We start from the raw sequence: 258,721 nt of genomic DNA on the forward strand, positions 1-258,721 counted from the left end.
GACTTCCAGCCTTGCTTCCCATGGGCTCACCAATCACAAGCCCACAGAGAAGGGGAACAGGGCAGATTCTCACCGTCCAGCCCCTGCACCTGTCTCTCAGAGCCACCCCTCAGGAAACCTCCTTGGAGCTTCGGCTCACCCTGCCTGGAAAAGGGAGGCAGGGGGCTACTTCCTGAGGACCCTTCCTTCCTTTCTCTCTATGCATATTTAGACATAGGACAACACACGTAAGACACAAGGTAGCTGGAAGAGTACATCCTGACAATACTGAAATAGACTTGGGCTAATTCACACAGTTTGCCTTAGACTAGGTGACTGCCGGTAAGAAAGTCCAGTTGCTTTTCTCCACTCCTGGGGTTTACCCCAGTGTCACTGTCAGACACAGAGGGACATGGGGCAGGGACAGATGTAGAAGGGAAAAGGTGTTTAGTGGGTCAGAACTGCAAAAAGGCATTGAGAATCTGCCCACAGTCGCCCTCCCAGCCAGAAGAGGGTGTCCTTCAACATGGGCATCTTTGAGCTGCCAGGCTGTTTTAACCACCTGGGGCTGTGGACATTCTCTCACATGTCTTGACCCCTCATCCCCACCCTTCCCAGCCCTGGGCCCTGTGCTCCCCCCTGCTCTCCATCCAGGGTCAAATTCCAAGGCCAGAGCCACGGTGGCCTTTCTGGGGACCAGCAGGAAAAGAGGGAGAATGAAGAGGTGACTGCAATGAGGGGGTTATGGTGGTGCATCTGGCCCTGCTGGCATGGGGGTGTGGGGCCCATCCTGAGGCCAGAGGTTCACCACCACAACCTGGAAGACCACTGGGCCCCCTGGTAGAAACTGGAAGAACAAAGGGGAGGGGCACCAGAACAGGAAGAAGACAAATGAGCAGCCTAGTGCAGGAGAGTGGACCTGGAGCTGCCTGGGGGGGGGGGGGGGGGGCAGCCCCAGTCTATCTGTCGTTGAGCCGTGGAGAGCCAGTACCATCCTCCTCCTCCTCCTTGTCGTCCTTCATGCCTTTCAGTCTCTGACGGGCAAAGTCCTCAAACACAATGTCGTCATCGCTGGTGGGAAAGACAAGGAAAACGAGGGGTATTTGCAGGGCAGGGCGAGTAGGCTTATTCAGAGGGGTCAGAGGGGTCAGGGGGCTTGCCTGCCAATGGGACTCAGATACTGGCCTCCAGGGCTGACCTTGGGCAGAAAGGCCTGCCAGGCTGGCACATCTGGATACCCACCAGGGGCAGTAGGACTGGTCACATGTGGCCTCCAGCCAGTTGTGGAAGCACCAGAGGAAGGCATAGACCTTCCTTTCATGCCTAAGGGCTGAAAAGTGACCCTGTTCTTGAGGTGTTTGGGGGTGCGGTAAGGGGGGTTGAAGCTGGGCTGGGGCCAGAGAAGGAACTCATTCCTACTGTGAGAGGCCAGGCTACCAGCAGTTTCATAGCATATTCTGAATCTCCCAAGAACAGGCCCAAGAAACCCCACCCCCACCCCCCAAAGAACTACCCTCAGGAAGCACTTCAGCTTCTGCACAGGAAGGCGTGGGCTTGGCTTATTGGAAGAGAAAACCATGGAGGTCCTTTCTCCAGGAAAGTATCAGCCCACATTCTACCCTGAGGGATCTTGCAGAGGAAGAGGTTGGTGGCAATTCTAAATAGGGGGGCAGAGGTAGGGTAGGGTGGGGGGAGGGAGTGCCTAAGTGGGGTTTCAAGACTAAGGACTACTTCCAAGAACAATGAGTTCCCTTCTACCATGAAACATGTCCACTTAGGCCCACTTGAATCCCCTGTCTTCCAGAATTCAGCCAGCTGCGTGGGGTGTCCCCATGGGGTGACTTGAGACCCCAGATCCCAAACATCTCCTGGGAGAGTAGGGAAGAGTGGATTTGGAGCTGGAGCAAGAAAGCTGGTTTGCCCTGGAGGTGGTTCATGCCGGCGGCCCAGGTCCTCCCCCTCTGGCCACTGTCCGGTGAGCGATGGCCTTTGGCCGCAGGGAGATCCGCATGAGTCCTCAGGAGTCAGCAGCAACAGATCCCCAGAGCCTTCCCCACCCCACAGCTTGATTCCACTGGTTGGGCGCAGGCGGGGCTGGAGAGCCCCAGCCCAGGGCCACGAACCAGCCCTGTGTGTGCCGAGCAGGCGCTGTGGACGGACTGACGGACGTGCAAGGATGAGGGAGGAAGACAGACCCCACCAAGGCAGGAGGAAGAGGAACAGGCACAGGCACGGAGGGTCCTTCAAGTCACATGCAGGCAAGCGGGTTGCTGAAGAGGTGAGCAGAGGTGGCTCTCAGCAGGCGGGGTTAGCCCAGCTGCTCCTCAGGGATTAATAAGCATATATGCAAATGACCCTGTTGCCCCACCCACCTCCCAAGACCCGCCCCCCAGGCATCTGCAGGCAGGGTTTGACTTACTTTGTGTCAAGTTCTATGAGATTGGTATCTACTGGTGCCTCGTTCTCTGGAACTGAACACAGGGTGGGCAGGCACCCATGGGTTAGTGGTGTGTGGGTATGGGGTCAGTGGGTCCCCGCCCCAGAACAACCAAGCTAAGATGAGGAGGGCAAAGAAAGAAGGGAGTAGGGAAGGAAGGCTGGTTCCTGGTCTCAGAAATACCCCAAATCATCCTAAAGGCAGGTTGGAGGGCTCAGGAAGGGTCCCAGAGGCCCACCATAGCCCCAGGCAAATAGAAAAGCCTCTGGATCCTGCTCTTTTTGGCATATTTCCAACATGACTTAGATTCATTTCCTGCGTGCATGACTTTTACTAACCCTAAAACAACCATTTTTCCCATTTTCACATCTCTGAATTTTGGGTATTTCTACAATCAATGGAATTGTGGGAACATTTTTCTTTCTTTGTGGTACAAACTATAATGTCTCTTTGGACTGCAATAGTCTTAGAGTTAATGAAGTATGAGCAATCTGATGTCACTTGGAAAAATTACGGGGATGGTGTGTCCAGGGGCCATCTGATCCATGTAGTCCTTTCCCCTCCAACCAGATGCAAGACAAGGGCTCCAAGCATGGCCAGGGGGCGCCCCTCCACCCCCAGCCTCCTCCCATCCCCACAGAGAACAGAGCCCAGACCTCTCTGTCTCCCCAGGAGTTGCAGGTAAATAGGAGTGTGGGCCTCATAGAAAATCCTGGGGAGCTGGGAAGAAGAGTGACCCTGGGCTGAAGGCTGACCCAGAGGGTCACAGCAGCTGGGGGAGAAGGGGGGTGGCTATCTAGAAGACCCCACCCTAGTGACCCACAGATCCTACTCACCTTCCCGATGTGGGGGGTCCTCTTTGGGCTTGGGGTGCATTAGGGTGAAGGGCAGTTCCACGGCCACATCACTGAAACAGAGACCCAGACCCAGTGAGCCTTGAGCCCAGTCTCTGGCTGTGAGACATAATCCCCTGTCCGTCTGAGGACTGGGGGGGGTGGGATCGGGGGGCCGAAGAGGCGGCTCCGGGCTGAGAGGTAGGAACTCTGGCCCCAGGCGCTGGTTCTGCCATCCTCTGAGCCTCAGTCTTCCCTGGAGTTGAACTAGGAGAACTCTCATCCTGGCTCCAAAAACAATGGGAACCCCCTGTTCCCTGAGAAGGATCCCTGGATTCCCATGAACTGAGAGGAGGCATAGGGGTGGGAAAAGGATAGCCCAGGACAGTGTGTGCATCATGGTCACTGGTAGTTTCAGATGTGCCAAGGGACCCTGCCAGCCTCAGATCGCCACAGCCAGCCCAGCCTGCCGTGACGCTGCCCTCCCCAACTTCCTGGTTGGAACTGCCCCTGCCCTCACTGCGCCCCATCTCCCCACATCGCCAGGAGGCTCCTGTAAAAGTGCTCAGGTGGCCCTAGCCTCCTGCCAACTCGATGACGCACTGCTGAGGTCCATTTAATCAAACTGAGGTTGGATGGGACCCAGGCCCTGGGGCTGTCTCCAATGCACACAGAGGCTGAAAGCCGAGTGGGGACAGAGGGTGGGACAGTGGGGAGGGACAGTGGAGGTGCTGCCACCAACCAGTGCTTCTGACAGATAATAACAAGACCAGATACTTACATGGCACTGACTCTGTGCCAAGAGCTATGCTAGAGTCACTCTCATCTTCGCAAACTGTTATTACACCCAATGTACAGACTGGGAAATTGAGGCCCAAGGACAAAAAGTATCTTCCCCAAGGGCACACAGCTGTTGATGGGAAGTGACGGACAGGATTCTACTCCCTTAACCACTGAGTGGTAGCAGCTCATGATGGAGGTGATTCCCACCCACCATCTGCTCTCCACCCTTACAAAGCAGCCCTGCTTGAGGGGGCGTCACCCCAGGAGGCCCTGCTAATTGTGAGTGCTGCCAGCCAGGCACAGCCCCATCTTCCTGGCCCTGCTACCCAGGGGCCTGCTGGGAGAAAGGAAGGGGCAGGGGAACAGAGGGGACAGACAACCAGGAAGGTCTGTTCCACCAGCCCCACCATTCATGGGGGGCACTTTACATCCTGGAGTCTTACTGAGCACATCTTGAGAGTGGGGGTAACAACCTCTACATTCTAGAAGTACTTGAGCTTCCAGGAGATGCTGTAGGTAACAGGCTTCATTCAGCTGGGTAGCTGTGCTTGCCAGATCATGACTTCCCCGCAGTAAGAACATGCAGGTTTCATAAGACTGTTGAAAATTTTGGTTCTTTTTTTCCCCTCTTTTTGCTTCTAAAGAGGTTTGCTTGTCCAGGTCCGCTTGGAAGAGTGAGCTCTCAAAAGAGAAGCTGGTGGAAGATTGAGTTTGCCAGCCTTCACTAAAGCCATACAGGATACAGATAGAAGAATCTGGACCTTAAGCTTCCACCAGGCCCTGAGCGATCACGGACAGGGGTTGTGTCTGATCCCTCTCTGGAACCTCAGCACCCAGCACAAGACTAGGTTCAGGAAATCTTTACTGAAACACATTGGATTGAACTGAATGGAATTGCACCTCTCCAGACTGAATTCTTGGAATGAGTAATACTGCCACCTTGTGACAGAAGGAGAAAAAAACCACTGTGTCGGGGGCAGAAGCATTTTTGCTGTGTGTGAACCCAGCCCGCAACAAGGGAATCTTGTGGACAAAAGCAGGTGTCCACAGGACCTCTCCTTAGCAACACTCGGCCAGCAGTCAATTCTCATTCATGTAGTTTGAAAGTCACGAAGCTGACATTTCTCCAACACATTCTATAATTCAGACCAACTGGGGGCTACTCCCTAGATTATTAGTAGAGCCAGCTTTGCTATCTGCAAAGGTCCTTATCACTTGGGTGTAATGCTAGAGCAGGGTGAGGTTTTTAAAGGAAAAACTGCATCCCCCTGGTCACTCAGGCGAGGGTTCTACTCCCAGCACAGGTCTGAGCCTGGCAATCCAAAGTGACCCACAGGATGCCTTCCAACCCAGTGCCCTGCGGTTCTAGGAAGTGGGGCGATCAGGTCAAAGGGAGGGACTTTACCTGCACGCAAGGTCTCCCAACAGTCTGGGTGGGTCAGAGGAGGCGGGAGAAGTGGTCAGGAGGGAGTTCAAGAGGAAGAAAAGAGAAAGCATGTTCATTCACCACCTGTGCTGCCCGGAAGCAGAGAAGACCCTGGGACACTCCCACCCACGCCTGCATGGCCATAGCTGCTCATTCAGGGACACTCAGGCATGGCATTAGCCTCTCCCGGGAGCACTGAGACTGGGTCTGGCTCAGCCAAACTCTCTATGAGGCCTCATTGAGCCCCAGCACCCACATCTGCACAGGAAACATAAAAACTAACTCCTGTGCTGCCTCGCCTGGGAAGCCTGTCTAATGAAGGAAGCAATTTGGGATCAACCAAAGATTTCTCCAGGAAGCAGCTTGAGGCACACTGGGTCCTACAAGAGCCATAGGACGTGGGAACTGGGTTTTGCAATTCTGACATGTCCTATAATATGTGGTCACTGTTACATGCTGCCAGGCTGCATGAGGCATGATTTTCATAATAAAGGGGACTGAACATCTAATGCTTTTAGCTTTCCAATCCTTTTGTAGAAATGTATTAATTAGAAAAAAATCCCCGTGACAAACCAGAAATCCTAATTCTTAGGTTTATAACAATATGGGGGAAAGTAGTTCTGCCTGAGTCTCCTTCCCCCAGACTGTGCTCCAGGGCAGGGACTGTGTCTGGTCCACCGCTGTGACTCTAGCTCCCAGCCCATGACCTGAGAGGGCAGAGACTGCAGGAAATGTTTGGGGAACTGTTTGGGCCTCTATTTCTCTATCGTAAAATGGGAGAGTCAGAACATCCCCAATCTGGCTGTGGGATTGTCAGCCCCTCTTGCCATTTCCCCAGCAGATCAGCATGGGCATGAGTGGGGGTGGGTGCTGTGCCCCGGGGGATGATGAGGACACAGGACCCCCTGGACACCCCACAGCACAGACTCTGGGATGCCTCCCCCACCCATGTGCCCAGAGAGGGGACACGGAAGAGGAGGGGAAGAGGAAGGAGGGAAATATGGGAGGGGCAAGTTGGGGCTAAAGGCCTCTGAAGCAAAAGAGAGTAGGGGGATAGAGGAGGAGGAAGAGAAGCGGGAAAGAAGAAGGGAGGGAAAAGGAAGTCCTTGAGCTTGGTTCGCCCTCAAGGTGGATGCAGCTAAAAAGTCCATTGAACAGGCAGGATGGGCAGCTGGCTGTGGGTGGTTGGGAGCACCCCCACAGACTTGGGGATCCTGGGCTGGACGAGCACACTCACCCGCCCCGAGACACCACCAGCTTCACTTTCACTTTGTAGGAAACAATGATGCCCAGGATCTCTCTGTTGGCTCCTTCCCTCAACCTGCAAGGCGACAAAGGGAAGCCGGTTCACGGGAGCTCCCAGGGTGGGCAAGACAGCAGCGGAGGGGTGCGGTGGGGGGCAGAGGCCACCTGTCCCTCTCCTGAGCCACTCAGCTGCCGTGAGCAAGGAGAGAGTGTGTGTGAGAAAGGGAAGCTCTGCCCTGAGGAGGAGGGAACTTGGAAAGGAATGACCAGATGGCCTTGGAATCCCCACCTTTGAGGGGCACCCCCGCATCTGACCTCATCTCTCCAGCCTCCCCAATGCCCTTATGATTCATCCTCTCTCACTAAGAGCATGCAAGAAGCCCCTCCTCCCTTCCAGCCTCACTATATTTCAGAGACAAACCCCAAATGACTGAAGACACTAGACTAGGATTTGCTGCCTCTTGCAGGAAGCCTCTCCAGGTTGCTCTCCCTCAAGCAAGCCATTGGAGCCCAGCATTGACTAAGGGACATGGGTCTAGGGATCCATTGTGTTCTCTGGGTCATTCCTGTATAGTGGTGGGAATAAAGGGACAGCTTCCCTTAGGATGGACCCTGGACAATGCTCGGGAAGAGGGGAACCCATGCCTTGTGCTGACACTGGTGGGACCAAGGCAGATGTGGATCCACTGGGGGCAGGGTGAACATTCCAGAGCCTGGGATGCGGGAGGGCGGGTCCTCACAGGGTGCTGGAGGCCAGGTTTGTGTCTTCATGCTTGAGCTTCCCATCCAGCGCGAGGCCCCGCTTCTCCCGATTGTTGGCCAGGAAGGGGGTCAGTGTGTAGACCTTGCAGAATGTTGAGCTGGGAGCCACTGTGTCACTGGGAAGAAGGGAGGCAGGTGTAGAAATGCCACCCCCCACCCCCACCCCCGAGAGAGCCAACCCCAGCCTAGCCAGGACATCTCAAAGAGCACATATGTTTTTTGTTGTTGCAAAAATACTGATTGCCATTACATGTAAATAAACACACATCTACAGGAAAAATGAAATGAAGTATAACAGCTCAAAAAATTATATGCAGGGCCAGGAGGAAAAGGAAAAAACAAGTGTGTCTTCTAATAGGAGCATCTACTTCCTTTCAGTGAGAAAAAATGTTTCACTTGAGAGCTCTCATTTCCTTAGCTGCTAACAAGCTTGGAACAGAGTTCCATGCTCAGTCATAGTAGCTCTCCTCAAACCTAGATTTTAAAAAAGAAAATTATTCTCTACCCTCCCACACAACCCCTTTTATCCAATGAACTGGATTATTCTTTTATCAGACAAGAAAAGCTGTGTACCTAGTGGCTTAACCTCTTCGCCTTGGCTGCCAGGAAGCTCAGAGCAAAGTAACTCCCCTTCAATACAGTTTCTGATATAGTATAATTATGACCCAGGCCCTTTAGATTCATTAGCTCTTATTTTTTCATTCTGGTTTTAGTGGGTCTTTTCCTTGACTGTAGCATGCATTTTCTTGTAGCTAAATCAAGTGAATGTTTTCTAAAAGGTTGTTCAACATCATCTACTGTGAGTGGCAAGGAAGTCTGAGGCCTAGCCCTCTGCCAGGTGGAGAAGAGGCTTCTGGGCCTCTAAGCGGGGCCAGGGTTTCTCCTTTGCCCGCCCAATCCCACGCGTCCAAGGCTGGGCTTATGCTCACTTACTCGGCCTCTTCCATGGCCACAGGGCACTTGTACTGGGCCGTGTTGAAAAGGCAGATGTCTGCATACTGGCGCACTGGGGAGGAGGAGGGAAACGAGGTGGCGTGAGTCACGGATGAGGCTTTGGGGCATCACAGGCTCCCCTGAGTTGGGGATGCTTATCCCCAGCAATGGCCAGAGTCCACTTGGGAACTTCCACAGGAGACAGTCCCCACCCTTCACCCAGTGGGCAGCCCAAACACACCCACTCCCTTACATAGCCAAAAAGTCTTCCCCTCAAGGACAGCTTTGCCCTGAACCCAGGGAACCCAAGAGGAGGCAGCTTAAACAGTAAACTCGTGACCTGGCCAATAAGCAGCCTCAAAAGCCTTACCCTTTGGCTTACAGCAGGCCCTGGGCTTCCCTGAGGGCCAGCAGTCATTTACAAGGCTGTTAACAAGGGGAGAGCCTTCAGCTAGCCCCTCCCCTTGGGAGGATTCCCTCCCACCAGCCCCCTGGGCTGGCCCTCTGCCTTGTGTACCCGAGATCTTGATCTTCTTCACTGTCTTGTTGGTGTTGTTGGTGACGTGGACATTGACGCTGATGGGTTCTCCATGGTAATAGATCTGGGAGGTGTAAGAAGGGAGAAGGGCTGGATGGGAGGACCCCAAGGCACTAGAGAGGGGGATGCAGAAGAGGCCTCACACACATCACCTGGGGTTCCCCAGACCTTGGCCACTCTGACATTGGCCCCTGGTTCATCAGCCACTTCCCACTGAGGCTAAGCTACCAGGCACGTTAGACTTCAGTTCTTTTGTGGGACCTTGAAAGATCATTGAATCAGAAGGTGATGATATTCCTGCGCTCCAGTCCTGGCTTAGTCACCAGAAATAACGATAACAATGATAACAATGAGAAGGAGAGTGGTATGACCTTGGACAGGCTACCTAAAGCCTCAGTTTTCCCCTCTGTATAATAGGGGAGCTGGACTAGGTGATGACGTATCAAGTCCCTGCCAGCTCTAGCCACCTGGAATTTTAGACACAGGAGGATCTAGAAGAAGCAGGAGAAAGGTGGGGAAGAACTGGCCCACTCACTGAGGGAACCAGCTCTGAATGCTCACTGAAGGACCTCAACTTGAATCTTGCTCCAAGTACTTGCTTCCAGCTATCCCCAGAGAGGGATGAGGGATCCTCACAGCTCAAGGGCGGAGGGGGGGTGTGGGGAGGTCGCCAGGACGCAGGACCCTTCAGGAGGTACACTGATTTCTGAAGTCGGTTGCATCCTTCAGGATCATGCCTCCTTCTGACACCACGTTAAGTCCCAAGAAGCTTCCCCAAATCCCCTGAGGGAAATCTCAGGTTCCCTGAGCCCAGTGCTCCTTGAGCTGGGGGCAGAAGCCCCTACCTGAGGAGTCCTGAGGCCATGAAAGAGCTGGGATCTGAGCAGTCCGGCGCGCGCGCGCACACACACACACACACACACACACACACACACACACACACACACACACCACTGCCAAGTCTGAGCCTCATACCTCCTTATCCAGGGAGGCCTCGAGATGCAAGGGCTTGTCTGACATCAGGAACTGCCTGGTGGTCTCTGCTGTGGGCTGGGGACCAGGCCTCTCGGGGGCATACTGAACCTTCCTGATGACCAGGCGCACCGAGTTCCTAACAGAGAAGGGCAGAGCAAACGATGACCGGTCACCTGGCTCCATCCCCTTTCCTTGCAATCCCCCATCCCTCTCCTGCTCAAGAGACTGCCATCGCCCCCCATGGCCTTGGACTCTAGTCTGAACTGCAGAGATTGGTATAGGAGCCTAGTCACCATCTGGCCCTACTCCATCCTCCCCCATTCTGTCCCAGCCACCCCCACCTCCATACTGTCATCCTGGATGGCCTATCTAGTCCTTCCTTGAAAGTTTCATTTGCACTGGGTTCCTGCCTATAATACCCTCTTCCCACTGCTTCTGCCCTCCTTTGCTTCCTTCTTCAAGGCCCAGCTAAATGTCTCTTCTTCCAGGAAACCCTCCTGGATCTGCCCACTTGGATCTTCTCCTGGTCTGAGCTCCTACAACATCAGAGCCGGACCACCCCACGGCAGCACTTCCTGCGGGTCTGGGTCTTGGTGGCCAGCAGGATGGTGAGAAAGAGATTATGTCTTCACTTCCTGCCCCCTTCTGTCATCTGATAGTGTCAGTTCCCTAAAGACAGAAAGTTTTGTCTCCATTGTTCACTGCTGTATTCTCAGCATGTGTGACAGTGTCTGCCACCTAACAAATGCCTGCTAAAATTCTATTAAACAAAAATAAGCAGAGGGGACATGGACCCCATGAAGAAAGGATGCCTTGGAGAGGTGATAGGTTTGGTGAGGGGTTCAGTGATGGTGCATGGATTCAGGCTGGGGGTGCAGGCCAGGGAAGGGGATAAATAGTCAGAGGGTGGAGGCCCAGAGACAGGGCAGGGTTCTGGGGAGGTGAGGGGGCTCAGGGAGGGAATGGAACTTGGTGAGGCAGTCTCCATGGCACGCTGGGTATGCTGGATTCCCTATTTGTCAGACAAGCTGCCTCCATTCACTGGAACCAGACAGCCAGGGAATGGTACCTGGCCTCCCTGTACTTACGGCCTTGAGTAAATTAACCTGGGTCTCAGTTCCCCATCTGTAAAACAGTACAGTAGCAGGACCCATTTCTTAGGATAGCTATGAGGATTAAATTAGTTCATCCATGCACATCACTTTGAATACTGTCCAGCACTCAATAAATCTTTGATAAGTGATAAGTTGCTATATCATTATTAGTAGTAACTGATAAGGACTTAAAATGTCCCATTGGTGGTGGAGTGAGGGTGGGGGCTCTCAATGTTGTTCCTCTTCCTTGCTCTGATCAGGCTCCACTCCAAAATCCCACAATCCCCTTCCTTTTCTTTGGCCTCATACCTTAAGAAGAAATGAGTGACAGAGAAGCCAGGGCGAAGGGTCCCATTTCCTGCCTCCTGCAACGTACATACACACTCCTGCCTCCCGCAACATACATACACACAAGCTGCCCAGGCTGGAGATGGAGATGCCTGCAATACATCTTGGAGCCACCCGGTGGCACACTCAGCTCACTCCCTATGAGATTGTAGAACCACCACCACCACCACCCCGCTGCCCCCCCAGCAAACCTCCTGCCAGAACTGTCCGAGGCAGGGTGTATCTGAGTTGGGGGCTGAGGCAGTCCAACCCAGAAGTCAAGGCCAGCTGTTTCAAGCTGCCAGCCTGGGCTGTCTGTCCAGGACTGTGCCTCTCCAAGAGGAGACCTCTCCTCTTTGAGACATGAGTTGAGCCCCGGCTGGTGTGGCTCAGTGAATTGAGTGCTGGCCTGCCAACCAAATGGTCACTGGTTTGATTCCCAGTCAGGACACGTTCCTGGGTTGCGGGCCAGGCCCCCAGTTGGAAGTGTGCGAGAGGCAGCTACACAGTGATGTTTCTCTCCTTCTCTTTCTCCCTCCCTTCCCCTCTCTCTAAAAATAAAATAAATAAAAAATATATTTTTTAAAAGATATGAGCCGAGCTCCCCCTTTTTCTCCCCTGGGGTGGGGGTGGGGGGATGGTTTACTTCTCCACTTCCCTTCCTTGCGTAAAAGCCTCCATTGACACCCTCTACCACCACTACCTGCTGCTGATAGCCTCCCAGGAAGAGAACTGGGAAATGGGGTCTAGGATGGCCTGGACAACTAGCTCACTGTTTAAAACAATATGAATTTCAGGGGGGTTTACAAAACAAAGTAAAAAGACATGTAGTCTGGAAGAGATGATATTAGAGGCAGGGAGATGGAGGAAGCAGGTACAATGGTGTAAAGGAAAAAATGCTGAGGCCTCGGCTGGGGCAATTAAGCCACCTCCCCCAGGAAGCCCTCCATGACCTGCCAGTCTTCCAGAGTGCCCTTCTCAGACATCCCAAGGCTAGAATGTGTGGCTCCTCCTTAAGCATTTCCAGGTATTGTTATTTATCTCTTCTTTGGACTCTGCCTGGCCTGTCTCCCTCTCTCTGCCAGCAGGCAGCCCACACCTGAGCCGGGAGCTGCGCCTTTCTCACCGCTTGTGGATCTTCTCCTCCAGGTTCTCTGCACAGAAGGCTTTGACTTCATAGTCCACACCACAGGCCTGTGGGGAAGGGGTCACTGACCACAGGGCCTTGGCATGAGCAGAGTCCCAAGGATACCACAAGCCACCCTCCCATTTTATAAACAAGGAAGCTGGAATGGAGCCCCAAGCTCCCACACTCTGACAGGCCCCTGAGCTGACTCAGGAGCCCTGTGCTCAGCCCCAGGGCTGTGCTGCCTCCCTCTGTGGCTGCCTCCCTCATCTGACCTGCCCACAGAGCTGCTCCCAGCTCCCCCAACACAGGGCATCCAAACCACCCTAACTGGGCTTTATTCTATGGACTCTTGCCTCACCTGGTGGTCATCCTCACCAAGGCAGCCGCCCAGCATACCAACAGGAGCCTCAGCGGCTGTTTGAGAGCATCTCCTGTGTGCAGAGTGGGCCCCAGAGGCATTGCTTCAGCGTCTCACCCCAGCCTCACCACATAAGGAGGCACATCCTATGTTCTCCATTTCACAGGTCAGGACACCGGCTCAGAGATTGGGGGCCTCTGACTCTAGTGGTGCCACGTCTCTCTGAGCCCCAGTTTCCCCACCTGTGAAATGAATGCACCTCCCTACAAGGTGTGAGGCCCAGTGGTCATCCAGAGGACATTCTGGTCCTGTTGCGGCTGACACCATGGTCAGTGAGAGTGAGTCAGGAGAGTCTCTGGACACCTGACTGAATGTGGGGTAAGGACAGTACCATATCTGCTGCCCTCTCTGTGAACAGATTAGATTAGCTTCAACATAAGGAGGCTTCTTCAGGGAGGGTTCTAGCATCTCCTGGAGAGAAAGCCAGGGACCGGGGACAGACGTGTCTTGTACTCAGAGAGACGTTCCCTTTGCGGTGACCCACCTTCCCTGTGTCTTCAGGCCCTGGCTGCAATGTCACCGAGCATGGGAGGTTCGGAGGGATCTGTTGAGAGGACAGGCAGAATGAGCCCCCCACCACTTACCTCCCCATGCCACCACCCACCCCCACACCCACCCACTCATAAGACCAGAGTATTCGAAGGACAGGCAGGTCTCTTCCATCAGATTAGGGGCTCCAAAGGGCAGACCATGTCTCCCCCATCAGGCCTTGCCAAGCCATGCCCCACGTGGGGAGGCAAAGGCACCTCCAGTAAAGCCAACGACTTCAATGCTTTTCTTCATTTAAAGGGTTTAGCTTACGCCAGTGCTCACAGGACAACAATTGAAAAACATCCTTCCATGATGTCCACTGTAGTGGGCAGAATAATGGCCCCAAAGATGTGGACATCCTAATCCCCAAAACCTATGACCATGTTGCCTTCTATGGCAAAGGGACTTTACGGGTGTGATGAAGGACTCTGGGAGGAAGAGGTTATCCTGGATGATCCAGGGGGGCCCGATATAATCACGAGGGTCCGTAACAGTGAAAGCAGGAAGCAGAAGAGTCAGCTTCAGAGATGGGATATGAAAAGGCTCACGGCGGTAGGGGGACAGGCTACGAGCCAAAACATGAGCAGTCTTGAGAAGCTGGAAAAGGCAAGCAAACAGATTCTCCCCCAGAGCCTCCAGAAAGAGCAGGACCCCAATGACACCCTGGTGGTAGCCTAGTGAGGCCCGTTTTTTACTTCTGACCTCCAGAACTTGAACGTAATAAATCTGTATTTTAATTGGCAGGTTCAACTGCCATGTTTGTGGTGGGTTGTTACCACAGCCACAAAAATCCACTACATTCATGAAGGAGAGGATAAACCATACCGTCTCCCTTTCTCTAACCCTCCAAGAGAGCAAGGAGAGTGTACTTCATCACAGAATCAGAGTCTGAGAAACAGGACATTCCAAAACCCAGCATGTTGGAGTCTTAGAGCAGACAGTTGGCAGAGCAGGGAAATGCACTACTTGCCACCCTTCATCTGTGGGCTGGGCTGAAGCTGGGCAAGTGAGCAGCCAGTCTGAGGGAGGAGACAGCCCTGTAGGGACCCAGGAACAAGAAAGGGCTCCTTTCTCTGTAGTCCCCTATACCCTCTTTTTCCCACCAGGGACCTGGACTCAGGAGGGTCTGAGGAGTGGCTCCGAGGTAAGGGTGACTCCCCTGGCATAGGCCAGAGAAGAGGCACTTACCAGGCAGTGTGACCATGCCCCAGCTCTCCACATACACTGGGAAACTAGTGTATGTGGAGCTGCTGCCCCAGCTGCTCCCCTGGCCTTCCCAGAGGGCTTCCTGTAGGTGGTGTTTTGGAAATGGGGCCCACGGGGCCAGCAGTCACTGACCTCAAAGGTGAACGGGTAGGCATGCTCGCCCAGCTTCTTGATGAGGCGCTCCTGCAGCCGTGTGAGGGGCTTCTTGTCCTCGGGGGCTGGTGGGAAGGACTGCACGTTGGCCACAAACAAGTCCTTGCGGAAGGTCAGGCCCAGGACATCCAGGTCCTCACGGCCATAGCGGAAGGCGCAGGTCAGTGTCACATAGACTGTGGGAGCAGGGGGCACTGAGGAGGGGCTTTGGATGGCACCAAACAAGCCTCCCACAACCACAGCCATAGCCCTGAGACTGACCCAGCTGGAGGCCACAGGTCTGCCCTAAAGTTCCCGTGGAGAGGGCTGCACGGCCCTTGGGACAGGGGCTTTGGGCACCCAGAAGAGCCACCCAGGCCTGGCACCTGCAGGGAGTAGGGGCTGACTGCTGGGTCGGATCTGCGCCTCTCCACCCCCACCACACTTGAGCCAGGGCTTGTGTGAAGCAGCACCGCTGAGTGGTATGCACAGGGCCTGAGGTCATACCCAATCTAACCCCTGCCTCCTCTCTTCCCACTGACCTTGGACAACCCCTTCACCTCCCCAGCAATCAACTGTTTCTTCTGTAAAATGAGAATCTAACTTCTGTCTTGTTTGCAACCCCACCTTGGGATTGTCATTATATATCAATGTGAAAATGCTCAGGGCATTAGAATGGTTCTTCCAAGTGGCATGGAGCAGGGCTGCCCCAGGCTGGAGGAGGCCAGGGTACCTGCCCTGATGTGCGTTGGGGTTGCGGAGAGAAGAGCTGGTGGGGATGGGCGGGGAGAGGCAATATGATTGGCAGCTGTCCTGCCTGGGAGTCAGGGGGGCCCTAGGCTGGATGTCAGAGCAGGTGGAGGAGGCCCCTGGACAGGCTGGGGGCGGGGCCTCACCTCTCCTTTCCTTGAGATACTCGGGATCCACCAGGACCACACCATCTGGAGGAAGGACAGAGAGTTGAGTAAACCCTTCCAACTTGACCTCTCAAACTCCAAAGCCCCGAACACCACGCAAAACCCAAACCCAAACCCTATCCCAACCATCTGTCCGCCCAAAAGCACCATGAGAGAAGTGGGGAGGCCAGCTCTGAGGAGCAGCACCACTGTGCTCCCCTGCCCCCTACCCCAGGCTGGCCTTACAGACCCAGCTGGTGACTTTTGGCAGATTACTTCTGTTTCTTTATCTGGCATAATAATATATGGGTCCAAACCCCCAATTATTGGGTATAATATGGAGTTTAGACGTTCTGAATGGTAGGAAGGCCATCTGGCCCATCTTCCATGTAATCTAACACACTCTGCAGGATTGGGCAGCACCCCATGATCAAACCCATTGCTACCTCTACTAGGAAATGTGAATACTCTCAGTGAGAGGCCAAACAAGGCATAAACAGCCTTCTAATCCTGCACCAAACTTATGAGCAATTTCAGACTTTCCGAGCTCTTGGGCCTGGGATTTGCAGACCCGGGTTTGTGATCCTGTTGTGCCGACCTCATCAGGCTCCTGTGAGGACTGAGTGAGTTAATATATTAAAGCATGAGATGGTGCTTGGCATGGGGACACCATAGAGAATGTCCCAAGGTCTGGCTTTGGGAGGGTAGAGTTCAGCCAGATACAGAGGACATCTTCTCTGCCCAGAACCCTGGGAGGCCAGAAACTCTGATTCACGGATACCCCCTGCCTGACACCCCCAGTCATCTCTGGCCAAACCTGACCCAGTTATGTGCACGGAACAAGCAAAGTTCTCTCTCAGCCCACACCCTAACCCTCCCACCCCAGCCTACGCTGCCACCCACAGCTGACCTCTCAGGGAATCTCAGGTCCTAGGTCCTACCTCAACGCTGGGCAGGTCCCAGGGACAGGCAGTTGGGAAAGTGTCACCCACTCTCAGAGCTTCTGTGCACCTCCCCTCCTTTTACAGAGGTTGTTCCTTCTGTGCCTGGCACCAGGGGCTCAGTGAAAAATCAGTGAGGAGACACCCCAGTGAGGACACTCTTTTCAGCCAGGGGCATCAGTGAAGGCTCCCTGGAGGAGGGAAGCTATAACCAGGTCTTAACGGGCAAGAAAGGATCAGCAAGAGATGATCAAGGCACTACTCTGGGGCCCCCAGAGCCCAGCACAGGGCCTGCCATGAAGTAAGTGCTCTGTAAACACTTACTGAACAGCTCTCTGGGTGCCCTGTGTGCTGGGGGGGGTGGGGGGAGGCTGCTGCCCCTCTCCCAGCCTCAGTGCCACCTCTACTGTGGTTCTTAATAGGCCAGTGGATTGGAAACTACACCGTGAAGGCAGCCACAGGCAAACACTGGGGTGCTGGCCCACAGCCTCCAAGAGGTCAGTTCAGGGAGGAGATGCAAATGGCAGAGGGGACACTGAGCTTCAGAGGACAACAAATGGTGTCCCCAGACACGGCTGGGGAGGAGTAGTGGGGTCATCCTGCTCTGGGCAGGAAAGATGGGATTGGATGGGAGCTGGCCTCTCTGCAGCCTCGGGACTCTGCTCACCTCCGCCCAACCCAGGGACTCCCCAGGTTTCCTATCCTGTCGTCACAAAGGTCTTCCTCTCCGAGAGCTGAAACTGGCTCTGGCCTCTGCTCCCCCTCGGCTCTGTCACCACACACTCAGCCCACTCCTGCCCCACTGGCCCCAGGAAAGCCCCCCGTGGTTTCATGACAGAGGCCACAGTCTCTGTGATTTTTTCCCCAACTACATCCCAGTTTCTTCACCTGGTCTTGGTCTCATGCAGTTTTCAGTGCCTATCTCCCAACCTGTCACCCCTACTGGTCTCGCTTTGGCTTGTTCATGTCTCTCTTTCAAAAAATCACTTAACCTCTCTGGGCCTCATTGTCCCTATATGTGCAACAGGGGTGATTTGGGACCCCCCCTCCCTCCCACAGCTGCGGGAGGAGGCAATGAGAGCAAGCTTTTCAAACGAGAGCTATAGGTCATAGAATCCTAACCAGGGGTGAATGTGCCTCCCAAGGGGACCTTCAGGAATACCTAAAAACATTTTTTGTCATACTGGGATGGCATCTAATGGGTAGAGGCCAGGGACACTGCCATATGCCTACAATGCACAAGAGAGACCCCAGAACAAAGTATTATCCAATCTTACATGCCAGGAGTGCTGAGGTTGAAAAACCCTGAGCTAGAATAAGGCCTTGGACAGGTGCTTCAGCCTCCAGGAGGACCCACATGTCAGCGAGAACAGCCTCCACTTCACAAGCCCCAAGGTTTTCCTTCCATCTCCAGCCCTTGCCATCAGAGGCAGCAGAGCAAAGGTTCTGTAGAGCCAGGCTGCCCGGGTTTGAATCCAGCCTCCTTGACCTACTAGCTCTGTGACCTGGAGCAAGTCACTTAACCTCTCCAGGCCTCATCACCTCATCTGTAACTCAGGGATAATAATAGTAGCTACCCCCAGTGTCTGCTGTCAGCCTTGGGGGGTAGATGCTATCATCGTCCTCATCCTCCTTATTATCAGCAGGATTCCTTCCCTGATTCTCACCTCAATCCTTCTCGCTTAACCCTCAACTAAGGAGAAAGGAGCTGCTCAGCAAATGTTGGCTGATTGAAGTAGGAAGCCTTTCATGCCTCATTCTTGGCTATTCCCAAGCTGCTTCAACACACCCTTCTCTGGAAGGAGCCTGGCCAGCCCCACCTCCCCCATTGTCTTCCTCCCTGGCCTCCGGGACTCACCCACGGGGTCGACGAGGTCGATGTGGTCCACAAAGTCCCGCTTTCCCAGATAGACGGTGAGCTGGGGAGGAGAGGCACAGGGTTACATTAGCAGCTATGGGTCCGGAGAACACACTCCTGAAAAGCCATTGGCCCTTGTCCTGGAGAAAACCTAGGGAGCTGCCCCTGAAACTCCAGACCCATCCCTAACCCTCACTGAAATCCTCACTGGCCTGGGACCTGGGCCCCAGCCTCGATACTGAGAATAACAAACCCTTGTACAATTTTGAAAGCACCTGTTCATTCTAACCTCCTATGGAGAAGTTGCAATCGTTCCCATCTTACAGATGAGGACATGGCCCTGGAAAAATCTCACCGAGCATCTCTGAGGGTGGTGTAGCCACAGCAGCAAAGAGGTCTGCTGAGCAGGAGTTCCAGGCACATTTCTGAGGCCAGAGAAACCGAGAGCAGGGGCACCCATGTAAAGCTCTAAACACCAAGTTCCTCACAGTCCAGCAGAAACCCACTCCTTTGAGGGCAGGTGTTCCCAGCAGAGAGGAACCCACAGCTGGAGCCCCACTAGGTAGCCAGCCTTTAAAGAAGACCCTGAGCTAGAACCCAGAGGGTCATCCTAGACAACTGCCCCTCCACAATCCCTAAATCCTGATGAGTCCCTCCATCATAGCCCTCAGTCCACGCCTTCCTTAGTCAGACTGGCCCTCCTAAAATGCTAATCTAACGATGCTATTCCCATCTGAAAACACTTTAATGGTTCCTCAGTGCTCAGAGGTAAAATGACAAATGGGTTTCATTCCAAATGCCAACTCTGATCGATTGGTAGGAGCTGAGAAGGAACCTAGGATGGAATCCTGGCTCAGCAGGAAAGGTGGCTGGTGATGTTTGCTGTGGAAGCACATGAGGTGCCATGTGCCAGCCCAGGCCAGGCGTCCAAGCCCCTGTGCCTGCCACCAGACCCCCCAGGATCCAACCCTGCAGCCTCCCCGACCTCAGCTCCTCTCCCTCAGCCTCCCTCTGGGCACTCAGATGCAACTACTGTGACCCACCTGCCCCCACACCCTGTGATTTATGTGCAAGCCCAGAATGCCCTTTTCACCCTGCCTTGCTGGGAAACACGCACCAGGCTGGGTCCTGCAGCCCCTGGGTAGCCTTTCATCTCACACCTGCCACTTAAATGGAAATGATCACTCTCTGTGTCTGCCTACCCCGTCTGGCTGTGAGAGTGGCATGGGTTTTGCCTTATTTATCTCAGTATAGCTTACCCCAACCTCCATCTGCCTGCTGGGACTTGGCATGAATGATGTCAGTAATATCTATGTGCTGAACTGGGAGGAAAGCAGGATGGAGCCTGGGGCCTAGAGAAAGCAAGCAAGCGGGACTGGCACTAGGAGTTGCCCCGACCACTTGATGACACCCCGGTTTGGTAGAAGCTCCAGGGGCTTCTCTCACCAGGGGATGCAATGCCCCTGAGGTCCTTGGCACCTACTCTAATGCCTGTACTCACGCTGAAGTCTCTCTGCGATAGGCCATGTACCCACATACCAGAGCAGGGGCTCCCTAAAGTCCAGGAGAGTTGTATTATCCAACCACAAGAACGAATTTCCTGAAGGCTGAGGACTCCTGACAGCCTCGAATGGGGGTGTGCGGGGTCCTGCGTGGTCAGCAGACATGCCCAAGATAGGATATGAGTTTGGAGTCAGGCAGGAGCTGGGGTGCAGCTGGTGTAGACTCACCTTTCCATTTGGGCTTGCCTTCTTGAAAACCCTGTGGCAGGAAAGAGAGGGAAGGCCAGGGTTAGCATTGGCACCCAGGGCAAGTCTCCTGCAGGCCGTCCCTCAGCAGAGCTGAGGACAAGGGGCCTGGAGTGATTCCACAGGCATCTTAAGCCTTCAGAGCTGGGACAGTGCCCAGCATAATCAGATCTCACCATTTCCACCCCCACCCATATCACTCTCATTGCCATTATCACCCTCCTGGGCTCTGGCCGTGGCCCCCTCACTCTATTCTTCAACCAGCAGGTGGAGGGAGTCTCAAGATGTAAATCAGACCGAGCTGCTCATTTGCTCAAACTCCGCCGGGTTCAAACAGAGGACAGGCCTTGGACTGTGTGTCTGCTCTGCCTCCTTTACCTCCCAGCACCACCTCCCCCTTTCCTCCCTCACTCCTGGAGCAGAGCCACAGGGCTTCCCTGTGGCTCCTGCAACACACCAGGGTGTCTCCTGCCTGAGGGCCTTTGCTCTAGTCCTCCCCTCCCCTGGGACGCTCCCAATAGATGGGCTTGCCCAGCTTTACATGATGAGTCTTTGCCCTGGGTCCCGCCCCACACACTGGCTCCTCCTCCAACTCTCCTTTTCCTTTTCCCGCTGCCCTCACCACCTTCTAACCGGCTGCATGATCGCCCAGGACAGTTATGCCTGCCTACTCTGCTAACATGTCAGCTCCACAAGAACTGGCATCTTTGTCTCTCTTCTCCACTGATGGGTCCCAAGTGCCTAGAAGTGTGCACCCAGTAAATGTTCAATAAATGTGTTAATAAATGGCAAGTAGCAAGGACTCAGTAAATGCTAGTTGAGTGGGTGAATGAATGAACCAGGGAAGGAATCAGCGGCTGAGGAACTGAGTCCCAGGGAAAGGAGGGGACATGCCTGTGGCCACACAGCAGGTCGCTGGGTGGAGAGTCAGGCAGAGGCCTGCGGGCCAACTCCCACCAGGGGCTCCCTCTGCCTTCCGGAGCACACTGCAGGACACTGCAGGTCCCTGCCCTCTCTCCCAAGCTGGGTCTGAGTGCCTGAGACCCCCCTCACCGATCCCCCATGGTCAAGACCCAGAAATGCTCAGTAACGTTGGGAGGGAGAGAAGAAAAGTGAAAGAGAGAGAGACCCAGGGGATAAGAAAAGGTGCTGGGTGAGGGAGAGGACAGGAGAGGGACACAGCCCGGCAGCTGTGAAAATAAAAGATGGACTTGGAGGTGAAGAAAGAAACAAATAAAAAAACAAAAAGAGGGACAGAGAAACAGTCACAAGCAGAGACATGGAACAGAGAGGGTGCCAGCAGGCCCACACGCAGCCGAGAGGGATCTCACAGCCCAAATCCTTCCCCAGAAGCCAGAGGACCAGCAGGCAGTCGGGCACAGCAGGGTGAGGCCAACAGTGTCACAGCGACAGTCCTTCCCCAGGAAGAGGAGCGGGAGATGGCTCTGTGTTACCTCCACAGCCCCCCACACACCTACCCCTTGTTCTGGCCAGAGAGACCATGGATGTGCCTGAGCTTGGCTTGCAAAGCAGGGCCTAGCATGTTCCTCCCCCACATCCCCTGGGGTTCTGAGCTTTTCTCCTCATAAATATTTATCAGTGTTTGGAGTGTGAAGATGCCACCGTCAGCTGGAGTGTAATAATTGCTCAAGTGAGAAAAAAATATAGATCACATGGTTTGAACCAGCAGCTACCAAGTTGGGTTGGACCTGCAGAGGAGACCAGAGATCCCCAAAAGGGACAAGTGGCATCCTGGCCACAGGACAGGGCCGGGGACCAGGCTGAAAGAGTGATGATCTAAAAGGGGGAAAGGGAGGGAGGAAGAAAGATAGAAAGGAACCAGCATTTGTTAAGTGCCTAGTTCATTATTTCTCCTATCAGCACTGTAAAATGGGCCCTATATCCCCTTTTTCATAGATAATGAACTAGGGGCTCAGAGAGATGTAGTAACTTGCCCAGGAACACACAGCAAGCAAGAGACAATGTCAAGACTCAGACCCAGTTCTGCCTGTCTGCCACCAGAGCTGGGTACTTTTTATCCAACCTGGCTGCTTTCCTAAAGCAGGTGTTTTCATCGACATCAAGAACAGAAATGAGGGCAAGAGAGGGGAGGGGAGGGGAGGGGAAGAAATGAAGGCGCCGGTAAAGGGGGGAGAAGGCGAATGAAGGTGACCAGGGGCAGGAAGCGTGGCCCCAGCGGGGAATGTTCTGATACTAACTCAATCAGCCCCGAGGGCCACCTCCTCAGGAAGCTGGGACGCTGATGGCTTCCTCAGACAACAACAGCAGCTGCCCATGAGCTGAGAGCATGTTATGCCCTCGTCATGTCTCCACGTATTGTTCCCAAAACACTGCTGACCCTTCAACAATTCCATTTCAGAGATGAGGAAACCGAGGGTCAGACAGGCGAACTGTCGCTACCCTTCCACTCTGTCACACAGCCCAGCCCTCCCTGAAGCAACTCCACCAGCTTCCTGACCCCAAGGGTGTCAGCAAAAAGGCCCCTGTGGGGGTGCTTCCAGGTCACCGGGACCCACCCCACCCCACCCCCACCTGTGTAGCACCACACAGACAGCTTCTGCCCGTCCACTTTGAAGAGCAAGCACAAACACACAAGACCGTGGCCAAAGCCAAACTTTCAGACTGTGGGGTGGTGGCTGGGCCCGGTTTCCTCCCAAGTCCCATCAATGCCCCACCAGCCTGGTTCTCAGAGTCAAAGCCAGGTCCCGCACAGGAAGCACCGGCAGTGTTCAAGCTGACGAAGGCTCACTGGGGACAAGGAACAGAAACCCACCGAGGGTAGCGCCAGAAAAGGAGGAGGGGGTATGAGAAGGCAACAAAAATCTCACGGGAACAATGCGCAGGCAGGATGCACGGGGGATGCAGGCAGGAACAGGGAAGCCATCAGCCTCTCAGACGGTTGCTGTCTCTCTCCACCTCTCCCTCTGGGGCTGCATGTTCTGCCGGCTGCACTGCTCTCTGTGCGGCGGCTCCATTGTCTTTGTGGACCAACTCTCTCTGCTTACTCAGGGCTTTTCTGTTTCTCCATCGTTCTGGCTCGCATCTGGCTCCCACTCTGACCCTCTTTCTACTCTGCCTCTCCCTCAGCTTCCTACGGATAATTGCTAAATGGCCCAATTCCAAAGTCCCAGGAGAGGAATTTCATTGGTCAGTTTTGGTCGGGTGTCCCACACCTGGGCCAATCAGCTCTGCTTAAGAGTGTGTCATGCAGTCCATGACACAGGGGCAAAAAAGAGTCTATAGAGCAATGTTTTTCAAAGCAGGGGCCACAACTTAAAGAACTGCCTCCAGCACTTTGTTGTTGCTGTTTTCATGGAATGGGAGGTAGAAGCATGAGGTGCAGAGAGCAAGAGTATAGTAGATATTTCTATATTTACCGATACTCCATTCCCCGCTAAGCCTGGGCAAATTTCTCCTGCCCTCTGGAGTCAGGCATGCCCACATGGCTTGCTCCAGCCAATGAAATATGAGTAGAAGTGCCACAAGTCATTTCTAGGCAGAGCACTTAAGGGCTGGTACATGATGCCTATACCTGTTGTATTAGTTTTCCTTGGAGCCTTTAACAAATGACCACAAACTTAATGGCTAAAAACAACATAAACTTATCTTACAGTTCTGTAGTTCAGAAGTTTGAAATGTTCTTCACTGGGTCAAAATCAAGACATTGGCAGGGCTATGTTCCTCTCCAGAGGCTCTAGGGGCAAATTCATTTCCTTGCTCTTTCCAGCTTCTAGGGCACCCACATTCCTTGTTGCCAAGCCTTTTCCTCCATCTTCAAAGCCAGCAACAGCAGGATGAGTTCTTATCACACTGAATCAGTCTGACCTCTTCTGCCTCCCTCTTCTACTTTTAAAGAGCCTTATGAATACATTTAGTGCCCTATTTTAAGGTCGACTCATTAGCAACCTTAGCTCCCTCTGCAACTGTAATTCCCCTTGGCCATGTAATATAATACATTCAAAGGTTCCAAGGATTAGGATGTAGACATCTTTTGAGGGGGCCATTCTTCACCCTACCACACCCTCTTTCCTCTGCCACAGAATGCAGCAATGATCTAGATGGGGAAGCCTCCAGCAACCTACAGTCCAGGGCACTCATGCTACATGATAGACTTGTAGCATGAGAGAAAAAGGAAGTTCTAGCACCACTAAGATTTGAGGGTTGTTTGTTATTGCAGCAGATCAGCTTCTCTTGGCTGATACAAAAAGTAAGTATGACTTAATGAAACTTTCACTTTAGGTGAATTGAGTTACAACATTCAATGAACTTCATGCTGCAAATTGTTAAATGTTTAAACACATGCCTAAAACAAATGTGTTCTATCAGTGTCTGCAAACCTACTGGGTCCTGTTTCCTGATTCCATTCCAACAGGGTGGTGCTGCCAGGCAGGCCGGCAGGTCAGCGCTCCATTAACCAGCATGTTGGCTTCTCCGGGGAGCCCCAGTCCCCACCTGCAGCATGGGTACCTGTTGATCAACTTTACACTAATATTCTGCTGCTGCTCTGTGAGCCACCAGTCCTCCCAGTATCCGTTTGTGCCTGTAGGAAGAGACCTGCATCACAAGGGACCCAGAACAAGGTACTTCCATGACAGATTATCCAACAACTAAGAATTTATAACCCTGTGGTACCGCCAAACAATGGAATATTACATAGCAGTGAAATTATACTTCTATCTTTCTTAACATAGGGAAATGCCTATGAATGAATATTAAACAGAATAAATCAGGATTCAAAATAACATATTTGACATGAGCTCAATCTGTACTCAATAAACACTGGAAGAAAAAATGATACAATGGCAATAGTCCTCAAATTGATCTACAGAGTCAATGCAATCCCTATCAGAATTCCCATTGGCTTTTCTTCAGAAATTGGCAAGCTGATCCTAAAATTCAGAGGGAAATACAAAGACCCAGAATAGCCAAAACAACCTTGAAAAAAAAATAGAATGAAGTTAGAGGACTGATACTCCTGAATTCATAACTTACCACAGGCTATAGTAATCAAGACTATATAATACTGGCATGAGGATAGACATATAGATCAATGGAAAAGCATTGAGAATCCAGAAATAAACCCACATATTTATGGTCAATTGACTTTTGACATGGGAACCAAAACAAGTCAATGGGGGAAAAAACAGACTTTCAACAAATGATGCTGGGACAACTGGCTACCCACAGGCTAAAGAATGAAGTTAGATTCCCTACCTCACATTGTGTACTGTACAAAAATTAACTCAAAACTCTTAGAAGAAAACGTGACCTTGAATTGGGCAATGGTTTCTTAAATATGACACCAAAAGCACAGGCAACTAAAGAAAAATATAGATAAAATTGACTTCATCAAAATTAAAAGCGTTTGAGCTGCAAACGTCACTGTCAAGAAAGTAAAAAGACAACCCACAGCCCCAACCGGTGTGGCTCAGTTGGTTGGAGCACAGTCCCATAACCAAAAAGCTGTGGGTTCATTCCCCAGTCTGGGTGCATATGATCCCTGGGTATAGGAGGAAACCAACTGATGTTTCTCTCTCTCTCTCCCTTCCTCTCCCTCTAAAAGCAATGAAAAAATGCCCTCAGCTGAGAATTAAAATATATATATATATATATATATATATATATATATATATATATATATATATACAACCATAGAATGGAGAAAATGTTTTAAAATCATGTAGCTGATAAGAGTCTAGTTCCAGGATACATAAAGACCTTATTTTTATCCAATAATAAATAGGCAAATTACCCCATTAGAAAAAGATAATGGATTTGAATAGACATTTCTCCAAAGAAGATATACAATTGGCCAATAAGCACATGAAATGATGTTCAACATCATTAGTCACTGAGGAAATACAAATCAAAGCCACAGTGAGATACTTCATATCCACTAGAATAGCTATAATTTAAAAAGGATAATAACAAGTGTAGTTAAGGATGTAGGGAAAGTGGACCCTCATATATTGCTGTTGGTAATGTAATGTGGTGGAGTCATTTTGGAAACAGTTTGGCAGTTCATCTAAAAGTTAAACAGAGTTAACATATGACCCAGCAATTCCATTCCTAGGTATATATCCAAGAGAACTGAAAACAGATGTTCATACAAAAATGTGTACATAAATATCCATAGCAGCATTATCCATAATAACCATAAAATATTATAAAGCAAATATCAATCAATTGATGAATGTATTTTTAAATGTGATATATATACACACACATACAATGGAATATTAGTCAGCCACAAAAAGAGATGAAGTACTGATCCATGCTACAACATGGATAAACCTTGAAAATATCAGGTTAAGTGAAAGAAGTCAGTCACAAAAGACCATACATTGTTTGATTCGATTTATATGAAAAGTCCAGAATAGGAAAGTACCTAGAGACAAAAAGTAGATTAGCAGTTGCCAGGGGCTGGTGGGAGAGGGAATGAGAAGTGATTGCTAATGGACAGGAGCTTCTGTCTGGGGTGATGAAAATGTTCTGGACTTAGATAGTGGTGATGGTTATGCAACATTGTGAACAAACTCAAACTGTGACTACTGTGGTCTTTTGCACTAAAATTGTGACTATTATGGCAGCTGAATTATATCTCAAGTTTTAAAAATAAAACTAAAGACAAACTCCCAAAAATGAATGAAAGGAGAGGACATGTGCCTGAATACTAATGGGTTGAAGAAGACTCCCTCCCTCACCCCACCCAACCACCCACTTCTTTATATACTTCTTATTCCATTTTGTACAATAAGTATAAATTGTATTATAAAACTGCCAGAGCTTCCCTAGCAAGACATGTCTCAGGTCTTGGAGAAAGGAGAGTCTGGAAAAAATATTGAAAGTAAAGTAGAGAAATATGGATCCTATAACTCTGAATCCTTTGAAGTTAGAATCTCTGTTTCTGCAATGTTACAATCCAGAGCCCGCATCTCTGCGATTCCCTGGACCCCTCCCCAGGCCTGCAGTGTCAGCTATTAGAACTCTTTGTGTCCTCTGCTCAGACCTCTCCTTTTCCAGGCAGCCTTTCCTTATTTCCCCAAGACTTGAGTTAGGTGCCTCCCAACTACCTCACCCGGTATGTCCCCAGTCACAGCATTTCCCACACTTTGTAATGGTCTGTTTACTCACCCTCTGCTTCACTTATATCACTTCAATGAGAATAGAGCTTTTATCTGTGTTATTGCATGATGCCATACTTACTCAGTAAATAAATATAGGTTGAATGTTGTTGAATAAATGTTCAAAGAGAGAATTAGTCAAAAATGAGTATGGATTAAGTTTAAATAGATGGTAATTGGTAATGATCCTTTTCTCTAGGTAAGCAAATTCTAGGGATCTCTCCTTCTGCCTAGAGTTCTCTTTGGCTATCAGGATCAATGGGCCTTGGGCCTAGGAAATGCTCCACATGGGCACGGCCCCAGCCACCATCAGGCTGAGTCAGAAATATAACCGATATACCCAGAACAGGCATCTGCTCAGCTTTGGCCAACGGCTCTCCCACTTACTTTTCACTTACCCACATTCACGCAGCCCCTACCACTGCCAGGCTCTGGGGGCAGTAAGATAAACAATACATGGTCCCTGCTGACAAAAAACCATGGTATAGGCCGTTAGAGACACCCGCCAAGCACGATGTCCTCCGTGAGCGAGGTGCTGTGCCACGCACTTCACACATGGGATGATATTATATTATTTTCCTGAACATTCCCATTTTTTCAGAGTAGAAACTTGAGACTCGGCGGTCCTAAATAACTTATCCAAGGTCATAAAGCCAGTATTAGGAGAGCAACCCCATGAACGGGCCCCCTATGGGAAATTATTTAGACAAAACACATCTTAACATCAGAAAACTCATCCTGGGGAGACTCTGTGAATGGTGACCCACTACCAGTGACTTGAGAAATCACTGGAAACAGTTCATTCCTCTGGGAACACTGGAAAATCCATGTTGGAGAAAAATGTTGTATTTTTCAACAGTGAATGTGGGAAGACCTTCAAATACTACTGAGTCTTCAGTCAACATCAGAAAACTTATCCAGGAGAGAAACCAGGTACCAGTTCCTGCTCTAAGTGTATCATAAATATTAACTCATTTGTTCCTCCAACAACCTTATAAGGAGGTATCCCCATTTCACAGATGAGGAACCTGAGGCAAAGAGAGTCTAACTAATTTATCTAAGATCTCTCAGGGATAGAACTAGACGTCAGAGCCCAGGTGATCTGCCTCCTGAGATCATACCATTAACCACTCACAATATTCCCTTTTGGGTGGGATTTTGTGGTTCTGTCTGGGAAGTCAAGAAAGACTTCAAGAGAGGATGCAGCAAAGAGGGAGATCCTAAAGAACAGTCATGGTAAAGTGACAGCATTGCAGGAGGAGGCCCAAAGGGAGCAACTGAGTCCCCTGGGAGCCTGGGCAACAGTGGGCAGACTGATGTGGCTAAAGCGTGTCCTGAGCACCAGAGAGGAGCAGAGGGAGGAGGATGGGCCAGAGAATGGTCCCCTGACTGCCAGATAGTCCTGGAGCACCTCCATGCGCTGGGACCTGGGCTAGGTGTGAAGGGTCTTGAATGCCAAGCTAAGGAACTTGGACCATATAGAAGGCAATGGGGAGTCGTGGGCCTTTGGAGGCAGGAAGACTGATTGGCCAGAACTGTATTTTGGAGACAGAGATGCTCCAGATCCCATAACTTTCCCCTACCACTGCCTCTGATGGTGATCGTGGCTTAGCTGGGCAGCATGGGGAGCATGCAAGGGGGCATTAACGCTCAGGTACAGCCGCCCTACATTCTGACCCACTTCCCTGGGTGTGAGAACAGCCATCAGGGAGCAGGAAGGCGTGAGAAGCAGGTGGCCCTGGTGGCAGAGAGGTTTCTAGGGCCCTTATCACATTCTCCCTGGCAGCAGAGTTATTTGTGTACAGGCTTGTCAGCACAGACAGAATTGAACAGTCCTCCCCATGTCAGAACATTGCCTGCCTGTTTACCCACCATTGATGCACCTGCTTCCCAGGACTGCCCAGGAGGAGAAAGGAAGCAGGAAGGCAGGAAATGTCACCCCCATTTCACAGATCTGTGGAGCCCAAGGGAACACAGGGCACGCTGCTTCATTCCCCAAGGGAGGGAAGAGTCTTGTGCTGGGGCCAGGAAACTTGGGCTCAGGCTCAGGCTGGTGTGCTGAGAGCCACAAAGAGGAGAGCCCCAGGCTCCGGGTGCTCCTGTCACATCGTGCGTGGCTCCCTTGGGCCTCTGCAGGCTAGCAGGGCACATGGTGGTGTCTGGCAGGTCTGAGGGGCAAGGCGGTGGATGGCAGGTGGGGGTCTGGCCAAGTCAAGCTCCTGGCCGCTGGCTTCTAGGCAGACAGCATTTCCTCCAGCTTCCTGCTACATTCATGGGTTCACTTTTCTGGCCATGACACATAGTAGTGAAGTTCAGGGAGTGCGGAATGAGGAAGGCTGGGAACCACCGGGTGGCCATGACAAAAGGGAGAGTTTCTTAAAGGAGCATAACCCATTTTCTGGTAACCCAAGAAACTGGAGACTGAAAGTCAGAAGCTAGTGAAAAGTTCACCAAGTGGGCTGGCAGCTGGATACCAAAGAGCCCACAGATGGCCCCTGAACACTCTGCAGCCTTATCTAGGGTGGAAGACAGAAAGTGAAGGCTGCTGGCAGAGGAAAGAGCGTGGACGCTGAAGCAGGCAGACCCTGTTCGAGTCCAGTGTGACCTCGGGTGAGTTTAGCACCCTCTCTGAGGCATCGTTTTCCTGGTCTGGAAAATCGGGGTGATCTCTACCTCATAGGTTGAAGGTATATATGAAGACTTAGTACAAAAAAAAAAAAAAAAAGACTTGGTACCTAGCAGAGAATTGATAAAGGGAAGCTGACATCAGTGGTAGCATAGATCCCCTGTGCCAGCTCTCTGTGCACCCCCCGCTCCAGTGCCCAGGGGAGAGTTCTTGCCAAATGTCCCTCAGGTGAGAGGCCTTGGGGTTGTCAGAGGGGGTGATGTCACCCCTGGGAGAGACAAGGACGCTTTTTTTAGTTGTCTGTCTTCCTCCCAATCTCCAATGAAAAACAACAGTTTTGGGCTAAACTAAACTCCAGATTAGTCCCTCACATTCCAGAAATCTCCAGGGGTAAGCCCCGCTATTCTCTCTTTCTGTACTAGCCTTTCCATCGGTTCTCCCAAATGCAATCCTGTCCATCCTTCCTTCCCAAGGTCACCTCATCCAGGAAGCCTTCCCTACCTGCTACAGCATGCAGCGCCCTGCCCTGACTCCTCTCACTGGAGTCGGGTAGGTTTTGCTTGCTCCTCCCCGCTACCTCCTTCCCTTCTTTCCTCTTTCCATCCATCTTTCCTACTTCCCTCCTTTCTGTACTTCCTTTTACTTTTCCTGTCTCTGGCCTGGTCCTGCTCTTACCTGCAGGAGATGCAGCCCCTCTGCCCTGTTGCCACAGCACCTCCACTCTGAAGCAGGGAGACAGACTCCCCACAAATAAACAAACCGTCCCTCCAAAGCAGGGTGGGGGCGCAGAATGAGGTGATGTGTAACGTGCCCAGCTCAGCGCCAGGAACACCGGAGGCACAGACACACCTGCTCAGCTCCCTCCCTCCCTCCGTCCTGCCTGCAGCCCCTCAGCACCCACAGGGGCCAGCACATGCACTCCTCAAACTGAAACCTTGACAAACTCCAGAGAGCAGGAACCCTCTTCCTTCAGTCGTTCATTTCCCTTGGACAAAATCAGTGCTTAATAAATACTTTGAATGAATGAATAAGCAGGAGCCCAACTCTGAGCTCAAAACTTGGAAAAATAGGACCCAGGCCAAGTGGCAAACGAGGTGGGAAGCCTGGCCACGAGGACGAGTCAGGGCGGCTGGGCAGACATGTCAGTCCTCAGCAGGAGCCCATTAGAGCGGGGCCCAGACACACACAGTCCATGATTCCCCCAGTGGGAAGATTTCATCCAAAGTTTTACTCATTTTGTTTGCCAATTTGAAAATACAAACTTTTAGGAATATAGAATTATATACTTTATCAAGATAGGATACTAATTCAGAAGCATTATATTTTCCCCATTTTCACATTTTCTAAAACATCAGAACAGATCAGTACAGTGGTGCATTTCCAACTCCAGCTCATCAGCCACTGGGGGCTCTACCAGGGGCTGAGAACCCTCTGTGCTCAGGGCCTCTGTAACGACTGACAGCTATGGCCTGAGGTGGCAGCTCCTTCCTAAGAAAACATTCTGGAGGGGAAATCAATGCCTTACATTTAGCCAGATAAGGTGCCCTCAATGTTCTGGAGCTAGCTCATAAGAGCCAACTGTCACATTGTTAGGAACTTTGCAAGCTAGTTGTTAAATGCCATCCTTGCCAGTGGCTCTATACCGGGGGCAAATTTGCCCCCCAGGGGACATTTGGCAATACCTGGAGACTTGGGGGAGGGGTGAGAAGGGGCTACTGGCATCTAGTACAAAGAGACCAGGATCACTGGCTGCACAATACATGAGTTAGCCCCCTCCCAGGCCCCCACAAAGAATCCCCTAATAGTGAGAAATCCTAATCTAAATGTGTAATTGAATTATATTAAAAACAAAGGGAATACATATTCAAAACTTATCACTTACTAATTATTTTACTCAATTTTACTATGTTGATCTTGCTCTGATACGATAATTTAAGTCTATTCATGTATATGGTGGGAGTGCTATATGACGGTGTCTTACTGGCACCTCTTCCCGGCTCCATGTTCAATGATATCACATCAGTCTGTGCAATCCATGGTGGGAGAATTTACACCACAGAAATTGGCAAATGCCACAACCTCCAGCCCCCTTTTCTTCGGGAAGGCCAACTGTTACCACACACCATTGGGTGTAACCCTAAGGAGAAAAGAGAAATTCACAAGGCTGGAGGATGCTGCTATGGTCCAGCCCAGGCAGAGAGCTCAGCACCAGCCTGCTGCTGTACGCCACATGTGGAACAAGGGTCTGAACACAGCCACACACATGAACTCTGGGCATCTCATCCACACACACACACACCACACACACCATACCCACCCCACACCTGTACCTGCAGACACATACCTACAGACACCACACCTACTGCACATATACACACACCACATATCACACACATGACACCACAACCGTATATATACCACACACATACCATGTACACTTCGTACCTCACACTACAAGTACACCATACACACACTTACACATACCACACACAACCACATACATACACAAACACCACACACAAACACTAAGTACATACATACCTGTATAACACAGTCCACACACCTCTCACATACAACCCCACATACCTACGTTACATAAATATACACATGCACTCCCCAGTAGCCCTCTAGCCAGCAGAGGACAAACTCAAACAATGAGAAAATAAAAGAATGCCAGTCTGGCTGACCGCATTCTTGGATGTCTGGGCAACTTCACCTTTACTACCTCTTCACCTGAGGCCCACTCTTCCCCAAACCCCCCCCCCCATACCCAACCTGCTGAGCCGAAGGCCTCACATCCCTCTGGGAGCACCATCCAGTGACTCCGTCCCAGTGCCAGTCCTCTGAGACCCTGCAGCCCTAGCTGAGGGGTCCCCCATCCAGCTCTCCACAGGTTCCGGATCTGAGCCCGACTGGCTGTGGCCTCCACTCCTTCCCAGAGCCCATGACAAGCAGTTCCCTGGGTGACTCCACCCACCCGGCCACTTTAGCTGCCACCAGATGCTGATAGGTCCACACCTCCATCTCTAGCCAGACCCTCTCTGACTCCACACCCACTAGGCTGGGGACATCTCTATGCGGATGTCCCCTGACTCTTCAGACAAGTCCAAACAGACTTCCTGTCTGCCCACACCTATTCCTACCCTATCCTGCCCACCCCAGATGTCAGCACACAGAAAGTGCTCAGTACACATCTCAGTTATGTCAATCCTATACAGAGAGGAGAAAAACAAACTTTCGGATGAGGCCCAGAGGAAGCCTTACCCCATTTTCTGTATGACAGCCCTGTGTCTTGGTGAAGTTACAGGACCAGCCCAGGAGCAGCAGCCGAGATGGGGGGTGGGGGGGACTGGGTGGGTTGGAGGAGGCCCTGGAAGAGCCGGAGCCGAGGGCTGGAGGCAGAAGCAGCCAGACCTGGGCAGGGCCTGCAGGATGGCTCTCCCCAGCCCTGAGTGAGGGGGTCAGTTACAAACAAAAGGAAAAGGCGTTCCTGACACGCGTCCTGTTTCCTCTCCTCCTGTGGGCTTCTCAGGCCTTGGAGGGCGGATGTCTCTGGGCTGGCAGCCCTTGGCCAGAGCGTGGACCAGCCGAGGGCAAGGGTCTCTGGGGCCCTTTCCTCCCCAATAGTCTGGCTTGTGTGGAGATGGGGGCTCCCTGGAGGGAGTGCTCACACCTCCCTTCCCAGCCTGGGAGAGCCTCCCTCCTTTACCCCCAACGGATACTCAGCACAGCTAGGCAACTCCTGTCCCACAAAGACACCTGCACTGGGAATTTTCCATGTCACTCTTACTTGCTATGGGGGCTCCTCTAGAGTCCCCCTTCCTCCCTGACCCACAGCAGCCAAGCACATGACTCTGCCCAGCTTTCTGTGGCTACTACCTATAGACCTGGGCTCCCTAAGAATCAGGTGGGGGAGGGAAGGAGGCAGGGAGGAGGGAGGCAAAGACAAAAGCCATCAAATGGGGTTTCAGTAAGAGCTAACAAGATGAGCCTTCCCCATCAGAGGGGGCCTTCTTGAGGAAAGAGGTCAGATTTCCTCGATAGATAAGGATTTCCCTGAGGGAGGTGGCCACGACCCCTTCATCAGCTAGGAGGCTTCTGCAGGACAAAGGTCATGCCTCCTTCTTCAGACAAGGAGCTGCCAGAGGACAAGAGGGTCATGTCCCCTCCCTCAGGGAATCCCAGAGAACAGGGGCCTATTCCCCCTCATCATACAGGAGTCTCTCTCTTAGACAACAAGGCCATGCCTCCTCTATCAGACTAGGAACTCCCAGAGGACAATCCCCATCTGTTACTCCCACAACAATTCCCAGAACAGACTTCTAAGTCTAACACACAGAGAAGGACTTCCCTTTGGGGCAGAATGCAGGGGAAGAATGCCCACATCATCCCTTGCAGAGGGTCCCACACCAACTTCCCATTCATGCCCTCAACTAAATTGAAGCTTCTTTGCCATCCTTAAGATAACCATGTGTCTGAGCAGAGGCCAGCAGCTGTCTGTCCTGGCCAGGACTATCAACTTCTTGAGAGATAGTGAAGTGAGCAACTGGGAGACCCTGACTTAGTTGTGTACTTAGTTCTAGTCTGGATGTGTCCAGATATGTGGTCTGAATGGGTCTCTGCTCCTGGCTCTGCTGCTAATTGGGCAACACTCCAAAACCCCCACCCCTCAATCTTCCAACTCTGTCAATACCCACTCCTGGCTGAAACAGCAGGAGACATCAGGGAGGAGGAAAAGCAAGGCCCTTTCCAGGTCCTGCCTTGAGGACACCCCTGGCCTTCCCCAGGGGGCCCGTCCCTGAGCCTGGTCTGAGCTGCCTCCACAGTCATCTTTCTAAAGGCATGCCAACTCCAGGGAGCTGCTATTAGTTAGCATCGATCCACAAAGTGCTTTGCCTACACATTTTATGAGCTGGGAGCTGGGAGCCGGGAGCTGGGAGCCGGGAGCTGGAAGCTGGGAGCTGGAAGCTGGGAGCTGGGAGCGAGAGGTGGAAATGAGTGAACCCAGGCCACTGGGCAGAGCAAGGGAGCAGCTGGACCCCGAGACCAAGGCCCAGGCAAGCCCAGGGCCAGCAGTCAGTGGATGTTAGCTGAATATGTATTTGCTGAAAAGCAATCTGACCAGATGTGGTAACTTAATCTGGGCATATTTTCTGATTAAGAAATTATTATTATTTTTATAACTGATGTTTATGAAATATTTACTATAAGCAGGACACGACTGTAAACATATTAACTCATTTAATCCTCACAAGAACCGTATAAGACAGATACTCTTATTATTCCTACTTTTTATATGAGAAAACAGACACAGAGACATTAAGTAACTTGCCCACAGTCACAGAGCAAAAAATAAGAAATGTACCATCTGCTTCACTAATTAAAATAATTAGATAACTTTTGAAAGATACAATTTCTCCTAAGTGTGTTCCAAACTAAATACAGTCACTATTGGACATGCTGTGGTACAGCTCAGGACGTAAGAAGTTCCCTGAAAGTGCAGCATCACAAGGCGAAACACGTGCTCATCAGTCATCTCAGAGCCACTGTTACCCTTCTCTTGAAACTTTAAACTGAGTACTTTTATTAAAATTTAGAAAACAAAAACAATTATTTTAAGATTAGTCATTTATTTGTCATGGGCTAGGTAATTTATATCATGTTTAAAATGGGAGGACAAGCCCTGACCAGTGTGGTTCAGTGGGTTGGCCATCATCCCACAAAGTGAAAGATCACTGGTTGGATTCCCAGTCAGAGCACATGCCCAGGTTGCGGGTTCAGTCCCAGGTCATGGTGTGAGCAAGAGGCAACTGATCCATGTTTCCCTCTCACATCAACGTTCCTCTCTCTCTCTTTCTCTCTCTCCCTTCTCCTCTCTCTAAAAATAAAATAAAATAAAATCTTTAAAATTAAAATGGGAGGATAACACAAGGGGGAAAGAGGCATTATTCCCTTTATTGTGCCTCTAGGCTGGTTTGGCTCAGTGGATTGAGCGTCGGCCTGCGAGCTAAGTGTCGCTGGTTCGATCTTCCAGTCAGGGCACATCAGAGAAGGAAAACTCTGACTCCAAAAAACCTCCGCTGCCTTGCCGCATACCTCTTCAGGGGAAAGGCTAAGGGAGTAAACCCCGACAGAAAATCCGGAGCCGGAGTCCCTAAGGCGGTTTGACGTTGTAGTCAACACCGGCAACTCCTGCGGCGCACCTGAAGCCAAGCTGTATTGACTCCGTCTTTCCCTTGGACCCTTCAGCTGCGAAGAGAGGGGGGGTCTGCTGCATGGGCAACAGCAGACCCTCCATATCACCCTGCCCAGGCTCTGTAGCTTCGGCTTCACTGGAGAGGACACTCCAGCGTCATCGCAAGATGTCGATTCAACACGGGAGGAGACAGATACCGTGTCACTCCCGAGTCGGACTGCACAGCCATTCTCGGCGGTGCAGATAGACTCTTAAGAAGCTACACCATCGTCTCTCGAGACGGACGGCTGCCGAAAGGTGGAGGGTGCCTATCTCATATACCTCCTTGATGTTTGCACCCTGAGGATGGGAGGCTCTGGGGCTGGGACTGTGTGTAGCACAGAGAAGGTCCATCATAAAGGAGTTCAGGGCTCGGAGTCAGGCAGGCCTGTCCCTTCATCGGCCTGCATCTCAGCTGTCTAGAATGTTAAATAAGGCTCTGTAAGTGGTGAAAATACTAACCATCACCACAGTAAATACATTGGCTGCGTGGCCTTGGGCAGGTCCCTGTGCATCTTGGCCTTGGCTAGTCACCGGCTCTCAGCAGGGGTCATGCTACCTCACAGGGGCCTGGGCAGCTAAGAGGACATCACGAGTATGAGGAGTTCCTGGGAGGCCAGAGTGCTGGACAGAGACAAAGGCCTGTTGTTAGGACAAGACTGAGTTATTGAGCATTTTTAGGAAATGCTTTTCCATTACTTCTAAGAACACACACGCCTGCAGATGAGGTGGTCACAGTGAAGTCAGCCAAGAGTGGCTGTCCGTGAAGCAGTGAGCAGGGAGGAGCATTCTGGGGCACCTCCAAACCTCTCCCAAACCACGCCTGGGACTTGGTAATAAACACCCCCATACTCACCCCAAACCATCCACCTGCCCCTCAGGCTGGTTCCCTTTCTTTTTCCTGGGAGCTTGTGGAAACCCTGCCAGGAGGAATAGTGCTAACCTCTTCCTTATCCACCAACCTGCCTGTAGTGATGGTGTTAGAACCAGCTCCACCCGCCCCAACCCAGATGCTTATTTTCCCCTGAGCCCCCAGGAGGCTGCACAAATGCTGACAGATACGAGGAAGAGCAACTAGAACAGGGTCTGGATCTCTGTCCTGGCACTTAATGGTTCCTCACCTCCCCTAACCTCATCTGGCTAATGGGATAACACAACCTACCTCCAGGGTGTTGAGGGGAATGAACAAGCTGATGTCTGCCTATGCCTGGAATACAGTCCAAGGTCGATCTATGGTAGGGTTAGTGCACTGAGAGGTATCAGAATTGCCAGGGTGAACGAGGCTATCCAAGGCTCCACCTCTATGTGAGTTAAGCCTATTAGGGGGAAAGACTTAAGTACTCTCTTGCAAGAACAGATAGCCAGGGGTGGAGAAGCCTTTGACCCCCATGCCACATCTTCTGACATTTATTTGGTACTCTGTGAATTTAGCAGGCCATGGGCTCTGGGACATGAGCCTCCTGGGGGTGCTTTTAGTGTGATGGATGAGATTACAAAAGATGCTCCTTAAGGCCTGGACAGCCCCTCCCTCAACACCTTCCCTGTCTCTTGGCTCAGGTTATACCCTCACCAGGAAACCTCATGACCAGCAGGCCCCCCTGATATCTGGATTATCAGCAGGAGGTCTCAGGCACAATCACAAGTATTCACATCACAGAGAGAGAAGGGCCCTAGTACCTGGATGACCTGGCCACAGCTCTGAGCTCAGTGTCTGTGAGTTTGACTGAGTCAGTCACGGTGGCTGCTCAATTCTAAGGGCTAAAGTGCCACGTGGGGGGGACCTCGCCCCGGTCAGACCCTGGAGGCCAGCTCCCCTAGTGCCTTTGCCATTCTGTCTCCGTCCTACCAAAACTACAGTGACCTTGAGATGCAGAGGGGACTATGTTGAAGGCACTGCCCACATATGATGGGTGTGACAGAGGCACACACCAACAGCTATCCTGCAAAAGGCACCCCAAGGCAGGTTATAAAGAAGGTAGCAGTAACTCCAGGAGGGAGAGGCTCAGTTCTTCCCAGATGGACCAGGGATAGCTGAGGAGAAAGTTACAGAGAGCAGGGGACAGCTGAGCTGGGACTTGAAGAATGGTTAAGAGTTGACCACGTTGTCAAGGTGTGGAAGAGAGAACATTACAGTGACATGCATATGCATGGAATTACACATTCTTACACAGCAGAGTATGTTCAAAATCACTGCCTCATTTGATTCTCTCAAATCTCACAATGGTGCTAGGTATTACCTGCCTCTGCCCCCAACACACATACATGCAAATAAGAAAAGTGAGACAGAGCCCTGGCTGGTGTGACTCAGTGGACTGAGCGCTGGCCTGCAAACCAGGTGATCGATGGTTCAATTCCCAGTCAGGGCACATGCCTGGGTGGTGGGCCAGGTCCCCATTTGGGGGCATGAGAGAAGCAACCACACATTGATATTTCTCTCCTTCTCTTTCTCCCTCCCTTACCCTCACTCTAAAATTACAGTAGTCCCTCTCTATATCTCAGTTCACTTATCGCAGCCTCACTGTATAGTGGGATTTTTAAAAATATTATATTTAATTATTTATCACGGATTTTTTGCTATATTGCAGGATTTTGCAGTACTGTATACATATATGTTGTTAAAGCTACATAGGTGTAAGACTGTAGAATATGTTTAAGAACATAAGTAGTGTTTATAAAAGTGTGGGAAAGGTTAATAAGGGAGTGGGAAAGGTTAATAAGGGACTGGGAACGGTTTATAAGTGTGTGGGAAGGGTTTATAAAGCCTTAAAATATATATAAATACTAAAATAAATGTAAGCTTCCTACTTCGTGGATTTTCACCTATCACGGGGGTCTAGAACATAATACCCGCAATAAGTGAGGGAATATTGTAAATAAGCAAAATCTTTTTTTTTTTTTTTTTTTTTTTTTAATGATGAAGGGAATAAAAAAGTGAGGCAGAAAACAAGTCCCAGGGAAAATGGAGACTGACTTCTGAGCAGCAGGAAAGTGTGGGGACAGACGCTGGCTTCTCACCAAGGGCGGTGGGTATTTCTGCCAGGCAGCAATCTCTGACTTCCAGCCCTGCTGGTCTGCAACATCCTCCTCCTGATCGCAACATACATACATACTCTTCAGGGTCCCGAGCCTCTCAGGAGGGATGGCTGGCAGAGGGACAGAACAGTGTGGCCAGAGCCAGACCAGAAGGTAGAGAGAGACCTGACCATTCTTTAAGGCCCAGCTTGGAGGCCCTGCCCCACCCTCTCCCACTCATCCTGAGCACTGATAACCTCGACCTCTCTCCCTGTAAATCTCTTCTCCTGGCCTCTCCTCTTCCCTTTTCTCACAGAGGCTGCTGCCAGCCTCTCTCCCTCCTCCCTCCACCCCTTGACCCTCCCCAGGGATCCTGAGCTCAGCCTTTCCCATCAGCCATCCCTGGGAATGATGGGAAATGCTCAGCAGGCCAGGAACTGAGAGGAGGCCTGCCCCAGAGAGAGAGGAGGAGAGGGGGGCTTTTCGAGCACTGCTGGGGGTGTCACAGGGCTCAATTCTGCTGCTTCCTACGAAGCCCAGGCTGGGCCAAGGGCACAGTTGGCCTGTCCATACTACACACTTTAAATGAGCTGAGATCCCACTGCTGAAGCAGGACAGACTGCATTTTATGGACAGGGAGACAGGCCCAGAGAGAGGAGGAAAAGAAAGTGTACTGAAGGATGGAGTGCCATGTCCCAGGCACTGTCTGAGCCTTTTGCATGTCTTGTCTCAGTTAATCCTCACAACTACCGGGCAAGACTGAATAATGGACCCCAAGATGACTGCGTCCTAATCACCAAAATTGTGAATGTTACCTTACATGGTAAAAAAGGACTTTGAGGATGTGATTTAGTTGAGGATCTGAAAATGGGGAGATTACCCTGCATTATCTGGGTGGGCCCAGTGTGATCACAAGGGTCCTTATAAGAGGGAGGTAGGAGGGGCAGAGAGAGAGAAGCCAATGTGATGATGACTGAAGCATTGAGAGAGAGACTAGAAGATGCTGCACTGCTGCTTTATGATGGAGGATGGAGCCAGGAGCCAAGGACTGAAGGCAACTTCTAGAAGCTACAAAAGGGAAAGCCTCTTGAAGGAACACAGCCCTGCTGGCCCACTTTAGGACTTCTGATCTCTGGAACTGTAAAATAATAAATGTGTGTGTTGTCTTAGGCCACTAAATGTGTGGTAATTTGTTATAGGACTGTAGGAGACTAATCTGGTAGGTAGTCCCAATCTCATTTTAGAGATGAGGAAACTGAGGCCCAGGAAGGCACGTGAGTTCCTCAGGTGCTGAACACTCTACTCCACGCCACACTGGCTTACTGGGAATCTCCAGGGGCTCTTAAGGCCAGAGGCCCTCAGCCAGGGCTTCAGGGCTGAGGAGAGTCTGAGGAGGAGGCAGTGGCTGGCCAGGGCAGGGCTGAGGTTGAGGACAGCAAGGGATCTGGGGAAAGTAAAGCTGTGCCTGCAGGGAGTTACATTTGGCTGGGCCCTCCTGGAACCAGTGATTGAGTCCTGACCTGCCCCAAACAGTGAAGCTGGGAGGCAGACTGGAAGGGCCCTGGCTACACAGCTGGGCTGGGTGAGTCAGTGTTTGCAGGATTAACCAGGATTAGATGAAATCCCCTCAGGATCTCTCTTTGATCCTGATACAATCCCTGGAAAGAAGCTCCTTAACCTTCTTCTTGCATTACTACTGGTGAGGAAAATGAGGTTTCAGGGTTAGTGACTGGCCCGAGGTCTCACAGCTAGAAAGAAGGGGAATCTGGGTATTCATAATGGCTGACTGAACAAAAAGCATCTCACCCATGACTAACGTCTAAATGCTGCGTGCCTGACACTGTGTTAACCCATGCTGGCACTTTCAGTCATTTTAGAGGCAAACCTGGTCAAGTCCCTCCTCTGCCTGAAATTTCTTAACTGCTCCCTGAAAACCCTTTGCAATCTAGCCACTCCTCTCCCATGGTCCCCTGCCCCTCCCCACACACCCTCCAGCCACACTGACCTTGGTCAGTTCCCCAGAGCCACCAAACTCTTTCTAACTTTGGCATCTCCCATAGGCTCCAGCCCCCACCAATACTGGGCCACATGCACTTGTGGTGGAGAAACCACAGGTTCTGGCCACGCCTGCTCCTCCTTGTGGGTAAGGGAGAAGGAGCAGGGCCCGGGCTCAGCCCCAGATGGCAGCAGGCCTGGGAGGCTGGAGCCAAAAGGGCCCAAGGAAGATGATCTACGCTGTAAAGGCAAGAGCAACCTGGATGTAGGACAGGGTGTATGTTGTCACAACCCAGGTGACAGGCCCTCCCAGAAATGTAGACCCCAGGACACTGGAGCTCTGGGGGGCCTCAGAGAACATCAGGCCCCACCCCACAGGGCACACAGGGCAACTCTGAGGCCCAGAGAATTGCAGGACTTACCCCCACCCCACAGTGTGTCCTTATGGGAGTCAGTTTGGGGTAGTGGTTAAGACTTGGGGGTCTGCCACTCACTAGTTGGATGACCTTGGGCAAAGAGCAAATCACTGATTCACCTCTAAAATGAGAGTAATAAGAGCGCCCGTCTTGATGAGTGCATGGGAAGCACCTGGTGCAACGAAGTCTATGATAAATTCCAGCTGCTGTCGCCACTGAGAAAGCTGGGCCTGGGCTGAGCGCTAACTCCTCTCTGTTCTGTAGCTGGTGGGTTTAATTTAACCCCCAGGCTGGACCCCCAAGGGACAGCACTTGGCTATCTCTAAAGCCACTGCTTCTGGGCCCTTGAGGCTGGTTAGCCCTTAATCTCACTTGGTCATCTCTAGGAAAGGGATTATCAGCCTGATTTTCCTTACAGTTTAAAGAAAGGACCCCCTACCCAACCCTCCACCACCACCAAGGAAGCAAGCCTGGGCTAGAGGGGCTCCTGATCCAAACCTGGGCTCCCCACTTCCACATAAATGGAGGAGGGTAAAAGGAATCAGCTGTGCAGGGGCTTCCATGCAATCGCCTCCTTTCAACCTCGCCACAGCCCACCCAGAGGGGGTTACGAGGTTCATTTTGCTACAGAGGAAGCTGAGGTTTCCGGAGGATTAATAAATTGCGTGCCTGCGGCACCAGCTGGCAAAGCCACAACTTACCCTGCTCCAGGAGGCCATTGGGCAAGGGCCCATTCCTAGGCTTAAGCCCCATGGCCTAGGGCCCTTCTGAAGGGAAAGCACCCAGACCAAGCCCCGAGGGTCGGAGGCTGCCACCTGACCTGCCTTCGGTCCCTGTGGACCATTTCCGGCCCATCGGACTTCTCATCTCACTTTAGCCTGCCAGGAAGATCTGTTCTTAATAACTAGGAAGATAACACATCGTAATGCTGTTGTCTCCATCTGGACCATGCTGCCCTCCCTGACACTGAGTTCACATCCACTCTGTCTCACTTCAGCTCAGATTTTTACTCATTAGGCACTTTTCCCAGAAAGCCTACAGTGACCCCCAGCTGGGTCAGATCCCCCCATTAGGCACTCAGAGTACTTCTCCCAGCGTGCATCCTAGCCGGCTGTCTCCTTACTTCAGGCCATAAGCCCCATTAAACCACGGAGTCCCCGGAGGTGAGCCCAGGGCTGGCACACAACCTCGGGAAGCCAGTCTCCCCTTGCCTGCACCAGGTGCCATGCCGGCTGCTAAACACAGGTATCACATTCAATACTCACGATTACTCTAGAACATGGGGGCTGTCACCCCCTGTACAGAGACAGGCGGTGATACTCAGAGAGGGAAAGTGACTTCCCGGAAGATGCCCAGCTGACCTGCACCCAGGACCGGTCCTATAATGTGTGGGCCCAGTGCAAAATGAAAATGGGCCCCTTGTTCAGATTTCAAGATGGAGACAGAAGAGCATGAAACCAACCGTGAGGCCCTTCTGAGCTCAGGGCTGTGTGTGACTGCACAGGTCACAGGCCCATGAAGCCGGCCCCGTGGGCATCCATGTCTTCTGACTCCAGGCCCAAAGCCAGGCTCCTCCCACGGAGATGCCCTTGGGCACCTGCCCCTGCAGTGGTTCTCACACCTGAGCCTGGGTCAGAATCACCTGGGAGGTGTGTTAAAGCCCAGTCTTCTGGGGCCCACCCCCAGGGTTCCCATTCAGCAGGTATGAGGTGGGCCTGAAATTTGCATTTCTAACTGTTGCATTTCTAAAAGTGATGCTAATACTAGGACTCTGGGACACTGAGACCCACTGCCCTAGTAAACCATATTGAACAGGGACATTCCCAATCCAGGGCCTTGTGGGAAGGGAGATTTAGCAGTAACCTATTAGGGCTGCAGATGCCCAGAGTCCTTAAATTATACTCAGGCCAGCCCTGCTAAGGAAAGGAGTGTGAGGAGGGAAGAGGCAAAAGAGGGAAGGAAAAAAGGATAACTTTACACAAGTTACCTTGTTTAATTTCTGTAACAATCTTGAGAGCTACCTTCTATTATCTTTATTGTAGAGAAAACCATAGAATAAAGAAGTCAATAACTTGCCCAGGATCATGGCCAGGAAATTATGGAGACCACAGTTGAACCTGGTTCTTTTTTACATGTTATCATAACGCCTACTTTAACCAGCTGGTCTGACAGGTTCTAATCCCACGACCTGCTCTGTGCAGGGGAGCAGACCCAGTTACCTTGGGATGAATTCACACAGTTCCAAGCCCTGACAAGCCCCAGGGCCCACCCCTCTACTGCCTGTCTATCCTCCAAGCCCAGACCTGCAGCACACAGACCTGAGATCCAGTGGAGGGGTCTAATTGCTGGCATCATTCCAGCAAGCTAGGGTGCCCTTCCTCTCCCCCATCAGAGGTTCCTTCCATATCCAGGCCTTCTCTCCAGCCTCCTCTCTAGCTACTTCCCCAACACACCCTAAGCCCCAGATCACATGCCTCTGTTTCAGAGTTTGTACCAGCTGTTCCTTCTGCATGAAATACCCCTCCCACCCTGCCTATCTGTCCAACTCTTACCCACGTTTCAAAACCCCAGGTCAGCTCTACCTCTTTTGGGAAGTGCTCCCCCAATACCTTATCTGTCCTCACTGCTCATTTATGCCACTCTCTGCCTCCCAGGCTGCTCCTCCAACCCTGCTCCCGGCACAGTGCATGGTGCTGAGGATACAAGGCCCAGACTGAGCTCTGTCAGGCCAGGACATGGGTTTGCTTCACCCTGTGAACCTCTGCCAGAAAGGGCAGAGAGAGAGGGGGTCATGAGGGTCCCCAGTGGGTGATGGGACCTCAGCTGGAGATATGAAAAAGTGGGGACAGGGGATCAGGAGGAAAGTAATGCAAATTCTTCATTCCAAGTCACTGCCAAGTTGTGGGGAGCAGCTCCCAAATCCCCATGCCAGAAGTAAAGATCCTTAGCAGAGCAGTACAAAACTACCACCAAGTGAACACAGGCATGCTATGTGCCTCTGTGCCAAGGGGCTGCATTGGCTGTTGGCTCCCCCAGGAAACTGAGGCCCAGAGGGGGGATAGAATGAGTCCAAGGTCCCATGCAGAGCAGGAGACAGCCATTGAGTGGGCCTGTAGCCTCCTCTCCCAGGAGATGTGGGTTTTCAACAATGGAGGAAGAAGGAGGCAATATGCCCCCACCCTGAGGGACATGCCCTGCAGACCCCTCCTCTGGGGCAGAAGGCACTAATGGACGCACTCTGGAAAACCACAGCCCAGAGAAGCCCCACGTGAAAAAGGATGGCTGCTGCCTGCCCGAGGAGGGGAGAGGCTGGAGCAGAGCCAGGCTGACAGAGGAAACATCCTGAGAAGCAGGCGGGAGGAAGGGAGGAGGAATGAGAACGGAGGAAAGAGCCAGACACGCAAACACCTCCGCCTCTTCTTTCCAACCAAAACAGAATCCCCAGCAGACTGAACCTGTGAGAAGGAGACAGGGATAGAAGCTGAGGCCCCAGAGGGGCAGGTGGCTGGGAAGGCACTGGGGACTGGAGCCTCTGAAGCTTTAGGGGCTGGGGAGCCCTGAGGGGGGCGGGGCGAGCATGTGGCGGTGGTAGGGCGGCCCCGTCGGTCACCAGGGCCTGTCCAGCTCTGTACCCACAGAGGCAAAGGCTCTGGAGGAAGGGGCTATGCACTCCACTTGGTCACTCCTGCTGCTCCTTCAAGACCCATTGAGGTACTACCTCTTCCCTGAGCCCCCAGACCCGACCTCTGGGCTGGGCTGGACCTCACACAGGAATTAGCACAAACTCAGAAAATATTGTGGAGCAAATCTGATCTGATGGGGGAGTCCAGGCCTAGCCCTTAGAAAGCTTACAGTCCAGTGGGAATCCCAAGAAATTCAAAGGAGGTTGTGTGGGCACTGAAGCTGCTCTGGACTCTCAGACAACCAGGAACAGTCACTTCAGGCCAGTCCATGAGGCCTTAACAGAGGCCTGTTCTCTGGTAGAACACACTGCTAGGGCAAGGAATCAGGGGGAGCTGTGGAACCGAGGAAGAGGAAGGCATCATCTTTGTCCCCCACCCCCACTAAACACACAACACACACACACACACACACACACACACACACACACACACACACACTTTCTATCTCTCTTTCTCTCTCTCTCAGCACTAGGAGCTGTGGGGGCTTCCAGGGACCTGGGTCCTTGTCCTGGCTCTGGGACTTGAACACATCCCTTAACTCTCTGGCTGGTACCCTCTTTCCTCAGCCTCCATATGCACAGCCAGCCTGCGAGAGAGGCTGCAGTCAGGAGAGTAGGCAGCCAGGTCTGGCCCGCAGGGTGAGAGGGGCCCCAAAGCAAGTCCACTTCCTGCCCAGGGGCCTTTTCTCTCCTTCCTGTCTCCCTCCCCACACATGTGTCCTTACCACCACTTGAGAGGCTTCATCGCAATGACATGTGTCCGGGCTTTCCCTCACAACCCTCAACTGACTGGCTCTAAGCTGCTAGAATTTAGGGGTCCTACTTTCATTCTTATCCTAGTGAGCCAGTCTGCCTCGGCTGAGACCTTCACTCGCTGGAGGGCAGCGGCCAAGGGATTCCCCTCCCTCAGCCTGTTTCTGCGTCTGTGAAGAACGCTTGTTCTGAGGATTCAATGAGCATAGTGCCTGGAACCTGGTGATACACATTAGCTCTATCATTATTAATAATATTCAACAAATATTTACTTAGCACCTATTGTGTGTCAGACACTAAGGCCACCAGAAGTTTCCCTTCACGCCAGGAAGACAGTAGGGTCCTGCACACCTCCAGGGAGTGCTGTGGATCACAATGCCCACAGTGTATCCTGCACGCGGGCAGTCCAAGAGCCCTGCAAGACGGGCATTAAATAAGCAGATGGCATGCGGTGATTTGATTAGTGCCGTCAAGTGCAGTCAAGAGGCCAGGATGGGTGAGCTGACCAGCCTGAAAAGTCGAGAAGGCTTCCCGAAGAAGTGACAACTGAACCAGGAGCTAGGGAAGAAGTAGTAAGGACTCGGAAGGGGGAAAAAGGTAAGGATGGTGCATTGCGGCAAATGGAACAAAACCTGCAGTGGGAAGGCTCTGGGAGATGGAGCAAGACTTACTGAAGGCACTGGGGCAGGTGGGCATGCAAAGCCAGCAGGGGCAGGGCAACGGGGCCTGGTCACCAGGCAGCCTCGGTCAGGACTCGGGGTTTTACTGTCATTGTGTCAGATGTTGATGGGGTCTCAGCGGGGAAGAGACATGATGTAGTCACACTTGCACATGCTCGCTTTGGCTGCTAGGTGGAAAATGGAAGGGCCAAGAGGCTGGAGAGGGCAGAGGGAGATCAGTTAAAGAGCAGGATCACTAACAAGACTGCTCTGGGTTCAAATTCCCATCCTGCCATTTATTAGCTGGAATAGAGATCATAACAGCACCCGCCTCCTTGTGAGGACTAAATGAGCAACTTTATGTATGTAAAGAACTTGGAAGATACCTGGCTCACAGAGAGTGCTGAGGGTTTAGCTGATATTATTCACCCAGGTGAGAAATGAAGGCGGCCCAGAGTAGTGAGGGAGCAAGGAGAAAGAGGAAGAGAGAGCCAGATGTGGCCAGATTCCAGGGATAGTATCACTGGGCCCTGTTGTGAGCACCCAGCTGCTCCGGCCCCTGAGCCAGCTGCAACCTCGAGAGACCCTGAGCCGGAACTGCCCATCTGAGTTCTTACCACTTTCCTGACCCACGGAAACCAGGAGATAAGAAGATGAATGGTGTTGTTTTGAGCTACTAAGCTATTGGGTGATTGATTATGTAGCAGAAGATAAATGAAACAACTCATATATCGAGTGACCTAGAGGGAACCTCCTCTTTCCCACAAGCAAGAAGCTCACCTGAGAAGCAAGAAAGACATGCAGGGGTAAAGGAGTAGGGCAGCAGCCAAGCCTGGGATCTCTGCAACTTTCAGGATTCTGCCTTCAGGAATTGATCGGATAGCTTCAAAGCTAATCATTTCAGCATTATTTACGAGAGCAATACACTGGAAGTAATGTAAATGTCCAATAAGGGGACGGTTCAATAAACTGTGGAGCATTCACATGAGGAACTGTTGCATGTCATTAACAAATACAGAAATTAGGATGAGTTAATGGCATGGGAAATGCTGAATGAAAAGAAGCCACAATCAAATGTCACACATGGATTAAGCACCACTGCGTATGAAAACACCAGTTGGGGCGAGCTACCCCCAAAGGGAGGCAGAAGCCCAGTCTCTGAAGGCTGAAGCTCAAGCAGGATGCCCCAATTCCCATCTTAACCCCTACCCTGGCTGGCCAGCCCAAAAAGATTGTCCTTTTTTTATAAATTATATCTCAGCAGACATGACACCTCAGGCCCACCCCAAACATGGGCTAGTGAACTTTGTGGCTCAGAGGTCTGGGAGTCAGTCGGAAAACGCTGAGAAGAACTCCTGAACTTAGCCAGCCTGACCTCTCTGGTGACACACAGGGGAACTAAGGCCCAGGGACTTGCTAAGGTCCTCACATGCCCAAGGCATCAGCCTCCCAGCCCAGGGCATTTTCAAATGCTGTGAAGGAGGGCTGCCTGGCCCTGGGGGAGACGGAGTCTGTTCAGCAGCTCTGGAGAAGCAGGAGGTGATGAACAATCTTCATTAAGAGCTGAAGCTGCAGGAGCAGCAAGAGGAGGAGGTGCTGCGGGTGTGACTCCTGCACCGGGAGGTGAGGGAGCCCTGAGTCATGCTCCCAGCTGTGTCCCCAGCACACAGCCCAGGGCCCGCCTCAGCAGGGGTGCTCAGTAAATGAACAAATAAATAAACATGCGAATGAGTGTTAATAACGGTAGCTAACACTTACGCAGTACTTACTTTGTGCCAAGCACTATTCCAAGCACTTTGCAGATATTAACTCATTTAATCTTCAGAAAAACATTCAGGTTTCCATAATACAAGATAAAGATTCCCATAATAAACGCTTTATTATTCCCATTGTATAGATGGGGAAAGTGAAACAAAGATGAGTTAAATAGCCTCTTCAAGGCCACGCAGCTTTGAACCCTGGCAGTGTTGTTCCCAAACCCTTGGTGCTAACCAGTCTGACAAACTGCCGCCCACTCGACACCTTTATGCTGTCACAGCTGCTCACTCCCACGCCATCCTTTCCCCAGTAGCCTCATCCAACACCCAGGTCTCATCTCCAATAGCATTTTCTAACAGATGTTGCCTTTTTTTTATTAGCAATTTAAAGTAATTTATTGGGGTGAAACCCATATGACATAAAATTTACCATTTTAAAATGAAAATTAGTGGTATTTAGTATATTCATAGTAGCATGCAAAACCACCACCTCTGTCTAGTTCTAAAACATTTCTATCATCCACAGCAAAACCCCTCACCCATGAGTAGCTTCTCCCCATCCTCCCCTTCCCCCAGACGCTGGCAATCACCAATGTTGGCTGTCAATGGACAGAGCTATCCTGGACATTTCCTATAAATGGAATCATACACTGTGGGGCCCTTGTGACTGGCTTCTTTCACCCAGCACACTGTTTTCAAGGTGCACTCAGGTTGTAGCATGGGTCAGCATTTCATTCATTTTCATAACTGAATACTATTTCGTGGTATGGATACACCACAACTTGTTTATCCAGTCAACCACTGATGGCCATCTGTTTCCACTTTTTGGCCATTGTGAATAGTCAATGCTGCCTTTCGATCTGCACCATGACCCTGTGAGTGAGGACTGTTGTTCTATCTTGTTTCCCAGAAGGCAACACAGAGGTTCATCTGTGGCAAAGATGGTGACATAGACTTTTTCTTTTCACCAAGTTATGCTTCTGGCGGCGGGCGATCGGACCCCTCATTACTGAACAGCTCATGGGGTTCTGTAACAATTTGGCCCACTGCCTCCTGGACCAGCGAGTCCTTCCCTATGTCCTCGTCTCCCACCAGCCAGTCAGTCATCCCCCGAGTCACACTTTTCCTGGGCATCAGTAACTATTACATGCCAGGCTCTGGGGTGACGCTGAGTGAGTGGCTCAGGCTGAGCACAATCTCCACCACAGCCTCAAGCCACAGGGATGGGCCCCTGCTCAACTAAGGGCTCCAGGATCCAGGCACACTGTGTCCAAAACAAGTACAGAAGCAGGGGTGCCTGCTCCTCTTCCTCTCTGGGTCTCAGCTGTTCTCCCTGCAAAGAGGGAAGATGGCCCCCAGCAGAAGGCTCCAGAGATCTGCACAACAAGACTATCCAGTGAAGCAGGAATTGCTAGACTGGAAGGGCCTTCAGGAAACACAGAATTCACAACCATGGAGTGGGGAGGGCCCGTGGGATCAGGACAGCTGGTGAGGGCTTCCCCTGCCAATCAGTTGTTTCACCTCTCAGACACAAATGCACTAGAAAAAGCCCTTTGCCAGGAGTCTCCACTATGCCTTCCTGTGGTGTAACCTGGAGCCAAACAGTCTCTGAGCCTTCTCTGCCCAAAGTCAGGGGCTTAAGGACTGAGTTCCAGATTCTAGGTTGGGAGGCGTGGGTTGACCTTAAGAGGGCCCTTCCCATTAAAGACTACTCCCCATGCCATCTCTTTGTGTAAGATGATGTAGCTATGACTACTAGTGACCCACGGAGGCCACCCCCTTCCCAGACCTGCCACACATTAGCCTGTTAATGGGAACATCCTGAGGAAGTGTCTGCAAACAGTCTGAGCCCAGTCACTAACGGTCACCGCTGCCCCCTCAGACCCCCTTCACACATGACAGGGGTCCAACAAATATGTGATCAATAAATAAACACATGACATGAACAAACGAATGGGTGAACAATCCCTCAGTGATTTTCCAATTTCTAGCTCTCTCCTTTCTTTTTTAATTTTTATTTACTGAATTTTAGAGAGAGAGAGAGAGAAAGAAACATCGATTTGCTGCTCCATTTATTTATGCATTCATCAGCTGATTCTTGTATGTGCCCTCACCAAGGATTGAATCCACAACTTTGGTGTAGCCGGGTGCTGCTCTAACCAACTGAGCTACACTAGGGCTCCAACTCTCTTCTTAGCCTAGTCTCTACACAGCTGCAGTGTGAACCTTCAGATCCTGCCTCCCCTGCAAGCTGTGTGGCCTTGAGTAAATTGCTTCATTTAGCTGATCCTTGATTTCCTCATCTGCAGACAGGGACCCTACTTGTGGGTCAATTAGGAAGATTAAAGAGAAAGCATATACCAGCACTTCAAGGGCAAAGGAGGAGTCCAGGAAAAGCTGTTGAAGGAAAAGTGCTTCTCTTTGGCTCCCCAGCCCGTCCAACCCCTCCTAGCCCTAATCCTTGAATCTCTCTCCGTTCCAAAGGCAGAAGGGAAGAGCCTCGCCCCTGGGCTGGCCCCTGGCTGGACATAACTGTTTATGCCAAGTCCAGCCTCTCAGGGACAAGTTATTTGCTCTGCTTGTAATTAATTGCAGAAGGCCCGGCTGGGTAATAAACTCTGCCGGGGAAACATAAACTGTTTGCACAGAGCTCCGAATCCATTGTGAAGCCAGTAGAGAGGGTCTGAGGAAAAGAATGTTCTCCCCAGTCTCCTCCTAGCCAGAGGCGGTGAGGTCACTGAAGGTCAGAACTAGAACAACACCTCAGAGAGCATTTGAAAAACAGCAGCTGATGTGACTGGGAGCTTACCTTGTTCCAGGCACAGCTGAGCACTTGATTATCTGGGACCATTATTTTCCTCATTTTAAAGAAGAAGAAACTGAAGCTGAAAGGGTGACTTGCCTCAACGAGAAAGTGGCTGGGCTGAAAGGGACACCAGGTCTGACTTCAGAGAAGGGAAAGAAAAGGACACAGCCATTCATTCAACAAAAATGTGTATATATCCCCTGTGCCAGGCACTGGGATGTGGAGACACAGCTCTGGTGGCCCTTGCATTCCATTTGGGGACAGGCAGATCTCAAATGCTAACCAAATAATGATTCAATTACAGAGGTGCTAGAAAGAAAACACAAAGTCCCTTGTGCAGCAGGATACAATTGGCCATTCAAGCTCTGCAAGGCAGACCACATAGTAGGCCTCAGCAGAAACACATAGTAGGTGCACAGTGAGTTTCTGTCTTTTCTTTGGGCCCGTACAGCTTCTGACCAACCAATGCAAAGTGTTTCAAAGGTACTGTGCCAGAGCTGGAGGCATAATGCTGGAAGAACAAGACAGAACCCCTGCCCCCAGGCAGCCCACAGTCCAACTTGGGGTAAAGGGGTGAAGTGCAAGGCAGGTTGATGAGGGTCATGGGACAGAAAAGAGGGACAGCCAACATTTATTGAGCATCTCTTTGTGCCAGGCACTGTGCTAAGCCCTACATTATCTCATTTAAGCCTATCACAACCTTGGGGTGGGGGTGGGGAGAATGCTATCACCCCCATTCTAAAGATGAGAAAACTGAGGCTCAGAAAGATTACACAACTGTTTCAAGGTCACAGACATAACAAGTATAGGAGTGGGATCTGAAACCTGGCCTGACACCAAAGCCTGACACCATAGCTCCCACTCCAGCCTCCTCCCTCCCCACCCTGAAGGGGACACTCAGGGCAACCACCACTCAGCACCCCCACAACACTGCAGGGGAAGCAGCGCACCCTGCTGGCCTGGCTCCCTTTCTGAGCAGGAAAGGTCAGCTCAGCCTGCCCAGGAACTCGACTCAGGCACAAAACAGGTCAGGCTCCTCACTCACCCCTGCCCGCCCGTCCCCTACCCAGGAGCAGGGAAGGTCAGTCCAGACTTCCGCCCTGCCCCCCTCCCACCAAAGGGCCAGTTTACATCAGCCCTTCCCAGGGAGCTGCATTTCACAGCTTATAAACACTTCTACCATCTTAGCTCATCTTACCACCCCCACCACCCCCATCCCAGCAGCTGTATCCCCTAGTGGACAGCGTCAGGCACAGCACAGGTGGCCGCCACAGCAGATCTGGCTCCTTCCCAGTGGAAGGGGTGGGCTCCCCTGAGCCATCTCCATCCAGCTTCCACCAGTATTTACTGAGCTCCCACGTCAACCCTGGGGCTGTACCAGGCAGTTTTATCTCTGGTACATTATCTAAACTTTCCCACAGCCCTTTTGGGTAGGTATTATGTCCACTTTGCAGATGGGTAAGATTGAAGGCAGAGAGGCCTTTTCCAGTCTCTTATTTACACAGCAAGCAGGAGCTGTGAGCTGCGCCTGGCCCAGAGCTGGCTCTGTGAGACGCCTTTCAGGTCCACCGTAGCAGGGAGGGCTCTAACTGATGACCAGGTCCACAGGGTGGGATGAGACCTCTTTGAGGACATGCAGCAACGTGGCACCAATGTCCTGGCACAAAGCACCACCAAGCCAGAGCAGGGACAATTCCAGGCTTGAATGAACCTAAATGATGTTCATAGAGTTTGGAAGCCCTCTTTAAAAAAAAAAGAAAGAAAAGAAAGCACAAGAAATCTTCCTTTTGCACATTTCACAAAACTCCTGGGCACGTAGATGCATTGCTAGGCCTTGGAAAAGGTCCTGGAGTTTGAAGGACCTGAAGCTGCAGCTGCACCAGCCTCACGGTGAACCCGCCTCTGGGCTGGAGGAAGGGCCCAGAGGCGATTTGAGCACAACTCGCCTTCACAAAGGCCCTGCCTCCAGCCCAACAGACAGATGAGGCTCCTGAGGGCATTCCTTCTTCTTTCTCTCTCTTGCCCAGGTTTCAGGAGGAGCAGAGCCCATCTGAGCGCAGGGGGTGTGTGCAGACGCGGACAGCACCACTGGATTTCTGTGATCCTGGGGCACAACCCAGGGAAAACCCTCTTACGTCTGGGTGGGCGGGCTCAGCCGCCACCTGGGCTGGAAGCCTGGACCAGCAGGAGCAGCTCTATGAGAACTGCCCCCCTCCCCAAATATTTGAAGGGCATGACGCAGTTTACCAATGTTCCCATGTCCCACATCCCATTTGGCCCACACAATGGCCCTGGGAGTCATACAGAGCAAGTTTACAGAAGAGGACAGCAGAGGACACTCGGCATGCCTACTATGTGCCAGGCATGCCAAGGCACCTTCCACAAGCAACACCTCACAACACCTCACAGACACCCTGACAGGAAGGGCTGTCTCCCCTTGGAACGTGTGGGGACACTGAGGCCTTGCTCATTCTCCAGGCCTGGGCCCTGCTCTCCCACCTCACAGCCCTGGCTCCAAAGGCAATGGGCAGACAAGCAGTAACACAGTGGGCTGGGGAGGAAGAGGCCTCCAGCTTCCGAGACAGGGGAGCAGCTGGGGGCTCACTATAGCCTTCCCAGAAAAAGCGGAACTCAACAACTGACACTGGATGTATCAGAGGAAGAGTGCACGGGCCTCAGAAGCCTGGAACCTGCTTGACAGCAACAGCCTTATAGACTCACGGCCCTGTGTCTTCCCACACCCTGCCAAGCAGTAGAGGGTCCCACACCCACTCCCCCTCACCTTCCACCTGCTGGGCCTTCTAGACCCTTCACAAGACCACACCTCTCACCCCACAAACCAGCCACCCAGTGCTTGCTCCTGCTCATCCAAGTCCTACCTCTGTCCCTCCCTCATGATTCATTCAGTCATATGTCCATTTTACAAACCCTTTTGGAGAATGTAGCATCGGGTAACAAATTGTCCCCATTTGCCCAGAACTGCAGGGTTTCCCAAGATGCAGAACCCAGAGTCCCAGGAGACCTAGGATGATTGATCACCCTTGTGTACTGTGTCTGGCCTTCTGCTGAGCACTGAGGACACCCTGCCCATGGCCACTGCCCTGGAGACACTTCCAGTCTGAGAACAGCCCTCACTCAGCGAGGAACCACTCCCAATGGCACCTGCTCAGCACCTCACACACGTTATCACCTGCAACCGTGGGAGGAGGATATCATCACTTCTGTGGCCTCCAGAAGGAAACTAAGACTCGGAAAGTGAGACGACCTGTGCAGAGTCACGGAGCTGTAAGTGACTTGCCAACACTTGAACTCAGCTCCAATGACACAGATAAAGGAAAAGGTAGGTTCCAGCATGAACATTAAGAAGACAGAAAAATATAAAGACATGTTTTATTTAATCAGTTTTGTAGCCTCAGTGTCTGGTATGTTCTAGAAGTTCAGAAAATGTGTGTGGAAGGAAGAAAAGGAGGAAGAGAGAGTGAGAGAGAGGGATGGGGGGAGGGGGAAATGAAGGGAGGGAGGAGATACATGCCTTTTTAAATCATCTCCAAGCTAGGAAATCCCAGCCCCTAATTCAAAATATATACATTTCCTTTTCACAGTTTCAGCTGTTTTCTTTCAGCATCAAGGCCAAGAAGGAAGTGAGAGAGGGAAAGAGTGCTTCTCCTTTGGGTCAGCAGCTCAGGGCTCACTTCCTCCAGTGAATCTTCCCTGACTCACTCACTCCCCCACCCAATTCTGGACCCAGTTATTTGAGGCCCCTACCAGGTGCTGGGGTCCAGGAGGTACCCAACACATATCTGCCCTTTAGCACATGAAACGGACATGTTAACAACCAACTACAATGCAATGTGCCATCAGGAAACCTGCAAGGCGCTAAGGGAGTGTGGAGGGGGTCGAGGGACGGCATCGTGCCCAAGCACCCGGCAGGTGGCCAGTGCCACATGTTCAACTGAACCACATTGACGTAAAATACAAGGGAGATTTCATCAGTCAGAGGAGGAAGGGATTCCAGACAGATTGGCTTCAACAAAAGCACAGAAGTGTGGAAAGTACAAAAACAGTGGAGGAGCACCCAAAAAGTCAGTGAGGCCAGAGCACTGGCTGGGCAGGTGGAAGAGTGGGAAAGGAGCATGAGAAGAAGTTTGGCACAGACCATGAAGGTGGACTGTCCTACAGGAAATGGGGAGCAACGAATTGGTTTTTAAACTGGGGAAGAACAGGGTCAGATATGAATTTCAGAACCAGAGGAGGGCTTGGGGGGTTTAGACTGAACGGAGGGTCAGCATCCAAAATACTTCTGCAATAGTCCAGGCCAGAAGTAGGGCTTGGACTGAGCTGGTAGCAGGGCAGTGAGGAGAAGAAAAACACTTTGGTGATGGGGACATGTATCCATCACGTCGGATTGGGTACCCCAAGGGTTAGGATTAGGATTTCCCTTCTCCACAGAGTTCCCTGCATGTACATGCCCTCCTCCAGCTCTTCACTCCAAAGGAAGCTGAGGCTGGAGGGAGCCTGGTCAGTCTGTGGCCTGGGTCAGGGGCTCAGTCTGGGACTGGGGTCATGGTTCTGTGTTTGAAAGTTCTTCCTATATAAACTTTTCCTTTTCTTCTTTTCTTCTGCAAAGTTGACTGCACAATGGTGACCATCAGAGGTGGCTGGATCATTGTGTGTGTGCGTACTGAGTCACTGCTGCTGCAGTCAGCAGTCTCAATAATATGGGAAAGAAACGTGTGTATATTAACCCCTCCATTATGCCGTGTGATCATCTTTGTCATTTTTAGGATATTTAAAAACAATCTATTGCAAAAAAAAAAAAAAAGAAAAAAGAAGAAAGAAAAGAAAAAGAAGTTCTTCTAACTGAGTTTAAAAATGCTTCCAGATTTCTTCCACTGCTCTGGGGCTGTAAAGACCCATAATAAAATCAGCCTACTAATGTGCTGGGCACTTTCATTAGCACAGATAGAACACAGAAAGCATGGAAACTATGCCCAGACGCTGAAAAACTCACCACAGACACAAAGCTACTAATAGCGGGGAGGGGAGAATGCCAGCCCTCTGCCTCTCTCTGCTATGCCCCACGGCCCTCTGGGGTGCAGAGGCTGCACACACGTCCCAATCCCACCACCACCCATGGCCCCAGAGCCTAGAACTGTTTCTCACAAGACATGGTTTCCCAACCATTTCATGCCCATTGCTCATCAGAATCAGTCATCAGACCTCTGCAGGGTCCCTTTGGACAAAGAGAAGCCTTTGCTCCCCCTGCCCTCCACCAGAGGAGCTCTGGGCAGACTCTGATTTCCAGTGGTGAGTTTGCTGAGCCCAGTGCCTCCTCGTATACCTGCCCCAGTTCCTCTGTCCGGGTCCAAACAGTCGTTGGACACCATTCGGCAGAATGTTCACTTTCACCCAGAACTTGCATCCTCAGGGAGTGCGCAGTCCCAGGACATCCCTTACAACAGCAGATGAAGTGAGTGTCTGACACTGTGCCTGACACTGTGCCAGGCCCATAGTGGGTTCTCATATATCTGATGAAGCAAAGTCCGTCCTGGCTGGAAACGTCTGTCACAAATACCACCAAGAGAAGTATCCCCTCTGGCTTCCCTTGAACTCAGCTCCAAAGCTGGTTCCAGTGTTTCCCCTTCTGAGGAGCTGCTCTGGCCTTTACCTTCTGGGCTTGCTCTGCCTGAGACCAAACTGATCCCCATTACCCCCCTTCTTAGAGCACGTTGTGATGATCCAGTTACTCTCCCCCAAAAGATACAGGCAGCCCAAGGGTGAAGACTTGTCTGTTTCCCCTTCATACCTCAGGTGCCCAACCCAAGGCCTGCAATGTGGCAGATACTCACTGAAGTGTGTGTTCACGGGAACCTCCCTGGGAGGGCAGGGGTGGCTGAATAGAAAGGGCATAAGCTAACCCTGAAACCCCTAGCCTGGAGCGGGGGATGGGGGTGCTCCTTGTCATGATGCTCCCTGCCACCCCAGAACCCAGGAGGGCCAAGCCCCACCCTACAAGAAAGGGCGTAGTCCTAGGTGGGAGCCAGGAGCAGAGCTGCTCCTTAATCAGCTCCCCACTAAAAGAGACCTGTCGCTGGGGTGGCCAGGCGGCTGCAGGGACAGGCCTTGAGTGGAGGTCTGGATCTGGCACCCAGCAAACATTGTTTGTGAAATTGAGTGGAACAAACTGGAAAATGCTGGCTGTTTGTTCCTCTGGTTTCAGAGAAGCTCCCCCTCTAGGGGCACTTTGCAGGCAAATTATCTCAGGACGCAGCCTGTTTCCTCTAATGAGGCTTCTCCCTTTTGCAGCTCCGCTCCCATGCGTGTGGGAAGGCAGGCAGTGTGCAGAGGCCAGCCCAGTGGCCAGCACCAAGGTAGCACACACAGCTTTCCTCCTAAAATGGTATGGGCAGCACCCACCACCCCCCAAGCAGGGGGATGTTCACAGGGACCTCTCAGGCCCAAGAATTCCGAGCAGAGCTGCACCTCCTCTATGCGGCCCCTCTGGGGACGCATGAAAGAAGGAAGCAGGGAGTCGTGCTGGTTATATAACCAGCTTTCTCGGAGTCAGAGGCCCTGGCTGTCACAGCCCAGAGCTTTGGGGAGAGGTTGGGGGAGGGGAAGGCGGCTTTCTTCCCTGCGTTTGCTGCCTCTCCTCCAGACTTCGGCAGACCTCCGCAGGCGCAAGAGCCCCAGATCCAAGGAGGCACCTCCGCTAGGGGTTGGGAGCCAAGAAGGGCTGTTGCCTGCGTGTATGAAACAGGGGTCTGCTGGCTTCCCTGACAGAAAGCCAGGCTCTGGGCTCCTCACTGGCACCTGGGGGCAGGCGCTAAAAGAGAGGCCTCAGGCCCTCCACAATGTCCACCCATGCCCCACTTCCTCCTAGAGTAGCAGCCATGGGTGAGGAGCCAAAAAGGAGGGGACCCAGGCTGCCCAAGCACCACTCTGCTCCACCCCTCCCCCACCCTGGGCAATCTCACTTCCCTTTCCTGCCATCATATGAGCTTCTCCTCTGGCTCCAAGCAGCCCCCACCCCCACATACCCAGCTGTGCGCACAGTCGAGGACAGGCCTGGGAAAGGGGCCCAGAGACAGAAAAGCTGAGAGCCACTCTAGGTCTTGAATAATAACAGTGACTTTTGATCAAAAGTCACTATCCTCTCTGCCCCAGCATGCAATGGTGTTATTATTACACCAATTTTACAAATATGAAACCTTTGCCCGAGATTGTGAGGGTATTGCCGGACAGCAAAGTCGAGTCTGTCTGACTCAGAGCCACACTCCAAACCTCGTGGCTCTGCCTTTGGGGAGCCGCATTCCCACACGCCTGGGGGTGCTACTTGGGAAATCACTAGACTGATGGAAAAGACACTGTGCAGCCTTAAATGGTCCCTCACTGGGAGCACTAATCTGCTAGGACAGTCATGATGAGGACAAGGCAGAGATAAGGACGTGACAGAGGCTGGCCCGAGGGCTTACCTGTGGCCACCACAGTCTTGCCTTCTGATGAATCTACAGCAACTCAGCCTGCTGTTGATGCCTCTCCCCTTCTAGTGCTAGAATCAAAAAGGAAAGGCCCTAGAGGCCTTCTGGACCAATGTTTCCCCTACTTTCTGCTTGACACAAAAAGGAAAGCAGCTCTTCCATGGTATCACAGGGACAGGGAAGAAGTGGGGTCAGAATCCCTACTCCTAAGTCATGTCACTAGGGTGCTGTCCCCATATAGCACCTTCTCTCATTTGTCATCAACTTCTCTCCCTGTTCTCCAACCCACTTCCTGCTTCCCTTTTCCAGCTGTGCTCAGCAGGTCCAGTGTCTGAACCCCCTCTTGCACAGCACTTCCCCCTCATTCTCACATTTCCTCTGAGCCTCACCACCCCCATCCCTACCTACCTACCCCTCCTCCCCTCCTCTGGGCCAAGGAGCAATTCTGGGGTGGTTTAATGAGCTGATTATGACCTCAGCCTGCTGGATTCAGTGCCCAGAACTCTGTTCCCAGTAATTAGGTTCTGAGTACTTGCCCAGTGGAAGCCGATGAGGAGCTCTGTGCTCTCCAGCTACATAAAGAGCTCCTTGATCACCAGTGGGTCATCGGAAGCCATGGTCCCCTCCTCATGCCAGGTCAAACCACATTGGACATACTGTAGCCAGATCCAGATGTCCATCCTGAAGAGGAACTACCCGTGGTCCCGTACCTTTTCTGCCCGGACCCAGAAAAGACTCAGGGATGTCTGAGGGTGGGGAATTCAGCCCACCCTCTGGGGGCCAGGAAAGGATGGCTCCATGGCAGGGGCAATTATTTGGGAAGTAGGGTTTGGACAAGCAGAGAGAAGTGAGGAAGGCACTCTAGATGGGGGAGAGCCACAGAAGCAAAGGCACGGAGGCTAGAATGAGCCACCAATCCCCTGGCCAGGTAGCTCTGGCTGTCAGAAAACACATTCTCCTAGCAAGGTAAAGCTGAGGTCTATTGAACTCCGCCTTTTGGGTCACAAAGAATAACCCCATGCCTGTGACTCTGGTCCACATTTAGACATTTCAAAGTCATCAATGATGTTCCATTGTCTTCATCAACCCCACTGCCCACCCCCCAAGTACATATTTTCCCAATGAAATACCTACATTCAGCCTCCTTCGCTAAACAAATATTTATGAGTTCAGTGCCATGACAGGTCTGCACAGGTGCTAGGGACAACACACCCAGGCTAGGTGCCCTTGGCCTCGAAGAGAGGACATCACCATTGTGCAAATAACCAACACCCAAAGAGAGAGTGAGAAATTGAAAAACCAAAATTAAAAAAAAGAGAGTGAGAGAGAGAATGGCACAAAAGGTCATAAGACACTTGGAGATCAGTGAGAGCTTCCCAGAGGAGGAGGAGGCCACATATGATCCAGCCCTTAAAGGACAAGGAGGACACTCAGCATTGTGTGGGGTCAGGTCATCACCACTGTACTGCAATGATAAAATAGGCTTGTGCTGAGACCTTTGGGGCCTCAAAAGTGAATCAAGCCCTGGATAGTGTGGCTCAGTGGTTTGAGTGCCAGCCTGCGAACTGAAATGTCGCCGGTTCAATTCCCAGTCAGGGCTCATGCCTGGGTTGTGGGCCAGCTCCCCAGCTGGAGGTGCGCAAAAGGCAACTCGCACATCGAAGTTTCTTTCCCTCTCTTTCTCTCTCCCTTCCCTTCTATATAAGAATAAATAAAATCTTTTTTTTTTAAGTGAATGAAACAGGGTCCCTCACTGCGAGAGCTCACAGCCTCATAAGGGAGACAGACTGCCCTTGTGCCAGAGACTCTCTCCAAGCTTTACTTATTTTAACTCATTTAATCCTTCTAACAACCTACTGTGCAGGCACTATTACTACCCCATTTTACAGATGAGGGAGCTGCAGCAGAGAAAGAGTTAAATCATTGGACCAGGTCACCCAGTCGGTAAGTGGCAGAGCTGGCATTTGAAACCAGGAAATCTGGTTCTTGCTAGAGCCTACCCAGTATTCTAATCAGCCTCTAATCTATGCTAATCAGATCACAGAGGAGTCTGTGGACACCCAGAGGAGGGTGTCTATGAGGAGGAAACAGCCTGGGCAGAGAGAATGAAACATTCCAGGACCTGCGGGTTACTGCAGTGCTTTGAGAAGTGGCAGGCTGCTGAGGTGAGGGCCTGTGGGAGAAAGCACGACCCACATCACCCAGGCCCAGCTCCCTGGCAGTCCCAGTGCCTTGGTCTGTGGCAGAGGCGTGAGCTGCCCAATCCCCCACTTCTGGTCCTCCAGAAGAAAGGTCACCCCAAACAGGCTAACAGAACACAAGAAAGGGGTGACTCAGCCACACATGGTGGCTGATTTGATTTCCATAGGGACACCAAGACCCAGAGAGGGTAAATGTCATGCCCAAGGTCACAGAGCAGTGAGTAAGCATTAGAGCATACTTCTGGGACCCCCCTGAGGTGGTGCATCCCAGCTGTCCACTCCCTACCCTCTCCCTGGTCCTTTGCCAAGACACACCCATCCATGCCCATTGGTTGCACAGGCTAGGAGAAGGGGGCAAAGCTGCAAAAGGAAGCAGCATGCAGCTTCTCTCTCTGAGCGAACCTAGAGGCTCAGGGCCAGGATGGGAGGGACCTTCCACCTCATCCAGGACCATACCTTTTCAGTTTCTGCACCTCTGGGTGCACCCAGAGAGAGAAGCTACACCCTGCATGGCCACTGAACAGCTCAGACCTGAGTGCAGAGTCCAGCCTCCTGCTGGCCTGACATCAGCCATAGCAGCCCACACTCTCAGACCAACAGACGGATCCCTCCCCGGGTACAGCGGGCCCCACTGGACTGGCTGTCATCTCCACCAGGCCCAGCCCAGACTTAGGTAGCAGGGAAGCTGCTCAGTCGCTGTGATGACTTCAGGGATAAAGTACTCCAGGGACCTGTTTGGTCCAGTCCCCAGGCCTTAGCCTCCTGGGGGCCTAGTCTGGCACCAGGTCTCTTGGGAAGGAACAAGCAGTTCCTTTAAAGTGGGACTAAAGATGGGCCAGTCCCAGGAAGGAGGAGGCCTGTCTCCAGAGAGATGACCCTGCCAGGGCCCCTTGCGGGATGGAGAGGGGACTTGGGACAACAGAGTCCTTTGTTCCCTTTTCAAAAGCAGCCATCCTATCCTGTCCCACCCTCTCTGTTCTACACCCTCAACTAGGACACAAGCCACCTTTGGGCAGGGCCTGTCCTGCACAAGGGAGGGAGGGTACCTGGGAGCCATCAGGGATGATACCTGTTCTAGCCACAGGGATCCTGCTGGAGACATGCCTCACCCTCAGGAACCCCCTGTCTGATGGAGGAGACCAGGCTCCCACCTGCACAAGTCGGTCCCATGGGGCAGAAGCTGGCTGCACTTGCAAGAGCCCCATTCTTCAAGGGGTGGTACATCCCCTCCCTCAGGGCTTCCCAGTCTGATGGAGGAGACCTCCAGCACCCAATCTCCTGTGGGAAGCACAGCTTCCATCCTTAGAATTCCCCAATGCGGAAGACCTAATGTCAGCACTTAGGGGGCCCCCAGGCTGAGAGGAGAGGCAAGAAGAGAGGACGGAATTAGTCCAGTTAATAAATCCCTGCCAGACATCTCCTATGGACCAGACCCCGGGGCAAATAATGGACCAGCAAGCAGGAAACAGAAATAATCCAACCACAGGAGCTCACCCACTGGGGAACAAAGATACCTGGGGTACAAACAAATGAGTGAAAAAGTACCTTAAAACACCCCCCTCCCAGCACCCAAGGCCCACTCATCAGGGCTACCATCTCCATCAACAGCCTCACCCCTCACACTTGCACACCCACATCCACTATCTGCACCCTGGAATAGGCTCTTTCTGTCTTGAACACCTAAGCCTTCCTCATGTTTTAGGACCCAGCTCAGGGGGCACTTCCTCCAGGAAGCCTTCCCCAAGACCCCTAAATGCCCTTCTTTCAGGAGTCAGCACAGACATGCCTCCCCTGTGACCCACTCATACTCCTGAAATGTCCCTTCCAGCCCTCAGCTGAGACTCACACGCCAGGCCACCGCATTCAGAGCCCTACCTCCCAGGGCCTCACACCCTTCCTCCAGGAGGCTCACCCCAGGTCCAGGCACGAAGAACAATAGAGTCCTCCCCCATCTCCTCGCACCTGGACCTGGCTTTGCCCTCACCACTCCACCCAAACCCCCTCACCAAGTCAACAGCAAGTGCCTTCTTGCTAAACCCCAGGGGTCTTAACCCAGCTTGTCCTCTGTTGGCCCTCCCCTGCTTCTTTGGCTCCCAGGACACAGCCTCCCTGTGTCCTCCCTCCTCTCTCCACCTTCAGCCACGCCATTGGCCTTCTGTACTCTCCAAGGCCCCAGTGGTCCCTAACTATCCTCTCATCACAGGCCACACCTTTTCCCTGTGCCCTGTTACCCACCCTCCCTAAGTCAACTACCATCTCTAAAACCAAGACTTTCAAAGCCCTGCCTCCCACCTCCATCCCTCCACTCCCCCAACCCCCAGGTCCTGACCCATCTGTGCAGAAGTGTCCCTACACCTTCCTCAACTTCCAGGCTGGCTCCTCAGATGGTCAGTATGGTCACACTGGCAGCAGTTCCCCCAGTCTGATGTTCTTCCATAACCACAGCCTTGAAATGTTGCCAGCCCACAACTCAGAACCCCTGAACCCATGCTTCAGTCCCCCGCAAGGAGGCCCAAACTTGGAAGGAAGAGAGCCATGAAGAAGTCTGAAGCCAAGGCTGGCCTAGAATCAGGGATCACAGACAGTGGGTCAGGCTCAACACTTCTGTTCCCAGCAGCCTCACAAGTGACCTGGCCAAAGCCACAGGAGTTCCCCATGTTCTAGCCAATATGGGACACACAGAGCTTAACTGCCAAGAGAGACAACAGCCCAGGCTCACAGACAGCTAGCTGGTGATTACACGTCCCCATCATACCCACCTTCCTCTTCCACCAAAAAAGAAGAGTTCGTAAACATCTGTATAAAAGCAAAATCCATTCCATCCCACTGCTTCTCAGAAAGTCCCTCCTGTTTTCTAACTCTGATCCTTCATGTTGCCAATTGAGTTAGTAGGAACAGCAAGAACCGGAAGGGAGGCACAACCTGAGGATGGGGTCAGTGTAAACCAGACAAGTCCCTCCCTTTGAGTGAAAGCATAGAGCAGCAGATGGACTTTGTGGGCAGGCAGGCCTGGGTGCAGAAGCTTGTTGGCTAACTGGCAGCAGACAAATTACTTATCTTTCCTAGTGTGTTGTCTCATCTGTGAAATGGGAACAGCAGTCCCTACATTAATAGGATCACTGGGAGAACCAAATGAGATCATGCATGTCAGACACCCAACCAGTCAGGCTAAATGGCTCCCCCTCCCTATTCAGGTTTCTCTGTTCCATTCTCTCCAGAGCCTTCTTCAGAGCTCTGGGTCTCTCAGGCTCCTCCTCAGCCTCTTCAAGGCTCTCCTTGCTTCCAGGCCCACTCTTCCCATCCACCTTCCTTGCCACTACCAAAGGTCCCCTCTGAAATGAAAATCTGCTTCATTACCCACCCCACCCCCTCACACACACACTCCTCTCCTAATCACCTTTCACTCAAGGAGAAAAGCCCCTCTCCTTAGCTTGACACTCCAGGCTGTTGATGGCTGGCCTGTGTTTATCTCTTAAGGCTCACCCAGCATCCCCAGCCCAACCAACAGGCTGCATGTGTTGCTTCCTGCTTCCAAGCCGTTGCACATTCTGCATCCTCAGCCAGAAATGACATCCCCAATTCCACCCTCTTGACCTTCTCATCCTTCCAGGTGAAACTCAGTAGCACCAATGCCACCTCCTTCCCAGGAAAGCTTTCCTCCCCATGTTGCCTGCTGGGACGGGTTGGGGACCCCTCCTTAGCCTCTCACAGCACATGTCACCTTGCATCATAATCACCCAGTCTGTTCTACATCCTTTGGGGACAGGCAGGAGTCATTCATCATGAACCCCCAGCCCTGACATTCAATCAATATTTGCTGGACAGATGTATGGTTGCTCCCAGAGCACCCTGTGAGAACAGCAGCAAACTACCTGCCCACAGTGAGTCCTATCCAGGCATCTGTCTTCCCCCTTGACCCCAAAGTTCCTAGAGGGCACTGACAGTTTCTGATGAATTTCCATGGTCACTTTCATAAAGGGGATGTAAATCCAGGCTCAGGGATGGATGTGTGACTCCTAATCCTTACAGTAGTGGGCATGTGCCACTTCCTTGTCAAAGTCCAAGATAAAGCTGTCCCACCGCTTATGGAACAGAGCCCATGATTGACTTTGCCCTTCTCTTCCAGATTAATCAGGAAACCTGCCTGGAAAGGAGAGGGAGGCCAACTGGAGCTACAGGAAAACTGAGATGGGAGCAGGGCTATGGTTGGGTGAAGTATAGCCAGGCCTGGGCTCCAGGCTTCAGGCAGCACCTCCCACCCTGCCCAGTGAACTCAGTAAACATAAAGAGAGCCCTGAAATTTTTAAGAATGAATAGCTTCAATGTACAGATGGGAAAACTAAGGTCCAGAAAGGTGGAGACAATTGCCCAAGGTGTCTCCAGGGTCCCTTAGTAAGTTAGACGCAGAGCAGGGAGTCACAGCAAATGTCCTGCTTCCAAGCACAGCATCTCCAGTAGGTGCCTGGCTGCTCATGGAGTCCTCATCCTGCTGACAACCCATGGCAGCAGGGGACCAGTGATACTCCTCCCCAAGTCACAGAGAGGCAAGCCAAGGCCCAAGAGGGGCTGAGTCACTCTGATGGCAAGAAAGCAGAGGAAGAATGAAGGAGAACAAGGGCTCCTGATTTCCTGCAGAGAGAAAAGTCTGACCTCAATAGTCAGGAGGATCTTGGCTTTGGGGGACATGGATATGGAAAAGAGAGTCACACATCCTCCAGCTGAGGACAGAGTCCTGGGTCACAGTGCTGGCCAGCCGGTTACAATGGGGACTAGCTATCAAGGTTCAGGCAGACACCTCACAATTGTCTGAAACCTCACCCACCAGCCTGAGCCTCCACGTACAGAGCAGGGTACCCACCCTGACCTCAAACCCAGGGCTCTCCAGGGGTGGGGCTGTGCCAAGCAAGTCAGAGAAGTAGAACCATGTGGGCTCCAGTCTAGGCCCTGCCTCTGACCCCTCCTGACCTTAAGCAAGTCAGATAACCTCTCTGAGCTCTGGTTCCTCTTCTAAAAAATGGGAAGAGGAAAATTAACCTTTTTGAAGAACTGTCAGGATGGCTAGGAAGCATTTTCTAAATCTTACAAGCACCAGTTACCTCTGAGCCTCAATGTCTTCTTCTGGAAAATGGAAATAACCTCTGGAAGACCTCTCCCATGCTGTTGGGAGACTGTGTCAGATGGCAGTGGGTGTGAAATTGCTTTGTCAAAACATGACAACCACTGCGGTCATTTCTCCCTAGTCTACCAGCTCCTCCAGCACTCATCTTTGATCCCCACACTATGCCTAGTACACAGCAGGTGCTCAATAATTATTGGAAGCAAGAAGAGAGGGTGGGAAGAGAAAGGGAAGAGAGGAGGAAGGAATGAGGCACACAGATAGGAGAGAGGATAGAAAGAAAAAAATGCAAGAGGGGGTTGCAGGGGTAAGAGGAGGACATAAGGGAGAAGCTATCAGAACTTAAGGAAGTGGGCAGACCGAAGGGGCAGAACTAGAGTGACAAAGCTGAGCACCTGACCTGGGCTGTCCCCAGGGGCCACCCTGCCCCAGCTCCAGCCCACTCCCATTTTTGGTCCCAATTTTCTATTTCAGTGGCATATCCTCTCCCTTTCTGAGTTGGGGCAGGATCCTTAGAGATAGGAGCCCCTTACCCACTCCCAGCTCAAAACAGATTCTTGTCACCCACGCCAGGCCTCAGGGCAGTCAGAGGGAAAGGAAAGAGAGTGGATAGGATGCGGTTTCCTCCCCCCGCCCCTCCGCCCCCGTGATACGTGGGGACTAGAGTGAGTGTGTCAGCAGCCCAGGGTCTGTTAGCCTGTGACCATGGGGTGCTAATTTGTGTGGGCATTAGTCTGGTTTGTGTCTGTGGGGGTCAGTGTTGGTGAGGTCTTCTGAACACCATGTTAGTGAGGTATGTGCCAGCACAAGTGGTCATATCAGTAAGGGTGACAACATGTGTATGCCAGTAAGAGTGTCTGTTACAGTGAGCAACAGTGACAGTGTATGTGTGTAGGCCAGCATGCGTGTGCCAGCATAAAGGTGTGTTAGAGTTTGTGTGTTGGAGTGTGACCTAGGTATAACAAGAACGTGTGGACAAGTGTATACCACTGAGTGTGTGACAGTGTCACTATGTGATCAGTGTGTGGCAGTGAATGTCAATGTGTGTGCCAGCATGAGTGTGTCCATGGATGAGTGTGCCTGCGTGTCCACATGAGCGTGTGTGCCATTGTGTGTCAACCTACCCCGGACAGGCGGGTCTCTGCATGTGCTGGCCAGTGCCGACTGTCAGCGAGTGAGTGTGTATGAGTGTGTCTTGGCGCCGAGGAGCCATGAGCCCTGAGCCATATGGGGCAGCCTGGTCCTCGCCTCTCCGTACCCCCGCCCATGGCCCTGCCAGTGACTACCCGGTGAAACCTCCGGGACTCAGGAGAACTGAGTGCCGCTGAGCCAGGCGTTGGCGGTCCGGAGGTGACCGCGAACGCAGAGCCAGGACTCAAACTGGAACCCCTGCCCTTGCCTTCTTCCAGATCGGCCCCATGAGCACTGGACCGGCCGCCTATGGCACTCACCGTGTCCCTTTGTCGCCCATGGTCCGCTGCGGCCGCAGGGAGGTCCGCGGCGAAGGCGCCCAGGCTGGAAAATCCCCGGCCGGCAGGAGGAGCGCGGGCCAGCAGGCTCCCGGTTCCCTGCTCCGCCTCCTCCGCTCTCCAGCCTCCGCCGCCGCAGCTGCCGCAGCCGCCGCCCCCGCCCCCGCCCCCGCCCGGGTCACCGCCCGCCGAACCGCCCGCTCGGCTGCACAGCACCCAGGCCGCGGACAGGGGCGTGGAGCAGTGAGGAGAGTGTGCGTGTGTGTGTGTGTGTGTGTGCGCGCGTGTGTCTGGGTGTGCGCGCGCCGCCCAGCCAGCTGCCAGGGCAGGGCGGCTGGAGGCGTCAGGGCCTGCAGGGCATTTGGGGGTCTACACAGGTGCGTATCCAGATGCGTCTGTGTGTGCGCGCGTGTGCGTGTGTGTGGTGTATGTGGTATGTACGTGAGGGCGCACGCTGGGGAGGATATACGTGCGCGTGTGGGCAGGCGAGAGTGTGCTGGGGCGGGTACGTGTGCACGCCGTGTGCGCGGGCGGGTTAGAGTGTATTTGTATGGATGGATCGGTGTGCAAGTCTTGGTGCAGCCGTGCCTGCGTGCAGGCGCGCTCCCCCGGGCACACAGGGGACAGACAGCCTTTGTGTGTTCGGGAAGGTGAAAGCCCAAGGCTGAGTTCCTGGAGGCGCCCCTGGCAGGGTAGGGATGGGGGTTCGTGGAGGACTCCCCGTGTCTAGCAAGGCCGTCGCCCTCTGCTCCACCCTTCCCCCCAACCCTCACTCCCCACCCTTCTGGAGAGATAACACCCAACAACCCAACAGAGAGACAGGAAGCAGGGGTGGAGGAAGCAGGAGAAGACAGCGTCAACGCTGGGGAACTGCTGACGGTGGGGGCGGGGGGAACGGGAGTGAGCAGGGGCAGCGGTAGTGGCTGCCCTACAAAAGGAAGCAGTGAGAAGAGGAGATAAGAAAGGGGGCATAAGAGCTGGCCTGTTGAGCCTGGGAGTCTGACCTGGTGAGCTAGTATGATGGAAAGCACCCTGGCCCAGCTCCACAGGCTGCTGTGGGTGGCGTGGGACACCAGCCCTCCCAGAACCAGCCTCCAAACATGTAAAGTAGGAGAGGAATACCAACTTGCAGAATTGGTCATCGCTGTTTGCTGGTCCCTTCTGAGTGCCTGACACACTGTAGGGGCCTAGTAGATGTTAACTCATCCTTCTGTAGGCCTCTTGGTGTCCTTCAAAATCCTGGCCGGGGGACCCTGCTTTGTCTGAGGTTACTCTTGCTTTGCAGGTAGAGGAAGAGTTTGAGGTCCTTCACTCTGTGATTTGACTCATTGGCCCTGATAGGTCCCTAATATTGGCATATTAATGGGAGGAGAGGAAGCTATCATTTAGTCTGATGTGATTGTGTGTCTGTAAAAGCTCCTGTAATTATGCTCAGAAACAGATACCTACACTAGTTATATAGCCGGGTAAGGATATCCGAATAGAATTACTATAATTATGTCCAGATGGCAGGGGTTTGGGGGCTTGAGGGACTGATAGGCAGTCAGGGTGGTCCAGGGTCTGGACAATGTTAGGAGCTAGGAGATTGTGGATTAAGGCTTAGAACTCTCCTCCAGGCCTTGGCCTCTGGGCTTCACCCTCACCCCCATAGGGAAAGGAGAGGAAGCCACCTGCTGTTTCTGCTAAAGTTGGGGATCTTAAGAGGAATACACTAGAGTTCTCCATGATGAGAGGAGGGGTCACTGTGTGAGCCAAAGAAGACCCTTACCAGGAATGGAGAGGCCAGGTCCTGCCGCTCTCTGCACCAGTTTCCCCACCTAGAAAACAGGAGTTCTACCAAACCACATGATCTCCAGTGGCTCTCCCCATAGTGATGCCCAAAACATTATTTGACTCAATAGAAAATGTAACATTGAAATTATTTCCAAGTAAAACAAACACTGCGGGAAGATGCATCAGATGGTTTCAGGTAACCTCTGCCAGCACACAGCTCTTCCCAGCCCAGTTTGGGAAGTGTGACTCTAACATTCTTTCTTAGGACACTGAACAGATTGTAGCCTGTGGAGTCAATATGCAGGACTTCAAGTACATCCCTCCTAGCCTATAAACTTCATGAGGGAGTGTACAGTGTGCCTGGCACTAGCTGATGCTCACAATTCTATGAGATAGATGCTCCCCACACACACTTTTTTTTAATAAATGAGCAAACTGACACTCAGAGAAGCTAAGTAGTTTGCCCAAAGTCATAGCTTCCTCTGGACCTTGGCCTCACACCTCCCCACCAAGGCCCTCCCCAAAGGGAAGCTAATACATAGTAGAACCAGAACTTGGCCCTTGATTTACTTTTCATTCAATAACTGTTTGTTGAATGTTCCATACATGGTTCTACAAACTCACAAACAGTGATCAATAGGACAAACGAAGCTGTCATTCTAGTGAGGGATCTAGAATGGCAGAAGAGGAGCGAAGGGAGTATTTTTGCTTTATCTGTCAGGAATACAGCATTGCTATGTATTCCTAGTATAATTAAAATTAATAAAAATGTAAAAGTAGTAATCTTGAGGAGACCTCTATGAACATAAGCATCTAATTTCAGGCAGTAATAACTGTTATGAAATAAAACAATGATGAAACAAAGCACAATGGGGCAAGTGTACTTAGAAAAAGCTCTTCAAGGCATTGAGCTGTGGCCTGAGACCCGCAGGTAAGGAGCCAGCACTGTGCAGTGTGTGGGGAGAGCCAAGGGAAGCGCTACCCAGACAGAGGGAGTAGCAGATTCAGGAGGTGGGCCTTTCAGAAGCCCAGGAACAGGGTGAATGGGGAAGGAGTGGTAAAGATCATGCAGGGTTTGTGGTTGGGGCTAAGGAGTTTTGGGAGCCAGTGGAGGACTTAGGAGGTGAATAACAGTGACTGCATTACATTTTAAAAGGTCACTGTGGCTGTTGGAAGGAGATGTCTTGGAACAAGACAAGAGCAGAAGCAGGGCATCCCACTATTGCAGTAGGCAAGAGAGAACGGATAATAGTTTGGACAAGGGTGGGGGCAGTAGAAATAAGAAGAAATAAAAGGGTTCATATATACATGGAGGTAGAACCAACAGCACCTGCTGAGGCACCGACAGTGGACAGTGGAGAATCCGAGATTACTCTGAGGCGTGGGGAAGGTCTGTTTGTTCTACCCTCCATGCAGGCCGCCTCCGCATGCATTTCCCCAAGGGCACTGATGGTTGAGGGGCCCAGAGGCTCCTCCTTCCTGTCTCAACCCATTTTTAATACATCTTCCACCTGAAAACCAGAGTAATTTTTCTAAAAGGCAAATAGATTCTACTATTGAGGCTCATAGGAGATGGTCATTTCCAATGAGGTCCCAACTTGGGACAGTCACATGCTTGAATATTTACCACTCACAATAATTCCTTATTAAAAGATAAGAGAAAAGAAGTGTTAACCCTGCTTTATAGGTGAGAAAAGAAAGGCTCTAAGAGGGAAAGTGTCTAAGCCAAGGACATAGCAAATAAAAGATCTGCAGCTCAAACCTGAAGCCTCTGCTTAGCTGGTCAGGTAGTTGAATGTCAGACTGAAGTGTGAGTGGCTGCGTGGGTGGGTGGATGAGTTTTCAGCTCCCTGTTTAACAAAGGATCTGAGGCTGACCGGTGCATGCCTTGGAGACGTTAAAGGGTAATAAACTAAGGAGCTTCCCTACCTCTACCAAAACCAGAAACCTGGATGGAATCCTTGATTCCTCCTTTGATCTCCTCAATCTTTATCAAGCCAATCCTGGACGTCTATCTCATAAGTATCTCTCTACCTGGGGGATCATGTTAAGGAATTTGGTCTTTATCCAAAAATCAGTAAATAAGCTTTAAAAGATTTTAAGCAGAGCGGTGACATGCTCAGACATGCGTTTTGAAAAGATGGCTCTGGCTGTTGCGTGAAGAATGAATTGGACATGGGCCAGAGGGGATGCAGAAAGGGAGACCAATTAGGAGGCAGTGTGGGCAGTTTAGGGGAGGAATGGTAACTGCATTCCAGGGAGAGGACATTCAACAGCTGCAAAGCCAGGGAGAAAGGAGAGGGCATGACATTTTGGAGGAATTCAGATGGATCTCAGGCCAGAACACAGAGAGGCGTGTGGAAGGGCTGAAAAGGAGGAGGGGCCATCATGAGGAAGCAGGCTCACAGATGGGGCAGCTCCCAATATGTTTTACATTTGCCTAACAAGATTTCTTCATGATGGGATTACCGGTATTTAACTATCACTAAGTGGACAATTCAAGTTTCTCACTTGTAAACAACAAAATCAATTCTGGCTGACTTACACATACAAAGAACATATTGGCAGGCTAGTCAGGAAGTTGCAACTGATGGAAAAAGAACGCCGCAACTCGTACCCCCACTATTGCCAGCACTAAGCCTCGCCCCGGAAACTAGGTATGACCACTGCCACCTCTCACCAGAAAGGATTATTAGGTGGGCCTACATCTTTGAGTCCAAGTCCCCTGTGCATTTGATTGGCTGCCCTAGTCATGTGCCCTTGCCCTTTGCAGGACCCAGAAATTGTGTTGTTGGCTTTTGTGATTTCCTTACTGGGAGGCAGGCTTTAACTTTAGTCCAAGAATCATTGGGTGAAGGATTCCCCAAACATAAGAAGGGAGTTTAGAGGCTGAGTAGCCAAAAAATACAAACATCCACTTTACTGTGAAACTCGGCCAAGTAAGCTGCAGGAAGAACTCAGAGGCAGGAGATGACAGGAAGGGATAAGTATCCTTGTTAACAGAAAGGCTTTTGCCAGGTCGTCTCAGTATTGTTAGCTTTCTAAAATAAAGAGAGCGAGAAACAATGGTTCTGATTCTAGTAACAGTAAAGTATCTTTTATTTAGTTAGTTTTTTATCCTCACCCAAAGACATTTTTCATTGCTTTTAGAAAGGAGGAAGGGAGAGAGAGAGGCTCTCTGACTGGGGATCAAACCTGCAACCTAGACATGTGCCCTGAGACCAGGAATTGAACCCCGCAGCCTTTTGGTGCATGGAACAATGCTCCAACCAACTCAGTCACAGCAGCCAGGACATGGTAACGTCTCTTGTATCAGAATAACCCTCTTGCAGATAGCAATACAAAATTTAGACAAAATATGCCATGGATTTGAAGGCACCGAAGAGCAAGCAAAAACAGTCAAAACTGGAGAGAGTTTCATTCTTGAAAGATGGGAATCACTCTGGTGAAATATAATTTTGTATGTATTTCCCCTGAGGGATCTCCCCATTCTGGGCAATGCAGGGAAGCTAGAACTCAGGCAGAAACCTTGAGGGGCAGAAGGCTGGTTGAGATATTAGAGGAAAGAATTTGAGGTTGCTACGATGGCTAGAAATTGAAGGGGGGAATCTTGGGAAGGGGAGCAACAGTGAGACGAAGACTCCAAATCTGCCTAGAGACTGATCTCAAGTCCTTGCTTGACCCCCTAACTGTATGTACACAGGGATGACTCTCAGTGGGGAGTGGTAGCTAGAAAGCTGAAAGAACTGAGCAGAGATTTTAGATGTTTCACACCACGGGGAAGGTAAGTTTCAGTCTCCTCAAGTGATTGCAATTTAGTAAACACCTTGGGTTTTCCACGGAAACCTCAGAAGTGCTACACCTTAATAATAAAGACAGTGTTTCAAAACTAAGGATTTGAAGCAAAGTAAAGTAGACCCAATGGACCACCATTGGAAACAATCTAAATTGGAAACATGGATAGACAAAATAGGTAGATCAAATGCATTATATCCATACAAAGGAATACTGTTCAGCAATTCAAAGAAGTAAAATACAGCCCTAGCCAGGTAGCTCACTGGTTAGAGCATCATTCCGATACACCAAGGTTGTTGGTTCAATCCCTTGCCAGGGCACATACGAGAATCAACCAGTGGGTGCACCAATAAGTGGAACAACAAAATCCATGTTTCTCTCCCTTTCTCCCTCATTTCCTCTCTCTCTAAAATCAATAAAAATTAAATAAAATGTGAAAAAGGAAATAAAATACAAATACATCCTGTAACATGAATAATCTTCAGAAACATTATCCTTTGTGAAAAAAGCTACACACAAAAGATTGTACATTATATGATTTCATTTATAAGAAATGCCCGGAAAAGGCAAATATATACAGGTAGAGAGTAGATTAATACCTGCCTGGGGCAATGGTGAGAAGGAGGGTAATGAGGATTAACAGTAAATGGCATGAGGGATCTTATTGGGGTGAAGGAAATGTTATAAAACTTAAAAAGGATAATTGAATTGTACGCTTGAAGCTATTATTAATTGTATGTATGCCTATATGTAAAAGATGCGTCAATAAGGTTATATTTTTTAAAACTAAGTGATAAAAATCAACAGGAACTATTTAAAAATTAAGCAATGAACTGTAACAATTTTTTTCTCAGATCATCCCCAAAAGGGCAGTTAATTAAGAGGAAGAAATAAATTCCAAATAGAGGTGATGAATGTCCTCTTAGATTGCTCAACAATTGATTAATGAGTAGGAGTTATTCCTAGTAAATACAAGGGATTCAATTAATGAATAGTTTTAATAATCAAACACACTGAAAAAATTTTTAATGTTTCCCAGATTTGACACAAAATATGGACATTGAAAAAAATAACATAAAACTAATGACAGGGAAGTCCTCAATGACAAACTAGTTAAAGACTAAAAGCATATTTAAAATTAGTTATCATATACAAAAAAAATTAATAGAAAGGCCTTAAAGCTCATACATAAAAATCAAAGTTTAGCACCAAATTTGACAACAACCTTAAATTTTTATGTGACATTACCAGTAACAGTTAAGCTAAAAGAAACTTTTCTACACCATGAATTATTTTAAAAATAATAAATGAAATGGATCTGCCTTAACAAAGCATACAATTGAGCTTTCACAGTTCAGGACTGCCTGCTAGAACAAAAGTCAACTCTCTCAATAGGAAGATGACAAAATTCAGAGTCTCTACAGCATATTATCTAAAATGTCCAGTATAAAAATAAAAATGATTGGACAGGTGAAAAACAAACAAACAAAAAACAGGAAAATGTAACCCACAGTCAAACAAAAAGCAGTCAGTAGAAACAGACTCCAAATTACCCAGATGTTGGAATGATCAGACAAGAATTTTAAGTCAGCTATTATAAATATGTTCCAGAATTTAAAGGAAAATAGGTGTACAATGAGTAAACAGATGTAGGTTAGCGTCAGCACAGAAATAGAAAAATTTTTAAAAGGACCAAATGGAGCCCTGACTAGCATGGCTTGGTTGGTTGGAACATCATCCCATAACCAAAGGAGGTGGCTGATCGATGTTTTTCTTTCTCTTTCCCTTCCTCTCTCTCTCTCTCTCTCAAATGAGAATAAAATAAACTTTTTAAAAAATAACCAAATGTTAATTTTAGAGCTCAAAATGCAGTATTTGAAATGAAACATTTACTGGTTGGGCTTACTATCAATTGGTGGCAGCAGAAGTAAAAATGAGTGACCTTGAGAATTGGTCTAAATTATCTAATTCGAAGAATAAAAAGAAAAAAGATTGCTTCACTGACCTGTGGGCAGAATCATGTAATTTCAGTCCCAGAAAAAGAAGTGACCCTCCCCCACATCAAAGAAGATATACAGGTGGAAAATAAGCTTATGAAGATGCTCCATATCATATGTCATCAGGGAAGTGTAAATTAAAACAGCAATGAGAAAGCACCACACACCTATTAGAATGCATAAAATCAAAAAAACGCTGACTACAGAAAACATTGGCATGGATTTGGAGAAAAAGGAGCTCTTATTCAAGGCTGGTAGGAATACAAAATGGTACAACCATTTTGGAAGACAGTTTATGTTTTTTTAACTAAACTGGAGATATTTTTATCACATAATCTAGCAATCATGCTTCTTGGTATTTACCTTGATAAATTGAAAACTTATGTCCACACAAGAATTGACATACAGATGTTTATAGTAGCTTTGTTCATAATTGCCAAAACTTGGAAGCAACCAAGATGACTTTCAGTAGGTGAATGAATAAATTAACTGGAATGCATCCAAACAATGGAATATTATTCAGTGCTAAAAACACATGAGCTATCAAGAAGTGAAAAAATGTGGAGAAAACTTAAATGCATTTTACTGTGTGAAGGAAGCTGATCTGAAATGCTATATATGGTAATTCCAAATATATGACATTCAGAGAAGGCAAAACTATGGAGACAGTAAAAAGATCAGTGGTTGCCAGGCACTGAAGAAGAGGAGAGGGATGAATAGGTCATCAAAGATGATTTTTAAGACAGTGAAAATACTCTGTGTGATACTAAAATGGTGGATACATATTATAAATTTTGTTCCAACCCATAGAATATACAACATCCAGAGTGAGCCCTAATGTAAACTATGGTCTTTGGGTGATTATATTGTATCATTGTATTTTCATCAGTTATAACAAATGAATTGCTCTGGCAGGGAAGGCTTTACATGTGTGGAGGTAGGAGTACATGGGAGATCTCTATATCTTTATGAATGCTTTCCCTTTAAGATAAAGAGTAAAACAAGGACTCAGTTCTCATTACATCTATTTATCTTGATACCTTACATTTTAGCCATTGTAATAAAGAATAAAAAGAAATAAAAGACACAAAATTGGGAAGAAAGTAGAGCTATCTATTTGCAGATGATATGCTTGTTAACATGGAAAATACTAAGGAATGTACAAAGAGCTACCCCAATTAATAAATGAAGTCAATATATAAAAATTAATTGTGTTTCTATAAACCAGCAGGAAGATATTGAAAACAAAGTTTAAAACTCCGTTTACAAGAGCATTGAAAACATAAATACTTAGTACTAAATTTAACAAAAGACGTGCAAGATCTTTACCCTCACCCTGAATATTATAACATTGTTGAGAGAAATCAAAGAAGATCTAAATAAGTAAAGAAGTATATCAAGTCCATGGCTTGGAAGACAATAACAGGCTGTTATTTTTCCAAACTCAATCTATTAATTCAATAAAATCCTAATCAAATTCTAATAAGCTTTTTTTGTAGACATTCATATGGAACTAGTTAAATCAATCTTGGGGGGGGGGACAGGGGACAAAGTGGGAGCACCCATACTACAGGACTTTAAAACTTAATATCAAGCTACAATCATGAAGACAGAATGGTGTGGTGTAAGGAGAGACAAATAAATTTAAAAAACGGATAGACCCACAGGTCAGTTGTCGACATCCCCTCCTGGTCTGTAAACTCTTGTCTGTATCTGAATCTGTTTGGTTCCTTGCAACAGCACCCAAGTCCAAAACAGGGCTCAATTAATAAATGATTGTACTTAGTAGGAAAGGGGTGGGTATAACAATCTGGTCGGCTCCCAAGGTCAAATGATATGCCCTAGATATGCAGTTTGGGAGGCAAAGAAACCACCCTTTCTTAAGTTACCTCTCCCCATCTCTCCTACTTCCTTTAGTTGTCCTCTCTTCCCTTCACCTTAGCCATCCAGAAATCAGCATCGTCAGCGTCCTGATCTGCTACCCACCTACCCTATGACTGCAGATTCCCACCAACCCCAGATTCAGAAAGTAGACCATGCTGTCAGCTCCAGAGTTGGTATAAGCCATGGATTCCTTGGTCTCCTCCAGCAGAACAAAGACCAAGGAGAAGTGAGAGGTAGGGCTAGCACTGCCCCCTGAGAAAGGGTGACCCAATGCCCAGGTTTACCCATGACAGAGGGTTTCCTGAGATGAAGGACTTCCAGTTTTAAACCGGGAACAGTGGTAGGCAAACTGGAATCCTGTCCCAACCTCCTTCATTCTGAAAGGCAAGTGCACATGGACTAGATACCCTTCCCGTAGTGGAGAGCTAGCTCTATTGTGAGCAGTCTTTTGTAACAATTGGTTTCAATGTCAAGAGCAAAGAAAGTTCCATAGTCTCTGCCCCAAAACAGGGTCTGAAACTCAGCCAGTACTAGGTAAACTGCTGGATGAATAAACATGCTGAAGGAGCAGAGGAAAAGGGCCCTGCCTCTGCGAAACCCCCTACCCAGGGTGGACTGTTTTCTGCAGCCACAACCCTGTACACACAGCATCTCATCCGGCCCCGTCACTTCCCTTCCCAGCCTGCACATTCTATCAAGCACCAGCATGCACTGCATCCAACAGTTACAAACATGGAAATTATTTTTATCAAATATTATTTTTATCGTATTTGTTTTTTTAAACACTTCAATACAGAATATTATGAAGGAAAAACTCAGTCTTGCCCCATCCTATAGTACCTTGCTCTAGGTTGCCTCTTTAAAAGAAACCCATAATCTTTTCTGCTTTGAGATGTGGTGGCTGTCACCACAAATCTGCATTAATATGCATATACCTCCCTTTCTTGATTAACTGAATAATATTTATTATTATTATATTCATTCATGAAAAAATAAAGAAATATGCTCACTTATACTACTACTCATCTTCCAATTCCTTCCACGTTGTGTTAGTTATAATGTTAGTTTATTTTTCTAGTGCCTATCTCTTCAAGCTCAATAATGATTTAAAATCTTTATTTCCAGTTCCATCTGCTTGAGCTGTATCCCGTGATTTCTATGTAAAATGAAATCAGTCCCTGTCCTGTTTCACCTGTTTTCCACGCCAACCTCCTGACCTGACAATTACACTATTACTTTTACATTGCCAAGAGCTATTCTATTTACATATATTTTAGCTATAATTAAGTCTTTCATGCTTTGTCTAGAGAGTAGTGCTGATCTTTTAAATCCAATAAACAGCACTTACAACATTATGATCAGAAGTAAATTCCACTTTGGAAATACATTGGGTCCATAAAACAAGAAAGGACTGCTAATAAAAAAGGATCAATTAGAAAACAGAAAAATTTTTTAGGAAATTAAAAAATATGTAGTTGCTTCCCCTGGCTGGTGTGGCTCAGTGGATTGAGTGCCGGTCTGTGAACCCAAAGGTTGCTGGTTGGATTCCTAAGGCACATGCCTGGGTCTGGGTTGCGGGCCAGGTCCCCAGTTGGGGGTATGCGAGAGGCAACCGATGGATGTTTCTCTCCCTCTTTCTCCCTCCCTTCCCCTTTCTCTATAAATAAATAAATAAATAAATAAAATCTAAAAAATATATAATTGCCAAAATAAAAAGTATATAATTAGACAGTCTAGAAGCCGGTGCCAGAAAATAAGGAAGTGCTTAAATAAATCAGGATGGGGTGTGTCAAAGAGACACAGAAACCAACTTGAAAGCACTCTCAGTAGCCAAAGCTGCGACAATTTAAGCAACAAAATAAATAGTGTAGTATTGGGGTATAACTCAAAGTCTAAAATAAATATACATGAGTCTATGCCGATCTAAATAAATGATTGAATAAATAAACACATAGGAAAAAGGATGACTCTTCCTTACAGCAGAATTCTGAGTAACATATGTAACTACTCTCCTCTCCAGATGGAGCTTAATTGGTTCTCCTGCCATGAATGTGCACTAGATTAAGTGACTCACTTCCAAAGAACAGAGTATGGAAAGGAAAAAAAATAGTATTGTCATAGTGGATAAATCTGATAAATTGCTTTAATCAAATAATCAAGGTTATGGTCACTAGCTGATGTCATGTGATGAGAGGGGCCACTCACCTTTTTGGTATTCTTCCCCCAAAACACCTCACTCTAGTCTAATCAGGAGAAAAAAATCCAGATGGAAGGATGTTCTACCAAATAGCTGAATAGTGCTCTTCAGAACTGTTGAAGTGACTTAAAAAAAAAAAAGACACAAAACAAGGAAAGACTGAGAAACTATCACATTGTAGACTCAGAAGACATGATGACTATACCGGCTCTTGGAACAGAAAGAGGATGTTAATGGGAAAACTGTTAAAATTCTAATAAAATATGGAGTTTTGGCCATAGCAATGTATAAATGTTTATTTCTTACTTTTTTTTCCATCGTTTTTTTAAAATTGTTTTTCTATTACAGTTGTCCCACTTATTCCCCCATTGCTCCCCCCACCCCACCCACAGCTTTTCCCACAGTCAGTCCCCACCCCGTTGTCCGTGTCCATGGGTCATTTATACTAGTTCCTTGATATTTCTTATGTTTGATGTATGCATTATGGTTAAGTAAGATGCTAAGAGAGGAAACTGGGTGAAGGGTTTATGGGAATTCTGTTTATTATCTCTGCAAAAAAAAGAAGTATTAAAAGCATCTAGAAGCAAGTCATGGAATTGTCCAAGAACATAGGGACAAAAAAAGAATCTTTTTTTATTAATGGGGAAAAATGGGCTCATAAAGGATCAATTCAAAAGCCTGATATCTGTGTAATGAGAATTCCAGATAGAATGGAAAAGAGGCAGGAAAATAATCGGAGAAATAATAGAAGAAAATTTCCCCAGAGCAATGGAAAAAACAAAAACAAAACTTCAGATTATAAGTGCTCATTGAATGCTGATCAGGATCAAAGAAAAATCATGCAACCTGATGTCTCATGAGGTTTCAGAAAGCCTAACAACTCTGGAAGTTGAAAGCAAAGGAACAAGTTATCTATAAGGTAATAATGATCAAATTAGCTTTGGGCTTCTCTGAAGCTAGGAGCTTATAAACAGTGATCTGCAAAGCTCTGAGGAGAAATGTTTTTGAACCCGCCAAACTAAACAAACAAACAAACGAACAAAAACCACTAGTATAGGCAAAATAAGCTTGTGAGAACCAATAAAGTTTATCTTCCATGCGCTCTTGCTGAAAAAATTACTTGAGCTCGTAGTCTAGGAAAACAGACAAGGGAAATACAAGGTAGGGCTTTAATTTTCAAAGTATAGTTCCAGGAGCTGAATCTGGCAATGTGTCAGAAATGCAAATTATCAGGCCCTACTCCTGATCTACGAAATCAGAAACTCTGGGGGTGGAGCCCAGCCACCTGCTTGAACCAGTCTGAGAACCACTGGCATTGCGGATGGTACCCTCAAATCCCCTTCACCAGTCTGGTGCACCCCTTGCCCAGCTGCTGGGAGTTGTTGCACGAAATGCCCCCCAGTTTCAAGGGGGTAAACTGCAGAATCCCTATGGGATCAAGCTCAACCTAGCCTCCTGCTGAGAATACTTCCTCGCTTAGCTTTCTTCCTCTGCTCTATCCTGGTGACAGCAATTGGCTGAGAGTGGTCTCACTTTCACCAGAATCCTTGTCTCAGGCTCTGCTCCTGAGGAGCCTGACCTATCTCATGGAATATCTGAGAAACAATAGTATGCACCCAGGCCCACATGAAACAGAACTTCCAGGGTGGTAATTGTTTTCCTGGAAGTATCTGAATTAAAATAAAACAGGAAAGCAGAAGGCTCGGATTAACAGTGTCTTAAAAATGTCTTCAGGAATAACTTCCAGTCAATAGATAGTACAATTAAGAAGCTAGAAGCTCTTAGTCATATGGTAAAAAAAAAAAACAAAAAAGGCACATGTTTCTCCTCTCAAAAACTAATGGGAAAGGGGCCAGGAAACTCCAGGAAAAACACAAAACTGTACCAGAAGATGGTGATTCAAATATGAAATAAACAGAAATGTGGTGTGATGTTAAGCAATGGATGCTATATAAGGAAAGAGAATTGTTTGATCTTAACATTTGAAATATTCCATTTTTGACCTTATTTCATTTTACTTTTATTACGGAAAAACCCAAACATATGCAGAGGTAAAAAAAACAAAACAAAACAAAACAAAAAACAGCAAAATGAATCCCATGTACACATCACTCAGCTTTGACATTTAGCAAGATCTCAATCTCAAATATCTAGTCAGTTTTCAAATTTCCCTAAATATCTCTCCTTTTTTATTTTCCTTTTTTACAATTGGTATGTTTGAGCCAGAATCTAAACAAGGTCTGTAGAATGCATATAGCTCCTCTGTCTCCTAAATCTCTCCCAGGCTGCGGTGGAACATTCCACTTTTAGGCAGCACCAGCTCAAGGACCCAGTGACCCAGTCACCATCTCAAATCTGCAGGGATAGTTTTGTTTCTGTTTTAAAGCCAAACCTTTGTCTTAATCACTGTCATCTCCTGAAATAACCGCTGGGTATTCTTTAAGTTCAGGCTGCTTCAGGCTCTCTCAAATCTTTAATTTCTTTAGAATCAAAAGAATCTCCAGTTTCTTTTGGTCTTGGAGGACTCTTTCTTCCTTCCTTCCTTCCTTCCTTCCTTCCTTCCTTCCTTCCTTCCTTCCTTCCTTTCTTCCTTCCTTCCTTCCTTCCTTCCTTTCCTCCTTCCTTCCTTCCTTCCTTTCTTCCTTCCTTCTTTTACATTTATTTAGAGAGAGAAAGGAAAGAGAATAGAGAGAAAGAGGCAGTGACACACAGAGAGAGAGACATTGGTTTGTTGTTCCACTTACTTATGCACTCTTTGGTTGATTCCTGTATGTGCCCTGACCAGGGATCAAATCTTCAATCTTGATGTATCTAGACAATGCTCTAACGAACTGAACTACCTGGCCAGGACAAAGAACCTTTTCTTGATGATCCAGTCCATATAAAAATTTGGGGTCCCCCATTCCAGCATAAACACTGAGGCAGGTGTCCAATGTCTAGGAATTTTCTATTGAGTTAAGTTTAATAAGAGTGCTCCTGGCAACACAGGCTATGGATATCTGAGTGTCAGATGCAATTAAAGAGATGAAAACAATGCTCTAATTTATATCTGGACTTCTCAGAAAACCTAAAAATTTTAGGTTAGGAGCCAAAACATGTTTGGAGCTGCAGCTGCAAAAGACCCTCCAGGAGGATCTGCAGCCATGGGTCCAGGTTTTGTTACAAAGGGCCCACTTCATTGGGAAGATGAAGGAGGTGGCCTGGCCTGAGGCACACAGATTGCCATCATGGAATCTTCTTCCCAACCCTGAGTCATAGGTTCTGGACTTTATGCCTTCAGTACTCTTTATCGTGGTGGCTGGTTATAGGAGGGGCAGCAAGGACAGGCAGTGCTGGAACACAGGATGAAGGGAGCTTTGACCTTAGTTGCTCAAGACCTCACAGTTGCTAAGTTGTCAAGCAAGGATTTGAACCCAGGTCAGCTTGGCTTCGAATTTTCACCCCTCTCCTTCCTCCCCACTCTGGTGAAACCTGGGAGGCAATGGGAGAAGTCCTAATTCAACCTGGTGCTCCCTGCAGGGCCCAAAGGGGAACAGCTGGAATCAAAATGACCAAGTTTCCTACAGTTAAACAGTTGACTCAGACAGATATCAACAGACACTCCCAGAAACATGAAACCAAAAGTCAAGCAACCAACCTACACACACAAACACACACACACACACACACACACACACACACACACACAGGTCCCTTAGATAGGTGAGAGAAAATCAGAGAATTATTCAAGTCAACCTCTTCACTGTTGTCCTAGAGGCCTGGAGGACTCAAACATCAACCGGCTCTTTTTTGTGGGGGAAGGGGGGTGAAGTGGATACTGAGTCCTTGCCCTCCAGGAAACCTCCTGGGTGCTCTGTCGCCCATGACGCAGGGATCATTTCCATCATATTCTCATCATCTGTTCTCATTGCCAGCATGGGGCCAGACACAAAATAAACCCTCACTCCATGAATGACTTTCTTCTTTGAAAATTAGCCCAGTCTCTCTGCCACCTGATCATTCTTCAAGAATTTAGTGATTTTGGCCCTGGCTGGTGTGGCTCAGTGGATTGAGTGCCAGTCTGTGAACCAAAGAGTTGCCGGTTCAATGCCCAGTCAGGGCACATGCCTGGGTTGTGGGCCGGGTCCCTAGTTGGGGGTGTGTGAGAGGCAACCACACATTGATGATCCCCTCCCTCTCTTTCTCCCTCCCTTCCCCTCTCTCTAAAAATAAATAAATAAAATCTTTTAAAAAAGAATTTAGTGATTTTATACATTTTTTTTAAAAAGAGGAAACTGTAGTCAGGGAAGGGAATTGAGAGGTGAAATGAGGCATGCTGCCTAGTAGACATATTTCATAAATGCTTTCCTGGGCAAAGTAAGGGAAGCAGAGAGAGAGAGAACAGTCTGTATCTACTTTGGAAAAAGGCTTTCGATTTCTGAAGTGGGTGTGGGACCAGCAGGGACCGTGTGCTATGTTCAGGAGCTTCTCAGCACCCATAGCCCTGCGGCTGGAAAGGAGGCAGACTAGAATGGCCCTCAGGAGCATATCTTGAGGCTTCCAGGGATGAGTTCATCCATCCATTCATTCAACATGTAATTTATTGAGCACCTACTATGTGCTAAGCTATGTTGAAAGCAATAGGGATACATCAATGAATAAAATGTTAAAAAATTTCTGCCCTCTCCTGGAGCTTACATTCTAGTCAGAAGAGCAGGAAAAAGCTAATAAGTAAGATAAAATTATAAATGCATTTACCCTTGACCCAGCAACACCACTTCTGGGACTTGAGGCAAGAGCTTCATCGGCACAATAAAAGAATGTAGGCACCACGTTATTGATTGCAGTACTATTTGTAATAGCAGAAGACTGAGCACAGCTTTGAATCCTGAACTATGTGGACATATCCATTCAAATCAAAACAAAAAATATTTAATATAGGTTTTATTAGATGATGTTAAATGTATTTTGGAGAAAAACAAAGTAGGGAAGGGAACACGGTAATGTTGGGCAGGAGTGTTGCTATTTTAAACTGATTGACAGGGATGGCCTAATGGAGAAGATAACAGCTGAGTAAAAACTTTAAGGAAATGAGGATGTATTGGGGAAGTGTTCCAGGCAGTAACAGCAAGTGCAAAGGCCCTGAGGTAGGAGCCCATGTGACCTGTCCAAGGACCAGTTGGCTTGGAGCAGAGTGAGCCAGGGCACTCTGAGTCTATAGGGCTGCAGCTATGGTTGCTCTTGGCCCTGCCATGGGAGGCTTCCTTCTTTCTCATGCTTGTCTCCCCAGTCCATTCAAACATTTCCCCCAATGACACCTGCCCTCCCCTAAATCTCCTCCACCTGTGAACGTTCATCCTGAAGTGCGATGCCCAGAACTGGGCTGGCAAATGTCCTTGTATTCTCCATCGCCATCCCCAGCTGGTCTGCCTCTCAGCAGTGCTGGTTGCTGTTGACTGCTCCCTCCTGGGATCTCTTCACTGACCTCCTGACATCAATCTGTCCGACCACTTCTCGAAGTGTCCCTCACTGCCCCTGAACACTGAGGCTCCCAGGCTCTGTCCTCACCCTCTTGTCTCTTTCTTACCACCTCCATGCTCATCCTCCCCCAAGGCTTCTGCCCATAGTTCTCTCCCTAGCCCAGTCCCAAAGTTCTAACCACCTGGACATCTGCCCCAGGTGTCTCAGGCACCTTGGCCTCCACATATGTCCAGGGCTAGACTCATCACATGTTGATCGCCCCTCTGCCCTGCAGACCGGACCCACTGGTCTTCTGGATGTCCTCTCCTGATGGCGCTGCTGCTCCCTGCCTACACCTCCATACCTGCCTCCTTGAGTGAGGACCAGCTCTGCCCAACCACAGATGCCTCCTCAGCACCTAGCACAGGGCCGGCACACAGTGAACACACAGTAAACTATCAAATGGCTGGGTTGTCTCATCCACTGCCTCCAGCTTCTGAATCTGACCCCCTTTCCCAGCGTCCAGCCCTAAAGCTCCTGCCTCTCAAACCCTGAGTGGAGGAGTCCCCAGGAGCCTGCCTTCCGAAGCTCTCCCACACTCTGAGGTGTGCTTCTTGGGGAGACTGGCTACCAGCCCACTGGAGGGAGGCTCAGTATAGTCGTTTGGGCTTCAGTGACTTCTGCCTGTGAGGGACAGAATGTGAATAGGTCATGGAAACCCTTGGGGAGAGTAATTTGAGTAGGAGGAGGGGGCAGAAGCAGAAACAGGAGCTGAAAGGCCCAGCAAGCCAGACACCTGAAGGATCCTAGTGGTGCAGCTCAACACAGCACCCTGCTGTGCTCGTTCCCCATGGCCGGACTGTGAGCCCAGACTGCAAGCCTCATGGAGCCAGGATCCCTTATGTCTTCTCCTGTACAGCTGACACCCTACAGCAGGGGCTGTCAACAGAGGCTGACCCCTCCTCCCCATCCCTAGGTTGCTAGGAAAAATACAGGCTGCCCAGTTAGGTTTGAGTTTCAGATAACCAAGTAAATCTTCAGCATAAGTATCTCCCCAAGACAGTATCTTCTAAAATTATCTGTTCTTTATCTGAAATCCAAATTTAAATTTAACTGGGCATCCTCTATTTTATTTATTTATTTATTTTAGCTAAACTGGCAACCCTGCCTCCAGGTGACTTTTAGCAATGTCTGGAGACATTTTTGGTTGTCACAATGTTGGGAGGGGGTTGCTACAGCATTTAGAGGGTAAAGGCTATGGATGCTGCTAAACATTCTATATTGCATGAGACAGTTCCCATAACCAAGAGTTATCCAGACCAAAATTGCAAGGTGTCAAGGTTGAGGAACTCCTCCTGTGGGTACCCAGAGCACACAGAACCCCCACCCAACCTCCAGCACTTAACCCACTGCCCACCTGCCTTCCTTCTGTGGGGCCATTGAGAGATACAGGAGGGAGACTCATGGACCTGTCACAGATGTTAACCAATGCTGTGATGAAGCTAACAGGGAAAGTAGAACACAAAATTGTGTACTTTCTCAACACCACACTGGGGTAAACAATGCATGAAAAAATCCAATGGAGGAAAACTGACTAAAATGCCAAGGTAATAGAAGCAGTTTTCCTCTCTCATTTTTTCCTTTTCCCACACATTTCCTGAGAACCATGTTTATAAAATATTTCTGAATTTTTAAACTTTTAATTATGTAAGTAATGAATGAGTACATTCTTCTTATATTAAAAAAGAAATGATAGCCCTTGCCAGGTAGCTCAGGTGGTTAGAGCATTGTCACAATGCACCAAGGTTGTGTGTTCGATCCTAGGTCAAGGCACATACAAGAAACAACCAATGCCCCTGGCCGGTGTGTCTCAGTGGAGTGCTGGCCTGCAAACCAAAAGGTCACCAGTTCAATTCTTAGTCAGGGTACATGCCTGGGTTGCAGGACAGGTCCCCATGTTGGGGGCATGCAAGAGGCAACTTATCAATGTATTTCTTACACACTGATGTTTCTCTCCCTTCTTTCTCTCTCTCTTCCTGTCTTTCTAAAAGTAAATAAATAAAATCTTTTTAAAAAATACAAGAAACCAACAAATACACAAATAAGTGGAACAACAAATCAATGTCTCTCTCTCTCTCAAATCAATCAATAAAAATTAAATAAAATAAATAAGTACATAAATAAATAAATAAATAAATGGAAACAGTACACCCAGGCCAGTCTCCTTGGGACTCCTTTGACCAGTACCTCCCATCTGACCCCAGCACCCCACAGAGAAGCCTGCTGCTGTGGGGCTGATGTTGGGCCATGGCAGGGACTTAGCTCTTGCTCTGGCTTTGAATTGACATTGGAAAATGGAATCACACTGTCCTAGGCAAGCATATTTGACTAGATTTGGCCAAATTGTTTGAAAGTTAACTGTACCATTTTACTCTGTTACCAATGAGGTATCACAGGCCAAGTGTGAGCCAACACTTGCCACCAGACTTGAAAATGCTGGCCAATCTGATGGGTGAAAAGTATAATCTCATTTTAATTTGCATTTACTTTATCATAATGAAATTTTTTTTCTAGCTTAGAGATTTAACTGAAATACGAAATTGTGTAAACTTACAGTATTCAGCATGATAATTTGGTATATGTATATATTGCAAGATGACGACCGCAATAAGATTAACACATAGTTACCTTTTTTGTGTGTATGTGGTGAGAACTTCTAAGATTTACTGTCTTAGCAACTTGCAAGTATACAAAACAATATTGTTTAACTATAGTCACCATGCCAGACCTTTTCTCCCCAGAACTGGAACTCTGCAACCTTTGAGCACCTGCATCCATTTCCCCAACCTCTCAGCCTTGGGAAACTACTAATCTCTCTGTTTCTAAGAGGTCAGGTTTTTTCTCCCATGTTAAGATTACATAGTATTGATCTTTCTCTGTCTGACTTATTTCACTTCACATTCATGTTGTGGCAAACAGCAGAATTTCCTTCTTCTTTATGGCTGAATAATATTAATATATATATATGTAATACCACATTTTCTTATTCATTTACCCATCAATAAACACTTAGGTTGCTTCCACATCTTGGCTATTCCAAATAATGCTGCCATGAACATTATTAATTTCCTTTGGATATATACCCAGAAGTGGAATCACTGGATCATATGAATGGTTCTAGTTTTAATTTGCTGTGGAGCCTCCATACTGTTTTCCATGGGTTCTGCACCAATTTGCGTTTCCACCAACTGTGCAAAAGGCTTCCCTTTTGTCCACATCCTGGCCAACACTTACCTCTTGTGTTTTGGATGATAGCCATTCTAACAGGTGTGAGATGCTATCTCGTGGTTTTGATTTGCTTTTCCCTGATGATTAGGGATGCTGCACATCTTGTCTTATACCTGTTAGGCATTTGTACACCATCTTTGGAAAAATGTTATGACTGAGATTGAATATCTTCAGATGTTCCTTTAAATTTTTATATTAATTAAAAATGTGATTGATATAAATGCGCATCATACGACATTCAAAAAGAGTAGTCAGTGAAAAGTCAGTCATCTTCCCCTGTCTGAAGTCCAGCTCAGCAGCCCCGACCCAGAGACCATCTCTGAAAGCAGTTTCTGGCGTTTCTTTTCAGATACTCAGTATACGTATAAGTACTTACATATATAGCCTTTCTCTTTAGTTTTTTCACAAATTGTAACATTTTCCACACTGTTCTGCACTTTGTTCTTTTTTTTTTTTTAATCTGTAAAGTGGTTCATCCCACTGTACATAGAGCCATATTCTTGTTCATGATTTCATGGTGGGTACATTACAATTTATTTAAATAGTTCATGGTGTTGACATGTTGGTGGTTCCCAATCTTTTGCTGTAATGAATACTGTATGCATATGTACTTTCTCACATAGGGGGTTATATTTGTAGGTAATTCCCTACAAATGGAATTGCTGAGTCAAAGGGCAAGTGTATTTAAGGAGTTTTAGATTGTAACCAAATTACCTTCCATATCAATTTATTGATTATGTCATTTCATGATTATAAAGAAACTATCTTATTTTTAATTCAGAGAAACCATGACTTACAAAGCATCTACTCTGTTTCAGAAGGTTTACACATACTACCAGAAACACTGGTGACACTTTGAGCCTTCTATTTAAGGCATCCACAAAGCAGGTTGGCAGAGTTAGAAATCAAACCTTGGCTGGCCAGGCTCCCACCCCTGGGCCTGGGCCTGGGCTTTGTCACAGTCATGAGGCTGACACCCTGGTATGAGAACTAGATTCCAGCATAACTTGGGGCAATGTCACGTGACAGGTGACAGGAGGCCTGGAAACACATGATGGGCAGGGTGAGGCTGGGTGGACAAAAGGGCTTTACAGAGGTGAGAGCTTTTAAGGTGAGGCCTGGGAGTTGAAGGACTAGGTTTTGCTAGTGAAAAATAGAAGTGGGTGGCCCACGCTCAGACTCAGGAGCCAGACTGTCTGGATTTGAATCTTATGTCTGCCACTTCCTAGCTGTGTGACCTGTCTCATCTATAAAACATAGACTCTAACTCATAAAGTTGTAGAATTTAAATGCATTGAAGCATATTTTAAAAAGAAAGAAAAGGCACCTAACACTTTGCAAGCATTCAATAAGCCTTAGCCATTTATTAGAGAATAATGAAATTGTTTTCAAGGGCACTTTAATTGATAATCTTTTCCTTATGCCATTTAAAATTCTTAATACCTGGCAGACTGTAATAATGGGAGTAATTATTTGGCTGAAGGTGACAGGAGGTGATATTATAACAGACCAATCCAGGTACCACAAAGGTTTGATCAGAGCAACTCTAGACCCAGCACAATAAATGGTAGTTCTCAGTAGTTTGCATATTTTACCAAATTATTATTCTTTAAAAGTGCTGAAATGCAGTTATGCAAATGTAGATTTTAAGTTGATGTTTGTTTAGCTCTTACTATGTGCCAAGCACAACTTTATGTATCTCATTTAATCCTCACAACAAGCCTATTAGATAACTGCTATTATTACCCACATTTTACAGGTGAGGACACTGAGGCATGGAGAACTTTAAGCATTTGCCCAGGGCCACCCCAGCGGGGATCCACTCCAGGTTCCATGAGACCAGAGCCTGCTCTCACCTCTCGGAGAACCTGCCTCTCTCGTGGGGAACTAGATCTAGAATCAGTCTGTTGTCATCCTTCCAATCACTGTGCTCTTTTGAAGTGAAGCGAGCTAAAGTCTGGACCTTCCTCAAGCCTGAACAGCTCTGGTCTCAGACCAGAGAGGAGCAGAGGGAATGGGAGGCAGCATGAAAGTTTCCTAATCTGGGAATTTTAGAAAGCAGCTCTGGTGCAGCAAAGAGGGGGTTGAGAGGGGAGGAGAGAGATAGCAGCATCCCGATGGAAGGGTGCTATAGGTCAAGGCTTGTAGGTAGGGCCAGGAGAGGTCCTGGGCCAGATCATCTTTCTCCCTGGGATGACAGTGGAATTCTCCTAAGGTCCTTGTCTTGCAGGAGCTCCTAACCTGCTGGAAATTAACTGTCTGTAGTCAGTAGTAGCTATTGAAATGTGGCTAATCCAAATTGAGGCGTGCAGTAAATAGAAAATACATATTGGATTTCAAAGACTTAATATTGTACTAAAAAAGTGAGATATCTCAATTTTTATATTAATTACATGCTATAATGATACTTCGGATCTATGGGGTAAATAAAAAATATTAAAATTAACGCTTCCTGTTTCTTTTTCCTTTTTCTTTTTTTCATAAGTGGCTACTAGAAAACTTGAAATTAATGTATGTGGCTCACATTTTGTATTGCTATTGGACAGTGCTGGTCCATAACCTTCCTCCGGGCACCTGCCTCCCGGCCCCATCGTGAGAAGCTGTAGCCGGCGGTGAAGGCTGGTTAGTTAAGATGTGCTCTCTGCCCGGGTTTTTCATTTAGGGTTCACTCGACAGGGGGACGTGGCTGGCTTTCCCATGACCCGTCCGGGTCCGCCGTGCTCTGCCGCCCTCTAGCGGCTCCGCTTCCAAGCTGTCCAGCTTTTGAGCGACATCCCATCTTCCTCGTGGGACTGGACTGGACTTGGTATCCTGAAACACTATGTGGTTCCCAAACATTTATCCCACTCATTAGCCTGTTTTTATTTTAGCTAATTCAAAGTCTCTTTACAGAAAGAATTTAAGAGATATCCTGGTCCCTAGTTACTATCTTCTCACCAGGTGTCAATACAATTAAGATGGAGGCATTTTAAGTTTTCTTAACTTCTCCAGCTGTTGCTTCTTGTTAATAGAAGATTATCAATAACGCCCTGGGTGGTATGGTTCAAAGGACTGAGCACCTGCCTGCGAACTGAAGGGTCGCCAGTTCGATTCCCGATCAGGACGCATGCCTTGGGTTGTGGGCGAGGTCCCCAGTTGGGGGCATGTTAAAGGCAACAGATTGATGTAGCTCTCATACATTGATGTTTCTCTCCCTTCTTTCTCCCTCCCTTCCCCTCTCTCTCTAAAAAAAAAAAAAAAAAAAAAAAGTAAATAAAATCTTTTTTTTTAAAAGATTATCAATAACATCTGGAAAATGACAATGCCTAACTCTTTAAATTCCTGGATGTTAATAAGTAATTTTACTTAGGGGGCTAGATTTTTGGTCTTAGAAAACAATTTCCTTTTGTTGGTAAAAATGAGTTAATAGTATGGTAAATAAATTCAATGGTATTGTGTGATTCAGACCCTTCCTGATGAGTAAACAAGGGGTAATGGAAAGAAATTAAATCTCAATGGGTCACTGACCTGACAAAAACACCCAGCTGGTTCAGGATCTTCCTGGAAAATCACCCAGCTAAACCAAAGCTGAGTTAACTCAGCCAATTAGGGCAAGAAGAAAGGACAGGGGTCATGGATCCACTCCACAGGGTACTCTGGATTTTCCAGGGTGCATGGAGACATTCCCAGGCTTGTGCGGAATGGAAATATAAGCTCAAGGAGAAAATGCAACAATATAAAATGTGCAACTGTTCAAGAAAAACTTGTTTTTGTATTTTTTTAAGTGGATAAGTGTGGGTATCAAATCACTGTGGCATTTATAGTCTTATGGAGACATTTATAAGAGTGACTAACTGCTTTATTTTATAGTGTTGACATTGTGATAATGCTGGAAATTATAGTCTTTGCAAGTTTATTTAAACATAGTGAAAAGGGCCTACCTCTGTTAAAATTCTACATAACTTAGAAGGTACAAAGGAAAACCACACCCTTCAAATTCTTGTAAGGGAGAATGTGAGCACGAAATTCTGAAGCCAGTTCCTAGGCCGTATAGCCAGGAGTGGAATTGCTGGGTTTGGTGGGTGCACAATCAACATTCCTCAAGGATAACAAACTTTCCAAAGCCACTAAGATAATTTACATTCCCCCCAGCAGTGGAGTCCAGTTCTCTTGCTCTGAATCCTCTCCAAGGTTCAGTGCCTGTGCGGAGATCTGCACCATTCAAAAGGCAGACATGCCAATTGTCGCTCTGCAGAAGCACAAGGCTAAGCAGAGGTTAATTGGAGCCAGAACCACAGGCCTGACAAGCTTCTAATGCCCTCTCTCTACAAAAGCCCAAAGCACTACCTCTAAGTAAGAGCCCTCCTTGTTCAGTACCCCAGGCCTAGCTCCTGCCTCTGGGCAGTATTGGCTGCATGCCAGCCCTTGGCTTTTACCCTTTTCTTTTGTCTCCAAGCTAACCAACCACCTGTTCACACGGTCTTGCTCTGGGCAGGAAGCTGGGAAGTTGGTAGCACTGGCTTGTTACCATCTTATTCCTGTCTTCTGGTCACCTCAGTAGTATCACAGTAAATTCAGTACATTATATGTGGGTTTCACTAGTCAAATCCTGGGAAGCCAGCATCTTGGCCTCTTATTTCTGTGGAGCATACCCACCTTCCCAGCTAGGTCTGTCCCACATTCTCAGCCTCTTGAATGGAGTCACCAAAGATGCTTACTTGGCTAGCTGACCAAATTGAAGGCGAAAAGAGTGCCGGCTCAGAGCAGCAGCTCCGCCCCTTTCTGGGAAAGCAGAAAACCAAGGTGCTGTAGTTTTGGGTCGTCGCTGCCAGAGGGCGAAGCATGCTGCACTCTGGGAGAACCAGTTTAGGAAAGGTGGAATTTCCGTGTTCTAAAAGGGAACTGGACAGGCCCTGGCGGGATAGCTCAGTTGGGTAGAGCATCCTCCCACTATGCTAAAGTCAGGGCACATACAAGAATCAACCAATGAATACTTAAATAAGTGGAACAATAAATCGATGTTTTAAAACAAATTAAACTGGACAAACTGGGTACCGCACTGTGTACCCCCCACTCCAGCTGGACTCAGTGACACCCCCAAGAAGGGTGTTTCTTACTTGCACCCCCTCCACTCTGCTCTCCCCCACCCAGCCCTCCCTGGCCCTGGGCAGGACGTTGTTACAACTGTTCTTGGGTGCCACCTCTCCAGATCAGACCCTGATTCCACAATCCACAAGGAAGCCTGATGGTGTGGGACTTCCCCGGCCTTTTTCTCTGCCTCAGTTACATCTTTCTGCTTCAGCAGCTTTATCTCTGGCCCAATTATTCCAATATCTTTCCTTTAAGGAACTTTTCTCTGCCCTATACATTATAGTAGTATGGTCTTTTTGCTTGTAGTCAAATTGTGCCTGGTGTGTGTGAGCAAAGAGCAGAGGTAAGAGCCCACGTGTTGGTGTTGGGTAGTACTTGGTGAGGTGACTCACCCTAACCAAAGACACTAAAGATTAATGTAAACCTAAATGCCTAGTGTTCATAGTATGAACACTCTCCATGTGCTGAGTGCTATGCTGAGTGCGTTAAAGACACCAATTAATTCAATCATAGAAATCCTATGAGGTTGTCAATGTACAAAATGTCCAAACTTGTGAAGGACTTTTTAAGAGTTTATTTGAGCCAGAAGTGACTATTGTCAGGAAGGAAGATCTAAAGTGCTCTGGACAATAACAGTCGGAAGTTTCTTTTAGGCATTTGGAATTAAGGAGGGAATTTAATGAAGATTACATGAAGATGGGGAAATTGGTGGAACAGGATTACAGGCCAGTTAAGAAGTTTATGTGCTTTCTTGAAGGTGGTGCCTTCAAGGGGTATTACACTGGCATTTCAAAAGTGTGTTAACCTAGATTCACAAGAACAATGGACAAGGCTGGCTTAAAAGCATTCACTAAAGCCCTGGCTGGTGTGGCTCAGTGGATTGAGTGACGGCCTAAAGGTCACTGGTTTGATTCCCCATCAGAGCACATCTTGGTTTGTGGGCCAGGTCTCCAGCTGGTGTCCTGAGAAAGACAACTGATTGATGTATCTCTTGCACATCAATGTTTTTCTCCCTCTCTTTCTTCCTCCCTTCCCCCCTCTCTAAAAATAAATAAATAAAATCTTTATTAAAAAAAACTTTCACTAAAGAAGTTATAAGACTACCCACCATGACCTGCCCAGTTAGGAATTTATGATTTATTATAGCACCTCCTTTTCATTAATATTTTCTCTATTTTCCAGATGTGGAACTGAGGCTTAGGAGGTGAAGGGACTTGCCTGAGATCACAAAGCCTATCAGGGGCACACTGGGATATGACTGATAGAGCTGGCTCCATGTTCCCCCACTGCCCCACCTCTGACCAAGGTGTCCACTCCCTCGGCACCCTCCTTGTGTGGCACCAGCGTCCGTCATGGCTCCCATGCATTGTGGTGATCTCATCTGTGTGACACTGCAGGTGCATGCACATCTGTTCATTACAGGGTATATCACTGGCTCAGGAGAGATTTGGAAACATGTCTTCCCAAATATTTTCATGGCTTACCCAGAACAGTGTGGTTCTTGCTTGCTTCTTCATCCTTCTCAATGCTTTTATTAATGCATTTTACTTTTTGAATCATTTGAATGTATTTTATATTTTGAATTTTTTTATTTCATTTTATTTTATTCCTAGGTTGTGGAAAGGGGGTTCTTCTTAAGCTCCTAAGGGTTCAGTCCCTTCATTCTGCCTGATGTGTTGGCTAGTCTGGCAAACACGTGAGTGTCTTGGAGCCTCAGCTCAACGATTGGAGCTCTGTGACACCTTTTCCAATACCCTGTCCTTCTCAGTGCTCTCTCCTCCCTATCATAACACAATACTTATCACACTTATTTATCTATATCCCCTCCTGGAGAACCAGAGCTGATCAGATTTATCAGTGTCCCCAGGACCTGGCATAGGCAGTGGATCTAAGCAATAAAACAAATGTTAATTGAGCACTGTGTTGCAGACGCTTTACTGCGTGCTAAGCACGCTGCCCGTATTAATTCATTTAATCTCAGAGTCCTCCCATGAGGTAGGTTAATTAATATTTTCATCTGTTTTACAGATGAGGACATTTATACAGAGATAACTCCACCAAGGTCACATAGCTAGTATACAACCAGACCAGAAATGTGAACCCAGTCTAAATGGCTCAAGTCTGTGACCTTAAACACTATGCCACACTGAACAGTTGCTTGAGAAAATTTTGCTAAATGAAAAAAACCTAGAGTTTCTCCAAAGCATCATTCAATCTGAAAAACATTTTGTCTGGCCCCAAAGGCAGGGAGTTAAATCTGTACCACACTACACTGTGGGGATCCAGGGGCCACACAGGCTGAGTTTACCTCTCCCTGTCCACTGGACCACTTTACCCTCAGTTTCCAGAGGAGGAAGGGCGTGTATGTGGACAAGGAAGCTGTGATGATCTCACTTTCCTGGCTCCAGGGCTCTAGAAACATGATAGGCCTCCTTCACCCATGGGCCAGGGTGGGGTCCCAGGAACTCCACCGAGCGTGAAACTTAGCTCTGAGTTTCCCAGGGTCCCAGGCAAACAGGGAACAGAATCATCACACGCCTGGTAAACATTTTTTGTTGTTGTTCAATAAGCCTTTAAACAGTAACTAAGTGCCCTCTCTCTGCCAATCACTGTGCCAAATCTCATGGAAACAAAGAGAAGTAAAGCACCATTGACTTCTGTGATTGAAAGACCACAGCGATGCCCTGACTGGTGCAGGTCAGCGGATTGGCTGTCATCCCACAGATCTAAAGGTCACAGTTTCGATTTCCAATCAGGGCTCATGCCTGGGTTGCATGCTGGTCCCTGGTTGGGGGTTGCCAATGTTTCTATCCCTCTCCTCTCTCCCTTCCCCTGTCTCAAAAAATAAATAAATAAAATCTTATTAAAAAAAAAAAAAAGATCCCTGGCTGGTGTGGCTCAGTGGATTGAGTGCCAGCCTGTGAACCAAAGGGTCGCCAGTTTGATTCCCAGTCAGGGCACAAGCCTGGGGTGTGGGCCAGGTCCCCAGATGGAGGCATGTGAGAGGCAACCAATCAATGTATCTCTCACTCATTGATCTGTCTCTCCCTCTCCCTTTCCCTCTAAAAATAAACAGAAGAATAAAATTAAATTAAAAAAGGAAAGATTACAGCAGCACTGCCTGACAGAAATACAGGCCACATATGAAATTCTAAATTTTCTGTTAGCCACATGAAAAAAAGAAATAGAAACAGGTGAACATAATAGCATATTTTATTTAACTCAATATATCTAAAATGTTATTTCTTTAACATGTAATCGATATAAAAATTATTGAGATATCCTTTTTTTATATTTTGAAATCTGATTAGTATTTTACACATAGAGCAATTTTCCACATAGACCAGCTACCTTTCAGGTACTCAATAGCCCTGTGAGGTCAGTGGTTACCTTATCAAACAGGAATTTATGGTCTGATTAAGAGAATAAATGTTTCTTTACCCTGAGCTTTCAGAAGATAGGATTATGGGATTTGTTGTTAGAAGCTGGGCCATTCACATTGTTTCACAAGTGACCACATGATCAGAAATGAAGTCCTTGTACCCCTCCAGTACCCAGCTTGGGTGATGGGGGAGGCTATGCCACTGGCCCCTACAGGACACCTACTACTTAGGACGCACTACCAAGACACAGTCAAAGCAGCTCTACTTAATACATGGAAACAAACACAGGGAGGCTGCCAAAATGAGGAAACAAAGAAACAGGGTTCAAATGAAACAACAGATCAAAACTCTAGAAGAAAGAGCTAAACGAAATGGAGATAAGCAACATATCAGATACAGAGTTCAAAACACTGGTTATAAGGATGCTCAAGGAATTTAGTGAGGACCTCAACAGCATAAAAAAGATCCAGTCCAAAACAAAGGATACACTAACTGAAACAAAGAACAACTTACAGGGAAACAATAGTACCATGGATGAAACTGAGAATCAAATCAAGGGTTTGGAACATAAGGAAGCAAGAAACAACCAATCAGGACAACAAGAAGAAAAAAGAATCCAAAAAAAGGATAAGCAGCCTCTGAGACAACTTCAAGAGGTCCAACATTTGCACCATAGGGGTGGCAAAAGGAGAAGAGAAAGAGCAAGAAATTGGAAATCTACTTGAAAAAATAATAAAGAAAAAAAAACTTCCTTAATTTTATGAAGGAAATAGACATGCAAGTCCAGAGAGCACAAAGAGTCCCAAACAAGATGGATGCAAAGAGGCCCACTCCAAAGCACATCATAATTAAAATGCTAAAAGTTAAAGATAAAGACAGAATCTTAAAAGCAGCAGGAGAAAAGAAGTTAGTTACCTATAGGGGAGTTCCCATAAGACTGTCAGTTGATTTCTCAAAAGAAGCTTTGCAGGCAAGAAGGGATTGACAGAAATATTCAAAGTCATGAAAAGCGGGAAACTATAGCCAAGATTGCTTTACCAGCAAAGCTATCATTTAGTATTGAAGGGCAGATAAAGACCTTCCCAGACAAGAAAAAACTAAAGGAATTTATCATCACCATACCATTATTATATGAAATGTTAAAGGAACTTATTTAAGAAAAAGGAAATCAAAACTATGAACAATAAAATGGCAAAACATACAAATCTATCAACAATTGAATCTAAAAAACAAACTAAGCAAATAAGAAGAACAAAGACAGGCCATGGTTGATGTGGCTCAGTGGACTGTCGGCCTGTGAACCAGAGGATAGCCAGTTCGATTCTTCGTGAGGGCACATGCCTGGAGTGCAGGCAAGGTCCCCAGTTGGGGGCATGTGAGAAGCAATGACACATTGATGTTTCTTTCCCTCTCTTTCTCCTTCCCTCCCCCCCTCTCTAAAAATAAATAAATAAACAAATAAATAAATACGTGAACACAGACAGAATCGTGGATATAGAGAGGGATTTGATGGTTGCCAGATGTGAGGGCGCTGTGGGGGAATGAGTGAAGAGGTGAGGGGATTAAGAATTACAAATAGGTAGTGACAGAATAGCCATGGGGATGTAAAGTACAGCATAGGAAATGGAGTGGCCAAAGAACTTACACACATGACCCATGGACATGAACAATGGTGTGGGATTGCCTGAGGGAGTAGCAGTGCTGGGTGGAAGGGGTGCAAGGGGGGAAAATCAGGAAAACTGTAATAGCATAATCAATAAAATAAAATTTAAAAAAAGAAATGAGGCCCTTGCACTTTTTCTTTTTATTCAATTTCACAACTAATGTATGAGTATATTTTTATTATTTAAAAAAGTTGAGCAATAAAGTAGATTGCCCCTTAACATCCCCCAATACTGCTCCATCCCAGAAGTAAGTTAATTATCTATCAGTTGGGTATTTATACTTCTATGCATTTACATGCATATATATTTTTTATTTTATTGTACATCAATATTATATAGTCCACATTGCTCTGAGACTAGGTTTTGTCATGTAGCGATATTTCTTGGTGCTCTTTGCCTGTGTGGTCATTCAGCCACATCATTCTTTTTAATCACTACATAATATTCCATAACCACTTTTTTACTGAGGGGCTTTGGGTCTGTTCTTTATTTTTTTCACTATTCCTAATAGTGTTATAACGAGCATTCTTGTATCTACCACCATGTATATTTGTGTAGGTAAAAAGAAATGTATTTGCTGGGCCAAAGGGAATCTGTACCTTAAATTGCAGTGGTTACCATCAAGCTGCCTTCCGAAAAGAAGCCCAGTTCACACCCCACCTACAGTGTGAGAATGCTCCTTTCTCGCACCCTTCCATACTCTGGATGTTATTTTTATTGTAAGTAGGGGTATGAGTCCTATAGCAATGATACAAAAGCAGTAAAAAAAATTTTTTTTCTTTTAGAATTTATTCTATAACGGAGCAACTAAGAGAGTCACAGCTCTGGAGGAAGTGACATATTTAACATGAGAGATAGGGAGGAAAAGAGCCAATAACAGAGAATATCACCGGAAAGGGAGGGCATGATTCCTAGAGCCAGTTCTCAAAGGAACAGAACTAAACTTGAACTAAAATACACAGAAACACTGACCTGGGCAAGAAGAGGGTCTCTCTCCTGAGCAGGGAGGGGAAAAGAGAAGGATGGGCAAGGAAACCTACAGTTACAGTATAGGTCAGAGGCAGTTCTCATCTGTACAATCTATTGGGGCAGGGGCAATAAGATAGGCCAGGCTGAGCATGAGGGGGAGGTTCTGATTTGACAAAGATTAGAATGGGCACTGTGGGAGAATCAGGGTGCTCTCCCACAGTACCCACATGCCAAGTGGGGGTATAGCAAAGTTGGGTAGACAGATTCACCAGGATCGAGGTTTTAGCAGCCTGGCACCAAGGAATTAACAGGTCTTGGAACTCAAGGAAGAGGGGAGTGAGAGCAGAGGAAGATAACACGTGAGGAAAAAAAACTCTACTTGGATTCCTCGTGTCAGTGGGGGTTGTCACAAAGTGTCATTCTCAATTCCCTGCTAAGCTCAATCCATCGAGTTATATCAGATCCACAGTCTATCTGCCTCTTTGATTCACCCACTTGTTTGCATCTTCCTTGGTCCCTCTGCTCAGTTCCCCACATTACTCAGTTAATTCATGATTATAGGACAGATCTTTGCATCAGAATTATTAATTTAGTCCTGGGGAAAAGCACACATGTCTTGTAGGACCGGACAAGAAATTAGTGAAGGTGCCAGGGACTGTGGCACATGGGAAGTCCTTTGCCATCGATCGAGGAAGGAGTGCAGTCATGGGGAAATGTGAGCCTGGTATTTTGCTAGATCTTTCTATATTTTTCTCTTTTATTTATTTATTTTTGAGATCTTTGTATATTTTTAAAGAATAACCTAAAATAGTTTTACAGGGATGTCTCCTGATTTTATTTTATTTTCTAGCAAAATATATATTAAAATTTTTATTTATTTATTTATTTATTTATTGTTTTCTGATTTTAAATGCATGCAAATTATCCAAATTTAACATGAAACTGTTTAAGTGTTTATGAGTGTAGTATACTGGTGTCTGCAACTTATTTTGAAATGTACCAAAAGAGGGATGGGTACGTGACAAAGCAAATATAGTACAAATGTTCATTGCAGCACCTAGGTGATGCATATATGGGTGTGCACTGCACAATTCTTTCAACTTTTCTGTAAGCTTGAAAATTTTTATAGTAAAATGTTGGGGGGTGTGGTGGGGGGAGATGTTAATTGAAAAAGAATCATGAGCCCGTGAGCCAGTACTTTATTTCTTGTTACAAGTTGTAACAGACTTTATGAAAGCGAGGTAGTGGTGAATTAGTTTATAATATAAAGGACATGGAAAAGTGCCTAGAATGCTTAACAAATGTAGATATTACTTGGAACGCAGGAAATGAAAACAAAGAGATGGGCGCCTAAATGGATTTCACTGAGGACTTTAAGTCAGTTTTCATTACAGTGTAGAGTGTAGGGACTTGGGTTTCGTGCTGGTTAAACTATGTTGCTCTGTGAGTTTATACTTGTAATTTTCATCTCGCCTCACGTTGTTCATTTTTAAACTCGTCGGCAGCCGTCCGTCTCGAGAGACGATGGTGTAGCTTCTTAAGAGTCTATCTGCACCGCCGAGAATGGCTGTGCAGTCCAACTCAGGAGTGACACAGTATCTGTCTCCTCCTGTGTTGAATCGACATCTTGCGATGACGCTGGAGTGTCCTCTCCAGTGAAGCTGAAGCTACAGAGCCTGGGCAGGGTGATATGGAGGGTCTGCTGTTGCCCATGCAGCAGACCCCCCCTCTCTTCGCAGCTGAAGGGTCCAAGGGAAAGACGGAGTCAATACAGCTTGGCTTCAGGTGCGCCGCAGGAGTTGCCGGTGTTGACTACAACGTCAAACCGCCTTAGGGACTCCGGCTCCGGATTTTCTGTCGGGGTTTACTCCTTAGCCTTTCCCCTGAAGAGGTATGCTGCAAGGCAGTGGAGGTTTTTTGGAATCAGAGTTTTCCTTCTCTGATGTGCCCTGACTGGAAGATCGAACCAGCGACACTTAGCTCGCAGGCCGACGCTCAATCCACTGAGCCAAACCAGCCCGGGAAGTTCATTTTTAAACTACAGTTCTGAGAAGTGGACTCTAAGCTCCCCTGCAATTCCGAACTTCTGGTTGATCTGTACCCTTTCTTGTTTCCTCCTGTAGGTGTCTCCATTATGCCTCTCCTTCCCGGAACGCCTTTCTCACCATAAAAACTACATTTCCCATGAGTCCCTACAGTCGTGGACGTCGCGCAGTTGTTTGTAGTCGCTCCGCGCCCCCTTATACCAACTTCCGCCCGCGAACCACTTCCTTTCCTTTTGGCGGCGCAGGGCGTGAAGATGGCTGTGCAAATTTCCAAGAAGAGGAAGGTGAGGTGTTGGGGTTCGGGTCCAGGGGACTGCAGCGTCGTGCGGGTCTCGCGCATCTCGAGGTGCCGTTGTGGGACCCGCAGCTCTGTGCCCTGTCCCTGGAGGTTGCATGCCCGCGGGCCGCGGATGGCGGTGGATTGAGTATTGGGCCTGACCCCGGCGAGCGCAGTGTGGCGGGGACAGGGAGAAAATTTCTGCCGGTTCCGGACGGAGCGCAGAGATGAGCACCGGGCTCCTCTCCTGCCCTGGAGAAGGCGCATGTGAGCATTTCTTGGCCAACAAATGAAATTAGTAAACGTGTGGTATTTTGAGAGTGTGAGCCGAGCCGTTCACTTCAAATCTTAACACTGTGGCTTTGGGAAGGGGTGGTAGCCGCGCATTCTTGCCTTCTTGCTAGTCGTGTCCGGGTGCAGCCTTCCGGTCCTCCAAACCTGAACTGGACAGGCTGCTGGCAATTGATGACTTCATCGAGGGCCCAAGGAGCAGCCGTGGGCTAACGGAGGGAGAGAACCTGGGCAGAAACGCTTCCTCGAGTTTAATGTTTCACCTTTCCAGGGGAAAGAACTGTCAAGTCCATTTGGTTTAGGAATAGGCTGTTGTTCATTTTTGTATGCATATATCCACGTTAAAATAAAATTCGCACGCTTTTGTGAGTTTTTGCCAGCTCTGTAAGACAGGTACGTCAAGTAAGGCGAGATACCGTGGCTGGGATACTTACCACCGTCCGAGCTGTCCCCACGGCGAGGCTCCTTAAATCAGGCCCTTGCGTGGTGTGTCGTTCAGAGTGAACGAGTTGTTAGCACAGTTTTTGTTTAGCATGTGTTTGTAGAAATGAGTTTAAAAACCCTTCGATGAAGAGAAGATGACGAGTCTGACTGGAGGTGTGATTGCCCAGGTGGCCCCGACTCGGTGCTACGTTCTGTGGCCCCATTGTAAGGGCCCTGGGTCAAAACACCCACCAAAAGATGACCTAGAGGCATTTGTCTGAGAAGGGTTTGCTACGCTGCTGCTGGAACAAGGACAACAGGATTGATGATGGGTCATGTGTTGGAGGTGTTGAGTTTTGATGAGGGATGCGGTGGCTGAAGACGAGGCAGGGGAAAACACCTGCACCCCTGTCCTCATTTTGAATTTTATTTTTTGGTTAGTTTGTTGCTGATGGCATCTTCAAAGCTGAGCTGAACGAGTTTCTCACGCGAGAACTGGCTGAAGATGGCTACTCGGGAGTTGAGGTCCGAGTTACCCCCACCAGGACAGAAATTATTATTTTGGCCACCAGGTAAAAACTCATGTCCTTTGCCATCACTTGTAACTTAAATATATGAGGATGGTTTTGTTGTAAGCTTAAGGGGGGGGGGGGCGAGTACCATGAATTTGGCCTTGGGGAATGCAATTGGTTTTTTAACTGCATTTTTTAATCTAACTAGTTCACATTGTATGTGCAAGATTTGAAGTTATAGCTGGAATTCTGTGAGAGCTATGAATCGTCCCTTTTTACTTTCCCCAGGACGCAGAATGTTCTTGGTGAGAAGGGCCGCCGGATCCGGGAACTGACTGCTGTGGTTCAGAAGAGGTTTGGCTTCCCTGAGGGCAGTGTAGAGGTGAGTGATCCTGGCACCCGGAGATGCACCTGGGAGGTGGCTCTTTAGGGTGGTACTTCTAAAAACGCTGATCACACTGAAGAGTGTATACTCATGGTCAGTGACTTACGACAAATGGATTGGTATTTTGTTGAAGTTCTTGCAGTAAGTGGTAGGCGTGACTTTTAATCTCTGCTCAATTCTGGTCATTAAGGGATTTTACATTCACCTCGGGTGTAGTAATGCTACGTACGATGGATTGGCCGCCCTGCCAGTCTCCTTGGTGTGGCTGTAGGAAGAGCAAGGGATGGGAGGGCAATGAGGAATGGTTCGGCCCATGGTGCAGAGTATGTGGGGGTGTGAGGAGTGGAAGCGCTTTAGTGCTTAAGGGATGCTGCAGTGATATATACGGCGGTGTTTGCTTATATGATGAATGTGATGGTTTTTAATTGAAAACAGTGGTGGAGGTGACAAGTTTAAGGATGTACCTTGTTTCTTTCTTAAAGCTTTATGCTGAAAAGGTGGCCACAAGAGGTCTGTGCGCCATTGCCCAGGCAGAGTCTCTGCGTTACAAACTCCTTGGAGGCCTTGCAGTGCGGAGGTGAGTGTTTCGTTTGTGTGGATCAGTATGTGGTGTGTCTGTCATTTTGTTTCAACACATGAGCTCTCTGCCTGGCAGGCTCTGCTGGTCTCTGAGGGTTTTAACAGAAAGATACTTTGAATCCATGTCCTTGTTGAATGGGCAGTCTAGCAGGAAAGTCTAGTAAAGATTCAAGTTTTTAAATAACTGGCCAGTGTTACAGTGGACAGCTGTTCTGAGTGCCTTGGGAGTGTAACAAAAAACTCAGGGAAGGGACGTTAGGATTCCTGTTGAAGTAATTCATCTCCATCATGTGTTAACTCTTCCAGGGACTGTAAGGAGATAAGACAGTGCAGATGGAAGGGAGCTAAAATGTAGTCATTTGTCTTTGTGAGCTGTGTATAGATAGCAGTGTGAGGAGTGATGGACTGTAAGGGCACAGGTGGTTGGGCTGGCCGTGCAGCAGAGAAAGGGCTGTTCTTGGGCAGGGTGACTTTGGAGTGGGTAGGAAAGGACATGTAGAAGACTGTCCCCTGGTTTTAATGCTGGCTCTACCACTTACATAAAGCGATTCTTGAAAGTTTGGTCCCTGGGCCAGCATTGCTGCCGTCATCTTAGGACTTGTTAGAAGAACTTCTCCGTCTCCACCCTAGACCCCTGACTTAAAGAGCGGAAGTGTAGCCCAGCTAGTCTGTCTCAAAGAGCCCTCTGGGTGATTTTTGCACACACTGAAGTTTGACTTGGAAATTCTGAGACCTGAGCAACTTATTATACTTCTCAGACCGTTGGGTGTCCTGTCTCTAAATGGCAGTCATTATACCACTCCCTTTATGTGAGGATTAAATGGGATCATGTGAAAGGGTCTGTGGCATGGTGGTAGGTCTTTACTTTCCTGTTGAAAGTAGCAGCTAGCCCCAATTAGTATCTCCCAGATGTAAACTAATGAATGAGTTGGGGCGTGATACTTTAAGGCTTACTGTCAGTTTTATAGAACTATAAATGTTTTCTCCAGCCTTCTAATAGTCAAGGCAGCTAGAAGCCTAAATTAGTAGCTAGGGTACCTAATGAACACAATTTCTGGAGCTTGAGGAATGTTTGAGTAAAGGGGTCACTCAGTGACTGGGATACTTCTGTGTCCTTACTGATGGCTGCCTGATTCAGAATCCTGAGTTGTCAGAGATGGACTGGACTGGAAGGGCTGGCTCCAGGATGATGGGCAGCCAACTTGATAATCAGTTTGAGGGTGGGTCTCAACTTTGATTTGATTGCACATTAGAGTCACCTGGGGAGTGTTTTTTGGTCTTTGTTTTGTTTTTTAGAAAATACTTGTTCCTGAGTTTCATCACGCCCAGCTCCCAGATTGCCAATTTAATTGGCTCAGTGTAGGGCATAGGCTTGGGGCCGGAATAGCAGTGGGGAGGTGGTGTTCATCATTTAAAGGGATATGAAAACAGTGCAGACTAAAGAGAGGGAGAGAAATATCGACTGGTTGCCTTTCATATGCGCCCCAACTGAGGACTGAGTCCACAACCCAGGCTTGTGCCCTGACTGGGAATCAAACGAGCAACCTTTCAGCTTGTGGGAAGTTGCCCAACCAACTGAGCTATATTGGCAGGGGCTATGTTATTTCTTTTAAGATGGGATGGGGTTGAGTAATCCTGTGTTTGGTGATAACACAAATGAACATCTGCCTCTTGTTCTCCCAAAGGGCCTGCTATGGCGTGCTGCGGTTCATCATGGAGAGTGGGGCCAAAGGCTGTGAGGTCGTGGTGTCTGGGAAACTCCGAGGACAGAGAGCCAAATCCATGAAGTTTGTTGATGGTCTGATGATCCACAGTGGGGACCCTGTTAACTACTATGTTGACACCGCTGTGCGCCATGTGCTGCTCAGGCAGGGTGAGCAGCTGGGAGCTCTTAGGGCAAAGGGCCTTGGTGGATAGATATGGTTTTCCACGCATACCTCAGTGTTCAGAGAGTTTATCATGGGTGTAGCAGAGCTCCTTGGCTTTATTGATTAGCTACACTGAACTGTAAGAAGTGAATTGTTGGTAACAGTCACATCTGAGAGTTGGTTTGTCCTTGTCTCAGCCACCTGTGTACCCTTCAGTGATGACACGATGACGAGTCAGAAAGGTCACATCCTGCTCTTGGTCCTTGTCAGTGCCATGTTCTGTGGCAGTGCACAGGTGCCTTTTGCAAACGTGTCCTGTTCATTGATTGATTAGAGGCATTTGTCTGAGAAGGGACCAGATTTAGGGGTACATGAGTAACTTACTGTTCTCTGCCCTGTCCTGTTGTGTGGTGGGGGCCAGTGAAATTACACATAGGTCCTAACCTTGCTTCTACCTGTCCTGTAGGTGTGCTGGGCATCAAAGTGAAGATCATGCTTCCTTGGGATCCAAGTGGCAAGATAGGCCCCAAGAAGCCCCTGCCGGACCATGTGAGCATTGTGGAACCCAAAGATGAGATATTGCCCACCACCCCCATCTCGGAACAGAAGGGTGGGAAGCCAGAGCCGCCCGCCATGCCCCAGCCAGTACCCACAGCGTAGCAGGTATGTCTAGTAGCTCTTGGGTAGAATAGTACCCTGTTTCTTTGTCTCCCTATTATTGTATTGCACACTGGTAAGCATTTGGCAGATAATAATTGAATTATACTTAATTTACATGGTAAAATGCAAGGTGGAACCAGAGGCCTTTTAACTCAAGATTCTGTTGGGAGTGCGGTTTAGCCTTGGTCTCTTAAATTCCTGTGTTCACTACAGTGTTTGAAATAGAAGTTTTTCTTTATTGTCTTTATTTACTCAAATGTCAAGGCACTCTTGCTAGTGATTAGGTATCATCCTTCAGCAACCCCCTCAAAACAACGCTTGTGTTTTTTTTCTATTTCTAAATGTTCTTTGTGTTTATTAATCTTCATGCAAATCCTAAGTAGGGTTGTATACCCAATTGGTAAATGATAGGACCCGATATTCGGATGAATTTGTGTTCTTACTGCTGTACTTTATTTTGTTTTAGGGTCTCGTTGGCAGCTGGATCTGGAGTCTGGATGCTGCTCTACAAAGACCTTTAATAAAAGCTTTTTAAAAGATGCATGGAGTGACTGTGACTAGACTGTACATCCAGTATTTAGAATGAGGGTCATGTCACCCCATCAGAGCATTACTTGGTTAATTTTTAGGGCTGCCTAGCTCACGATGTTTCTGTGCTTTCCCTGAAATCCTCTTGGTTTCAACTGTACTTCTGAGACAAGGGCCAGAACAGGAGGATCCAAGCAGAGCTAACTAGAGAGATACCCTCTTTTGGGATAAGTGGTGACAGTGAGGTCTGACAGCACCTTGATTAACTTACCTATCATTCAGTGTTAAAGGTTTAGAAGAGGAATATATTTAAGGTGATTTTCTTTTCCTGGTGCATAAGGAAATCTACATTGCACATAGAAAGTAAATCCACTGGCCATTGTATTGGGTGAGCCAAAAAGGGTTATGTTTTTTCCATAAAATAAAAGACACATATTTAATTTTGACCAATAACTTCATTGATCTGAATATTTTGACGGCTCTCTCCTGCTATTGGTTTCTAGTGGGTAGAGGCTGGGGATGCTGCTAAACATCTTCCACTGCATAAGGCAGGCCCACAGCAAAGAATTACTTGGTCAAATGTCAAGAAACTTCACAAACCACTTTTGACATGTTTGATCAGTCACAGCACCTTCTCCGTACACTGCACAAATCTTTTTGGTTTCAGTTGCATTTTTACCTTTTTTGAATAATAAAGCCTAACATGCTGAAGGTGTTGCATATCTTCCATTTCAACTGTAAAATGGCTGCACAAAAATGTACCAATTTTGATTTTTTTTTTCAATGCACGCTATGATCTTAAATTTGTTTTGAATACACCATACAATTTAACAAAATTGTTTTGAAGTTAACAAAGTGCTACTAGAGCCATCTTAGGGAAAAAACCCGTTTTGGCCAACCCAACTTTTTAAGTTGTACATGATCTGGATGTTGTGCTTCACGTACTTTTTTAATCCTCAGCAACTATAAAGTGTGAAGGGAACTTGTCAGTGATAAAGAGCCTGAAGCACAGAAGTAAAGAACTTTTTAAAATTGTCTACTGTTTGTTATATTTTGAAGTGTTTTCTGTTGGTGTCTGTTTACAACCAATTGAGTGCTTTTGGTATACTCAGGTGAAACTAATGAGGGACAGACTGGCATGATAATTCTACACGACTAATGATAACCAGGTCGATTGGTCATAGAGAGGGGACTCTCATTCCTGGTGACAGTTGTCTCAGGCCTGGAAGTCCAAGTCAGGTTAGCCACACCATCCTGGTGATGAAGCCTGGCTATGAAATAATCCGGCTGCACAGACCACCTGGTAGGTACTCTTGATTATTTGATTGTCTTCGACTAGTGTGTAAGCTGCACAAGGACAGGTGCTACACGTTGTGTTTATACTGCTTGGCACATGTAAGGGCCTAATATTTGAATTATGTTGGGAGTGCGCCGACAAATTTATCTCTGGGTCCCTCCCCCCACTTTAAAAAAAAGAACCTTTGACGTTCATATTGACTTTGTCTAGACTAACTTACTGATTTTGTCTGTATTGATGGAATTGAGACCACATCTTAGAGATAATCCCCTTTATAAGATGTTATCCCTTGTGGCTAAAGCTGTTGGCATTTTGCAGTTTTACTGGAAATGAACTGAGCTAAACTGCTTTATTCCTGTATTTCTGGATTTGTGTAGTTTGGTTGTGATGGGTCATTTGTACAGAAATTAGTTCAACTAATTTGAGCCTCCAAAGGTCGGTGCTGGCAATAGGTTATGGCAATCCTGATCATCTAGGACCTTAGCATCTAGTACTGAAACAGCCAGTCACAAGTCTTTGTGTCTTAGATTAAGTGATCTTTAAAATTTTTTATTTCCCTGATGAGTTTTCTGCAAACCTCAGTCCGCTAAAATTGGAAGTTAAGTCCGTGGGGTTCAGTAGTGCTGTTAACTTCCCACCAGGTGGTGCTATAACAAGTGCAGGGGAGTAGCAGCTTGGGAAGGGAAAAACCACTGAAGTACAGGTGATCCTTGACTTGTGATGGAGTTACATCTGGATAACCCCGTAAGTAGAAAATACCAGGAGTCAAAAATGTCGTCAATGTACCTAACCTAAAGAGAGCCTAGCTTATCTTAAATGTGCTCAGAATGCTTATATTTTACAGTTGGGCAGTTATCCTGAGTTTTCAGCTCAAAAGTAACTGCCTTTGTTGAGCAGAAGGGGGAGGCGCAGGTGGCATTTTGCAGATATGATTGGATGCAAAATCAAAACTATCCCAAAAATGCTGGCAATACAGTCCACTAGAGTAAAGGATCAGTTGTTTACCCTCATAATTGTGGGACTGACTGGGAGCTGTGGCTCACTGCTATTGCCTAGCATCAGGGTATCGTACTGCACATTGCTAGCCTTGGAAAAGTTGAAATTCAAAGTCATTTCTACTGAGTAGGTGTTGCCTCTGCACCATCATAGTCAAAAAGTCACAAGTTGAACATTGTCAGTTGAGGTCTCTTAATGCTGACATGCAGAAAAATATGCAAATTATTAGTATTTAAACGTACAGCTTGAATTGGCAACTTGAATACCCCAGTATAGCCATTACTTGAGTTCAAGAAAGGGAAGGAACCCTGGCTGGTGTGGCTTAGTGGATTGAGCACTGGCCTGCAAAAAAGGGTCACCAGTTTGATTCCCAGTCAGGACACATGCCTGGGTTGTGGGCCAAGTCCCCATTTGGGGCCGTTTGAGGCAACCACACATTGATTAAAAAAAAAGGGGGGGGGTGTTTTTTGTGTTTTTTTTTAATCTTCATTTTAGAAAACCAAGGTAAATGTAGAGCTTAGGTGAGCACTTAACCACAGGGGATATCACCACCATCCCCCCAGCATATCCCGGTAAATGGTTTTTTGTCTGTCATTTTCTTTACATCTCTTCCTTTAAGGTTCAGAGTAGGACATCTGACTGACCAAGCCTGGTATCTGACCCCGTTGCCAGAAGTGAGGAGAAAGATAACGAGCTCCTTTGAATTTCATAGTGGAGGTGAGGCCCAGACTCATGCATTGCTTCCTCTCCTCAATAGGCAAGGTGTCATGCTGGGCAGCTGAAACTTGTGAAACAGCCCTTGGGACACTGGTGGAAATATGGCTGTTGGCAGTATGGAAGCATGTGCCGAAGCCTTTCATGGACTCTACCAAAAGGCTCTGAAGAGTTAGCTTGTGGTCTTTAGGATATGTGGCAGTTGATGACAGGGGCCATCAGGCAAGGAAAGAATACCTGCTGCAGTCTGAGAATTTGGGAGTAGGCCCAAGGGGCAAGCAAAGGTTGGGGACCAATGGACAGCCTTGGAGAACCACGAAAAAAAACAGACTGGTGAGGTCAGAGGAAAACAGTTAAAGGGTTTTGGTGGTGGGGGCAGGGTTGTCCCACCTCCAGATGGAATCTGGGCTTACAAAACATTTGCAAAGGCTGCTGGAGCCCACAGCAGAGTGATGATCTGCAGATTCTGCTCCTCCCAGCTATGATTTCACACTCCCAAGGGGAGGTCCAAGAAATTTAAGCCACACACCCCAGCTTGCCAATCTCCCCTCCTGGCTAGGAAGTTAAGTAAAGACTATGAGGAAGTCAGCCAGGATGTGGAGGATTTAAAGATGCCCTTGGCAGAGCATTTTACGAAGGGCACTCGGGAAGCTGGGCTTTGCAGTCAGAAACCTGGGTTCAAATTTGACACCAGCACTGACTCTCTGAGACTGGATCTTTCTGATCCTTGGTTATCTCACAGGGCTGTTGTGGGAGTTAAAGGAGAGCTAATGCCAATACATGTCTCAAGTATTTATCACATAATAGCTGGAGACTAACAGTTAAGAGCCCCGACCTTTAAGCCAGACTGGATTCAAAACCAAGTCCAGGTCCACAATTTAGCATTATGAGTGCACATCTACCTCCATTTGCTTGTCCGCATGTATGAGTTCTTAGCACAGGGCCTGACTTCATACCCAGTGCTCAGTGAATGCTGGCTATTGTTGTTATTACTACTTAAGGAAAACTCTGACTCCAAAAAACCTCCGCTGCCTTGCCGCATACCTCTTCAGGGGAAAGGCTAAGGGAGTAAACCCCGACAGAAAATCCGGAGCCGGAGTCCCTAAGGCGGTTTGACGTTGTAGTCAACACCGGCAACTCCTGCGGCGCACCTGAAGCCAAGCTGTATTGACTCCGTCTTTCCCTTGGACCCTTCAGCTGCGAAAAGAGGGGGAGTCTGCTGCATGGGCAACAGCAGACCCTCCATATCACCCTGCCCAGGCTCTGTAGCTTCAGCTTCACTGGAGAGGACACTCCAGCGTCATCGCAAGATGTCGATTCAACACGGGAGGAGACAGATACCATGTCACTCCCGAGTCGGACTGCACAGCCATTCTCGGCGGTGCAGATAGACTCTTAAGAAGCTACACCATCGTCTCTTGAGACGGACGGCTGCCGACTACTTAACTAAGCTGATCTTCTTGGAAATCATTAATAGCTGACTTCATGGTATGGATTCTCCCCATCCTAATTATAAGAGTCCTGGCCTTGGGCTGCGCTTTCTACCTCAACTGGAAGTGAGCATAGCTGTACAGGTATCAATAGCCCTGTTTTACAGGTGTGAACTTGACCTTTTACTCTGCTATGTTTCATCTAGTGGTTGTTTCTGAGCTCCTGTGTTGCTATGTATAAATGACTCATCATTTAGGTATTGGTAGCCAACATCTTCTACCTCAAAGATAGTTTTTCTTAATCTTATCTTCCTCAGGGACATCAGATGCTTAATGTTATTTAATCTATAAAACAAATGCCATATTTATTATTAAAGTTACATTTATAGCTTGATAAGCAACATGACCATGGTGAGAAGATAATTATGCGCCCCGAGCCTGCTGTGAACATGTCATTTAATCGTCTAACATCCCTGTAATGGGCAATTCCATTACTAACCTCATATGACAGCGATTTTAATTAACCCATGCGATACATCCTAGAGGAATGTGTGATTTCTATTAGGCTTTGAACAATATTCAGAATATCTCAAGATCCCCCACTTCTGGTTTGAGAATAAGTGACATAGGTTGGAAACACCTTACCTGATCCCATACCCTCACATTCACAAATCAGATGGAGCCCCAGTAGCTCTGAAATTGGAATGAAACCACTGAACCTCTGCTGCTCAGTCCTGTATTGTACCATCTCAGCCATCCACGTGCAGGTGGGCCTTTGTCCGAGGAGTGGGGAGGACTGCTGTGATGGATTCGTCCTGCCTTCACTGATGGGCCATCAACTGCCCCCATGACCAGTGCCAGTATTAGCACAACTCTGAATATACTAAAAAAACAACGAATTATACTTTTAAAATGGATGCATTTTATGGTATGTGGATTACAGCTCAATAAAGTCATATGTGAAAATATATGTGTATATGCATACATATATATGAATTAAAACAGCAAACAATTTCACATTTTCCTTGTTTTGAAGGTATATATACACCAAAAGTGAGCAACATCTCTTGAATGCGATGAATTGTTCATCAGCTGCTATGTGTGAAGCTGGAACTTAGTCGTGTAACTGATCCCAGATTTCAGATATATCTGATAGGCTCTAGACTATCATTGTTCTGGCTTAGTTTTGTTTTGCACTTGCATTGTTAATATGCAGGGTTTTTTTTGATGGCTCATAATTTTGTGGAAGGAAGGACAGCCATTTTTTTGCTCTATAATTTTAAAACATTTTTATTTTCAGGTTTATAAAGATCAATAAGAATGACCAAGCCAGTGAGTTTTAAGAAAAAATTTTTACAGCATCTACTTCCCTTCAATCACCTAAACAACTGTCTTCAGCATGTCTCCACTTAGGAACTGTAACAAACAGTAAATTTGGGTGCATAAGCATCTTAAAAGACTAAAGAATATGGTTACACCACCATTTAGAAAAACAGGATAGTCCAGGTTTTTGTCATAAAAGTTTTGAGTAATGAAATCTTGTTGAAGGACTTTACTAAATAATGACTTATGACAACTTAAAATGCCTTATTCCCTGTTTTTAGAAATATATAGTTTTCACCAATTCTGGAGTTTGAGAAAATTCATCTAGGAAAGATTTTGCTTCCGCGACCATTTTCCCATCATCCGTGGAGACGAGAGTGCTGCAGTGGACCTCGGTGTTCTTTTTCTAACCTGTGTAATAAGTATGAAATGTCCTCTGTCGATTTTCTTCTTTGTCATTATAGGTGGAAAATGAAAAATCCTGAATTCTTAACTTATGTCTCTAGACTTCTTTTATATCTTTTTAAAAGATGATAATCAGTACTTTGGGCAACGCAATATTGAAACTGAAAGATAATGTAACTGATTTATTTCATTGCATCTTCTAGGTAATACTGTCATTCTCCCATTTTCTTATCATCTTTGTCTTGTTTGACATAATTGGGAATAATTGATGAGTAATATGAAATAATTTCTGTGATGATGAAATAGAAAATAAATTCATCAAGATCTCAGCCTCGGCTGGTGTGGCTCAGTGAATTGAACACCAGCCTGCGAACCAAAGGGTCACTGGTTTGACTCCCAGTCAGGGCACATGCCTGGGTTGCAGGCCAGGTCCCCAGCTGGGGATGCACAAGAGGCAACCATACATTGATGTTTCTTTCCTTCTCTTCCTCCCTTCCTCTCTCTCTAAAAATAAAATCTTTAAAAAAAAAAAGGTCTCATAATGTATTTTAGATTTATGAAAGAATCCAAGGACTCCATATAGTGATTGCAAGAGAGAATGAATTTTATTCAGTTTTTTTAAAAAGTAAATTTCCTCATTATTCCTTGGAAGCCCACTAACAAACAGTCATAAAATATTATCCTTACAAATAATTTAAACTGCTCAAAAAAACTCAAACTGAATTTGGCTCCAGTGACTTCTGATGGTATATCAAAAGTTAAGTGTTCTGGCCAACTGTACAGCTCAGGGGCCATGCTCAGGGTTCGTGCTCTGGACTTGTGGTCTCGCTACAGAAGGGTGGGGGAGGGGGAGGGGAGCAATGGACGAGGAGCCAGGGAGACCTTCCACAAATGGACTCTTAGACTGAGAGACCAATATATCAAGTGTAGCCGGTAGTCCTAGGAAACTAGGACAGGGCCTGTCACCCTTTGCTTGTGTTCATGTGAGCCTCACTCACCAGGGACATGAACCCTGTCTCTCGTCATTCAGGGAGGCCCCTAAGAGCAGGAACACTAACCTACCAAAGTGGGATTTTATGGTGGAAATGATGCTCCTACTTCTAAACAGCTCCTGTGCTTCTTGCAACACCCATTTTCTCAGATTGACAGCGCCTGGGTGAGGCTGCAGAAAGAGCTGGCTTTGGAGATGGCTGGACCCAGGCTGGAATCTTGGCTCTGCCACCGCTTACTAGCTCAGTGACCTTCGTAAGCAAGTCACATCACAACTCTGAGCCCCTTTGTTTCCTCATTTGTAAAGGTGGTGGTGGGTAGGCAACAGTACCAACTCAGGTATTAGGAGGTAGAAAACCGGGAAACTGATTTAATGTATTCAGCGGGAGGCCTTGTTCCGGGCACTGTGGGACACATGAAGCTGACACCTTTCCTGCCCTCAGAGGGCATCCTTTGGGTGTGTCCAGAGATGAGACATAAAGGCCTGGCCGTATGTCAGGTGATAGGAAAGGGGCAGATAAGGAACCGACACAAGGGGAGGGTGGTAAACTGGAGGTGCAGAGGGGTGTCAGGTCTGCCCAGGCAGACAGCAGGAAGGCATCAGCATTTGCATGAACGAGCACTGGGGGCGCGAATGGTCATCATGGGGCAGGTAGTGCAGTCTGCTTGGCACACAGGAAGTGCCCAGCTCAGGTGGGGGAGAGCTTGCCCTGGGTTTGCAAATAATACAGCGCCTTCTTTGCTTTGTCCTGGGTGTTATCACTGGGGTGGGGGCAGGCAGGCGTTGAGGAACTGGGCCTCCACTCTATTGCCCTCCCCCCTCTGCCATTATCAGCTCTGTCCAGATGGTCACAGGCTCCCTTTTCTGGGATAATCAAGAGGGTAGGGGCTCAGCTGGGACCTGGGCCTTTGTGCTGGGCTGTGAAGGGACGGTCCCAGCTGGAAAGATCTCCCAGACAGGGCCCGGTACTGGAGGGTAGATGATAGCTCTTCAAAAGGCAATCTGAGTGCAAATGAGGGGAGCCCCAGATGAGGCCTGGCCAGCTCCTCCATCCTCTGGGCCTCAGAAACACAGGCACAGAACCTGCACCGCTGGGCCTCTGCCCCACAGAATTTCTGTGGCATCTTTCATTCGCTCTCTCCTCTAAGGTCACCCCTCCCTATCCAGCAGCTGATGCTGTCTCCAGAGCCCCAGGCCAGCCCAGGTGCTTATAATCACATCAGGGTTTGTGCCCACTGTTCATGCTGCACATCTTGCTGGTCCAGAGCCAGGCTGGCTGGGTTCTCAGAGGCCTGTGGCTCTGGCACCCACCACCCAGCTGCAAGCCTCAGATCCCAAGGCTGTTCGGGTTTCTGTTTTGTTTCAGCTTCTTCCATGAGCTGGGGAGCCCCACCTTGGCTCTGGCTTCTAGCATTGAGCCTGGATTGGAATCCTGTTTTTAAGGTCTTACCACAGAGCCTGACCCCCAGAACTCAAACTTTTGTCTTCCTTGGGGTTTCACAATTCTGTTGTCTCTGGTCCTTGTACATGTTTGCTTACTTAAAAGCCTATGCCTCTGTCTTTTTAGTTGTCTGGATTTTAATTTTGTCTATCACCGCTAGGTGTTTGAATTTGAGAGGGTTGTTTAGAAAGAGAGAACCATTCTGACCAGAAGCACCTCACTGAATCTGAAGCTTCATGAAATCTTAATTGTAGACTGTTAAGTATGTGACCTCAGGCGATTCTCCTTTTTAAGGTAGTTACTTCTTTGTAAAATACAGATATTAATAATTAGCTCGATAAAAGTTGAAAGTGTTGATAATCTCAAATTGAAGGATAGTGAATACCTCTGGGAGGACTGGGAAGCAAATGGGTTTGGGAATAGACACCAGAGCCTACAAAGGCATTTGTCACATTCTATTTCTTAAGCTAGGTGGTCAGAACACAAATGTTTTATTATTCTTAAACTGTACAAATATATAAATATATTTTTATGCATGAAATATTTCATTTTAAAAATTATGTCCACACTACTATTGTGAAGGTAAATGAGGTAACATATGAAGGTGCTTTGTACAGTCAAAGCAAGGAGCAGCTTGCTTCTCCAGGCAAAGCAAGCTTCAGCTAGAACACAGACCCAACCTTTGAATCAGGTTTTATTTCTACAAGAAAGGGGGGCAACAAGTTAAGGGGCTATATACATGCACGTTCCATGAGGAAAGCAGAGCAGTGAGCCTGAGTTCTTCCTTCTCTCTCTGCCTCCTGGCTCAGGTTGTCCAAGTCTGAGTCACCTGCCCAGGCTCTGGACAATAGTGACGCAGCCATGGGAGCTGGTGCAGCGCTGCAGGGACGGCTGGGCCTCCAACTGCCCACTGCTGGGGTCAAAGGTGAAGACCCTGTTGGTGCTTTCCCCACGATCATCCCGCCCACCAAGAATGTGGACCTTCCCATCACACACAGTCACGCCACAGTTCTCCTGCGGGGACAGAGAGAAAGACAGTCAGCTATGGGGCCCAGCCTGGGCCCACTCTGTCCCTAGTTGGCTAGGCCAGACAACAAAACCTTGACCCACAGAATGTGAGCAAGCAGTCTGGATGGTAGGGAGACAGGAAACTGGATGAAAGGCAGGAAGCTTTGGCTTGACCCTTACCAAATGAATACCCTCCCTAAGTCACTTAACCTCTCTGGGCCTCAGTTTCATTAACTGCAAAGTGAAAAAGACACTAGTACCTTCTTCATAAGGTTCCCTTAACAGTTAACGGGGTTAACCAAGTAAAGCATTTTATGTAGTGTCTGGAATACAGTAAGCATCCCAATAACAATAATAATAATTACCATCACCACCATTTTAGGATCTCAGACTCAGAGAAGCCAGAACCTCAGGCCCTTAGCATCACTGAAGGTCATAACTGGCAGGGACTACCAATGCAACCACACCCCTAATGGTCTCTGGAGTTTCAGGAGAGGTGACAGAAGGTGGGAAAGGCAAGGAATACAGGGTCAGAGCATCCAGGGCCTGGGCCTCCCTTCTCTGATATCACTGGGGCAGGGGAACTTGGCAAGCTCCTTCTACATGCTACATCCCCCACCCCCCACCCCCAGAGGCTACCTGCTGTGACTTTCAGGACAGGAGAGAGTGCAAGGTCATTTAGACTAAGTCCGCCATCCAAGGCTCTGCCTTAACAAGGGTGTAACTGGTGGCCTTGGATAGGGGACTCAGTCTCTCTAAGGTCAGTGTCCTCGTTTGCAAAATGTAAGGCTGGTAATCATTGTGAGGATGAAGCTAGAGGACTTGCGCCTAACAGGGAGTCAGACACAAGAGAATCTCTAAGATCCAGATCCTCAGAAGCGAGTCTTCCCTCTGCTGAACAGAAGCATTGCCAGGGCCATGCCTAGGAGCCTCCACTTACCACGGGGCCAGGGAGGGCAGCTGCCTCCCCCCAGACATCTGTACCAGGGTTGTAGGTGAAGATTTTGCTCATGAGGCCCCCCACCACATAGATGGTGTCCTCAAGGGAGATGGCCTCAAGACATCGCTGTGAGAAGGGCGCTGGCAACCGTAGGCTCCACCGGTCCTCCTTGGGGTCAAAGCACTGCACCTGGAGGGCAGGAGGTTGGCGGTGGTGAAGCCTCACCCCCAGCTGCCCTGCTGCCCATGCACTCCCACTCTCCTCTGCCAGGTGGACTCATTCAACGCAGTATTTGCCTCTGTCTGCCAGGCCTGAGATAGTGTTTGGTAGGTAGAGAAAACCCACTGTCCCTGCCTTCAAGTGTAATTCCACCTGTGTCTCCTGTCCCTGGACTCCCTGTGTCGAAAGCATTCTCATCTTTCAAGGTCCAGGGAGAGGTCTCCACTCCAGGAGACGGAAGTATTGTCTGCATTTGTGCTTAGAGCAGGTCCCGTATGGAGATGTGTTCCTGGCTGCATACACTGTCAATCAATCCTTGTCCCTCTTCCTGGTGTTCTGAGGTCATGACAAGATTCCAACTGGGGGGTCTTGCAGCTCACATTGCTACAGCTGTCCACATGCCTCCCAGTCCTACAAGTGTTTAAGACACCTTTCACAATTCCTGAGGACCCATACCTGTACCTGCCTGCTCACCTTTACTCTGCTTCAATTATTTCTTTGGAGACCCCCAGAATGGCCTAAAACAAGTCAGTGCTGCATAGGTACTAAATGGGGCAGTTCAGCCAGCCCCAGGGAGGTGTGCTGGAGAAATGGGATCAGGGGATATGGAGGGGTGAGTGACCCTAGTTTGGAAAGATTCAAATCCCAGGACTACAGGCCTGTGAGGCCATCAGGGAAGGGGGGGAGCGCCATGACAAAGATTTTTATTCAAAAAAAGCCTAAATATTCACCAGAAAATTTAGTAGACTATAGTGCATCCACACAGTGGTCCATTACACCGCTGCTGAAATGATAGCTGTGAAGAGTTGCTAAACATGTGCAAAGTTTTCTACTTAAAGAATAAAAAGCAGAATACAGCCTTGTTTGTTAGCTCAGTTGGTTAGAGTGTCATCCTGATATGCCAAGGTTGTGCGTTCAACGCTCAGACAAAAATTGATGTCTCTCCCCCTCCACTCTCCCAAGTCAATAAATAAAAATAAAAATTTAATTTTTAAGAAGAAGAATGCAAAATTTTACTAACAGTTAAGAATGTAAAACTAAAACAAAGCAAAAGTCAATTCAGAGGAAGCCTGGAAGCAATGTACCAAAATATTAATAGTAGTTATCCTTAGGTGGAGGAATTTTGGATGATTTTTCTTTTTCTCCATGTTTCTAAATTTTCAATAATGAGTGTATTGGTTTTTAAAAACAATTTTATTTATTTATTTTTAGAGAGAGGGGAAGGGACCGAGAAAGAGAGGGAGAGAAACATCAATGTTCGAGAGATACATCGTTGCCTCTCACAAGCCCCCAACTGGGGACCTGGCCCGCAACCCAAGCACGTGCCTTGACTGGGAATTGACCTGTCAACCTTCCAGTTTGCAGGCCAGCACTCAGCCCACTGAGCCACACCAGCCAGGGCTGTATTACTTTTTTGAATAGCGGAAAAACATTTTAACCAATCCCACTTTTGCCCTCACTTAATTTTTAATCTATGAAACCATATGGTACCAGCCCAAACATTTGGGCCTAGCTGTGCTGCTGACCCACTGTGGGACCTTGGGGTTATCTCTGAACTCTTCCTTTCCTCAAACGTGGGGCTTACTCCTCAGGACTATCCATGGGATTAAGTGAGAAAATGGATGAGGACAGGAAAGTGCCAACTCAACGCCCACACACAGCAGGCCTCCAGTGCCCTCTCCACGCCCACCTTGTCTGTGCTGACGCCATCCTGCCCAGCACCGCCGATCACATAGAGCCGGCCAGCGGAGGCTGCCACTGCTGCTGAGCTCACAGCTTCCGGGAGCGGGGCTGCGGCCACCCAGGTGTTGGAGAAGGGGTCGTAGCGCTCCACGCTGTGCAGGCGCTGCAGGCCGTCGAAACCGCCCACAGCGAAGAGCTGTGTGTGAGGATGAGTCAGCAGGGCCAGCTTTGGCTGTGTGCCAGAAGCTGTCCTACCCCAACATGAGGGCTAGACCTATCCAGGGCAAATCTCAGTGCTGCCACTACCCAGTTACTGAACTTTCCTTAGCAGATTTCCTCATTCACTGGTGATAATGAGATGGGTCTCTGCGATGGGTACCGAATGTGGAATTGATTTGTAAAACACTGGACACCACGCTAATGCTTAATAAGAGCTAGTAATTAAGGGTTTGCCCTAAATGAGTGTAAAAAGCACTTTCATTTGCATATCTGAGTTGGGGGTGTAGCTTACAAAGATGACTGGCAGTATTTTGTGTGTGTTGGGGGGTGGTTTTGTCTTAAGGGGCAGAGTCAAGATTCAACCTAGGCTGTTTGGCCCCAGAGCCCACACCCTTGACCCCTAGGCTGTACTATTACAGTAATTACTATTAGCGTTAGCATTATGATGTGACCTTGGGCAAGTCCCTTTCTTTTTTGAAGCCTCAGATCCCTTCTTACAAAGAGAGGGTCTTAGAGGGCCCATCCATAGATCTGTACCTTAGGCCCTGAGGCAGCAGCTGCTGTATGTCCCTACCTGCCCTTGCAAGACCGCCATCTTGTGCCTCCACCTGCCCTTGCGCAGTGAGGCCACCTTGATCCAGGTGTGCAGGTGGGAGCTAAACATCCACACATCATGGCTGTTGATGTGGCCTCCTGGGGAGAGAGAAGCAGCTGTTGCCCCCAGATCCAAAGGAAAGGTTAAGAAGCAGGGAGGACTTCCTCCAGAGCCTGTAACCCAGAGAATGTGCTTTGAACAAGTGGTGGGAAGGCTTGAGTTAGGACAATGGGTATAGGGTCTTGAGGGGAGAGGCCTGAGAGATTCAGAGAGAAGGAACTAATCTTCACTGGGTACACTGTGGCAGAATGCCAGGCTCTGTGCCCAGGGAAGCAGCGGGGTAGGGAGGCACTTTAGAACTCTACTGATAGTAAGAGTGCAAAAGGTGCCCAAGACAAGCATCAGGAATGCACTGGGGCAGAGAAAGCAGAGGAGCCTGCACTGGGATGGGGAGGGATAGAAGGTGACCCGATAATTCTGTCTCACTTCTGCCCTCGCCTTCATGACTTCATGTCTGTTCTCATCCCTCCATGAGGTGTTGTGATTACTATATCTAGTTTATAGATAGAAAACTCAGATGAGGCATAAGACAGACCAGGAATGACCTGCTGAAGATCACATAGCCTTTCACTGCCAGCACACTGATCAGATTCAGGGCTTCTGGCCCCCAAGCCCAACACTTGTGCTAGTAATGGCAACAGCACACTCCATGGGGCCAGGCACTGGGGGTGCAGGCTGTGGACTCTCCCTCCCTCTGCCTGGTTGCCCTGGGGTTCCTGACCAGGGACTCACCTCTCAGGAGTAGCCACTCCAGGGACGATCCTGACTGCACCCCTCAGCCTGAGCCACATCTCTGTTCTTTTGCCCTTGCCTCTGTGTATTTCCAGTGGCACCTAGCAGAGGCCCCATATGTTGCTCAAAGGCCATCCAAGTGGCCTTGGATAACTTGTCCAGTGATAAAGTGTGGCCTGGATGGTCTCTGAGGCCTTCCTGTCTCATTCTGCTCCTTATCCTTCCCATGAACCCTTTACTCCTACAATACAACATCAAGTGCAGTCTGCCTAAGCCTAGAATCAAAGCTTCCCTGATCTGACTCCAGACTCTCTTTCCTGCCTCACCTCGAGAGGCTTCCCCACCTCTCCCAGATACACTCAACCTGCACTTCAGAGCCCCCAGTACCTGGGGTTCCTTTCTGCACATTCCTGCCTTCATGCCTTTGTGCTGTTGCCTCCAAGTCAGGCCAGATTCCCTGCGTGGGATTCCAGCTCATTTGGTGACTCTTGAGAGTCCCCATGAAATTCTGCCTTGTGATAAAGTGAAGTCCGCTTCCCCCTCTCCAGGGCACTGCAGGGAAGCAGGGACCGTTTTTATTCTCAGAATCGCTGGGAGGACACTGTCTTTTGGGATGAAAGCTCCTCCTAGCTTTGTCAATTTTGAGACAATGGGGAAATTCTTAACCTCTCAGAGCCTGTTTTCTCATCTGTGAAATGGGATTGTGGAGAGAATTAAGTAGTTAATGTAAGCTGCTTAACATAATGCCTGGCACATAGTAGACTAAAATGAAGTGATTAATACAATATAAGTTGAAGCAAACTTTGCTGAATAAAAAGTAGAGTCACACCAGTGATTGGCTCTGTAGGACTTCATACCATTTTGGCCAATAACTGTAGGTTATCAGAAAAAAATCCCACTCCCATCTCACGGTTGGAGGGAAAAACAAAGAGGCGGTGCTGGGAGGCAATGAGCCAATCCCGTGGGGCTCCCTGTTCTCACCTGAGACATAGATGTCATTGCGGAGGGTACAGGCAGCGAACTCTGAGCGCATGTAGCCAGGCAGGCTGGGCAGTGGGGTCCAGCGCTGGCTTCCTGGGTGGTAGGCATCGGCGAAGGGCAACTTCAGGAGTCCCTTGCGGTCACAACCACCAATGACCACGATCACTTCAGCTAGGTCCATGAATCTGGCAGAGGGGTAAGCCCAATATCCACGGATCTGCATCCAAGTTTTTGCCCTCTCTCACCCTCTCACTGGCCACACTGTAGGGTCCTACTGCCCTTCCATGCCCTTCTCTGCCCCTCCTAATCCCCGTGCTGGACTCCGTTACTTCCAACCTTCCCTCCGCCTATTGATGGGATGAAGGTCACTAATCCTGACCCCATTATACTGACCTCTAAGTTACAGAAAAAGATTATTTGCAAAGTCCTTAACCTTACCAAGAAAAATCACCTGGTTTAATAATTTTTTATGAGTTTATTTGAGCCAAACTGACAACATGGTTGGGAAGCATGATCTCAAATACTTCTCAACTGGTTTAATCTTTACAGCAGTTCTATCAGGCAGGGATTATTACTCCTTTTACAGAGGGGGAAACTGAGGCTAACAGACTTGGCTTGCCCAAGGTCATGCAAGCCAGTAAGCAAAAGAGCTGGAATTCAAGCCTAGATTTGTCTGACAGCTAACCCATTCTCTTCACCCTTTCTGACATCCACTCCTTAATTCTGCTGCCACCCTCCTATGACCGACCATCTTCTAAACTCATACTCAAATCATGAATTCCATTGAACCAGGCTACACACCCTTTCAGCAAAGCATTTTCCCCTCCAACTGACCCCTCGGGCTTCTGACCCCACCGGAATTCCCAACCCCTTTAGCCAATGGCTTCCTGCCTAATTTTTACGACAGATATTGAACATCTTTGTACCAGGCCCTGGGCTTAGTACTGGAGATACAGTGGTGCGACAGAAGACTCCCTTGTCTTCTATCCCTGGGAGGATGAGAGACTACACCCAAAGTCTCCCCGTATGTTGTTTCAGGCTCTGCCAAGAACATCATCCCATATAGTCTGAGCTACCAGAACGAATAGGGTGTTTTCAAATCACTCGAGTCCCAGTGGCCCAGCACAACACCTACACAAAGGGAGCAGTCAAAATTATGGATGGATGGGTAAGAGAAAAATGACATAAGGTGCGAGATCCCTGCATCTCCCTATTTGCTGTTAACTCCTCAAGGGCAGAACGCCCAACACCAATCCTCTGAAATGTTTGCTGAATGAATGACTGAATTTCATTCAAGAGGCATGACTGAAGGATGACAGAGGAATGAGTATGCGGTTAAGAAAGCGGAATAACGAAAGCCAGAGGCAAGGGCGCTTGGGGGCTTGGGGGTTGGCATACCTCCGTGGACGTGTACGCATCGCACTGGCCTCCCGACCCAGGATGAAGCAAGCGCGGGCCTCGAGCAGCAGTGGGCGGCACTCGCCGCACGCCTGCAGCAGCTCATCAGCCTCCACTTTCTCCAGGAAATAGTCGGGCGCCAGCAGGGGCAGGCGCACGTGCTCCAGCAGGCGCCGCAGCTGCCCGCGTCGGGCCGCGGCATCGTGACGCACCCAGCGCATGGCCGCTTCGAACACGGCCTCTTCGCGCGCCACGCCCAGCGCCGGGTCGGCCAACAGCGCGGCCACCTCCTCGGGCGCCAGCTCCAGGAAGTCGGCGTGGCGCACCACTTCGGTGAAGGCCTGGCGAAGCACGCGGCTGCAGCGCTCGGCCAGGGACGGGAGCGAGAAGGCGGCGGCCACGCGGCGCAGCGCCAGGCTGTTGGCGGCTCGCAGGCGGCCCTCGAGGAAGCGAGCGCAGGCCTCGCGCAGGCCCGCCACGCCCAGCCGTTGGGCCAGCGCCAGCACGGCGGCGGCCTCGTCCTCGGCACCCAGCCGCACGCCCGCGCCGTACACGTAATCGAGCACCACAGCGAGCGCCGATGCCGCCCCAGTCCGCCCCGCGCCCGGCGCCTGGGGCACCGCGGGCACCACGGCCAGACCACACTCCGGCCGCCAGGCTGCGAACAGGCTGCGGAAGTAGGCGCTGCCCGCGCTAAGAGCGGCTCGGTGGCATGGAAAGTCGCGGTCACCAGCGCGAAGCACCACGTCGGTGAGGGTGCCACTCCGACGGTAGGAGTTGAGCGTCTGCAGGACGCGCTGCGCGTGGCAGGACCCCGCGCACGGCGCCTCAGCGCTTGGCTCTGACTCCTCCAGCAAGGGACCCTCTAGCATCCTGCTGGGTAGAGAACACAAATAGCGTCGGAAAACCCACCTGGCAGGGCAGAGGTGCCTCATCACTGGCAGGCGTGAAGGGGAGTAGTGTTCTTCCGTTCATTCAACTACTCTTCCTTCCACTCAGGTTCCCAATGGCTGGTTGCAAGGACCTAATAGCCCCTGCCTACCTGAGGGGTTAGGCCCTGTCTTAGCTATAGCACCTTCTCCCTCACTTACCCACTCCAGCCATGCTACTCTTCAAATTCGCTAAGCTGTTCCCTATTAGTATTGAGACAGCTGGCACACTTTAAATTGGGGTAGTTTGAGGAGAGTCTAATAAAGAAATGGTTTCAAAAGTATAGACAGTGTTGACGGACTCCCACAAGGGACACAGCAGTGCCACCTTGCTGCCAACTGCAGGGAGTCTTGACTTCTCCCAAGGTCTGAAGGGGTTGGGCTGGGAGGCTACTGGAACCTGTACAAAATACCTGCATAGGGAAGGGCACCTGATAGGAGCTGTAGGCTTTGGTCAAGGAATTAAGGCTACCTCACAGAGACCCAGTGTGTGTGTGTGTTGGTGGGGGAGGGCATAAGTCTGCTTTCCTCTCCTCACACCATCCTGTCTCCTGCCTGTCTTCTCTAGGTGCTCCCCATTGACCAAACCCTGATTGCTTCATTGCATGCTGCCCCTCCCCCAACACAGGATCTGGCCCACAGCAGGTGCTCAATAACTGTTCAAGGTGTAGTGACTGCATTAAACAAGTATGTCTGGAGAGCCTTTTCTGTGCCAGGCAGTGAGTAAGGCAATCATGGCTCCTGCTCTCCAGGAACTCATAGCTTGGGGTGGGAGTTCTCTTAGAAGAGGCACTAAACTCAGTTGGAGGGGAGACTCAGGGAAGGTACCCCCGAGGAGGGGACCCTCAGACTGAGGCCAGGTGGAATTTGCCAGGGGAAGGGAGGAGATCAGAGTGAGGATGTCTCCAGCTGAGAAAACAGGCCGTGCAAAGGCCCAGGGGAAGGACAGGAGGTTAGAGGAAGGTGGCCCTCTCTGTTCTCAGAGGAGCACTGGGGAGAAGTAGAGATTAGCGCTAAGGACTGACCCTGCCTCTATCATCGACTCTGTGACCTGTGCAAATCACTCCCCTTCAGTTTCCTTATTAGAAACAGGATCGTGATGCCTGTTTCACAGGGTTGTTGTGACTTTGTGACTCTTAAATAGAATTACGAAAAGTGCTAGGTGCACAGTACAAACTCAACAAATGTTCTTTACATTGCCTTTACTTAAGAGGAAGGGTGTACACTTAGTTGCTTTTTTGTATACATTGTAATTTCATTTGATCCTCACAACCCTCAAAAGTTTTTTTAGAACCCTACTCTTTTTTTTTTTTTAAGTTTGTCCTGCAGGAACAAGGACTCAGAGGGAACCTGCCTTTCACAGGTTGCTGTGAGAATCGAAGGAGGGGTGTATGTGAAAGCATTCTGCAGACTGAAGGGCTGTACTGTACCAGTCATGTTTTGGCCATTATGAACATACATCTTCCACTCGCACACCTCCAGGGACAGGGAGCTCACTCCTTTATGTGGTAACTTACTCCAGGGGACCACAGCTCTGGCCTCTGCCTCTTGCCTCTCCCTTTGTTCTCCTGATCCCAGATACTCGCTTTTCCCTGGAGATCAGATGTGCCCATTGTCAGCCTGGCTTTGACTGCTTATGTCGGGGTCATACTGGGGGTGAGATCCCCTGCCTCAGAATCACAGTAAATGAGCTCTCTGGTAGGCAAGGTCCTGGGAAGCTAACTTTGCCCAAGTAGGGGGCCGGGGCCTTGCACCTGCCCCAGACTGCATGCCTAGCAGCTTGGCCACATTTGCTAGACTGGGGGCATGTCCCAGGGCACAGCCCAGGGGACCAGCTGAGGGATGTGAGAGAGGTTATCAGAGCATGCCAGTCCCATTCTGTTCTCCCTGAGCTGAGAGTAGGTCTCATCAGCATGAGGAGGGACTTCTCCCTGCAGAGATGTCCTAACACAAGGGGCTGTTTGGGGGAGTGAGGGCGTCCTCTTCTGGAAAGTGCACCAGTACGTTCTCATTCATTCTACAGCTACCTACTGCTCTGGGCACTGTGGACACACAGGGACATCAGACCCAGTTTTCACCCTGGGGATTCCCATTCTGGGGGCTGCAGGACACCTAGCTGGAACATGGAAGGTAGGGATTCCAGGCAGAGCTAGACCCAGCATTCTCTCATTCCAGCTAAGAGTCTAGGCACCTCAAGCCATAGGTTCTGTTGCAGAAGGAGAGACCCAGACCCTAGAAGTTGATATGCCACCCTGCCTCTTTTTCACACCCATTCACACTCACACAAACATGCTTAGATTTGTAGACAGCACAAAGTTGGGGCAGCCCTGTGTCCTAAGCACTTACCTGGCCACGCCCTCTCCCAGGTGCCTGCAGCTGTTGCTCTTGCCAGACCGCTCTTGTCTGTCCTGCCGCAGGAACCCCTGGCAGCCTGGGCTCCAATGCCCCTGCTGCTCTGCCTGGATTGCCGCTCAGGCTCTGCTGCAGGAGGACAAAGGGGCTGGACGCCAGGGGGAGGGGAAAGGAGAAAGGGAGGGAAGGAGGGGATGCTGGGCTTTTGTTTCACTCTTGGACCAGCCCTGAAAGGGAGGATAAGGGGGAGGAGGAGGCAGGAGTAAGCACGGGATTGACTATGTGCAACTCTGGGATCTGTGTGCCTGGATTGGAGTGACTCGGTATTGGCTCTGCCCCCGCATGATGCACACATGTGAGGGTGGTGACAGGTGGGGAGTGCCTCTCCTGGGAGATGGTGTATAATCTGGTGGTTGTGAGCTCTCAGGTGTTCCGGGTAGCTATGTGAGAGTGTGGGCGTTCATGGCACTCTGCAACTGCGTAGCACTGGGGCGAGTGTAACCTTGTAGCTGCAGGTGTGACTAAGTGTGACCAGAGGGCTTAGAGGTCTAGGTTTCCTTCCTGCCCCTGTGTGACTCTGTGCCATGTCTGTGTTCCTGCTTATAGCAGACGTCATTGTGGGACCATGCCTCTGGTTATAACTACTAATGCTGCAATGAATATAGGGGTGCATATATCTTTTTGAATTAAGATTTTTGTTTTGTTTTTTCATATAAATACCTGGAAATGGATTTGCTGGATTGTATGGCAGCTCTATTTTTAATTTTTTGAGGACCCTTCATACTGTTTTCCACAGTGGCTGCACTAATTTAAAATACCACCAGCAGTGAATAAGGCTTCCCTTTTCTTCACATCCTGGCCAACACTTACTGTTATTTATTGATGATGGCCATTCTGACAGGTGTGAGGTGATATGTCATTTTGTTTTTTAAAAATATTTTATCAGTTCTTGTATTCATTTATTTTTAAATTCTATTATATTTTTCCATTATCATTTATCTCCTCCATACCCTCTTCTACATTCCCCCACCTTCCTCCCCCCACATCAAGGTGGTTTTAATTTTTATTTCCATGATTATTAGTGATGGTGATCATTTTTTCATATGACAGTTAGGCATCTATTTGTCCTCTTTGGAGAAATGTTTATTTAGGTTCTCTGCCCATTTTTCAAATCAGATTTTTTGGAGGTCTTTTTGGTGTTAAAGCTGTATGAGTTACTTACATATTTTGGACATTAATACCCTATCAAATGTATCATTCGGGAAGATCTTCCATTCAGTAAGCTGTCTTTTTGTTTCGTTGATGGTTTCCTTTGCTGCGCAAAAAAATTTTAATTTGATGTAGTCCAATTTGTTTATTTTTTCTTTTGTTGCCCTTGCCCAAGGAGACATATCCAAAAAAATATAGCTAAGAGTTATGTCAGAAAGTTTACTGCCTATGTTTTCTTCTAGGAGTTTTATGGTTTTAGGTCTTACATTTAAGACTTTAATCTATTTTGAGTTAATTTTTGTATATGGTTTAGGAAAGTGGTCCAATTTCATGTTTTTGCCATATATCTGTCCATTGTTCCCAACACCATTTGTCTTTATCCTGTTGTATATTCTTGCCTTCTTGTCATAGAATTAATTGACCATACAGGTGTGATTTTATTTCTGGACTCTCTATTCTGTTTCATTGATCTGTGTGTCTGTTTATATGCTAGGACTATGCTGTTTTGATTACTGTAGCCTGTAGTATAGATTGATATCAAGTAGCACAATACCTCCAACTTCGTTTTTCTTTCTCAAGATTTCTTTGGCTATTTAGGGTCTTTTGTAGTTCTGTAAAAATTTTAGGATTATTTGTTCAGTTCTGTGTAAAATGCCATTAGTATTTTGATAGGGATTGCATTGACTCTGTAGATTGCTTTGCATAGTATGGACATTTTAACTATGTCAGTTTTCCTATTCATGAGCACAGTGTATCCTTCCATTTATTCTGTGTGTTCTCCAATTTCTTCAGTATCTTATAGTTTTCAGAGCATAGTTCTTTCACCTTTTTGGTTAAATTTATTCCTAGGTATTTTATTCTGTTTGATGCAATTGCCAATGGCATTGTTTTCTTTTTTAAAAATAGATTTTATTTATTTATTTTCAGAGAGAGGGAAAGGGAGGGAGAAAGAGGAGAGAAACATTGAGGTGCGAGAGAAACATCTATCGGGTGCCTCTTGCACACCCTCAGCTGGGGACCTGGCCCACAACCCAGGCATGTGCCCCAACAGGGAATTGAACCCCTGACCTTTCTCTTCGCAGGCTGGTGCTCAATCTACTAAGCCACACCAGCCAGAATGGCATTGTTTTCTTAATTTCTCTTTCAGGTAGTTCATTATTGGTGTATAAAAATGCAGCCCATTTCTGAATATTAATTTTGTTATCTGTTTACTTTATAAATTCATTTATTAGTTTTAATAGTTTTTTGGTGGAATCTTTAGGATTCACTTCAAAGAGTATTATGTCATCTGCAACTAATGAGTTTTACTTCTTCTTTCCATTCCTTTTATTTATTTTTCTTGTTTGATTGCCAAGGCTAGGACTGCCAGTACTATGTTGAACAAAACTGGTGAAAGTGAATGTCCTTATCTTGTTCCTGATTTTAAAGAGAATGATGTTAGTTGTGGGTTTGTTGTATATGCCTTTTATTATGTTGAGTTATGTTTTCTCCATTCCCATTTTGCTGAGAGTTTTAATTTAAAGGTGGATGTTGGATTTTGTCAAGTACTTTTTTCTGCATCTGTTGATATTATCATGTGATTTTTCTCCTTCAGTTTGTTTATGTGGTGTATCATACTAATTGACTTGCTGATATTGAACCAGCCTTGCATCCTGGGAATAAATCCCACTTGATCAGGGCGCATGATCTTTTTATTGTATTGCAGGATTTGGCTTGCTAATATATATATTTTTTAATGTGTTTATTAAACTGTCAGGCAGCCTTGCTCTGAGAAATCACCTGGTGACTATTCTAGGATTAAACAATGGGTTTATTGAAGAAAAAAGTGGGGGCAGGGGGTTGGCGAGAAGAGGAAACTTAGGAGCAAGGGAAGGGGAAGGGGAAAAAAAGGGGGAATGGAGATTGGCAGTCAGCCACACAAGCCTAGTGGAATCACCTCTTGGTTTGGTAATATTTTGTTGAGAATTTTTTTTAGGGATATTGACCTGTGATTTTATTTCTTTGTAGTGTCTTTTTCTAGTATTGGTATCAGGGTAATACTGGCCTCATAAAATGAATTTGGGAGCCTTCCCTCCTCTTTAATTTTTTGGAATTGTTTGAGGATAGGTATTAATTCTCCTTTGAATGTTTGGTAAAATTTACCTGTGAAACTATATGGTCCAGTACTTTTGTTTGTTGGGAGGTTTTTTTTGTTTTGTTTTTTATTACTGTGTCTATTTCATTAATAGTTATCATCTGCTCAGATTTTCTGTTTCTTCCTCGTTCAGTCCTGGAAGATTGTATGTTTCTAGGAATTTGTCCATTTTTCCAGGTTGTCTAATTTGTTGGCATATAATTGTAGTATTTTCTTATAATCTTTTCTGTTTCTATGATGTGAGTTGTCACTTCTTCATTTATGAGTTTATTTATTTGGACACTTTCTTTTTTCCTTGATGAGTCTGGCTAAAGGTTTATCAACTTTGATTATATTTTAAAGAACCAATTCTTGATTTCATTGATCTTTTGTATTTTTAGTCTCTATTGTGTTTTATTTCCACTCTGATCTTTATTATTTCCTTCTACTCACTTTGGGCTTTGCTTGTTTTTTTCCTAATTCTTTTAGATGTAACGTTATATTGTTTGATGTTTTTCTTGTTTCTTGAGGTAGTCCTTTATTGCTGTGAATTTCCCTCTTAGGACTGCTTTAGCTATGCCCCATAGATTTTTGGGTTATTGTATTAATATTTTCATGTTTATTTATCTCAAAGTATCTTTTCATTTACTCCTCAATCTCTTCATTAACTCATTCATTGTTTAGTAGTATGTTATTATTTATTTAAAAGATTTTATTTATTTTTAGAGTGGAAGGGAGGGAGAAAAAGAGAAACATCAATGCATAGTTGACTCTTGAGCGCCCCCAGCTGGGGACCTGGCCCATTACTCAGGCATGTGCCCTGATTGGGAATCTAACCAGTGACCCTTTGGTTCCCAGGCCAGTGCTCGATCCACTGAGCCACACCAGCCAGGGCTGTTTAGTAGAATGTTATTTAGCCTCCACGTGTCTGTGTTTTTCACTTTTCTTCTTGTAATTGATTTTCAGTTTCATACTATTGTGATCAGGGAAGATGCTTTATATGATTTCAGTCTTCTTAAATTTATTGAGACTTGTTTTGTGGCCTAACATGTGGTCCTGGAAAGTATTCCATGTGCATTTGAAAAGAATGTATATTCTGCTACATTCGGGTGAAAGGTTCAAAAAATACTAATTCTGTCTGGCCTAATTGTCATTGAAGACCATTGCTTCCTTATTGATTTCACTTTCGGTCTGAATGTGTCTTTTGATTTGAAGTGAGTCTCTTGTAAGCAGCATATAGATGGGTCATGTTTTTTAATACAGTCAGCCATCCTATTTACTTCTAATGTAATTGATATGTATGTACTTATTGACATTTTTAATTGTCCTATGTTGGTTTTTATAGTTCTCTTCTTTATTTTGTATGTTTTATATGTTTTTGGTTTGTAGCTACCATGAAGTTTATGTACATCATTCTGTATCTATAGCAGTCTATTTTAATAAGCTGATAGGCATTTAAAATTTTTTTGAGATTTTTATTGATTTTTAGAGAGAGGGTAAAGAAGAGGGAGAGAAGCATCAATGTATGAGAGCTACATCGATCAGTTGGCTCTAGCACACCCCCAGCTGGGAACCTGGCTCACAACCCAGGCAGGTGCCCTGACTGTGAATGGAACCATTGACCTTTTAATTTGCAGGCCACGCTCAATCCATTGAGTCACACCTGATAGACATTTAAATTTAAGTATATTTTATAAGGACTACATTTTCACAGCCCACTCCATGGTTTGTTTTTGATGTTATATATTTATATTTGTGTGTGTGTGTGTGTGTGTGTGTTGTGTATCTCCTGACTACATATTGTAGTTTGAATTGAATTTGATACTTCTTCTTTTGACCTTTGTAGTGGTTTTAGATGTCCATTTCTCTGTATTTATTAAGTATTTGCCTTTACCTGTCAGATGAGTTTTTTCCCCTTTCTCATATTTTCTTATTTCTGGTTATGGCCTTTCCTTTTCTGTTTAAAGAAGACCCTTTAACACTTCTTTTAAAATTGGTTTAATGGTGATTTACTCCTTTAGTTTTTGCTTGTTCAGGAAACTCTTTCTCTCTCCTTCAATTCTGAGTGGTAACCTTGCTGTTTAAATTATTCTAGACTGAAGGTTCCTTTCTTTCAGCACTTTAAAGATGTCCTGCCACTCCCCTCTGGCCTGTAAACTTGCTGCTGAGAAATCAGCTGAAAGCATTGTTTTCTTTGTATATAACTTGTCATTTTCCTCCTGATTCCTTCAAGATTGTCTCTTTATCTTTAACTTTTTCCATTTTAATTACACTGTGTCTTGGTGTGGGTCTCTTTGGGTTCATCTGTGCTTCCTGGACTTGGAGGTCTGTTTCCTTTGGGACTTCACCAGTATTAATTTTTTTTTTTTTCGTGAATAAAGTTTCTGTTCCTTTCTCTCTTCTCCTTCTGGGATTTCTATAATGTGAATGTGAGCACTTGATATCCTAGAAGTCTCTTATTAAACTGTTCCTCATTTTCTTTTTGCTTTCTGATTAAATGACTTACCTGTTCTTCTGAATTAGATAATGTGTTGTTAATTCTTTCTAATATGTTTTTCATTTCTAACATTGTATTCTTCACTTATGCTTGGTTATTTATTATACTTTCTAACTCTTTGTTGAAGTTCTCCATAAGTTCCTCTATTTCGCTCCTAAGTTTGGTGAGCAGTCTTTTGATTGTTACTTTGAATTTTTTATCCAGCAAATTACTTATATGTTTCCTTTTTTCCCCTTATTTAATTTTATTTGTAAATTAAATGTATTGGGGTAACATTGGTTAATTTAAGTTTTTTTCTGGGGATTTTTCTTGTTCCTTCATTTGAGAGATATACTGTATCTCCTTCTCCTCCTTTTTCTTCTTCTCCTTCTCCTTCTTTTTTACTGTCTCTATGCGTTTATATGAATTAGGCAAAACCGCTGTTTCACCCAGTCTTGAAAAAGTGATCTTATGTAGACGTGGGCTCTGTGTAGACTGTCAGGTGATTTTGGCTGGCTGGTAGGAGCTGAGCAGGTGCCTGAGGTACACTGGGCACTAGCCTACCAACCCAGCGCGGCTGCAGGTGGGAGTCCAGGTGCATGTAGTAATGTCCTGTTGTCCAGTCCAGGACTATTCCCACAGTTCCTAGAGAGCTCCCATAGCTTGCAGCCTTCTTTATACAGTCTCTCCTGTTGTACAGGAAGTGATACTGTGTAGAAACAGCTTCTGTGTAGGCTTTATGTGCCCGGTAGTTTGGGCGGAATTGGTGGCAGCCGATCAGGTACCTATGGAGCCTGGGTCACTGGCCTACCAGGCTTAGCGGTCCTGGCAGGGAAGCCAGGTGCATGTGGTGATGTCCAGCTGTTCCTGCTTTCTCCCTTTGTTGGAAGCAAAAGACTCCAGGTAGGCCAGAGCCCTCCAAATAGAGTTCTCCCCACCCTATCAAAGTGGAGGGGGTGAGCATAAGCAATGGTGCTCACAGGCTCCTCCAGCTGGGAGAGTTCCCACAGCTCCTGGAGGGCTCCTGCGGCTTCCCAGCCTTCTGTATTCAGTCTCTTTTGGGTTTTCAGAAGCTGTTCATTCAGTCCTCGGTTGTCTTGAAGGAGTAATTGCGCTCTCTCTCTCTCTCTATTTGGCTTTTGTTCATGGTTGAGTAGTGTCCTACGCCACTACCATCTGGGACCTCTAGATTTAGGCACCTTTATATCTATACTTGGGGAAGAGCCATTGAGGGTTCGTGGAGGGCCCTGGAGGTAGTGGAGGGTGAGCTCAGCATGGAAGAGGCCTCAGCCACTGAGGTCCAAGGGAGGAAGGGAAGGAGTGGGTCTACACAGGTGGCAGGGAAGCAGAGGGGACTCATCTCCTGCTTCCCTTTAAATGAGTGGTTGGGCTGTTCTCTGCAGGAAGGTGGGGTTCTCAGCAATTCCTCAGGCCAAGGGACAGGAGCCAGGGTTGACCAGGGGCTGTGGGCTCAGCTGAGGGTGGAGACAGGCTCGGCTCTCTGCCCAAGCAGGGGATGGTTTCCATCCTCCCTCCATTGTTTGGGGTTGGGGGAGGGAGCTGGACTGCCTCTGCATTGGGGGTGGGGGGTACGGTGCAGGGCCCTGGTGAGAGTGGGGCTCTGGCTGTTCCACACAGAACTCCCAGCCTGCTGTACCCTCTCCTGACAAATCCAGGATGTCTCAAGTTGTCTAGGTCTGGCCAGGAGCCTGAGACATCCTGGCCAGGGTGTTGACTGGACAGGGAGGGGCTGGCACAAAAGGTCAAATCGTCTTTCCTGGTGGGCCTGCCAGAGGCTGGAGAGGAGGTTGGGGCATTTTGGGTAGGGCAGTGAACCCCACTCCTGACCCTGCTGCCCAGGTTTCACTCATACTCCCTTGTGCCCAAGGAGAGGCAGAGCGGACCTCTGCCCCAGGAGGGCCAGCACTTGGCAGATGCTTATAGGAGGATGTAAGGGGGTGCATCCTTTGCAGTTCCTGGGGGGCAGTCCTAGAAGTTCATGTGGAGGGCTCAGCCTGGGTCTCAGCATATGGGAGGGGTTTCTTTTTCTTTCCTCCAAGAAGATGGCAGTATCCCTCAGACCCCAAGAATTCTATCCAGAAGACCCATGTTTGGAGAAGAGACACATCCCTTGGTTCCCAGGAAGCGCCGTGTTTATTTAATGCAGGCTGGTGCTAGGGGTCAGTTTTCCCCCTGTAGGACACACCCATGTTCACACAGACTCTTGGGACAAAGATGGGAGTTACAGACCTGCCCTGACACCACTGCTCACCCTCTTCATGGAGAGCAGAGAGCCAAGGACTGAAAGACAGGAAGGGACCTCTGCCAGCTGAGGTCCCAGGGGCTATATTGGGGCTTTTAGCCGAGGCATCCCAATGTGCCAGGGATGGGGTGGGCCCGCTTTGGTCATGTCCAAAGCCTTGAGAAGTCCAAGCCAAACACCCGCCACAGCAGAGAGGCACCTCCTGGTTGCAGGTCTGTCACTCCACAGGCCAGGGAGTGCAGAAAGCCTCAATGTGGCTGTGAGTGGCTCTCCTAGGCCCATTGTCCACCCCTACACTGGGCCCAGGAGCCCTCCCCACCTGCCATGCTGTTCCCAGTGGGTTACTGAAGGCACACACACACTCTGAGACCAGAGCCTGGGTGGGATTCTGGCGTCACCTGTTCTGTGTGGCTGTAGACGGTCACTTTACATCTCCAAGACCATCTTACCCACTACAGTATGGGGAAAATGGTCCCCAATTCTAGGGCTGCCACTTTCCCACTCATTTCTGAGAATGGCTCCTACTCGAATCATGGGGCCAAGACCAAATCCCAAACCCAGCAAGCTCGGTCCCCACCCACCCACTGACGATACAGAAATGACATGTCAATGATGGCAGCTTTAATCATCTTGGCCAAAGTCCCTAAGGCTCCCTCTGCTGTCGGCCTCCTTGGCCACGTGCCCACCCTTGACCATGCCCAGAACACTTTTCCCAGGTGGCCACTGAGGTCCTGTCAGTGTGAGGATCTCCTGAGCCACCCTGCCCTGGAGGCCTGTTAGACACTTGGGCCTGGGATCGAGCAGCCCCGAACCTGTTCTTTGGCCATTTCCAGCTGCTCCTAGGAACATGGCTTGGGCCCTTTCTGGGGGCGGGGCCAGGGGCGCTGGGAGCCTGGTCGGGAGGAGCAGCTGACCACTGCAGCAGGCTTTCCTCCTGAGTCCATCCTCCTTGTGCTTTGATACGGATGTGAAGGGCAGAGCTGCTGGGGGCTGAGGCCCAGCCCCAGGTCCTCCAGGCAGAAAACACACAGGGAGGTCGGCTGCCTCACAGCATGCACAGAAGAATGGTCACACATGAGCATCCACCTCCTCCACTGCCACAGGAGTGGCCCAGCAGCGCTTTCTGGTTAGGATGCATGGGAGCACCTCGGGGAGGACCAGGCCCTGGTCCCGCACTTCCCAGAGGCGGGACCCCAGGCCTGTGGGGGCAGCTGAGGGTTGGCATCCTAGCCCAGCTGGGCCTCAGGAGAGAGGGGACCCCCCACCCCCATGAGGGACCATGGCAGCCAAGGGCTAGAGCCAATGAGGAGGCCGTGGAGCCAGCTCCCAAGGCACTCCGAGTCCAGACATGCTCCCACCAGCTCTTTTGGGTTCCCTGGTGTCCGTGTTAGGTCCAGTCTGGGAAGACAGGTCTTCACCTAACGTGCACTCCGGTCTGTGACGGTCTTGGCACGGCTGCCAATCCCTCGGGGGTCCACTGGGGTGGTGGTGGTATTGGAGTATGTGTCATAACTGTTGTCTGAACATACAGAGAGCTCATCGGAGACCTCTATGCCGTCGCTGATCTCTGTTGGGCCAGAGGAGGCAGAATATGAGTGGGGGCAGGAGAGGGGCCAATGAGATGGCTAGAAGGTACTGTGGGAGGGGTGGTCTGCAATGACTGCTGGTCAGGCACTTGGAGGCTGATGAGACCACTGGGTTCAGGTTTAGTGTTGGGCCTGGTATTCAGGGCCCTGCTTGGTATCCACTCTCCTAGAACTCTTCTTTCTAGCCACCAAAAACCATCTGCATCCTCCCGAGCTTGGCACCTTGTGTGTCCTCTCCTCAGGGCCTTTGCACATACTGGCCCCTCTCCCAGGAGTGACCTCCCCATCAACACCTTCTTTCCTTAAAATCTGGCTCAGTTCCTCTCACCTGTTATCGCAGCCTCCTGAAAGCCCCCGCTGACCCCCATCCCCCAGCTAGGATGGGACCTCCTCCTCGCCACCCTTGCCCCTGCTTCCCCAGCCCCATCACATCCTGTACTGTCACCATCTGTGGCCTCACCATCTGGACCACTTCAAGGATAGGGGTGATGTCTGGACCTGTGTCCCCAGTGCCTGGCACAGTCAGGACACAGAGCAGAGGCTCAGGGAGGGTCTGCTGAGTGAAGCTGAGCCCACCCTGAGGGGACTCAGGGTTCCTTGGTGGGGTTGAGGGTCTCTGGAGAGGACCTGTCAACCTGGAGTGGGTAGCGGGTGAGGACTGTGGCTGACTCCTCAGAAAGGGCTCAGTGCAGGGTCTTGGGCACTATAGGAGAGGCAGGGGGTCTGGATGGGCAGAACCTGCCAGGCCTAGGGGCTGGTCCCCGGCCTTCTATTCATTCTTCCCACCCCATCTGACTTCAGTCCGGCACAGTGCAGGGGCCTGCAGATCCCAGGTCCCCTGAACTGGCCCCTTCCTCCAGGTGCTCTGCATTGTGGCCAGAGGGCTGTGGGATGCCAGGGAGACACCCAACCCAGTCTTGGTGCTCAGGGGGCTCCCAGGAAGAGGTGTTTTGAGCTAAGGTAAGCCAGAATCTGTGTGTCCCAAGCACCTAAAACCGTACTTGGCATTCATCTGTCGAGGAACGAGGAACAAAAGGAGTGAGTGAGATATTCACACAATCCTGGATCCCAGGAGCCAGCCCCACCCAAGCCACAGTCGTCCCCCTGGGCTCTCTTTCATGTGTGCAGTGCTTACCAAGTGCCCTTGGAGCCGGGCACGGCAGTAACCCTCACAAGTACCGCAAGCCAGGGTGCTAGCCCATTTTACAGACAAGGAGTCTGATTCTGAGGGAGGTTAGACAGTGTGCTCCAGTTCACACAGTAAGTTGAGGATAGAGCTGGGATTTGAAATATGCCATAAATCTCTCCTCTCTGTTCCCGTGCCCGCATCTCTCGCCTGAATGACCGAGATGCGTGGTCGGAGAAGGCCACATGAACAGGAAGGTGACCATCCACAAGCCAAGGGGGGTGGTCTGGACTAGGTCCTTCCCTCACAGCCCCGCTGACACCCTGATTTTGGGCTTCCAGCTTCCTGAACTCATTTGTATTGCACTTTGGCCTGCTGCAAAAACGGCCAAAGACAAATCTGTCCAGGACCCTTCTCTGCTTTTAGAATGAAGCCAGCTCCTGATCACACACCCAGTGCCCAAGAACCTCCCCATCCCCACCCCCAAACACCATCTTGGGGTGAGCCTGCCAAAGGCCCCTCCCTTCAAGCCATGTGGAAGGATATTTAGTTCTTGGTGCCCTGGAAAGCAATGCTTCCTTACTCCTTGTGAACACAGGCTGCTCCTGCCTGCAATGTCCTTCCTCCCCTCCGCTCTCCCAGCTCTGACCTCAGACCCATCACCCGGGCCCCTCCTACCCATCCTTCCCATTTCAGCTGGGTCACTCCCTTGCATAGTGGGTTCCAAAGCCCTCCACACTGCCCCAGGGAGCTCTGACCACTCTCGCCTCCCCTGTACCCCACTCTGACTTAGCGCCTCATCTGTTCGAGCTCTGGTGACACCCAGCTTCCCATGTATCTGCTTATATAGTTGCCTCCTCCATCAGACTGGTGACACCAAGCACGAAATCAATATGTGTGTCCCTGTATGAACCAGGCAAAGGGTCATAGGCTGTCAAAGCAGACAACCCCCGCCCCCCACTCCTGCATGTCACCCTTGCCCACCACCCATGCAGCTGACACTGAGCCGCAGGATCTGGAGTTGATGGCAGCATGTGTAGGGCGTGCACAGCTGTATGTAAATGGTGCCTCTGTACATGTGTGGGCATCTGTACATCTGTGCCGTGTCCCAGATGTGTGTGTGCTGTGTGTGAATGTGTACACCCACGTGTGGGGTAGAGAACTGAGCCCAGCGCCTGTCTCAGCCTGTCTGCGGGGCTGCCTACCTGAGAAGATGAGCTTCTCCTTCATGATGCTGACGTCCCGGCTGGTCCGGTGCACTGCTGCACTCAACATGATCTGCTCGGGGTTGTAGCTCCGTATGCCACCCAGACGCCACCTGCAGATGGTCCAGTGGGCATCAGGCCCTTCCCCACCCTTCCCTGAAGCAGGGTTCCTGCCCACTCCCAGAGCCTCTCTGGATCTGGCCTGAGAGGCCAGCAGGGCTCTTGTCTGGTGGGGCCTGGTTATGGGCAGAGCTGGAGCTTGAGTCAGAGTCCGCTGACTGTCAGCCAGGGCTCTCCTGCCTTCCTCTTACCTCCAGAACCTGAGGTCGCTCCCCTTGCCCAGGAAGATGTTTTGGGCTTGTTGGTTGGTTGGTTCTTTCTCAGGTGCCCCCAATTATGCACCCGGCTCTCTTTGGACAGGATAAATTTTGGGCAGGGGAGGGCTTAGCAGACCTGACTCCAATGACCCACCCTGGGGTACACACCAATCTTGGGGAGTCCCAGCTGTCGTCTCCTGCAGCTACACTGTCATGACCAGGCTTAATGGAGCCACAGGAGAACCCCAGAGGAAGTGAAGGAAAGCAGGGAGGTGGCAGAACCTTGCTCAGAAGTGGTCCTCACAGGGTTCAGTGCCAAGGGCATTAGAGTGATTTGGGATGGGGTCTGCTGCCACTCTGTTCCAACAGCCCTGGGAGAGGGGGACATATATCCCCCCATGGGGAGGACAGCTGGAGTGTTAATCCCTCTGAGGGCCAGGGCTGGGGGGTAGAGCTGCACAGGGCATGCAGGGGCCAGGCAGAGCCACACACTGTTTCCATTGTAGTTCCTCTGACCTAGCCCCAAATCCCTGGCCTCTGAACTTAACACTTTTCCTGTGACTGGACAGAGGATTCACTGGACCCCCGCTCCCACTCCTGCCAAGAGAAGTGGGAGTCAGCTTGGAAAGAACCCAACCCCCTAGGGCACTGAGCCCTGCTGGGGTGTCTGAAAAGACCCCAGACTCCACAAGAAATCCCTTGTTTCCAGATGGGGTCAGTGCAGCAGAAATGGACAGATGGACAGGCAGAGGGGTGGATGAACAGAGCAGACAGACAAGGGCAAAGCAGGAGGCAGAGGAGAAGGCAGCCTGTGCTCTGCCTGGGCTGGTACCCTGTATGTCCTTGAGGACATAGTTGGGTCTCTTACTTATCGCTGTGTCCCTGGCACCAACCTCAATGCTGTGTGTGTGTGCATGGGGCCCTAAGTACTTGTTGAGTGAGTAAATGGAAGAATGAGGAAATGATCTTCTCCCCCAGGGTCCCCTTCTCTCGGCCCCCAGGAAGCCAGTGACTGTGCCCTGGCTGTGTGCTGAGCAGGCCCAGCATGTTGGTTCCAGCACCCGGCCTGGTCCGTACGGCCTGCCCACCCCCCCCCCCCCCCCCCAGCGCATGGGGCTCCGCGTGTGAAAGTCTGAGACCTGCTGCAGGCCCAGCTCAGCAGCCGCCAGCGCGTGTGGACGTTTTCTGGCTGAGAATGGAGGAAGGACTGGGTAAATGAGTCTGCACTGGCTCAGTCCTGCAGCCAGGGAGCAGTTTCACCTAGAAGCCGGTCAGTGACGTCACCTGACCCAGGAGGGCCCAAGGCAGTGGACCAAGGAGGACTTGGATCCCCGAGATCTGTCTCATCTTGGAAATCGTCATTAATTCCATAAGGATTATGGGCCAGGGTTTCTGCAGCCATATGCATCTAGGATAGGAAGCTCAACCAATGTGGGGCCCTCCCCAGGGGAAAGCAGGGGCGGGGTCAGGGACAGAAATCAAAAATGAGAGAGAGATGAGAGAAAGAGAGACTGAGTGATGGGAGAGGCAAACCTGGAGGGGGGAAGGCAACAGATGGGAAGGGAGAGACAGAAGCTTGTAGGGCGAGCACACGCTGCGCTGGGCAACGGAGAAGGCCCTGCAGGTGACACTGGGGGGCCGGGGGCCCAGGCAGAGCCCTCTCCCCAGAGGAAGATGCGTTGCTACTGAGAGGCCAGGTCAGCAACCTGGGAGAAACACTGACTCCCCATGTGCAGAAACAGCAGGAGGGACGAAGAGCGGAGGGGAGCATAGGGCACGATGGGAGAGCAGGGAGGGTGGCAGGGGAGAGGATGGCTGCGGAGGGAAGGAGGCTCAGGCGATGGAGCATCTGGGAGGGTGATGGTGAGCAAGCCTGACCCAAGCACAGGGCTCGGTGCAGGTGTTCAGAGGAGCTGGAGAAAGGGGTGGCAAGGAGGAGGGAGAGAGAGGAACAGGGGGAGGAAGACCACACCAGAATTACCTGATCAAGTGATAGCTGTGAGATGCCAGAGTGCAGCAGAGAGGGGGAGGTGGGGGAGAGAGAGGAGGGACATGCGCCGGGTCACAGCAGTATGGGACAGAGAGAGAACGTCAGTCAGGAATAAAACCCCTTCCCATTGGTTCATGGCTGGTCTGGGACCCCAGCCTGGCCCTGATCCCTCCCCTGCTCCCCCGCCCCCACCTCCCCACTGCAACCCCTATGCCAGCTGTTGTCCTGAGGGGAGGGCACAACCGAGTGCTGATTGCTGGGGGGACCTGTGGCCTTGTGCAACAGGTGAGGAGATGAGGCAGCTGCAGAGGAGCTGGAACTCAGTCCCAGCCAAGGATGGCTCTGGGCCCCCAGCGGGGTGCTCTTTCCAGAAGCCACCAGCTCTGGCTGAGGGGCATGGGCTAGGGCCACTGGGAGTCCTTCTACCATGCACAGGCCATCTGGCCAGGCCTTCTCCTCGCCCAGGGCTCAGGAGGGGTGTCCCCTGGCTGGGGTGGGAGCCGGGCCCGTCTTGAGGCAGGGAGGCCCAGGAGGGTGGGCATAGCCTACTCACTTCTGGAGCACGAAGATGCCAATGATGAGGGTGAAGGAGATGAGGTCCGCAGTGACCCACATGAGGCAGTACTCGTCCGGGGGCTGTGGACAGATGGCCCGTGGCAGCCTCCAGTCATGGCCGGTCCTCACCGGGTTCCAGACTGAGGGCCCACAGGCAAGAGGACCCCGGTCACCATTGGGGAGGGCAGGGGAGGACCTGGAGGCATGGGCTCTGGGTGCTGTGGGCCTGGGGTCATGGTTGTGTGTGTGTATGTACACACACACAGGATACAAGAGATCTGTGTAGTGTCCAGGGTAGGGTGGTTTATGTTAAGCTGTTCACTAGCTCTCTAGGGTCTGTGTGCTTAAGGGGGCTCAAAGCAGGAGGCAAATAACGAAGGACAGAGATGAGTGAGGGTGCACCATGGCTTGCAGGAGTGCAGGTGTGTGCCATCCACATGGGTGTTAAGTGCATGTGTCGTTGTAGGGTGTGGGGCATGGGGGCTTCCCTTCCGGGGTCAGTGGAGAGGGGCCAGGCAGGCAAACCTCCTGGACCTCAGGTGAACTGTGGAGAAGCGGCAGGGGGCACTTCTTGCTGTTGGCTAACTCCTCGGACCCCAGAATTCGAGTGTGTGTGCTTATCGCTGCTGCTGCCACAGTGCTATTTCATCTCGTTCTCGGCTGAGCGCTCAGAGTCTTTAAGGACAGTGGGCAGGTGGATGGACTTAACCGTCTATAGCCTAGATCTGACTCACTGACTTGGTGCTTTCTCAGCCATAATGAGACCCTGCATCTGCCTTCCACCTCCCCCGAGAGGCTGCCACGGGAGCTCAGAGGGGAGATAACGGGTTCCCGGGTCCCACCAGGGGCAGAGCTGGCTGGAATTCGGGCTTGTCTGCAGGAGCTTCACTGTAACCGTAGCAGATTTTAATGTTCCCTGTTCTTTTCCTACTACCCTCTATTTATAATGCCTTCCCTTCCTTTGAAACAAAATATAATAAACACCCCAAACCAAAAACCCAAGTAGTCGCTCATTAGTTTTCTAGGGGCCGTAAGTGATGTTTTCTCCGTGTGTTAGGCCCAGGTTCCTCCTGTCTCCCAGCACCTTAGTGCAGACCCAATGGCCACAGAAATCCTGCTTGTGCCTCAAGCCTGCACCCTCCATGGGCTCCCTGCAACCTGAGACCCCACCAGAGAGCCCCCATTGTGGAGCCTGCACCCTCTTTCCGCCCCCCACCCCCAGCAACCTCTCCAACTCACCATGATCCAGAGTGGGGAAGGCACCTGGGACAGCGTGTGGGAGTTGTCGGAGGTGACAGAGGGGACCCCCGCACACCACAACAGGGAGAAGAGCCATGGCTCATTGACTGTGTAGAGGTTCATGCTCAGGTTCCAGGATGCGTAGTCCCTGTGGGGTAGGGGACAGAGGCTGGTCAGCCTGTGGATCTGGGCCTCTGGGAAGCCTGTAAAGCACATGCCATCCTCACAGCTGTCCCCGGAGGAAGGACTCTCCACTCCCAGAGGGCCAAATGCAGAGGCAAACCCATGTCTGCCTCATGCTCTTGACATCTCCTCTTTGAACCAGAAGCCCCTGTGCTTCTAGCTCTCTGCCCAGATGGGCGCATGTGCATGTGTGCGTGTATGCGTGTCTATTGTGAGACAGGATGGAGGGACTCAGTCTTGCCCTCCCCTGGGTGAGCTGGAGTGGGTGGGGTGGGCACCTGAGCTCCTGGCGGGACACCTGAGTGTAGCGCAGGTTCAGCCACTGAATGTGGCCTCTCCGCAGGCTGGTGGCCTCCTCCTTGGAGCCTGACGTCTGCTGGAAGCCAGGAGCCACCTTCCATACAAAGGGCCTCTGCCTGTTAGGCAACCACATGACCTGTAGGGAGGGGGGTGACCCTCAGATTTCTCATCTGTAAAATGGGTTCAGAGTGTCTACCTGTCCTATAGCACCTGGAAGGGTTAAGAGAGACAGGCACTAGCACATGGGGAAAACTTACATATAATAATCATAATTGGGATGACTTGGTCCCAGCCAAATCTGTGAATTGCTTTAGCAACAACCCAGGGAACTTCCCTTCTAGATCCCAGTCAGGATAAGACCGATGACCCAAACATCAGTTACTCTGCACATGGCCCCCAGCACCTAGTGCGCATCACCAGTTGGCGTGGGATTCCTCCAGTCTCCCAATATTACATCACAAGGATGTGGACATTGCTTTGTAGAAGTAACAGTATTTCATAGAACTTGGACTTGCTCCTGTCCTTTGTACATTTTTAATGACTTTCTTGTTCCCATCAGGATCCCATTTTACAAATGTGGAAGCTGAGGTCTGGAGAAGGGGCATGGTGAATTTATGCTGGGGTCCTGCGCCAGGCAGGCCTGGGTTCCCCAGGGGGCACAGCCAGGTGTGGCTGGGCTGCCAGGCCTCACCTGGTGCTGGGGGAAGCCTGAGCGCAGCAAGGTCTCCAGGGTGATGTTGAGGAAGCTGCCATGGTAGGGATGCTCCCGCGGAGGGTCACGCAAGTTGAGCATCAGTGTGGCATTGCCCTTGGCCAGCTCCAGGAGTTCAGCTAGGCTGCAGATGGACTGGTTTTGGACCTCCCTGTAGTCGGAGGGTGACAGGGAGCTGGCCGTCCAGAAGGGGTCCGTCTGGCAGAGACAATGACACATGGATGCCTCACCAGCCTTTTGGGGGCCTCCATGTGCCTTCCTGGCTACTGAGCATGGAGACCCCTGAACTCCACTGTCTACTGATAGGTGTCTGTCAAGCAGATTGATGGCTGTGGCCCTGGGGGGCTCTCAGAGACCACAACCCTAACTTCTCTTTGCCACATTCTGCTTACCCAAAGAATTATTTGCTTGGAATTCCTCCCAGACCCCAGCATATTTCACCTTCAGTAACATTTCAGACCAGAGAACCAACTTCCCTCCAGAGTTTTACAGAGTTGGTCATTTTAGCTATTAACTATTACCACCATCAACTTTTTCTGGTGAGGGAGACAGAACCAGCACAAGCAATAACAACCATGATATTTGGGCTGCGGTGGCAGGAGCCCAAGGAGGCCACTAACCAGCCTGGCTAAGGGAAGCTGGGGGAGTGCGGGGGGGGGAGGGTCACCTGAGCGGATGGCCGCCCAGCTCTCTCACTCTGAAGGGTCCCCGCCCATGATTTCCATGCCTACGAGTGGGACGGGTGCAGCCAGACCTTCAGGAACCACTGGCCGGCGTTGAGCCTCTGCAGGATGGTCCAGTTGAGCATGGAGGCAGGCCTGCGGGCGAGCGTGGGGAACGCCTCCTGCACGTTGGTGGTGCGCCGCAGGGTGCTGTCATGCATGAGGAAGGGCACACCGTCCAGGCTGCAGGAGGGAGGGGCCACGGAGTCACTGTGCATCCTGGCCCCTCACCTGCCCACAATAACCACCCCTCCCACCCACTGATGCCGACCCGCCCTCTCTGGGCCTCAGATTCCCCGTCTGCAAAGGGAAGGCAGGGGGCTGGTGGGCGACTCCATCAAGTTCTCTATAGGGGTCAGATGGGGGTGTTGAAGAAAGAAGGCTGGGCCTATTCTCTTAGCAACCTTGGAAGGTGGGTGCTACCTCATTTGATAACGGGGAAACTGAGGCCGGGAGCGAGAAGTACCGAACTCAAGGTCCACAGCCAGTAAGTGGAACCTGGCTTAGAACGCAGTCCACGTGATGCCATAATGAGAACAGCGCAAATGTGGGCCCCTTGGACAAAGCTCACCCCCCACCATCCTGGTCTGCCCCCTGCAGCTGCCTAAGCCTAGACGGTGCCTTCGTATGAAACAGCAAAAGGCACCCATGTCCCCTTCCTCGGGCATCTTACCACCATCTACTAGAAACTTTCGATAGATATGTAATTCTCTGACATCTGTACTGGGAAGGTGTTCTCATGTAAGAGGTGCCCCTATTCAGTACACACCTGTGCACCCGCACATGGCGGCCCTGCCCCTCTCCCTTCTCAGAGAGAGCTGCTGTGGGGTGGGTGTGGATTCTTCCTGCCCTTTATACTAATATACACATAAATCTACATGGAGAAAATGTATAAGTCATTTTAATGTGGTCTTTTAACATAACTGACAACATGTGAATGTATCACTCTGTAGCATATCACTTAAACAGAGTGCTCAAGCTCCATCTTCCTGCAATTGAGTCCTTCCTGTGGATCTGTGGCAGGATTCCAGGTCCCAGCCCTCCCTCCTTGCTTGAACCAAGAGCATCTGGTTCTTTATTTTATGTCCACCCTGTGGTGGATAACCAAGCCTCTGCCCTCCCATGTCCAAGGCTCTGGGACCTGAAGTTTCTCCAGCAGAGACCTGGATGTGGATGCGGTGGGGACAGGAGACAGTACCTTACTCACATCCCCAACACCTACCTGATGGTGACATCAGCTTGTAATCCGTACAGCTTCTGCTCTAGGGCCTTCCGGAAGGACATCAGTGTGTGCTCTGGGGCCAGCTGTGGGCACAGGGTGGTGAGGGGAGAGCTCAGATTTAGCTGATGTGCCCCTCCCCAGCCAGTGAAAATCTCCCATGTTGGGCCTGATTCTAATTCCAACTCCTCCAACAATAGCTGTGTGACCTGGGCACCCACACAGCTTCTCTGAAGCTCAGTTCCCCATCTGTTAAGTCATGCCTGCTTCACAGGTTTTTGGGGTGGGAGTGGTTAGTGTTGATGTCTATAAATGTGGGGGTGGGAGGTTTTCTCTACAGTCCCCTGCCCTATGGAGGTCTTGGGCTTAGGCTGAATGCCAGGTTTTCTCCTTGTTATACCCTGAGTCCAGGTTGAAATCCTGGAGGGAGAAAAGAGGGTAGATAGGCAGCAGATTCAGGGGGCGACCAGCTTCCTCATCTATGCAGAAAATGACAAGTCCATCTCCGAAACCGTTACATGGATTAAAAGCCCCTGGCATGCTGCCTGATATACAGTAAGTGCTTAGAAACTGACAACTGCTTACCCTAGAGCCTCCATGTCAGCAGAGCCTGTTTCTAGCCCCAACTCTACCATCTAACCAGCTTTGGGACCTTGGGCGCATCTCTTCCTCCTATGGACCCAAGTTTCCCCATTTCGTCCTTGAGAGAATCTATTCCTTGTTCTTTGAGGGTCCTTCCACTTGGGGAGAGTGGAGGTTCTGCATCTACCCAGTTCTCTGGGATGAGGTCCATGTCATACCCATTACTGCCACTGGGGGTCAGCACAATACCAAGGATTGGGTTAGGACCAGGAGCCTTGTAATGAGTCCAGAGGTGGAGGGAGGACTCCGGACTGTGAGGTGATGGGGTGGAAAGGGTCCCTGTGGCTGACCTCATTAACCAAAACACACTCATTCCCCTTATTTCTCCCTCTGGCATGCTGTTCTCCAACATGTAACACTCTCCCCTCCTCTGGGAGGCAGCCTGGCTTGGAAAGGGCTTTGGAGCTGAGAAGAAACAATTCCATTTCCCGGTCCTGGGCCATCATTTCACCTTTTGGAACCTCAGTTTCTTTAGCTATAAAATAGGCTAATGTTATCAAGCTCATAAGTGAGATAACAGACATGAGCAGTCTCTATAACATGAGTTTCTTTCTTCTCCTGTCCCTGGTGCAGAGGTGGAATGGGGCCACAGAGCCGGCTAGAGAGAGGTGTGGGCTTCCCATCCATCTTGTCTCTAAGGTCCTGGGACCAGGCCTCCATGAGTGACCACCCAAGAGATACATACCATTGTTCTCTCCTGCCTGGGCTGGGGCTGCAGAAGGCAGACTGTGGGTAGACACAGAGGAGGTATTTGGGAGGAGCAAAGTCTCTTTCTGGAGGCTTTTTTTCAACTCTAGTCTCCCTGCATTGGGTGCTGGCCTCCTAGAGGAAGAGCTGGCCCTCTCTGGCCAGTCTTGGGACTCCAGGAAGGCCCCCAAAAGTGTATGTGGGATTTCAGGGTGACTTCTTAATCTCCATCTCAGGGATCCCACTGCCTCAAACGTAATCCCATGGGTGAGTCTGCTGTCAGGAGTGTGTGGGGGGTGGGGTGTCACAAACTCAAGTGGGCAGCACTGTTGTGAAGAGTCCAAGCTTTGGAGTGTTCAAGTGTGAACACACACACACCCAGGCACAGTCACATAGGAAGGACACACCCAAAGGCACATGGACACCATCTTCAAGACAGGGATGTGCACTTGGGCTTAGCACACACAGATGTGTGGACCCTGAGTCAGGATCTCCCATGGGCAGACACGCACAGGTCTCCCGGGGATTCCAAGTGACACATGGAGGAGTTGTGCCCATACCTTTGCCAGCCCCTCAAAAAACACCCCAAGAATTCAATCAGTCAGATGCATCATATGTGACGTTCTACAGGACAAATGACTGTTTCTTCAACAAATAAACAGCATATGGAGAAAAAGGGGGAGGAGGGTTGTTACATCCTAAAACACACTTAGAAGACGTGTCAACCAGATGCACTGGCTGGATCCCATTTGGATCCTGATTTTTAACAACTCAACTGTAAAAAGATATTTTTGAGATAATAAACAAAAATGAACATGGGTTCAATATTAGATAATATTAAGGAATTATTATTAATTTGGTCGGGTGTCATAAAAGCATTATGATTGTGGTTATGGTTTTTTGTTTTTTTTTTTTTAAAAAGGCCTTATGCATTAGAGATACATCCTAAAGTATGTACAGGTGAAATGATACGATGTCTGAGATACACTAGAAAATACTGATAGGTATTGAAGGTGGTGTTGGATTCATTACACTATTCATTGCACTACTGTTGGCACATCTGTGGCTGTTTGAAAATTTTCTACTAAAAGAATAATCCATACTGGGCTGTTGCTCCTTCCCCGCCTCCTTCCCTACCTCAGCACCTCCTCCTATCCCCTGGCCTCTAGAGAAGGTGTGTGGGTAACTGGGTCGTGGGGAAAAGAGGAAAGAGGAGCCCATCTGCCTAAGGAGGCTGTGCTTCCATATCCTCACTCCAGACAGGGGCATGAGGTTCAGAGGGGGCAGGTGACCTCCTAAGACACCCAGGCAGCATATGGCAAAAGTGGACCCCAAGTCCAGATCCCTCTTATTCCAAAGCCATGGCCTTTCCATTTGGTGGCCTCCGGGAGGTGATGTGACCAGAACAGGGTGTGGTGTGAGGGCACCAGGGCCCAGTTCCAGCACACGTCTCTGGGTCTTATCTAGAAAATGGACACGACGCGCCACCACATGAGGTGTAAGGACCTTAGGGCGATTCGCAGCCCCATCAGACTCAACATCTCCTTTTAAAAGTCACTTTGTGAGGCCACCTTAACTACCCTGAAATTCGACACCATAAAATTCCCAATCATTGTGATAACCAAGAGAAAACTCTCACGAAGTCCCCAGGCGCCCACGAGTGGTGGGGAGTGGTACTGCCTCTGTTGAGAACCCAGGTTCAGAAACCCTGGTTCAGAGGCGGGGAGCCCTGCCCAAGATAACGGGAATGTCCACCAGGCTCGGGCCTGGGCAGTCTCGCGTGTTGAGTCCTGCCTCACAGGGCCCTCCGTCTCAGGCAGGCTCATTATCTCAGGGTACAAAATGAGGGCCCTGGCTGGTTTAGCTCAGTGGATTGAGCGTCGGCCTGCGAGCTAAGTGTCGCTGGTTCGATCTTCCAGTCAGGGTACATCAGAGAAGGAAAACTCTGACTCCAAAAAACCTCCGCTGCCTTGCGGCATACCTCTTCAGGGGAAAGGCTAAGGGAGTAAACCCCGACAGAAAATCCGGAGCCGGAGTCCCTAAGGCGGTTTGACGTTGTAGTCAACACCGGCAACTCCTGCGGCGCACCTGAACCCAAGCTGTATCGACTCCGTCTTTCCCTTGGACCCTTCAGCTGCGAAGAGAGGGGGGGTCTGCTGCATGGGCAACAGCAGACCCTCCATATTACCCTGCCCAGGCTCTGTAGCTTCAGCATCATCGCAAGATGTCGATTCAACACGGGAGGAGACAGATACCATGTCACTCCCGAGTCGGACTGCACAGCCATTCTCAGCGGTGCAGATAGACTCTTGGGAAGCTACACCATCGTCTCTCGAGACGGACGGCTGCCGACGACGACGACAAGATGAGGGCACTGGCACAGGGAAGGTGGAATTGTTTGGGCTCCCATAGCTGTCCAGAGCCCGAGGAAGCCTGGCTCTGGTGTATGCCCTCTGGAGGTGAGGGCCTGCTGCGGGGGCACAGGCACCTGGGTGGAGGAGAGGGTCACTGACTTTGACTCCTTTCTCTCTCCATTTCTACCCAGTCTGGCTTTAGCAGTCTTCCCTTAGCAGTGGGCTCTGAGCTTCACCTGCCTCTCCTGCCCCCATGGCCAGTGGGTTCTCCTGCTGCCTGGCCGGCACAGCCTGTGGGCTGGGCCCTGCTCTCCACCCCACACCTGGCAGCTCTCTCTCTTCCGGGCCTTCCCAGCCCAGAGCCTGGCAGCATCTGGCCCTGGCCTAAAACCCTCCTGGGTCTTTCCGGGGCCCTCTTGATAGAAGTTGCAGCACTTTAGCAAGATGCCTTCAGGTTTGTCAGGATTCAATTCCATCTAAGCTCTCCAGCCTTTCATCAGTCCTTCCCACATACCCTGCAAAAGGCTCAGCATCATGGTTATTGTTATATTACTTGTATTCTATTCATTTCCCTCCAAGGAGATAGGTCTCTGCTTATCTCCTCCTGGAATGGCAGCTCTGCTCCCTCACCCCACCCCCACCCGTCTGTTAGGGCCCTTGGTTGGCACTCACCATGGGGGCCCCGCGGTGGCCAATGAGGGCAGGCTTGGGGCCCAGGTCCTTCTTCTCCATGATGCAGGGAGAGGAGATGGTGAGAGGAACCAGGTAGAGGGCAAACACCACAGCAAAGAAGGAGCAGAGGATGGCCACCTGTGAGGCTGCAGACACAGGCCATGAGCACTGCCTGGTGAGCATCTGGCTCCCACCAGAACCAACCCTGAGCCCTGGGCAGGTGGCAGGGGAACCCCTCTTCCCTCTACCTGTCAGGACCCAGGTGCTCTGAGGGGACCCTGCACTGAGGGCAGTGCCCCCATCCTCGCTGGAAGGGTGACCCTGGCCTCTAACTCACACAGACACCACAGACAGACGTGGAAGAAGAAAGAAGCAAAGCTGACTGAGGCTGCAGCCCTCCATGGAACCCATGGGCCACTCTGAACAGAACGCCCCACCCCCCACCCCTGTGCTGAGAGCAAGGGCCCTCCCTCATTCCAGGTAACATCTAGGTGTGGGTAGGACCAGCTGGCCTGGTACCTGGAGGGCAGGGTAGGGGTAGGTCCTGCCCAGTCATACTTACAGGACCGCTCTGCCCGGGCAAACTGTCCCGCCACGATCCAGGAGAGCGCAGTGATGGCGGCCAGGGCCCCCACGTGCAGGAACGGAGCTGTGCCCTTATGTGGGAGGGCAAGAGGAACCATTGGCTCTCAGTCATGCCAGACCCTCAGGTCACTGACATCCTGATGACCCATCTCTAGCCATGAGACAGGGAATCTCAGAGGGAACTGGGAGTCTAGGGACCCTGGGCTGCAGCACCCTTCCTGCCTCTGGCTGGCTAGGTGACCTGGACCCCTCTTCCTGCCCAATCTTGGCCTTTGTCTGAGGAACTAGAAGTGATAAAAAGGTGCTGCCTTCTGAGGGTTTGGGAGAAGAAGCCCTCCCCACCCCCTCACCAACTCACCTGCAGGGAGATCAGCAGCACCTCCCACTCATCCTCCCATAGCTGGGCCACAGCCGACATGGCCACCACCGTGGACACCAGGATGGCCACCAGCCCCATCTGGAAGGGGGAAGAGCCACCAGACGGGGTCAGAGCAGGGTCCCCAGGGTGTCTGAGAGAGGGAGAGTGGAGGTAGAGAAGCAGAGGGAGAGAGGGAGGGGAAGAAATGGAGCATGCAAGAGGAAGATAAAGCAGGGAAGGGGAGAAGCCACAGAGAGAGAAGGCAGAGACTGAAAGCAGCCAGAGACAGACAGATGACAGCGAGAGGTGGGGGCAGGAGGAGGCAGGCATATCCCTGCAGCAAGCACCAGGAGAGGACCGAGAGAAACAGAAGGGAGGATGGAGAGGGAGGAAGGAGCTGGAGCAGGGCAGACATGAAGGCCCAGGGTGTGAGGGCTCCCTGGGCCCAGCAGGTCACATCCACGGCCTCCCCCAGACCTGCCAGCAACAGTTGGGGTGAAGGGTGCCTGGACCACAGGGGCAGGAGGCTGAGGAGCCAGGTCCTCACAGGAACCTGATACCCAGCCCAACCAGGCTCACAGTGGCCCTTCAGACTGGAGCAAGCAGAGGGAGGGGTCTGCCACTGGCCACAACCCCTATCAAAAAGGTTTGCTCTCAGCCCCAGCCTCTGAGCTTCCAGCCCCTGAGCTTCCAGCCTCTAATGTGTCATCGGGGCTGCCCTGGCAGCCGCCTCCTGGACAAAGCAAGCCTAGTTCTGACAGAAGACTAGATGGAATCTTCGGGGGACAGATGGGATCTGAAACATCTCAGGCAATGTAAGGTGCTCCCCCAAACTAAGCAAAGCCTGGTTTCTGGTTACTTATTCACCATCACCCCCCATCCTCCGCCCCCTCGAGCCCTGGCACTCTCTCTACCCCCCTCCCTTGCACTACCAAGCAGGCCTCCCTAACACCCACACCCGCGCCACCTCCCTACCTCAAAGCCCCTGCCCTGCTCTCTCTAACTGGCCAGCAGAGGCCTCCACATGCTGGCCACTGGCCCAGCTGACTCCCTACTGCCTGCCTCGGGCCAGCCTCTGCCAGCCAGTGGGGCCTCGCCCCTTTCCCTACAGCGCCTTGCTTGGGCCCACCTCAGAGGCATCCTGAGAACCCTCCAATGACCCGAACAAGCTCTAAATGAGTTTCTAGATGGCCAGGGCAGAGATGGGGGCTGGCCCATCATGGTTCCCTGCCAGACAGGGAAGTCATTCTTGCCTGGGATAGTTTTCCTCTGCAGGTTTGTCATTGCAGCCTATCGGTCTGGAAACAAATGTTCCAATAAGAAACAGCGATAAGGCTGAGATGGATGGGGCCCTTTACACACTGTGATGTGCCTGCCTGGGGAACACGGGAAGGGGAGGAATGCAGGTCCACGGGGTGGGGGGCCCAGGTCTGTGGGAGGCACTTCCTGGCTTCCCCATGTTTATTCTCCTAACATCCCAGGGAGGTGTTGTCTTTATTTTATAGACAAATCGGACTCAGAGACCATAAAGGTTTGCTTGGTCATGTAGTTTTGAGGGGGTGGATCTGGACCCAGACCCCATTCTGCCTGTCTCAGAGGTCATGCATACTTCTGTGGCAGGAGGCCAAGCAGTATCCTAACATCCCTGAGAATCCCCCCTCAATACACAGGCTCCCTGACCCTGGCTGCCCTCACCAGGCAGGCCCTGGGCATAGCAAGTATCTCTGAAGGGTCGTTTCTGAGAGCATCTTACTGCAATATCTAATTGCTAGTGGAAATACTTGCAATCAAACAAATTCCCCATAATCCTAATGCAATTAAAAATTTTATTATAAGTTTTGCAGTTGCTATAGTGGCACCATGATGCTCAGTGGCACTGTGGCAATGTTCAATGTCTGTGGGGTTTCCCCAACATGTGTCCTTAAGCCACAATCATGGCACTGAATCCCAACAATGTGGCCACTGTTCCTCAAATCGGACTAGAGAGAAGCCCCACCCAGAAGGCACAGAGGCAGCCCACTGTCATCTGCTATCACGGCCTTTGGTTTTCTGTGCTGGGGAGGCTGTGGTTTGTGATGACGGTGAGAAGGACAGGGACAAAGGATGTACATCCATTTGTTCCATGAGCCTTGCCTGGATGCTGGGACCCAAGAGGAGCTGATACCCAGCCTTTCAAAGGTGCCACAGGTTGGCCTCTTGGGAGTGGCTGGAATCTGGCTTCTGTGGCAGATGACTGGCCAGGGCTCAGGGACATACTTGAGTATATCCAGCAGTCACACCCCAGCTCCCAAAGCATGTTCCCTGAGCTGTGATCTGGGAGAGCGGGTGCCTACCCTCGTGGGTATTGGGGAGGATAAATGAGAAAATGCAAGTGATGTGCTTAGCACAGTGGTTGGCACCCAAATAGTAAATGCTTACTAAGTATCAGTGGCACAGCTTTTAAAAGGGGGCGTAACAGCAGATGAACAGGATTATGATATACTGTGCAGAAAGTGCCTGACACAGATTGAGGGCCCAGGAAGTGAGGTCACGGTGCCTGACGTGTCCTGGGTGCTGTGCCCTCCAGCCCTCCCTACTATGGACTTGGGGGCACCAGACTCTCAAAATAAAGATCTGATTAAAACATAGTATAAAACTGCAGCATTTAAAGCAGTATGATATTGGTGTAAGACCAGAGAGATAAGGAAAAGTAAATAGAAAGCTCAGAAACAGATCTAAATATTTTTAAAAATTAGTGTATGATAAAAGCGGCATCTCCAATTAGAGGGAAAAGGGCAGATTACTCAATAGATAGTCAGGAACAATGGGGAACCATAGAAGAAGAACTAAGTAAGATCACACAATAGCTGAAAGTAACTTCCAAAAAGATAAAAATTTTAGATGTTAAAAAAAGTAGAAACATGTAATTATCAAATAATACCACAGAGAAATTTTGTATAATCTTGGAGTGGGAAGGACTTCTGACACAAAAGCCAGGAGCCATAAAAAGAGACGACATATTCATATCCTTAAGAAGAAAAAAATTCCTGTGGTAAAACTACAACCAGCAAAGTCAAAGGATGAGCGACAAACTAGGAAGAATTATTTCCAGTTCGTCAGCCCACAGGCCAATTTTCCAGATCTATAAAGAGCTCCTGCAAAGGAATAAGCCAACAGCAAATCCTGTAGCAAAAAGGGCAAAAAATAGGAAGAGACAGTTTATAGAAAAGAAAATGCAAATGACTCAAGCACTTGAAAGATGCTGACTCTAACTCCTCCTCAGGGAGATGCAAATCAAAACTGCACGGAGGGACTATTTTCCCCCAGGGGGTCGGCACAAGTCGAGAAATCCTCCAACTCTTGCTGGACCAGGGTGACTGTATAAACACAATCACAGATGCCCCAGGGAGCATGAACTGGTGGCACTTGGCAACGAGGCAATTTGACAAGAACTATCACAATTACAAAAGTGCACACTCAACCCAGAATTCCCCACCTAGGTCACTGCTACCTGTCCTGGCAATGAAGTAAAAGCAACCAGGATGCCATCAGGCCCATCAGCAGGGGGCTGGTTAGAGAGATCCCGCAGGACCCCGGGTCAGACCCGCGGACAGGCACAGGGGCTGGACACCCACGGGAAGCTCTCAGTGCATTGAGGGGAAGGAGCTCCAAGAGGTTTCTGAATGTGCAAAATGGAGGGTATGGTAGACTTGTGTGTAAATAAAAGGAAAAAAGGAAGAGTCTATGTATATTTGTACATACTTAAAATGCTCTGAAAAAGTAGTAGGAAGATTTACATTGTGTACTTTTTTGTACCTTTCTAATTTTGAACTATGTCAGTGTATTAGATGGTCAAAACTTGGTTAAAACAAGAAAAGGATGAAGATTACTTAGAATATTCTAATCAAATGATAGAATCTTGGAAACAGAATAGGAAAGTGTTGAGCCCCAGGGAGCTACCTCTCTCCTGGGCAGTGGGTCCAGGTATGCATCAGCTCTGCCTGGAAGGACCTTCCTTGGGCTGAGCTCTCGTCGGGGGTGGGGGGCAGAGGGGAGAGGAAGGCTGGGCTGGCACCCAAAGCTGGCCCTGGTGCAGATGAAGGGATCTGAGTCCCCTCCAGGAGAAGGCTCCCTGCAGTCATCTGCCACCCCTGCTGGCTCAGAACCTCAGGAAGCCTCTCCACCAGAATCAAGCAGGTGTGACCTGCTGAGAACCAGGCATGACCTAGAGGTGGTGACCGCCGGGTGTGCCAGCCCCACCCAGGTGCCATCTGGTGCCGATCTTTCAAGTGTCAGCTTTGCAGCTGGGAGAAAAGAGTGCTTCCCAGAGGGAACTTCACAAGCCCAGAGGAGACCTCCGGTTAGAGTGACAGCAGGAGGAAGTGGGACACCTGGGCCGCAGCCACCCGGTCTGACTCCCCAGCTCCTGATCTCAAAGGCCCCGCGGATGCCCACAGGCCCTCCCGCTACACAGCCTGCCTCAAGCGCACCATGTCTCTTCCAGCGCACCATGTCTCTTCCAGTTCTGGCTCAACGTCCATCTTCCAGCTGGCAGGAAGCCCCTCCCCTCAGAGTCACTCCAGACCCACCTCATGGGCTCTTGGCTATTTCTAGACATGTCTGCTCCTTGCTGAATGGCATGCCCAGTCAGAGCCAGGCTCTGGGAAAAAAGAGATGGCCTAGCCCTCCCTCCAGGGCCTGAAACAGAAGGGCTCTGCTTTGGTCAGTTTTGCACCACAACTGTGTCACTGGGGCCCCAAGAAGCACAGGCATCAGGCACATGTGGCACATGCTGCACCATGTGTGCACAGAACAGCAAGAGGGCTGAGGCCCTGAATCCATGAAGCCTTCTTGCTTTGGGCCCAGCCCGGAGTGGGCCATTGGGGACACAGAGGTGGGCAAAGCCAGTTCTGGTCTGTAAGAAGCTCCCAGACCAGAGCAGGTTGGGATCAGGGAGCCAGATGGAAATGGACGACACACATGCTCACGACCGTGGCAGGGGGCCCTGCAGGTGCTGGGGGAGTCCAAGCAGCCTGCGCAGGTGGCGAAGAACTAAGGAAGGGTCCACAAGACAGAGGAAGGGAGGCAAGAGAGAAGAGGTAAAGTAGAGGAGAGGTAGACATGCTGGCAGGGCCTGAGATGTCTCATGGGGCAAAAGCTGGGGGTGACTGTCCCATGGCACCAGTTGGGAGACATCAGCAGCAAGCCTTGCAGCGCCTTCATGCTAGGTGGGGCGGGTTGGGTCGTTCTGGCCCGATGGGCGTGGTGGGAAGGACTTGAAGCTGGGCATAACATGACTGGATCAGAGTTCCAGAATGAGCTCATGAGGGATGAAGAGAGGGTGGGACTTGAGGCAGAGCTGACCAGAGGGTCGAAGCTGCGACCCATGCTGGTTAACTGCACGGGCGGGCTTAGCATTCTGGATCCTCCACTTACTGAGTAGGAGACCTCAGGCAAATGACCTACCTTCTTTGTACCTCAGGTTTCCTAGCTGCGAAATGAGACGACAGTACCCACGCGATAGGGCTACTGTGAGGGTTCAGTGAGGTAATACAGGGCGGGCTGGGAGAACAGTGCTGGGCACAGAGTGAGAGCTCAGTGGTAGCTACCAGAACTGTTATAATCATGACCCAGAGGAGGGATGCTGTGTCCAGGCTCCTGTTCCTCTGCTGTGGCCTCCAGCTTCCTCTCCCCTCTCAGACCTCACGGAGGCAGCCCTTACCTTGTGCAGCCAGTGCAGGTTCATCTGCTGCCCCACGGCGATGTGACATAGTGCCAGGACCTGAAGAGGGGGCCCACAGGGCGACGGTCAGGCCCCATGTGTGACTCAAAGTTTTCCACCAATTTTCCAGACACCCTTCTTCCCACTGCTGCTCTGGGCCTGGCTCAGATCAGTCAGCACACCCTCCCAGCAGGTGGTGGGTATGCCCAGCCCAGCTCAGCCCAAGCCTGGTCTCCTTCCAAATTATTTCAGGCCTCCAGCACCTCCGCCACTGGGACTTCTCCCTCAAGAGGTCACTAGGAACTGCTGCACTTTGACTACTCAATGAATGTTTTAGGAGTTCCGGGCCCCAGGAGGCTGAGGTATATTTGCACCTTGTCCCCAAGGAGCCCCCAGTCCAACAGTGGGATTGACCTGCGTCTGAGGGAATGGAGTACTGGGAGCAGGAACCAAAGCAGGAGTTCCTGGAAGAGAAACTCTGCATCGGGTCCTCACAGCAGGATGCCTCTCACTGGGTTGCGGGGTGGGGTGGGGAAACACTCCAGGACGAGGCAAAAGCAAGGTGACCTCCCACCTTGAAGGGGCTGAGCCCCTGAGGTGCAGCAGTCCAAGAGAAGGGAAAAGCCAGCCTCCCTCCTTAGACCAGGCCAGGCCTGTCCCTCAGCCCTGCACAAGCCAGGCCTCCCTTTCCCCTGAGAGCAGGGCCAGCCGCACGTACCAGGAGGCCCGCAATGTAAGTGAAGGCGGTGGCTGTGGCCATGAGGATGGGCATGGACCAGTCACTCCAGTAGCCCATGTGGTTGTAGAGGTACCTGCAGGAGGAGAAGGGGCAGGGGTCAGACCTCCACCAGTACCCAGGATGTTCCCTCGGGCTGGCCAGGCTCAGCGAGGAGGCCCTCCCCGCTCCAAGATGAGGTTATTGTTTCCCTGATCACCAGTCAGGCTGTCGAGGGTACAGGGTGGACACCTGGCTTGCCAAGAGCATGAAGAAGGAAACAACAATTCCCGTAATTCTGCTGCCCATAGATAACCATTTCCCAAACTGGGCTGGCTTTTCTTCCAGTGGGCTCCCCCCATGCTTATATATTTGATACACAGCAAAGCCGAGACCCACTGCATGTGGTGTACTGGTCAGAGTCTGGGCTTTGGAGGGAGCTACACTCAGATTCAAGTGCCCATGCTGCCTCTTACTGGCTTGTAGGTCCCTGCAGAGGTGGCAGGCTTCACCGATTCTAAAATGCCATCCATTGTGACACTTGTCTCAATTTCAGTGTTAAAATGTGAAAATAAGGGGCCCTCAAATTGATAAAATGCCCTTCAGAGGGTTTCCTGAACATGAATGGGACGGGGGGAGGAACATGGTAAGTAATCAATTCTCTTCTTATCAACGCAGGCATTTACTGAGGTCAGTAAAAATCCTGAGGAAATGTAATTTCCAACAGCCACATGGTCTTCTATTGAATTAGTGCACCATATGTAGCCAAATTCCTACTGATGACAATATTTTCAATTTTTCGCTATTATAAATGAACACAAAGACAAAATTTTGCATGTATCTTTCTGTATTAGTAATTAGTTACTTAGGATAGACTCCTACAAATAGAATTACAGGGCTAAAGGGAATCAACTTTTTAAAGGCGCCTGTCTCCTGCCTTTGCTGACCCTCACCCTCAGATTCCAGAGGGAAATCTCCTGCCTGGAAGGTCACTGACTACACTCTTCTGCTGTATAGCTGGGGAAACTGAGGTCCAGAGAGGGGTGGGGCCTGCTCTTGGTAACTATTTTTGAAGAATGTTCTGCCTCCACTTGCCTCTCACTTGTCAGGGGGCCATCCTGGACAGCCCCTCCCTGGCTCTTGTCGTCTAGCCCTGACCACCTGGCTCTCACTCATACCCTCTCCTGAGACCTTCATGACCACAAGGGCCGGGCCAGTCTCTCCTGAACCCCAGCACTGACTTCAAGAAACCAAGGCGAGAGGCAGGTGTTCAGGCCATCCCTATGTCCCAGGCAGGCTTTCCCTCTGCAGCTTCCTGACAGGACAGGCACCTGTCCTCTGCTTGAGCTGCCAGGGACAGGGAGCTCACTCTCTGGGAAGAGTGGGATAGCTATGTGGACAGCACGATACAGTCACTGAGGCTACAGTCCCTGTCCTAGAGCTGTCTACATGTCACTGTGTGACTTTGGAAAGGCTACTTAACCACTCTGAGCCTCAGTCTCTTCAGATTGTCCTCAATATGTCCTTTATAACTGGTGGTGAGTCCTGCCCCTCTGTGGGCCTTAGGTTCCCCATCTGAGCATGATCAGGGAGGACCCGATGATCTTCCAGGGAGCCAACGGCCAATTCAGCAAAAACATCCAAGGTCTGCATTGAGGGCCAGCAATTACATGTTCCTATACCTACAACAGGGCCTCTGCTGTGGGTACCCGTGAGGATGGATCACTGACTTATGGCATTTAATAAAGGCCAGAGGCCACCTCTGGGACTCAGCTGGGGCTGAGGCTCATCTCACCAGGCTGCAGCAGGACAGTGGCATATCCTTTATTGTTCTTGTTAATAACAGTTGCAGCCGAGAGCCATGCAGGGGGAGTGGATACCCAACTGCATGAATGGAATCTCAGCAGCAGCAGCATGGAATCCATGGCCCATTAGAAGCCTGGAGCCCTAGAAGTTCCCATTTCTAACACCATGGCCTCCTTCCTGCTAGAGAAGGGGCCTCCTGGGAAACAGCCATCAGGTATAGGTAGAACTTGGAGCCCTCTCAAGTCCATCATCTCATTTCACCCTCAGGAAGACCTCATGAGGTCAGAGTTATCCCATTTATAGAGGAGGACTCTGAGGCTCAGAGAGGATCAGAGACTTGTTCACAGTCACACTGAGCTGAACTTCTGACTAAAAGAAGAGACATCACTGAATAGAGGGTAAGGAGGATGTCTGGCTTTCAAGCCCCAACTCTGCTCCCAAATGATTGTGTGAACTTGGGCCTTAGTATCTATACTTGTCAATGGAGGAATTCCCACTAGAACCCAGGGTCCCTCATCTCCTCCCTTCACTGTTTGACAAAGACAGGCAGTGGGGGATGGGGGTGGGCAGTGAGGAAGAAATAGGTGTCCTCCTATACCCAGATACACCACCCAGACTGCCCTGCCCTTGGACCTGAGGCTGGTATTCACACTGAACCTGAGCTGTCCCAGAATCAGCATCCGCCAGCCCTGCCCAAGGCCCTGCTCAGGGTTAAGAGGTCTGGGGTCTGGGGCCACTTCCTCTGCTGAGGCCTTGGTATCTCTGGGGCTCTGAGTTCTCATCTATAAAGGGGGCCAGAGGCCCCAGCACCTGCTGAGCCCTGCCCCAGCCTCCCATTCCTATTTTCCAAGACAGCAGCCCCAAGGGGGAGTTCCCTGTCCTCCCCAGCTGGCCTTAGCTCCTGCCAGGCTTTCTTTGTCTTTCCAAAGGACCCTGCCACTAAGCTACACGGAGCTGGTGGCAGAGCTCTGAGGCCAGCCTGTGAGAGAGGCTCAAACTTCAACTCCCCTCCCAGCCCCAGACCCCAGTCTTAGCCACTGGATCCCAGGGACCCAGGCCCCATCCCCTGCCCCCACTTACCAGTTGAATTCATCGTAGTCATTGCGGACTTCCCACCAAAAGTAGAGCCAAGTGAGCGTGAGGCCGAAGGTGACGGTGAGGAGCAGGAACCAGAGGCGTTCCCACTGGAGAAGCAAAGCAGGAAAGGGGTCAAGTGCAGTCAGGGGTTGGGGTTGCCCCTGCAGACCACCCACCTGAATGTGCCCACCTTTTCTCCCTCTGTAGCCAAACCTGCCAGGCAGGGTTAGTGCCCTCTTCACACTGGTAGGGACCTGAGGCTCAGAGAAGGGAAGTGACCTTCCAACATCAGAGCCTGAAGGCACAAACTTGTGGGAGCTAGGAGAGCGGGCAGGGTCCACCCCAGAGCTGGGCCCTCTCTGCTGCAGCCTGGGGCCTTTCCAGTATACATCAGTCTCTCCATTCTGGCAATGGCCCCAGGAGCAAAGGCCACATCTGCCCAGAGCCTTCCCACTGGCACGGTAACCTGCAGTGTGTGAAGATGTCACATCCCACATCTCTTTCCCTCCTCACACAGGCCTGCAATGCAGGTATTCTTCCCCACCACCGCCCCAAACACTGAGGCCCAGAGAAGCAAAGCAACGTGCCTCAGTCACACAGCAAGTTAGTGGGGGATTAAAGACAACCCCCATCCCCCAACACACACACACATACTGTGCAACTTGAGGAAATGCAGCGTTCTGTCCCCCACACCAGGCACTGGCCCCTCCAGGCTGGGCCAGGCCAGCCCTCTGTCTCCTATAGGAGTGGAAGTGGGGAGGGTGGGAGCTGCTGACCCCCGACTGCTGCTTCCCAAAGGGCTGGCTCAGGGGCCTGCAGACACTTCCGCTGGGCCCTCAGGTTTATCCCTGCTTTCATCCGTCCCCTTATCTCAGAAGCACAACAAGCTTGGACATCCTGCTCTCTGGGAAGCTGCTGAGGTCATCAAGACAAACGAACGGCCCTTGAAGGGGAAGTCAGTGCAGGAGAGAACCAAGACCACCCTCCCTTGACGGAGGGAGGGCTTGGAGCAGCGAAGCGATCTCTCCCTCACCTGGGCGCTGCTCAGGAGGCCCCTTACCAGGGTCCCTGCCACTCACCTCCACCACAGAGGACAGCCGGCCCTGGAGCTACAGTTCTAATACCAATTCACCTTCCCAATGGTTCCTTACTGCTTAGCCAAGCGGGGGCCCCCTCTGGGATGTTGCGCACCCCCACCTCTCCAGTTCCATATATCCCCACCACTGCCCTCACTCCGGAAGGGCCACCCCACTGGGTTGGGTCACCTAACACCCTTGTTAACCTTTCAGGTCAGCTCAAATGTCACCTCCTCTGTGAAGCCTTCCTGAACTTTGCCCCTGCCACCATGCTCCCTCCTTGGTGCTCCCACAGCATCAGCATCCCCGTCTTTAAACTCGTACTCTGTACATTGTGACCATATTTCCAGACGACAATCCTGTGTCCCCTTGGTTTCTGCAAGGACAGGGGCTGAGCCTGCCTCCACTCCCTCAGTATTTATGACTGGAAGAAGAGGAGGCAGAGCTCACTCACTGCCCAGGGTACCTCCATCCTGCGCTGCCAAGAGGCGCCACAGCGGAGCAGGGATGCATAGCATCTGGAGCAGGACTCCCTGTCCACCACTGACTAGTTGTATAACCTCAGGCATCGCAAGCTGATGTTAATGCTCTGTGCCTCCGTTTCCCCTCTGTGACATGAGGACAATAACAGTACTGATCCATGGGGTTGACAAGAAATTAAATGAGATAATCCAAGCCAAGTGCTCAGAACTGGCAAGCAGGCAGTGTTCTCCCAGTGCATCAATAAGCATGCTCTGCCTCTCCCCAGTATGCGGCAGGCCCGCGAACCCTGATGAGCCATGACTCTGGGCACTTCTGCAGGCCTAGCCCTGGGCAGGAGGGCTGGAGCTTGGGCGACAGAGCAGCCTCCTCCACTCGCTGTTACATGCAGAGCCAGGCGCATTGCTTAGCCCCACTTTGTACATAAACAGAGACATGAAGATGCCAATGCCCTGAAGAAACCATCTTTCCAGCAGGTGGGGAGGGTGACTTCTCAGAGACTAGGCCGCGGGTGTCTGCCCCACCCAGACACAGAGCGGCATGAGCCCCAGTTCCAGGCCCAGCGAGGCTAGGCCTTGTGCAGGAAGGAGAAACCCAGGCTAGAACCAGACAAGCCATGTGCCCTCCTGGAGCAATAGGACCCTGGCAGCCACCAGCCAGAGAATGGCTGGAACTGTCTGGTGGAGCAGAGAAGGGCCCCAGTTTAGTGCTGTCATTGGTGGCTGGGCCCTGACTCCAGAGGGGCTGGCCCACACTGGCACTCCTGAGCCAGCACCCCTTCCTACTACCTCCAGTTCTTATTTGCTCACAAATAAGAATTAATTTGCACCCATTTCCTGCAGAGTGCAGCTAGCGGGTCCCAGGCCAACTTAAACACCTGGGTCTCCCAAGACTGATCCACCTTTGGTGATGTCATGCTCCAGCTCAAGAGTCCCACTGGCCTGAGCCCTTCAGGCCGGGCTCACCTCTGCACCCCCCGCCGCCACCTCTGCCCCACACCTTCACTTGACACACCACGCACTGAGCCACCCGTTGTCCCTCAAAACAGACTTTTCCGAGCCCCGTGCCTTTGCAAGAGCCATGCCCTCCGTCTTGGCCACGGGCAGACACTCCCCCTCCCTGAGGCCTTCTTGGACCCTGCAGGAAGACTCCCAACCCTTTAGAGTCCCCATGACCCTTGCACCCACATCCATTCCAGCACACACCCTGCAGCTCTATAATGTCTCTCTACATGTTGGTCTCCCTGCTATACTAAGAGCCTTCAAAATCTGGGTGGTCTTCATACTCCCAGGGTGGGTGGGAACTTAAGATTTGATAATGAAACAGAAGGTGAGAAAATGCACCCTTTCTCCTACCCCTGAATGAGTATGCCCATGCAGGAGAGACATCACTGGGGGCTTACCACCACACCCCCACCCCACAGAGGAGCCTTGGTCTTCTGTGGACCCTGAGCTGACAGTAGTGAGTGGCCATCTGTCCAGAGACCATTCTCCCTCAGCAGGACGAGGCCACTGTGCTCTGACCGGTAGACAAGGTTCTAAGAGGGGCCTGGGTGAGGGCTGAGCATCAGTCTATGATGGGTCCTGTCGCAGGCAAGCAGCCTAGAGACTGACAGGCAGTGGGCCCAGGGGCCTGGGATAGTGCCACAGGTGTCGGGAGATGTCCTGTGATAAGGTGTGAAGTAGGACCCAGGGGCTATGCTGACAGGTGGCCAGGAAGACCACAGGTGTCAGGAGGGCCCACGGCAGACAGGTCTTATACACTAAGGTCACTGTCCTCACCTGGCTAGATCCTGAGAGTGGGGCAGGGAGAACAGGGTAGGAATGAGGGGCCACCCTGCCCTGCCTTCGGGCCCCAGCCAGTGTGACCAGGGTAGAGCTGACAGGTGAGTGAGGCACCCAGGCATGGCAGGGGTGGAAGTAGGGCCCAAGAAACAAGGAACTAGGAACCCCAGAATTAGGGATGAGCTAGGGTTGGGGGCCACCCAGCACTAACTGTCCTGGAAGCTGGAAGCCAGAGGTGCCTTGGCCACAGGGAGCCTATGGATGGGGATGAAGAGGCCGCAACACAGTGTGGAGGGAGACAGGGTCATTCTAAGAACAATCAGAGGAAAAACCTGAATGGCAGGGGCTGGAAGAGGGGGAAAGGAAAGCAGGGAGCTGGTAGGAGGAAGTGGGGGTTGGGGAGCAGCTCCACCGACAAAGAGGCTCCGAATGGGGAGTGGCACTAGCAGTCCCTGTCAGGGCGGCACGAGAGGGGCCTCAGCAGCTCCTCAAGTGACCAAGCCTGCTCCAAGGGGACGAGGGGATGAGGGCTGAGAAGCCAGAGGAGGGACGGTGGCTCCACCAGCCCTCACTCACCTCTCCCAGTCCATACAATGCCCAGGGGGTGGGAGGATACTTCTTTATGGGTCTGTAGCCCCATCCAAGAGCAAATGAAGACACTGAACCCAGAGAAGAGCCACCACGTACAGGGCTGAACACATCGTGGACCCCAACACTAGAAAGTGCCACTTACATCGTGGTTACCATGGATGTGCATGTTTGTCCTGACAATTTTCCAGCAGATGCCAGTCAGGAGTCCTGGGGAAGGGGCGTCTTTTGCTAATTTGCACAAAGGCTCAATGTAGATGAGTGGAGGTGACTCAGAGGTTGAGCAATGTCCCCGGGTGGGAGAGGAGTAGAGGTGGGAGTGAACCCAGGTATCCCAACAGGAGGTGGTCCCTACGGGCTCCTGGGGAGCCAGCCCCGCACGTCTCTCCCCAAAACCCGGCCTTGCCCTCTGGAACCAGTATGGCCACCCAGGCCCAGCTCGGCTCACTGGGATTCCTGTCTCCTCTCTCTCTGCTACCCCCTCTCCCTCCCCACCAAACCTCGCTCTCCATGGAGAAGCCCTCCCTTCCCTGATCCCTTCTGCACAGACTCTGGGGTCCCATCAGTGTCACCCTCAACCACTTTCTGTATTACAGAGTGGAAACAGCCCAGGCACGGAGGGTGTTGTTAAATGAGGTGATGTACATCAAGTGGCACACAGTAGGGGCATAATAAGAATCAATGTACAGGGCTGTGGACTTCTTCAGGACAGGGGTGCATCCTGTGGGGTGCAAGGCAGTGCTCAGGTACAGAAAAATGTGTGAAGGTAGCTGTCATGCAAGGAGGCTTCAGGGCTACCAGTGGGCAAGACCATCATCCAAGTCCAGACATACAATCAGGCTGAGCCTGGGGGCTCCATGGAACCAAGGGAAGGAGCCCCTGTGACACTCCAGCCCCTTTCCTTCAGAGCCTTGCAGCCACCTGGAGCAGGCCGGAGGTCAGGGTTCCTGAGCTGGCAGGTGCAGCAGGCCCGAGGAGGAGGCTGCGAGCAGCTGGGGAAGGAGTGGACCGGCTGTGACTCATCCCAGAGGCTGCAGGCATTCAGCCCCGCCCCCAGCCTCATCTCCTCCAATTCTTGACCGCACCTTCCAGGAAGATGAGACCCTCCATCCTTGCAGGGACCAGTGTGCCAGGTTCCCTGAAGCCCCGCTCCATGTCGCTGTCTCATGCTGATTGTCAGGTCTTCTCCTCAGCCCGTTTCATCTCTGTCCCACCCACCCCAGAGCCCACTGAATTCAGAGAAAACCAGTGGCAAGAGCTTATTAGCAGTGGGGCTCACATAGTCACAGAGCATGGCTGAAGCCACAAACCCTGGCCCTACACAGGAAACACAGGCACAGGACCTGCTGCTGCGGTGGTGCCCCAGACCACCACCTCGGGTCAGGATGCACAGACGCCACTCCCACTGCTGGGGACACTGCAGGGTTTGGAGCACCTCCCTTGGGTCCCCAAACAGAACCTGGAGCCAGAACCCCGCATCAGGACAGCACCTGAGCAGGAGCCACCTCCCTGGCCTTAGCACCATCTCAGACTTCAGATCCACAGTCACAAAGCCAAGGCTGTCTTGCTGGACTCCTGTTCCCCATCTGTCACCCTGAGCAGAGACTGCCCCTACAGCCTGCAGGATAGGAGCTCGCCCTGTTTCAGCTCCTGCAGCTCCAGGGATGGGCATGCTCCCTCTGGATGCTGCCTGGTCATCCCTCGGGACCAAAAGTTCTTCCAAGACAGCAGTCAGATGGGGGGGGCTGCATTTGGGGGTGTAACAACATTGCATTTGAATCCCATACCGGCTACCTACTAAATGTGTGACCTTGCAGAAGAGATTTATCTATCTTGTCTGAGTGCCCAGCTTCCTGCTCTGTAGAATGGGGACAGCAGGGTTGGCATGCTGCACAAACCAGCAGGACCTGCACAGTGCCTGGTAATGAGAGGGTAGTATGAGTTATTTCCCTCCCCTCCATTCCTCCCTGAGATGCAACAGAATCTGCCTGCAGCTGGTTCGCTGATACCACATAGAACAAGTCCCCCAAAGAGCAAGGAATACTGAGGTCAAACAACCAGGGCATGGGGGAATACAATCAAGAGCCAACCCTTCTATTTACTAGCCATGTGGCTGCAGGCCAATCAATCAGGACATCAAGCCTCAGCTTCCTCTGTTCATGAGGATGACATCACCTCTACCTCACGGGAGGGCTGCCAAGCCCAAATAAGATTACAGATGTAAGCTGTAGGTCGCCAAATCCACGATCGTTCCTGTAATTATCATTTCGCATCTGACAGCCCTTTAATTACGTGAAGATAGTGATCAAGTCTTCCCTCACCCTCTGCTCTACACCAAACCTTCCTGGCTGCTGAGGACAGCCAGCAGATCGCCCACCCCAGCCCAGGGTGGGCGCCTGGGTCAGTGGACACAGAGATCAGGTCTGGCTCTGCAGGCTGCAGTCCTGGGAGCCTGCACAGATGGAGGAGGAAGACCCTGACGTGGCGGCTTCCCCATCTTGTCTCACAGCCCTGCACTGTTGGCCATGGAGGACAGAGCCCTCTGTGAGCTTGTCACAGAGTGGGGGGTGGGAGCAGATTCCTAAGAGTTCCCTTCTCGTTTACCTCATTTCATCCCGTCCAAGCTCTGCAAAGCAGGCAGGATAGTGGGAGGAAACCAGGGCTCTGGGAGGGGCAGTGACTTGCCCCAAATCACAAAGAGCAAACATAATGGTGGAGCTAGAATTCACACTCAGGTCTGGTTGCCCCCAGTCCCAACTGCTCCAAAGCAACAAGGAGCAGGACATGTAACTATGCTTGTCTGCCTGAGGGAAGAGACAGGAGCAGGGCCTCACCCGAGGTCACAGAGTAAGTCACAGGCAGTGCCAGGTCAGGACCCCTGGAACTGCAGACTCAGAAAAGATTTCAGACATCTCCTTGCCTTGTCCTGTAAAGGTCCAGACACCCAGAGCAGGGTCATGGTCTGGGAACATGGGCAAGGACTTGTATAGCGTAAATTGGTACAGAAATGACAGAGAATCCAACAGATATTGTTGGAACATCTGGACATCTATTTGGTAAAAAATACAACTAGACCCCTCCCTCACACCCTACACCACACTAAATTCTAGCATTTCCTTTCCATGTCCTCGCCACCACTCTCTCCCAGTCATTCCACACACTGGCACTGGAATATAAATCAGGCCTGGACTCCACTCTGTGCAACTCACACAGGTGATGGACTGACCGAGAGGCAACTCCAGTCCTAGGAGTGAACATGATGAATAGGGTAAACATAGGAGCTTAGGCGCACACTGCCCGTTATGGGAGCAGGGAAGGTCTGGAGGGCTTCCAAGAGGAAGAGATGCCAAAGCTGGAAGAAATGGGCTTTCTAGGAAGACAAAGTTAGGGAGCCTCAATTCAGGCAGAGGGAGGGAGTGGGAGGTGCAAAAGCACAGAACCGGGCAGGTTTTCTTTGGGGGAAAATGGCTTCTTTTCTTACAGGCTTATAAAAGCTTTCTCTATGCAAGAGATTTAATCTTCATATATAGCATATGTATATTTTATTCTATCATTTGACTTTAATTTTGTTATGGAATTTCTTGGATAAAAATTTAAGTTTTTAGGCAGTCAAATCTATCTCTCTTTTCCTTTATAGGTTTTGCCTTTGGTATCCTGTTTAAGGAAGGTGGCCCAAGAGTATATATCTAATTTATACTTTACACTGGTAATTTCCTGGCTTTATTGTTTACATTGAAATCTGTAACCCATATCTCTATATCCATCTATCTATAGCTGCATATGGATATCTACATGTGTGGAGAGGGGTTTGAAAGCCTAATCACTAAAGCATTAAGACTAGAATTTCTTTTACTTTATATCTTCCTGAGTTGTTTGAATTTTCTCAACTAATGTATGCTTCCTAAATAGAACAAAAATACATTTTAATCCATCTGGAATTTATTTTGGTTTGAGGTGAGAGGCAGGAATCTAATTTTACTTGCACCAAACGGATGCTTCCGCTGTCCCTACACCGTTTGTGATATTTGCAATAACTCCCGGTTTCATTGAGCACACAGCACATTCTTGGATGTGTGTGGACTGTTTCTAGGTTGTCTAGTCTGTCCCGAGGCAGCCGTCACCGTGTGCCAGCTCTGCCTGGCAAAGGTCCTTTGGCATGGCCGGGCTCTGCCCCCGAGCCACCCTTGCGTTCCTGGCCCTGCTTCGAGGTTCCCGAGTCCAGCTCTGCCCTCGGCACACACAGCACCACACTGGGGAGAGAGAAGGAGGGGTGCCTACCCATCCAGTCTGCCCACCTGCAAGCCAGATTTTGGGCACCCAGTTCCTCCAATCACCAGCCTGCTTCACCCTGATCAAGTTACAACTGGGGGAACTGATGCACGGGGGGGCAGGGGGGGGGCGTCTAGGAAATGTCAGCTGGGGTGAGTGCAGGGAGCTCCTGGAAGGGAGAGATGGGCTGGCCCTGGCAGGACTGTTCTGGCCCCAACACAGGAGATGTGGGGGAGGGGCGGCCTAGGAAGGTTTGAGGTACAGGACAGCAGGCAAAGGGATTAGAATCCCCACCCCCCAGCCAGCCCCTGACAGCCTAAGAGGCTGGATTTATTTTTCTGGGCTCCAGAGAGCAGGGCAATTAGGTCTCTGTCTGCCCTTCTGCTGCTGGGGGGCACTCAGGGCCACTCGTTAGGCAGGAGAATGGAACCAGGCCCAGTCTGGAGTGCCAGGGCTCCCCCCCCTCCAACTCCCCACCCCCTCGTCTGGTGGGCTGCGTCAGCCCAGGAGGAGATCTGAGCAGAAGAGCTGGGGGCCCTTAGGAGAGATTATCCTGGAGCCCATGAGAGGGCCCTGCAGGGCTGTGGGTGGCCTCCCCTCACTGCTGGTCCCCCACCATCGTCATCCTGCTCCATCCACGCTCCCTAAGCAGCCAAAGTGTCAGGAATGTGAATAAGGCTTAGACGCTTCCCCAGGAGCATAGCATGGCCATGCCAGGCACCCTCGGCTGCATTCAGGGTGCAGGGATCCCCCGAAGGCCAGAAACAGCATGGCTTTATTGCAGAGATAAATCCTCAGCTCCCTGTGCTGGCACAACCCGGCGCTCTGTCAGCCTGTCCTCTCTCTCGTGGATGCAATATCATCTCCATTTTCTTATCCTCTTAGCAGCCTTGTAAGGTTTAAAGGATAAAATGAGGCCTTATCTTCCCCATTTAGAAGTGGTAGAACTGAAGCTCAGAGGGTGCCTCCCTGACCCGCTGTGCCTCTTTTCCCCAAAGCACTGAAGAAGGAACAGCCATCCCTTTGCAAGTGTGTAGGTAGGACACGCCTCCCCAAGGTTGGAGCGGTGGTCTCTCTAGTACAGGAAAGAGGCACATTGGTGTCTCTTATCTAACTGGACCCTTGGGGCATGCATTTGTATTTGCATCTAACCCACAAGCTAGCTGAGATCCAGGGAGGGTCTGGCCTTGCCTATGGTCACACACTGAGTCCCCAGAGGAAGCAGGGTAGAGTTCAGACTGCATGCAGCTCCCCTTTGGTCAGGAATGTCTACCCAGGTGCTTCTGGTTGACTTCAATCACACCTTGTCCCAAAGGCTGCTTCATCCAGGAAGCCCACCTTGATTCACAAGTTAGATCCACATTTCCCTGCCGCACATCCATCCCTATCATAGAACAGGGAGGTGGGGAGCCATCTTGGGATCATCCTGCATACTGGCAGAGCCCGACCTCAGTGGCCTGGGAGGTCCCATAGCCGAGTCAGCACCCTTCCCTGCCAGCCCCAGCCAGGGGCAGGGAAATGCAGCATACCTCTGTACTCTCTAGACCACCCCCACACCAGTGGGCTCAGTGGGGTCCTGCCTCTCCACACAGTAAGGCCGATGGCAGGATGGCAGTGTACTGCATTCCCCAAATGGTTCCTCACTTGTTCTTCATCTCAGGGCTCAGGCATCCCTCCGGTCTTTGCCCAGCCACCCCTCTGAGCCAGGCCCTCTTCTCAAAACACACAGAGTCTAGCCCTGGCCGGGTAGTCCAGTTGGTGGCACATCATCCCCATGTGCCTAGGTTGCAGGTTCAATTCCCAGTCAGGGCACATACGAGAAGAAACCAATGAATATATAAATGGGTGGAATAACAAATTAACATCTCTCTCTCCCTTCTTTTCCCTCTCTAAAATCAATAAATAAAATAAATTAAAAAAAAAAAAAAACACTCAGAATCTAGCTGGAGACACAGAAAGTCACAATCCACATGGGCAGCCCAAGCTGGAGGTGCTGTGAGAGCCCAGAGGGGAAGGTCTGACTCATTTTTGGTTGGGGAAGGGGGCACTTCTTAGAAATAGACATTTTCAATGAACCAGCCTTGAGAAGCAGAGACAAAGAGAATTCCAGGCAGCGGGATGGCCTGAGCAAAGGCAAGGTGCTGTGAAAGGGTGAGGTGATTCTGGGACGGCTGCAGTGGCGTGTGCATGTGTGCATGTGCGTGCGTGTGTGGCAGTTGGTGGGGGCTGGAGTTGCCAGTGGATTTCCCCACAGCAGGTGTCTTACTGCTTCCATCCTAGGAGGCAGGCAATTGGGGCAGGGAGTTTTATCTTGTCTGTGCTCCACCCACCCCCACTGCACTATTGCTGGGCTCTACTGAGGCCACTCTCCCTCTCACTGACCCCTGGGCACAGAATGATGGCCTCATTCAGCTGGGCTGGAAATCATGGGATGACGGAGGCACCATCAGAGACTCTCGGACTCTTTCATAGCCAGTCTGTTGATTGAGCCAGAACTTCTAGGTGTCTCTAGAAATCCCTCCCTTCACTGCCTCCCTGCATCCCCCAGCCCCAGTTGAGACCTCAGCCTTCCTCACCTGGCTCCCTGCCCTCCCCACCTCCACCAAGGCCCCTCAGCACCCATTCTCCTTGATTTAACCAGAGTGGTCCTCACACAGCCCAGTCTGACTGGGCTCCCACCGCCCAGTATGAGTGCAGGCTCCCCAGCACAACCTCAGGCGACACCCTCCTATCCTCCTCTTGGAGCCACACTGGGGCCCAATGCTTTCAGCTCCCAAACACACAATCCTGCACGCACAGCTCCCTGCCTGGAACCCCTCCCCACTCTGGCACGAGGTTGCTGAACTCTCCCAGACACCAGCTCAGGCAAGCTTCCCTGCCTGGGGTTTCCTAGCCTCAGCAGTGATCACCTGGGTGGTCTGGGTGTGTCTGTTCTTGTTCGTCTGCTCCCCGGCCTGCCTGGGGGCCCTTCGAGGAAAGGAGGACCAGGTCTGATACACCTGTGGCCTCCGGGCCCACAGCAGGCATCACGAAAGGTTTGTTGATTGACTGAGTAACCAGTGCCTCCCAGAAAAGACTGGTGTGGAGCAGGGGAGAGGGCACAGGACTGGGGGTGCAAGCAAGGGCAGTGTGGGCTGTGCCTTCAACCCCTCAGCTTGCATGAATCACTTACTCTTCCCGGAGCTCCAACCGTAAGATGCAGGGGGTCAAACAAGCTCAAAGCCTTCCAAAGGCAAGCTTACCAGGGAAGTGCAAGAGAACTGACTGTCATTGTCTCCTTCAGTGTGTTGGGCTGGGAAGTTCCTCCAGGCATCTGACCTATATCCTTCTTGCTGCAGAGAGGCTGGTTTTAATACTGCGCTGCCTCCCAGAGCCGCATAATCTTCATGGGGCCCAGTGGGGCTGGCCTGAGAACTGTCTTCTGTCCTGCCAAGGCCTTCATTGGCAGCATGAGAATAATGAGTCACAGAACACAACCGATTAATTATCCCCGGTTATAAAAAGCTTTGCTTCCTCTTCCTAGGCCTTGAGTGAGCTGTCCTCCTGTTGCCAGGCTCCTCCACCCCCTGGGCTGAGGGCAGGAGAAGAGGTCATTTCACCTCTCCATCCTCAGTTTCCTGTTTCCTTATTTGTCCAGTGTGTCCTGTGGGGAGCGAAGAGGGTGAGCAAAGGCTCGGGGCAGGAAGGAAGCAGGCTAGCTCCAACAGATGGCAAGGAGGGGTCTCCTTCTCAAGCTCTCTGCCCTCCGTCCTTCACCCTCCCCAGGATCCACCCAGTGCTGCAGGGCCAGGCCCCAGCCTGGGAAACATGGCGGGATCCTAGCGTGCTCTAGAGACACTCCCCATCTTGTCCGAAACGCACGCCGGGTCCAGTGCTCCTCCTCTAACAGACAACTTCCCAAGTCCTCCCCGCCCTTCCTTTCTTCTCCTTCTTGCAAGCTCTTGTGACAAAAACACGCAGATGCAAGACACATACGTCCCCCCTGACAGCCTCCACCGTCCTGAGGCTCCTGCTGCCAATCTGTCCCAGTCTCCAGGTGTGACAGGGCGTCAAGCCTTGATTTCTGTATCCATAAAGGGGTGCAACAATGAAACGTGCCCCACAGGGGTCTTACATCAGCTAACAGGGCAATGCATGGAAGCCATATGCTCCCTGAAGACAACAGGGACCCCATACGCGTGAACCGTCACTCTCACGCATCATCTCACAGCCTGCTGAGAGGGAACGGCTGCTGTGGCTCACCAGCCCTCTGCCGCCCACTTCACATATGAGGCCCAGAGAGGCCCGCTGCCCAGAAGAACTTGACCCCGGGCTTCTCTGAGTTGGGAGATGCAGGGGCAGGGGAGAGGGGTCCCCCAAGAGGACCTGAAGGCAGGCAGTGCCTGGGGTTCCCCAGAGAAGGAGGAAGGTGGGGATGAGGAGAGGCACAGGCCCAAAGTTGGACCCCGTCCCTTTGCCGAGTCCTTTCCTCCACCCCCAGGCCTGGTGGCTCTCCTTTCCTGACCCCAACCTGCGCTCCCAGAGCTCACTCGGGGGCCTCGCTCTGTTCCGCAAAATGCACAGAGCACCTTCTCTGCTCCAGCCCTGACTCTGAGACACCAGATGGCTGTTCCCGTCACTGTGTCAGGCCAGAGAGCCCAGCACCCCATCACTGTCCTCACCCAGCTGTCTCCAAGGGACTAGGGAGAGGAAAGAGAAGAGAGGGGAGAGAGAGAGACAAGAGAGAAAGGGTGAGCATGCTGAGGCTGGAGCCCAGGAAGTGGGAGGGGAAGCAGGCGGGGAGTGAGTGACAGGGAAGGGGGAGGGTGCTCATCTGTAGCTGGGAGTCTCGGGGTCACCTGAGGTGAGCTCAGCCCTTTCTGCAGAGGCCCTGCAAAGCCCTGTTCCCTTTCCCAGCAAAGCTGGCTTGTGGCCTCTTGAGGTCCTTCCTGCTGTTGCCCCATACCTGGTACCCAGACCTTGGCATTTGCAGCTCCCAGTCAGCTCAAAACTTGCCTCAGCCCACCACTTCCTCCACTCTGGGCCCTGTGCTGGCCACAGCTGGGACCCATCACTTTCTGACTCCACAACGGATGCCTGGCTGGCCCTGGGCCCACCAGAAGCTGGGAGTGTCCCAGAAGACACACCTTCCTCCAGGTTCTACCCAACAGCCAAGGAACTTCAGCCGTTCTAATCTCCCTTTCTTAGCTTCAGCTGTCTCCCCACCCACCAAGAGCTTTTGGATCCGCACTGCCTGGGGCCAGGTCTGAGCTCTCCCCTTCAGTGGCTATGTGAGCGGGTCCAGTCACTGACGACCAGCTTCCATCTCCCAATGTAAAATGGTGGCCGTGACCCCTAGCCCGTGGTCAGGTGTCAGCGCCCGGCGCAGGACACGCGGAGTGCAGGCTGCCTGCTGCCTGCCTTCCCCGATGCGGGGGCCTGCTGCCTGGCCCACTCTCTGGGGAGAGTGGAGCTCGGAGCCAAGCAGAGTGGACAAGAAATTCTAAAGTCTCAACCCAACCCCTCTTCGCTTTCAGAGATGGAGAGGCCAAGGCGTGTGACTCAGGAATGACTGGCCTGAATGACGAGTCACAGCTAGCGCTGTGCTGGTCGCTTCATGTTGTTACTGCATGCCATCCGCCCAGCAGCTCCTTGAGAGGCATGTGTGCTATTTCACAGGTGAGAAAGCTAAAAGTCAAGTACATACTGTGGACAAGAAAGGGGCACTGTGATCACCTAACCGACAGTAACCTCACAGGGTGATCTGATCAGAAATTCCTATCTGGGCAGGACCTGGTGAGTAGTCACAGCCCAGGCCTATAACTAAAGGTCATCTTTGCCCTAAGCAGGCCCTGTCCCTTATTCCTGTGCAGTTAGGTTAACATGCCTTCACAAGGCCTCTTTTTCAGACCCCTGGGAAGCAGAACTGACCTCAAGGGAGCACATCATCTTGTTAACTATCCTGTAGTCCAAGCCCCACCTTGCTTTCTTCCACCCTCCGATAATCTTCCCTCCTTAATTTCAAATGCATAAAAGCTCTAAAACTCATTCTCCAAAGCATTTGAGACCTTGCTTCCCAGCATTGTCATCAGTTTGGTTCAAATAAAATCATATTAAAATTCTCTACAGGTTTGGATATTTCTTATATCAACAGTACAACTAGAAGAGGCACAACTGGATGTTGAGGTCTGCCTGGTTCTGCTGTCCCAGACTGCACTCCTGTGGGGCAGACCCTGTGCCCACAGAAGATGGAAAGGCTGCGGCAGGCAGGGCCTGGGGCAGAGAGACAGACTGGGACTGCCGTCCCAGCAATGCAGGGCCCTGCTCTGTGGCCTTGGACAGGCCCCTCCCTCTCCCTTGCCTAAGCTTGGCATGTGCTGGGAGTGGGGACAGGCCATGCATCAGGAAAGGGACCCCGGCTCCTGATTTAGTCTAGCACTCTGTCCCTCACCATCACAGGCAGAGAAGGAGATCAGACAGGGACAAGGTTCCCCAGCCTCCCCATCCAGACAGCCCTGCGATGCCTGCCCTCTGACCTTAGCAGCCACCCCTACCCTTGCCACTCCTGTTCTGGGGCTCACTGGACTTAGAAGCTGGCTTCTTTGTTCAGACAAGGAGGGAAGAAGAAAGTTGTTTTTCAGGAAGCAAATCTTTTAGGTGGACACTATCTCTCCCTCTCTATTCCTTCTTAAAGGAATTAGGTTCCTTCGGAAAAGAAACTAGAGCCACCGGCTGACAGCGCCCAGGGGTGGAGTGCCACTCGGAGTCTGTCCTGGGGAGCTGACGCTGAAGGAGGTTTTCTTTATCTGGCTGAGCACCTGTCGCCAGCTCTGGCGGGCCTGCGGCTCAGGTGACTGGGCCCTGGTGCCAGGCCATAGCCCTGCCAGCTCCCAGGCTCCGGATGACCTGGCCCACCTCCTCACCCTCCCCTCCCGTCATCCCACCTGCTCACCTGCCTGTCCTCATCTGCCAGGAAGCTGAGAACTTCTGTCCTCCTGGGGATGACCCTGTCCTCTTGGAGTGCCCCTCCTGGAACACCCCTCCCTGCCCAGACCTCAGGGGCAACCCAGACCCTATGCCGTCAGAGGAGAGTTAACAGCTGGGTACATCCACAACAGACTGGCCTTACCCACCTGGTCAGACAGATTCAAGAATTATCATGGGCCCATTTCACAGAGGTAGAACTGAAACCCAGAATGGGCACTGACCTGTCCAGAGTCACAGAGCAGAATGACAGAGCTGACACCCCTCCCCCCAGACTCTGGGGCTCCCTAGATCCTTGTCACCAGGTCCCAGGCGGCTCACCGGTGTGGTGTCATCATGGGAGCGCTGGTAGCGTTTCCAGCGGCAGCCGTAGATGCCTGTGAGGCAGGAGAGGCACAGTTGGGGCTCATAGTACTGCAGCGGCTGGTGTCTTACCATGCTCGTGCCTGAGGCCCTGGTGCCCGGCCCTCAGGAGCCCATGGGGGCCCCAGGCTGGTCCTGTGGGAGAAAGCACAGGGCTGTGAGGCAGGGGAGGGGGAGAGAATCAGCCTAGGCACAGCAGCAGTCTTTGCAGCCTAGGTCAGGCGGGTCAGCCTCTGCACCAATCCCTGCAGGGTTCTCAGGCTCATCTGGCGTCAGAGCCCCCCCCCCCCGCCCCCCGCCTTTTGGCTGCAGGTCTCCCAGGACAGTCCCCTGCCACCCACCCCTGATCTAATCCATACCCTCCCCCCACCATCCCCACAGCCACACCTGCCCAGCACACTGCAGCTGCTGCCTCTGCCCTTAGAACCTCGCATGGTTCCCTCCTTCCCCTCCTCTCCTCAGGTCTTTGCTCAAATGCGTGTCTCAGCCAGACACCTCCAGGTCACCTTCCCTAGCACTGCAACCCCTTCCCATACTCTCAGCCAGTCTCACCTTTATTTTCTTGATTATGTTCTCAAACATCATTTACTTATTGTGTTTCTTGTCTGCCTATCCTGCTATGATGTAAGTTTCATAAAGGCAAGGAATTTGTCTGTTTTATTCTCCGCTGTATCCCCAGTCACTAGAACAGTGCCTAGCACATAGAACCTCCCAAATAAATATGTTAAAATGCATTCTCATAAAAGCTGACATGTATTGAACACTTAAAATATTCCAGGCACTGTGTGAACACTTTATATCCATTGTTCCATCTCACTGTCACGGGGCGGGGGGTGGGGGTGGGGGTCAGGTACTGTGTCCTAAACCTGTCCACTAACTGAACAGAGGCCCAGAGAGAAGAAGGAGCAGCGCCTGGGCCTGGTCACACAGCTGGCTGGCTGTGGGACCTCTGGGAGTCTGGTGCCCTAACATGTTCATGCCTTCAGGCTCAGGGAAACCCGGCCCAGTGTGGCCGTGGGAGGCTGGCAGAACAATGAGAGGTGTCCTGTGGGTTGAGTTGCTGCCACCAGGAGCAACTGCCCCAGCCCTACTTGGTGCCCTGGAGACACCTGCTAAGGCTCCGAGTTGGTCGCTTGGGCCAATGGCCCTTGTCTTGGGCCCCTCACACACCCTGATGTCAGGCATCATCTGATCTTCAGCACCACTGTTATTATTGTTCCATTTTACAGATGAGGAGCCTGGGGCTCAGAGCAGCAAAATGATTTACCCACGGAGCCAGGACTCAAGGCCTGGTCTGTGGGACTCCAGAACTCGAAGCCACTTGTTCTGTACCAGACCCAGTTCGAGGCCCTGGAGACAATGTGAACAGGACAGACACAGTGACCCCTCAGAACCCTCACAGGACCAATGAAGGGCATAAGCAGGCCCTTACTATGCCCCAGGCACCATTCCGAGTGTTGTCCACACACTAACTCTAACAACAACCTATGAGGTAAGTATTATCATTATTTTGTATTGAAATATAATATATACACCACAAAATGTGCTCCTTTAACATGTACAATTCAGTATTTAGCATATTCACTTTTAAGGATAGTCACTGAGTTGTGCAAACATCACCATTATCTAATTCCAAAGCATTTTCATCATCCCAGCAAAAGCTCCAGACTTATTGGCAGTCACCTGCACCTCTGTGGACACCATTCCCACCCTGCAAGCCCTGACAACAACTAGTCTACTTTCTGTTTCTATTTATGTGCCCAGCCTGAACATTTCCTATAAATGGAATCACACAATATATGCTCTTTTGTGACTGGCTTCTTTCACTTAACATAATGTTTTCAAGGTTCATCCATGAAACCTTGGGCCTGAATGTTATTCAACTGTACAGATATGCCCTTTTACCCACTCATCAGTTGGTGGACATGTGGGCTGTGACCCCTTTCTGGTTGTTATGAGTAACACTGCTGTGAACAAGCTTCTACGTGAACATATGTTTTCATTTCTCTTGGGTCCGTACTTGGGAATGGAATTGCTGGGTCATAGAGTTTAACCTTTAGAAGAACTGGCAAAAGCTGTTTCCTGAAGTGACTGCACCATTTTACAGTCCGTATGTGTTATCATCACCACCCCTATCTTACAGATGAGAAATCTGAAGCACAGAAAGATATAGCCATTAGCTGTAGGTGACCCAGCAGAGCCGGGCCGTCTGGCTTTAGGGGCCTTGCTTTAACCCAGGGGCTGGCAAATGGTAACTCATGGGCCATATCCGGCCAGCCACCTATTTTTGTAGAGCCCACAAGCTAAGAATGGCAAAAATATCAAAACAAGAACACATTTGTGACACATGAAAATTATATGAGTCAAATTTCAGTGGGTCTGTAAATAAAGTTTCATGGACACAGCCGAGCTCGTTTGTGTCTGTACCACCTGTGGCAGCTGTAACTGTAACTGCAGAATCAAGTAGTTACGACAGAGTCCATATGGTCCACAAAGCCGAAACACTCACTGCCTGGGAGAGGCGGCTGCCCCTGCAGCCCCCGGGGCTACAATGGCTCCTAAGTGCAGTGTTTGGTGCAGAGAGGAAAGGGAGGCTGTGGGCACTTACCACAGAGCAGAGAGGGTCAAGGCACGCTTCCCACAGGTGGTGCTGAGCTCTGGCTCTAAGATGAGCCTCTTTCTGAATGCCCAGGGGCTGCACCATCGGGGCAGCTGGGGCTTCAGGCCCACCCCTCCCCCTATCTCCAGGGGCCTCTGCCCACCTCCCACCCAGCGCTAACCTCAGCACAGGGATGATAGCCCCCAGTCTGAGGAGGGAGATGCATTAGGGGCTTGCTGGGAGTATCAACTGACCTAGTGTCTCTCCTCATTTCTGGGAATTGCCTGGTGCAGTCTCTGTGCCCCTGGTTCCCCGGGGAGCCATGTGGCATATGGTGCAGCTGCCAGGGAATCTCTGAGTCAAACCCAGCCCGGGGCTTGGGGGACAGTAACGGATGGGGCTGCTGTTGCAGTCGGCTTAGCTCCCATGGGGTCGGGGAGGCCTGGGGAGCAGAGAGAGGATGCTCTCAGCTTTATTCAGCCAGGTCTCACCCCATGCACCCCGATATTAGGGCTTCTACTGTCAGGTCAGCCACCCCATCTGCCCCCACCTCCCCAGGAAGAGAGGAGGCAGCTGATATGTAGAAAGAGGCCTGAATTCATCCTGTGTCGGCCACTGAGGCCTCTCAGGGCACTTCCTTGAGCCTCGCTTTCTGAATCTGTAAAATGGGAAGACAGCCCTTGCCTCAACTTCTGTAGGAGACCAGGTTATGGGGGAGGGGTCCCAGGAGGGCTCATGGCTGCAGTTAGTAACTGAGGTGCTGCAGGTGGGCGTTCTGTAAGCAGAAGCCCCCACCCAGGTTACCCTACCCTCACATTCCTCTCTCAGGACCCCCAACCCTGGGACTGTTTTCCCATGTGTCCTCTGCCCTTCCCTGCTCACCCACCCCCACAGCTAAGCAATACAATCTCTAGGAATGGAAATTCCATTTCAAATCTGGAAAAGAGGGAAGTAGAACTGCCCGTACTAGGCCTCAGCCCAGCACTCAGCTGACTTTGGCTCTTGGAACCGTCTCTCCCGAGGTAAATTTTCACACTATTCATAAGTTCAGGGGCATCTTTGGGAGGCAAACCTCTTCTCTCTCCTTTTCATGTTCTCCTGGGGTCATCTCGGCCATTCCCATGGCTTCGGTTACCAGGCACAGCCAAGGCCACCCAATCTCTGCCTCCCCATTGAGACACAGGCTCCCGGCTGTCTCCGGGGGTGTCACCTGGGCCCTGCAGACCCAGCACTGCCACCCTGACCTCCTCACCACTCCAACATGCTTCTCAGATCCCTCAAAGCCCTGTTCTCACCCTTCCGTTGGCCACTGCTCTGGGCGGAGGTGGGGGTGCTGCCTACCAATCCAAGCCCTGTCCTGCAGCCAGTGCAAGCTTTTCAACAGGCACCTGGGCAGGACCTGGCACCTCCAGCTCCTCCAGCCTCTCCATTCTAGAACTTGCTATCCCTTCATCTGATCAATACCTCCTGACCTTTTGAATCTCAGCTTTGACGTTCCCTCCTCCAGCGAGCCTCCCTTGAGTCCCAGGTTTAGTTAGAGCACCCCTCAGCCTCCCTTAGCCCTGGGCATCTCTAATTCTTCCTGGGCACCCTGTGTGAGTAGTGTGACCTGTCCGTCTCCCCTACAGGAGGGCCTGAGCTGGTCCTACATCCCCAGTGGCCAGCAGGGAGTAGCCAGAGGATGAGGTCCTGGGGCTTCCTGGATCCTACAGCTGAGAAGGCCTGGAAGTTCTACCAGAGATGTGTTACTCAGACACTGGGCCTCTGGACAAGCTCCCAGAGAACAGACTCTCCCTTCTCCCTGCCTTCCTTCATGCCAGGGCAATGGCATTACTTAGGATCAATTGATTTCTCCAGGCTGCCTCCCAGGTATCAGCCAAGTTCTCAAAAAGTCCCCTGCCTGGAGCCTCCGCTGGCTCTGGGACAAGAAGAAGCCCCCACCTCTGAGCTTGATGTTTGACGGCCCCCCTCAGCCCAAAGTCCCATTTTCTGTCTGAATTTTTGGTTCCTGCTCTGAACTTGTTTGCACAGGGAAGGGCCTCCCAGGAGTTCAGGCCTGAGATGCAGTGAGGGCCTGCTATAAAGCTGCAGGGTCCTCTCCTACCCTGATGTCCTGGGAAGGCACCCAGCCCCCTTTCCTGCTCCTCCTCCCTCCCATGACCCCAGGACTGCCAGAACTTCACTGCCCCTGGATCCTGCTGCCTCTGGTCCCAAGCCTCCTCTCTTCCCTGGGAGCAGAAAGACTCTCAGACCAGGTGTCAGTGCCCAGGCTCCAGCCTAGTCTCCTTCAACTGACTTGCTGTGTGATTTCAGACAAGTCACTATTTCTCTCTGAGCTTACTTTACCCATCTGAGAAATGGGAACTAGAGAGAATAACAAAAGAACCCAAGGCTGCAATAAAAAGGAATAAAACACAGATCCATGCTACAACATGAAAGAATCTTGGGAACAGTATGCTCAACAAAAGCAGCTAGTGTCAGAAGGCAGTGTAGGACATGCCGGGCCCATGCTGAGCACTGTACCTGTGTGATCCCCTGAAGACAACCTTCCAAGTAGAGTTCGAGCTTCTGCTGCAGGTTAGAAACGTGGCCCTGGGAGAGGGGATAAGCAAACTGCACTCCCTCCAAAAAACAGACTATTACTCAATGATAAAAAGAAACATGCTATCAAGCCACAAAAAAAGCATGAAGGGACTTTAAAAACGTAATACTAAGTGACAGAAACCAATCTGAAAAGGCCACATACTTTATGATTCAACTGCATGACATTCTGCACAAGGCAAAACCACAGAGGCATGAAAAACATCACTGGTGGCCAGGGGTTGGGGGAGGGCAGCACAGGGGATTTTTAGGACAGTGAAACTATTCTCTGTGATAATATAGTGATGAACCCATGTCATTATCAAACTGCATAGAATACACAGCATGGAGAGTGAATCCTAGTGCAAACCATGGGCTTTAGTTAACAACATTGTATCCACGTTGGCCCATCAGTTGTAACAAAGGTACCACCCCATATTAGGTAATAATGATGGGGAAACTCAGGTGTGGGATGGAGAGCATGTAGAAACTCTACTTTCTGTCGATTTTTCTGTAAACTTAACACTATTCTTTAAGAAAAATAAAACCTATTCATTGAATATATATGCATTTAATTTAGATAGCTATACAGATCAACTAATAGACAAGCAGACCCAAGATATTAAGTGATTCACCCAAGGCCAAAGAGCTAATCTGAATAGAAGAGATTTGAATCCAGGGCTGCCGGCTCTAAAGGCCAGTCTTCCCCCGGCACTGGCTCCAGAGGGAGTGTCTGCCCACGTTTCCGTCGCCTTCCATGTCTATGTCAACTGCAGCATTTGTGTCACTGCAGATTGCACTTCAAAGGGCCAAGCTCAATATTTTGGTTGGCACCAGGGGAGCAGGAGCACGGAGTAGGGCCAAGAACCCAGGGGAGGAAAGGGGAACCCATCCATCACCAACGGGCACAGGGCTGGGGTCGGAGGCGGTCTGACCTTCTCCAGCAGCCTGCCAGAGCCCTGGGGAAGGCGGCAGAGCACGCCCGCGGGGACGGAATCGCTCCCCCTCTCCCTGGCCACAGCTGCCCTCGCTGGGACTCCACCCCAGCCCTGCCTCAGGGCTGACCGGCCAAGGCTGAGCTCAGCCACCAGCAGGCTGGGCCACTTCTACAAGCCTCTGGCCCAGGCTTTTCCGTCCATATTCCATATCGTGGGAGGGTGTGAACACCACTGGATGACCTCCAAGGGCCTTTTGGGCTCTCAGCTTCTAAAGCCCATTAACCATCTGCTCTCTCCTCATCCCCAGGAGAAAAGCAGAAATGGGACAGCTCAGGGGGGAGGGAAGGACAATCCCACCGTCTTCATCTGGTCTGAGGGGAAGAGCCCTCAGGACTAATGGCTGGGAGCCCTGAGCCACTGAAACAGTCAGAATAAGGAATGAGAGCGGCAGGAAGGCTGGTGACAACTTGCAGCTGCTCCTGCCCAGGTGCCTCCACCATCTTTGACAGGGACCAAAGTACAGGGAGTCAGGGCCTGGGTAACTCACAAACCTGGGGGCCTGGATGACCCCAACTTGACTTAGAGCAAAACTCAAGGTGTGAAAGGGCACAGTGACTCCTCCCCACCGTGCTCAAGGAACAAGGCCTTGCAGTGAGACCAGGGCTTCCCTGTGGTTCTTCCTCACGGCCCTGCCCGCCCCCCCTCCCAGTGCAGGTGTGCCTGTGGAGCTACCTTAGCCCCAGGCCCCTCTGCCCATCCTTTAGGCCTGCAGACTCCTCCCCACCTCAGCTTAGGGGGCCTCTCTAAGAAACCCTCCCTGCTTGCACCAGGGTCTTGTGGACCCACAGCCCCTGTGTTTCCTTGGGTCCCAGCACTGGTGACTACACGGCGGCTTCCTGGAGGGGCCAGCATTCAGAAATAAGGGAGGTTTGTAGCACAAAGGGGAGAAGAAGGGGACTCTAGGTGAAGGAACAGCACAGGGAAAGCCTGCTGGCAGGGCGGGGGTAAGCAGGGCCTCTCCCAAGGCCAAGGGGGTCCCCAGGCTCCAGTCTGAGAGTTAAGCTCCACGTGGGTTCAATTTGGTGGGGGAGGAGTGTGCTGCCAACAGGATCCTTCCTGCCTTCTGGAAGTTCAAGGGCAGCAGGGCAGCCTCCAAGCAGCTCACTAGCTGGGCTGCTTCCCCAAACTAACATCTAAACCCTGAGCAAGTCACTCCACTTTGCTGAGCCTCAGAGAAAGCCCTATATTCTAACGAAATCAACAGAGAAGGTAAGCAGGTGCAGCACAGGAAGTCTGTTCCTGAGGCAGCTGCCAGTGGGGAAGAGGCTGGGAGAGTAGGGGCCAGGAGGGAGGCCAGGGAGGTGAAAAGACAGGCACCTGTTCTTTGGGAAAAAGTTGCTCAGTGGCTGAGGCTGGGGCCCAGCAGAAGCCCTCAAAGAATTAATCATGCCATAATTAGGGTCATTATGAATCTCTTTCCAGGGAGTTGCCAGAGCCTCCTGTTTATACAACACTTCTGTCCCCAGAGACTCTGATTGCTCTCCCCTGGGGAGAGAAGGCCAAGGCTGAGGGCAACACTGGGCAGGCCTGCTATCCTGGTCACTGGTTCTCAAGTTCTCTTGCCCCTCCTGGCTGTCCTCCTGTAGGAATTGCTCCCTGCCTATTCCTGGGAACTGTGGCCTCTGGTACCATCTGTCTCATATCCAAGGCACTTTAAGCTCATTCAATAAATGTTTAAGAAGCCTCCACTGTGTGCAGGGCACTGCTGGCAGCCAAGAAAGATTTACAGAGAATCAGCCATGGATCATCCTTTTAGGGGGAGAACCTCTTCACAGCAACAGCAGCTACCATTATAACCACAGGCCCAGCGCTTTGCTGTTTAGTCTCCCCACACATTGCCTCACCAAAGCATCCCACCAACACTGCAGGTGAGTACCAGACCCCCATTTCATGGAGGGCAAGGTAAGGCCAGTGCAGGTCAGGACAGGTCTGAGACACACCCTCAGTTAAGGCCTTCAGGGGACAGACCCACATTTTTGGGACAGTTTGGGGCTGCAGGCTCAGGACCCTGCCCAGAGGCCTTCGGTTCTCCTGACACAGAAAGGCCTCTTTCCCAAGTCAGGGCTATGAGCTTGGGCTAGTCTCCAGGCTTGACCAGGCCTTGCCCAGAGAGTGGAGCTGAACATCTCAGACTCAAAATCTCTAGCTGCAAATTCTCTACATCAGAGTCCTGGAATCACCTTACCCAAGACTCCTACAATCATGGGTTCCTGGTACAATCCACAGAACTATCTCTGGATGTCAGCACCAGGAAAGACCTGCAGCTACTCCATCTAGCCTCTCCTTCCACACAGAAATCCCCAGTGTGGCTCCTTAGTGGTGGTTGCCCAGCAGAGTGGCCTGCAGGGGCTTGCATGCTCCCTGGAGGGCTGCGTGGCTTCCTCCTTAAGGCGGGCCTGTAGGAGAGCCCTCCTGAGAGGAGTGGCCTGTGCCCCTCTCCCCCCCAAAAAACAACTGGCACTGACAGGTTCTTCCTGGCACAAGCAGAGTGAGCAAATATCCCCAGGGCCTCAGGCTGGGCCTCAAGGGCCAGACCTGAGGGCCTGGTGAAGGGGAAGACTTTCACTGTCCTCTCACCCTGGATGACTCCTGGGCTCCTCCCCGGATCCCAGCGATCTCTCCCCCCAGGGAAGGGAGGCCACCTGAATGAAAGGAGGAGAAGGTGGAAGCTGAGTCTGGCAGAGACTTGCATTGAGCAAACTTGTCTCTGACTAGTTTTTGCTCCCTGAGGGAATGGAGAGCAATGATTTATTTTATTTACTTATGTAAAATAGTGGGGCTATTATACAAACAGGCTTCCCAAATAGCCCTGGGGTGGGAAGAGAAGCAAGTCCTACCACTTAAGGGACTTTCTCTTGCTTCCTTCCACTCACACCTACTGTCTGTCCTCACCTTCCCCAACCCCTCCTCACACTACCTGCTCCAAGCACATCCCACTGCCCACCTTCCCAGAGCCTGGCCTTTGCTCACGATGGGCCCTCTGCCAGGAAAGCCCTCCCCACCACCCTAATCCACATCCCATCCATCTTTAGATATAGTGCAAAACACAATCTGACACCTCCCCGCCACCCGCCACAGAAGCCCACTGCCTCCTCCCTTTGCACTCACACGTCTGGCAGAGCTCTTGAGACATGATCACAGGCCCCTGTGCACAGTAATTATCTGCTTCCGTGGCTGCCTTGCCCACCAGGCCGAAAGCTTCCCCAGACAGAGACTTCTGAGCCACTCAGCCAAGCTCTTTTGAAGAGCCACAGGGTCGTGGCCCTGCACCAGGAGATGAGGACACGAGATACCCCCAGCCCCTTCCCTGCTAGAGGAGTCAGTTTGCTGGGGACCTGTGTCCCTGCACTGTGCCAGCACCAAAGAGGCACCCATTTATTTCTCAGTTGGAGAAACTGGTTAAATGTGCAAAGGAAGGAAAGAAGCAACCAATCAGAGCCTCTTAAACCAGACGATTGCAGAGCCCTTCTGAGCCTGATCCTGATTCTGCCCCTGAATAATAATTAGCCTTTCCCTATTTACAGAAAAATTAAGTTACTAAAATAAGTCTTTTTTTAGCATATTTTATTGATTATGCTGTTACAGTTGTCCCAATTTCTTTTCCCTTTGTTCCCCTCCACCCAGTACCCATCTCCCGCCAGCAATCCTACCCACCTTAGTTCATGTCCATGGGTCATGCATATAAGTTCTTTGCCTTCACACTTTCCTATATTATTCTTAACTTCCCCCTGTCTATTTTGTACCAACCGATTATACTTCTTAATCCCTGCACCATTTCCCCATTTCTCCCCCTTACCCCTCCCAGCTGATAACCCTCCAAATGATCCCCATATCTATGATTCTGTTCCTATTCTGGTTTGCTTAGTTTGTTTTTATTTTTAAAATTCTGTTGTTGATAGTTCTGCGTTTGTTGTCATTTTAATGTTTATAGTTTTGATCTTTTTCTTAAATAAGTTCCTTTAACATTTCATATAATAATGGCTTGGTGATGATGAACTCTTTTAGCTTTACCTTGTCTGGGAAGTACTTCATCTGCCCTTCCATTCTAAATGATAGCTTTCCTGGATAGAGTAACCTTGGTTGTAAGTCCTTGCTTTTCATCACATTGAATATTTCTTGCCAGTCCCTTCTTGCCTGCAAAGTTTCTTTTGAGAAATCAGCTGATAGTCTTTTAGGCACCCCTTTGCAGATAACTCTCTTCTTTTCTCTTACTGCTTTTAAGATTCTCTCTTTCTCTTTAACCTTTGTTACTTTAATTATGATGTGTCTTGTTGTGGTCCTCTTTGGGTCTAGCTTCTTTGGAACTCCCTGTGCTTCCTGGACTTATATGTCTATTTCCTTCGCCAAATTTGGGAAGTCTTCCTTCATTATTTTTTCACATAAGTTTTCAATTTCTTGCTCTTCCTCTTCTCCTTCTGGCACTCCTATGATTTGGATGTTGGCATGTTTTAACTTGTCCCAGGGGTTTCTAAACCCCTCCTTGTTTTTTTTCAATTCTTGTTTCCTCATTCTGTACTATTTATTTCTTCCTTATGTTCCAAATCATTGACTTGAACCCTAGTTTCCTTCCCTTCACCATTGGTTTTGTGTGGATTTTACTTCGTTTCACTTAACATAGCCTTCACTTCTTCCCTTATACATTTGCTGTACTTAAACATGTCGGTCAAGTCTATGAGCATCTTTATCACCAGTGTTTTGAACTCTGCATCTGTTAGGTTGGCTATCTCCTCATCACTTAGTTCTATCACCTTGATCTATTCCATCTTTTCAGTCATACTTCTCTGTCTCATCTTAACAGGCTCCTGTGTTTGTCTGCCTCTGTGTCCTAGGTAGAGCTGTCACACCTGTCTAGCTTAGTATTTCTTCTTTATATCTTTGTTTGTTGGACTTCCATGCAGCTCAATTTTCTGGAACTTCTGGTTGTCTCCAGTTTTGAGGTAGCTGTACTCCTTCTTAGTTGTGGAGGGAGATGCAGCATGTCTACCTACACCTCCATCTTGGCTGGAAGTCCTAAAATAAGCCTTAATTAAACATTTTCTCCCACATCTTTTTAAAATTATTTTTAAAATTTATTGATTAGTGAAAGAGAAAGGGAGGGAGAGGGAGGGAGAGAAAAGAGAGAAACAGCAAATTATTCCACTTATTTTTGGACTCACTGGTTGAATCTTGTATATGGCCCGACTGGGGATCGATCCTGAAAACTTGGCACATTGGGTCAATGCTCTAACCAACTGAGCTCCCCAGCCAGGGCTCCCACAATTTTTTCATAAACCTCTGCTATCTGCTTGCACACTTCTTTTCCTGGTCTGGTATAAGATGACCTCAGATTTAGCACAGAACTCTAATTTCCTCTCTGTCATTTATATCTCTCTTCCCCAAGGCATTCTGTGGAGAGTAGCAACCACTCCACTTCCTGGCAAGTCTGAGACTCTGGGGCCCAAACTTTTCTACCTCTTTCAAATTTCCAGGTTTCCCTTTGGTAACCAAAAAAAGCTGGCCTTGCTTGAATGCTGAGGAAGAGTTGGTGACCTGCACACTCTCAAGGTTCATGCCAATTCCACAGTTCAAGGCCTCCAATTCCATTATTTGCTATTGATTCCTTTGGCTGAAGCATCATTCTTTAGGATTCTCTCAAAACACAAATCTCCCCTGGAAATGGGGGCCCATTAAACCTACCCAGATTGGAGGGCAAGGTAACTTAGAGAAGCAGTAAATCACAGGGGTTGGGGATGTGCGCTGAGAGCCAGCCTGCCTGGGTTTGAAACCTAATTCTACCACTTACTAGCTTAGCAAATTCCTTCATGCCTCTACACCTCAGTCTCCTTATTGATAAAGTGGGGATAATAATAGTGCCAACCTCATGGGCTGCTGTGAGGATTAAATGGGCTAATACAGGTAAGGCGCTTAGGTAAGTGCAGGTGCACTGGAGTAAGCAAAAGACAACTGCTCAGATCTTCCATTTGCCTGTAAATAGGACAACAATCCCTGTTCACCCCGCCTTTCTTTGTAGACTGTAGAGTGCTGCCCCATGTAAGAGGCAAATGTTGTTTAGAGCCCAGTAGCTGCTCTATGTAGCATGTCTCTAACTCCTTTCTCTCTGCCTCCTTCTTTTCTTTTTTTCTTTACCTGGAAGAAGGTACCAGTGATTGTGAGCTGGGATCCCAGGGGTGTCCTGTCAGGCAGGGACTTGGTGATGTCACTTCACTGGGAGATCTGTGGGGACAAGGGGACAAATCCAGTCAGATAACTCATCAGTTTACCCTGTCTTCTTTCCTTCCACCTGACCTTTAGCAAGCTCCTACCCTTTGCCCACCTTGTGTTGAGTGTGGGACTCAGGGATGGGTCACATCTAGTCCTTGCCCTGGGGAAGTTACCAAGCTGGTGGGTGAGCCGAAGAGTCACACATGATCCATTTGTGGGCCATGAGACCCCTCACACATAATCCTCCCTCCACACATGCTTACCACATACCAGCCTCAACCTCAAACCTAGTATAACCTGCTCTCCAAACCATTCTTCCTCCCCTACCGCAGGGCCCAGGGAAACACAATTCAAGATCCAGCCGCCCTAGGATGAAACCTGTGGCTGTGCCCAGCTCCTGGGGAGGCAGAGGCCCTTTCGTGCTGCCCAGGGACCTGCTTCTCCAGAGGTAGCTGCCAAACCAGCTGTTCTAAAGCAGCCACAGAGGGAGGGCTGGTGGGCTAGAGGTGGGATCCGGGGCACCGCAATTATGTGGCTTACTTCTGACTCATGCACCACCTCCCCTATCACCAGCTCTTACAGCCCACTGGACAGCCCTCGTGCCCAGGCGCTGGGAAGAGAGATGGTACCACCAACAGGCGATGGGGAGAGGAGAAGAGGGAAGCGGGTTCCAAGTCAGACTGCAGGCTTCAGAGGAGGCTGCCACATTACCCGTTAGGAGACACAGGCTGGCTAGCAGGGCCAGGAGACTGCCTCAGTCACCCAGAGTGCCAGGGGCAGAGCAAGGGCTGGGACCCAGGTTTCCTGGGGCTTTGCAGACTTCAGGCAAGTGGTGGCTCAGGACTGGTGCCCAGCACAACCCATGCCAACATGAGAACTCTCTTCAGCCTGATTGGGCCCTGGAGCCACACACAAGCAAGAAATACACAGCTAAAACTCAGCCTTGGATGGGAAGGGGGCAGAGCTGGGCTCAGAGACAGCTTGGAAATGACATCCAGCTACTGACAGATTCTTGGGGCACTCCCAGCCCTGTCTCTCTCCACCTCCAGCCCCCAGTTTTCTGACAATGCCCTGAATGTACTGCACCTTACAGTTTACAAAACACACTTATTTCCTTCATCTCCCACCATGATCCTAAGACCTAACTGACAGAAGGAATATATTAAATCGAGCAGGGCTTCTCAAACTTGAATGTGTAAACAAATCCCCTGGAGATCTTGTTCAAATGCAGTCTGACTCAGTAGGTCTAGGCTGGGGCCTGAGAGTCTACATTTCTGACAAGCTCCTGAGTGACGCTGATGCTACTGGTCCACGGACCACAATCTGAGTAGCAAGGCCATCGCTGTTAACAGCATGGGTTCTGGGGTCAGACTGTGTAAGCTAGAATCTTGGCTCTTACTCTGCGGCCTTCAGCGAGTTACTGATCCTCTCTGTGCCTCAATCTTCTTATGTATAAAACAATAATAATACCTACCCCATGTGATATGAGGATTCAATTGTGTAAAATGACTAAAGTGATTACTATTTCAAAATTTTAAATGGAGCCTCTGACAGGTGGACACACCCTGCAAAGGTGGCAGAGCCAGAATTCAAACCCAGTCCTCTTCATGTAAATCCTGCAATACCAAAGCTGCCACAGAATGTCACAGCAAGCAAACCCTCCTCACCATTAGACAAACATGGATACTGAGGCGTGGAGAGGGGCAGAGAACTGACAGGTCACCAAAAGATGGTGTCAGAAATCCAAGTCATGACTCCTGGCCTAGTGCTCTTTTCTATCACACTTCACTGTCCCACAAGGAAGAGAAAGTGTCACAAGTTCACCCTAAGGAGTCCCAGCTCTGCTGTCAGCGCCCCCAACCCAGGAAGCTGAATGTTGGGATGCCTGGATAGGGAGTCTGCCCCCACACCCCGGTAGCTGAGTTCCCTGCTCAGTCCGAGTCCTGCCCACCAGGCTGGGTGAGGAGAACAGTCTAGCATCCTCCTTCCATCTCCATCTCCTCCCTCCAGTCCATGGCACTGTTCAGTCTCAGGGTCATCCCACTGGGGTGGCAGGCATAGGGTGGCACAAGCTGGGCCTACCCCCACCCCCACCTCGGCTTCCCAGCAGAGGGCCAGTGGGAACCTGTGAGTCACTTGAAGGAAGTGTTCAGCGTCAAACAGGAAGTGGCTCTTCAAGCAGAAACCCCCTGTAGGATCTCCCCAAGCGCCTGTGGTGGGTGGCGTGGGTAGCAGAGTCCGATGGAGGGAAGCCAACTGGGATATAGCAATGTCTATTCAGATTGAACTGAAACTCAAATGCGGCACCCATCCTCTGCACTGGAAAACCTCGTGGCGGGGTGGCGGGTGCTTCTCTGCTGTGTGATCTTAGGTACATCAGTACCCTTCTCTGAGCCTCAATCCTTTTATCTGTAGGATCATGGGGCCGCACTACAAGACTATTACGGCCTGGCATTCTGTAAAGAAATGCAAAACTGGAGAAAGTGAATATGGGTTTTAAATAAATGAACAAATGCATATATGAATGAAATGAATGAGTGAATGCAGATACCTAGATTTAAAGCTGGGAGAGGGTCCAGCTATCCTTGACCCTAAACTGGAATAAGAGGGTTGAAAATTCATTGTTTTACTTGTTTTTATTCATCTTTCTTAAACGTATGTGTAGCTTACATTTATTTAAATGTTTAATACTTGAAGTGTTTTGGGTCCCTACTTACAAGTTTGGTGATGTTTTTGTGACCAGAAATATGCCATAGGAATTTAACCCTTGTTTATACCAACTAGCCTATGGTAAAATTGGATTTAATATATGTCATTTCACTTAAAGTGGCAGTTTCCAAGAACCTATAAACAACATTGAAGACTTAGCTTATCTGTTTCCCAGTAATGCCGAGCATCCTTCTAATTATTATTATTATTTTATTTATTTATTTATTTATTTATTTATTTATTTATTTTGGTGGGGTGAGGGGAGAGCTTTTCTCCCTGTTCTCATTTGTGGTTCTGAAAGTATTGAGGAATTAGTGTGATTTTTCATAGTAAATGCACATGGCAGCTGAGGAACATCTTATGGTACAGTAGTCCCTCCTTATCTGCAGTTTCACTTTCTGTGGTATTTCAGTTACCTATGGTCAATTGTGGTCCAAAATTATTAAACAGAAAATTCCAGAAATAAGCAATTCATAAGTTTTAAACTGCACTCCATTGTGAGTAGTATGGTGAAATCCCACACATCCTGCTCCATCCGGCCCTGGCTGTCAATCATCCCTTTGTCCATGCTTTGTCCATATTGTGTACGCTTCCTACCCTTAGACACTTAGCAGCCATCTAGTACCGACTGACTATTACAGTATCACACTGCTTGTGTTAAAGTAACCCTTATTTTGCTTAATAATGGCCTCACATGCAAGAGCAGTGGTGCTGGGAATTCAGATATGCCGTAGAGAAGCCACAAAGTGCTTCCTTTAAGTGAAAAGGTGAAAGTTCTCAATAAGAAAAAAAATTATGCTGCTTTGTGCTAGTTTGCCAAGAGACAACATTCAAATAACTTTTATCATAATATATTGTTATAATTGTTCTACTTCATTATTTGTTATTGTTATTAATCTTGTACTGTGCTTAATTTATAAATTAAACTTTATCATAGGTATGTATGTATAAGAAAACACACAGTAAATATATGGTTGACCCCTTAACAATTCGGGTTTTGAAAAAAAATCACATAAGTGGACCAAGACAGTTCAAATCTGTGTTGTTCAAGGGTCAGCTGTATTTTCAGTCTGCAGTTGGGAACCTGTGTATGCGGAGGGCCAACTTAAGTTAATGTGGACTTCCGATTGCACAGGGGTCCGTGCCCCCAATCCTTGAGTCCGGGGTTTGGTGCTATCTGTGGTTTTTAGGCATCTACTTGGGGTCTTGGAATGTACTCCCTGTGGATAAAGGGGACTACTGTATTTAACAATTCATATTACCCAGATCAATACAACGTGAAGTTTGACCCTAATTCTTCACATTGGCATCTAGATGAACGTTAAACACTAGAACTGCCAATAGTTTCATATTTATGAACTCTTTAAGACTTTGAATATTTGATCTCTATTTAAATAATTTTACTTCAAATCTGATACGTGTTAATTATGATGTATAGTTTTAATTTCCATAAAATTTTCAAGAAATATAATTTTTGAAAATATAAATTTTCCTTTCTTTACATTTACTTTGATTTAAACTTTTGATGGAAATATATTCAAATTCCATACTTTTAAAATACAATTGCATTGTTTTTTGATCCTTTAGATTATTACCACCAATAGAAAATTTTCAAATGATGTCAAAACCTTGATTATAATAATATAATTATAGTGATCTTGCTAAAATGAAAACAATAAAATATATTTTATGAAATAATGTATGCACAATAAGTCTTATTACTCATCTAAACATGACCAGCCCACAATCAACACACCCAGATGTGTAATAATAACTAAATTCAGTCTTCCTTTATATTTTTGTCACTTTCAGTCATATAAAACCATAACTTTACATGTATATTTCAATTTACATTAGAAGGTGTATTCGTTAAGGTGGGAAAATCAAACTTTTATTTAAAAGTTTCAGATATATGACAAAGGTATAAGGGTGTCTATCTATTTGTATTTTTATCCTGGGCCCTGCAAATTTGGGGCCAGGCCTGCCTGTCCGCTCCCTGCCTGCTGGCTGTCACTTTTGTGGGGCCCAGGCTGCCTGTGCTGGTCATTTTACCTTGCTGAGCACCAGCTCAGCTGCCGGCCAGCCCTGCCTTCCCCAGAGCCTGCCTTTTAGAAAGTGTCCTACACATGGAATGTCCTCATGCTTAGATGAGGGCCTTATTTCCAGAGTGACTCAAATGCCTGCAATGGCAGTGCCCATGACTTGACTGGCATCTCTCATAGACCAGGTGCTCCTTAAAGTCCCTTGCATTCCAGTACCATCTGTGAGGGACCAGCAGTCTGGTATCCCCGGCCATCAGGCTACGTGGATGACCTTTGGCTCCCACCACTGTTTTTCTCCTCCTCTGCACCCCTACTCGGTCCATGTCTACCCAGCCCCTCTTCTTACTCCTTTACTCTGGGCCTGCTGGCCACAGTGCCCTGATTTGGGCTAAGGCCCAGAATGCACCCGCAGCTCCCTGACATCTGGGCTGACAAATCTCCACACTCCCTGCCCACCACCTTTCCTCCCTAGTGTCTTTCACAAAGGGCTTCCAGAGGGCAGAAGCTTAGTTCTGCAGGGAGCAGGGTGTCAAGGAGAGAGCAGGAGGCTGAGAGCCAGAAGATCTGCCACTGGAAGGCATGCCAGCCTCCTCTCTAGGCTCAGAGCCTTCATAGGCCAGATGGGAATTCTGCAGTCAGCCCAGATTGCCTCATGGGGTGACTAGAAGAAGAACCCAGTGATCAGGACGTGACGGGGCTTTGTAAACTGCCAGGTACCATGGGATCAGGACCTAGCTCCATCTCTCTTATGTTTCCTATTCGGCTGAACGCATGCAGAGTCCATGCACTACAACACTGTCCACAATTTAGAGTGGTCTGGCCATAGCCCTGTACAAGGCCGAGATTCTGTCTGTCCTCTCACTTACTCCTCTTAGACTCCCACTGCCAACACAGTCTACAGATGGCAAAACAGGGGCTCTCGAGGGCACAGCTGAGCAAGTGGCTGAGCCAGGATTCCTACTCTGACTCCCAAACCAATCTAGACAACATAAATCCAGTCACCGATACACATTTCCTAAGCTCTCTTGTGTGCCAGGAGAGGCCCTGCGGCCCTGGTGGGCAGACAGAGCTTCTACTGAAGAAGCCTAAGGTCTAATGGCGCACAGGTGCTAGCTAGAGCATGTGAACAAAGGAGGCGGGAGGGGTGCAGGAGTGCCTTGCTGGTGGATCAAAGCCACCTTCTAGCCAAGCTCAGCAGGGACCCACCACAGGCAGCACCAAATATCTGGAAGTGAGCAACTTTGTTTCCCCTGCACCCACCACCCTGGCCAGCCACATCTTGCCTGTTCTGGGGCCACCACCATATGTCCACCCTTACTCCTGGGGTCTATGGGTTGCCCAGGCTTCAGGATAGGCACAGCCTTACTGTGGACTAGACATTAAGCCCAGAAAAAGCAGGACCGTGCCCATCGGAGCACAGAATTCCTTACATAGTAGGTGCTTAATAAATGGTTGCCAGATGAGTTAATGACTACATAGCAGTGACTGATCACTCAGGTGCCTGATACTGTTTATCCTGGCCACTGGGAGGTTACAGACAGGAATTAATGCCATGTTGGAATAATCTATTTAGCTAAGCATGTACACAACTTTGGTTGGACACACAGGGCACTGAGATGCCGAGAGGGAAGGTGATATGGCCAAAGTTAAACAGCAGGTGATGGGGTCTGGGCTAGAACCCAGGCCTCTCATGCTCTGAAGAGCTAAACTCCCAGAGGCCTGAGTGGGGAGGCCAGATTATGGGTGACATTCCTGGTGATATCATGGAGTAGGGTGGGGGGAGGCAGGAGAGGGGTTGGGTTAAATTCCACCAGGGCCAACCCAGGCTGACATCACCAGTTAAAGTCATCAGAGTTCTGGAAGCACAACTTCTGTTTGTTCATTCCTGGGACACACGGACCAACCCAAGTTCCATAAATGATCCCTGAGCACCTTCTATGCAAAAAGCCTAGGAGACACAGTGGGCTGGGCTGGACTGGGAAGAAAAGCCCAGTTGAGTTGGGGATGGGCCCAGGGGCCTCAAATTCCTCCCCAGTGCTCAGTGCCTCTGTGGCTCTGACTTCACCTCTGCTCTTGGGCCCCATGCCATCCCCTGTAACTCACCAACCCATGCTGGGCTGTGCATGTAGAGGTGGGGGTGGCACAGAGGCAGACTTCTCTGCAGGGGCTGTGGCAGGGCACCAGACCAGCCCTGGCAGGGTTGAAGAGACTGCCTGCAGCCAAGTCATAGGAAGAACCTGGGGGGCTAGGGCACTCAGTGGGGTTCTGCCTCTAGAAGTGGAGTCAGTGAGTAGCCAGGGCTGGGGCAGCAACGGGGCCACAGGGGAGTTCTCAGAGGCCCTGCCTCTCGCTGACCACACAATCCTGGGACCCCCATGCAGCACTTTACTTTCTAATAGGTGAGAAGAGCTGTCAGGTATGATGCTTCCTCTGTGCCAGGTTCTGCATGGGCAGCACCATATGTACTTTATCACGTACAATCTGCACACTGCTCCTCAGAAGAGGCCTCTATGGTGCTGCACCCACGTCTCTTGGGACCCCTTTACCACTCTGGGGCATGCTGGCTTGCGTGGTCCTGTCCGCAGCCAACACCTGCAGAGGCGTGTGAGTGGACTGCCTTCAGGCTCTTAGAATCCCCTTGCCTGTGGCCCAGCAATCCCCTAGAGACCCCTTTACCAGTGACCTGGTGGGTGGAGGTCCATGTTGTCCAGCACCCTTGCCCCTGGCAGCCAGCTCTGGCTCCGGTTCCTGAGAGCTCTGGGGACTAAGCCAAGTTCCCCTTGAGGGGCTTGGCTTAAAGTCACACTCTTGTTTCTCCTCTTTCTGGTTCTTTTTCCTATTTCCTTAGCAGGTTTCTTTTTTTTTTTTTTCTTTCCTGGAAAACTTCTGATGTGAATCATTCTGACATAAATCCTGGTCTCAGGGTCTGTTTCTGTATCACCGAACCTACAAGGTAGGTGCCATTAATTTTCCCATTTCAGAGATGAGGGAAGTGAGGCTCAGAGACAGAGTTGTCAAAGATCCCGTGTGGCAAGGTTTGAGCTGAGGTCAGCCCAGTGTGGAGTCGAGCCCTGACCGCTGGCCCCTGACCACCGCCAGCACCACCTGAGCCTGTTTACATCCTCGAATGCTCTTCCCGCCTGGCCGTCTGAGCCGACTGCCTTGCTCTCTTTTTTTAATTGGAAGAAAAGCCAGGGAATCGGTGGATGATCCAAGGGGGATGACTAAGTGTTCAGATTCCTCTGTTGGCTCAGATCCTGTTTTGGTCGATCCTTGTGAATCAGGGCGGGTCTGACATTCTGGGAATGCAGGGAGACTTCAAACCAACTTCATGAAAACAAGTTGTAAAAACACTGGCCGCCACTCAAAGTGGCCGGCTGACTGGCTTGGCTCCACACAGCTGGGTTGAAGAAGTTCACCAGAAGGGAACACACAGCAGGAAAGACTAAGGTAGACCCCTAGAAAGAACTTCCCAGTAATTGGGAGCTGAGCCCAGAGATGGAATTGGGTATGGCCTCTTTGGAAGCAGACAAATCCAGGTCCTGGCATTCCTAGGCCTATCTTGTTTGAAGCATTTATGAGGCCACTTCAGTGAGCAATGGAGACACACAGCCACCGCAGGCCCAGCCCGCCCAGCCCTGGGCTTGAACCACTGACCTGAAACCTGGTTTATTTATGAGGATGCTCTGACTTTGTGTGGCTCCTGCCTCTTAGGAGGTCAGAAGTTCCCACAGGCGAGGGCCCTGGAGCCTGTCAGAGCTCAGGGTAGGGCTGATGGCCTCCGTGCCACCTCAAATGCACACACAAATGCATATGGGCACAGACACACAAGTACAGAGAGCGCATGTTCATAAACAGACCCCACTAAATACACATGGGCACAGGGCACAAGCACATGGGCTCATGAAGATATAATACATGCAGATGTGCAGACAGGCGCACAGGGTCATAGCATCCTGAAAGTGGCATGGGCTTGGGCCACTGCCCCCCTCAGGGCACCAGCCTCCATGAGTGCCACGGGCTCCAGCGGTTAAGATTGGCTTGGCCAGAGCTCAAGGTTGCCTCTCAGGGCTGCAGGGAAGGGGAGAGGGGAGAAGGGACAATAGCCCCCAGGGCAGCACCCAGCCCTGGAGGAGTTGTGCTTGCTTTAGCCTTTCCTTCCCTCTCAGTTTAAACAAACCCTTCCTCCAGGAAGCCCTCCCTCATTATACCCTCCCTCTCAGTGCTGGGGCAGGAGGCTGCCCCCAGTGGGGATCCTGGCTGGATCCCACCCAGATCTTTCCCTTGGGTCCCTTCTCACATGCAAGGGGAGGGCTGTATCTGCCCAATCACAGCTCAGAGCTTTTTGGATCATGATTCTTCCCTTTTCCCAGCCCTAGTCCTTCCTTGCCTCCAAATCACACACAGCTCAAATGTCCCTTCCAAGTGACACTTGGCAGTTTCCTTTCCCTGGCATCAAAGAGATAAAACTCAGCACTGGTGAGTTCATCTAATCCTCAGGACAACCCTGTTGGGGTCTGTGTTCTCATTCTCCTTTTACAGATGAGAAACCATGGCCCGGAGAGACAAGGTGAGGTTCCCAGGCCACACAGCTGCTAAGCCCTTCTTTTCTTTCCTTGAAATCCTGTTCCCAGCCATGGCTTCCCTCTGAAGGGAGCACTGGCTTTTAAGGGTAGCTGGGAGGAGGCTTCAGGGGGAATGTGGGTAGAGGCTCTAAGGGAGGCACCCTGCCCCTCAAGAGCACCCATTTGCACCTGAACTTGAGGCAGCTCTGAGTGCCTGAGGCTGGCTCCTTCACCTGGGATTTGGAGTAAGTACTGAGCCTCAGGTGCCCTGTCTGTGATGCGAAGGGAGCTTGATATCACAACCCTCAGTATCTGTTCCATATGGACCCTGCGGTGTTGGAAAGGGAGACCTGTAGGGGTGCAAAAGCTATTCTCCACAGGCAGGGGTGGGAGCAGAGGAGAAGGCCCTGCCCGCTAACCCAGAGCTGGCTGCCAGGCTCCTCCAGACCCAGTCTTCCCAGGCAGTCGCCCTCCAACCCTCTCTCCTTCCCTGAAGGTGAGCTGATCTGAGCTGAGAAAAACCAAAGGATCCAGCACACTAGAAGCAGAGGGAAAGCCAGCCAGGTCAGGTGTGCATAGCACATGCAAAGCTGATGCAAATGCCCCAGGCAAACACCTGGATTTCAGCCCCTTCGCCCCTTCACTCCCGGCCTCTCCCTGTTCCCCCACTAAGTCCAGTACCTCCCCAAGTCCTGCTGATTCCACTTGAGAAGTGGCTCCGCATTATGGCATTTCAGCCCTACACATGGCTGCCTGAAAAATAGCTAAGGACTCCCTGGGACCCACAGGATCAAACCCCGTACGCAAAAAGCTTTTCTCATCTTGACCTCGATTCACCTTCCTGGCCTACCCCTGCTCACCTCAGGTGAGCAACAGCCAGCTGGAGCTCAGTCCCTGCCCCAGGAATTCTACTTAACAACCCCACACCCTTAGCACAGCAAGTTCGTTCACTCTGTAAGGAATGCCTTCCCACTTGTCTCTGCCTAGAGACCCCCCCAATACCCAAGCGGGAAATGCTGCAGCTCTGTGAACTGGCTTCTGTAGTGGGACAGGTAAATTACATATGCTCAAAGCCACCCTTACTTTAGCCATATGTATAACTACCACTTCTATAAATGCCTGTTCTAGACTGCTCCCATGTTTTGACTCATCTTAACAACGGTGGCAGATTGAATTTCCAGACATGTCTGCAGCGACATTTCCATTCCCTCTTGCTCATCTTACAATGTAACTTGGACACTTCTCACAGAGAGGCAGGGTCTGTGTTACCCCCCTACTTGAATCTGGGGTTAGGAACTAATGGCTGAAGTAACAAACACTACAAGATTGCCAAGGTCAGGTCATCAAATGTGATGTAGCTCCTGTGTCACTGTCTGGAACATTCCTGCTAGAGCCGTGAGCCACTATGTACACAGTCTGACAGGTCTGAGGCTGCCATACTGTGGGGAAGCCTAGACAAGCCACAGGGAGGAACAAAGCCCCAAGGCTACATGAAGAATAAGAGAGGCCCGACCAGCTCTCAGCTCCCTGCTACTCCAGCTACCATCTGACTATTATCCATGTGGGAGTCCCTGAGCCAAAACCATTCAGCTGAGCCCATCTTAAACTCCTTTCTATAGAAACTTAAGATAATAAAATGATTGTTCTTCTATAAAGACGCTAAGTTTCAGGGTGATTTGTTATGTAACAATAGTATCTGGAACATCATTATCTCCAATTTAGAGAAGAATCTGAGGTAGAGGGAGGTTAAGCAACTTGCCCAAGGTCACAGAGCTAGTAACTGTCAGGGCCAGGACTTGAACCCAGGCAATTTAGTCCAAGAATCCACATTATTCATTATGATGCCTTAGTAACTGCCTTTGAGGTATCATTGGTCTCCAGGCCCCCAGAAGGCCCCAGGGAGAGGTTCAGAATAAATGACTGAGGGAAGAAATAAGCAAATGAAAACTGAATGAGCTCAAGATGAGAAAGACCTCCCAGGTGTAACTTAGACAAGCCTGCACAATGCAAACGAGCTTGACACGAGCTCCTTGTCACTGGGGCAGCTCCACTGTCCACAGCCATGGGAGAAGGTGATGATCAGAGGTGCCTGGCAGGTGCCACCCGCCTCTGTCTGTCAAAGATGAGCTCATCTCCCTGTTCCCTGCCTCCCACAACTCTACATGCTGCAAGATTAGACACGGCCCCCTGGAGAGCCAGTGCATCCCAAGGACAAGACCAGTGGATCCTGGGGACAGCACCAGGAAGGTCTCCAGGCTGGGAACCTGAAGGAGATATGGGTTTAATCCTGGCATGGCCATTGACTGTATGAATTTGGGCAAGTCCCTGCCCCTCTCTGGGCCTGAATGCTCTTCAGCTCTACTGTTCTAAGACTCACCAGATGCTGAGTTGGCCTCATGGGTGGGGGCTGATGTGAGCTTGGGTACATGAGCCTAATAATCCACAGTCTTATAAACCCCCAAAGGGATCTTCCCCTAGAAGGGAAGTGGATAATGAGAATAAATCCTACCTACCACTCACTGGGAGCTTGCTATGTGCCAGACATTTTTAAATGCACAATTTCTAATCCTTGCCAGCAACCCCATTACCCGCACATTAGCAAGTGACGAAGGACTCAGACTCGCAACTCAAGTGCTGCTAGAAGCCAGCATCCAACCTCGGCCTATTCAGCTTCAAAACTTCCACCCCTTTCACAATAGCAAGAGGTAGAAGCAACACAAAGGTCCAACAACAAAAAATGGATAAACAAAATCTGGTATATGTGCACAATGGAATATTTTTGGAAGATTTTTTTGTTGTATTTTTTCCCATTAAACACAATGGAATATTATTCAACCATAGAAAGGAAATCCTGTCACATGCTACAACCATGTAGTGAACATGAGTGAATGTGGAGGACATTATGCTAAGTGAAATAAGCCAGTCACAAAAGGGTAAATACTGCATGATTCCACATATTGAGGCATCTAAAGTAGTCAGATTCATAAAACAGAAAGTAGAACGGTGATTGCCAGGGGTTGGTGGGGGGTAGAGGATGGGGAATTGTTTAATGGCCAGAGTTTATAGGGTTTTTTTTTAATTGATTTTTAGAGAGAAAGAAACATCAATTTGTTGTTCCACTTATTTATGCAGTCATTGGTTGATTCTTTTATGTGCCCTGACGGGAGATCAAACCTGCAACCTTGGCATATAGAGATGGCACTCAAACCAACTGAGCTACCTGGCCAGGGGCTAGAGTCTCAGTTTCACAAGAAGAAAAAGTTCTGTGAACTTTTGTGAAACAATGTGAACATAGTTAACACTATTGAACTGTACGCACAAAAATGATTAGGATGGTATATCTTGTGTGCTTTTTACCAGTTTTTAAAAATTCCCATTCTTGGGATAGAGAGATTGGAGAGGTGATGGGGAGAGGAGTCCCAGCAAGCTTCAGAGAAAAGGGGGCATTTGAGTTGGGCAGGATCTGGGCAAGCACAGATGAGTCTGGGGCACTGCAGGCAGTGGCTCTGGCCTTCGGCCCCTGCCTCTCCTAGGGCCCAGCTTACTCTGTGCGCTGGCCAGCCACAGGCCCTCCAGATCTCCACACACAAGCAGTGCCCCACAGAGGAACAGGAATTGGCCTGGAAGAAGGGATTTCCCAGACCACTTACTGTGTGACCTTGGGTCAGTCCTTGTCCTTCTGGGACCTCAGTCTTCCCATATAGACACTCAGAGGGTGACCCAGAATTCCTTTCCATTCTCACACTGGGAATAATCTCTGAGCCAAGCGGAGGCGAGAGGCACAAGAGGTGGGGGGACGAGGAATCAGGAGCTGCAGCCTCATGACCCTGCCCTGTGCAGCCTCTGCCCACTTCACAGAGGAAGTTTGGTTTCATTCCAACTCCACGAACAGGTCCCCGTACCTACATCACAATTCCCCCTCCCAACCCTGTACTGTTTCTCCTACTCCAGGCTGCCAAAAGCGGAATGAACCCTAATGTAAGGCAAAGCGTGACTTATTATATGCAGTGACAAAGTCCTCCATGCCCAGGGCTCTCTCCAAGAATTCTAACTCCCACCTCTCCCCCTGACTCAGGAATCTGTTGCCCCCAGGAATAAGGTGGGATCGTCCTTGGGTCCCATACCCACTTTGCCAAGTACCAGCTGGGTCTGTTTTCCTCATCTGCATCATGGGACTGAGGATACCTCCCTCCCACAGCGTCCTGGTGAGGGTTAGACGAGGCAAGGGCACAAAATGCTGAGCCCCGGGTCTGGCATACAGCAGGAACTCAATAAATGGCTGCCATCATTGGCTTTCTTCCTGAGGATGAAGCCATTTCCACCAATCTGTTTGTTCCTCTCAGAGGCCGTTTTGTTTGTTTGAACTCTTCCCAGAAGAGATTTTCCCCCAGGAACTGTAGTGATGATCCCCAGCCAGCCACAAGGCAAAGAAGGCAGGAAAAATGAGCCTTACTTGATGGAAAAAGTAAAATCATCATCACATGAGAGCAAGAGAGTCCAGAGGAAGCACAGCAGCACCCTCAACCCAGGAGGGCCCTCAGTGGCCCCAGATCCTGCTTAATAAGCTACCTGGGGCCTGGCAGGGAGGCCTGATACAATCAAGCAGTTACTTAAACCATACAAAGCCTTCTATTCTTAGCTGAGCAGGGGCTAGTTCCTTCCCTGCAGCCCATCGGTGCTACCAGCCCTAACAGTGCAGGCCTGGGAGTCAGTCACAACCACGAAGAAGATAGTGAGCATCCCTGTGACTGGACCAAAGCCCTGGGTCCACACAAGGAGGCTGCAGAGTAAGCCCCTGACACCAGCGTGTCCAGGGGGTTCTGCAGAGGGGTTGTCTGCACTGGATGGAGGACTGGATCAGATGACCCCCTAAGGTGACTTTCAAGTCCAATCTGGTTCCCAAAGTCTTGATTTCAAAGGACCAAGATTCTAAGTTTCCACGATTCAGTGCTTCCAAGATTTGGGAATAGGAAGATTCCATGGTTCTAAATGATCAAAGTTCTGAGATGCCAACAAAGACCTGAGGCTGGGCTCTAGAGTGTGCACCTCTCCTTTCCCTTAAGAAGCACAGGGTAGCCAGTTCCCCCCTGGCATGTCCAACCCAGGTAGACTGAGCACTGAGGTCACCAATGCCCCCCCCACCCCCATCCACTGAGGCAAGAGTTCCCGAGGAACTTCTGGGCATTGCAGAGGAAAACAGGGAAAGGAGGAGGAGAGAGGACAAAGTCGCCCTGAGGCCCACCAACAGCAGACACTGCTGGGCGAGGCATCCACTACCAGTTTCCTGTGCCAGCAGGGCCAGCATACCCCATCAGACAGGCCTAGAGAGGCTGGTCGGCCTACCCAAGGTCAAGCCTGGGACATGGAGGCGCCATAGCGAGAGCCCCGGGTCTGGCTGACTTCAGAGGTCACTCCTCACGCTGCTTCGCTCTAGGGCACAGCTTCCCAGGATCACCACTTCCAAACCTTCTTTAGGTGGAAACTGAGGCCCAGAGAGAGAAGTCAGATGCTCAAGGTCACAGGAGTTGGTGGCAGAGACAGGCAGACCTGTTCCTACTGACTGACCCCCATCCCCTGGCCAGGTCCCCACCAGTGATCCTTCTTCGGATTCCCCTTTTCCACCCACCCAGAACCAGGGCTCCTGGGGCAGAGCTGTCCCCTGCTCCTCAGTCCCCAGCACAGTAACTGCTCCACAGGGTCATATGAGGGGCAAGCTGAAAATCAGGGGATAGAACAGTGGGTCACAGACTCATGCCCAAGGCTGGCCAGCTGAGCACCACACAGTCTGGCAAGGGCTGACCTTGACACGTGTCAGGAACGTGTACATGGGCACTTGTCTGGAATACTCAAAGGCTAATTAGCCAGCTGTCTCATTAAGAAAAGCAAATGAGGCTCCAATCGACTGGCCTCATAGAGCCTGTGTGTCACCTGCGTGGGGAACCCAGCCTTGGCTTCCTGAGCCACTGGCCTGCAGCCCGGGCCTCCCACCCCCCAGACTCCCCCAGTTGCTTTTTTTTTTCCAATAGAGGTGTATAGATAAGTTCTCATCTGAATGTCACAGAGCTGAGAATTGGTATCCTTTACCTCCCTTTTATAGGTACAGGGTGACCAGGGACTTAACCTAGGCCACTGCCAAGCATGCAGGGTCAGGACTTGCACCCAGGGCTGCCTGGCTGCACAGCCCCACCTGGTCCCAGCACCCTCGCACCCCAGTGATTTGGAGAATCCTATGCTAGCATCGTAAATTGAAAACATATCTAATCTGCACTGACCACGGAGCTCAACAGAAATTTCCTCTTTTCTGCTTAGAGAGACTGCAGGTCAGGTACCTAAAAACCCAGTTTCTTTGCTCTGGGATGAAATTAGATCCTCTCCGCAAATCAGTGGCCTACTATGTGTCCAGTACCCTACTGGGTGTTCCCACCCAGTGGGTATTGGACTTGACCTCACATCAGTCTTGTGAGGTTGGCCTAGGCTGAGCCTCAGAGTGGCCATGTCACAAATCCAAGATTGCACAGGCATTGGGAGGAGCTGGGATGGGCGCCCAGGTGTTTCAGGCCTTTTAAAGACAGTGGAGAATTGATGTTTATGTTCACTGGGCTCTTTTCTCAATAAACTGCTTAAGTTTACACTGATTCCCCATCACACCCTTCTCTCTACCTGCTTCCTGCCCTCAATGCTCAACCCTCCATGCTAACCCAAGCAGAGGGAGCATCCTTATGTGATGCCTCTAGGTACCAGGCGAGCCCAGCTATCTGCACCCAATCCCAACCCTGGTCGGTCTAGGACACCATCTTGGAGCCACTCAGGACCAAGGGCATAGCCGAGCCCTGTACCCCTGCACCCCATCCTGGGCAGGGCAGCTCTAACTGAGCACTGTGTGTGTGGCAGGCTGCAGGCCCCCCAGAGCAGGTTCCCAAACCCTGCTGAAATAGTCACATCCACACCATAAATCTGAGTTCCCCCAACACCTCCTGGCACCAACTGGGAAGTAGAGGGGATGGAAGGGTGACGACTTTATTCTGTCCCTCAGGCCCAATGTCCCCCCAACTCCCAGCGACAAGGGACACAGGTCAGAGCCCGCTGTGTCAGAGCTGGGGAGGGGGAGTTCCTGACATGTGCTCCCCTGGCTGGGAAGGGTGTGGTACCTGGTCCCAGAACTTAGCAGGCTGATTCTCTTCCTATTGAAATGCACACAGTCACAGGAGTACAAACACACAGCCTGATCTGCATGTGCAACTTGTGCATAATTCATGGGCTCCTATCGCTTTGGCCTGGATAAAATGAACCCAGCAGGAGAAGCCATACAGAAAATGGTAAGCAGCCACCAGGGAGCACTTCCAGGAAAGGGGTGAGTGGGCCAGAAGCCTGGGGGTTTGTTAAAATTGGACCAATAAATATAATTATCAACAGCTTTTTACATGCATGTGGGTTAGTCAGTTTACTACATGCTTCACAAATTTTATCTCAGTCTTACAAAAGCTATTGTTCCCACTTTACAGATAGGAAACTGAGGCTCAGAGGTGAAGCAACTTACCCATTTTCACAGAGAAGGAAAGAGCAGAACTTCCTACCCTGTACCAAGCTGCTGCATGCACACAACCCTCAACCCCAGCCTGGCTCCACTGCCTTCTCCCTGAAATCACAGCCTGGGGCCTTAGAAGAGCCATCAGCGAGGACGCCAAGCCACTGCCTCCTGAGCTCAGAGGGCCAACTGCTGAGAGAAGAAAGAAAGTAGAACCAGCCTGACCGCTACCCCGCAAGTGGGCTGCCCCCCACCCAGGGCACACTAGGGCTGCCCAGCGGATCTGGAGGCTGGGGAAAACAGTCTAGTCTTCCCCTGCACACAGGCAAGGATTCCTGAGAGCCCTTCAGATCTGAAAGGGATGTGCTAGGTAACCAGGCCTGACCACGAGCTTAAGGATCTCAAGGCCCAGAGACAAGAAGGACATGTCCAAGGTCCACCAGCAGAAGAGTCTAGTGAGTCCAGAAACCTACCAGGTGCCAGCTAGGTGCTGGGGACTTTGGGATGAATGTGATATGGTCTGGCCTTGAAGGCGCTCCCAGTCAGGTGGGCACCCCCTCAGCCAGTGTTCGGACCCTCATGATCTGCCCCACCCAGCTTCCCCAGCCAGTCTTCAAAGCCACCCCTTTCCCTCCCTCTGTCCCTATCACCCCAGGCTCCTTGCAGGGTCTTGAAGATGTAACCCACCTGTTGTCACCTCTATACCTTTGCTCTGCTGTTGCTCTTCCAGCCCTGGCCAAAGCCAACTCAAGCCCCAACCCCCCTCGGGTAACCTCTGTCTGCTTTATAGAGCCTCACTCAAGTTTCCCCCTTCCCCACCTCTCTCCTCCCCTCCACACGCCCCAGCTCAGGCTAATCCCAGGGGAAGTCTCCCTCCCTCCCTCTTCTGAGCCTCCCCTCATGACTGACCTCCCTTACAACACTTGTGCACTCTGACAGGCTAATTGTTCCTGGAACAGTCCCCGCACACCCTCAGGATCTGGGACTAAAGCTTCACTGGATTGAGTAAATGTGTCACATACCCACCCACCACAAAGACCCAGAACAATTTAAACAAGCACGTCTTCCTTTTAAGGTTTGTATTTGTCTTTCTTTCAAAATCCTTAGCAGGCACGGGGAAATGAAATGGGAGGTTCTTAAGTCAGATTCATCTTGGCATTTCCAAGTACTGGCTCCGTGCCTGGCACACAGTAGATGTCTGAGATTCGTTAGTCTGGTGGATGAAAGAATAAAAATATCTCCACCTTCCACGTTCCCCTGCTGCCTGAAATGCCACCATAATTATCAGTTCTGTCCTGGGGCGAAACTCCACTCCCTGTGATCCTCTCAAAGTCCAACAGTCCCGGGTAAGACACATGCTGTAGCTGGAGGCTTCCATGTGCAAAATGAGAGAGCGAGGGTTTGTTAACTTCCCAGAGAGTTTTCTCTCAACTATTAGTCCAGGACAACGTGCTCTGTGACAATGGAGCTGCATGTTCAAGCAAGCTTGGGAAAGGCTGGCCGCACACTGTACCACCGGTCGGGGATCCCTAATTCATGTCGACACATTAATGGCCCTGAGAAGTCCTGTTGTGACTTACGTGACTGAGCATTTCCAGACTGTATGCTTGCCCATGTGTCCCAGGACCTTTCACTGTCACAGGGAACTAAGGCCTCTCTGAGCATAGTTTGGGAGGTGTGTACTAGATGGTGTGCCCAAGTCCACTCCAGGGCCAGGGATGTACACTACATGGTGTTTGCAGACAGCCAAGGCCACACTTCCTTGCACTGACCATTTTATAGAGGCAGAGGTCTGACCTAAGTCGCCAACAATCCTTTGTGACAAAAGCAGAAAATGAATGAGGGATCATACAGCTCGCGAATGGAGCACTGAAGTGGGAACACGTAATGGGCCAGGCTAGAGACCTGAGTTCCAACTGTAATACTGTGCTCACTGCTTGCCACTGGGTAGGGGAACTCTTCCTGCTGATCTTGGCTTTTACCATCTGAAAAATGGGGGTAATGCTACTTTCAGGGCTGTTGTGAAGATTCGGTGTGGTGATGCAAGCTGAGGCAGATGACAAACTGTAAAGTCCTATACTAGCATTTGCTACACACATCCTTATTTCCCTGTCTGTCCTGCCAGGAGGGTGCAATTATGTCTTCATTGATCATAAGCCACCGCAGAGGTCCTCAGTGAGGACAGGTGGGTGAATGGATGGATAAATGGATGGATGGATGGATGGATGGATGGATGGGTGTATAGATGGATGGATGGTTGGGTGGATGGGTGGATGGATGGATGAATCCCTAGCAAGACCCAGGATCAGCAATGGCTGACTGAATAGGTATGAATAAATGGATAAACCGATTCTAACAAGCTCTATTGTCCCATTTCTGTCCTCAACTGTTAGAAGCAACAAATTAGGAAGGACACACACACACACACACACACACACCCAAGTAAGAAGGGAGAAGAAGGAAGTGCTGGGCTTATGCAGGCAAGTCTTTGGACAGCAGACTGAAGGGTCAGAGGGAGAAGAGCCAGAAACTGGAAAAGGCAGAAGCTATTGCTGAACAGGTGCAGCAGCCCAGGGTCACTCGGTGCGGGAGCCAAGTGGTCTCAGCAGTCCCAGCAGAGCAGTCAGTGTTCCCCAAGCCCAGCCCTGAGAGGCTGACTGTGTCAGTATTGTGCAGAGAAAGGAAGTATTGAATCTTTTCACAAAGGTTTCCAACCAAAACAATTAAAGGTCTGTTTTTAATGGGGATAGGGAGCAGAAGGAAGCCTTAGGGGCACTAGCCTTAGCTGCCTGGAAAAATACTTCAGACATTTTTACACCAACTTATCAACATAGTCATGCATAGGACAAACATTTTAAAAGTGCCTCCTGTGTGCCAGGCCAGTGCTGATAGATGGGGAGGGGTGCACAAGGCCTCTTCAGACAGCACAACGTGTTAAAGACTGGATAAATGAGGTGTCAGGTCATTTGGTCACTTGAGGAGAGAAAAGGAGGTACTGGAGGAAAAAAGCCACAGATATGAAGTCTGGAGGACCAAGTTAAATCACTAACATGACCTTGGGCAAGTCATCTTCCTTCTCTGAGCCTCCATCTCCCCATCTGTAAAGTGGGCTGATAATAAAAATCACAAAAACCACTACATTGCACCAGGCACCAGATCAGTGGTTACAGATCTTACCTCACCAAACGTGCACAACCAGCAAGATAGTTGTTGCTATTTGTTATGGGGAATGATCATCCCCTTCACAGATGAGCAAACTGAAGCTCAGCTGGTTACTCACTTGCCTGAGGGCAGAGAGTTGGTGGGAGCCAGAATGTAACCCCAGGTTTGTCTGATTCCAGAGTTCACCCTCTCCTTGCCCTCCCAAACAAGTCCCACACTGCCTTTCACAGACCGCTGTGAGGATTCAGTGACATCATGGATATCAAAGCACTTTCTAAAAGGTAAACTATTATGTGTCCAAAGCCAACAAGAAAGAAGTCTTGATTCCTCTATGAAACCAAAACTGAAGTTCACAAGGGCATTCAGAACTGGCCGCAGCCCAAAGCTCTGGGGTTCCTGATCCCTCCACCTCCTGCATTCCTTGGCCAACTTCTTCCCAGGGAGAGTGACCTGGCTGTCCGGCTTCCTGGGAGCCCCAGCTAACCCCCTCCCAGTCCACGGGGCCCCTCCCAGACCAGAAATTGCCTTGCTGGTGACCGCCCAGCTCTTCTGTGCTCCAGCCCTGCTGAGGGTCCACACAGTGCAAACGGGCCCAGGTTTCGTGGGGACTCTGCACTCCCCACAGGCAGGCTAGGAGACCTCAGGCCAGGCATCTTACCTCTCTGACCCCTGGGTTTCCCACCCACAGAATGAGGAATGAAAGCAGCCTCATGTGGGAAAGGAGCTACTTCAATGGGGGACTCACCTGACTTTGAGCTGGACGAGTTTAGCTGGGTGGGGAGGAAGAGAGTCAGACTCTCAAAATTTTTGGTCTGAGGAGGAAGGTGCTTGCACTCAACCCACCAGAAATCCCAACTCACTGCCTGCCTGTGGGATCCCTGGTCTGAGAGGTAGACCCGACTTCTACCACCACCGGTCAGCAGGACACTAATCTGCCAGCTTCCCAAGTTGGCTGGGGCCCAGGTGAGGGAGAGGCAGAAGAAGGGTCTTCCAGCCGAACTGCATACATCTTCACTGAACATCCTCATAGGCCTACTGTGGCCCAGAGAGGGTGCTAACTGCCTTTGGGCCACACAGCATGATAGAGGTCAAGTGGATGTTGGGACCCAAGCCTTCTAGGCCCTGCCCAGGGTTCTTACCACTGCCCCAGAGTCATCCTTTTGGAGCATGGATCAAGCACAGAGGAAGAACAGTGTGAACAGTCAAGACAATCCCCTACCACCACCACCCCCACCACCACACACACACACCATGCTGGTCAGGAGGTGCTGGCCATTGACAGCTGGGTCCCCAAGTGAAAGCCAGCTCTCAGTTGCTCCATTCCTTGCCTCACTCACAGCAGGTACTGATGGGGCCCATTTGTAGGGAGGGCACAGTCTGCCTCTGCGGAGCCCTCAACAAGAGGAAGGAGGTTCCAGTTGTAGCCTAACAGATTTGAGTTAGACATAAGAAAGGACTTCCTGCGGTGGCATTAAAAATGGAGATAGCCCAGAGAAAGGGAGCAGAATAGGGGTGGTTGTGAAATTTCTAAAATATAAGATGTTGCCTCATCCATTATGTCATTTTAGCTTCAAAATAGACCTAGGAGGTAAGTTTCGTTGCCCTCATCTCATAGATGAGCCACCAAGGCTCAGAGAGGTTAAGCGACCTTGCCCAATGTCTTCAAAGGTCTGCCCCAAAGAGGCAGAGCTGGGCTTCAGAGCCAGGACTGACTTGGAAACCCTCACACCTCCCTTCTCGGGAAGGTCTCTGAGGAGCAAGGCACGACCACCACCCCCAGAGGCATCTCACAGCTTCTCCCCAGACACCCAGGGGTGAATGCGGCAGACCCCACAGCATCCCTGTCATGGGGGACAGGTAACGCTCAGTTGTGGCCAGCCATAAATAAAGGGTTCTGGCTCCGGCTGGTGTGGCTCATTGGGTTGGGCATTACCCCACAAAGCAAAAGGTCACTGGTTTGATCCCCAGTCAGGGCACATGTCTGGGTTAGGTCCCCGGTTGGGGCACATAGAAGAGGCAACAGATTGGTATTTCTCTCTCACATCAATGTTTCTCTCCCTCTCTTTCTCCCTCCCTTCCCCTCTCTCTAAAAATAAATAAAATCTGAAAGCAAACCAAAGGAAGGGTTCTGTATTCTAGGCCTGCCCAGCTGCTCCCAAGACACTATGCCCTGGGGGCCTCACAGGAGCTTTCCGTGCAGTGTGCCCCAGATTGCATCCAGGCACCCCATCACGGGCCCAACAGCACGCACACGGCCTGCCTGCCCCACACTCCCCGTACCTGGTCTCCACAGGCTCCTGCGGGCCAAGTGAGCACAGGGCACCACAGCTCCTTCTAGGGATCAGAGGCTGATGTGCCCCCCCCCCCAGGACTTGTTCCCCCAAGCTGCCAGGGCCACCCAACTCTAAGAAGAGGATGTAAGGTGGCTACACCAGGGCCGCTTTGAGCTGGGGCACCTGAGCTCACCTGACACCAGTTTACCCATGACCTTTGTCCCACTCCAGAGATAAGGCTGTCCCTGGGAAGGCCACCACAGCAGCCACCTGCAGCCTGGTTTGGGGAAGGAAGCATGGACCAAGACAGGCCCCGGGGGTCCATGACTTCTCCACAGCCCCGGGGTGGAGAAGCAGCCTGACCTCTAGCCACACTTAGTATGTTGTATGTCCCTGCCCCGGCCCTCTGAGGGCTTGTCCCCATTCTACAAATGGGAAAATGGAGGATCAGAGAAGCCAGGCTACGAGCCCACAGTCAAAAAAAAAAAAAAAAAAAAGAAAAGAAAAGAAAAGAAAGAAAGAAAGAAAACTAGGATTCAAATCTCGGTCTGCCCGATTCCAGAAAGCCCAATGTTCTCTAGCACATCACTCTGCCTTTGAGGGCTGCTGTGCACCCCGTTCCCTGCTGTAGCCCTCGGCCATGCCCCCTTGCCTCATGCTTGCTCTTCCCCCTTCTGACAATGCCTTTCCCATTCACTTTGGACCAGCTGAGGTCCTAGCTTACCTTCAAGGCTCATTCCAGTGCCCTCTTCTCCATGAAGCCTCCCTGATTGCTCTCATTCACCTCTGAGCTCCTCTGGCTTTGCTCGTCGGCTGCTCAAGGCTGCCCAAGGCTACCCAGCCTGCTCCATGAGGAAGAGAATTGGACTGTGCCCCGACCACTCCCCTCCACCCCCAGCCTCCAGGGCTCCTCCAGGGCAGGGACAACCTGAGTTCTCTTCCTTCCAGCTCCTGGCACAGACTTAGGGGCAGAACTTGGGGCCATCTTGTCCCAATGCTTTCCTTCACAGTTGGGAAAACTGCAGCTTGATCAAATGAGAGGCCACTTTTCACAGGACATGGTTTGCAGGTGAGGACAGCAGGGAGTGGTTGGAGGAGTGACAGGGGAATGTCCACAATGTGGCAAGGCTGTGGGAAGCTGTCACTGCCTTGTCACTGGAGCAGAATCTAGACAGAGGCCGGGGATAGTCCCTGCCCTCTCACGAATGGCCCAGCCACACAGGGCATTCTGGGCTCTCACTGTATTACTTGAAACGATGGTGAAGGCTGTCAGTTACTGGGCACTTCCTGCTCCCTGGGCACCATCCTAAGCACTTTGTGTTGATTCACTCATTCAGTCTTCGCCACAGCCCTGCTCTCTGTTATCTCCACTCCAAAGATGAGGGAACCAATGCACCAACAGATTAAGGGGCACACTGTGTAGTTCCCCAGCCATATTGTGGCGGAGTCAGGATCTCAGGAGAAAGTCTGTTTTCAGAGCCTGTGTTCTAACCACTGCCCCACACTGCCTGACCAAGAGGGACAGACACACAGGTTGTTCAGGCAATCAGGCTGCAGAAAACTCAGAGCCAGGTCCTCTGAGGACCAGCTGGGGTGGAGCTGGACAGAGGGGTCTGGACACCAATCTCAAAAGGGTGCTAAGGCACTTCTGGAGAGAGGCAGAGATGAAAAGATGGGTATCCCAGAAATCTACTCCCTGAGAGGACTTTGCGGTTGGAATGCTTTGGCTTGTTCTTGGGGTCGGGGCAGGTGTGCCCAGGTAACAATAGATGATCCTTAAACTGCATCCTAAGGAGGGTGAGACCAGGGAAATTCCACAGCCTTTGACCAACAGAGTGAGAAATGTCTCCTGTTTGCCTTTCCAGAGCCACCCTCTGTCCTGCTTGGGGACCTGGAGGCTAATGTCAGTGGGCTGCACTGGGCTCCATGCCACTGGCTTCTGGGTGGGTTCACCCAGTGGGATGCCCCAATGGGAGACAGGACCAAGGAAGATAGTTGAGGTTTTATTACCCCAATAGTTCTCCTGGGTTGACTGATTCCCTCTACTGCGGACCACAGGCCCTGTCTGTACAGCTGACCACGTCCTCCCTGTGCAGCTTTAGCCCAGGCCACGACTGCTGCCAGGGGCCGCTAGCCGGTGCTACACTCTCCTATGTTTGTCTGCTACAGCCGGGTGCCCGAGCAGTTCACCCTGGGTGGATACACCTCTCTGGCTGGGCCACAGCAGAGGAGACCAAGTATCAGTACTACCACCAACAGCCCTCAAAGCCTCCTCTACATGAAACAAGTCTGCACAGAGGGCAGTTTGCAGGGATGCAGGCTTCCCCTGTCTCAGCCAAGGCCTGGCCCAACACGTGGAGCAGGCTGGGCACAGGGAGTGGGACCTGACCGGTGAAGGGAGGGGCTGGGGCAGAGTTCAGCTCCTAATAAGGGTGATCAGACAGTCTCTGAGGGCTCACTGCGGGGCAGACACTGGGCTTTTACACACCAAGCAGCTCACTTGCTTCTCAGAGCCACCCAAGGAAGTAGATCCTATATATGTATTTTACAGAAGAGAACACTGGTGCTAAAAAAGGCGAAATGATTCGCCCAGGGTCATACTACCAGTAAGGGACAAAGCTAGAACTCAAACACAAGTTTTTCTGCCTCCCAAACCCACCCTGGGAACTACCTTGAAATAATTTTAGTGAACTGGCTTCCAACAAAGACAGCTGACTTAATTGGGGTCAATTATTGGTGAGGGCCAGACAGAGGCCTCCAGTGTCTCCCCAGTCCCCTCCCCTAGATGAAAAAAAACCATCTGGCATTCTTCAGTTCTCCCAGGTGGGATGGGGGGCGGGGGCCCCAAGCAGGCAGTGGAGTGTCCGGTTGGAAAAACAAGCAGATTCAGACAAGGCTTCATTGTTAAGGAGAGCCTGACGCTTTGGCCATTAAAACAAAACCAAGCAAAACAAAATGCTTGCTGTCTTGTCTTATCTCTTAGAGAGAAGGGGAGCAGGAGGGAAGAGCCCGGAGACTGGGTGTTGCTCCCTCCCCCCACCAGCAGTCCTGAGACCCCAGGCTCAGGTGGCTAGGGCAGGAGGAGGAGCCCCACGGAGGGAGTCCAGGGTTTGGGTCCAGCTGGGCTCTGCCAGTCTGTGACCTTCAACTGCACGCTAGTGCTGTCTGTGTGTGGCCTTGTTTGGTCTCTACAGCCCTTTCAGAGAGGGATTATTGTTACTCCTATTTTCAGACGAGGACACAGAGGCTCCAAGAAGACACCCAAGCAGAGCAGAGGAGTGTTGGAACCCAAGTGTCTCAGATTGTAAAGCCTTTCTACTCCCGTTTCTCCAGGCAGGGGGCTCCCAGGGAGAGCAGGGCCACAGGGTGGGGAGTGGCCGAAAGCAGAGAGCTCCTTGTCGTGGGGATGTGCAGGCACCATCCCGGGGAAGCCGTGGGAGATATGCCCCAGAGTGTAGCCAGTGGTTCTTATCCTTCATTGCCAATGGACCTCACCTGGGGCGCTTTAAAAAACTGCTGCTGTTGGGTCTTGCCCAGAACCGTGGGGTGGGGCCCAGGAGGGACTTCTAAAGTTTTCTAAATGAATCTAATGTGTGCATCAAAGTTTGAAAGCCATGGGCACAGATGCCCACTGAAGTCTCTCCCAACTCACAATCTCCCACCCCACACCTCTTGAAGGAGAGAAGGGCTTTACTACTCTGACCCCATTTTACTGGAGGGGCAAAAACAGGCAAAATATAAGGATGAGGTCAAGTCCTCAAGGCCCCACAACCGATGAGTGCAAGCAGCACCCTGACTTCAGGGTGCTTCTGGGGTGACCTCCTTTAAGACACTTGGGGGCTCCTGGCACCCTTGTCAGTAGAAGAAAACTTGCCTTTGAGCCTCCTGAGTGGGAGGGTGAGAGAAATTCTTCATGGCATTAAAAAAAAATAGAGTCCTCTCAGTCAAAGCTAAACAGCTGCAGGATTAATGCGAGAAGACCACCTCTGCGGGCGGGTGTGCCTTGGAAGCAAAGCCTGTTTATTCTTTTCTGTAGGAGATTTGCTCCCGGGCCTGGGAAGAGCTGGGACACTCAGACCTCAACCCACACTTCCTCCCAACTGCCTTCCTTGTGCCCTCGAACAGAACGTCACAGATGGCGAGACAGCGTGAGGTTGGTGGAAAGAGGAAGGCGTGTGGAGTCTAGCAAACATGGGGTCTGCCCAAGCTCTACCCTAGCCCACTATTCTGAGACAGAAACCATTCCCTTTGAGCTCCTTCCTAGCGCTGACCTCACAGCAGTGCTAGGGTGTGTGCATGTGCATGTGTGTGCCTGCCTATGTGCAAGGATGCTTTCAAACTCGGCTCTGGGAGCGCCATCTCCAGGGAAGCCTTTCCTGACTTCCTTCTGCCCAGCACTGGCCAAACCCAGCCCCTGGCCTTCCCTGTCACATTCTGCCACATTCTGTGCTATCACTGTTTGTGTCCTTCCCTCCTTACCAGGCCATCCTTTCTCTCATTGCACAGAGCAGCAGCCCTTTACCAGGGATTCATTCCACTTGCCCTTCTCAAGCATCTCTTCTCCTTCAGGCGCTCTGCTAGGTGCTGGAGATACAACCAATAACAGCTAACATGCACCGGGTGCTTATTAAGTGCTGGGCATTTTTCTGAGCCCTTTTACATGTATAATTCATTTAATCCTCACCACAACCTTATGAAGTAGGTGCTATGATTGTCCCATTTTACAGATGGGGAAACTGAGGCTCAAAGAGGTTAAATCATTTGCCCAAGTCACATGGCTAGTGTGTGCATTCGAGCTGTGATTTGAGCCTCAGGAGCTCACTCTTCACTCTTGGAAGTTTTGAATATGTGTTTACAAATTGTGTAACATCAGTTTTCCCCCACAGACTAAAATCTCCAATCCTGTTACCTTTTGGATGAGACAGAGAGAGAGAAAGCAAATGAACACTGCTTAAGGAAAATCTCACTCTGCCCAGCACCTGCTAACTGGGCCCAGATGGCTCCTCCCAACTGGGTCATTCCTGCTGCTAGTCCCTCGGCATCCTGCTCCCTGCCCTGAACGTAGCTGGGAGCCTTCCTCATCTCTCAACTGCCTGCTCACCAGAAAGGTGATGGGAATCACTGCTCTATAAATCCCACCTGACCCAGAGTCCTCCCCAAACAGAAAGTGTCCTCCTCTGGGAAGTCCTCCCTGCCACCTGACACACCTCCCTACTGGCATCACTAGCTAGACTCTTCAATCAGCTTCCTACTGAGTCACTTGTTCACAAGGTTACCAAGCGGATGAGCAAGTGGACTCCTATTATCAGCCCCATTTTACAAGTTCAAGTTGAGCGCCTTGTCCAAGAGGCAACTCACATTGCCTCTCCTGCCCAGGGGGTTGCCATTTCATGCCAGGCAAGCTGCTCTGGGGGGCATGGAATCTAGTTCTGACTGGCTGGCAAGGAAAGCAGACCTGCACAGCCCCAGTCCACAGACCCGAGTCAGTGGGCGAGGGCTATGGAGCTGCAGAGGCGGAGGGCTGAATTCGCCGCCTGGGAGGAGTCCTGCAAGCTTCTAGGAGGAGGCATCTTGGGGCCCAGCTAGATTCCTCACTGCTCTACTCCCACAACCACCATAGCAGAAGCAAGGGCACGCCTTGGCCTACAAAGCTCTGGTGTCCAGTGGGTACTTGCCATCGCCCTGGAGGCTGTGAAGGGAGGAGCAGCGGCTGCCCCGCCAGCTGCCCTGCCAATGACCCCACTGTGGCCGGGCCAGCCTGGCCTGGCCCAGCCGGCTCCCAATTCACAGGGTCTTCTCTGCCCAGCTAATGACCATGCTAGCAGCACAGGGTACCACCCTTCTTTGGGAAAGGCGGCAGCTAACTACAGAGCCTGCTGTCCCAGACAGCAGCCAGGCCAAGAAACACAGCCGCCCAGCACACCACATCCTCTGGCCCTGATGCTGTGGTCTTTACCCTCCAGGGTCACAAAGGACACTGCAGAAGTTGGAGGTCCGGGAGCTCAGACACCACCCCACTCACGTGTGGGAAAACAGAACCACAGAGCGGGACTGACTGAACCCAAGTCACACAACTAGCGAGTGCAGAGCCCTGGACCCCGAATGCCTGGCCAAGGGTTTCTTCCTGGGCCCCATGCTAAACCCAGCACTGCCCTTCCTTAGCTTTAGAAAGAAGGCTCATTTCCAAGCTTTTTACGTGCAAAGTATGCTCTCAAGGTACTTGGGCCCAGTTGAGGAGACAGGGTATCTTCAAGCTGTCTGTTTAATCCCAGATAGGAGCACAGGCTTGACTCCTCACGCCCCACTGTCTAGCTGTATGACCTTGAGCAAGACAATACATCTCTCTGAGCCCGTTACCTCCCAGAGTTGTGAATAAGAGTGTATGTAAAAAGTGCTTAGCAGTGTCTGGCTCATAATAAGTACTCAAAGCTTTAGCTATTGCTAACATCATCATAGTATTATTGGGGAGTATGCAAATGCATACTACAAACTAAAATGTGATGCTGTGGTCAGTATTATTTATTACTATTACTGTGAAGTGTTAAAGTTTCAGAGAGGGTGGTGTGGCCAGAGGGTTGGGTAATCCAGGAATGTTTCTTGAGTACTTTATGACCAGAGTTGGGCCTCAACAGATGGGGAGTTGAGCAGAGAAGAGGCAGGGATGGCAGATCTGATGGGAGGAGCCCTGTAAGCATATAAGCAGTGATGGGGCCACATGTAGTGTGTGTAAGAGACAGTGATGAGCAATGAGCCAGGGCTCCATGCAGTGGCTACAGTGGGCAAGGCCTTGAATACAAAACAAAGGGGCCCAGTCTCCCTCTTACAGGTAAAAAGGAGCACAGAGGGTTCTGAGTGGGCACCCCATGATGCCTTCTGAAATGTGAATTCTGTCTGACACTCAAGGCCCTCTACCATCTGGTCACCTGCCCCTCTTCTCCACACCCCTCACTGATACCATAAACCCCAGCATCACTACCCCAGAGTTCTACGCACCTCTCTGCTTATGACACTAACCCATCTTCCCTGCTGTTAGCCCACTCCATGCTTCATGTTCACAATGAAGCACCCTTATGCTAAGTACCTATGGTGTCAAGTGCTTTACATATATGACCTCACAATCACCATAACTACCCTAATTTTAGAGGGCAAATGGAGGCCTGACAGGGTCAGGTGTCTTGCTCATAGTCTCACAGTGAGTAAGTGGTACAGCGAGGATTCAACCTTGACCTGATGTCAGGACCCCTATTCTCTACAGCAAGTTGCCTCTAGCCCCAACCCAGATACCTTCCTCCTTAATGAAGCCCTCCAGGATTTCTCCAGTTCCCAAGGCCCTCTCCTGGCCACCTCTCATCACTCACTTGGAAACAGAGGCCCACAGCTTGACCCTAGCTCAGTCAGCTTGGAGAGAGCCATGGTGGCTATGAGGTCACTTTCTTATGCTGCCTCCCTCCCCCATATCCAAGACTTCTTATAGCACTGAAAGAACAACCCACCTCCTCCAGGGGGAGGGAGCTCAGAAGCTCAGCTGGGCGCAGAACGAATTCCCTGAGCCTGCCTCCCAGTGTGAGGGGACCCATAAATTATTCACTGCTCCTTTGTGCCTAAGGGAGGCCAGATAAAGAACCAGAGGGAATGAATACCAGCTCCCCCCAACCCTTGCCTTGGGGTGGGGGTGGGGTCAAAATCCAAAGCCCCTTGCCAGGATCCCCAAGCAGATTCTAGAGGGCTATGAGACCAGGAAGGTGGCACAGGAGAGCCTGACCCATGCAGGGGTCCCAGCTGAACAAACCTAGGTCTGTGCGCCTGCAACAGTAGCCTGCATTCTAATTTAAGGCAAGTTTGAGAATTTTTCCCAGATTTCCTGGTCAAAATTCAAGCTTCCTTCCCTTATAGGGAAGGAAATAGATATTTTGCCAAGCACTATATATTTATAGCTCACTTAATTCTCACAACAACCTCATAAAGGAGGAATTCTAATTTATAGAGCAGAAACTGGGGCTCCAAGGAGTGAACTGATTTGCCCAGTGCCACATGGCCAGTGGGAGACAGAGCGAATTCACACCCACCTGGTCTGCCTCACCACTATCTGCCTGTGGCACTCAGCCCACCCAGTTGTGAGCTAGTCATCACACTGCCTTTTCCATCTGGGTAACTTCCAGGGCACCTGGTATGCAGCTGGCACTCAGTCCCTGAAGCAAATTCAAAGGCCCTGGGGAAGTGGCTTCACCTCTCTGAGCCTCAGTTTCCCACACAAGGTCACCATTAATACCTCCAGTTGTGACAAATACCCCCCAAAACAAAAACAAAAAAAAAAAAACCTCTTCAGCACTTGGCAGTCTGCCAAATATAATGACCCCATTATCAGAATGGGTAACACAGCCTGTCTTGACCCCATTTTACAGGTGAGACTGGGAGCCGTCGATGCATCTGAGCGGTCCCAGGTGGCTCTCCAACCCTGTTCTACCTCGATCCAGGTTCTTTCCACCACACCACAAAATGAGATCACAGGTGTGAAATTATCTCATCAGAAAGCTTTGTTTAGGGGCAAGCATTATTATGAGAATTTGAATCTCCATGGATTGGGAGGAATCCCAAGTCCTTCGGTTACCTTCTCTTGCAGTTCCCCCAACCCCTCCATACCCAGGAATTGAGGTTCCAGCTTTCAGATGACCTCTCCACCCTCCTCCGCCTCTCAGGGGCTTTCCAAGGTGGTTTCCCCTAGACTCCAGGAACCTGGGCAGAGCAGGGGTTAAACAGTCCTGCCAACACCACAGGGCTCAGACCAAGGCCATGTCCCCGCCCCCACTGCACCCAGAACAAGGGCCCACAGAATCCATGCCAAGACCTCTTTCACAACACCCCTCTCCCTGCACTGCCCTGGGGGTGGGGAGGGGTGTGTAGTAGAAGGAACCCCTTCCTGGAAATCCAGACACCTGAGACTGTGCCCTCAGACCTGGCAGCTCTAGCCTTAAGACCTTGAGTAAGTTCTCCCCTCCTGGGTCAGAGATGTCCTGCAGGTTCCCCTGCCCAAGAGAGGCTAAGGTCAGACCCTTGGTCTGGACCAACGGCTATGACGCTGCTGGCATGTCTTGGGCCCCAGCACCAACCACAGACTCTCACAACAGCCTCATATGTGGTTACCCTGACCTCACATCAGAGATGAGGAAAACCCCAGCCGCCCACCCAGAAGTTGCTAACCGGGGAGGGGGTGTGGATACCTTGAAGGATGTTTGGGAAGGTTTTCTCAAGTGTACTGTGGCTCAACCACTCGCTCACTGCTTCAGGACCTGGGACAACTGGCACCCCCCATCTTACCCTCCCCCCCTACACACACACATACCCTGTTTGTAATGTGAAGGACGTGAGCTGGGTGAGTGCTGAGGGGCCCCATCTGCTCCAGCTAAGATAGGCCCTGACTTGGGGACCTCTACAGTGAGTCTCTCCAAAGGTAAGCACTCGGAACCTCCAGAGTGCCTTAGAGACCCTGGAGTTTGGGGCACAGTCCACAGGGAAGGGAGCTGTGGAAGTAGCAAGTTTCCCACCTCAACTCTGGGTCATCTTCCCTGGGAGGTGACATGGCCATGGGATGTGAGGGAGGGATGCCAGCAGAAGCTACCTCCCCAGCTTCAGGATCAGCTCTAGGATGCCCCCAATAGCCCCACCTTGACCCCTTCCCCCAACTCCTGCATGGTGACCATCCACTTCCTTTCTTTTTCTTTTCATTTTCTGATTCTTTCCCTCTCCAGCTTAACCCTCCTCCCAGTCTGACCCCCAGAGTGAAAACAGCAGGGTCACTAAACCCCGTTGAGCCTCAGTTTCCTCATCTGTAAGTGTCCATAACAGTACACGACATCTTTTATGTCACAGAGTTCTAGCAAGCCTTAAAGAGGGACCGCTTGCGCCAGGGTGGAGCGCGGACCCGCACACAAAGGCCGGTCACTGAGTGCCCGTCCTCTCCCTCCCCCCTCCCTTTCCCGTGTCCCCCCTCCTAGTCACTTCCACCCTCAGCTCGTGCCCGGCACACGCCCGTAGCTGGCCCCAGCGCTGCCCGGATGGGGTCGGAGGCCGCCTTAGCCCGGCATCCGGGGCTCTCTCACCTGCAGCGCTTGGCTCCAGCCGGCCGCCGGGGCAGAGGGGGGGCCCCTGTGTTCTCTTCGGGGCAAGCTCCAAGCCCCTCGTCCGAGACGGCAGGAAGGTGGCAGCTTCGGCCCGCAGCACCACCGCGGTCAGGTTCAGTCCGACTGTCCAGTTCACCTGCGACCCCTCACGGGACGCTGGACCCGGGCTGGGGCTTCCTGGGCGCTCGCCGGTCCCAAGTCCGAAGCACCGGGTCAGCAGCAGCTGAAGGTCCAGGTCTCGGACAAACAGAAGCTGGGGGCGTCCGGGCTCCTTTGCACTCAGTCGGGGTCCTGGGCACAACCTTCGTTAACCGCGGGCGGAGGGCTGGGGGTTCCGACACACACTATAAAAGGCTGGGAACCACCCTGCAACCTTGGACCCGTTTGGTGGGCCAGGAGCGTCCCGCCCAGGTGCACTGAGTCAGGGTCGGGGTTCGGCGAGTCCCGGCTACAAAGCCCCGGGCGGTGGGGCTGGAAGCGTCCCGGCGCGGAACCTGGGGCCGGGGCAGGCGGGGCTGGTCAGGACGCCGGCGAAGAGCCACGGCGGCCGGAGCCCGGTGGGGAAGTCTTCCGAGGTCCGGACTCAGCTCGCTCTGAAAAACGGGGCGGACCTCGGCCGGCGGCTGACTCCGGCGCTCCGGGCCAGGGCTCCACTTCCTCCGCTTCCCCTGGCTCGCACGCCGCTCGCTCAGCCTCGCGCCGCAGCCGCCGCCGCCACCCCCGCCGCTGTCATCCCCGTCGCCCACCCCCACAGGACCTGCGAGCCGAGCCCAGCGCAGCCGAGGTAGCGCCGCGCAGCGCCCTAGAGCCAGCAAGCGCGGTCCCGCCCGAACGGGGCGGAGTCATCCCGAGGCCACACCCCCTCTGGACCACGGGCAAGGGGCGGGGCGCTCTCCAGTTGCCCTCCCTCGGCCCGTGCCGTCATCAGCAGGAGCCAATGGGAGAGTGGGAAGAGAGCGGAGCTCTGCGGAACTTGGACTCTACCTTGGAGAGGGCGGCGCCGACAGCGGAGAGGTGAGGCTGGAGATAGGACAATGCCGGGGGTTGGGGCAGTTTAAAGAGCAGAACGGGAGGGAAGGTAACCAGGGACCCCGGATAGAGGGAGAGGTGTAGAGGACCAATATGTCTGGAACCGGGCCTTGTGTGGGACAGAGATAGTCATGGGACAGGAACAGGGGCCGGGGTAGGGAAAGAAACAGGATGGAGGTAGGTTATCCCTGGTAGCTGAATCCTCAGGAACAGCGGAGCTGTCGGGAGTGGTGGGACACAGCCTTTAGGGCTCAGCGCGAGGAGGTGAGCGTTGGATGCCGTGAAATATCCAGATTTCAGGAAGCGGTGAAAAAATAAGTTTTTGAAAATAAAGTGGGGATCTTAAGCATTTCCCTCTTCTCAGTGTCTATACGAGGGGAGGAAGGTCGTTACCAGTTTTAAAAATACGAAGTCAAGAGCAGAGGATTGTGAGTGACCTTTCTGTCCTCTGCTCCCGTCCCTCCCAAGCACCTTGGGGCAAGAACTGTGTCTGACTGATATCTACTGAGTTCCCAGCACCCTGCTCAGGGTGGGGCACAGAGCTGGCATTTCAGGGTTTTGATGTGAGAGCGAATGTTGAATGAATGGCCTGAGGAGCGAAAGAAAAGAGGCTGCACAGTACAGCCTTTCCGTAAGCCTCACACCAGCCTTAAGCAGTAGGTACCTCATTGCAATGGTGAGGACACCAGAGTGCTGATAGGCTAACTGATGTTCTCAAGACTATATAGCTGGCACAGGATTCTATCTATTCATCACTATGGCATTCTAGGGCAAAGCTGTGTGGATTTGAAAAAGTTACTGGACCTTTCTGAGCCTCTGATTCCTCATCTATAAAAGGAAAATAAAGATGCCGCTACTTGGCAAGGACTGGGCAGGCACCAGGCTTCAGAGGATGGAGGAAAGTCTATTCCTGTCAGAGGAAACAGCATGTGCAAAGGTATTTGGAGTCTGAAAGAGCACCTCTGGGGACCCCCAGTTTATTCTGGGATGATTGGGAGAGGCTTCCCTGTGGGAATAATAGGCAGGCTCAGGCCAGAAGTAAGGTTTAGGTAGGTTAGATGGGAACCTCAGGGAATGGATAATGCTTTGGGCAAAGAGGCCAGTCTAGGCAAAACCCTGGAGGTGAGGGAGAGCGTAGCTTTGTTGAAGAATCCAGACAAGTTCAGGGTGGCTGGAGCTCTCAGGGCAGGGACAGCTGAACCAATGGGAAGATAGAAGTGTGAAAAGGCAGGCATGGCCAGACAGAAGGAAGTTCAGACTTTATTATAGGGGCCAAAAACTCTGCTAGGGTCTTGCTCGTGACCCTGATCTTAGCAGGGTTATGCTAAGGCCCCAGTCTTGGAGACATTGAATCTGTACTCATCAATTATCAGAGAAATGTTCTGGAAAGTTTTTAAGCCAGGTACTGATGTGAGAAAGAGTTTTGTAGGGAAACCAGGTAGTGTGAAAACACTTAAAGCCCACAAAAGGCAAATTGCGTGTGGCCTGTGTGGTTAAGGGTGAGGCCCGGAACCAGAGGCTCTGTCCTTTCCCCTCTTTAGAGTGCACCAGCCTTTGAGTATGTTGGAAGCACAAGGAAGAGGCTAAGCTGAAGGGTGAGGTCCAGGCTCAGGGATGTCCTCTTTTAGCCAAACCCAGTGTTGGGGGTGGGTGAGTTGACCACAGGAAGCTTGAACTAGTGGCTGGGACTGAGAGCTGGTAGGAGGCTGTTTGCCTAATGTGTTGAGCTTGGTAATGGTGCAAAGAAACCTTCTGACTTCTCCCTGTGTTTAGAACATTCTGTGGCTCCCAGTTGTCAGCATGATCAAGTTCTAAGTCCCTAGCCTGGTATTCTAGACCCTCCATTATTGCTGTCTGCCAACCCCACCAGCCTCATTTTCCAATCACTTTTCCCCTCACACCAAACTTAGCTTCATCCACCTGCAGGATACCATCTTTCCCCTCCATGTAGTTGCTCCTGCTGTTCCCCTTGCCTGGTGGACCGTGTTGCATTTCTCTCCTGAGTCAATTCCTACTTTCCCACTGGACTGAAGGGAAGAAACTTTGGGGCAAATGTCCATCTGTCCTTTTCACTGCTGTACCCTCAGAGCCTGGCACATAGTAGGTGCTCAGTAAATAATTGTTGAATAAATGCTTTATCTCACAAATCAAGTCTTCTCCTCTAAGAAGTCTGTCTCCTCCAGGAAGTCTGCCTTTGGTATGGAATCTCTCAGTTTGAAGGCTCTGTAATTATGGTTTTCAGGTCAAGTTGGCCCCACACCTCTGTGGCAGGGCGCCCCGCCCCCTGGCTGCGTGCTGGCTGGCCCTTGTGAGACCTCAGCGTCAGGAGATGAATGAGGCTCTCAGAGAGCAGTTCTCTGCTGCCCCTGCTGTGACAGCCTCCTGTGCAGGTCAGATGAGCAGAGGGCCAGAATGAAAAGAAGGCTTTCAGAACAAACCCTCCATGACCCCTGAGGTCTGGGAGAAGAGTGCCCAGGGTCGCCGGGAATTGACCAGCACACAGTTCTAAGACACCCACATTCACCCTCTGGCTACCCTCCCAGGGGAGCAAGTCTCCAGACCTGGGAGAATCAAGCATTTTTGCACCAGAGAGGCTCACAAAGTGTGACAGAGGCATGGTCATGGTGGCTTGTCTAGGAGGGTGGTTGAGGGCTCCGAGGTGGCTCTGAACCGGGGCCTCTGGGGCTGACAGAAAAGGCTACCTTTGTCAGCCTGGTGCCCCCAGCCCCCACCAAGACCCTTCCACCCTCTTTACGTTCTGTCCAGAGGAGAATTAACAGTGAAGCTACTGCAGCTTCAACCCTGCTGCACAGCTTCCTATTCTCGCAGCAAATAAACATCCATTTTGTGCCTACATTTATAGTAGGAATTTGGCACTCTCTTAGAGCCACTAAATTGTATAAAACTTTACACCCCATGAGACCTGCTTCCAACAAACCCTTATGTGCACCCACTACACACAGGCACTGGGCATAGTGGGTGCACATGGCATCCAGGGTATATCATGGAGCATCAGGCAGATGCAGCTCTGCCCTCCTGCAGCCCATGGTCTGGTAAGGTCTGTAGGCTCAGCTGAACTCTTGGCCCTCACAGTATAGCCTGCTTTCTGACCTGCCATCCTCTGCCAGCCTAGAATCCTCCCCCCAGCTCTCCTGCCTGCAGATGCCCCATTCAGTCACTGGCATTTTCTCTATCCGTCAAGGCCCAGGACACAAGCTGACCCCTCTGGAGAGCTTACCTAACTCCCTTGTGGGAAGCACAGTATTGTGCATTGGGGCCAGTGACACTGGAGGCTCTTTGTGCCTCTCTTGGAACATTGATCCCCTTGGATCTTGGGCTGTTTGTGGGTCAGTTTTCTAGAGGGCAAGTGATGGTGTCTCATTTCTCTCTCTGCCCCAAGCTCCTCCGCATTTATCGATAATTTCTGCGCTGGATAGCAGTCCGAGACCAAACATTGGGGACCCAGGGGTGGGACAGTCAAGGAGTCCCCAGCCTGAGGGCTCTCTGCAGTGGTGTGTGTAAAGTGCCCTGTGAACACAGGAGGCTGCAGGGGAAGGACAGGGTGGGAAGGTGACACTTGAGTTGGTGCCAGACACACATCCTGGCCCAGTCACCTCCCCTCTCTATGCTTCAGCTTCCTCATAACGGAAATGGAGATGAAGCCCTGGCCAGTGTGGCTTGGTTGGTTGGCGTGTCATCCTGTAATTGAAAGGTCATAGGTTCGATTCCCAGTCAGAGTACATACCTAGGATTCAGGCTCAAACCCCATTTGGGGCATGTGCAGGAGGCAACTGATTGACGTCGCTCTCTCATGTCAATATTTCCTTTATTTTTTTTTAATTATTTGTTTGTTTATTTTATTTTTAGAGAGAGGGGAAAGGAAAAAGAGAGGGAGAGAAACATCACTGTGTGGTTGCCTCTCACTCACGCCCCCAACTGGGGACCTGATGTGCAACCTAGTAGTGTGCCCTGACTGGGAATCGAACCAGCGACACTTGGCTCTCAGGCTGTCATGTCAATGTTTCTTTCTCTCCCCCTTGAATGAGAATAAAATAAACCTTAAAAAAATAAATAAAACAGAGATCAAAGTAGTGGCCCCTCAAAGGTGGTGCAGATTAAACGAGACCTAGTGTTCAGTTAGTCAGGCCAAAGATAGCACCATGTGTGTGTGTGTGTGTGTGTGTATAGACTAAAGTCACTTCCATAGTACCAAGGCAAAAAGGTCAAGAGAGCCTGTGGTTGGAGAGGAGGCTGGGGCATGTCACCCAGGTCTCTGTCCCTGAGTTTGGCTTGAGTTTGACTTCTGTGCTGAGGGCAGAGGGGAGCCTTGGGAGAGTTTGAGCAGGGGTTCCAAGGTTAGGCTTGCTCTTCAGAGCTCACCTAGTCACTGTTTGGAGAAGAGCCTTAGGCAGGGAGTCTTTCGGGGGCCTGTTTTGAGAGTCCAGATGACAAGGAGAGATGAGTGTCTAAACCTGGAACATTTAGAGAAAAGAGGCAAGTTACCGATTATATCTGTGTGGGGTAAAGGGAGATAAAGAATTTGAGGCATTTGGGGCTCAAGAGAGGGACAGACCATGGTCTGAGGCCACTGCCAGAGACAGCCTTTGGGGTGAGAGGTTAGTGGCCCCAGGGAGGGAGTAGACTTGCAAGGAGGAAGCCAGGAAATCCACAGGAAGAAGGGTCAGCAGGGAATGAAGCCCAGGAAAGAGCCAGGGAAGGACTGGTCAGAAAAGGGGAGAGGAGAGGGAGCTGCAAGGAGAGGTTTGTGAGGGCCAAGAGCACCAGGACTTGTGTCCTGGGGTCTGCAGCTGGGACTGAAGGTGACTGGGAGAGGTGGAGGCAGAAGCAGGGGTGCGCTTGTAGCTGGTGTGGGCTGCCCTTCCCAGGGTAGCTGGCAAAGGGTTCGTGCTTGGGCGACAGCAGGAGGAGGGGCCAGAGCTGGAGGCTTGTAGAGGAGGACTTAAAGCCACATGGAAGAGAGAAGGTAACCCATGAGTGTAATGGAGAGGCCAGGCACTGGCCTGAGGCTGAGGAGAGGCAGCACTTCTGCTGAAGGAATAGGGATGGGGCAGTGGAGGAAGATCAGGCCTGGAGGCCACAGTGAAGCGGGAGGCAAGGCTTCTGCTCTCCCAGGGAGGACCAGGTGGACTAGGGACTGTGAGGAAAGGCATGAGGCTGGAGCCATGGCTGTGGAGGGTGGAAAAGGAGGAACAAGCCCATCAAGGTAGGAGCCATCAATGTGTGGTGGCCCCTTTCCCACGGTGGAGGGATTGGGGTAGCTTTGGGAAATGCCTGTGTCACCTTAAATGATACCTGGCCCCCCTTCTCAGCTTCCTGGATCCCTGCAGGCTCTGGTCTTAAAAGAATGGGGAGCTTCAGGGTTCTCTTTGACCCCAGATCCTTCGGGCTCCCTTGCCTCCAGTAGGAGTAACAGTGATCATGATAACTCCAAGTTTACTCTTTATCAGCACCTCCCCATCCCCATAAGAAAGGACGTCTAGTTTAGCCCCACCACAGTCAGCTGCCAAGGTCTGTTACCTGGTGGACTGAATTTCACAGATTTACCTCCGTGTCTCCAGCACCGAGTGAGGGTAACACCCTATAAGTGGGCACTCAGTACTGTAACTAAAGAAATGCAATAACCCCTTCATTTGGCTGTCTCTGCTGTCCCCTGCTGGCTAATACTGTTTGGTACAGAATAATAATAATACAAGCGCTGGTTTTCAGACTTTTTGTTCTCAGGACCCTTTTCAGATCCCAAAATTATTGACGACCTCAGAGAACTTCTGTTTATAGAGTTCATATTGGTATTTAAAGTATTATAAATTAAAATGGAGGCATTACAAAATAGTTAAGTAATTGATTTAACAATAGAAATCTTATTAAAAGTTAACATTTTTATGGAAAATATGTTTCCAAAACAAAAAATTATTGAGAAGAGTGGCATTGTTTTATATGTTTACAAATTTCTTTAGTGCTTGGCCTGATAGAAGAGAGCTGGATTCTCATACTTGCTTCTGCATTCAATAACATTGGTTTGGTTGAAGTTTACAAAGAAAATACAGACTTATACATAGTTAGAAAAGGGAGGGGTACTTTAATGGCCTTTTTGAATAATTGTAGCTATTCTTCTTTGAAACTAGCCCAACTTGACAAAACTCTTCAAGATTAGTTGTTATTAGAATCTGAAACCATATCAATAAAATTTTCTTTCTCGGTTACATTAAAATTCATTGGTCTCTTTTGCACTTCAATGAGTCTTTTATCCATGCATGATTTTTTAACAGCATGCATTGGACATATAGGGAAAAAACAGTTCACCAAATTATGAAGATCTTTCAAACATTGATAAATTTCAGTATATAACATTAAAAAATCAAATTCGTTAATGTCACCACTAATCTCATCAGAAAAGTTAAATTCAGGTATACCTTGTATTATTGCCCTTCACTTCACTGCCCTTTGTAGATCTCGTGGGTTTTTGTTTTTTTTTAATTTAACAAACTGAAGGTAAGACCCTCCACCAGCAAAAAGAAAATTACAACTTGTTGAAAGCTTGGATGATGTTTAGCTTTTTTTTTCTTTTTTTTTTTAGCAATAAAATATTTTTAAATTAAGGTGTGTGAATTTTTTTTTTCATACATAATTCTATTGCGTACTTCATAGACTACAGTATAGTGTAGGGAAACCAAAAAATGTGTGTGACTTTACTGTGATTTTCACTGTGTTGTGGTGGTCTGGAATCAAACCCACTTTATCTCTGAGCTATGCCTGTACTGGGAGCTGTCAAGCTCATGGTGGTTAACAAAGTTCCCCAAAATTCTAACTTTCATGAAGAGCTTCAGTTTTTTAAATCTTTATTATATTTTTTCCATTACCATTAGTCCCTTGATCCCCCACCTGCTCCAGCAATCGCCACACTGTTGTCCATGTTTCTGAGCAAAAATCTTGAATTTTATCATTAGCAATGAATACTGTCAGTTTACCTTGAAACAACAGGCTCACTTTATTCATTTTTGAGAAAATATCTGCCAGATACTGTCTGTATAACCATAATTCATCTGTCAATATTTCTTTCAAGTAAGAATGGTGTTCCATGAAAAAGTGGCCAGTTCAGCTCACAATTCCAGCAACTGCACAAATGCTTTCCCTGGAGACAACTATCATGTTTTCGCCCGCAGAAGTGCCTCATAATAATTTCTATTTTGTCACACAGAAAAGTTAAAAGGTGTGCAATTAAGAGTCAATATATAGTGAATTAAATAAATTTCACTGCTTCCCCAGTGACCCTCCTGAGTGACAGCAGCCATGATTTACTGTGATGGCACGGCCGCAAAGACCAGAATGACTTCTAGTTCAGTTTGAGGCCACTACTCTGTTTCCTGCTGAGGTGCCTGCAGGTTGACCATCATTGCTTTTGCATCATCTATGTATGAAGCATCACCACAGTGGAGAAGACCAGTGATGACTTAGTGTCATTATGAACAGAGAATAGACCTTGTAGGCTCCCCCCACAATGGTCTGGTGTCTACTCTGGAGTGTATATTATGTACTAGGCACACAACAAATATTTTACTCTTTTTAAAAAAAATCCTGACCTAAGAACATGTTTTGTTGATTTTAGAGAGAGAAAAAGTGGGGAGAGAGAAAAAGAGAAACATCGGTATGAGAGAGAACATTGACCAGTTGCCTCTCGTATACACCCCAACTGGGAATTGAACCTACATGTACCCTGACTGGGAATCAAACTCAGAACTTTCTGGTAAATTGGACGACACTTCAACCAACCAAGTCACCTGGCCAGGGCTCGTTTTACTCTTTAAAAAATATATACTGTGGTAACAAATAACAAGTGCTGGCAAGGATGTGGAGAAAATGGAATCATCGTGGACTGTTGGTGGGACTGTAAATTAGTGCAGCCACTGTGGAAAGCAGTATGGGAAATCCCTCAAAAAACTAAAAATAGAACCATCATATGACCCAGCAAGTCCACTTCTGGCTATTCACCCAAAGAAAGCAGGAACATTAATTCAAAAAGATATAGTCGTATATACCCCAGTGTGTATTGTGACATTACTAGTAATAAACAAGATATGAAAGCAACCTAAGTACCCATCAATAGATAAATGAATAAAGATGTGGTCCATATATGCAATCAATATTACTCAGCAATAAAATAGAACGAGGTCTTGCTATTTGTGACAACATGGATGGATCTAGAAGGTATTATACTAAGTGAAATAAGTCAGATAAAGACAAGTACTGTATAACCTCACTTATATGTGGAATCTAAAAAACGAACAAATGAATGAAGACCAACACAAAACGAAAACAGACTCATAGAGAACAAAGTGATGGTTGGCAAAGGATGTGAGGGACGAGAAGGAGGGATAGGAATTACAAAAAACAAAAACAAGGTGTTGGGTAGTTAAAGAAAAGATTATTGTACTCAAATGGGATAATGAAAGATACCAAAGTGGTTACAAAGTTATTGATCAGTTCACCTTCAAGCATAAGAATAAAAATTAAACGAAAAAATGTTAAGTACTTACTAAAAACTACCTACAAAAGCAAGTAAAAAATAAAACTCTAAAAAAATATTGTGGTAAAAGATAAAACGTAATAAAATTTACATTTTCACCATTTTTAAGTGTGCAGTTAAGTGGCATTAATTATATACACCATCCATCACCATGGTCTATCTGTCCCAAGAACTTCTTTCATTTTGTAAAACTGAAACTCAGTATCCATCAAACAATAACTCCCTATTTCCTCATCCAAAGCGGCAGACAGGTCCTGCCCACCATAGCCCCTCAGCCAGGCATCAACCAGAAGTGGATGACGTGGCAGAACACAGGAGATGGTGAGGGGAAGTGCCTATCCTGTGCTCTGTAGTGGCAGGTGGTAAAGAAACACCCAAAGAAAAGTTTTGAACAGGAGGGTGACATGGACAGACATTTTAGGGACTTCACTGTGTGGAAGGTGGAATAGAAGGGGTGAGAACAGAGGCAGCAAAACAGAGAAAAGACTGGTACCAGATTCTGGGAGAAGGGATGAAGGATTGGCGCACCTGGGAAGGGGGCCATCGGGATGTAGAAGGCAAGGTTACTGAGAAAACTTAGCAGCACAGCTCAGCCCTGGGTCCTGAATGTCCCAGCAGGGGCTTTGTAAAGACCCTTCCCAGGACTGACTACCTGTGCCAAACGAAAATGCAGGGCTCTGTGGCCAAAAATTATTAAGAACTTCCAAATGGTGACACTAGAGCATTAAGTCATGAGAGTCCTTAGCTTAGGGCCACCAGTTTTAGAAGGAAGGGAAAAAAAAAAGAAGACTCCCATTTAAAGCTGAATTTCAGATAAACAACAGATAATGTTTTAGTATAAATGCATCTGGTGCAGTATTTGCAATAAAAAGATTTTGTTATGTGGACAAAAAGGGGGCCACATGCTAAGCCTGACAAGCTCAGGGGAGACCAGCATGGCGGCCTTACAAACTCAGAGACCTAAGGTAACCCCATAGCATGGTCTGATCTTAAAATGTCTTAACTAAAAGCAAGTCATGGCAGGTAGTCATGTCCTAGGCTGGCGTCTTCCTTGACAATGGTCAGTCTTTACCTTAACTGAGCCTGTCTGTTGTCTTTTTGCATCTATGGTAACCTACCTTTGGGAATGTCAGAGCAATCCCTTTTCCAGGCCTTTCAGGGCACACTGTCCCACCAGAATAAGAGCCCACAGAACCCCTCGTTGTTTTCTCTTTTCCTGCATACCATCTCCACGTGCTGTAAATGTTGTTAACTCTCCTGTACCCACCAATATAAAAGCATGTGTCTCTCCGTTTTACTCGTGACCCAATCCGAGAGATTTCCCAGCTTTGTTTTCTCTCGCCTCCCTAACCTACCACCAGTGGATTTCATGTATCTCTTTCCGTCTTCACCTTTGATTCTGGTCCGTAAGATAAGTGGTAAAACTGCCATTTCCTCAATCTGTTGAGGTTTTTCTTCCCGGCAATTGTTGTCAGTTTGGCTCAGATAAACTCATAAAAATTCTTTATAGTTTTGGATGGTTCTTACTTCGACAGTTGTTTGTCTGCAGTGCAACTGTAACTGGGATCCTGATTTTAGCTGGCCATCTTACCCAGTGGTCCTGCTGTCTCTCTTGTTACCTGGGGTTCCTGGGAGAAGGGTTTCCTGACTTTACCCTGCATCAGAATCACCCGGAGCTCCTGTTAAAACAGATTCTTGGGCTCACCCCTTCTGTTTCTGACTCATAGGTCTGGGGAGGAGCCCAAGAATTTTTATTCCTGACAAGTTCCAAGGTGATACTGATGCTGGCGGTCCTCGGGACACATTCTGTGCACCACTGTTCTAGGGGCCATTACCCTAGTGAAGCCCATAAATAGGACACAGAAAAGCGCAGTGACCCAAATTTACCACCAGAGGGCAGAAGCACCCACTAGTCAGGCCTCAGGCAGCACCCACCATCCTGAGGCTAAACTAACATCTTTGCTGAGTGTTTGCTCTCAGCCTGAACATGTCCAGGGCCCTGGCTACAACAAAACCATGAGTCAGACTCAGTGCTTGCCCTTTGAGGAGCTCAGGGTCTGTAGAGCGAGACAGAGGTGTTAACTGGCAATTACAATTGGTACTGAGGTTTGGGAAGCACAGAGTGGGGTGGGGTGTGGTGGGGTGGAGGCTGTGGGAGCCCAGAGGAGTCTGGGGGTAGTAGTCAGGCAGGCAGTCCAGAGGAGCTTGTCAACTGGAGCATGAGTAGGAGTCACCCAGGTGGGGAGAAGAGGAAGAAGGGCATTCTGGGCACAGGCACACCGGCTGGGATGTGTCAGGTGTGTTCAAGGAGCAGTGCAGAGGCAAGAACAAGAATTGGTGGGTGAATGCCTGGCAAGGCTGGCAGGGATTTGGCTGGATTCTGAGGGTCTCAGGGAGCCCAGGAGGGTTTTAACTAGATGATGTGTTAGAATGATCCCCCAGCAACGTGAGCAGGAAGAGAGACCAGAGGCAGGGAGGCTAGTGAGGAGGCTATTGCACTGGTCCAGGAAGAAGTGTCAGAGGAAGCAAGAATGGCAACAGTGTCTCATTCATCCATCCATCCATTCACCGCACACTTTATTGAACAGATTTTCTGAGCTAGGCCCTGGGCTGGGTGCTGGTCCTTGGTGGTAATCAAGACAGACAGTTCATGGCCTTCTCTGAGAGCTTACATTCCAACAGCAAAGGCCAGCAACCAATGGCACAGGGGGCCAGCCAGTGACAGCTGAGGGACCAGTGCTAAGGAAGACAAATGACAGGGTCTGGGCAGTGGGGGGTGAGGCGTGGGAGGCATCTCCCAGTAGAGCCCCTGACCTGGGCACCCTGACCTAGTGAGCACAGAAGCCTCATTCAGCCAGACCCTGGCGCCCTCCCCGCCACAGCCCAGAGCTAACAATATGGCCATTGAAGGCAGCTTCCATTGCTCAGTCCAACCTTTCCTGCTCCCGTCCTCCCTCAGCCACACAATCCTGGTCTTCAGCAAGGAAGAAAGGGCAGGATTATAGGCAGGTACCAGGAGCTGGGCCCACTCTTCCACCAGAGTCAATCTGCTCCAGCTCAGGTGAACACCCAGGCAGGCACCTTCTTCAAATACCCAGGACTCTCGCTCTGAGCATGTGAAGGGTCAGCCATTGAGATGCAGAGGGATGGAGGAGATGACCTTGAGCGCCAGGGGATGCTCTATAAGGGTTGTTCTGGATGCTCAGGGCCCATGGAGTACCACACTTGTCTTCAGAGGTGGTATGGATCCCGTGGAGGACATTGATTAAAATCAAGCTAACTGTGGCTTGACTTTCTAGAAGAATGGCCTTCTTGCTGTTTTCCAAGAACATGCTCAGTTCATTCTAGCCTTGGGGTCTTTGCACATGCAGTTCCCTCTGCTTGCAGTGCTCACGCCCACTCCAAGGCCTCCGCAGGTTGGCTTCTGTGGCAGGTAGAAAAATGCTCCCAAAGAGGTCCATGCGCTCATCCCTGGATATGTGAACTTACATGGTAAAGGGGACGTTGCATAGGGAGGTTACCCTGGTGTCCCAATGTCATCTCAGTGGTCCTTATAAGAAGGGGGTGGGGAGGGGGTTCAGAGGAAGAGGAGGAGATGTGATGACAGATGCAGAAGTCAGAGAGATGGGGAGACAGAAAGATGCTGCACTCTGGCTTGGAAGACTGGGGAAGGGGCTGTGAGTCACTGAAGGCAGGCACCTCTAGGAGCTGGAAACAGCAAGGAAACAGACTTGCACCTGGAGCTTCCAGGAGGAATGCAGCCCTGCCAGCCCATTTTCATCTCCTGATACCCAGAGCTAGAAGAGAATACACTTACATTGTTTTAAGCTGCTAAGTTTATGGTAATTTATTACAGCAGCAACAGGAAACACAGCTTCTTATCCCTCAGGTCTCAGGCTACCCTGCGTGAAGCAGGTGTTCCCACACCTCCAACTGCCTGAATTCGTTTCTTCATCGGCCTTATCATTATCTGAAATGATCATATTTATTTCTTAGTTTGTGGCCTGACTCCCCTGGCCCCTATGTGAGGCTCCTTGAGAGCAAAGGCTTTACTTTGCCCACTTGTGTATCTCTGCCCCTAGAATAGTGCCTGGTACATAAGGGGTTCTCAATAAATGTTTGTTGCATAAAATCAAGAATGAAGGAATAAATGAAAGACTTAATATGATCTCTCTCCTGGGTACACTGAGGGCATGGGGAGGGAGAAATTTCAGCTGGTGGGGTGAGGCTGGTGCGCCCAGGCTACCAGATGCAGAAGGGGTCTCAGGAACTTAGAGAATAGAGGGGGAGGCAAGCAGGGGCAGGCAAGGTGCGTGCCTGCCTCCCAGGGGAGCTAGAGTGGCATCCAGCACAGAACCTGTGCGTGCACTTCCCAGTTTATGTTTCAGCTCAGACCTCTTTGTCTTTCTGGCACTCAGCCCACCTTGCCTGTCTTCCAGGGCTGGATCCACATGTCAGGGAGCTCAAGAAAGCTGCGCAAGTCCCCAAACCTTAGCCTATTCTGACCCCTTTAGATCCCAAACTGTATCCTGGGACCTGGCCACCACTTGTCCAGCTCCCCCTTCTTCATTGCCTGAATGCTCGGGCCTGGGCAGGGATAACAGAGAACCCACTTGTAGGCAGTGCCCAAGAGTTGGGCCACGCTGGGTCCTGGGCTTCAGTGACGCCAGTGGGAGCCTCCTGATGCCCTCAGGTGTAGGCTGCAGCGACAGAACTCCAGACCCCAGGCAGGGAAACCTGGCTTCAAAATCCAGGCTCTATGTTCCTGGGCTGTTTGAGGCTCATTTTCCTCATTTAAGAATCAGAAATGTAAATGCCTAGGTAGGCACACAGGGAGCATCAATAAATGCTAGCACCCTTTCTCCTATGCCTGGTTTGGGTGCCCAGATTGTCTGCTTTGCCCCTTGTGACCCCCTTCCGACTCCAACCCCCAACTTTTGAGTTATTTTCCACAACTCTCTGTCCCAGCTGGAGAGATGGGAAAACTGAGGCTTGGGGGTGATCAGAGACTTGCCCAAAGTCACGTAGAGAGTCAAAATCTGAGTCTGTGTTCCAGACCTGACTCTCAGCCTGGGCTCTGCAGATGCCTGGCTCCTCCTTTCCCGTTCATTTCCCATCTTGCCTTGAAAATGCTGAGCCGGAGAGGGGCAACTGTGCCTGCAGCAGCAACCCGGTAGGGGGGGGGGGGGACTCCCCCACCGCCCACACACAAGCGCAGGCGCAAAGCTGAGGACTCCAGGTACTTCCATGAAAGGCTGGTTTCCCTCCTGAGCCAGAGCAGACCCAGAGCAGAGGCTTTGGGGCCTGGCTGGGCTGTGGTCCCAGAGCTCCAGCTGCCCTGAGAGCGGTTCCCCACTCCCCACTGGAAACGCTGGGCAGAGGCCAGCACAGCTGTATCCCCTCCGCGGGGCCTGCAACGATAGGCCCACGTTGCATCAGCTCGACCTGTCTCTGCACCCGCGCCTGCCGCCAGCCAATGGGGCCTGGCCTGGTGTCCAGATCCCGGCCCTGACCCGCCCTACCAGCCACGGAATCACCGCGGCAGCCTGGTCCTCCCTCAGCATTCTCAGCCAGGAAGGCTGGGCGGAGGGGCCTTCCTCCCTCTTCTCCGGCACCACCCCTGGCCCTGTGAGTTCCACCTTGGTTCTCCTTCCTGGAGGTGGCAAAGGTGCCCTTCTGCCCCAGCCTCTGTTCTTCTCACCCCCTGTACCTGCACTCACCACACCTTCCATCCCATGGCAACCATTACTTTCCTGTGTCGTGACTCCCAAATCGGGCTCTTCAGCGTGGCCTTCCGTCCTTAGTGCCACACTCGTGGATGCTACAGCCTCCTGGATGTCTCCAATCCATAGACAATAGAGCTCACCACCTCCCCTCAGAATCTCCATCTCAGGAGGGGAAGCATTTGCCACCCATTCACCCAGGCTGGACAGGGAGTCCTCCCTCCTCCTTCTCCCGGGCCCTCCCTAGCCTCGCGGCAGCTGCCCAGGTCCAGGCGCTCTGGGTTACTGTGGCATCCTCCTCTCTGACCTCCCTCCATCACTCTCATTCAACAGGCAGAGAACTCCTCTGAAAGCATCCGTGTGCTCTCATCAACTGCCATCAGGAGGAAGCTCTGAGCTTCTGGTCCTCAAGCTCCTACTAGAGACCTGGCCACCTTCTGTAGCTTTATCCACACACACTCCTGCCCCCTTGCCAGGACTCTTGCCTGCCTGCCTGCCTTGGCTGCATCCTAAGAAGTTCTCTCAGGGTCTAGCTCATTTTAGTCTGAGACTGAAACCAGCAGGCCCATAGTAGAGGATGCCAGGCCTGGCCAGAGGGGCCAGCCCCAGCCTCCCATCTTTCCTGGAGCTACAGTGAGGGGCCCGAGCCCCTCCTCAGATCTTCACCCCCCCCCCCCACTGAATGTTTCTTTATTATTCAGTTTATTGATTTTAGAAAATGGATTATAAACGTAAATGTGCTATTAAAAAAATGCAGAGAAGCAGAGAGGAGAAAGTATAGATAATGTGTATTTCCATTGCCAAAGATAACAGTATTAAAACCATTTAAGAATATTTCCTTCTATTCTTATCTGGCAGGGGAGATACAATGATCACAAATGTGGTTTTCCCTGGGCCACCGGGCCCCAGGCCCCAGGCGAGGCTTATCCATTGCACTCTGACTGTGCTGACCCCTGTGATTTCCCCAGATGTGGGAAACTCGGCTGCCTGATTTGTGGTACTGGGGGACTGTGTTTGCACTCCCCTCTAAACAATAAATAAAAGAGGAAACGAGCCCTGACCAGTGTGGCTCAGTTGTTTCTATGCACCTAGGTTTAACTCACCTTTGAAGTAAGCCACAAACGACCCTCAAGAGAGCATATAACTTTAACTACCCTGTAATGCAATCCCTGCCTTGCTTTCTCCCACTGCTGTGTAATCTTCCTTATGTTCCCTCAATTTCAAATGCATAAAAGAAGTTGCAAAACTATTATCCTTTGCAGCATTTGAGATCTTGCTCCACAGCATATGTCACCAGTTTAGTGCAAATAAACTCAAAAAATTCTCTACAGGTATGGACACTGCTTACCTCTACAGTGGAGATCACCTAATAATGAGAGCTGACTCTTTGGTGAAATGTGAACATCCTTCCATACATCTGTGCCTCTGTGCATAGAGATTTCATAAACATGCTGTTTTACAAGCCCCTGTATTTTCAGTCCACCAAGCTATCTTCCTCTGCTCAAGGATTAAACAATTTCCCCTCTTTGATGGCTTCCAATAATCCATCCCTTCCTGACATGGTCTCCAATTTTTGGCCCTACCAACAGACCTGTAATGAACATCCTTAAACATGGACCTGTGCTCGTATTTTTAAAAATCACTTCCTTAGGCTAAATTCCTAAAAAATGATTTTTTTGAAAAAGAACAAAAGTCATTTTAAAGTTAAAACATGTGTGAATAGGGAATGCATTCAGGTAGTCCAAAAATTCATAAGGGATGAAAGGTAAGTCTCAGTCCTATCCCTCTCCCTCCCACTCGGTCCTTCCCTGGCCGGCAAGGACCCAGTTCTCACCCACCTGTAGAGGTCATCTGTGCACAGCAGCAATGCTGCACAGCGTGTCTCCTCTGCTGCTCCATGCCCAGATCTTGTCAATATCAGAACATAAAGAGCCTCCCTCACTTCTTGTTTTTCCCAGCTTCTTGGCATTCCCACTCCCTAATGATGGACAGTTAGGTTGTTTCCAATTTTTGCTATTACAAACTATGTTGCAGAGAATTATTCAGTAACAAAGTTTTACTATTTACTATTTACTTTGTGACATACAATATATATTAGTTTCAGGTGTACAACATAGCGATTAGACATTTGTGTAACTTATAAAGTGATCACCCTGATAAATCTAGTACCCACCTGACACCATACATAGTCATTACAATATTATTGACTGTATTTTCTATGCTATACTTTACCCCCCAAGACTGCATACTTTGTAACTACCAATGTGTACTTGTTAATCTCTTCGCCTTTTTCACTGGTCCCCCAAAGCCCCTCCCAACTGGCATCTGTTTGAGTTTCTTCAGATAAATACCCAGAAGTAAAATTGCTGGATACTTCTTTGTCTCTTGTTATAGCCTTTGTTTAAACTCTGTTTTGTCTGGTATAAGTAATGCTACCCCAGCTTTTTGTTGTTTTTATTTTCCTGAAATATCTTTTTCCACCCCTTTACTTGTTTGTATCTTTCCATCTGAAGTGAGTCTCTTGTGGGCAGCAAATGTAACGGTGTTGTTTTCTTATCCGTTCATCCATCCTATGTCTCTTTATTCAGTTACAGTTAACATTCAATATTATTTTATTTCAGTTTCAGGTGTACAGCCTAAAGGTCAGACAATGATCCCTCCAGTAATTCTAGTACCCACCTGGCACCATACATACTTATTACAATATTATTGGCTATTCTCTATGCTGTACTTTCCATCCCTATGACTATTTTGTAACTACCAATCTGTACTGCTCAGTCGCTTCACCCTTTTCACCCATCCCCCCAATACCCCTCCGGACTGGCAATCATCAAAATGTTCTCTGTACTGATAAGTTTGTTTCTGTTTTTCTCTTTGTTTATTTTGTTTTTTAGATTCCACATATAAGGGAAATTATATATATTTGTCTTTCTCTGTTCGAATTATTTCACTTAGCATATTTCCACTAAAGGTAAGATTTCATTCTTTTTTATGGCCAAGTAGTATTGCGTTGTATATATGTGCCACCACTTTTTTATCCACTCATCTAGTGATGGGCACTTGGGTTACTTCTGTATCTCAGCTATTATAAATAATACTGCAATGAACATATATCTTTTTGAATTAGTGTTTTGGATTTATTTGGATATATGCCCAGAAGTGAAATTGCTGGGTTATAAGTAGTTCTATTTTTAATTTTTGAGACCCTCCATATTGTTTTCCACAGTGGCTGCACCAATCTGCATTCCCACCAATAATGCAGGAGGGTTTCCTTTTTGCCACATCCTCACCCCCACCTGCCGTTTGTTGAGTTACTGTTGATAACCATTCTGACAGGTGTGAGGTGATATCTCATTGTGGTTTTAATTTGTATTCCTGTGATGACTGGTGACATCGAGTATCTTTTCACATGTCTATTGACCATCTGAATATCCTCTATGGGGAAGTGTCCTTTCAGGTTCTCTGCCCATTTTTTCAAATTGGATTGTTTGGGTTTGTTGTTGTTTGTTTTTGGCGTTGACTTGTAATGAGTACTTTATCAATTTTGGATATTAATCCCTTATCAGATGTATCATTGGCAAATAATTTCTTGCATTCAGTAAGTTGTCTTTTCGTTTTGTTGATGGTTTCCTTTGCTGTGCTAAAACTTTTTTAGTTTGATATAGTCCTGTTTATTTTTCTTTTGTTATCCTTGTCCAAGAAGATATATTAGAAAAAATATTACTAAGAGAAATGCCAGACAGTAGACTGCCTACGTTTTCTTCTAGAAATTTTATGGTTTAGAGTTTTATACTTAAGTCTTTAATCCATTTTGCATTTGTTCTTCTATATGGTGTAAGAAGGTGGTCTAGTTTTATTGTTTTGCAAGTATCTGTTCAATTTTCCCAACACCATTTATCGAATAGACTGTCTTTGCCCCACTGCATATTTTTGCCTCCTATGTCATATATCCACTGATCATATGTGTGTGGGTTTATTTCTGGGCTCTGTTTCATTGATCTATGTGACCTTTTTAATGCAATACTATGATGTTGATTACTATGGCCTTGTAGTATAGTTTGATGTCAGATAGTACGATACCTCCAACTTTGTTCTTCTTTCTCAGGATTGCTGTGGCTATTCAGGGTCTTTTGTGGTTCCATAAAATTTTAGGATTATTTGTTTTAGTTCTATGAAAAATGCCATAGGTATTTTTTATCCCCATTTTGGCTGCCTCTCTGGGTTTGTTTCTATGTATTAGGTAGGTCTGCTATGTCTGCAGTCTTGGCAGGGTGGCCTTATGTAGTGGATGTCTTGTGGAACCGAGTGGTACAGTCTCCCTGATCACCTGAGCTAAGTGCTGTAGGAGTGTCCTTCTGTTATGGTCGATCCTTGAGTGCTGGGTATTGACCCTCAGGCTGGCTGGCTGTGAGAACTGGCCATGACCACAGCATATGAGCTGCTGTGCTGAGCAGGATTTGAGCAGGACTTGCCCAGCAGGGTGTGTGTGTGCCCCTTGTGGAACTAACTGAGTGGTGCTCTGCTGTGGTCTGAAGCCAACCACTGGCTTTTATGGTTTAGGGGCCTCTTGGGAAGGATTTTGGTGCAGTTCAATGTCAGACATTGCCTGTGACTGGCCTGGGCTACCTGTTAGGATCTACAAAGTGATCTGAAGTTGACAGCCACCTGTGCTAAGCCTGGAGGCATTTGGGGGAGGGGGGCATGCTACAAACCAATGCTGGCTGCCACCAGTACCAGTCCTGGGGCAAGTCAACAAAAGGCCCAAGACACCCTCAAGACCTACCACCACCTGCCAATTACCTGTTAAATTCAAATACTGAAAGACCTCGGGCAGAATGCCTGCTGTGTGAGGCAGGGGTGAGTGGTGTTCACCAGGTTAATACAGATTCAGATATGGCACCAAAGCTGGGCCTGAGGCCAATCAGCAGAAGTCTCAGGATCCATCTAGGCCAGCCACCAACCACCTCGGGCCTGTGGACCTTTGCAGTGGGGTGGGATCTCAGGAAGTCAGCAGGGCAGAGCTAGTGGAATTTAACAGGCTAATATAGATTCAGATTTCATCATGTGGGGAGAACTCAACAAAAGAAAGATAGCACCCGTCAGCTGTGTGGGATGGCTCAATACAGGGACAATGGCCTTCGTCCTATCAGCCCTCACCCCAAAGCCAGACAATTCCTCTTCTCCTTGTCTCTGGCACCCCCTCGAAACACTGTTCCTTCACCAAAACCTCAGATGAGTGTCTGCCAGTGAGAGTTTGTGCACTGACCCTTTAAGAGGATGCCTGGGTTTCCAGCAATCTTCTGTGTCACCCAAGCAGATAGAATCCTGCTAATTTTCACAGTTAGATGTTACATGAGCTTCTCTTCCTGGCTCCAGTGTTCTGTCTGGGGAGCTCAGTGTGGCACTGAGACCACTCAAGCCTCGAGGGGACCTCTGTAGCTGAACTATCCCTCTGGATAGTGGATGAGGGGCCAGCCTGTTTCACGTCTCTGTTCCTTCTACCAATGTCGACATGACTTTTTATTTATATCCTTCATTATAGAACTTCTGTTCGGCTAATCTTGAGATGGTTATCCAGGTTGATTGTTCAATAAGTTGGTTGTAATTTTCAGGTCATCCTGGGAGGAGTGAGTGTAGCCTCCACCTACTCTGCCATCTTGACCACTACCCATCCTATATCTCTTTTTCTTTGAGACTGAATACATTATTTTAATGTGTTCAAACTTATTAGCCATCCTATATCTTTTGATTGAAGCATTTACTCAATGTAATAGATATGTAGTTATTGCCATTTTATTATTCATAGTTTTGATCTTTGTTTTCCTTCTTAATGAGGTCCCTTTAACATTTCTTGATGGCAATAAACTCCTTTAGCTTTTTCTTATCTGGGAAGCTCTTTATCTGTCTTTTGATTCTAAATGATAGCTTTGCTGGATAGAGTAATCTTGGTTGTAGCTTCTTGCTTTTCATCACTTCGAATTTCATGCCAATCTCTCTGGTTTGCTCATTAACATGTTTTTAAAGCTCCCAGTGCAAACTGCCTTCTAGAAAGGATGTCCCAATTCCTTCTGCCAACAGTGTGGATGAATCCTTCTTCCTGTTTAAAATGATTGCTCAGATCCTTCCAGGTCCTGCTTGTGTCTCCATGTTAACAGACGAGGAGATTGAAGCACAGAGTGGTGCAGTGACTTTCCAAGGTCACTCAGTAAGGGGTGGCACCCAGACTTCCTGACTCCCGGGCTGGGTTTGTCCCTTCTGCCAGGCTGTCATCCCCAGGGCTGTCTCCACTCCAGCCACGGCCCTTTGCTGTGCTACTGTGTATGTGCAAGGCCATGTGTGAGTGGAACTGACAGGAGATTGCTCAGAGGACAGAGCCGAGTGGCCAAAGGTGGCTTTTTGAGATTAAGTAGGATTTGATGAGATGTGGAAGAGGTGAGCAGAGTGGTGAGTGAAGATGCTAACATCACTGACTTCTCCAAGTGCTCTCCAATTTGTTATGTCATCTGTGCTTCTCAGCATCCTCACGATTATCATTCCTGTTTCACTGAGAGTGGAACTAGATCACAGGCACAGATCCCAGGGTCCTGACCCCCAAGCCAGGGCTTCTTGCAGTCTGTCACACCGGGGAGGTTGTCCTGGGCTGACACTGAACAGGTCTGGGGTGGGGGTGGGGTCAGAGCTCAGGGGTCCCTTTCCTGAGTGTCAGAGACCCCAAGACAGGGAGGGCAGCCCTGTGGCTGATCTGGGCATTAGTATTATCACAGCTGTTGGGGGAGAGAAGAACTGGCACTGGACAAGGGAGTGGCAACAGGTGAAGAGAAAGGGCAGGACAGTATTGAACAATGCTATTACCACCCTACCAGCCCTCCAGGCCTGGCCTTGCAGGCAGCTAGAGCTATTTCCATAGGCTGCCAGAGGAGGCCTGGGAGAAGGAAGGAAGCTCCCGGTTCACCCAAAATAAAATGTGCTCCCCACTCCCTTGCTCTGGCCCTAAGTCGGCAGAGAGCCTTTGCTCAGGGGCACCCAGAACCCACACTTGTGAACTGCCATGCCTGATGCAAGGTGATGAGGGCAATGAAAGGGCCTGGAATTTCTCTAGGGGCCACTGGGGATAACAGAAAGGTTCTGAGCTGGTACAATGACCGGAGCCCTAGGCTGGGCTCAGGAGTCCTGTCCCTGTGTTCTGCCCCTGGCTCATTCCATTTCCCAATGGGACCTACATCCTTGCTTTGTTGGGTATTAGAACTCCACACTTGAGAGATGCTCAAGAAATGCCTGCAGGTTTTGAGATGAGTGCTGGGAAATGTCAACTGGAAGGGAGTGAGGTGGCAAGGAGAAGTCATCACACTTTCATTTTACAAATGGAAACTGTAGTGACTTCCCCAAGGCTTCTCAGCTAATGAGGGGTTAAGAGAGGAGCGTGGGACTTCCAGGCTGTGCCCTTTCCCCCATCTCCTTGAGTCTGTGCCAGTGTACAGATACCTATTCAGCATCTATGCCATGTGTGGTGCATTTGTTTGCTAGAGGGTTATGCAGACGAGTGTGTGTGTGTGTGTGTGTGTGCGCGCGCGCGCGTGTACTGCATGAAGGGACCACAGTGGGTGGGTGGACACGTGTGCCCACACTGTCCTGTGTCAGTGAGTATGTCTCCTGGGCATTGTGTCAGGCATGTAAGTGAGGGCACTGTATAGCTTCTTTCAGCACCAGGATTGCAGAGGGTGGTGGGGGTGGGGGTGGGGGTGGGCCTGGCCTGCTCTGGAAGAGGCAGGGAGGGATCATATGCCCACCCATCCCTATACTGGCCTCCACCCTCCAACGTGGCAGCTGGCAGGACAGCGCTTTTTGTTGGAAGGCTCCACGCTCTGAGAGAGAGAATCGGAGATTGCAGAAATTGCCTTTCCCTGACTCATGCTTTCGGCTTGGAGCACATTCCTGGCTCCCAGCCAGCATCTCAGAGAAGAACTGCCTATGGTGGCCCTGGCTGGCCAAGAGCAAGAGGCAGCCTGCTTTAGGAGGCTTTATTACACTTCCTTCCAATCCACATCCTGTAATTAAAAGTGAGATACTGTTTAGGGTGCCCAACATAGGCATGGCCACAGCAAAGTGCCCCATAAATGTCACCTCCCTCTTTTCCCCTCTCCCTCTTCCCCCTGGACAGACCTAGGTGAAATCCCAGATCTGACTGCAACTTTGCAGTATGCCTTGGACACACTTGAGACTCCCTGAGCCTCAGTTTTCTCATGTTTAAAACGTGGACATTTTTACTTAACCTAAAAGTATTCAATATGATAATATGAATGTACTTGGCACTTAAATAATGGTGGTTTTTGTCCCAAAATTCTACAGGGCAAGGACTACATGACTCTAACCATTGACACCAAAGAATGACTTGCTGTGTGACGTTGGGCAAATTTTCTACCCCTCAGTTCCCCTCTCTGTACAGTGTGAACACAGTGAAACTTAATGGTTTTCTATTTCCTGCTGCCCACACCTCTTGGGACCCAGAGAATGTCCAGCTGAGCCCCTGTGGGAAGTAGGGGGAGAGCAGGAATCACTCCAATGGGGAGCTGAAGCCACTGGAGGAGTATATACATGAAATGCAGGAGCCTCTCTGCATTTCAGACCCTCTACCCCTCCAAAAAGAGTGGTTTTTCCAGAGAGTGCAGCCTGGGAGTATGGGGGAAGGCCAGCAGTCAGCAGGGCCTGGAGCTGGGCTCAGAGCTAAGAATAATGTGGCAAAGGCTCTTACATTTTTGCTGATCTTGAAAATTTAAAGGAGCCTTGCCTTTTTCTTTCTTCAGGGAGGCTGTGCTTGGAGCCCAGCAGACTCAAGCAGCCACTCCCCGTCACTAGTGAGTGAAGCATCACTGGCCACATGTACCATGCCTCTTCTGACATGCTCTGTGCTGGGTACTGGGGACTCAAAGTGAGAGGGAGAAGGCCCTGCCTGTCCAAAGTCTCCAGGGAAAATACAGAGTGAAGACATAGAGACATTGCAGCACAGAGGCTTCTGACCTGGTCTGAACTACAGTAGGGGTCTGGCAAGGCTGGCAGAGGGTCTTAATGCCCAGCCCCCTCCCTAGGCCTCAGCTTGCCTATCTGTAAATAGAAGTCACTGGTCTTTTCCACTCTGACCTTATAGAATTCTGGGTTTATTTAATAGCAGGAACCTCAGCTTATCTTTCCTTTTAGGGCTGTCACTGAGAGTCATAGCACTCAGCTTTCCTCCAAAGTAACGGTGAGGCCTGAGAGAGGTAAGAGAGAGATTACTGTGGAAGAAAGGAAGTCTCTGGGGGAGAGGACAGAGGGGGATTCTGCCTGGGGCTGCAGACAGGAATCCACACTCTGAGATGCCTTGCAGTTCAGAGTCCTTAACACTTTCATTCTAAGATTCTTTGACTCTGAGATTTAACGTTCTAAGATTCCTTAGGTGGATTCAAAGATTTCAAGCGGCTTTTAGTAAGATGTCATATTCTCTGATGATCACTTTAGGATTAAAGCAATCTCTGAATCTCTGACCCAGATTCTAAGAGCCTGAAGCTTTTGTGATCTCAGATTTCTGTAGTCCTTGCAATCAGACTTTGAGCAGCAGCAGCCTAATCCAGAATGAGAAGTTAGTCACCACCACCAGGCTGGGATGACCAGAAAGGGACATAGATGATTCGTCATCCCATTGCTGGGACTCATTTGCTCCCCAAGATCCAGGGATACACCTGGAAGAAAGATGTTCAGCACGGTTTGTTGACTGAATGAGTGAGTGAATGAATGAGTGAAGTGTCCCTTCTGATCCATACGGTGCCCATCTGTTACCCATCATTATGATATTAAAGGAGATTAGGGAGGGGAAAGGTTGTCCTAAATAATATGCTTTCCTGAGTTCCCTGCTAACATTCACATGCCCAACTCAGGATGTACTTCCTTGGGGGGATGGGGGAGACAGGAACTTTGTCCTGTTCTCAGCTGTGTCTTCAGAACCTAGGCCAAAAATGAGTACTTCAGCTTAGCTCAGATATCAAGGGGCTATCAGTTGTGGGAGGGTGGGGTGGAAGTAGTTGATAGTGAGAGCTGGAACCTGTGGGAGGGACCCCAGACAGGGGCGGGGTGGGGGGGTGGGCAGGGATGACCAGGGACAGAGAAAGACCAAGACAGACGTCCAAGAAAGCAAGGAACAACTTAGCACATTTCACAGCCCGAAGCCCAGAAAAGGAATGTAACTTGCTTAAGGTCACACAGCACATTACTTAGTGGACAGCCAGGGTTTTCCTTCCTGTGCACCCCTCCAGGCCCCGCAAGACTACCTGATGTTCCCCTGTATCTGTGCCTCTATCACTCCAAGACTTTCTGGGGTGAGGGTCAGGTACTGGGTCTGGTTCACGTCCCTCTCCCCTTCAGGATATTACCAAGGTGCTCGGGGTAAACTGCGATTGGAGAGGAGAGGGGGACCCAATAAAGTTTCAGCTCAAAAACAGGGTGAGGGTGTGGGGCTGTGCCCGGAGTGGATGCACAGCCCCAGCAGGGGACGAGATGTTGGAAGGAATGTGCGGTCGGCTGGTGCGGGGAGCCTAGGGGTAGGAGGGGCACTTCTGGGGGAGCTGGACCCTGAAGCCCCGTGCCCCTCCAGCTCAGCAGTCAGAACTCCCCCCACCCCGACCTCCTGGACCACAAGGATCCAGAGTCTCCGCTAAGTTGGAGGACGTCTGCTCTTGGCAGATTGTGCAGGTCCAGGCATCGGTCCCACAGCGGGACTCCCCCCACGCCCTGTCGACGACAGGGGCAGTAGGACCCAGAGGCTGGGAGAGTGCCCGCCGGGGGAGGGGGCGGGGGCAGGGGCCGGGGCGGTTTGGGGGAGGTCTTTTGGCTTTTTTTGGTGGAGCCCGGGCGCCCTCCGGAAGCTTTTCTAACTTTCCAGAAGTTTCTCCGGACGGACGGGAGGAGGGGACGCCATATATAGAGCGGGGGATAGGTGGAGCGGCGGGGAGTGGAATCCGTACCGCGGCTCGAGTGCGCCTGCCTTTCTTCGTGGCGCCAGCCCGGCCGGCCCAGGTGAGGGGCGGGGGCAGCCGGTGTTGGGGGCGCTCAAGGGAGGGAGAGGTTGGGCGCCCCCGGGAAGGGTTGGAGGCCAACCCAGGGAGCCCGCACACTGGAGTCCCTGGCACTTCGGGGGCAGCTGCAGGCCTCGGTTCGATATCCCGGGGCTAGGTGGCGATGGCAGGGCGATCCTGAGGGTTCTGGTCAGAGACCAGAGCCGCTTGGGGAATCTGGCACTTGGAGGATCCTGAAAAAGTGTTGGGTTTCCCAAAAGTTTGGGGCAGAGGTGTGATGGCAGAGGGGAAACAGTGGGGTGGGGCCGTGATGCTGAGACGACCCTCCGCAGGGACAAGGAAGGGGGGTTGAGTCCGAGCCAGCTCTGTAGGTCGGGTGCTGGTGGGGAGCCCACCAGAAGGCTTTAAGTTACCCACTGACATTTTGTCCACCGCCCCCTGGTTCCTGGAGTAACTGCAGGGTTAAAGCTATTTCTAGAGACCGGGATTCCCTGCCCCCAACTTGGGACATTCCTGAGGAGTGAAGAATGAAAGGGCTTGCAGCGTGGCCAGAAGGCCCGGCCCCTCCTCTTCCCTGCCTTCCTCTGGTCCCTCTGGGCTGCAGGGCCCGGACGGAGGTCAGGGAAAATCATGGGGCTTTGGTTCCCTGGAAGTCCACACCCTCCTGCCCGCAGACGGTTCATCTGCCCATCCCCCGTGTCCTCAGGCCTCCAGCCTCCTCCTTTTGTCTCTGGCCACCAGGATTCCCAGGAGTCATTTTTTTGCTGGCTGTGTAACCAGACACCACATCCAGCCCTCAGAAGGGCTCTGGGTGCTTCTGGGAGGAAGGAGCCCTGTGCTAGAAGGCCTGATCCCTCAGTTTCTCCCACCGTACAGTGAGGTGGACAGTCTCCAAGGTCCCCCTAGATCTGAGACTAGGCCTTCCTCCGTGCCATGGGCAGGGCAGGACGGGGCGCTATAGACTGTAGATGGGGTCTTTTAGGGGCTGAGCCTTCCAGGCCCTTCCTCACCACCACCCCAGCTCTGCCCTATCCCGTCCTCTTCACTCTGTTTTCTTTCAGAATGAAAAAGACAGGCATTGACCTCCCCGTGAGGCAGTTTCAAGGTACTTTAGACCCCCTCAAGTGTTTGAGACCCTCTCTCGTGGCCCCCCTGGCAGCTGCTTCCCTTCCCTCTTTCTTACAAATACCCCGAATCCAGTCTCAACTCAGTCCGCTTCGCTGTGGACATCTGATGGTGTATTTTCCTTTGTAGGCCTGTAAGTGGTCTAACCTTGGCCTAAGGACTGGGATTTCTGTAACAACATGGGCTGGGCTGTGGGAGGTTTGCTTTCATGCAGAGACGTGCCTTCCTCCATTCCTGCTGCTGGGTTATCAGGGCAGGTCTCCTCCACTGCCACACATCTCCCTGCAGAGGCCCCTGTGCACACTGGAAGCTAGGGCAGAGAGGCTCCTTGGCACCCCTTGGACCTGAACCCAGGCCTCCTGCTTCCCGGGTTGGAAGCCCCCCTCTGGCGGTTGGAGATAATTCAGTTTCCAGCTTGCCACGTCACTAGAGCAGTAGCAGGAGTGCAGCTGGGCGGCTGCCTGAGGAATCCCAAACTAGTCGTTTGGAGCTATCTTGGAAAGCCCCTCCCAGCCCTTTGAGGTTCCCTGTCAGCTGGGCGTGGGGGCTGGTGTCTGCCACGTGGGCAGGGCTGTGTGCTGGGCTCCTGGACTATTTCCCAAGGGGATGCTAATGGCCTCTTCAGGGGTCTAAACTCTGGCATCAGCTGCCTGGACTAGAGGTAGCCTTTGAAGAGGGTGACATGTACCTGTTGTCCTCATTCTACTCTCTTTAGTGTCCTTGTTTGTACAGTAATTATGTGGTCATTGCCTTTCGGGTTCTAGGCCTGGTGGGGAAGGAACTAGGGCTGGGATAAAGGTGGCCAGGCCCTGAGCTATTTCCTCCCCAAACTGTACTCTAGGGTAAGTCCCCTTCTTAACCTCCGAAATCTATACTTCATGGTATAGATCTCTCTTGTACCTTCCCCCAGGCAGTTGTGGATCTCAGTGGCCTTCCCCTCTCTCCCAAGTCAGTCCCCTTTGCTTCTCCTTTGCTCTGCACCTTTAAAGAGGGGGCAGCCTAGGTTCACAGGGTGGCTGCAGCAGTAGAGTCTTCCCACAAACCAGTGCTCCCAGTCAGACCCAGGTCCTGAGGGTCTTCCACCAGGATTCTGAATTTTCGATCTTCCTTGAGGAGGACCAAGGGATGGCATCTGCCAGAGCAGTGGGTCCCAGCCGCCACCCAGGTTCCTTTCCAATGCTTCCCTTTGCCCTGTCCTGCTGCATAAAGTAGAGGCAGATATGACCTGAAGGACGGGGTGTGTGGACATGTCCTATGTGGAGAGACTGTTCTGACTGGATGCCCAAGAGAGAGGATGAGGCTTGTTCTAGGGGCCTCTGGTTTCAATAGGGGACCTGAAGGCATCCCTAAAGATGGCATGTGTGGCAGCAGCTGTCCCCAGCTTCCTGGGAGGCTGAACACACATCTAGCCCATCTATGGTGAAGGGGAGGGGGTGTCACTGCCATACTGAGCTGTAACTTACCCCCTCCCCCATCATCCTTCCTCTCAGGAAACCTATTCTCTTACCTAACCCAGCTTTTGTCCTGGGGATTTCCCATCACTCTAGGGGCTGTGAGCAATTACAACTTAGAAAATGGAGACAGAGGCTCAGAGAGGGGTGGACAGGCAGCACAATGAAAGTCACCTTTGGGGCAGCAGAGTGGAGTATCAGGGCTCTCCCATTTAATGAGTGAACCAACCAGTGAATCATTAACATCCAGGGCAGAATGAAAGGCATAGGGGAAGGAACATGCCTATAGCTCTGTCCCATACAGCATCCTTTGCCCAGGCACCTAGGCTTCATGGAGACCCTCAGCTCATCCACCACTTTTTCCACTGGAAAAGGGCCCTAGTGTTATATAAGATGAGAACTAACCTTTATACAAACTGAGGATCCCAGGGTTGGCTAAGTGACCCTGATTTCTGCTCCTTTGGGAACAACTGAGGCCTTTTTGTGGTAGGCACTAGGGATATAAAGGCAAACCAGACTGGCAAGGTTTCCTAACCTCCTGGAGGTCACAGACTAGTTAGGGATGGAAATAATACATAAAGACATGTCAGTCGGAGTGTTGTAAGTTCTGTTCAAGAAATCATTAGTGTGAATGTGGTCCCTTCTCAGGGACCCTGCTTTGGATGAGAGGTCAAAGCAGGACTGCAAGAGGGGCACACTGACCCACCCCCCCATTTTGAGCAACCCTGAACTAGGTCTGGGCTCCCTAGTACTCTGCTGTCTTGGTCCCATCTCCAGGGGACTTGGTGGCAGCCAGAAGGCAGGGGATGGTTGTTGGGGAGGAATGCCTAGGGCTTCAGGGCCATACTCTCTGCAGCCCTCACAGGTCCTCCGTGGTGCACACAACCCACCTCCCAGCCATGCACTCCCTCCTGCTCACGAGCATCTTCTGCCTCCTGGCCGTGGCCCTGACCGCTGAGGTGAAGAAACCCGAGGCTGCAGCTGCCCCTGGCACTGGCGAGAAGCTGAGCCCCAAGGCAGCCACACTGGCTGAGCGCAGCGCCGGCCTGGCCTTCAGCCTCTACCAGGCCATGGCCAAGGACCAGGCGGTGGAGAACATCCTGTTGTCGCCCCTGGTGGTGGCCTCATCGCTGGGGCTCGTGTCACTGGGCGGCAAGGCAGCTACTGCGTCGCAGGCCAAGGCGGTGCTGAGCGCTGAGCAGCTGCGTGACGAGGAGGTGCACGCAGGCCTCGGGGAGCTGCTGCGCTCGCTCAGCAACAGCACCGCGCGCAATGTGACCTGGAAGCTGGGCAGCCGCTTGTATGGGCCCAGCTCGGTGAGCTTCGCCGAGGACTTCGTGCGCAGCAGCAAGCAGCACTACAACTGCGAGCACTCCAAGATTAACTTCCGCGACAAGCGCAGCGCCCTGCAGTCCATTAACGAGTGGGCCTCGCAGACCACGGATGGCAAGTTACCCGAAGTCACCAAGGAGGTGGAGCGCACAGATGGAGCGCTGCTGGTCAATGCCATGTTCTTCAAGCGTGAGTCCAGAGGGGCGGGGCGGGGCGGGGTGGGGCGGAATGGGGCGGGTCCTCCTGTGCCCAGTACCTCCCAGCTTGTCATTGAAACTTCGTAACAACCGTGGAGGCAATCGCTGTATTAAACCCTTTCACGCACAAGACAGTAAGTTCAGAGAGGTATAGCACTGTGTCTAAAGGAATGGAACAGAGATTCAAGCCCAGCAGAGGGACTCCAGAGGATATGCTCCTACTATGTTTCATCACACAAAGTGCTACTGCTTGTCTTGGAATCAATAAAATTCAGTAATCACTTCTGTCTCAGTAGTGAGCTGGAGAAAGGCCCCACACCTGTGATCATGCCTAATCCTTAAAACAACCCTGGGGACAGGCGGTGTTATCTCCATTTCAAAGGTGAGGAAACTGAGGCTCAGCTAGGACTTGGGCCCAGGTGCATCTGTGTTGAATTGAAGATTTGACTTGGGGTTAATGCATATTTTTGTATGCCTACGTGGATACCACTGTTCCTCTCACAGTGTGCTATGAGGATGCGGTAACCCCCTCTTTACAAATAAGGGGACCAGGGTAGGAGGACTGAAAGGTCTCATAGCCAATCAGTGGCTGAGTCTGGATTTGAACACAAATCAGGTTGTGAGGTAGAGCAGGGCTCAGGCCACTGTCACACATGCATGGTTTTTTGGGGTCATGTTTCTGGCCACAGAGATAGGTCTTGCAGACAAGACTTTAGGATAGTTTGGGACACTCCCTGCCCAGGTCACAGACCCCTCAGTTACCAGATGGGGTGAGAAGTCCAGCTCAGCACATGCTGCACAAACGCCCAACAGGCACGAGGGCAGAGGGTGCACGTGGCAGTGGCTGAGCAGTGTCCTAAAGGAATTCCCTGTCATGTGGAAACAGCCATGCCCTAACTGTAGAGAGCCAGGACCCCTGCCCCCCAAAGCAGGAAACATACTCTGTGGGCTAGATGCTTGGGGGCGAGGTGGGCTGCAGCTGAGGCCAGAAGGCTGTTTGGGGAGGGCTGTGTCCCAAGGGAGGGGGCATCTCTTTCTGACCTTGTATCCTAACTCCTACTACAGCACACTGGGATGAGAGATTCCACCACAAGATGGTGGACAACAGAGGCTTCATGGTGACCCGTTCCTATACCGTGGGTGTCACGATGATGCACCGGACAGGTAGGTGCCTTGCCAAGGTAGGCGTCCAGGGGTCCTTGGGACCTGGCCTACCGATGCCCCACCGTGCGCTCAGTGTCCTCTCTGCTCTTTCCTCAGGCCTTTACAACTACTATGATGACGAGAAAGAGAAGCTGCAAATGGTGGAGATGCCCCTGGCCCACAAGCTCTCCAGCCTTATCATCATTATGCCCCACCACGTGGAGCCCCTTGAGCGCCTTGAGAAGATGCTGACCAAAGAGCAGCTAAAGAGCTGGATGGGGAAGATGCAGAAGAGGGCTGTTGCCATCTCCCTGCCCAAGGGTGTGGTGGAGGTGACCCACGACCTGCAGGTAAAGGGTAGCCCAACTCAGGGGTCCCCCAGCTTGTGGGAGGGGAGTACTTGGGCACCCATTCACCAGCTCAGCAGGTCTGTCCTGAGCCCCTCTGGGTGTCCAGGCAGAGTCAGGCCCTGCTGTGGGTAGCTGCCCTTGAGAAGATGATGGTAGCAGTACCTAAATATAATTGAGCACTTGCTGTATGCCAGGCACTCTTCCAAGCACTTTGTATGTATTAAGCTCTTAATTCTAAAATCAACTTTATTATGTTACCAACCTTATTTTACAGATGAGGAGACTGAACTCTCCGAAAGGTTGAATAACTTATCCAAAGTCACACAGCCAATAACTCAGACATCTGGCACTAAGCCATGCCCTTAATCCTGGGCCGCCTCTGAGAGTCTGAAGTGCCCCCAGTTACAGACTGTTGAAGCTGGAGGACAGTCCTCTATGCAATAATAAGACTAATCGTGACTTTCAGCTATGGGTCACTTGGGATGGTTGGAAACTTAAGATACCTGCTCAACATGATTTCTCCCTCATGACCAGTGGCTAGAGAGAAGAAGTGACATGCTAAGGTTACCCTGGCTAGTAAGTGGTGGAGCTGCAATTAGTCCTTAATGTGAAAACTCAGGTTGGCCTTTTTGTCAATAAGGAGACATTTTTTACCTACTCCAAATGGAGAACTTTTATCTCGTTCCTGCTTTGGGTGCCAGACATGGTTTCTTGGCAGGCCTCTTACCTATAGAATTGATTCAGACTTGCTGCTGAGAAAGCATGAAGAGAGAAAGCTTAAGTGGAAATGAGGCTCTAAACCAGAGACTAGTGGAGCATTAGCTGGTCTGTACTGTAGAGAGCACTAGAGCACTGAGGTTTCTGGTAAGGAGCTGTCACTGTCTCCCTCGTGCCCTGCCCCTGCTCTTCCCCAGCCCCTTCTGCAGTGGCTATTCTCTGGCACCCTTCTCCCCTCTTTGTCCTGTGTCTTCCTGGAACCCTGGTATGCACACTACCCACCAGTCCATGAAGTAGATTGAGTCGGGAAATTCAGAGTGGGTAATTTGCAGAAGGTCATCGGGACTGGAATAGCTGGGCCTTGAATGCCTGTCTCAGAGCCTGTTTGGCCATACTGGGAAGGTAAACTGCCCTGCAGAAGCCTGGGCCCTGGAGGCTGCTATTCACTCAGCCCGCAGTCCTTGACTGCTGCCTCAGTCCTTGACTGAGAACCAGGGAGAGGCCTGGACATGGGCCCTGTCCTGGGTGAGGCCTGAGCCTGGAAGGAGAGACAGATAGAGGGAGGGCAGGGGGACTGAAGCCCCAAAAGGCCTGGCTCCAATCTTGTAGGCTAGGGAAGGCTTCCCAGATGATGTGGTCTAAAGAGTTCCACAGGGAGAGAGGGTGGCCATGGGGATGCCTTCAAGGAACCTGGTTGTTTAATGAGAACAGGGTAGCGGCATGCTTAAGGGGTGAGGCTGTGCTGTAAACACAGTTCACATGTGAAGGAGCTTGTACTTGGCTTCCAAAGTTTGTGTGGAGCCATGGACAGGGTGTGTATGTGTATATGTGTTTGTGGACATGGGTTTTAACTTTCAACTATGGAAATGTAGGAAGTATTTTAAAAATAGATTAGTGTAATGAACCCTCATGTATCTATCACCTAGCTTCAACCATCATCCACTCATGAGCAATAAGGATTCGTCTGTACATACCCATTCCTCCCCCATCACATTATTTTAAAGCAAATCCCAGACATCATCTCACTCTGGAAAGGTCTTAAACTCCAGCATGATATGGTCATAATGTCCTTACATCAGTCTTTCCCAAACTTGAGTGTGCTCAGAATTACCTGATGAGTTTGATGAGTTTATGTAAAAAGGTTCTGGGTCTCCCTGCAGAGATTCTGCTTCTGTGGCCCTGGACTGGAGTCAGGGAATGTGCATTTCATATAAGCCCCGGGTGGTGCTGATGCTTGGTGTTCACAACCCATGTTTAAAGAAACACTGTAAAGATGGCATGGCAGGGCAAGGGGTAAATTTTGCCTTTCCCCTCGAGTCTTGGCTTCCTCATCTGAAATGGAGATTACAGGCATTTACAGGGTCATCATGAGAACCAAAGTGCCCACACAATGAGTGGCACACAGCAGGTGGCTGGGGAGTGGTTCCTTTAGCTCTGAGGAACAGACAGGGTAGGAGGTGGTGGGTGGTGTTGGTGGAGAGGGAAGGTTTGGAAGCCTTGCCCCCAGTGGCCTCACCTGGTGCTCACCTGGTATCCACCTGGTCCCACAGAAACACCTGGCTGGCCTGGGTCTGACTGAGGCCATCGACAAGAACAAGGCAGATCTGTCACGCATGTCGGGCAAGAAGGACCTGTACCTGGCCAGTGTGTTCCACGCCACTGCCTTCGAGTGGGACACAGAGGGCAACCCCTTTGACCAGGACATCTATGGGCGTGAGGAGCTGCGCAGCCCCAAGCTTTTCTATGCTGACCACCCCTTCATCTTCCTGGTTCGAGACTCCCAGACCGGCTCCCTCCTGTTCATTGGGCGCCTGGTCCGGCCCAAGGGCGACAAGATGCGAGACGAGTTGTAGAGCCCTGGGGTAGGTGTGGGATAGCAGGAGGCAACGGAAGGCTCCTGAGACACATGGGTGCTAGGGAGTTGGGAGAGCTGAGGTACCGACCTTGGGGGGTATTCCAGGGGGTGGGGGGGTGGGGGACAGCAGGCTTTCCTGTGTGTCGGAGCAGAACTCACTCTGCCTAGATGTGGGCTCCCAGATACCACAATGCTGAGCCCAGCTCCACCTCCTGTGGGACCTGAGCAGAAGTCGTCATGCTCCGCCCTCAGAGTCCTCAGTCAGTGTTCGTATTTACAGCCAAGTGCTTTCTCATCTGTGAGTTGAAATCCAGCTCAGGGTTCAGTTGAGCCCTCGTGAAATGCGGACGCTCCTTTCCTGACACTACCACCACCTCAGCCCCCTCCCCAGCTCTATCCCAATCTCCTCCCAACTCCCCTCAACTATAAAACTAGGTGCTGCTGCTCCTGGGACAGACACCCCCACAGTAGCCCTGACCCCAGTTAGGGGGATCAGGAAATACTCATGGTGGTGCTCCTGGGCAGACTCTGGTCAGGCATCATGGGGGTGAACTTTTTTTCCTTTTAATAGATTTTTAAAGATGGGAGGGATGGGAGAAAATGAGCCTTTGTTGCTGTCAAACCAAGAACTTATTTGTACAATTTTTTTTTTTCAATAAAACTTTTCCAGTGAAATTTTGTTGGAGCATGAAGATGATTGGATCACAGATGCCCATGTCATTCTTCCTAGGGGACAGGTCCTCCTAAGCCAGGTTTGCTACTAATAGCCCATATCAGGCTGTGAAATGCTGGCAGCTAATAACTACCTGTGCCGCAGGCCTGCTCTGTGCTGAGGAGATTGATTCTCAGCTCTGGCTGCCCTGGAGAGGCGGCTGCAGGGTCAGAGTGATGGCGCTGGATCTGGATCCCAGAGCGTCCCTGTCCTATTGTACAAGGCTCTAGGCTTCGGTCCCTAACCTTTCACTTCAAGCTGACCTTGTCCATATCCAGGGCCAATGGGTACAGGCTCAGGCTGCCTGACTGGGCAGGGCTTCAGAAGGAAGGAGCATGTGGGATCCTTGCTCTGTGTTTGTGTTTGTAGCAGAAGAGGGACCTGACATCGTCCTCACTTCGGTTCCTTCTTAAGGTCCTCAGGGCTCCTGGCTCCACTGCTCAGGGAGGGAGAGGGCAAGTAGGGTGTATGGGATAGAAGATCCATGGCAGAGGAAGCTGGATTTGAGCCGCATCTCTGCTTCCTGGCTATGTGACCTTGGACAGGTCATTCCCTCTGGGAACCTCTCAGTCTGCCCTCTTCACAACGCTACCCTGGGGCAACCCAGCTGGAGTCCTCTTAAGATGTGAATGAGGCTGCAGAAAGGCCCTCTGACTTACTCCCATTACTACTATAATGGAATTTTAACACAACTGTTCAGAGCTCCAGATCTGTCCTGTGCTGTGGACCCAATAAATTACATCTCTGATCTCAAGGGGCTTCCTCTAGAGACAGACTTAGAGACAATGACAAGCATGCTCAGTGGTCTCTGTGTTCCAGTACCCTAGATTGTTGTGTTTCCAGACATGCCACATGTACTCCCCTGCCTCAGGCCTTTGCACTCACTAGCTGTTCTGCCTGGCAAGGGGATCTTCTAGATCTTTGCTGATCCAGAACTTAACTTGAATGTCATCTGCTCAATAAGGCCTTCCCTGACTACCCAATATAAGCAGCTCCTTCCCATTTTAATTTCTGTACTGTTTTCTCATTTTACTGACTCCTTAATGCTATGAAATTACCCACCTATTTACACATTCACTGTCCCCATTACTATGAGAATAGGGTCTGTCTTGTTCAGCATACACATATGGCACTAAACACCTGCTGAGTAAGTGAAAAGGCTGTGCTAGAAGGTCACTGGGGCTGCGGGAGTCCAGAGGAGGAAGCTATGACGGCCATGGGGAGAATAAAGATGATTCTCAGGAGGTGGTGGCATGTGGGCTGCCTTGAGGGATGAATAGTTATTTCTCCATCAGAACTCATTTCATTAAAAGCATCTGGTACTGCCTTTGTGTTTTGCTACTATGTGCCAAGCACCATATAGTTCCAGCCTTCTAAAAACTTGGCCACGTAGAGGTTATCCCCATTCTATAGGTGAGGACTGAGGCTGAGAGATTAAATGACCTGCCTGAGGCCCTGGGAATTGCTCCTACCTAGTCAGCTGGACAATTGTTCTTCATGCCACACAGGATGGGCAAGAGAGGAGCTGGGCAGATACTAATAATACAGGTGCAAACCTGCTTAGTCTATATTTGTCCTACTTTCTCCCCACAATATGCCAATTAGGTGGGAAGGCATCCTGATCCTACAAGTGCAGCTCAGAGATGGGCAGACACCTAGAATTGAGGACCCCTGTGATCCAAAGTTCAGCCTGCAACCGCAGCCCCTGCAGGTGGAAGTGGGCAGTGAGAGAAGCCAAGCCTGGATGCCCAGATGACACAAATCGGGGCCTGAGGCCACAGGCCTCCATGGGGCATAGGAGAGGGTGCTGAGAGGTCTGTGTGCTCCCACCGCGCAGGGATGGGTGGAGTTGCTGGTGTGGAGGGTGGCAGGGCAAGGGGGGAGGTGGATAGGTCAGGCGCGGGCTATTGGTCGGATCAGCCATGCCAACTCTGGGTAGCTGTTAAGGGAGAGGAACTGTTAAGAAAAGGAGTCAAGGCGCGGCCTTTCCCGGGATCAGCCACCAGGGGCTCCTCGGAGATCTTCAAGGCACGCCTCCAGGTGGCGCCAACCTCTCCCAGAACTGGGGGCGGAGGGCGTGGTCCGCGACCGTGTCCGCGAGGCTTCGGTTGCCCACCTGCGCTTTTACACGACCAACCCAGTATCCCGAGCCGCCGCGGGGCCAGGCTCCACCAGAAGAGAAGTCCGGAGGCCAGGCCTGGGGAAACGCAACGCGGGGACAGGGCAGGGGGTGAGCCCGCGGTCGTGGCCCTGTGCCAGTGCGCGGACGGCCGCGGGCTGCTCTGGGAGCTGGCAGGGTAGGAGCCCCGGCTGTAGGAGCCCGAACAAAGGGCCAGGTTCAGGGTCTCTTGTGCGGAGTCTGCTCATCTTCAAGATCCGAGTCTCGGGTCAGGGTTCGGACGCTGAACCATCCGGATTTGACCCTGGACCTGGAGCACAGACCAACGCCCCCCCGCCCCGCCCCTACACACACACACACACACAACGCCCCTTCCCCAACCCCTTTCTGCCTCCTCTCCCCTCCCCCTGGCCGGTCAAGAAGTTGCAGACCTCCCAGGGAAGAGAGGGAAAGGGGTTGGGATGGAGATGATGGATGCTGGGAGGGGCTGAGGAGAACCAGGCCCTGAATGAAGTCTGATTGGGAAAGGTGAGGAGAATCTAGTTCATTTCCTGCCATTCCCCGCCCCAGACCAGGGCTCGAGGCCTTGGCCACCACCTCCCTCGCTGGGCCTTCTTTCTGTGCAGTGGAGAGCTGGACAGATGCTGGTGCTGCGACTGCCTACAGGTTCTCCTCTCATCGGCAGGACCAGGACCCTTTGACAGATGAGGAAATTGAAGGGACTGGTGCTGGTCTGGAGCCCAGGTCGGCCCTCTCCCACGTGGAAGCTGCCATGCGCGATAGCCACCTGGTCCACATCTGCACTCTCAGCTTTTGTTATTGAGCATCACTCTCTTCATTGAATTGCTGTTGGCACCACAGGCCCCTGGTTTCTCCTTACAGTTTAGGGCCAGCCCTTCTCAGCTTCCTTTGTGCACTTCTTGTCTCCAGAGCTTTGAGCTGGGCTCCCCTGTCTTTCCATTTTGACATTGTCCCTGAAGGAGCTCAATGTGT

At 50.2% G+C, this 258,721-nt stretch overlaps 5 protein-coding genes, 2 non-coding genes and 1 pseudogene across 15 annotated transcripts; 5 read left to right on the forward strand and 3 right to left on the reverse strand.

The window, feature by feature from the left end:
- Nucleotides 1-919: 919 nt before the first annotated feature.
- ARRB1 (arrestin beta 1) lies at nt 920-67,671 on the reverse strand. 7 transcript variants are annotated; one of them, XM_090265476.1, is made up of 18 exons: nt 67,527-67,671; nt 51,281-51,394; nt 24,554-24,752; nt 20,174-20,204; nt 18,444-18,504; nt 15,645-15,689; nt 14,749-14,945; nt 13,364-13,423; nt 12,459-12,526; nt 9,912-10,047; nt 8,916-9,000; nt 8,399-8,471; nt 7,444-7,581; nt 6,696-6,779; nt 5,438-5,461; nt 3,253-3,323; nt 2,399-2,450; nt 920-1,050 (listed from the first exon to the last, which is right to left on the reverse strand). In XM_090265476.1, exons 3-18 carry the CDS (start codon nt 24,631-24,633, stop codon nt 939-941), a joined length of 1,317 nt encoding a protein of 438 aa, XP_090121602.1. In that variant the 5' UTR covers nt 24,634-24,752; nt 51,281-51,394; nt 67,527-67,671; the 3' UTR covers nt 920-938. The 7 variants fall into 7 exon arrangements, with proteins under 7 accessions (XP_090121602.1, XP_090121601.1, XP_090121620.1 ...); XM_090265475.1 differs by lacking the exon at nt 51,281-51,394; XM_090265503.1 differs by lacking the exons at nt 920-1,050; nt 51,281-51,394 and adding an exon at nt 1,529-2,249.
- A 33,577-nt stretch (nt 67,672-101,248) lies between these two features.
- On the forward strand, nt 101,249-106,582 carry RPS3 (ribosomal protein S3). The gene is made up of 7 exons (XM_090265507.1): nt 101,249-101,332; nt 102,481-102,611; nt 102,840-102,933; nt 103,419-103,513; nt 105,201-105,388; nt 105,850-106,046; nt 106,510-106,582. Exons 1-6 carry the CDS (start codon nt 101,303-101,305, stop codon nt 106,041-106,043), a joined length of 732 nt encoding a protein of 243 aa, XP_090121633.1. The 5' UTR covers nt 101,249-101,302; the 3' UTR covers nt 106,044-106,046; nt 106,510-106,582.
- On the forward strand, nt 102,179-102,325 carry LOC150018506 (small nucleolar RNA SNORD15). The gene has a single exon (XR_016509475.1). It is a non-coding gene; the product is annotated as a small nucleolar RNA SNORD15 (small nucleolar RNA).
- Nucleotides 105,594-105,736, forward strand: LOC150018507 (small nucleolar RNA SNORD15). The gene has a single exon (XR_016509474.1). It is a non-coding gene; the product is annotated as a small nucleolar RNA SNORD15 (small nucleolar RNA).
- A 9,153-nt stretch (nt 106,583-115,735) lies between the features above and the next one.
- Nucleotides 115,736-123,905, reverse strand: KLHL35 (kelch like family member 35). Of its 2 annotated transcripts, XM_090267777.1 has the most exons (6): nt 123,004-123,905; nt 121,606-121,790; nt 119,812-119,930; nt 119,026-119,214; nt 117,117-117,305; nt 115,736-116,182 (listed from the first exon to the last, which is right to left on the reverse strand). In XM_090267777.1, exons 1-6 carry the CDS (start codon nt 123,873-123,875, stop codon nt 115,994-115,996), a joined length of 1,743 nt encoding a protein of 580 aa, XP_090123903.1. In that variant the 5' UTR covers nt 123,876-123,905; the 3' UTR covers nt 115,736-115,993. The 2 variants fall into 2 exon arrangements, with proteins under 2 accessions (XP_090123903.1, XP_090123904.1); XM_090267778.1 differs by lacking the exon at nt 119,026-119,214.
- An 11,039-nt stretch (nt 123,906-134,944) lies between these two features.
- On the reverse strand, nt 134,945-221,151 carry GDPD5 (glycerophosphodiester phosphodiesterase domain containing 5). The gene is made up of 18 exons (XM_090265516.1): nt 220,371-221,151; nt 187,923-188,009; nt 175,578-175,754; nt 160,100-160,203; nt 157,217-157,310; nt 156,499-156,558; nt 150,798-150,896; nt 150,417-150,510; nt 149,855-150,000; nt 145,503-145,585; nt 144,313-144,463; nt 143,538-143,756; nt 142,825-142,982; nt 142,364-142,511; nt 141,123-141,205; nt 140,561-140,575; nt 138,263-138,375; nt 134,945-135,912 (listed from the first exon to the last, which is right to left on the reverse strand). The coding sequence occupies exons 3-18, from the start codon at nt 175,692-175,694 to the stop codon at nt 135,764-135,766; spliced, it is 1,833 nt and encodes a 610-aa protein (XP_090121642.1). The 5' UTR covers nt 175,695-175,754; nt 187,923-188,009; nt 220,371-221,151; the 3' UTR covers nt 134,945-135,763.
- A 15,377-nt stretch (nt 221,152-236,528) lies between these two features.
- LOC150018510 (U1 spliceosomal RNA) lies at nt 236,529-236,714 on the forward strand (annotated as a pseudogene).
- A 9,832-nt stretch (nt 236,715-246,546) lies between these two features.
- Nucleotides 246,547-254,985, forward strand: SERPINH1 (serpin family H member 1). Of its 2 annotated transcripts, XM_090265532.1 has the most exons (6): nt 246,547-246,728; nt 247,789-247,832; nt 250,160-250,824; nt 251,898-251,996; nt 252,093-252,325; nt 254,593-254,985. In XM_090265532.1, exons 3-6 carry the CDS (start codon nt 250,203-250,205, stop codon nt 254,893-254,895), a joined length of 1,257 nt encoding a protein of 418 aa, XP_090121658.1. In that variant the 5' UTR covers nt 246,547-246,728; nt 247,789-247,832; nt 250,160-250,202; the 3' UTR covers nt 254,896-254,985. The 2 variants fall into 2 exon arrangements, with proteins under 2 accessions (XP_090121658.1, XP_090121650.1); XM_090265524.1 differs by lacking the exon at nt 247,789-247,832.
- The last annotated feature ends 3,736 nt before the right edge of the window (nt 254,986-258,721 follow it).

The sequence above is a fragment of the Furipterus horrens genome, unplaced genomic scaffold, assembly GCF_987537825.1.
Source record: "Furipterus horrens unplaced genomic scaffold, mFurHor1.1.pri manual_scaffold_2, whole genome shotgun sequence".
Lineage (NCBI taxonomy): Eukaryota > Metazoa > Chordata > Mammalia > Chiroptera > Furipteridae > Furipterus > Furipterus horrens.

Coding starts and splice junctions, on each gene's coding strand:
- ARRB1 (XM_090265475.1), bottom strand. CDS start 24,633: ATGCTGGTTAATGGAGCGCTGACCTGCCGGCCTGCCTGGCAGCACCAC. Junction 18,505..20,173: donor AGGCAAGCCCAAATGGAAAG/GTGAGTCTACAC, acceptor TCTCCTCCCCAG/CTCACCGTCTATCTGGGAAA. Junction 2,451..3,252: donor GGACCCCCCACATCGGGAAG/GTGAGTAGGATC, acceptor CCCTGTGTTCAG/TTCCAGAGAACGAGGCACCA.
- RPS3 (XM_090265507.1), top strand. CDS start 101,303: ATGGCTGTGCAAATTTCCAAGAAGAGGAAG. Junction 103,514..105,200: donor GGAGGCCTTGCAGTGCGGAG/GTGAGTGTTTCG, acceptor GTTCTCCCAAAG/GGCCTGCTATGGCGTGCTGC. Junction 105,389..105,849: donor CCATGTGCTGCTCAGGCAGG/GTGAGCAGCTGG, acceptor CCTGTCCTGTAG/GTGTGCTGGGCATCAAAGTG.
- KLHL35 (XM_090267777.1), bottom strand. CDS start 123,875: ATGCTAGAGGGTCCCTTGCTGGAGGAGTCAGAGCCAAGCGCTGAGGCG. Junction 119,931..121,605: donor CAATGACATCTATGTCTCAG/GTGAGAACAGGG, acceptor CTCTCTCCCCAG/GAGGCCACATCAACAGCCAT. Junction 119,215..119,811: donor TGGCGGTCTTGCAAGGGCAG/GTAGGGACATAC, acceptor CCTCACACACAG/CTCTTCGCTGTGGGCGGTTT.
- GDPD5 (XM_090265516.1), bottom strand. CDS start 175,694: ATGGTAAGACACCAGCCGCTGCAGTACTATGAGCCCCAACTGTGCCTC. Junction 143,757..144,312: donor CCGGCCAGTGGTTCCTGAAG/GTCTGGCTGCAC, acceptor TGTCTCTGCCAG/ACGGACCCCTTCTGGACGGC. Junction 142,983..143,537: donor CAGGCTTCCCCCAGCACCAG/GTGAGGCCTGGC, acceptor CCCTCCCTACAG/GTCATGTGGTTGCCTAACAG.
- SERPINH1 (XM_090265532.1), top strand. CDS start 250,203: ATGCACTCCCTCCTGCTCACGAGCATCTTCTGCCTCCTGGCCGTGGCC. Junction 250,825..251,897: donor CAATGCCATGTTCTTCAAGC/GTGAGTCCAGAG, acceptor CTCCTACTACAG/CACACTGGGATGAGAGATTC. Junction 251,997..252,092: donor CACGATGATGCACCGGACAG/GTAGGTGCCTTG, acceptor CTCTTTCCTCAG/GCCTTTACAACTACTATGAT.